Here is a 276732-nt window from a genome sequence, read left to right on the forward strand (position 1 = left end):
CTGTGTCCACTACACTGGCAGGTGGATTCCTATCCACTGTACCACCAGGGAAGTCCTATACTGTGGTTCTTTACAAATGTAGGAGGATTGCTCCTATTGATGAGGGTGACTTGGGAATAGTGTTATTTTATCTTAAACATATGAAAGACAATTCTTTGTGAGCCATGGAGTAGGTTTTTTCCAGGTACCAAAGGCAATACCACTTCTGGGAATATCTACTATGTGCCAGTAATCATAATGAGACTTCACCTTTCATTTAACTCTTATACAAATCCAGAGAGGGAGGTGTTATTATTTTATAAATGAAGTAACTGAAGCTCTCTCCATGGGGTTGCAGAGTCAGACATGACTTAGTGACTAAATAACCAGCACAAACTGAAGCTCAAGAGCAACTAAGCAATTTACCCAGCAGCACATAACTAAGAGGTAAAATTGAGATTCAAACTTAGAACTATGGGGAAACAATTTCCATGCTATTGGCATTCATTCTAGCCCTCTGCCTTTTAGGCAGAAGGGAAAGGAGAAAACAGAAAGCAAAAGGCGAGGGTCTACAGAACTCAAATGCCCCAAGATCATGGGATTTGCATGAGAATTAAAATAATGATGATGATAATGATAATAATAGTAAAGATAAGGAACAGACATCAAGGTCAACCACAAAGAAGTAGTAACAAACATTCATATTTCTTTTGCCATAGACTGTCACTTAAAATGTTTTATTTTCTCTATGTTCCTAGGGACAGCAGTGGGAAGTAGTTAGGAATAGGAATAATATCCACTTAATAGGTGGCAGTGTACAAAACTGAGAAAGAAGGAGCAGTGCCAGGCTTCATTTGAGAGAAAGTGAACCACTGAGGACTGTCATAAGGACTTGCTTCCAGGGAGCTGGGCTTCCTCAAGGGCCATCTTCCCTGATTCCAGCTCCAGTTCACCTGCAGTCACTGACCTCCACACTTTCAAACTTGATTTTTCCTAGCCATTATTCCCCTGGTTTGGCCCATTGCTTCCTATGGAAAAGCCTGGAAAAAGAGGTGGGAAAATCTGTGAGCCTGAGAATGTCCCCTCTTGAATTCTTTAACTCAGAAGGTCCCTGACACTGTGAGGCTCTCAAGGTAACAATCCTCGTACTTATGGAAAAGAAAAATCTGAGCTATGTGGAGTCAGAGTTTTTAAGTTGTCTTGAGGTTGTGGAACGCTTGTCTGTACCTGGCATCTTAGATATGGTGAGGGAACCTTGAAGGGGTCACAGTGCCGGATCTTCATATAGTAACAAGGAATGAATCTAAAACTCAGAAAACATTTAATTGATCTGTTAAGTCTTGCACCATAGGGAAGATAAAAAATCAAAGAGATTTAAAATGTTTCAGAATTCTTGGCTGGTTGAAGGAATCATTTTTCCAAAAGGTGGCAAACTACGCTTTTAGATTTAACTGGAGCTGAGAACTATCTCGGCCTCACCACGCAGGGAAAATGTGCTCTAGCTGACTTCAGTGCCTTCAATCTGCAAAACAGGAATGAAGTGCTCCATAGGATGGTGCTGTAGGGCAAAACAAGGTTGGTTAAGGGGCACCGCAAAGTACTAAAGGCCTCATTCGGGTAAACGGGCCATGATTTCTTTAAGAGTGAAGTGGAGAAAAAAGGGCATTAGCACTGCACATCCTAACTGTCAATAATTACTTTCAAATATTCATGAAGAGCTTAAAAATTATTTCCCCCAGTTTCACACTGATATTCAAATGGTAATGACCATTATTTGTCCAGCATTGGATAGGATAAGTAACTCTCCCGGAGTCAGACAGCAAATTAGGTGCCTAAATCCGAATTCGAATGAAGCACACATCCGTGGTAGATGGCTAGATCCTGAGTTTCCTCGCTGTCAGAGAACTTCATGGAGTGTACAGGTCAACTTATGTTCATGTATCTTGTCCATCTGGCAACTTTTAAGTGAGATGGAGATCACTTAAACACTATTTTTACAGGACCTTTATTTTCATTATATTCAATGAATGTAAACTGCAGAAATTTCACTGTTAGAATCTTCCGGATAGGGACCCTGGGAGAGGTTTAAAAAAAAAAAGAAAGAAACTGGCTCATGGCTTTACAACTCAAGAGCCCACCTCTCTGATCACGACCCCACCTCTTCAGGAAAAAAGCTATAGTACAAATAATAATAATTAAAAAAAATAGTGGCATTAGTGGCAACTAACACAGTGTACCAAGCACTGTTCTAACCTTTTTGTATGTATTAACTCATTTAACCCGCAAATAAAAAAAAAGATTTTAACTATCCCTTCACTAAAGCAGCCCAATGAGAAGCAGCACTTTTTTTTTCCTCCCCTCAGTTGAATGACACTGCAACCCGAAATCACAACTCCGTTTTAGGTTCCTGGTGGTGCCTGCTTCCTCTTCTAGTTTGTTTAGTCACAGAATTCGATTCCTGTCGGCCGATTACGCGCCTACAAACAGGCTTAGCGCTCTATTGAAATGCGTGAGGCTCCTTAACTCTTGTATAAACAGGTAATGCGAAGGGGTGGGGCACAGATTGCGGATTTCTTGGGGATGGGGCTGGGATGGGGGTTAGAACCGGCTCCTCAGAGGATCGGGCCGAGGTTAAGGGAGGGGTTGGCTGCTGTTTTAAAATGCAGTGTTTTTTTTGTACCCTTTCTAGAAACCAGCTGTAACTTTAGGTCAGAGCGTATTAAAATGAGCCACTTCTGAACCAGCAGCGCCCAGGCCCCAGGCCCTGCTGTGAAGGCCCCGGCAAAGGTCAGGGCTTGGTCCGCGTGACGCTCCTTCCCGTGCCCGTCCGAGCTGCTCTGCCTCAGGTAAGGACACTCTCGGGAGGTCCCCCCCCCCTTCCTCCAGGCCCGCCGCCGAGCTCGCTGTGATCCTACCTGGTTACACGACTTCTTTACTGGGCGGGGGGTGGGGTGGGGGGAGGACGGGGGTGGGGTGTACCGACCGGCTCGTGATTCAACAGCTGGTTCCTTATTCCTCAAACGTGGTTCTGCTTGGTTTCCCTCAACCGCCCAAAGCGGGGGGCCAGACGTCTGATTTCGGGCAGATGTCCTCAGGTGGAGCAGGTGCCACTGCTGGGGCTATTTCTTGGCTGTCTAAAATGGATGTGACTTTTTGAGCGGGGAGCGACAAGTCTGTGTGGTGAAGTCCCCACGTCTCTTCCCCATCAAGGCAGATTTGTTTTTTTCCCCCAACCTTCAGCAAAGGTATCTGCGCTCCTAAAACAACAGGAATGTTGCACTGGCCTTCAGCCAGCGGAGGCTCAGCGAGCAGGATAAAATTTCAGAGCAGATTTACGGGAAGTTGCCGGTGTTGGGAGTAAAAATCTGGTTTGGTGAGTTTAAGGGAAGGGAGTAGACGAGAGACAACCTTGCTACTGTGAGGCGAACGGCCTCGGATGGGGGAGGGCAGAAGCGGGAGGAGGGAACAGGGAAGAGCCGGAGCCGAGGCTCGAGCGCTCCCCGCGCGCAGCGCCGGACGCACGCAGGGCTCCCGGGGCCGCCGGTCTCCCCCGGGTGCGGGTCCGGCGCCGCTCTGCCAGGGGAACTCGCCGCGCTTTCGAATTCTCGCTCCCGCCAGGAATTTAGCCCCGAGAGAACTGCCTTCTGGTTATCGCGCCGGCTTCTCACTTTGGAATGTGCAGTTTGGGACAGTGAGAAGTTGGGGCTCGGGGAGTTGTCCTCGGAGAGAGTTTCTCTCCTGCGGGTTTCCAAGGTTAAGAGATTCTGACAAACTGGAATTCCCAGAGCCTGGGAGTGAAGCCTGAAACGATCTGTAGCTTTAAGCGGCGCGGTAGGGAGTCGCTGGACACTCCTTATTTTGGTTTTACATTAAAAAGAGGGAGGCCGAGAAGATGTTGTAGGTTACTTCCTAGCTGTGTCAGTCGCTACCGCGCTCTGAATGGTGTTAATTTCAGAAGTGGGCGACTGCAAATACATCACAAAGGTAAGGTCGTTTTTGGCAATCTTTCTAACTACTGTCCCTTAATCTTACCTGTGGGTCCAGATTTTGAAATTTTGTTTTCCTCTCTTTCGACCTTATCTCCCCTTATTCTACCGTCCCCCTTCCGACTCTGGCATATTTAATGGGAAAGAAATAGTTTATAATAAGATTTTAAAAGCGCCAGCTTCTGGAAAAGCAGAAAATTATATACAGTCAGCCCCATCGTTTCCTCTGGTGATGAAACCTTTTCCATACAGTAAACAATTTTCTCCCCCGCTCTTGAAAGCATCTGACTGGGCTGTCCAGAGGCACAGGTGACTTTTTAGACTCAGATTATTAAAGTGAGATTGAGAAAACTTTTATGACAGGCATCTCACAGTGAGTGGTAAGGAGGGGAGGGTTACTGGGGGATGTGTGTTGGGGGAGGATATGAAGGGAATATCTTCTTGGAGTCATTTACCTCCCAAGGTAACACTGAGCACAGGCTTAGTTGTTTAAAGTTAAAAATTCAATCTGTATAAAAGTCTAGGGCTGATGAACTATGACAGCTGACAAATCCGCCACTGGATATTTAAGAAATCAGATAAAATAAATGAAGTGGAATTTTTCAAATAGTGATTCATTTTTTATTAAGGTAAAAGTTCATCTACTCTTGGGTACTGTCCCAAAGCATTTGGGGATGTGTCTTCTTTCTTGCGGCTTATCTGAGATTGTGTCCTCGAGGTACTTTACTCATAGGCCGTGCTGATTTTTGCCATACTGATTTGTACTGTTACTGATGTAGCACATTCTAATGGCTCACCCAGTGTTCTTTAGTATGAACATAGATTAGAAATCTTGTTCTTTAAAACTTGTTATGGTAGAGTCACAAGAATTTTTTAGGGCAGAGAAAAGCATAAATGTGAAGAGGTTGCCACAGATTTAAGCACAGTTGCAATTTAGATCAAGTGCATTTGAGAGTTGTAGGTGCCTATACTAAAAGGTAAAAGGTTTTCAACAGCGTAAAACACAATCTCTAGACAAAGCCAAGTACCCAATCAAGGCGATGAGATAGCGTTTTGCAGGATTTTGTATTGCTGTTCAACATGGCTCAGATGGTAGAGTCTGTCTGCAGTGCAGGAGACCCAGGTTCAATTCCTGGGTCAGAAAGATCCCCTAGAGAAGAGAATGGCTACCCACTCCAATACTCTTGCCTGGAGAATTCAGTGGTCAGAGGAGCCTGGTGGACTATTAAACAATAATCCTTGTCAGATTGATGATCTGAAATCTTGGAGGGAAACAGAACTAACCCAGTCCAAAATGGAAACAGGAGGAAGGAAAGAAAGGAATTTGGGTTTTCATATCCTTTCTTGTCTACCTTACTCTTCACCTTGTTCTGATAAACCATTTTGGCCTCTTTGACTTAATTACTGCACAGAGGGAGAATGAGAAATCTGCCCAGTGTTCTTATTTCAATATTTGTTAAAGGAAGAAATAAACTGACAAAAACCAGGCTCCTAGTCTGACTCTGTCACGCTTCTTTACCTGACAAGGCTACACTTAAATTCATCTGCTCAAGAGTGTTTTGTGAACAGATGCCAAAAATGAATCAAGTTTTGAAGATTCTTTATCTTTTTCTTGGTTTTTGAGTTTTCAGAAGCTTATAAGATTGAAAATTTGGCATCATCACTTTACTCCAATCTCTGTAGTCTTAATTGTCAGCATATTTTTGATTCCCACCTGTGCTGCTGTACACTAAATTTTGCCCAAAACAGCTGGTGACACTGAGGATGAAATCAAGATAGAAAGCAAGGAAACTATGTGCTTCAGGACATGTGTCCTCACACTTGCTCTGACTGGTGTTTAGGATGACTCTCATTTTTTTTTTCCCCTCACATGATAAGAGCATTCAGATTAGACTGTTCTCTGATTTATTAGTAACAGAACCTGTTCTCAGTAATTTAAACAAAGATTAGAAGCCTGAAGCCGATAAAATAATTTTCTTACAAAATGAACTTGCTTTCCAAATTCTGCTCTTGATCTGACGATTAAAAAATCTTATCACGTCCCAATTGATTGAGCTTTGACTGCTAGAGGGAAGTATTTGCCTATTTCAGACAGGTTTCCACCTCTACATTGCAAGTCCCTTCTGATTTTTCAGCACTGGATACAGGAGTGCAAGTGGGGGGAGGGAGATCTCCTCAAAGTTGGCCTGAGGTTCAAGTGAAACTCTGATTTGGTTTTCCCAGAGGATGCATAATCCTAGAAAAAAACTTGCTCTGAAGAGGGCTTAAGTGTGGGATTCATACGACTTAGCTAAAGGATAGATTTTGTAAGAACCTAGGGTTTGTGTGCCAAACGTTTGTGAAGTTACATTGAATACATAAATACAGTTTAAAAAAAGGTTTGTCAGAATGATTCCAAGTTAAAGGTTATATTGGAGCGCTTCAGCTATTGGCCCGATTAAAAGATGTATTTTTCCTCTTGGGAGCAGTCTCTGTGTCTTATGATGATGTTGATTTTCTGATTTAATATTGTGAGACGTGTGTGTTAGTCCAGACAGCCACTTGCCAGGGTCATTGCCTCAAAGAACAACTAGAAAAGGATTGTCAATAATGGCAATGCAGGGATGACTTGGGTTATGAGATAGAAGGCTTTTAGAAACTCTCGAGAAGAATAGCATAGCAATGATAATATGCAATTGTTCAACTGCCACCTCAAGCTGTTAGAAACCTCTCATACTGGGATTTAGGGGGAAATGGCACCCTGCCACTTGTGTGTGGTCCTGAATCATCTTGTCAGTAAAAGACTCCTGGAATGGTCTGAGCTTGCGTTCTGATGGTTTCTGCCTCTTTATAGCTGCATCCCCTTTTGCTCTGTCAGCATCTGTATGGGGAGAGGACTCAGAGGGAAAGGGTGTCTTTCCCTTCAAGTCAGTGTACCCCCCTCTTTCCAGAACCTCTCTTTTTGCCTGAGAAGTGGGCGAGGAAGGAATTTTCCAGCGGAAGTAGAAGGGTACAGAGTGTCTGGAGGAATAAATGGCCAAGACACAAGTGAGCTCCAAACCCCTAAAATAGTGTGGGATTTAATGCCCTCCAACTATCGCAGGTGAACTGGCATCTGGAGGAATCTGAGGCTCACCCCCACCCCCACTTTTGTAATTCAAATGCCCCTAGTGCACTGCGCTAGATGGCTCATTTGAATGAGTTCAAGATGTTGTCTCTAGGTACAGCCCAAAGTAAACTGATTACAAAAGACACAGGCCCTTCAACCACACTCCATTCTGGCTTTCATCTACTTTCTGCAGTGGTTTAAAGGACACCTGAAAAGAAAAAACAAAAACCCACAGCTTAGTTTATGTAACTTAGGTATATAATATGAGCATTCTTTTTCACTGTGAATGTGGAGATTTTGTCATCTTAGGCAGTTTATGCCGAAGTGATTTGTGGGAGTGTTTAGATATAAACAGTTTATACATCTGTAAAATACAAAACAACAAAACTGAGACTATAGTAGAAATGCTTGACTGTAGTTTATAGTTTCTCTTTTTGGTAAACCCTACCAGGTTTTAAAGAGTGGGATCGTTTTAGAAATCAAAAGAACAATCTCTACCTTTCTGAAGGCCGCTTAAGAGAGATGACACCGGAAGACAAAGCGCTGGCATAGCCCTGAAAACGCTTTGTGATTTTGAGGAGATATCAGTCCTTTGGTCTCAGCAGATTCCCGGCAGTGCAAAAATGTATGCTTATATATTATAGCCATTTACATTAGTCAAGAAAACAATCGCTGGCCTCAAATCATGATATTTGTCTTTGGGAATATTATATGTTTGTAGCTCTTGAGAACATAACGTCCCAGTGCCAAGACCATAGTTGGTGGGTGTATGTTGATGAAAGGGGATTTGCTGACAGTATTTGCTTCCTGGTTGTGCTTTGCTTTGGCTAATAGTCAATTTTGGTCATATTCCTTGAGTTTCCATACTGGGGAAAAAAACCAACCGGATTGTAGAAGCAATGGATAATCCACACGTGGATGAGCAAGGGTTAATTATACATACCAACGGGCAATGGGTGGATGTACAATGAATGTGGGGCATTGTGTAGCTGAAACAGAAACAAGACACCTCTACCTGACCAAGGAAATGCCAACCTATACAAATTATAATAAAAAGTATTCACCTTTCAGAGCACTGAGTCTTCACTCAATCATTTTTGTAAAGCATTACATATCATGCCAAAAGAAAACAAAAGAAGTACTTAGGAAAGTGAGGAAGATTTTTTTTCAGGTGTTAATTTCTTAGATCAGTTTGATTGCCATTCTGAAAATGTGTATTTGGGCCTTTTGAGGTCAGGTAAAATATTCATGTGTCCGAAAGTGGGGTTCCATGTCCATGATGATGATAGCACTGTGCCTTTTGAAAAAACGGCTTAAATAATATTTCTCTTTGTTTGCTGTCATTTATTTTCAAAAATAATAACATGGTTCTCGGTACACCAAGCCCTTGCCAAGATTAGGCCCATCTTCTTAGTAGCTATCTCAAGACAAAGTTGCCTTTGTGTAACTACAACTAGGAGAATTTGGTGACATGGAAAACTCAGTAGGGCACTGCAGCTTATTATTAACAGAAAATTCAATGGCCTGATGGGTTTTTTGTTGTTATTGTTGTTTTTATTCTTCCAGCTAATAATCATGATATATTTCTATGTGCAGATGATCTTACTATTTTCCCAGGGAAGAATGCAGCAGTTGAGAATTTACCTTGGAATTTAGTTAGATTATAAAAGGCAAAAGCTGCAGCATGATGATGCAGAGAAGATCTCAGCTCCGTGGGCTAGTTTGTTCTCAGGGTGTGTGCTCAGTTGCTCAGTCGTGTCTGACTCTTTGTGACCCTATGGACCGTAGCCCACCAGGATCCTTTGTCCATGCGATTCTCCAGGCAAGAATACTGTAGTGAGTTGCCATGCCCTCCTCCAGGGGATATTCCTGACCCAGGGATCCAACTCAGATCTCCCTCATTGCAGGCAGATTCTTTACCATCTGAACCAAATTTGGTCATGTGTGGAGAGAAAGAAGGAGTGGTTAGCCCACATGAAAATGACAATCTGTGGGGAAAGGATGACCATTCACATTAAATTCAAACTCCATGGAGAAGTGGCTAAGAATACAGGCTACCTTGGTTCAAATCCTAGCTTGGCCACTTACGGACTACCTGATCTCTCCATGACTGAATTTCCTCAGCTGTAAAATGCCTATCTCACAGAGTTGTTACAAGGATTAAATAAATCAATCTGTTTTATAAAGAGGGCTCAGAACAGTACTTGGCATGCAGTCAGTCTGATATGGTACATTGTTCACTTGTTATATATCACTTTAGGATTTCTTTCTGTGTTTGAATTCTTCTCATCTCACTACTCACTCCTTTTTTGACTTATTCTGGTGATGGTAATCTAGGATTCTCTTCTTAAGATCACTGCTTTTGACCAAATGCCATTGCCATTATAGGCAGGCACTATTTTTTGCAAGTTTCTTTTGGTCTTTGTAACTTAGTTGTAGAAAGAAGCTAACTTAGAATCATTAACATGCCTTTTTCTTTCCTCTTTATATATGATCATCAACTGTATGATGTTTTATCAGAAGCAAAAAGAATGATGCTATCATATCTGTTAAGTGAGAGACTGCCAGATGTTCTGCTGAAAACAGTATCGATCTGGAAATGGCTAATGCAAAGTAGAAATACTCTATGTGAAAGACCTTAATACAGCAAACTTAAGTAGTTCCTGTTACGACTTCTGCTGGTTAGTGTTCACGGGTCATATTCATAATCAGAGTATGAGACTTTCTCAGAGCTGCCAGTGTCTTATCTGTGCACTTCTCATAGCATTTTATATCATTTGATACTTTTTGTACATGTACTGTTTTCCCCTGCCAAACAGACATTAAGTTCCTGGAGGCAGGATTTGTGTCTAAATAATATTTGCATCCCTCAATGTCCCTAGTTATAGTTAAGTGCTCAATGAATAAGAATTTCTTTGCCCAAATTCATTACCATCTAAAATGACAGCTTTTTTTTTTTTTTTTTTCATTTCATGGGCATGTATTATGAATCATATTTATTTGGATGACCTCTATTTTTCCATAAGTGTTTTAGCAAAAATTGTTGGATAGAGAAAATATGATGGAGAAGTAGTGAATTCAGAAAGCAACCAGGATGGAAGCTATACCCACAGCCAAGCTTCTGAAAGCATGTCTGGATGGGGAAGGAAGGGGCTGAATTGTTGCACAGCTTAGGTGCCCATCACACTGGCAAACACTTAAATGTTTGTACCTTTTTTTTTTCTGCTCTTTAACAGCCTTTAGAAGGCCCAGACTTGTTACTAGGTAACAATGAGAAGGGGAAAATGTATTTTCTCAAATTACAAGGAATTTATTAGATAATTATCAGGAAAAAGTGCATTTTCTCAAAATTAGGGAGAGTGAACAGAGATCCACCGAGGAAGAACAATATCGAGGGAGTGCACAGCTCTGTGAGCCCCGGTGGTTGGTGTTTCTGGTAAGGCTGTTGGTGTACTCTGAGCTAAGCGGAAGGAGGGCAAGTGGTGAAGACTTGTGTTCAGAGAATTGCCTCCAGTGAAATCCTATTTGTAGGGCAAAGGGAGTCCAATAACAAGCTAGCTGGTGCAAACAATAGTTTGTCCCAGGTACCTCCTTTGCTCTTTGCCCTATCTTGTGGGTTCCAGGATCCACCTCAAGTTATTTGTAGATTCGCCAGTGAGTAAGCAGAAACTGCTTACTACTAAGGAGCCCTGGAATTTGTGCCTTGTATCTGCAGTGGCTCCATATTCACAGTCACTCCCAGTGGCTGAGACCAACCCTGGGAAGGCAGGAGTCTTCCCAGAGTGGGACCTAGGAGTCACTCCCCCAGTGGGAAGCGTATGAGCCACACAGACCCTGAATCGAATGGTGACACCTGCGTTCTCACACATCCTGCTAAGGTGTGAAGGGTCTTGTCCTTTCCCCATTGGCTAAAGTAATCAGTGAAATTGTCAGTGGAACGGCAGAACCTGCTTTTCTCTTCTCCCTGCTTCCACCTTTGCCCTGATCCCATATGCTTCGTATTTGACACAGTATCCAGAGTGACTCATAAAACAGTCAGATCATGTTATTTCCCTACTAAAAACTTTACAGAGCTTCTCCATCTCCCTCAAAAGCCAACGAGGCACTGTATTTCTAGTCCCATTACCTTTTTTTCTTTGGCCACACTGCAGAGAATGTGGGATCTTCTTTCCCTGACCAGGGACTGAACCTGTGCCTCTTGCATTGGAAGCATGGAGTCTTAACCACTGGAATGTCAGGAAAGTCTGCATTACCTCTTAAATCTCATCTCCTATCAGTCACCCCGTTATCGCTTTGCTTTAGCCACAGTTTCATGCTTCCATGGCCTTTGCACTCACTACTCTCTCTCCCTGAACTGTCTTCCCCAAATACGTTCAAGCTCTACTTTTCCACCTCCTCCACGTCTTTACTCTTCCTCCCTTTGTGGAAGGGCAGCAATTCCTCCTTCCTGTTGGCACTCTCTCTCCCTACCCTGCTCTATTTTTAATACTGTACTTTTTAGCATATTTTATGATTGTGTGGCTTACTGTTTGTCTGTTCTCTAGTAGAACATCTGTATCATTTATTGATGTTTGTCAAGCATCTTAAAGCAGAGTCTGCCACAGACTGTGTGCGTGCTCAGTTACACCCATCTCTTTGCAACCGCATGGACTGTAGCCCGTCAAGTTCCTCTGGCCATGGGAGTATCCAGGCAAGAATACTAGAGTGGGTTGCCATTTCCTCCTCCAGGAGATCTTCCTGACCCAGGGATTGAACCTTTGTCTCCTGCATCTCCTGCATTGGCAGGTGGATTCTTTGCCACTGAGCCACCTGGGAAGCCCCTGCCACAGAGTAGGTAATCCATAAATATTTGTCAAATAAGTGAATAAAGCACAGACTCTTACACAGCACAAGTACAATGGAAAGTGTAGTACTTACTCGTGTGTTCTACTCAAAATATAACTACAAGCACGTCTTTCTACATAAGCATGATTTTTTCCCCCAGACCTCTCCTATTAAGCTACCATATCTTCTCTGGTTTCTCTGGTTTCATTATTTTCTGTGCCACCATGAGTCCTTGATGGAGGCAGTGACTAAGTAACAAGCAAGGCAGAGCTAAGTGTGGGAATGGCGCAATCATTTCAGCACTTCTGTTTCCAAATCAAAGCCTAGTCTTTGGCAATCTTTTTGTGATTTCCAGCTAAATCATACAGCTCTGTTTTGAACCAGTCTTGTGAATTGCTTGCCCTACAGATAATTACACTTAACTAACTCATGTTACTATATTGGTTATCACGTTTTCTATTGTCATTTAATTATAATTAATGATTGCTCTGAAAGTAACTGTCAAGACAACTTGCACTTTTTTTTTTTTAGCTGTCTCTTCAGACCTTTGAGATTTTGCCAAATGTCACCTGTGCCTACAGGATTCCGTCTCTATTCTTTTCTCAATTGCAGGGCTCAGTTAAGTATTTCCCCTTGACCTGGCATGAAATGAGTGCTGGTGTCATTGTCTGAGTTGTTAATATCTCTCCAGAACCTTTTACAAAATTCTGGTCTTGCGTTTACTGAGTGGCACAACACTCTCCGATCTGTCATACTGGTTTGCTAGTCCCTGCCTTATTCCCTCCCTCTGCACGATTTTCCTTGGTTAAATAAAACTGCATTTCTTGGTGCTTGGAGGTGCGACTTCCTCTGTGTGTCCTCCTGTTAGTTTTAGATCTATAACTCAGTAAAGAACTTCCCCGATGGCTGGTGGGATCCTGTGGCTACTGGGCTTGGGGACCCTAGGGTTTTTGTTGTTGTTGTTGTGCCACGTGGCATGTGGGAGCTTAGTTTCTTGATCAGGGATTGAACCCATGTCCCCTGAATTGGAAAGTCTTATCTGCTGGATCACCAGGTTAGGTGCCTAGAAGTGGTCTTGAAGGTGAGTGTAGACTCCTGGAAGGTTCTTTGCAGTTAAAAAACAGGAATTCCTTGGTGGTCTAGTGGTTAGGGTCCCAGTGCTTCCACTGCAGGGGGCCTGGATTCCATCCCTAATCAGGGAACTAAGATCCCACAAGCGGCATGGCACAGCCAAAAACAAACAAACAAAAAAATAGTATGTAAATTCTGCTGAAGGTGCGTGAAGATCGTGGATTTAGTTATTTTTGACTGTTGTTGATCATGGCTTGTGGCTGATTTACAATTATCCGGATATTTTTCATTTCTAAGTTGATTTGGAAACTGTCATCATAATTGATAGTAAAAAGGACAATGCAAGAAATTTTTAAAAACCCTGAGTATACCTAATAATCAGCTAATATTTCTAGTACTTTCTGCAAATCATTGTATTACTTATCATATGTACTGAATGGGACATTAAGAATGTAAATGTTCAGTTAGATCTGTGTTTAAGAATATACTGGGCCTCTCTGGTGGCTCACATGGTAAAGAATCTGCCTGCAATGCAGGAGACCTGGGTTTGATCCCTGAATTGGGAAGATCCCCTGGAGAAGGGAATGGCTACTCTCTCCAGTATTCTTGCTTGGAGAAATCCATGGACAGAGGAACCTAGTGGGTTACAGTCCATGGGGTCACAAAGAGCTGGACACGACTGAGCAACTTTTTTTTTTTTTAAACAATATACTATGTATACAGGTGGAAGTGAAGTGAAGTGAAGTCGCTCAGTCATGCCCGACTCTTTGCAACCCCATGGACAGTAGCCTGCACCAAGCTCCTCCATCCATGGGATTTTGTAGGTGGAGCTAGTGGTAATTCTTTATGAATTAGAAAAATTTATCAAAATATAGACCTAGTTAATAGGTATACTTGAAAAAAAAAGATGAATATGGAATACTTGGCAGGCAGATTCTTTACCACTGAGCCATCAGGGAAGCTGAATGTGGATTAAATGGGTTTAAAGCAGACTTTGAAAAAACCTATTTTCCTTATGTAGACACAGACTCAGCTGTTATTTATTGAGTAGCTGCTATGTGCCAGATGCCGGGTGCTAGGTGTGCAGCGGAGAGCAAAAGTTCTCTGTCCTCTTGGGGCTTTCTTTAGGGGTGGAGATGGGATTCAGTGCTCTGAAGGAACTGAGGGGTACTGGACAACAGAAGATGGGACTCTTAGCCGGAGTGGCCTGGGATGTGATGCCCCTGGGATGTGATGTGGTGCTGAAGGTATAGCATTCATGCAGTTCCTAAGGCTGGAGGAAGCTGGGCATGCTGAAGGACTTAAAAGGGGCCAATGTTGCCCCCGTGCTGGGGGCATGGAGCAGGGAGGCACAGGTAAGGTTGTGGGACTAACTGAGTCCTAGAGCATGTAGGCCCTTCAACCTCAGAAGAGTTTGTCACCCCCATTTCAATGGAAAGCCATGAAGAAAGGACTTACTTGTTAAATAATAACTCTTAGGTAAAGACTGAATTGGAGGGAGGCTGTCACGGCAGACAGATACGATTCCTTTTTGGAAGGGGCAGTGGAAGTGGAGTCAGGCTGGTCAGCGGGGCGCCATTTCTTCTGTGTGCTCTCCTACCTGTTTTTACAGCCTCAGTTCAGCTGCGGTAGGGGTTTCGCCAGTGATTTGAAGAAATAGCAAGACTTAACTGATGGCCTGGATGTAGGGGTGAGGAAAAGAATGAGGATTCTAGCTAAAGTTATTGGGTTCGATGTGAGGGACTGAAGGAAAACAGGTTCGAGGGGAGCTGGGGAAACCAGAAGCTCAATTTGGGGAATGTTTACTGAGATGCCTGTTATAAACACCCCAAGGAGATGTTTCCCTTTTGTATCCAGCACTTCTAGCAAGAGTGAAAGGCATTTATTTTAGACAACTATTTTGGATTTCATTATTTCTTTTTATCACTGTGTCCAAATTAGCAAATACAGATAAAGTATGTAACCTTTATATCACACATGACTAAACAGTATTCTAACAATAAATGAGCCATCCACAGTGTATAAGACACTGTAATGTGGGCATGGGTTAGGGTGGGTTAATGTTGAAAATTTTTAAGTATAGTTTCAGCCATTAAGAATTGTCTAATTCAAATTAATCCTATATATATTTAATATTTCAGTATTATATGTTTGATATTTGCATTATATATTAACATATTGATATGCTATTGCTGCTGCTACTGCTAAGTCATTTCAGTCTTGTCCAACTCTGTGCAACCCTATGGACAGCAGCCCACCAGGCTCCTCTGTCCACGGGACAAGAATTCTCTAGGCAAGAATACTGGAGTGGGTTGCCATTTCCTCCTCCAATTGATATGCTGCTGCTGCTGCTAGGTCGCTTCAGTCGTGTCGGACTCTGTGCGACCCCATGGACTGCAGACTACCAGGCTCCTCTGTCCATGGGATTTTCCAGGCAAGAGTACTGGAGTGGGGTGCCATTGCCTTCTCCGATTGATATGCTACTATATTATAAATATGAATATGCTAAGAATTAAATATTATATTTAATATATTTAGTGTAGAAGATATATTTAATATATATTGAATTTATATTAAATAGCACATTTAATATTGAAAAGTAAGTGTACATCATGCATGAACAAAGACTCATTCCATGTTATAAAAGATGAAAATATTACAACATGAAGTACAGTGGATTTCCTTGTGAGGTACAACCTCTTTTAGAGGCATGCAAATTCGTGCTGTAAATATTGGCACATACAAATGGATCCATTTAGGACATGCAAATGTATTTCTTGTCTCTTCCTTACCTAACCTGACGAGGGGTCTGTAGCACTTCTGCCTAGTAAATGAGTGAAAACTGGAAGCCAACATGGATACACTTTAAACTACATTGTGAAAGGCTGATTTGCATCTCTAGCAAATCCATTTTTTGAGCTTCTCGAGCAAGCGCTTGGGAATCCAATGACAAATAAGACATGAGGCTTTGGAGCTCGGAGGGCTGGAAGCTATATCTGTACCACCACAGCAAGTCCTCCTCCCCTACCAGTGGTTCTTCTAAAAATAAGAAGATTGAGCTTATATTTCCAAATTTGTAGAAATAAAACTATATTGTCTGAAGCAATAGAAAACTAGTCCAAAAAAGTAATGTTTTAGAAAGTCATAAACCATTACATTTGGGTGGAGGTAGGAGAGGAGGTTACAATGGATAATGTTTTGCAATCACGGCTATAGAAACTGTCAACGGCTGCAGCTTTTCATTCTGGTTTGTCAACGCCAGTGGTGCCCATGAGGTGTAATAAAATTTATTGTTGCTTAATTGGGACAAATGGTGTGGTTTTTGGTTTTGCATAAGATGGGTCACTGCTCAAAAGGATATGTAGTATCTGAAGATTTCACATTTATTTCAGTTTTGTTTTTAATAAGGAAAATACTTCGATGACAAATTATATATGTGTGTACCTACAGTAATCAATGATAGAAAAGGAGAGTCTTGTACTTGAGTAATTGCTTAACAGCTATCTGTAACTAAATATTTGAAGTTGAAAGTTAAAAACAGAAAATAATAATGGCTAACAATAATAGCTGACATTAAGGAGCGCCTACTGTAATGCCAGGCTTGACTTTATTTAATCAACAGAATCAACTGTAAGAATTAGGTCCTACTATTATCCTCATCTGGGCTTCCCTGGTGGCTCAGATGGTAAAGAATCTACCTGCAGTGTGGGAGATCTGGGTTCAATCCCTGGGTTGGGAAGATTCCCTGGAGGAGGGCATGGCAACCCACTCCAGTATTCTTGCCTGGAGACTCCCATGGACAGAGGAGCCTGGTAAGCTACAGTCCACAGGGTCACAAAGAGTTGGATATGACTGCATGACTAAGCACACATACGTTATCCTCATCTAGCAGATATGGAAATGAAGGACTAACAGATCAAGCAGTGTGCTCAAGGTAAATAGTGGTCAGGATGTAGATTCTCATAAGGCTTCCTGAAGGAGGTTGGGTTTGGGAAAAATCCCTAGACCAGGACCGGTCTTCTTACCAAGATCAGCCCTTGGTTAACAGACTAGGGACTTTGGACATGGCATCTTATTTTATTGGCTTTCAACTTCCTTGCCTTTAAAATTGGATAGAAGGCAGGGGAGATTTGAGACATGTTTTGCACAGCCCCAAATTTCTCTTAAGTTTTTTTACTTCCATGGTTCAAATCTATAAAAGATCGCTATTCATAGGATTTCTAAAGAGAAGATCAAGATGGTGGGAGTAAATGAGGATGAGGGGTAGCGATGGTTTAGAAGGGCAGTCACCCTGACATTAAGTCACAGAAAGAAAACAGCTAGGTTATATGGCCTGTACAACAAATCTTACAAAGTTCTTAGAGGCTTGATTCTTCATTTCTGAATCCCATTTGAGGAATTGAATATTACTGATTTATATTCCCTGGTAGCTCAGCTGGTAAAGAATCCACCTGCAATGCAGGAGATTCCAGTTTGATTCCTGGGTCAGGAAGATCCTCTGGAGAAGGGATAGGCTACCTACTCCAGTATTCTTGGGCTCCTGGTGGTTCAGATGGTAAAGAATCCGCTTGTAATGCGGGAGACCTGGGTCCAGTCCCTGGTTTGGGAAGATCCTCTGGAGGAGGGCATGGCAACCCACTCCAGCATTCTTGCCTGGAGAATCTCCATGGACAGAGGAGCCTGGTGGTCTACAGTTCATAGGGTCACAAAGAGTCGGACACAAGTGAGCAACTAAGTGGGCAAGGTGGTTCTAGACCAGTGGTTCTCCACTGCAGGAGATTGTTGTCCAGGGGACATTTGGCAAATGTCTGGAGACATTATTGGTTGTCACAGTCTGGGAGGGGCGGAACACTACTGGCATCTCTGGAAGAGGCCAAAGATGCGTCTAAACATCCTGAAGCACACAGGAGAGCCCCTTACAATAAAAAATTATCTGACCCAAAATAGTGCCAAGATTTGGAAACCCTGTTCTAGGTGAGTCTTTACTCTCCACAACCATTACAGTCTGTACAACAAATAATGTTCTTGCCTTTATTATTATTTTTAAAAATTTTTATTTATTTATATTTATGGCTATGCTGGGTCTATGTTGCTGTGCAAGGGCTTTCTCGAGTTATGGCTTTCTCTAGTTACTCTAGTTGCAGCGTGCTGGGTTCTCCATGCAGTGGCTTCTCTTGTTGCAGAGCACAGGCTCTAGGCTCCCAGGCTTCAGTAGCTGCGGCTCTCAGGCTCTAGAGCTTGGTGCCAGTGTTTGCGGTGCAAGAGTCGCCCTGAGGCACGTGGGATTCTCTCAGACCAGGGATCGAACCCGTGTCCCCTGTATTGGCAGGCGGATTCTTTCCCTGGACCACCAGGGAAGTTCCTCATGTATTTTGCTGACATTTTCCTCTGAAGAAACTTTTTGGTTAGTATGTGATGTCCTATAGATTTAGGGGAAAAGGATAAATGCATTTAGGTTTACAGTTGTTCCTGGCCGAAGGAAGCTTAGTTTTTAACTAGTTTCCATAAGAAATTAATTACAATCAAAGAACACCTTTTTGTGTTATGCTAGGTCAGGTCATTTAAGGTCCCAAAAGCTCTACAAATACCCTGTTAGATCAGGGCCTTTGTTCCTGCCTCTAGCAGACTTCGTAGGATATATTTTGTATAGTGTAATTCGTGAATTTCTAATTACACTCTTTGAATGTCAGATTCAAACCCTAGATACCATTATCCAACACTCCACATATTATGGATTCATCATCAATGAATTCTCTCAAATTCCGGGACCTTATCTCCATTTCCCTCCTTTTACCCTTAAGATCAACTGGCTCAACCATTCCCTTCTCCAGGGGATCTTCCTGACCCAGGGATCAAACCTAGGTCTCCTGTATTGCAGGCAGATTCTTTACCATCTGAGCCACCAGGGAAGCCCCTACAATTTACTATGTCTTGTTAAAGAAGTACTTACTTTTCTTCCCTGTAAAGCTAACTTTCAGGCTTCTCAAGGTAGCGGATTTACCTGCACATGGCTCTCTTGACCCTTCATGCTTTTGACATGCGTCCTTTTCTTTCTCGGTCTTAATCTTTCTGTTCTGAAGAGGCTTGTGTCCTATCAGTTCAGTTCAGTTCAGTCTCTCAGTCGTATCCGACTCTTTGTGACCCCATGGACTGCAGCACGCCAGGCCTCCCTGTCCATCACCAACTCCCGGAGTTTACTCAAACTCATTCCATTGAGTCGGTGATGCCATCCAGCCATCTCATCCTCTGTCATCCCCTTCTACCACCTTCAATCTTTCCCAGCATCAGGGTCCTTTCAAATGAGTCAGTTCTTCACATCAGGTGGCCAGAGTATTGGAGTTTCAGCTTCAGCATCAATCCTTCCAATGAATATTCAGAACTGATTTCCTTTAGGATAGACTGGCTGGATCTCCTTGCAGTCCAAGGGACTCTCAAGAGTCTTTTCCAACACCACAGTTCAGAAGCATCAATTCTTCGGCGCTCAGCTTTCTTTGTAGTCCGACTCTCACATCCATACATGACTACTGGAAAAACCAGAGCTTTGACTAGACAGACCTTTGTTGGTACAGTAATGCTTCTTAATATGCTGTCTAGGTTGGTCATAACTTTTCTTCCAAGGAACAAGCATCTTTTAATTTCATGGCTGTAGTCAATCTGCAGCGATTTTGGAGCCCCCCAAAATAAAGTATCTCACTGTTTCCATTGTTTTGCCATCTATTTGCCATGAAGTGATGTGACTGGATGCCATGATCTTAGTTTTCTGAATGCTTGATTATTTTCATTGTTCCTCTCATGGCACTGGAAATGTAGATATATACATCTATGATATTTTTGTTATGATGAAAAGTTGTCCCGATTAACCTAAGATGATCTGTGGTTTTGCCCAAAAATCAACGCTTTCAAGTTTGCTTCCAAAACTCTTCTTCAAAATTCTATGTGATTTGCTGGCCTTTCTAGTAGTAATAACTTCAGCCATTTATTCATGGAGTAAAAGGTTCTATGTCAGGCATTGGAGATACAAAATGGATAAGAAATACTCTCAGTACTCTCAGTTCTTTTATTGTTGCTCATTTGGTTGTGCCGGATCTTAGTTGTTGCATTTGGGATCTTTCAGTCTTCACTGTGGTGTGCAGGATCTTTCAGCTGCAGCATGTGGGATCTAGTTCCCTGACCAGGGATCGAATCTGGTTCCCCCACTTTTGTGATAGAGGTATTTATTTATTCGTCCAGTGATTCACTGAAAACCATTTGTTTTGTGTACATTTATTGTGTCTATTACATTTGTGTCAAATACATTTATCTTCTAGAAATAAAAACAGATATGATTTAAAGGAGCTTATAGGCTAGTACAGACAGACTGACAACATTAAAAATGAGTGCCGTGAAATCTTCTAGATGCTGTTAGGGATCAGTAGCATCTGTTTAACCTGAGGAGGCGTATGCAGGGAAGAGGGAACCTTAGGAAACTCCTCATAAAGGTGAGACCTTTAATATACTTAACATTTACATAGCATGTGTTAAGTGCCTGCTCCTATCTTAAGCACTTTACAAAGATGAACTCATTTAATTCACATAAAAACACTATGAGGTACATACAATTATTATCTCCATTTTACACACTGGAAGACTGAGCTTCAGAGAGATCCAGTAACGTGGCTAGGGTTACATTGCTTGGTAAGGGCAGAACCAGATTTCAAAGCCAAGCAGTTTGGCTCTGGAATTAGCTGTGACTCCTTTGTTTTGTTTTGTTTTGTTTTAGTTTATTTATTTTTAATCGAAGAATAATTGCTTTACAATTTTGTGTTGGTATATACCATACTTCAACATGAATCAGCCACAGGTATACATATGTCCCCTCCCTCTTGAACCTTCCTCCCACTTCCCACCTCATTCCACCCCTCTAGGTAGATATGATTCTTGAGTCTTGAAAGAGACTCAGAGATATGAAAAACAGGTAGTTGCCAGTTAGAGGGAGAATCCCTAACCCCAGAAAGAGATGAAGCTGGAAGAAACTTTAGAAATAGAACTATATCTCATAGGCAAAACATGTAATTTATAGAAAATAAATAAAAATGGAAACTGAAAAAGAAGGAAAAATCACCTGGGTTCCTACTTGTTAAACTTTTTGTACCTTTGAATAGTGTGCTTGTGCTTTTTCACATAGTTGTCCTTGAACCATAAATGAAAGTCTGTATTACTTTCCTTCATGTTAGCTCACTTAATCCTTGCAGTGTCCCTGTAGTATTCGGGGTCTCCATTTTACAGAGGTGGACACTGAGGCTCACATGGGACAGTTCACATGGAACCCACAGTCTAACTCAGGCCTTCTAAATTGATGTTCTGATTTTTTTTTTTTCTATTTCACACTTACCTTCTGAAACAAAGGTGGGTATAAGAAGAGGTGTGGAAATGTATCCAAACACTGCAGATAATTCACATTTTTCATGTCATCTTGTTTTTTCAACTCAGCGATGACAGTGGGATTAGCAGACTAACTCTAAGGAATGTTCATGTAAGACACTCGACTTCATCACTGCTGTCCTGCCTGCAGGGTTTCTGCTACTTGTGTTTACTTCATAACATGGATTCACCCAGAGTGTGGCTTCCTTGCCAGGATCTTAGAATTGTACCTGCCTTTACTAACAGCGGCTTTGGCAGGTCAATGGTTATCAGAGCAGAGATTGTCATTGCTCCAACAATCTCTAAGTTCAGGATTTGCATGTTTGCTGGGCACAAACAAGCCTAGTTGACAGGAGAGAAAAAGAATCCAAGTCTAAGCTAGTTTCAATCTCGATGGCAAAAGAAAGGGCTTTTTATGCTGTTTTGTACACAGTCTTAATACTCAACAGGGGTTGGGTCCCCGTGTTGGGGCATAAGATCTTTGGTCACTGGGTTGGTACTTTAGAGCCTGGACACTTGGGGACATTAAGTATTCTCCGAGTCTGCTCTTCCCGCAAATGGTAAGGTTCTACTTACTCTATCAGCAGGCATGGACTGGAGCAACTAGTGGGTACTGGTCATTCTGATAAATTCTGAGGAGTTGTAGATGAATCACCTACCCTCCCTGCCTTTCAGGCTGCTTACACTCCAGTGGGGACAGCTGATGTCTTCCAGTTCAGTTCAGTCACTCAGTTGTGTCCGACTCTTTGCAACCCCATGGACTGCAGCACGCTAGGCCTCCCTGTCCATCACCAGCTCCCACAGCTTGCTCAAACTCATGTCCATTGAGTCGGTGATGCCATCCAATCATCTCATCCTCTGTGGTCCCCTTCTCCTCCTGCCTTCAGTCTTTCCCAGCATCAGGGTCTTTTCCACGACCTCTCCCAACTTACTATAATATAACAGGGCACACGGTCTGGACAAGAGCTCCAGAGGAGGGGGTGCTCAGAAAGGAACAGGGTCTTTTACCTGAATTTTTAAAAAAATATTTTCTTTTTATTTATTTATTTGGCTGCACTGGGCCTTAGCTGCAGCAGGCAGGATCTTTAGTTGTGGCATGCAAACTCCCAGTTGTGGCATATGAGATCTAGTTCCCCAATCATGGATGGAACCCAGGCCCCATTGGGAATCTTAGTCTGTGGACCACCAGGTAGATACCTTAGCTAAATTTTGTAGTTGTTTTTGGAGATGTGATTCACATATCATAAATGTCACCATTTTTTTTTTAAAGATATTTTTAACGCAGACCATTTTAAAAGTCTTTTGAATTTGTCACAACATTGCTTTTTTTATATATATTGGTTTTTTGGCCATGAAGCATGTAAAATCTTAGCTCCCTGCCCAGGATCAAACCTATACCCCCTGTACTGGAACGCAAAGTCTCTACCACTGGACCGCCAGGGAAGTCCCTAAATGTCACCATTTTTAAAGTGTTAAATTCAGTGGTTTTTAGTGTATTTCACAAAGTTGTGCAATCTAATCCCACCATCTAATTCCAGAACATTCTCATTATCCAAAAAAGAAATCCTGTGCCTCTCAAGTAGTCATTCCTTGTTTCCCTTCCCCCCCCCCGCCCCCCCACTGTCAACCACTAATCTACCTTCTGTCTCCACGTATTTACCTGTTCTGGACATTTTATATAAACAGAATTATATAATATGTGACCTTTGTGTCTGGCTTGTTTCACTTAGCCTGTATGTTTTCAAGGTTCATCTATGTTATAGCATATATCAATGTTTCATTCCTTTTTATAACTGTAAATATTCCCTTGTATTAACATATTTTGTTTATCCATTCATCAGTTGATGGACATTTGGTTTCAGCTGAAGTTTGAATAAATGGACAAGGGTTTGCATGGCATAGAAAGGAGGGTGTATTTTATGGCAGATAAAACCCATCATATAAATTAACACATAAGTATGTGCTGTAGTACCTGTTGAGTGCCAGGCGCATTTCACATCCTCATTACAACCCAGTGAGGTGGCAAATAAAGCAGAAAGACAGTTTGCCCAGGTTACCAGCCTGCTGTCAGTCAGGTTACCAGGTAGAGAGCTGGGGACCAAATCCAGGCAGCCAGGCTTTGGAGTTCACTGTTCAACCACCTAGATATGCTGTGAAGCTAGGGTCGTGGGACAAGACAAGCCTGTTCTGAAGAACTGTCTATGGCAAGAGGGATGCAGGAGAGTGAGATAAATGAGGCCAGAGACTGAGTATCCTGTACTCAACAATTGTCTTTGTGAAAGACACATCTGTCTGCATCATTCCCCTATTTTAAAACTGCCTCTAGTTCTATGTTAGTTTCCCAATGCCAGTCATTGCTTACTGCCTTTATAATTTTCCCCCTATGTTTTACCCGAATAAGTGTTTAATTTTTTCTTTAAATCAGCTCACTTTTGTTTTTGCTTAGGTACATTTATTTAAAGTGGAACTTTATCTCCCTACATTAACCGGAAAACTAGTATTTTTCTAATGCACATTTAAATTCGCCAAACCATTAGATTGAAGTGCCTCCACTTATTAGCACCTAAAAGCAGCTTGCACACCAGTAGGATGTGTCATATTTATTGAGAAATTGAGGCTTGCAGGGTGAGGTTTGGACACTGTATGGGCCCGTCAGAACCCTGCTCCAGTCCACGCTCCAGCCGCGTGTGTGGCTTGTCACCACAGTGCCCCGTGGAGCTGTCACATCAAACATGCTTCCCCTCTTCTTGAACTCATGCTTTTTCATTACAATTTGTTGTTCTTTTGACTGTCCTTCCTTTTCTCTCTCCATTCTTTCTTATCACCAGCTCATAAAATTCCTCCCTTCTTAAGTCTTCCCATATCCTCCAGTTCTCCAGAACTTGGCTCTAAGATGTCTTACTTTGCTGTTACTTTTTTAGTGTGTCCCTGTCAGATTTGAGGTGCTTCAAGGCTGGGAACTTTACTTGTTAAATGAGTCAATGATTGATGAAGGCCAAAGAGGAAAGACCTTGATTGTGACGGTGTTATGAATGACATTTCCAAATCACAGAATGTTTTGAAACAAACATGATCGATTCTGTTTTTAACAAAACTAAGTGGGGTTTGTTGTATGAGATCAAATGAAAGAGTAAGATCCTGGAAGCAGGGAGAGGAGATATAAAATAAGCACTGATTAAAATGCCAGGTGCCTAAAAGAGGACCCACTAAACCTGAAAGTATCTATGCTTTATGAGCCAGCAGTTTCACTCCCAGGTATGTTCCCAGCAGAAATCTGTTACATATGTTCACCAGAAGGCAAGTTTCACAATGCCCTTAGAAGCATCATTAAAAATATCCCCAAACTGGAAGCAACCGAGATATCCATCAATAGTGGAATGAATTTTAAAAAATAGAATACTATATACAGTGAGAATGAGCAGCTATTACTGCATGTAAAAATGTGTTCACAGTTCACAAACCTGATTTTTAGTGAAAGAACCCTGGCTTAATAAAATATATGAGTCCCTTTTACCTTAAGTTCAAAAAGAGACATGTCTATGGAATTAGAAGTCAGGATAGCTGTCAACCTTGGCTGAATGATGACTAGAAGGGGACGTAAGAGGGACCTCTAGGGTTCTGGTGACATGTGTTCGGTTTGTGAAATTCATTGAGAAATACTCTTTTAATCTGTGCATTTTCTGTACATATGAAATGCTTCAATAAAGTTTATATTTTAAAACATACGAAGAAAATAAAAGCAATTAACAAAGGATTTTTAATTTTTTTAATAATTTTATTTTTGGCTGTGCTGGGTTTTCGTTGATGCACGGGCTTTTCTCTAGAGGCGAAGAGTGGGGACGACTCTTCATTGCAGTGTGCGGGCTTATTGCAGTAGCTTCTCTTGTCGCAGAGCACAAGCTCTACCATGTGGGTTTTGGTAGCTGTGGCTTGTGGCCTCAGTGGTTGTGGATCCTGGGCTCTAGAACGCAGGCTCAGTAGTTGTGGTGCACAGGCTTAGTTGCTCTGAGGGATGTGGGATCTTCCTAGACCAGGGATCGAACTCGTGTCTCCTGCATTGGCAGGTTGATTCTTTATCACTGAGCCACCGAGGAAGCCCCCAAAAAGAATTTTTTAAATTAAAACGTCTTGTTCCAGAAAGAAATAAACAGCAAACTATGAAAACTAAGTAGAGAAACTAATAATGGTGAATCTAAGATCCTGAGCTGCTTCTCTTCGTTTTCATTTGGCTTCATTGTCTTGGAATTTATTACCTGCCATGATTTTGCTGTAAAAGTAATAACTACTAAGAAAAAGGCATTTTGTTTTACAACATATGAACCATATGGAGTCATTATTCTATTTCATCTTTAGAACATCTCTGTGAGGGTTCATTATTATCCCTATTCTCCAGATGAGGAAGCTGAGGCCCAGAGAGATTTCTTAATGTGCCCCAAGTCACAGGACTAGTAAGTGCCTGAACTGAAACTATTCCTCTAAGTCCTGTCTGACTCAGGGCCATCTGGGAATGGCACTTGTACTTGAACTTTGGGTCTCCAGGAAGAGAGAGGAACAGAGGAAGTTGGCACTAAGGGAGGGAGAATGGTGCGCCATCTACATGATAAATCCACCATGGAGCTTTGTAACTCTTTGTGTCAAGTCAACCAACAAGTAAAGCAAAACTTTTTTGACACGTGAGTTAAATTAATTGTTCTTTTCTGCCTAAATAATTAAGGGCTTATGTACAAATTAAATGACCTCAAGTTAATAGAGAATGCCATTGACTTGATTGAGTTGTAATTGAAAATGTTTTTGGCTGCTTCCAGTTAGCTTTCAGTAAGCAAAATTGTCCATGGGTGGACATCTAGCATTTTTCAGCTGGACAGGACCACAGGGGCTTTCTGGTTCGACATTCCATCCAATGTAGGAATGCTTTTGCAGCATTAGTGATAATCATGCTCTGATAACATGTGCACTGAGAGCATGCAAGGGACCAGGTGCTCATTACAGCTGCCAGAGTTGCTATTGTTAATATTCCTATTTTACCGATGAGCAAGTAGACTTTGAGAGGTTAAGCAGCTTTCTCTAGAACACAGAGGTGATTATAGCCAAACAGATCCAGACACAGGTCTTTCTGACTCCAAACTTGCAGGGTTTTGTTGCTGTGCTTCCTGTTTCTGTCTTGGCCTTGAATTCTTACAGTGGTGGGTGCATCGTCATGATACCTCATCCATGAGACACTTCAGGCTAAGAATGGAGAGCCCTACTAGGAAGCCCTTATATCTAGCTAGAATCTTCCTTCTCTATGCAGGAATGGAAAACTGAAAATGATGTAATAGGATAAAAGAATAAATTAGCCTATTTATAAAAACTTTCATCTATATAGGGCCTAGTTTTGCTCTCAAGAGTAATACTGCTTAAGATTCCTTGTTTTGGGTGAAAGTCACCTCTCCAGAATTTTTTTTTTTTTTAAGTTAATCAATTAAGTAATTTTTGCCACACTGTGCAGCTAGTGGAATCTTAGTTCCCTGACCAGTGATCAAACCTGAGCCCTAGGCAGTGAAAGTGCAGAGTCCTAACCACTGGACCACCAGAGAATTTGGTCTCCAGAAATTTTAAGTGAGGGGTTACATTAGTCTGTAATTTTCAGAATGATGCAAGGGCTTCAATTATCTCTTTTTTTTTTTTAATTAAAAAAATTTATTGAAGGATAATTATAATATTGTGTTGATTTCTGCCATACATCAACATGGATCAGCCGTAGGTTCAGTTGTCTCTTGGTGTACATTAAACTATTCTGATTTCCTAGTAGATCAAGCAACCACCAATGAATACCTGTCATCTCTTGTGATTCGGGCATTGCTCAGCAGGGAGATTCTTCATGTGGATATATACATCAAAAGGGACTTGTTGGTGTTGATCAATTTGTGGCTTGTCTGGTCCAAGAATCCAAGACGGCTTCTCTCACATGTCTGGCACCTTGGCAGGGATAATCTCAAACCTCTTCATAAGGTCTCTCCTACAGGGTAGTTGAACTTCTTCATGTCAGCCAGGCACTCCAAGGGTGAGTGTGCCCAGAGAGGACATTAGAGCTGCCAGCCTCTGCAGACCTGGGCCTGGAACCTCGCACAGGGTCACTTTCAGGTCAAAGCAGGCACAGAGCCTACCCAAATTCAAATGGAGGAAAACACACTCCTCCATTCAGTGGGAGGAGTGTAACAAAGGCTCTGTGGTAATTTTTAATCTTCTGTACTAAGGATCAGCCTAACTTAATCCCCATTTTCCTGGGTTGGAGGTGGTACTTGCTGTTTGGGTTCTGAAGTTCTCCTGCTGAATTTATTGCTTTCTCTTTTAGGGGGTATCAGAACTTTAGGAATATCTTTTTCTAATAATTATTTTAGTTATAGAGCACAATCTTTGTCAGTTCTAATTATTTGCTGAAGTTAAAGATGATGAACTTATTGGTATCAGAGCCCTATAAGGATAGATTCTCCTTCTGACTGACAGACAGAAGACATGCTGATATAATACATTTGCAGGTAAAGCACAGAACAGAAGTATGCTGGAGAGTGGGTAGAAAAAGAATATAGAAACCCTAAGTCAAAAGGTTTTTATAAATAGTTTAATTTATTGCCTTATCCTATTACATAATTTTCAGCTTTTCATTCCTGCAGAGCATTTGTGATGTTTTGATTCTTTAAAACAGCATTTTAAAAGTTCTGTAGTTTTGGTCAATGATGCTTGTTTTCCAGTATAAACTGAGGCAAAATTCAATGGTTATTCCGCTACTTATATTAGTAGAAGGAGTTAATTGAAATTATTTCTAATCTTTTGATCCCTGTCACACTACTCTGCTATGCAATAATACACAAAAGAATTTTCAGAAAGCAACTGTTGGGGACCTAGCATAGCTCCCTGCCTTAAAAATGTGCCATTTTGTGAAGTTGTATTAGCAATTTGTATACTAAATTGACCACAAGGTGCTGTTTTAGAAAACAGAAAGTGCTTTAGGCAGAAATAAAATCAAGATGTTTTGGATAAGAGATGTGAATACATTGTTGCCAGGTACCTAGTTCTTTGTGCTTGAGATCCTGAGGGAAACTCATGTAGCAGTTCAAAAGTTGAGAAAAGCTTTTCATGGGTAAATGTTGTTTGTTTATTTGTTACTGATATAGTCATTAGTGCAAACAGAAATGAACTGGAGCACACTCATTTTATATGCCTTCTCTTTTACTTCTATTGAAATATTTCAGACCTACTGAAAAGTACAAGGAATGGTACTTTTCCAAATACCCCTGTGTCCACGGGCCAACATAAGGAATAAAACATGAGAGAACTGAAGCCCTTTGCAAACTGCACCCAATCCCAATCCCCTTCCTCCCTTCACAGGAGGGGTCTCACCCAAAATGTAGGGATTATCACTCCCTGGCATGGCTTCTTGCCTTTACTATAATACATATGGTATAAACCCATATATAACCTATTGGCTTACTTAATGGTTAGGGAAAAAAATCAAAAGAAGAATAATCTTTTGTGACACCTGAAAGTCATATGAAGTTCAAATATCAGTTCCATAAATAAAGTTTTATTGGCATACAGTGTAAAAACATACTGTCCCTGGTTGCTTTTGTGTGACTTGGCAGCTCTGAGTGGCTGGAATGGAAACTGTATGGCCTGCAATGCCTAAAATATTTACTATTTGATCCTTGCAAAAAAATATTTGCCGACCCCTTGTCCGGCGCGCGCACACACACAATAAACACAGAGTACATAATTTGGCTAGAGAAAGATTGATGTGGAGGTCTGTGTGCCTTGGCTGGGAGCAGGCCCAAGTGGACAAAAAGCTTTTTTTTTTTAAAAAAAAATATTTATTTGGCTGCACTAGGCTTTAGTTGCAGCTTGTGGAATCCAGGTCCCTGACTAGGGCACCCTCCTTAGCCCCTGGATCACCAGGGAATTCCCTCTCTGGTTTCTTGACAACAGCAGTGATGGACCATTCCCCTCCCATCCCCCCTCCCCCAGATGATTACATTTTGTTCCTCTGCTCTAAGCTTCTTTTCCTCTTACGCTTGCTTTCCCCACCCCCATGCCTACAAAACCAGCAAATTCTGTTTGTCCTGTGACAGAAAGAACAGCTCCAAGGATCACCTCCTCCCTCCAGAAAGTTCTCGGCTTAGCAGCGTGCTAACTGTCTCTTCATTTGGCACATTGAGTTCCCTTGGACTTGCCTTGTCTTCTTTCTCCTAGAGTTCTGGCTTATTGTACCCTAAGAGATTATGTCCACACCAGCTGCAGACACAGGCAGAGGTCAGCAAAGAGTAATTGAACAAATGCCCTTTTAAACATAAATTTATAAAAAGTTGATGAGGAATTTCAGTTCCTTTTGCAAAAATAATGATACCTCTTGCTTGTTTTTTTAACAATGGATCTTTTCCTTTCCTAAGCCAGAATTAAACAGATATTTGTTCCAACTTGATGATTTCCTCTTCTAATAATAGATGAATAATGGATGGTGCTGTGCACTCCAGGGGTGTCCCATGGCAAGCTTCATGGACACTGAAGCCAGGTAGCCTGTCTGTTATTGGGGAGACTCTAGAGATCCCTTGGGATAGAAGAGGGGAATAGCAATCTGGGGTGTCTGCCACAAAAGTTAGAATACAGAGAGCAATGATACAGTCTTCGTTCTGAAGGAGCTTTTAAGTAAGTGAAATAAAAACTGAACAATAGAAAATGATAAATACTACAGGGTAAATACAAAGTAGAATGTGATAAAGACTGTAAGAGAGGTACAGAAAAGTTACTGGATTGGAAGGGATAGAGAGATGATTTCCTTCTGGGGACAATCCGAAGGACTTCCTGAAGGAGGTGGCAGGGGAAAACAACAAGGGTTTGGATCAATTTAATTTAGAGCAAGAATTTTCTCGGCCATGGGGACAGCATGAAGAAAGGCACTGAGGCAGAGGTACTCAGATCAGATCAGATCAGATCAGTCGCTCAGTCGTGTCCTACTCTTTGTGACCCCATGAATCACAGCATGGGGTCGCAAAGATATTAGGTGGCAAATAGATAACAGATCAGTCTGACCTTCTGTGAAGGGAAATAGAGAGATGAGCAGGGGAATGAAGCAGACTGTCTGGTGAGGCAAGGCCTTGAATGCCAGGCAGAGGAGTTTGGTAGCCATGACCGTTTATCTACTCCTGCTTGAAATAGAAGTGCCTGTAGAATGATTAGAGTCTGAGCTCTGGCTTCTGTTCTAGAAGACTGCTGTGCCACAAGACCTTGACTTTTCCTGTCTGGGTCCATTGTCACTCCACGCAGATTTGCTGTCTCAGTACGGAAGATGTTAAAGACGCTGGAATGCGCTGTTTCACAGAATGCCTCCAAAAGAGCCAATCTGAGCAGATTGCGTAAGGGCCCCCATCGCACCATTATCATTTCAAATCAGGAGAAATATCCCTGACTATAGCGGAATTTGCTGTCCTTTGTGTTCCTCACTGTTCCACAGTTCTGGTCAGAAAAGAGGCCAGAGTGGAAATTTTCATGTTTAAAGTGGGTGGAAGAGGGGAGGAGAGAAAAATAAGAGATTTTTCTAAACTATTTCCTTGGATTGGTAGGGACATGCATTTATGAGGGTTTCAGATACCTCTGAAGTGGTCTTCCAGGGGCTTCTTTTAGTAAGTAGTCAGGTATAAGTCAAGGTTTCCATCTATGAAGGTGATTTATTGAATACAAAAATTAAATAGTGTTTTTATAATAATGTGTATCCTAAATAGTTTCCATTGATACTAAATGGGATGGGGAGGTTAGTAAACTGAATTAAGGTTCAAAATGTCATTTCAGTGAGGAGAGGAAGGGGCAATGATTCTCAGGTATGTACAGCTTGAGTCCTGGGTCAGACTCACTCTGGGTCCAAAAGCCTGGGAATCTGCATTTTGATATCTACCTGAAATGAAAGAGTTTTTAAAATGTTTTTATTATGGTAAAATATAATAATATAAAATTTATTATTTTAACCATCTACCCTGGAAATTTTTCATCTCCCCAAACTGAAACTTATTAAACAATCATTTCCCATTTTTCCCTTCCCCAACCCCTAGCAACCACAATTTCACTTTACTATGAATTTGACTAGTCAGATAACTCAAAAGTAGAATCACGTGATATTTGTCTTTTTGTGACTGGCGTATTTCACCTGGTGGAGTGTCCTCAAGGTTCATTTGTAACATGTCAGAATTTCATTCCTTTTTAAGACTGAATAATATTTAATCTATGTGTAGTCCCGCATTTTGTTTATCCACTCATCTTGATGAATCTTTTTATCACTCTTTTGGCTGTTGTGAATAATGCTACTATGAATACTGATGTGCAAGTACCTCTCTGAGTCCCTGCTTTCAATTCCTTTGAGACTATACCTAGGAGTAGAATTGCTGGCTCATGTAATAATTCTGTTTGATTTTCTGAGGAATCACCATGCTATTTTTAACAGTGACAATGTAATGTAACCATCATTTCTATCTACTTCCAAAACACATTTTCATCACCTCCAAAAGAGACACTATAACCATTTAAGAAATCACTGTTCACCTCACTTTCCCGTACCCACTGTGTGTGTGTTGGTCGCTCAGTCAGGGGGTCTTCCCTAACAAGGGACTGAACCTGGGTCTCCTGCACTGCAGGCAGATGCTTTACCATCTGAGCTACTAGGGAAGCCCCTACTCCTTCAGTTCAGTTCAGTTCAGTTGCACAGTCGTGTCTGACTCTTTGCGACCCCATGAATCACAGCACGCCAGGCCTCCTTATCCATCACCAACTCCCAGAGTTCACTCAAACTCATGTGCATCGAGTCGGTGATGCCATCCAGCCATCTCATCCTCTGTCGTCCCCTTCTCCTCCTGTCCCCAATCCCTCCCAACATCAGAGACTTTTCCAATGAGTCAACTCTTCGCATGAGGTGGCCCAAGTACTGGAGTTTCAGCTTCAGCATCAGTCCTTCCAATGAACACCGAGGACTGATCTCCTACCCCTTAGTGACAACTTATCTGCTTTCTGTCTCTATGGATTTATTTATTCTGGATATTTCATATTAATGGAATCATACAGTATGTGGCCTTTTGTGTCTGGCTTTTTTCACTTAACATCATGTATTTGAGGTCCATCTATGTTCTAACATATATCAAGACTTCCTTCCTTTTCAGATTTGGATAGTATTCTATTGCATGGCTAGACCACAGTTTGTTTGCTCATCTGTCGATGGCCATCTTAGTCATTTCCACCCTTGGGTGTTGCTTTTTAAGATAGTGCAGCCAGGTGGTGTGCATCAAGTGAGAGGCAGTGTGTCCTCAGCTTGGACACAGGGGCCGTTGCTCCAGGAGGAGGGACCTCTACCAGGACAAAGCAGTCACCCTACATAAGAGGTGGCAGATGGGCGGTTCACAGGAAAATGAAGCTCCCACGGTGTGTTGTGTTTGTGTTTGTTCTTCCATGCACTGTTGTCCTGCCCAATCTTTAAACGTTGAGTCAGTTGCACACATTTAAACTTGGAGAGAATTTTTTCTCTGTCTCTATCCCTTCCTCCCCACTCAGTGCACCTGGGTTTCTGTCTTGTTACAAAAACGATACAAAACAAAGCTTCATCAGTACCTGGCGTAGCAACTACCACCTAGTACCACCTAGCAACTACCAGCTGGAGTTGGGCGTGGGCTTCCACCTTCTGCCCACTACCCCCTCCAGGTAGTCACAGCCCTCACCCCTCCTTAGTAAGGCCAAAGATTAGACCATTTGAGTTGCTGTGTTTTCTAATTAATGGAATTAGAGGAAAGTGAAAGATGGGCTCATGTCTCTATCAAAAGTAGAAAAAAAGAAATGAAACTAGCTGCTTCCTTCGAGGCCTTGCATGTCCCCACAGGCACTGAGGATTCTGTCCTCTGTTTTAGTGTTCATCGCTTTCCTAAATACTAGAAATAAGGGGAAAAAAAAGTTTTATTGAGATATGATTCATACTTTGTACACTTCAGCCATTTAGTGTACAATTCAGTGGATATTGATATACTCACTGATTGTAGCCATCCCCACAGTCAGTTTAGAACATTTACATCACCTTGAAGAGAAACCTTTAGTTATCACCTCTATCCCCCTTACTCTCTCTCAGACCTAAGTAATCTCCCATCAAATATCAGAATTTTTTTTTTGGTGTGAGGTGGAGGCGGGGCTGCACCTCGAAGCTTATGGGATCACAGACCCATGCCCTCAACAGTGACAGTGTGGAGTCCTAACCACTGGACCGCTAGGGAATTGGTAAATACCAGAATTTTTAATGGCACTGCAGAAGGGGTTGAAAGGGAAGCAATGCTAGGGACTTGCCTGTGGTCCATGGGTTGCAGAGTCGGTCACTGCTGAGCGGCTAACACTTTCACTTTCAAGCAGTTCATCACTAGAGTACTGTGGCCTCAGTCAGAAGGGGTGAGGAAGGAGATGATGGAAGCCAAAATAAATCTCCTTGACCAAAGTGTAGCTACCGCCACACCTGGGAGGCTTGTAGGTTCTCATCCCAGCCAGTGCATTTCTATGTGAATTTCAGAAACAAAACCATTTGTCTCAGGAAGAGTTATAGATTTCTTCCTTCCTTTGTGCACTTTGTGTGCTTTCTTTGTATGCTTTGTCCTGTCCAACTTCTGTGACCCCACGGACGGTAACCCCCCAGGCTCCTCTGTCCATGGGATTCTCCAGGCAAGACTCCTGGAGTGGGTTGCCATTCTCTTCTCCAGTGGATCTTCTTGACCCAGGGATTGAACCCAGGTCTCCCCTATTGCAGGCAGATTCTTTACCATCTGAGCCACCAGGGAAGCCCCAATGTAACACTACTTAGCCATAAAAAAGAATGAAATTTTGCCATTTACAATAGCAGGGATGGACGTGGATGGTCTTATGATAAATGACATAAGTCAGACAGAGAAGGACAAATACTTATATGTTATTACTTATATGTGGAATCTAAAAAGTACAACAGCTAGTGAATATAACAAAAAAAGACTTATTGATGTAGAGAACAAACTAAAGGTTACCAGAGGGGAGAGAGAAAAGGGTAGGGGAAATACAGGGGTAGAGATTAAGAGGTACAAACTGAGGTATAAAATAAGCTACCAGGATATATTGGAATATTGTACAATACGGAGAATATAGCCAGTTGTTTTATAATAACTATGAGTGGAGTATAATCTTTCAAAATTGTGAATCACTATATTGAACGCCCGTAACTGATAATATTGTCCATTAACTATACTTCAATTTAGAAAACAAAAAGACATGGTTGGTCGTCTGGGGAGGGAAAGTTCAGTTGAAAGCAGACATATGTAAAGACCTTCCATGTGTTGTCATGACTCTCGCTGAGGGTTCAGTTGTGACATTTTGAATCCCGAAAGAGAAACCACCCCGGAAGTAATTACCTTATGGGAGAACCATTGAATTTTAAATGAGGAAGCCTCAGGGATCCTGGAATGTTCCCCCTCAAAACCTGCCAGACTCACCTTGCAGGCTGTCTTATGTTCCTGTTGGCTTCAGGTTGCCTTGTTTAGCAAGTGAAGATTATTGATTGTTTATCTGAAATTCAAATGTCACTGGATGTTCCGTTTTATCTGGCAGCCTTCTTTGTCCACAGCCCGATATATCTCATGGCTCCATGTCTGCTCTGTATCACTGGGCCTTTGAGTTGCAGGGTCTGGGAGGGCTCTGCATACTTCTCAAAGAAGTGCAAATTCAGTGGGGCAGGCACTAGGCTAGGGTCCCCTTATCCAGTTGACACGGCCAGACCCCTTGAACTGGCCAGGCAAAAGAGTGATTTAAAAAAAATAGATGCCAGTCAAGGTGCTGTCTGGCAGCAGCCCAAATTTTGGGCCTGGCTTCATCACTTTGACCAGAGGCAAGTCACTATAATTCCTTGGAACAGGATTTTCATCTTTTTACTTCCTTGAATTGAAAACAGTAGAAATGCCAGTAACCAGCATTTGTTTAGGGCACTACCATTTACTTGTCTAGTGTAATTAGCAACCCTAATTAGTGTGGCACTCATTCCCCTCCCTGCCCTGGGCAGCTCATTTAATTCTTACAATTAATTATCTTTGAAGAGTGTCATTATACCCCTTACGTAGACAAACCTGTGAAGGGTTAAGGAAAGAAAGCCACTCAACTCTCTCCAAGATTTTATTTAGTGAAATCAAATGAAAGTAAACCCCAAAACATGCCCGAAAGGGGAAAGAATTCATAAAAGTGGAAGGAAAAAGCAGCCCACTTATTGTTTTCATTCTTAGTGTCTGTGTTCTCCCTGCCCCCAGCATCTGGTGCCTGGCACACAGTTTTAATATAAGTTTACTGAATGGGTAAATGTTTGGAGGGCCTCTCGGGTAGCTCAGTGGTAAAGAATCCTTATGTGATGCAGGAGGCACAGGTTGGATCCCTGGGTCAGGAAGATTCTCTGCAGAAGGAAATGGCAACCCACACCAATATTCTTGCCTGGGAAATCCCATGGACGGAGGAGCCTGGCGGGCTATAGTCGATGGGGTTCCAAAAGAGTCAGACACGATTTAGCAACTAAACTCACTCAAATGTTTGGAACCACAGGGAAGTTTGAGCAGTCGGGGCCTCTGTCTCTTCCTTAGCGTGACTCCCTACTTCGCCCGCCAGCTCCTCATTCAGCCCTGCTTAAGGTCCCTGCATCTGGTCCCAACCCGTTAGTACTTCCAATCCTCGAGGATTCCCCATCTAAGGCTCTGAGTCTATTTGAGCTGTTCTTCCATTTGTCCCTTTCCCTCTGCTTGTCTCCCTAGATCACTAAATCCTCTTTATCCTCCATCCCATTGCAAGTCCTGGCTCCTCCACCAGGACCTTTCCAACTATCCCAGCACACTAGAATTCTCCATTCGTGACTCTTCAGGCAGTTAGTGTGTATCACGCATTTTAGCTCACAGCAGAGCAGGAAGTTCCCTTTGGTAATATTTGGTCCAAACCCCTCATTTTATGGATGAGGATACCGAAGACCTGGGAAGTCATGTGATATGCCCAAGGCCACACTGGGTATCTAAAATTTGTTTCATTGCTTGTGCACAGCTGTTCTGAATCTCTCCCCAACCCCCATTCACCCCATCGTGGTGCCATCTTGCACTTACCTGCTGTGTGTATATATGCACTGTCTACGACAAGGAAAACCCAGAAAACACCCTTAAAAAGGAACCCACCACTGCGCAACGAGAGTTTTTTTTTTTTTTTTAACTGCAAACTTCAACAGGGTGAACCAATCGGATCACAACACAGTTATCTTCACATTCAGCATGTTCTGCAGAGAAGTGGGAGGCGGGGAGCCGGCCTTTATGGCATCTCCCTAACACATTAATTCTCTGATGAGTACCCTCTGTTCTCTTATGGATTCCTGTCCTATGTCTTTTAGCTGTAGGTGCTGAGCATTTAGTGAATCTTGGTTGAATTGAGTGGATCTGACCCATCGAGTGTACTTTAGGGAGGAAGCTTAGGGTAGGGGAAAGAGGGAGGGTGGTGTGGGAAGAGAAGAATACCACTCTGCTCACCACCTTCCAGACTGCCAAAGAATGCCCACTCCACTTTTGTTCCTGAATATATTCATTCATTCATTCAACAAATATTTCTAGAGTGCCTTCCACCTGCCAAGAATTATATGTGGTGCTGGGCATCAAAATGAATAAAAAATAGCCTCTGTGCCTGCCCTAAAGAGCTATGTTCTCTGTATGGCGCTTGATGGATGACCCGTTGTGACCTCATTAGTACCCGAAGGAGCCTGGTTAATAAACCATGCTCCATCATGTGCTGAGACACCTTCATCTTCTGGAGATGCCTGGGTTTACTTTGATTTGTTGTGAAGCATAAATGCTAAGATGAGTTTTGCCCTGAGAAGCCCCAGCAATGTGGTTACTCCGGTTAACCAGCACGGCCAGTGTGAGGCAAGAAAATAATAGGTGGTTATGTAATGGATGTGCTTTTCTTTACACGAGACCTTTAAAGGTCAGTTTATTAGAGCCTAATGAAACAGTTAGGGATATATATGGGGTGATTTAGTTGCTTCCTTACTTCTACAATAAATGTCATAGTTTTGGATGACTATAAACTAGTTCTGGTGCTCTGAAATGAAAAAGATACTAAGAATGAGGCTCAAAGGAGCTTGATTTATTTTCCCCTTTTCATTTTTTATTTGGCACATGAGTACCATTTCATACCAATTTTTTCCCCTGTGCATAGTAAAGTTTTAAAATAAACAGCAGCAACTCGGTTTTCCTAGTTTAACTAACATGGAAACATCTAATCCTCTTAGTTTTTTTGATTTTGCAAACAAGGATTTGTTGGGATAAAATCTTTAAGCAGTCCAGCCACATGAACTAGGTATTCATTTAATGGCTGCAAGTACAACCTGTTGGAAAAGCAAAGTAATGAATTAATAATATTCCTCACAGTCGTTTTCTCTGCCTTATTTTTCAATTACAGGATGTGCAACGTTAATGGAAGTAGTGAACGCAAAGTTAATTCACCCTGTAAATTGAGAATAGTTGCTTCACATTATTAGCCAGCATTACTTTCAGCTTTTTGACCTTTCATTCTGAGCATGTGGGGAAAAAAGCCATAATCTACAGCCGTGCTTTCCAATAGAATGGCCACCAGCTACTTGTGGCCACTGAAATGTGTGTGGCTAGTGTGACTGAGCTGAATTTAAAATTTTTAATTAAATGTAAAAATGGAAGCAGTGTATTTTGTTTGTTAAACACAACTTTATTGGGAAGCTTATGTTTGGAGCAACCCGGATGTGTGAGTCTACGTTTTCAACTGTAAATTTTATGCAATACTGATTATTTCCAATGAGAATGTAGCATCCAAATTGCAATGTGCTATCAGTGTAAAATGCACACTAGATTTTGAAGATTTCATTTAAAAAAATGTAAAATATTTCATTTAGTAGTTACTAATTTTTATATTGATTACATGTTGAAATTATGTTTTGGATATATTGGGTTAAAGAAAATATATTAAAATGAACGTCACCTGGTTTTGTACTTTTAAAAAAGTGACCACCATAAAACTTAAAATCACATAAATGTCTTGCATGAATTAATATAGAACAGCACTCCTCTGTTGGATTGGAACGAAAGGTTCCATGTCATGGTCCACAGGGTTCTCACTAGTTTACTTTGTGAGAATATCACAATGAGCTCAGTTAAAACACAAACAGGGAATTCTGTGTCATAGCAAATCATAACATATTTAATCATTCTGTTTTTTATTTTTTAAGCTTGTCAAACCCAGGTGATCTTGGGATATTTTTGATTCCAAACCTGCATCACATATTTAATCCCATTTATTTTAGGAGAATCTCAATCTAAACTTGGGAACTTTAAATAACCTTTAATTGGTTAAAAGAGCCAATCAACAGTATGGCTTAATGAATCTAATTATAGATAATTTATAAAGCACTTAAATAGTGTTTTATCCTGTAATCACCATAGAAATTGTGATTGGGACTTCCCTGGTGGCCCAGTAGTTAGGACTCTGCACTCCCACTGCAGGGCGCACGGGTGCCATCCCTGGTCGGGAAGGTTTCGCAGGCCTCGCCATGTGGCCAGAAAGAAAAGAAAAAAATACCACGCACACACAAAATGAAATTGTGGTTAAAAACTCAAATTTTGGAGTCAGGCAGACCTGGGCTTGAATTACTGATCTGCCATTTTCTAGTTGTGTGACCTCAGACTAGTATTTGAAACTTGTTAAGCCTTGATTTCCTCATCCATAAAATGGGACAATAATAGACCCTATCTGATGGCATTCTTATAAAGATTAAAACAGGTAACCCATATAAAGTGCCTGGCATATGAGAAGCACTCAGTTTGTTCATAATTATTGATTATGAGGTTATTATTGTTATTGTTATTATTAAGGGCTTTATAAAGTCTCCAACATTGTCTTTGGGGACCCAGTCTGCCACGTTGCTGTAGTTATCTGCAAGGCTTGGTCAGAGCTTCATTCATTTGCAAGTTGTGTTTAATGTTAAAATTACTTGTTCTCTTTGTGTCTTATTCTTGACTTTTCTTTCTTCTTCTTTTCTCCCTCCTTGTTCTTTGCCCCATTCTGCAATTAGCCTTTGGTCCTGAAGTTTCTCTTCTCTTACTCTGTACTCGGCACACTCCATAACTCTCCTAATGTTTCATTTAGGAGTACGTATTGAGCACTGCCTATGTGCCAGGCTCTTGGATAGGTGCTCAGAATACAAAGGTGAATATTATAACAAGGCTCCTGCCTTCGAGGTGCTCACTAACCAGTTAGTCCAGGGGGAGAGTTATGTCTGATTACGTCCCTCAATACCAATTAGTTAGCAAAGCATACCAAGTCCTCTGGGATGGGTTCCCCGTCCCCTCTCTGTCTGATGTCTCCTCCAAACGCCACCTTGCTGAACTATGACCCAATTATTCCTTACAAACTACTGACATTTCCTGAACACATTGTTCTGGCTCCAGGCTGTGTCATGTGTCTACACCAGACCCCCTAAGTGTTTCTTCTCCAATTTTAAGTCGTACTCTCAATACCTATTCGTTTATCAAAACAATTCAACTGTCACTTCCTCTGAGAAGTTGGTCTAATCACCACCCTAGTAGAATCCATTTTCTCATTACTGCCCCTGCCCACACTGAACTCTCCTCCAGCTTAGGGACATTTAATTGTCTTTTTTAAGCTCTCCCACCATCACCATCACCACCACCACGACCTCCATCCACGTCCACCACCACCATCACCATCAGCACCACCATGACCTCCACCATCACAACCATCACCACAACCACCAACCCTCTTCAACCAATCACATACGTTGAATGCTCTCTAGGTTATCTTTCAAAGCGTTTTCTGTTAGTGGGTTATGTGCTTTCTTCTTCTGAAGTGCTAATTCAACCCCACTCCCCACCCCACCCCTTCTCATCCTTTCAGAAACAGATTGTACCAGGAAGAAGTCTTCCGATAGGAAAGCAAACAAACCATCTCTGTGGGATGCTTTCCAATTCTCTGTCTTCCCAAATGGTGCCCTGCAAAGCTCAGCACTCTTCAGTGACATCTCCTTGTATTTAGAATAAAACTCAAACTCCTCACCGGGGCTTCTTCATCACAGGACCTCTGGCCACTTCCCCAGCCTCAGCTCTTTCACCTCTGCCTCCATCACCAGATTTCTGTTCCTGAATTAAAAGCAACACGAGCAAACAAACACTTCCTGGCAGATATTTGCACAGGACATTTGTACTTGTCTGTGCCTAGATTGTCCTTTCCTCAGATCTCCACTCGTGCCCCTCCGCTTCTTCCAGTTCTCAGCATGAGTGTCTCAGAGCCTTCTCCATTCTCCGTTAAGTCTCCATCCTATTGCTTAGCTTTTACTGCTGGGCAGAGCTTACTGTTGCCTGAATTTTTTCAGTTTGTATACCTGGTCCTCCCCGCTAGCGGGTAAGCTCAAGGTTCCCCCCATTTCCGGCACCTAGCACAGTGCTGACATCATAGCAAGCAGTCATTAGACTTTGGTTCTAGGAGCTTGAAATCTTGGTGAAACATCCTCAAATTAAGGTGTTCCCTGCCCCGCCCCACCAGCCGTTTCTGCTTTGTTTTGAAACAAACTAGCTCCTGGAGTGACTATCTTTTGGAGTGAGTTGGGAGCAGCTACATCAGTCAGATTTGCCCCCATAGGAGACAGATATACACTCACCAGGGTAATTGAGGAGAGATTCATAAAGGGATTATCAGGGTTTAGGGAAGCCAGCAAGGATTATGAAGTACTGCCAAGAACCCAGAGAAAACAGAGACCCTGCCAGGAGCCTTTGGTAAAGGGCCGCAGCCACCCTTCTGTCACCCAGAAGGGAGGTAACCTCAAGAATACATGCCCTGACCTTTCTCTACTGCCAGCCTCTCAGTGTAACCCTCCATAACAGCATTTCAGCAGTACCCCAGTGCTTGACACACAAGGATGATATATGGTTATTTTTGTGTTGTCAGGTTTCTTGTTTTAGTGTATCACTTATAGCCACAGTCAGAAAACTCCCATTTGCTTCCTAAATTAGAAAATATTCTCTGTAGGGAAGTGAACCCTTGATGAATCTTCCAGGGCACTTTCTGTATCTGGGCTGACTCCAGTCTGAGGTTGATAATATTATTAGAGGGTTAGTGATGCAGCATTGTCCTGTCAAGTAATATATTTTAGGAGAAGAAAAAAGTGATTAAATTTGATGGTAAAATAAAAGTTGTTCTAACATAATCTATTTTTTTTTTTTTACTGTTTGTTGAAAGCTCTTGAGGTAGACCATGAGTCCCAGTGTAACAAAAATAATAGCTGACTCTTTTGTGCCTCTACTGTATACTAGCCCCTGGAGTCCTTGCCATGACATCTAACAAGCTCATGGAGTTGTTATTATTGTCACAGTTTTATATATGAGATGGTCTTAAAGTTATCAGCAAGAAAGGGTGATTCAGGATTCAGAATCACATCTGTCTGAAAGCGAGGGCCAGGTTCTTGCCACATGCATAGACGCCCTTAAGCAGGACTACTGGAGTCCATGTTGGAAACCTGCGGTGGGGCAAGGGTGGGACTGTGAGCTGGTCAACTAGGAGGATGGGACCTGGGACATGTGTGACTCACTCTGGCTCTGCCACGCCATGGGAGGTCAGCACTGCAGAGAAGAATGGGGTGCGGCCGGGACCAGGGGACAGGCGACCGACGCCATTGGTGACCGCCTGTGAACCAGCCCCCAGCGGCTTGAGTCACTGGCAGGTGCTGTCAACCATAATCTCAAGCCTGTTCTCCCTTCAACGTGTAGATCAACTGTGCTCTGGTCACAGAGCCTCTGCCACACGTGGGAGGTTCCTCATCGCTTGTCCACAAGGCCCTCCTGTAATGGTCTGAGGAATTCCTGGAGCCCTGAAACCAGGAAGAGGATCTAGAGTTTTAGGTTTCAAATGAGGAACCCAGACTCATTTGTTGTGCAGTTTGATTATCTTTCACAACTGAGAGAAGGCACTATAAAGTTGGAGGAGGAGAATGAGGAAGAGGAAAGGAATTAAGCAGACAGGTAAGTCACTTGGATTCTAGTTGTGGTTTTTTTTTTTTTTAAGTAGAAGTAAACAAATTTAGAAAATGTCCATGAGGTGGAATTATTTGACTTTGCTAACTAAGCAAAGTTTAGTTAGAAAAAGATTTCCTAGTGGAGAGAAGCCCATGGTATTTGGCACGCTGGAGTTTAGACAGAACTAGAATTTAGGAGCACTCTAAAAAGCATTTTTGGGCTCAAAAAATTATTAGATATTGCTTAAAATTTTCTCTATCGTAATGATCAGTTTGGGAGAAGATGCTTTTTATTTCTGCTGATCAGTAACTACCCTAACATCCATTTTCTCAACATAGTAACTCCAAAATCTTTGGAGAGAAAGATCCACAGAAGAAAATGCTTCAGAAAATTTCCCCAGAGCTTGTTGTTCATGTGGATTTACCCATGTATGTGGCAGAGTTGATCTGATTTGAACGACCTCCATAAAGTGGGTCCAGTGAATTATCTAATTCTTCCTGAAGTCAGATCTTATTTTTTGTAATTACTCTAAAATGTTATCAATGCCATTTTACCTACATAGACAGTCAGAACTAGTAGATTCAGTTTAATTGAGGGCTTTTGTTCACTGACTGTAGCTATTATGTTTTGAGCACCTACTATGCACCAGGCATTCTGCCAGGCATTTTATGAGCATTGTCTTCGTCAGTCCTAAGGCATTTGAGACATTGTCCTCTCCATATCCTAAGTAATATAGTCACTTGAGAGTTTAAGGTGAAAGAAAAAAAATATATATATATACATTTATATGTATGTATATATAAAGTTAAGAAAACTAAAAATGAATGAAAGTAGAAAATGGAGTCTGAGGGAGACCATTTAATCAACAAGTAAGTGCTAGGGAGGAAAAAAGATGATACTTGTGTATTTGTTGGTTTCTTGACCAGGGAATAACACAATGGTACTATATCTATCTAATCTCAGGATTTGTGCTGAAGTAGGAGAAAACCCGAGAGTTTGAAAGTGCTTGTTGATAAGGCAGAGATCTGGGGCTTTTGGTTTCTGATTTGACTGCGTTCCTGTCTCTCTGTAACTATAAAGTTATTTCGGACATTTTTTTTTTAAAGCATGAAACACCCAAAGAGAGGATCAGGGAAGGGAACACAGGATTTTTTAAACACTGGGACAGAGGAGGTGAGAATAAATGGCAAAGAGGAACATCTTTCTTTTTTCATAAAATCTGACAGGTACCTATTATACTATCTGCACTTGTCTGGATTGTCAGACATGTGAGCTGTTTCCAGAACTGTCTTCATGTAACTGTTAACTCCCTGGTCTTTCTGAGGTTGCCTGTAAGGTGTCTAGTCTGCTAATAGGGTGTTTGTCAAGGACCCTCGTGAGCAGGCATTTCCACGTTTGAAGAAGTTCCCGTGCCCTGTGTTGGACTGGGGTCACCAGCTCAGAGAGTGGGAGTGTGGAGGCAGTTATTGGCTAGATGGGGTTTAGCCTCTTCCCAGAACTGAAACTGGTCCCCATCTGTTTGTTGGCTCAGCACTTGAAAAGGGCTGTTTCAGGAAGCAAACCCACAAGGAACTAAGAGCACAGTCATGTGTTCATGAGTGACGCACTCAGGGTGTCTGCTCCAGCACGTGGCCCCCAAGCAGCCAACTGCGTGGTGTGGGCTCAAAGTTCATGATGCATTAGGGTGGGAGGGCATTTTCTCTAAGCCACTTTTCTTTCTCCTGAAATGGCTTGAGTGATAGGTAGTAGCATCCAGCATGAACTTCAGAGCCAGCCTGCCTGAATCTAATCTCCCATTACCACCAGCTCTGCGACCCTGGCAAAGTTATTTAATATTATTCTACCTCAGTGTTTTCATCTGTAAAATGGGCATCATCATAATAATACTTGATAGGATTTTTGTTAATATTATATGAGATAACACACACACAGTGTTTATAACAGTGCCTCTGTGTATGTGTGTTAGTTGCTCAGTCGTGTCTGACTCTGCGGCCCCATGGACTGTAACTTGCCAGGTTCCTCTGTCCTTGGAATTCTCCAGGCAAGAATACTGGAGTGGGTTGCCATTCCCTTTTCCAGGGGATCTTCCCAACCGAGGGATCAAACCCAGGTTTTCCACATTGCAGGCAGATTCTTTATCATCTGAGCCACCAGAGAAGCCCCATAACAGTGCCTACCATATGCTAATTGTAAGTGTTTAGCAGGAAAGAGAAATAACTGTCCATTGCTAACCTCAGACAAATGATTTCTCATTGAGAGATTAGTATGCTACATTTATTTTCTATTTTCCGATTTGTGAATTGCTTTCTTATGACATTTCATGATGTCCTTTGATCAGAGGACAGACAGTAGTTAGAATGTTTCATATTTATAAGAAATAGGAGAGAGTTATAATGTAGGACTTCTCTGGTGGCTTAGAGGGTAAAGCATCTGCCTGCAATGCAAGAGACCTGGGTTCGATCCCTGGGTTGGAAAGATCCCCTGGAGAAGGAAATGGCAACCCACTCCAGTACTCTTGCCTGGAAAATCCCATGGATTGAGGAGCCTACATCCTCCTGTAGGCTACAGTCCATGGGGCCGCAAAAAGTCGGACACGACTGAGCAACTTCTCTTTTACTATAATGTAGGAAAGATAAGGGGAAAGGTTTCTACTCTCAGAAAATGCATTCCATTGCCTGGAGTTCTTCCCCAGGGGGAGTTTAAGAAAGGTAAACCAGGAGGGTATGCTGATTACATACCCTCCCTCTTAGCAAGGTATGTGGTCCTCCAGGGCAGCAGTGTTTCCAGGGCGCCTATCCAAAGAGGATTCTGGACCCCGGGCCTGGGTAGGGGTAGAACAATGAACTGTTGACAAGCCAGAGACCCAGGAGGCTCCATCCTTCCCACTAAGACTGATGCCAAGATAGTCTTCAGATACAGAGAGCATCTGAAGGATCAAACCCTGTCTTTCCCTCCTGGTGCCAGATCTTTAGGAGCTTGTTACATATGAGAAAAGGATCAGAGAAATCCATGAAGGAACCAGATTTTTTCTCTTGTGACCAAACGACACTGTGCTCTGGGTCAACAGAGTGGCTTTACTTCTCTCAGTACTAAAACCAGGACTGCTGCTGCTGCGCTGGGCTCAGTTGTGTCTGACTCTTTGCAACCCTATGGACTGTAGCCTGCCAGGCTCCTGTTCATGGGGCTGTAGCCAGCCAGGTCCTCTGTCCATGGGATTTTCCTGGCAAGAATACTGTAGTAGGTTGCCATTTCCTACTCCAGGGGATCTTCCTGACCCTTGTCTCCTGCGTCTCCTGCATTGCAGGCGAATTCTTAATGGCTGAGCCATTGGGGAAGTACTGGGCAAATCCACGGGAGTTGGTTACCCTGGCACACAGCAGGCCCTGATCAAAGTGGCCTAAAGGGAGGCTGAAGACAAAGCTGTAACTCAAATTTCAGGGCCAGACACCTTGACGATGTTTTTTTTAGATACCTACTTCCTTATAGGTAGCTTTGGTAATAATACTTCATTTGTGAATTGTAATATTGGTTGAGTATTTCTGTGTGGTCAATTCACACCCTGCCCCCAACTCGCTCACCCCCTCCACCGAGGCTGGGATGTCTTAACCTTGCCTGGCAAAATTGATGTTTTGGATTGTTGTGGGATGTTGTCCAGTGCGTTGTAGAATGCTTAATGGTATCAGTAGCCCCCACCCACTAGATGCTGCTTGCACCCACCACCAAAAATGTCTTATGTGCTGTGCTATGCTGTGCTTAGTCTCTCAGTCATGTCTGACTCTTTGCAACCCTACGGGCTGTAGCCCGCCAGGCTCTTCTGTCCATGTGGATTCTCCAGGCAAGAATACTGGAGTGGGTTGTCATGCCTCCTCCAGAGGACCTTCGCAACACAGGGATCAAACCAGGTCTCCCGCATTGCAGGCGGATTCTTTACTGTCTGAGCTACCAGGTCTTTGGCCATTGCCTAGTAACTTCTGGGTTGGGGGGGCGAAAGGGCCACAGTTGAGGACCATTGCTCTGAGGTCGATAACAGTGCCTACATTTTAGAAAACTGACCTCCTGATCATCTTTGTAATCTGTATGAGTTTCTCTTAATTTATTTGTTCATTCTCTACAATTTTGCTCCTCTTCTTCGCTCCTCCTCCTATCATCTATGATCACATGGTTACTTACAAAATTCTAAAACATACCTGCAGAACACAAGTTTGCCTAACAGACTGAAAGGGTCATTGAGTTTTCTCAAATCTGTGGAAATTCTTTCTGGTCTTAACTTCTTTTGTTTCAGTAGAGTGTCCTCTGAGGTTTACTGGAATTGAGTATATAAAAGTCTTTTAAGTTTTTTTAGAAAAACCATAATTAATTTTGATCTTACTAAGAAGCTTGTTTCTTCTCATGGTGCTATTTTTGTCTGGGCCACTTCTGAAACCATAAAACTGTAATCTCTGTAAAAACTTTTGGAGGAACTTAGATTCTTGGAGAAGATTTGAAATAATCTGTAACGCCTACAGAGAGGCTTCAGAACTGAAAACTATTTGTGCAATCTAGATTTTTCTACCTATTCAGTCAGCCTCATTCTTTCTAATTATTTAACTGAAAAAGTATCCTAAACACCACTCTTCAGTTACTGTGACAGCGTTGTGACAAAAGATCATCTGATCCACCTTTTAGCATTTAACAAACGAATATTTAAATCCAAGATGTCTAATACTATTTTTATAAAGTTTTGCAGACATAGAAATTCCAATTATCTTTATTAAACTGTTCCAGTTTTTAATTACCCTTTAAATCAACATTTCTTCCTTTTCTTAAATGCTGAAGACAGTGTTTATAATATTTACTTTATTAGAATAAATTTTAATCCAGTTATAAAAATAATGCAGGCCAATAAAGAAGCTGAGAACACAGAGGAGAAAATAAAAATCATCTTAAGCCCACACCCAGAGATAATGCAGATAATGGTTTTGAAGTTATACATCTTTTAAAGATGCATATGATATATGCTTATCAGATTAAGTCTTCTGTTCCATTCTCACTTTCACAGTTTTGTGGCTAATTTTAATATATTGTACCTTTTGTTGTTCAGTGACTAAGTCATGTCTGATTCTTTTCGACCCCAGGGATAGCCGTAAGCCTGGCTACCCCGTCCTCTGCTTTTAAATGAATAAATAAAGTGTTTCACAGGAAAATTAAGTTGACAGAATGCATAATGAGGAAGACAGTACTTTTTTCATTATTAAGTTGATTGTTTTGTTCTAATAAACTAGATGGGGTATCAGTTGTCTTAATTTCTTTATCCATCCTTTGGAAATTTCTTTATGCTATACATGTACGTATAGCAGCTACTCCCCTCTCCCCTTTTCCTCAAAAGGCAGACTATTAGGTGAATTGTTTTGTAACTTGTTTTTCTTCACTTAGCAATACATTTTGGAGTTTTCAATTTCAGTACATTGAGATTTTCCACATTGACTATTATATTTATTTTTATTATTTTGGTTTCACCAGCTCTTAGTTGTGGCATCTTTCATCTTCATTGCTGCATGTGGGATCTAGTTCCCTGACCAGGGATCAAACCCAGGCCCCCTGCATTGAGAGCCCAAGTCTTAGCCACTGGACCACCAGAGAAGTCCCTCATATTGACTTAAAAAAAAAAACCAGAGATATAGTATTTCATTGTATGAATATACTGTGATATTTAACTAGAATCCTATTTGATTGGTTTCTAGTCTTTTGCTGTTAAGAACAGTGCTGAAAGAAATTGTCTGTACACGTCATTTTGCAAGTGTAAAATATATCTTTTGTAGGATAAATTCTCCAAAGTACAATTGCTAGGTTAAAAAATATATGCAATAATAATTATAATAGAGATATAATATGATAGATAAATGTCTTTCACAGGGGTAACAATATATACTCCCATGAGAAATGTATGAGACATCCAGTTTCCTCATAGCCTTGGCAACATAACATGTTAATATGTTACAGTAATATATGGAATTTAGAAAGATGGTAATGATAACCCTGTATGCGAGACAGCTAAAGAGACACAGATGTATAGAACAGTCTTTTGGACTCTGGGGGAGAGGGAGAGGGTGGGATGATTTGGGAGAATGGCATTGAAACATGTATAATACCATATATGAAACAAATCGCCAGTCCAGATTCGATGCAGGATACAGGATGCTTGGGGCTAGTGCACTGGGATGACCTAGAGGGATGGTATGGGGAGGGAGGTGGGAGGGGGGTTCAGGTTGGGGAACACATGTACACCCGTGGCGGATTCATGTTGATGTATGGCAAAACCAATACAATATTGTAAAGTAATTAGCCTCCAATTAAAATAAATAAATTTATATTAAAAAATATGTTACAGTAAATTTGTAACATATTTTTGGGGTTTTGCCAATCTGATAAATGAGCAATGATATCTCAGTGTATTTTCAATTTGCATATTTTTATAAAGGTTAAAGTCATCTGTACTTGGTCAGCGCTGTCTCCTGTGCCCATTTTTTTATTGTTTTATTGATCATTTTCTCATTGCTTTGTATAAGCATTTTAGGTATTACAGAAATGAGCTCTTGGTGATACGAACTGTGAATATTTTTCCGTTGATTATTCATCTTTTGTTTTTGTTTTGTGGTTTAAATAAATTTTGTATCTAGTTGAATTTATCAGTCTTTTATTATGGCTTTGGCTTATGAGTCACAATAGAAAGGCCTTTCTCATTTCAAGGTTTTAAAAGAATTCTCCCATGTTTTCTTGCAGAACTTATAGTTGATCCATTTGGAATTTATCCTGATATGAGATATAAATCCAACTTTTCTAGATGAAATTCCAGATGTCCCAACACCTAGACTATTTGTTGAATAGTCCCTCTCTTCATTGGTGTGAGATGCACCTTTCGTTGTCTAATAAATTTCCATATAGACTTGGATATATTTCTGGATTTTCTATTCTGTTTCAGTCATTGCTGTAACTGCTTATGTGCCAGAACTTGATTTTTGTGTATAGGTGTGTATATTTTATCATTCCATTTTCCCCTCTATTAGTTTGGAATTCTGTTTTTAGTGTTCACTTTGTATGTTACGAGACAGTTTTTATTTACTTTTTTATGGCTGTGCTGAGTCTTGGTGGCTTCCCGGGCTTTTTCCTAGTTGTGCTGAGCTGGAACGACTCTTTAGTTGTGGAGTGTGCTTTCTAGGGCACATGGGCTTCAGTAGTTGCGAGCACAGGCTCAGTAGTTGTGGTGCAGGGGCTTAGTTGCTCTGTATCATTGTGGGATCTTCCCTGCCCAGGGATTGAACCCATGCCTCCTACATTGGCAGGTAAATTCCTTACCCCTGAGACACCTAGGAAACCACTAGACAGCCTTTAAATTCATTTCCCCACCTACTGACTTAGGTGCCTCTCTTGTCATGTGTTTTAATTCTCTTTATAGTATTTTTAATTTATGAAATATTTGTTTATTTGTAAAACTTAGTAAGACATGATCATGATTGTTTTATGTAGTCAGTGTTTATTTAAATTTAGCATTTTTATTGTTCCTCATTATATCCTGTATTCTCTGACTTTCCATCTTGGACCATTTTCCTGCTCTTCTAGAGCATCCTTTAGTGGCAGTCTACTTGTGACAAACTCATTATTCATTTTACAGAATATGCCATTATTTTGAGCTTCATTTTTGAAAGGTATTTTCGATAAGAATAGCATCATAAGGTTGATTTGCAGCACGCTGAAGATATTATCCTACTGTTTTCTGGCTTCCATTGTTGGTGCTGAGAAGGCCGTTGTCTAACTATTAAGCTTTTTGATGATAATACTGCATTTTGCATGATAATCATAATTGTTTATAGTCTAATAATTTCAAAATTATGAATTCTAGAGTCAAATTTCAAAATAATTATTTCTAGAGTTGCATGGGTTTCGTTTTATTTCCTGTATTTCTGATGATTCTCACACATGTTGTGTTGCACCTGGTTCACTTTGACTGGATGCTGGATCCTGTATTTGAAAAAGTTTTTGTAGAAATTACTTGAGGTTTAGCATTACCTTATGTTCTTCCTGGGTCAAACTATTTCTTTATTAAAACTTTCTACTGTGTTTCGGTGTTTGATAGTGTTAGTGGCCCTTCTATCAGGATTCTCCTGGTTATGAATTTTAGGATTCACTTAACTAGTTCAAAACCGCCCCTCCCTTAAAAAAAAAAATTCCATTGTTATCTCTTTGGAGGTGGACATGTTAAATTTATACATTAATGTAAAATAACATCTGATGTTGAGTTTTTCCATTCAAAAATATGGCAGAGACAACATTTTTAAAAAAGGAATGTTGTTGGGATTCTCAGGTGTTTTATTCATTTTGGGACTTTAGAAACATTCAACTGAGGTCATAATAGATGTCAGGGTATGGTTTAATATATACATAGTCATTTTAGATTGTCTTATTTATAAAGCATAATGACTTTATCAAGGCTATTATGATATTAGACTCATGTCCTCTTGATTCTCCAGCATTAGCTTTTATTTGTATACCTCTCTCTCTCCTGAGTCCTGCCCCACCCTGAGTCATGTCAGACAACTGAAAGCTCTTTTATCTTGATTCTATTAGGCTAGCCCTAGTAGAATTTTAGGGACGCTGGGTTGCAATCCTTTCTTCAGACGCATTTGCTGTGCCACGGCATTGTTCATGATACGCCGCAAGCATGCTTGCGCTGCTTTCACAGAATCTCAGGTCAGAGACAGCAGAGCACAGTGCTTCAGAGGGCAGGATCTGGTGTCTCACCAGACTGGCTTTGAAGTGGTGGCTGGACTTCTTCCAGCTTTGTAACTTTGGTTAGATAGTTCACCTTTTGAAGATCAAGTTTCCTCCCCTGGAAAATGGACGTAATAAGGGAATCTTCATTAAAGTATTGCGAACATTAAATGAGAGAACCACATATTAAGTGGTCGATAAATGTTAGCTATAATGTGCTTCCCTCATTTTATAGATACTTGTGCTCAGGTTCTGTCATTTACATAACTTTCCTAAAATCCCTGGGATTTGAGGAAGTGGCAGAGCTTTTCGTCTCTGAGTCCAGTGCTCTTTTTTTTCACAGCGCCACCAATGAATAGTATAAATAAAGAATAGCTATCAGCTAGGCTATCAAAACAGCTATCAGGTAGGGCTTCCCTGTTGGCTCAAACAGTAAAGAATCTGTGTGCAATGCAGGAGACCTGGGTTCAATCCCTCTGTTGGGAAGATCCCCTGGAGAAGGAATTGGCAACCTACTCCGGTATTCTTGCCTGGAGAATTCCATGGACAGAGGAGCCTGGCGGGCTACAGTACACGGGATCACAGAGTCGGACGCGACTGAGCAACTAACTTTTTTTCAGGCTATCTGGTCGGCACCGTTTTTAGTACTTTACCTGTAGCTCAGTTTATGCTTATTAACCAGAAGGTAGATGCTAAAATTATCTCTGTTGTACAAATGGAGAAACTGAGATATGGAGACATTAAATCAGGTACACACAGCTAATAATGACAAAGCAGGATTTGAATCAAGACAATGGAACTCTAACACAAAGGTCTAATTGGCCTGGGAGTCCCTTCCACTGGCAGCAGTTCTTCTCAACCCCCTCCAGGTTCCTCTTTGCCGCCTTTTTTTCCTCCCATCTCTCCCTCTGTCCTCTTATCCTTTTCATTATGTATCCTTATCATTTATCCTCTGTCATTTATCCTTGTGCCTTGAGCTTGCCCTGAAGATGGTATAACTTGAGGAGGTTTTAAGGAAACTAGCTTTTACTAAGCACCTACTAAAATCACACATTGTATTAGTTGCTTTCATATCTATGTTTTCATCTTCATTTTGCAGATGAGCAAACTCAAGCTCAGAGAATATAAGTAATAAGTTACCCACATTCACTCAGTTGGATGGTAACAAAACTGAGATTGGAGCCTAGGTATATTTCCAAAGCTTGTACTTTTCACCAGGGCTAGTAAACAGCTGTATGCACTTGATTCGGCCATGCTGGTTGTTAAAATAATGCAATCTCTCTGAACCTCTTGATGGATAGCTGCCGTTCCAAGTCTCCCTTGTGACTCTACCACCACCCGCCTGGCCTGCCCAGCCCCCTCCCCAGGACATCTAGACCTTCCCATAAGCCAACAAGTAAAAGTTGACATCCAGTCCAGCAGGGGCATCAAAGACCTTGTTCCAGCCCCGAGGCTGGCTGGCAGATTTGTGTCAGTGTCTTTGCAGTCCTCTTTATCACAAGGCTATGTAGTGTCAAGTATCATGCTGAGTACTGCTTAACATCACTAGGGTAGCTCAGGATGAATGAGAAAATAACTTCACAGCTCATTACTGAAACTGCCATTTGGGATCAAATCAGAAACTCTGCGGAAGCTTAGTGGAATTCATTGCTTCCCTTGATGAAGTACAAGATGAGGAATGTTGCATCTGAACAAATGAATTTTGTATTCTTACCAAGACTGAGGTTGCTAAAGAGCAAGTGTTTCTCAGCCCCTACCCAGTCTTCACTCTCACTATCCAGCCTGGCCAAGCCACCTATGCCAGAGCCCTCCTTCTATACCTCAGTCTTTGGTTAGAAGCTCTTCTGCCCCTATCCACACCCCTTTCACCCACTGAGGATTTTCAGGCCTCCGAGGCCCACAAGACGGGTATTACATTTAGAATCATTTCTATTGCACTTGGGTGAAAAAAGCTTTTTGTAGGGCCTGGGGCTCTGAACATCATTTCTAACATTCTTTCTTTGAAAAAGGCATTTTGTGTTTCAAAAAGCTACTTACAAAGGAACGGTTCTAAAATCGAGATAGGGTTTTTTTCAAGACTTCACTGGTGGTCCAGTGGCTGAGACTTTACGCTCCCAATGCAGGGTGCCCAGATTTGATCCCTGAGCTGGGAACTAGATCCCATATCCGCAACTAAAGATCCCACATGCTGCAATGAAGATCAGAGATCCCATGTGTGCAACTAAGACCCAGTGCAGCCAAATAGATAAATAAAAGATTTTTGAAAGAAGATAGGGATTTTTCTTGTGTTCTGGGAAGAAACTAAGTTAGTCTGGTATGTTTTACTCTTCCGCAAGTCCCATTGATTCCTTCCTGTTGTTTTGTGGTTGATAATAAACCAACAAATCTGTTACCTGGGCTGTTTATTTTTCCTACTTTAAAGCCGTGGTTTTCCCAGTCTTTAGAGATTCCTTGTGTTTTTGTCAGGATAAGCTAAGTAGCAGTAACGTAGAGACCCCAAGATGTCAGCAGGTTGCCTGATAGAAATATAGTTCCTGAAGTCCTGGTGTGTGTGCAGGCTTGCAGAGTATCACCTCCATGAACTCATTAGGAGATTTGGACTGAAAATGTGCTGTGCTTAGTTGCTCAGTCGTGTCTGACTCTTTGCCACACTATGGACTGCCGCCCACCAGGCTCCTCTGGCCATGGGGATTCTCCAGGCAAGAATACAGGTTGCCATGGCTTCCTCCAGGGGAATCTTCCCAACCCAGGGATTAAACCCAGGTTTCCTGCATTGCAGGTGGATTCTTTGCCATCTGAACCACCAGGGAAGCTTAAGAATACTGGAGTGGGTAGCCTGCCCGTTCTCTAGCAGATCTTCCCGACTCAGGAACTGAACCAGGGTCTCCTGCATTGCTGGCAGATTCTTTAGCCACTGAGCTATCAAGGAAGTCCTTGAATAAGACTGATAATAGCTTTGCCTTTTCCAGCATGTGATGTCCAGAGTTGCTTAGGCATTGCTTTCCCAGTCATCCAGACAAGGAAAAAACCCAAGGGAATAGATTTTTAGGGCCAGGTCCACATCAGGTCATCATGGCACACATCATTTTCTTTCTGTCCATTGGCCAGAGCTAAGTCAAATAGTCACACCCCATAGCAATGTGGGAACTGTGTTCTTACTCTGGTCTATAGAAAGGAATGACCTCTATACCTTGTATTTTTTGTAACTTTTAAATATACCAGGAAGAGTCCACCCAGGTCCTGCCTACTGAACATTACCATCTCTGAGGACCATCCCATCCCGCATGCCCTGGGAGAGTCCCCGGTTCTGGGTGGCCATGTAACCTTGGGCAAGTTACCTATCTGAATCTCAGTTTTCTTATCTAAATCAACCAGTAAATATCTAAGGTATTTAAATGTTTTAAGATGGCATGGTTCAGAAGAATTTGACTTCTGGGGATCCCGTAGGGTAATCACAACACAGCCACAAAGTTCAGAGAACATTTTACAGCTTTTAAAGCCATTTAATCATGAGAGAGAGAGAAACAAAAATTAAAAAAAGAACCACAGATCATCAAAGTGTTCATTGTTTAAATGCTGTTCATGAAGCAAAAAGGATTTATTTGGAGCCAGTCTTAGGTGAGTGGTGAAAAGTTTAGAGGTCCGAGATCATACTAAAATGTACTTTAGAATGCCAATATAATGTAGCACATGGATTCATTCACTTTGATTTTAAACTGCCAGTTTATCACTGGATTTGACCCTCTTTGAGATATTTCATTTGGAACTTCACACCCACCAACATGACTCTATCCTTGGAGTGAATTCCTCAGTGATGTCTCTTCTAAGAATAGTGTTACTTCTGAGCATCCTTGTGTATTGAACCAACACTACTTAGTATGGGAAAAATATATTATCAGTGAAACAAGTTTTTCTTTCTAGGGAGTATCATAGATAGAAAGGAAGCATCGTGTGGACAAATTATGTTGCCCATTGCAAGGAGCAGTGCACTGCGCACATGAATTCTTCCATAGGCTTTGGCAGGCTGGTGACCAAGTATTGAGTGCTCACGTGCTCAAAGCATTGGGTAAGGGCTATGTTAATTCACAGTATCACCATCAGTGTGGGCTACCTAACATTTGCTGGTCTTCTGAATATTACATCATCTGAGATCTCAATGAGATAGGATCCGAGTTTCTGAGACTTCGTTTGGTAGAATTTGGGCAAAGGAATGAGGAGAAAAGAGCCCTGGTTTGCTCATAGAAGCTGTTATACTATTATTTCTCAAAGAAGTGAAAGTTGCTCAGTCATGTCTGACTATTTGCGACCCCATGTACCATACACTCCATGGAATTCTCCAGGCCAGAATACTGGAGTGGGTAGCCTTTCCCTTCTCCAGGGGATCTTCCCAACCCAGGGATCAAACCCAGGTCTCCCACATTACAGGTGGATTCTTTACCAGCTGAGCCACAAGGGAAGCCCAAGAATACTGGAGTGGGTAGCCTATCCCTTCTGCAGCAGATCTTCCCAACCCAGGAATCGAACCTGGATCTCCTGAATTGTAGGCGGATTCCTTAACAACTGAGCTATCAGGAAAGCTCATATTTCTCAAAGCAGCTTTAAATACTCTGACTCCTCAGTCTTTTTTTTTTTTTTTTTAATGTGAACTATTTTTAAAAGTCTTTATTGAATATTGCTTCTGTCTTTTGTTTTGGTTTTTTGGCCAAGAGTCATGTGGGATCTTAGCTCTCCAACCAGGAATGGAGCCTGAACCTCCAGGATTGGAAGGCAAAGCCTTAACCATTGGACTACAGGGAAGTCCATCCCCAGTGTATCACATTGCATTAAATATACTGCCTCTGAGCCTACACCCACAATAGGTTAAATGAATCACCAAAGGACTGTAGTTGAAAAAGTTCCTTAATGAATAGAATTACTAGGATAGTAATTCTGAGACTGTTTAAGATGAGAGATTTCCAGACCTTTGCTTTGGTGTTGCTGATGCAGAAAGTCCAAGGCAAAATCAGGAGTCTGATTTTTAACAAGCTCTCCAGGTAATTGGATCAGCTTGAGAAACTGCTCCAGGGCAGTGGTCCTCCACCTTTCAGAAGATGGTTGCTCTATGGGGTGCCATGGGATGAGAATGCTCCTGCTCCAAGGCAGGGCAGGTCTAGAGGGACACCCAGCACGGTGATGGCTTGCAGCATGCCCCCCATAAATATTTGTTGACTATTGGAAATAAGGTTACTTTGAGGAAATGAGCACATTCTGTCTCAACCTTGAGTGGATAGGGAGAAGCAAATTATTTTGGAAGACTACTGGATGAGCATGCAACTAGAGCTGAGGAGAAGAGGGACCTAAAATCTCACTGCACCCTCTTCCTTGGCCCAGTGCAACCCCAGCCTGTTTCACAGTAGGGTGAGCTTGTTGTCTTGGCAGCCGAAAACCTTCTGAAGTCCAGTGACTTCGGAAGTTCCAGTGGGCACCGTCGATTTTTTTCTGTCCAGCTTTTCCTGGGCTTCCCAGTGGGGCCCACCTCTTCTTTTGATAGTTACTAATACATTTTTTTTCTTTATTCATTTTTATCTTATAGTCTTGGAGCCCAGTAGACCAATAGTCTATTTCTGTTGTTTTTGCATATCTTTAACTCTAGTGGATCTGGAAGATTTTCTCTTAAGGGGCTTGTTCCCTGATTTGTAATCTGACTGTACAGATTGTAAAACATGTAATTGACTTAAGTGATAGCTTAAAGATACAGATTGGTTATTTGGGAGATGTTAAAACGTAAAACATGGTGTATTGTTTCTAGTTACTGAGCATACTGTGCGCTGTGGACCTCTGATGACTGTTACTGACAGAGATTTCTGATCTCCTAGCGGAAGAATCTATTATTTTAAGATAAGGAATAATATTAATACCAGAAAGACCAAAGTTTAAGCCTCAGCCTACTTCTTTTATTCCCCCCAGTCTACTTCATAGAAGCCTTTTCTTTTTTTAAAACGAGACACTCTCCAAGCCTCAGTTTCCTTCACTGAAAGTAGGCTTACCAGTTCCCACCTGGCTTGGTTGTTGGAGAATTAAAACCAGACACATGGTGTGTTTTAATGCAGTTTCTGGCACACAGCCAGTGTTAAAAACATGCCACTGCCCACCCCCCCACCCCCCCGCCAAAAAAAAAGAATGAAAGAAAAGAGAACAACATCAACTTTAAAAAATCAGTAATTAATTTGGCTGCGCTGGGACTTAGTTGTGGCACTCAGGTCTTCGATCTTCGTTGCAGCACGTGGGATCTTTAGCTGTGGTGTGTGAACCCTTAGATGCGGCATGTCGGATCTAGTTCCCTGACCAGGGATCAAACCCAGGCGCGCTGCACTGGGAGCTCGGAGTCTCAGCCACAGGATTACCAGGAAAGTCCCAACAGCATCAACTTTGGACTTGTTATGGTGGTCAGCCGTCAAAAAGGACATAGATCAACACAATGTAGAGAATATGTTGGAAATTGAAATGCAGGAGGATGCAGGGAAGGGGTAGGCAGGGCCACCTTCTGGCTGCTCGGCCTTTAAGTGACACATGGGCCGCACCGGGAGGAACAGGGCGAGCCATGTCACCTGTCATCCCCCCCAGGGAACTGGTTATATTGTGAGCTCTGATTAGATTTTTTAAAATGGAACCTGGCAAAAATGCTTTGAGTTCTGTGGGTCACCTGAAGGTGGGAAGGAAATGCCGGGCCATGCAGACTCTCAGTTCTAAAGCACCTGCGCCTCGGGAAAGTAGAGATAAGCATAACTCAGAAATGTATGCCCTTATATTTTAAAGGCTGACCTTAGTGAGTACTTAAAGCACTTGGGGGATTTTCTGCAATTTTCACTAAGTGGATTCAGATTCTGCAGGTGATGTTGGTGAAACCATTAACTGTCAGTGACCCTAGCCATGTTAGGAAATGCCCCCAAATTGTGAACATTCTGAGTGGTTTGGCTGTGTTTTGACAACCGCATTTTAGCTGATGAGTTTGTTTTTTCACTGTTTTGCTTCTGTGAGGGTCGGAGCAGAAAATGAGAACAGGGTAATGCTTGAAATTGAGTGCTTGGCTAGAGATGAGTGATTCACTGGCCTGTTTGTTAATCCAGCTAACATCTATCATAAGTAATTAGACTAAAAAAAATAACCATTTAAAACTGCTTGAAATATAGATTTGAAGGCACACAGAGTTATCTATTTCATTTGTGGTTTGTTGTGCTTGAGAGTCAGGGCTAGGACATATTTTGTGCTGCCAGCAGAAATGAGGAATTGAGAAATAGGGAACAAGTGTTCTTTCTACCCTATAAAAAAGGGCCTGACTTAGCAAAATAACAAAAAAATCCTGCTTTTGCACGACTGAGAGTTTTCCTGAGCTGGGTGGGACCTAAAGGATGGTGGAAGGGATATTTCATGAAACTAAAAAGAATTCTGCTGAATTAAGATGTTCTCTGCCCTTGTGCGAGTCCCTCACATAAGCAAAGTTAGAACCATGTTTTGTATTTAAACAACACTCAAGTCTTCCTGGGCTCTCCTGATATATTTAAAAACATTTTTTAAGACACTCTTCTGACCTTGGGGGCTTCAATATTCAGTAGTATTAGCTGCAAAAATACCTGTTTTGAGCACCAAATAAAGCAACCATTTAGAAAGAGCGCCAGTGAGGGAGCTTTGAGGACTTCAAGGCAGTATAGCTTACACTTGATGTGCTTCTAAATCTAGTTGTGAAGATAAGATCTAAACAGGCTAAAAGTTAAATAAGAGTAATAACCTAAAACTGTAGCGATAACACGTCACTGGGCGATGAATTGCCAAATAGAATTGCACAGGCAATAAGACTTTCACAATTCAGAGGTGGGAGCAGACTTTGTGTGTGTCTGCTGGTGAAGTGCTGGCCACCTCCTGCGTGTCTGTCGTGACATTCAGGACTCCTTCAATCCTTCAGCAAATATGTATTGGTGTCAGGTGCTGGACTGCGCACGGGGCATACAGTAAGCCGAGTAAGGGTCCTGCCCTCATGGAGGTTACAGTTTGGGGTGGACAACCAGGCAGTGAGCAAACAGTAGTTCATCACACATCATGATGAGTGCTACAAGGGAAAGCTCACACCAAGATGCGAAACAATCTGGGCTGCTGAAGGGGAGAGCTACCCCGAAGAAGTAACATTGGAACTGAGAACTGAAGAATTTACCTCAAGTACTTCGTGAAGTAAGAACACTGCTGGACCCAATTAAGTAGCTTCTTTTATTTCCACAGAGAATTCGTTTGGAGGATAGTGCTTTCCTTAGTTGCTCAGTCGTGTCCGACTCTTTGCGACCCCATGGACAGTAACCCACCAGGCTCCTCTGCCCATGGAATTTTCCAGGCAAGAATACTGGAGTGGGGTGCCATTTCCTACTCCAGGGGCCAAACCCACGTCTCTTGTGTCTCCTGCATTGGTGGGCAGATTCTGTACCGCAAGCGAAAAGGCGAAACAATTTATAATTGTTGAAGTTTTTGCAATGAGCGTATGCTTCCATGCATGTACACACACACTCACACCCTTTCTTCTTACACATTGTCTTGCTCACACCCCACTGACAGCTTTCCTACCCAGCTCGGTAGAGTAATTTTGCAAACGAATGTGTAAAAGATCATTCCAGATTGCTAGCAGATCTGTCTCAATGTTTCCCAGAAGCTCTTGTGGATGCCTTCAGGGAGGTGAAATTTTGATTGCCAAAAGCTTTGTGTACCATCTTCCCAGATGGCGCTAGTGGTAAAGAATCCTCCTGCCAGTGCAGGAGATGTAAGAGACAACGGGTTCAATCTCTGGATCGGGAAGATCCCCTGGAGGAGGACATAACAATCCACTCCAGTGTTCTTGCCTGGAGAATCCCCATGGACAGAAGAGCCTGGTGGGCTGGAGTCTAGGGGGTCACAAAGAGTCAGACATGACCGAGCACCCACATACACGGACTGAGAGTAAGCTGAATCTGCAGTGTTATTTCCGTGTCTTCTTCCTCGCAACAAATAGGTTTTGATTATGTGCCAGGCACACTGCTAGGAGCTAAAGAAAACAAATATGGACCATACAGGGCTCCTGCCTTGCATTACTGCCACAGCACCCATGGTCGGAGACACCGCTAGCTTTTTGATCCCCCTCCTCTGCCCACCCACCTCCTTTTTTTTTTTTTCCTTGCCTATTCCACTTTTCCTAGGTATTTTCCATGCTAGACAATGTTAATTCTGTTAGAATCAGATCAGCCCCCAGATAGACAATTGTGGTGTCTGGTATGTTGTCATACATATGTACAGAGGACAGGAAATGATGATGCATGACACAAGTGACTGGAAACGGTTCTCAGATGGGAAGTTATAGGTGGGACAGTGATGAGAGGAAGTCAGTTCAGTTGAATGAGCACTTAAGAGTAGAAGTGGGGACGCTTGTTCCTCGGGCACACTTCTTGGTGGCAGGCGGCGTGTTGGCTGTTGGGACTATAGGAATGAATAAGGTGAGCACTCTGCGCCCTTGATGTGATGTGGTGTTTGCTGATAGTCACTGTTTCTGGGTGAGCCTAGAGAAACCAGTCAACCTCTCTGAGCCTGTGTCCTTATCATCAAAACTGGAGTCAGTTGTAACTAAAGGTTCCATTTCACCTTCAAAAGTCTGTGGTCCTGAAGAATTATTTAACAGCTTGCTGGTCAACCCCTGTCCATCACTCTAGGATTCAAATAAAGGATAGTGGGGGCTTTTAAATACACATATATATGTGTAGTGTATTTATTTATTTGACTTTCTTAGTTGCAGCGCTCGGGGTCTTCGATCTTTGTTGTGTGGCATGTGGGATATTTTCCTTGTAGCAAGTGGGATCTAGTTCCCTGACCAGGGATCGAACCCTGGGTCCCTGCATTGGGAGTGTAGAGTCTTAACCACTGGACCACGAGGGAAGTTCAGAATATTTGCTTTTGTTGCAGTAAGAGAGACTTGAGATAGGTCTGAGGAAGAACTTGTTGGTGATAGAGTGTTGAAACAGCGCATTAGGGTTTATTATCTTAGACTGACAAGTGTCAGGCTCTGTTTCAGGAGAGAAAGCCCCTTCTCTCAGGGAGCTCACATTTCATTGGGGCAGAGAGATAACAAAAAGTGATAAAAATGAATACACAATGTAATTCCAGATAATAAAAAGTGCATCAAAGAAAAATAAAGAACTTCCTAGAGAGATGGAAATTCCTGTATCTTGGGAAGAAGAGAGAGAGAGTACAGGGCTGGTGATTGAAGGGCTGTCTTCACAGAGCGATCTGGGAAGACTGCTTGGAGGAGGTGAGTCCAGCTGCGGGGAGAGCCAGACAAGGAAGGCTGGGAAAGGAAATTCCAGGTGGGGTCTGAGGCAGGGAACTGAGAAAGCTAGCACATTGGAGTGAGGAAGTGGTAGAGAGGCCGGGAAGGAAGTAGAGAGTAAAGAAGGCTCGAGAAAGCTTGCTGTACTAGAATATGGATTTAGCAGTCACTCTTCAGGAGTGACTGTAACCCTGGTGTAGGTTAACTTAGTCCAGCCTGATATTGCTGGATCTGGACTAGGTGCATTTTGAACATCTCAACAGTTGAAATACAGCATCTATTTCCATCTCTATCTTTGTCTTTTCTTTATGTATTTCTTTGACAAAAGGTCTTGTATTAAGATGTGTTGCTTTCTAAAGAGAAAATATCTTTTGAATTAATGCTTATGCCGTCTTTTGTTTTTTTAGTGTAACTTTTGAAAAACTATGCTACTTGTTCCTCCCTCTCTTCCGTATTTTTTTAAACAAACATTTAGTATTTCATAAGACACTTAGATTCCCTGCCTGCCTGCCTGCTAAGTTGCTTCAGTCTCGTCCAACTCTTTGTGACCCTATCGACTAACCCGCCAGGCTCCTCTGTCCTGGGATTCTCCAGGCAAGAATATTGGAGTGGGTTGCTGTGCCCTCCCCGAGGGGAATCTTCCCGACCCAGGGATCCTACCAGCATCTCTTATGTCTCTTGGATTGGCAGGCAGGTTCTTTACCACTAGCGCCACCTGGGATGCACACCAGTGTTAATAAAAACCAGTGTTTGGGTGGTATTTCCTGGCTTATTGTTATTTTCTTTCTTCGTGCAAACTTTATCTTGGGAATACTGAAAAGTATTCACAGATGGTGGAAATGAAACTTTCAGTTCTGTTTTCTTTGCACTCACCTTGAGACAGATGTTTGCTTCTGATATGCTGATAACCATATTACGAAAATGAAATTTAAATTCAGTTAAAATGTCTCTTGAATTTATTAGCCTCAAAAATATGTATTTTGTGGCAACCCTATTTTCTTAGTTATTTAAAAGTCAGCTGTGACACAAGCCAGGATGGCCCGTGCACCTCGTGTATTCAAGCAGCCAGCATACCCACTCCCAGTCATAGAAGAGTATTTATTTACAGCCAGGCTGGGCTTGCTACCCCAATAACTTAGTAACTGCCTACTTTTGTGCTTGGGAAATATTTATCAGAGCCACAAGAGGGCAGCTTGTCCAGTGAATCTAGGGGTAAAAAGTTCTGTTCTTTAGACAGAGGATAAAGTGCTGAATTTCTCAAAATGTTTCTTGAATAAGGAAGAGTTTTTACATTCTTAGCCAGCTTCATCCATTCTAAGAGACAGTGTTTTTGGAAATTAAATGTTTTAAGGCAAGTTCTTTCACTCATATCTATTTTCCCTTTTCTTTGAAATATGAGTATCCATTTCCCCTTGAGTCCCCAGTTCCCCCGTCTTCCAGCCCTTTTATCCTTATGCAGTTTTTATTGAACTATAATTTGCATATAATAACATTCACACAGGTTTTAGTGACATGTGGGATGCATGCAGGTGTGGAACCACTGCCCCAATCAAGATATAGGAACTTTCATCTCTCTAGAAAGTTCTCTAGTGCCTCTTTGCAGTTGGTTTCCCTTTGCAGGTCCCACATCCCCTTGGATCATTAATCTTATGTATAATATATGTATATACCTGAGACAAAGCATTTTATAAATTGAAGTTAATGATCATGCACTTTAGGGTCCTTTCTGAAAGGCTGTGTGAGAGCTCTGGAGAGATTAAGGAAATCGGAGGCAGCTCCTTTTCAAGGCAGTTATATACGTTTTTACTCTTTGTGGTTGTAGGGGTGGTTTTAATCTGCCTTGTATTCACTGAGTTGGGAGGATTATCCTTAACTGCACAGTCAATAATTATCCATTTGTCCTTTAAAGTTTATTTCTGCTCTCATTATAGTTGATTTAATAATAATGCGTTTCTGGCACTTTACTTACATGTATTAATGAGCTCAAGGAATCTGAAGGAGGTACCATTATTATCCATATTTAGATGAGGACACTGAGGTACAGTCACATGTAACCTTGACAGATAAAAAGGAGTAGAGTTAGTTTCTTGGTGTAAAATGTAAGATAAATGAAAATAAAAGCTTCCTAGGAAATGTATGTTCTCATCAATCAAAGTAGTACCCTTAAAAAATTAGCGCTTCTCTTGATGCACGTAATGTTCTTGGACAGTGTCACCTGTGGCCACGGTTGAACGCCATGACAGTTTCAGTTCCGCATCCCTGACCTTGACTGCCCAGATTCCCTATGTCTGTTTCCCTGGTTCCTGCCTTCATCTTCTCCTTTTGGGTCACCCTGCCTTTAGTTCCCTGCATTGTGGTCAGGGTGATCTTTCCAACAAGCAGTCCTGGTCATGCCACCTTCCTGATTAAAATTCTCCAGTGGTTCACCATGCAGTAAAATGTCAGCTCCTCATCTTGTTCAGCCGTGAATCCTGCTGCTCCCTCCACTGCCCACCCTCAGTCCAGCTGGTCTTCATTCTCCAAAAAGCCTGTGCTTTCTCCTGCCCCCCACACAGGAGCTGACTATTCCTTCTGTCTGGAAAATGTGCTCTCTTCATCTGTCATCCTGTCTGACAGTTCAGTTCAGTTCAGTCGCTCAGTCGTGTCCAACTATTTGCGACCCCATGAAATGCAGCATGCCAGGCCTCCCTGTCTATCACCAACTCCCAGAGTTTACTCAGACTCATGTCCATTGAGTCGGTGATGCCATCCAATCATCTCATCCTCTGTCGTCCCTTTTTCCTCCCACCTTCAATCTTTCCCAGCATCAGGGTCTTTTCCAGTGAGTCAGTTCTTTGCATCAGGTGGCCAAAGTATTGGAGTTTCAGCTTCAACATCAGTCCTTCCAGTGAATATTCAGGACTGATTTCCTTTAGGATGGACTGGTTGGATCTCTTTGCAGTCCAGGGGACTCTCAAGAGTCTTCTCCAGCACCACAGTTCATAAGCATCAATTCTTCGGTGCTCAGTTTTCTTTATAATCCAACTCTCACATCCATCCATGACTACTGGAAAAACCATAGCCTGTGAAAAATTCTAAACGACATGGGAATACCAGACCACCTGACCTGCCTCTTGAGAAATCTGTATGCAGGCCAGGAAGCAACAGTTAGAACTGGACATGGGACAACAGACTGGTTCCAAATAGGAAAAGGAGTACGTCAAGGTTGTATAGTGTCACTCTGCTTATTTAACTTATATGCAGAGTACTTCATGAGAAATGCTGGGCTGGAGGAAGCACAAGCTGGAATCAAGACTGCTGGGAGAAATATCAATAACCTCAGATATGCAGATGACACCACCCTTATGGCAAAAAGTGAAGAAGAACAAAAAGCCTTTTGATGAAAGTGAAAGAGGAGAGTGAAAAAGTTGGCTTAAAGCTCAACATTCAGAAAACTAAGATCATGGAATCTGGTCCCATCACTTCATGGAAAATAGATGGGAAAACAGTGGAAACAGTGGCTGACTTTATTTTCTTGGGCTCCAAAATCACTGCAGATGGTGACTGCAGCCATAAAATTAAAAGACGCTTATTCCTTGGAAGGAAAGTCATGACCAACCTAGAGAGCGTATTAAAAAGCAGAGACATTATTTTGCCAACAAAGGTCCGTCTCGTCAAGGCTATGGTTTTTCCAGTAGTCATGGATGGATGTGAGAGTTGGACTATAAAGAAAGGTGAGTGCCAAAGAATTGATGCTTTTGAACTGTGGTGCTGGAGAAGACTCTTGAGAGTCAGTCCCTTGCAAGGAGATCCAACCAATCCATCCTAAAGGAGATCAGTCCTGAGTGTTCATTGGGAGGACTGTTGTTGAAGCTGAAACTCCCAATACCTTGGCCACCTGATGCAAAGAGCTGACTCATTTGAAAAGACTCTGATGCTGGGAAACATTGAAGGCAGGAGGAGAAGGGGACGACAGAGGATGAGATGGTTGGATGGCATCACCGACTCAATGGACATGAGTTTGAGTAGACATGAGTTTGAGTTGGTGATGAACAGGGAGGACTGGCGTGCTGTGGTCCATGGGGTCGCAAAGAGTCGGACACAACTGAGCGATTGAACTGAACTGACTAGATGGACCTTTGTTGGCAAAATAATGTCTCTGCTTTTAATATGCTGTCTAGGTTGGTCATAACTTTCCTTCCAAGGAGTAAGCGTCTTTTAATATCATGGCTGCAGTCACCATCTGCAGTGATTTTGGAGCCCAAGAAAATAAAGTCAGCCACTGTTTTCACTGTTTCTCCATCTATTTGCCATGAAGTGATGGGACCAGATTCCATGATCTTTGTTTTCTGAATGTTGAGCTTTAAGCCAACTTTTTACTCTCCTCTTTCACTTTCATCAAGAGGCTTTTTGTTCTTCTTCACTTTTTGCCATAAGGGTGGTGTCATCTGCATATCTGAGGTTATTGATATTTCTCCTGGCAATCTTGATTCCAGCTTGTGCTTCCTCCAGCCCAGCGTTTCTCATGATGTACTCTGCATATAAGTTAAATAAGCAGGGTGACAATATACAGCCTTGACGTACTCCTTTTCCTATTTGGAACCAGTCTGTTGTCCCATGTCCAGTTCTAACTGTTGCTTCCTGGCCTGCATACAGATTTCTCAAGAGGCAGGTCAGGTGGTCTAGTATACCCATCTCTTTCAGAATTTTCCACAGTTTATTGTCCACACAGTCCAAGGCTTTGGCATAGTTGATAAAGCAGAAATAGATGTTTTTCTGGAACTCTTTTGCTTCTTCAATGATCCAACACATGTTGGCAATATGATCTCTGGTTCCTCTGCCTTTTCTAAATCCAATTTGAACATCTGGAAATTCATGGTTCACAAACTGCTGAAGCCTGGCTTGGAGAATTTTGAGCATTATTTTACTAGCATGTGAGATGAGTGCAATTGTGCGGTTGTTTGAGCATTCTTTGGCATTGCCCTTCTTTGGGATTGGAATGAAGACTTACCTCTTCCAGTCCTGTGGCTACTGATGAGTTTTCCAAATTTGCTGGCATATTGAGTGCAGCACTTTCACAGCATCATCTTTTAGGATTTGAGATAACTCAACTGGAATTCCATCAGCTCCACTAACTTTATTCATAGTGATGCTTCCTAAGGCCCACTTGACTTAACATTCCACGATGTCTGGCTCTAGGTGCATGATCACACCATCGTGATTATCTGGGTCATGAAGATCTTTTTTGTATAGTTCTTCTGTGTATTCTTGCCACCTCTTCTTAATATCTTCTGCTTCTGTTAGGTCCATACCATTTCTGTCCTTTATTGAGTCCATCTTTGCATGAAATGTTCCCTTGGTATCTCTCATTTTCTTTAAGAGATCTCTAGTCTTTTTCATTCTATGGCTTTCCTCTATGTCTTTGCACTGATCACTGAGGTAGGTTTTCTTATCTCTCCTTGCTGTTCTTTGGAACTCTGTATTCAGATGGGTATATCTTTCCTTTTCTCCTTTGCCTTTAGCTTCTCTTCTTTTCACAGCTATTTGTAAGGCCTCCTCAGACAGCCATTTTGCTTTGTCAGACAGCCTGTCTGACAAGCAGACTGTTATTCATCCTCCAGAACTTGGCTCGTGTCTTCCTGGGTCAACTCTGACGACGTTGGCGGTCGTCTTTTCACTTTCCATTGCCCCTTGTGTTGTGCAGCCGGTGTCCCATTATTTCATGACTGTCTTGTTCCATGTCTGTGGTTTGTTAGTCTGCAGCGCCCTGGAAGGCAGCAACTTTGTCTTTTCAACTTGGCATTTCTTGCCTAGCTCAGTACCTGGGCTCCCTATCCCAGACCACCGCATACCATGCAGATAAAGAAGACACCTTATATTAGTCACCACTGATATGCCTAGTGTCTGGCATAAGATCTATCCTGTAGTAGGTGTTCAATTAATATTTGTTGCAGGATGAATAGTGGGCGCTTTTAAGTATCTGATTGCATGATGTAACTAACCCAGGGGTTGCCACTGAAAGGCCCGTGACATAATCAATCCGTGGACATATTTTGTGTGGCCACCCAGAATTTTTTAAAGTTTTAAAATTTGACACCTCTCCTGTTATTTTGCTCTTGGTCAACTTCCTCATTTGTTATCTGCCTGGTCCTGGGACATAGAGTTGGGGGTACAGAGAGGTGGGTAGTGGTTTAGATCACTAGGGCTACAATAAAAAAATACCATAGACTGGGCTTAAACAAGAGGAATTTATTTTCTCCCAGTTCTGGAAGCTGGAAGTCCAGGATCAAGTCGGCAGGTTTGGTTTCTGTTGAGGCTTGTGTCCTTGGCTTGCAGATGACCAGCTTCTCGTTGTGTGCTCACAGGGTCTTTCCTTGGTCTGAATGTGAATGTGTCCTAATCTCTTGTAAGGACACCAGTCATACTGGGTTGTGTGTGTGTTAGTGGCTCAGTCGTGTCTGACTCTGTGTGACCCCATGGACTGTAGCCCACCAGGCTCCTCTGTCCATGGGATTCTCCAGGCAAAAATACTGGAGTGGGTTGCCATGCCCTCCTCTAGGGGATCTTTCCGACCCAGGGATCAAACCCTATGTCTCTTGTGTCTCCTGCATTAGCATGCAGCTTCTTTACCACTAGCACCACCTCAGAAGCCCTAAATAGCAGCTAAGAATGATTCTAGGTACTACACTATAACTATAATACTGTAGCAGGGCTCAGTCTGCTCTTTGCGACAGCATAAACTGTAGCGTGCTGGGCTCCTCTGTCCATGGGATTTTTCAGGCAAGAGTACTGGAGTGGGTTGCCACTTCCTACTCCAGGGTATCTTCCTGACTCAGGGATAGAACCCACATCTCCTTTGTCTCTTGCACTGTTGGCAGATTCTTTAGCCGCTGAGCCATTGGGCAACTTTAGGGCCCACCCATATGACCTCTTCTAACCTTAATTACCTTCTCAAAAGGCATCTCCAAATGCTGTCACATTCTGAGGTGCTGAGGCAGGGATGATGTCAACACTTCAACATATGAATTTGGGAAGGACACTATTCATCTTAAAATAGGCAACAGCGTGAACGTTCAGGTGCTGTGGTCTCTGCCTTGTGGCTGATGAGTGTTGTAGAACTCTGGAGCCTTCAGAGAGCAGTCTGCTCACTGAGGCAGAATCTGGAGACAGCATGCACCTGCCCTAACACCTAATCTCTGCTCTGATCACTGTCATCTGGGGATCATATTCATGTTTCTTAAACAACTGACATTTAGGTAACGTGCCAGGTGGAACTTAGGTGCTTTTCAGTTTGGTAATACACACCTTTTCATTCTGTTCACTCCAAAAGCCGACATGCAGGCTGCAAACTGTCTTTGCCAAGGGTTGGGTGGACAGTTGGGAAAAGCTCTGTAATGACATGGCACCACCTCCGTTTGCTGTAAGCAAACAGCCAGGTCCTTTTATTACCCTTGAAACCTGCACTCGTGACACAAGTTGGGCTCAGAAGCGAGTCAGATGCCAGCTTTCTGGGTCAAAGTTCCTTCAAGCACTGTATGTTAATCAAAAGCTCAACCTTGGTTAATGAGGCCATTGAGTTGGGAAGAACTTTGGAACAAATGATTACCTATTTCAACTAGAGGAGTTAGCAGAACTCAGTATTTTGTTTCCCAGAGGTAGGTTGCAGACTTACAGTCTTTCTTGGAAAGGGAGGGAGGGAGAGTCCTGTGCGGTTTTATTAATTCTTGGTGGACTAGTAGCATGATGAAGTCTGCTGTACAGAGCGTAGTTAATCAGTTGTGTTTACATAAAGATGAAGCTGAATACTTAAGGAATATTGTTCGTATATGGGCAGAAAAGCCAGCTGCAAAGGGCTTCCAAAGGTAAAGAAATATTTTAAAATGCTAACAGCTCACAGACTTCAAACCATTTTGAGTGTTTGGTGATTTACCCTAAAAGACCACAGCTTAATGTGCCCCTGCAGAAAGAAACTTAAAGGAGTATAATAATCATAGCTGCCCTCCATCGAGTGGTTTCTCTCACGGGGCCCTAAGGGCTTCGTAGCCCTTCATAGCCCTGTTGTCTTGTTTGTTGTCACAGTGTCCCTAACAGGTGGATATCAGGCTCATATTGGATGAGAAAAAAAAGGATCAGAGAGGTTGAGTAAAATGTCCAAAGTCACTGAGCTAGCAAGCAGTAGAGCAGAGTTTGAACACCTAGGGAAATCCATGAGCTCCCCCTCCCAGTTACACCACCTCTTTATATGTTTTCCTCTTCTCTCCTTGCCAGAGTTGAGATTTTTTTCACTTGAATATCCTTTGTGCAGGCATGTGTGTCCCTTCAGTCATGCCCGCCTCTTTGCAACCCCGTGGAGAGTAACCTGCCAGGCTCCTCTGTCCATGGGATTCTCCAGGCAAGAATACTGGAGTGGGTTGCCCTGCCCTCCTCCGGGGGATCTTCCCAACCCAGGGATCGAACCTACGTCTCTTGTGTATCCTGTATTAGCAGGCAGGTTCCTTACCACTGGACCACCTGGGAAGCCCTGAATATGCTTTAGGTAATATCAACCCGAATAGCCTTGTGGAATTGGCAAGAGGACATGACCTATTTTCTCCATGTATCTGAGCCAGTGCAGATCTCTTGTACTAACTGGTTATGTAGCTTTCCCCGTAATCAATGCACACACAAAGGTGTGCCGTAATCAGAGCACCATATTTCTTCTTTTTCCCGCCTCCCCTCCGTCCACTTAGCCGTCATTAACTGCACGCTCCTCGTCAGCCATCTCTGGGTTAATAGTGTTATCTTTTCCATTTCAGAGTTCGGGTAACAGAGGCATCAGGACACCTTGTGTCAGGCACCCTAGCAGTGAGCAGCCACTCCTGGGCGCACTGACGGGGTTTGGTAAGTCATCTGACTCTGTCTTCCCTTCAAACAAACAGCATCGAGGGTTGGAGAAAAGTAGGTGAATATTACGTAGTGACACCAAATGTTAATCCTCTCTCTCTATCATTATTTATTTATTTTAAAAGTTATTTATTTAATTCATTTTTGGCTGCACTGGGTCTTCATTGCTGTGTGGGCTTTCTCTAGCTGTCGTGAGCCAGGGCTGCTCTCTAGTTGGGGTGTGTGAGTTTCTCATTGCAGTCGCTTCTCTTGTTGTGGATCATGAGCTCTAGGGCGAGTGGGCTCAGTAGTTGCGGCACCTGGGCTCTAGAGCACAGGCTCAGTAGTTGTGGTGCACGGGCTTAGTTGCCCTGTGGCATGTGGGATCTTCCTGGATCAGGGATTGAACCCACATCTCACGCATTGACAGCGGATTCTTTACCACTGAGCCACCAGGGAAGCCCTTCTCTCTCATTTTTTAACCAACACATATTGTTTTTGCTTCTGGACATTTGCTTAATTTACTAAGCCAGAGTGTCCTATATGTTTATAAGTACTGTTGGCCCCAGAGGACTCCCAGAGTTAAAAAATGACTGAGGCTATATGTGAATGACTTTGCTTGAAGTCTTTTAATACTGAGTTTTTCCCGTAGTTCACTGCATTTTATAACTCTAAAAATACATTTCCCCTCATAATTTAACGTGTCTAAAGCGGGGATGCATGTTATGGAGATTCTGATTTGGTGAAATACAGCATTCTTCTAATAACCCCCAAATGACTAGCATTATGTGTTCTCTGTGTCCTATTTTTCACAAAGCGCAAATGCCTTTAGAAACTAGTGTCTTTGTTACCCCATATGATGAGAAAGTAGCCCGTGGACCTCCCTAGCAGTGGTGCTGGCATTCAGAACAGCCCATGTGACCTCATGGAGCAGTCATTTAGATAGCAGATCCTAAAACCAGACACTGTCTTATCCAACACCTGCTTCCTCTCCAGTGCTTGGCATCGTGGCGTTTACAAGTAAAATGCTCTATTTTAGAATATTTCACCCCAGAATGATTTGTCAGGATGATTTATGTATGCATGAGTACTTGTGCTAAGTCACTTCAGTTGTGTCCGACTGTTTGCAATTGTATGGACTGTAGCCCGCCAGGCTTCTGTGTCCATAGGGATTCTCCAGGCAAGGATACTGGAATGGGTAGCCATTTCCTTCTCCAGATTTATGTATGAATGAGTCCAAATTCACATTCATGTTAAATGCATGGGTAAATAGCATCTTTGTAGAGTATAATGCCACAGTATGGATTCTCCAAATCACATGGATCTGATTTATATAGGCTTTAATATTTTCAGAACCTTTATATTATAGGGAACCACATGTGATAGTACATTAACCCTAAAGTCAGCAGGTGAATCACTTAACCAAGGTTTTCCCTAGCACAGTGCCAGGCTCTGTGCTAGATGCTGGGTAATTAAGACAGAAAAGATTGGTTTTCTGCCCTCAGGAACCTGGTCTAGTAGTGAAAAAGAAAGTGAAAGTGAAAGTCACGTCTGATTCTCCAGGCCAGAATACTGGAGTGGGTAGCCATTCCCTTCTCCAGGGGATCTTTCCAACCTAGGGATCGAACCCAGGTCTCCCACATTGCAAGCAGATTCTTTACTGTCTGAGCCACCAGGGGTAGTCAAAGCAAACATTAAATGATGAAAGAGTTGTGAGTGGGCTGAAGAAGAATTACGAGGAATTAAGAAAGGACCTACTTTGAACGTTAGTGAAAGGAGTGACCATCATGGAAGGTTTCTTGGAATTTCAGTGCTGTTTTAACTGAGACCCAAAGAAGAAGGAATGGTTTACTAGGCATGGGAGACTGGGGGCAGGCAGTAGCGACTTGTCAAATGAGGATATCTGGAGGGTTTCAAAATGGGCCAGTGAGCATCAGGTTCAAGGAATAAGCATGAACCTAATGGGGAAAGAGGTAAAGGAAAGTGGCTTCAGATGAACAGATGTCAAATTCTGGAAGAATCTTTTGACTTAGTCAAATGTCTGTAAGAATGTCTTTAAAAGACGTTTAAGAGACTTTTTTGGTTTTGTGGTTCAACATATATTCTTCCTTTCCTATTAGCATCATTTCCTAGAGCTGGATTCCAGGTTCTATTTTCCTACCAATCTTTTGAATTCTCAAATCTGTGTTCTTAATTTCCTTCATCTACCCCTCACAGAGGGTGATCAGCTTCTAGTGAGGGATTGTTTTCATGAACAAATGTGTCCACTTTTCTTTTTCTCTGTTTATTTAATGGCATCAGGGAGGGGTGATTACTGGTAATGGAATATATAATTCCTCCATCCAAAAGCCAGATTTAAGAAAAAAAAAAAAAAAAGATGGAGGACTTCCCTGGTGGTCCAGTGGTTAAGACTCTATGTTCCCACTGCAGCAGGGGGCAGGTTTGATCCTGGGTTGGGATCCCACATGTCATGTGACATGGCCTCTCTCTCTCTCTCTTTCGTTTAACTAGAATGAACAGAGGTCGGCTACTGACCCTACTTCCATTTTGGACCATTATGAGATTCTCAGATATCAAATCTTCATGCTCTATGTTGACATTTTCTATCCAGCGTACTGTTGAGCAACTGAGTAACTTAATTAACAGATTCAGAAATTCACACCTGTGCATTTAGACGTGTGCACATACCACACGCTGCATGGAACCCCAGTTCCATTGAATTGACCAAACTTGCTGGTTTCTTAGTCATGAATGAATTTGATGTCATTTTTGAGAAATCTATTGAGTGTAGGGGCCGACCAGGGTTAGATATATCTTTTTAACAGAACTTCTAATTTTATTTTTCAAGATTTTTCTACCTCAGTTTGAGATAACATTGATCTGTTTTCCCCATTCAGAAGGAAAGGGAATCACTGGCCGTGATTGATCTATAGAAATTTGAACTTTTAGTATGAACTTTTGGTGACCTCTTTGGCCAGTCCTCTTAAAAAGTTAACATCTAGGTCATTATCTGATTTTTCTCAAGTCACAGGAAGTCTGTGCACCTCCATCAAGATAAGACATCAGGTGGTGGACATTCGTAGGAAGGGCAAAGGGGGAAATCACAGAATTTCTGGTGGCCTCTAAGTAAAATAGTGAAACATTTTGAGTGCTGACCTTTCCTAGTCATCATAGCCTAGATTTCCATTCCAAGTAAGTTAATAAATTCTGGAGTGGATATTGTTTAACCTGTAAGCTGAAGATGCAAGTTACTTTTGAAAAGGAGGAAAAGGTGAACAGCTTAATGTACTGTTTTCTTTGCTAAAATGACTCTTTGTGTTCCTCTACTGTAGATTTCATTTGATGAGATCACAAATTTCTTAGAAGCAATTTTCCTCAAATTCCTAAAAATTACCAGAAGGGCTACCTTCTGGAAAATGATCTTGACATCATTTTGTTTTAAGAAAGCATGCTATAACTCAAGTAGGACTTAGGCTCCTTACAGTCACCTAACTCATGTGGTCCATATGAAGGAAACTTGCTAAAGAACAGGTACACAAAAGATCAAGCAAGTGAGTTGAAACAAATTCTCTTTCATTTGCTCAACTACAAATGGGAACCTTCACAGAATGACCCCAGGCTGCTGAAGTCACTCTCCAAAGGCAGGTTCTAATTGTGACTTTTATGCTTCTTCTGAAAATAGATGTTTTTTTCCATCACACGTTACTACTTAGTATTTACTTTGTACCATATAACTTATTACTGCAGAGAGGGGGAAAAAGGCCCATAATTTAATTTGATTCAGGTTAATAAACTTAAAAGTACTCCGTAATGAAAGATGCTGGGGCAGGAGTGTGAGGAATACAAAGATGGGTCAGACATGATCCTTGCCCCAGAAGAGTTTCAGGATGAAAGCTAAGCCATTTAGTTACGCTGTGCTGTGCTGCCCTGTGCTGTGCTTAGTTGCGTAGTCACATCCGACTCTTTGCAACTCCAGGGACTGTGGCCCGCCAGGCTCCTCAGTCAATAGGGATTCTCCAGGCAGGAATAGTGGAGTGGGTTGCCATGCCCTCCTCCAGGGGATCTTCCCAACCTAGGGATTGAACCCAGGTCTCACACATTGCAGGCAGATTCTTTATCAGCTGAGCCACCAGGGAAGCCCAAGAATATTGGAGTGGGTAGCCTATCCCTTCTTCAAGAGATCTTCCCAACCAAGGAATCAAACCGGGGTCTCCTGCATTGCAGGCAGATTCTTTACCAGCTGAGCTACCAGGGAAAACCATTTAGTTATGAGAAAATGTTAATAAAGCAGGAATGAATCAAGTAACAAGCAATGTCGTAACTCATATATTTAATGTATTTTTGAAAATGCAGTAGAAGTTAATGAGTCTCTTTCTCATCTATGTCTGGATTTACCAGAGAACAAATTTACCACTTTCTTGTCTAGACCTCTTGTCTCCTTTTGTTTTGTCTGATATTTGATCCAGTTTAATAAAAGTGCTAATTCAGGTATGGAGCTGGTTGGTATTGAGAACTTATGCAAAAGTAACTTATTGTGTAGCCAAAGTCCTTTGCTATTTATAAAGACCAATGGTGATATATGCCAAAGAAATTTCCAAGACTTGGTATCGAAGTAGTTATGCCCAACTCACATTTAGCTTGTTGTGGGTATAATCAACCAGTGACTTCATGACATGTCATTCCTGTAACTAAGATGATCCTGAAGTGTGTTTTCTGGACCCAAATCAACATACATTAGGAAAAACTGGTTTTCTTAAGGAAAAACTGGGTTTCATGGGGAGTTTGTGGCTAATCCCAAACTGATAATTTCTCTTATTAAAATTATTTCATCACCTGGACAAAAGTTTCACAGAGCCAGTAATTCCTTTGGCAACCTGCTTGATGACTTGCTATTTGCAAAACAAGGTAACCCATTTTCAAAACTGAAAAGGTGGTGAGGTGGATGTAAGCCATGCCTCAACCAATAACATCATGGCGGATGTTTGCCTACAAAAGGAGGACTGTCTTCCTAAAAGGAAGAGGTTTATTCCCATCATGGACAAAGAAAAAGAAAGCTATGGGCATCAACAGGATGTGTGTCTTTTGGCAGAATGACGATCGATGATGGCATTATTTTCTGTAGGAGGGTATTGGTATGGTGGAAAGCAAAGAGAACACTTCACGGTTGAGGCTGACATCTGTGGCTAACGTCAGCATTGGGCCTTTAGGCAAATTTCATGGGCAACACTCAAATGTCAGCCCCGAAGTTTCCAAGAACCACATCTTCACACCAGTCATTAGACAAGCATCAGAATTATGCTGAGTGGGGGGCCGACGTTCAGGCAGTTTGCCCCCAAGTGTTAGCAGTTGGTGCAGCAGGGACAGATGGAGGCAGAAGATCTCACATTCACTTCAGCCAGGTTCACAGGTGTCTGTGCTGCCCAGAAATATCAGTAACAGAAGAACTACATTGCTTTCATCAAGAAAGACCCACGTTCTGTGCCTGCAAAATAAGTGACATCATTTTGAAACTAAAACCAGCATCTGCAACATATAAGGGACAGCTTAGGCAAAGAATGAAGTAGTTACTGAAGAGTCAAGCTGGGATGAAGGGAGCTGAATCCAGTCTGGGCATTTATTTAAATCTTAACTTGTTAGTACCTGCTAATTTTTGGCGATCTCCTTCTGTGCAGTCAGTCACCAGTGATTCTTAGAACCATAAAATATTGGCGTCAGAAGGAACCCAGAGGTGGTGATGAAAATAAATGATAAATAATGGCAATAATGATAATATTTATTGAGTGCTTACTCTGTGCCAGGCACCAAAGAAGTCTTTTAATGGTATTATCTCTTTTACCTGTATGAAAATGTTAGTCACTCAGTTGTGTCCGACTCTTTGTGACTCCATGGACTATATATCCTGCTAGGCTCCTCTGTCCATGGAATTTTCCAGGCAAGAATACTGGGGTGGGCTGCCATTCCCTTCTTCAGGGGATCTTCCTGACCCAGGGATTGAACCCGGGTCCCCTGCATTGCAGGCAGATTCTTTACCATCTGAGCTACCAGGGAAGCCTTTAACCTGTATGGCCTCATTTAATTTCTACAATAATCCCATAAAGACATTAAGATTCCTATTTGGCAGCTCAGGAAACTGAGGTATGAAACAGAATGTGTAACTTGCACACAGTCACAGAGTTTTCGTGAGTGCACAGCAAAGCTGGCATGCTCACGGAGGTCCATCTGAAGCCAGCGTCTACACTGTTTAACTAGTAGCCCCTCAGAAGGCAAGGGATCCTCAGAGAAAGGCATGTTTCTTTGGTGAGAGTTCATTGAGTAGCCACAGTCCCCAGGAGTTCAATCACACTTGGTTCAGTGAAAATGATGAAAGGGTGTATTGAAAATGACAGATCGTATACTCTGAAAATAGAAGCTATGTATAGTTTAATATGCAAATTAAAAAGTTTCGTGGTGGGTTCTCTTTTGGCCTCTAGTTCCCCTTCACTAAGGAACTGGCTGTAGCTTTTCACCAGCGTGGCTAAGAACACAGTCATTCAGGTCTGGATCACTCGCTGCCCCTAGACCCTTTGAACTGTTCTAGCCCTGGGATATCTGCCAATGCTTCGGGCATCAGTCATCTTGAGAACTTAAAAAAAAAAAACAATGCATAGGCCCTGCTTACTGAGACACTGATATCACTGGTCTGAGAAGGGACCCAACCATCAATATTTTTTGAAAACTCCAAGATTGAGTCTCGTGTAGGTCCCATGTGGAGAACCACTGGTTTACACTTGTGCTTATTAACCTGGTGAAGGACTTTTTCTGGAAAGCATAATTTGTGTTCTCTAACAGCTGTTTTTGTTTTTTTGGTTTTTTGTGGTCTGTGAAGATGGTTTGGGCCTTAAAAACCTTTGGGTCTTAGGAAGACGCTGTCACTGCTTGGTGGCGTGTTGTCTGAGACTGGATCCCCTGTTTACACCGCCCCATGACATGTCCTGGGAACCACATCTACACATCCTCCCTGCAACACTGCTGAGAATATATACTTTAATTACTTTACACCTAAAATCTTACAGATTACAACGGACTCTGTGTTATTGACAGCATAATGATCAAGGAAACTTTATTGTCTTGACAACTCCGGCTATCTATATGTGTGTTCACTAAAATCCACAGAGCTGCTGCTGCTGCTGCTGCTAAGTCGCTTCAGTCGTTTCCAACTCTGTGTGACCCCATAGACTGCAGCCCACCAGGCTCCCCCGTCCCTGGGATTCTCCAGGCAAGAACACTGGAGTGGGTTGCCATTTTCTTCTCCAATGCATGAAAGTGAAAAGTGAAAGTGAAGTTGCTCAGTCATGTCTGACTCTTAGCAACCCCATTGACTGCAGCCTATCAGGCTCCTCCGTCCATGGGATTTTCCAGGCAAGAGCACTGGAGTGGGTTGCCATTGCCTTCTCCGAAATGCACAGAGACATGCATATAAACTGTTTAGTTCCATTTTAGGTCTAGAGAAGGTCTCGAAGGCAATGGCACACTTGCTGTGTGTGTGGCAATAGGCTGCAGTCCATGGGGTTGCAAAGAGTCGGACACGACTGAGCGACTTCACTTTCACTTCACTTTCAAGGTCTCGAAAGTGTCATCTGTCCTTTAATTAGACACCAATAAGAAGAGATTATCTTTACTCATCACTCTGCTATCTCACTTAAGAATTCCTTTTGTAGCTTTCTTTCCCTCATTATTCACACTACCACCTTCCTAGTTCTAGTCCTATCTTTATTCCTGATTTATTCCAATAGCCATGGAAGGGGAAGAAAAAAAAAAGCCTAGAAGAAGCTACATCAAAATGCCAACTATGGTTGAGTGTGAAAGGTAGAGGTCTAGCTTTAATTTTTATATATGCTTTTCAGTGACTTTCTCATTTTCCTTAATAAGCAAGTGTTACTTTCCTAAAGGAAAACCAAGAACCTTCAGCAGAATAGCCTTCTTTGTTGTTGTTCAGTTGCTAATTCGTGTCGGACTTTTTGCAACCCCATGGACTGCAACACACCATGTTTCCCTGCCCTTCACTGTCTCTCGGACAATGGCACCCCACTCCAGTACTCTTGCCTGGAAAATCCCATGGACAGAGGAGCCTGGTAGGCTGCAGTCCATGGGGTCGCTAAGAGTCCCACACGACTGAGCGACTTCACTTTCACTTTTCACTTTCATGCATTGGAGAAGGAAATGGCAACCCACTCCAGTGTTCTTGCCTGGAGAATCCCAGGGACGGGGGAGCCTGGTGGGCTGCCGTCTATGGGGTCGCACAGAGTCCGACACGACTAAAGTGACTTAGCAGCATGTACATTGATTCGGCAATGCCATCCAACGATCTCATTCTCTGTCACCCCCTTCTTCTCCTGCACTCAATCTTTCCCAGTATCTTTCCTAGTCTTTTCCAGTGAGTCGGCTCTCTGCATCTGGTGGCCAAAGTATTGGAGCTTCAGCTTCAGCATGAGTCCTTCCAGTGAATATTCAGGGTTGATCTCCTTGCTGTCCAAGGGATTCTCAAGAGTCTTCTCTAGCACCATATCAATTGTTATCTTACTAGTCTCTGAATGTATGTGTCCATTATACAATCCTATCTGTGGTTCACTATCAGATCGAATTCTCAAAACAGGTTTTTCTCCTGTCATTATCCTGTTTAAACCTTCAGAGGTGCCCATTGCTCTTGAGAAAAAGTCTAACCTTCTGGAATCCAAAGGTCTCCTTCATCTAGTCCCACCCTCTGTGTGACCCCTTATCTCCACCATACCCCCCCTTTCTGGCCAGCCCAGCATCCCCCTTGTCCTGGAACCAGGAGAACGCTATCAGTTGCTTTGCTCATACTCTTCTGCCCATGGAGAGCTGCACACAATCTGCCCCTTTCTCTGTATCTGTCTAAACCCTGCCTTGCTAAGCTTGGCCCGAGTACTTCCTTCTTCTGCTACATTTGTCACCTTCTATTTGTCTCAAGGATGGCAAATAGATTTCATTATATGCCAGATCCTAGCAATTGAAAATACGGAGAATCCTGAGAGCTCATCCCTGCTCAGAGGGAACAGGTTCTGTGAGTCACAGTGGTTTCTGCCAAAGGTGCAAGGGGGAGAAGTGACAGGATATCTGTTACATATCTTCCATCCATATCTTTAACTGCTTTTTTAGACCTGTGATGCCCAATACAGTAACCACTAGCCACATGTGGTTATTTAAACTAATTAAAATTCTGGTGGTGGGTTAGTCACTAAGTCCTGTCTGAGTCTTGGGATTCCATGGACTGTGTAGCCCACAAGGCTCCTCTGTCCATGGGGATTTTCCAAGCAAGAATACTGGAGTGGTTTGCCATTTCCTTCTCCAGGGGATCATCCCGACCCAGGGATCGAATTCCGGTCTCCTGCACTGCAGGCAGACTTTACCCATTGAGCTACCAGGGAATTAAAAATAAATACCATTAAAAGTTCACTTCCTTAGTCATGAGACAGTCTGGGTCTTGGGTCCTGGGACCTTTTACTGCAGTGATTGCTCCTGGACAAATGTCTCCTCGAGCAACAAAATACAAAGAAACTATGAGGAACTAAAAATAACTGTGCACATCCTCAGTTGAGGCAAATTATGAACAAAACACTAAAAGGCCAAAACCAAAAAGGCCAACTGCTGCTTCTGAGGTGCTGGGAGCCAGAGCAGGGTACTGCACATGATCCCTGCGTGCAGCACCACCACGAGGGCCCGTCCCACTGCTCCGTGCCTGCCCTCACCCCGTTTAAGGGACCAGCTCACCCCACCTCACTCTCTTGTGCTACAGCAGGAGTCTTAATAAAACCTTGCCTGAATTCCTCTTCTCGCCTCTTATAGTCCAAGAACTACCCACGTTTAAAAAAAATTAGTTTTCTTTTTGGCTGTGCTGGGTCTTCGTTGCTGCGCAGGCTTTTCTCTAGCTTCGGTGAGCAGGGGCTACCCTGCAGTTTTGGTGTGCCGGCTTCTCACTGCGGTGGCTTCTCTTGTTGTGGAGCACAGGCACCCTAGAGCAGGGGCTTCAGTAGTTGGGGCACATGGACTCAATGGTTGTGGCGCACGGGCTTAGTTGCTCTGCAGCATGTGGGATCTTCCCAGATCAGGGATTGAACCCGTGTCTTCCTGCATCGACCAGCGGAGCCACCAGGGAAGCCCCACTACCCACATTTTAAGTACTCCGCCGCCACACATGGCTACTGGCCACTATGTTGAACAGCAAAAACAGAGAAATGTTCCATCATAGGAAGCTTTATCAGTTCTGCTTTAGCCCTGCAATTACATAATAATGTAAGACAGTATATTTGTTTTGTGTGTGTGTGCGCCCTGTTTTCTCAGTGAGCTCAAAAGTTTTTCTTGGGCAGGACTCTTCTCTTACACTTCTTTTGTATCCCAGAGCACAAGCCAGTGCTGGGCATATATGGAAATACTGTAAGTATTTGTTGAATAGAATTTTTAGTACCAACTTGGCAATGTGCAATGAAGTAGAGAAGTAAAAGAGAACTAATTTGGAAATTAGGAAACCAAGTTTCTGGCCCCAGCTCTTCTGCCAGTCATTGTGTCACTGGACTATCTCGTTTAACTGCAGCACGTTATAGTTTCCCCAAATGTAAACAGTTATAGGCCAGGCTCTGTCGGAGGACTTTTCCACGTTTGGAATTCTGTGACACATATGCATGCTTCCCAGGTGGTGTAACTGGTAAAAAACCAGCCTGCCAATGTAAGAAATGCAAGTGATGCAGGTTCGATCCCTGGGTTGGGAAGATCCCCCGCAGTAGGAAATGGCAACGCAGTAAGAGTATTCCAGTATTCTTGCCTGGAAAATCCCATGGACAGAGGAACCCAGTGGGCTAAAGTCCATGGGGTCACAATAAGTCAGACACAACAGAGCACACACACAAGTGTGAGGACTACCACAGTGTGGAGTGTTCACTTTTCAGCAGAAATGCAGTCACGCACACACACACACACACACACACACACACACAGATACACCTGAAAAAAAAAAAAAGAAAAGAAAACTAGCCTGTTAAAAATATTCTAACTTATTTAAAATTCCATCCCATTTATCTAATTTCCTGACTATATAAGACTATCATTTTAAGGTTTGATTTCACCAGATCTATAGCTAAATTCTTCTTTGAAGAGGATCATACCAAAGGGAAGATGACTCCACAAGCAGAGAATGTTAGACCAGGCAAGTGCGACGGAGAATTAGTGGTCTTTGTCAGCAACAAGGCAATGTAACAGCTGCCTCATGGTTTGTTTTGTTTTAATTAGTTAATATATTTATTTTGGCTATGCTGGGTCTTCTTTGCCGTGCCGGCTTTTCTCTAATTGCGGCAGGCGAGAGCTACTCTCTTTGTATACACGGGCTTCTCATTGCAGTAACTTCTCACAGGCTCTAGGGGCTCTGGCTTCAGTAGCTGCAACTCCCTGCCTCATGGTTTTAACAACCAAACTGAAAACCCCTAGTTTATGCTGCCCACCCTTCGCTGTTGCTCTAAGTAAGGGACCAGCAAACTAAGGCCCACTCTGCTGCCAGTTTTTGTATGTAGCTCAGAATGGTTTTTACATTTTTAAGGCTTTCTCAAAAAAAGAAAAAGAAACATATATAACCATTTGGCCGGCAGAGCTGAAAATATTTACTATGTGGCTCTACACAAACAGCCAGTGAGTGACCTTCATATACAGATCCAACCACTTTTCAAGGCAGATCGCTTTCTGAAGTGTCCTAATGGCCTGTGGCTCAAGCACAGTGGATAAAACTCCCTGTTCTCCGTGTGTCAAGTCAGGGAAAGGCAGCTGCTGGGGGCGAAGGCTGGGCCATGGCTCCACCCCCTTTCTATTGGAAGCAGGCAGGGGCCTTGACTCTGAGTGCAAACCCAGTCCTTGGATCCAGTCTGTGCTCTCTGGTCTTGACGTTGGAAATTTGATGAGTCACAGTTTCTGGCTGTGTCTTTCTTGACATTCAGCATTCAGGAGAATAAATTCTGAAGGTCCCTTGAAGGGAAAAGCTGCACACTCCATGGTCATCCAAGCTTATCTGAGGCAGGAGCCGGGCTTGCATCTCAGTTTGTTATTCTTTTTCTTTTCCCCTCTCCTCCAGACACTCCTTTCAGTGCTTGAGGGATCTAGATTGCATATGCAGATAGAAAGACTGCCAGGGAGACACAGGGCCCACCAGGTAGGGCTGGGCCTATATCTGAGCTCAGACAGCAGCCCTGCCATGTAGGCCTGAGACACAGGGTGAAGTTGACTGTTTTAAAAAAATTTTTTAATTACTCTTTTTCATTCCCTTCCGACACTAGGTTCTCACCAAGATTTGGTTCCTAAAATGTACTTCTTAATTATCTAACTTCCCTGGTCAGTTCAGTTCAGTTCAGTCACTCAGTTCTGTCTGACTCTTTGTGACCCTATGGACTGCAGCACGCCAGGCTTCCCTGTCCATCACCAACTCATGTAATTTACTCAAACTCATGTCCATTGAGTCGATGATGCCATCCAACCATCTCATCCTCTGTCGTCCCCTTCTCCTCCCGCCTTCAATCTTTCCCAGCATCAGGGTCTTTTCAAATGAGTCAGCTCTTCGCATCAGGTGGCCAAAATATTGGAGTTTCAGCTTCAGCATCAGTCCTTCCATTGAATATTCAGGACTGATTTCCTTTAGGATGGACTGGTTGGATCTCCTTGCAGTCCAAGGGACTTTCAGGAGTCTTCTCCAACACCACAGTTCAAAAGCATCAATTCTTTGGCACTCAGCTTTCTTTATAATCCAACTCTCACATCAATACATGACTACGGGAAAAAACATAGCCTTGACTAGACAGACCTTTGTTGGCAAAGTAATGTCTCTGCTTTTTAATATGCTGTCTAAGTTGGTCATAACTTTCCTTCCAAGAAGTAAGCATCTTTTAATTTCATGGCTGCAATCACTATCTGCAGTGATTTTGGAGTCCCCCAAAATAAAGTCTGTCACTGTTTCTACTGTTTCCGCATCTATTTGCCATGAAATGATGGGACCAGATGCCATGATCTTAGTTTTCTGAATGTTGAGCTTTAAGCCAACTTTTTCACTCTCTTCTTTCACTCTTATCAAGAGGCTCTTTAGTTCTTCACTTCCTGCTATAGGGTGCTGTCATCTGCATATCTGAGGTTATTGATACTTCCCCTGGTAATCTTGATTCCAGCTTATGCTTCTTCCAGCCCAGCGTTTCTCATGATATACTCTGCATATAAGTTAAATAAGCAGGGTGACAATATACAGCCTTGACGTACTCCTTTTCCTATTTGGAACCAGTCTGTTGTCCCATGTTCAGTTCTAACTGTTGCTTCCTGACCTGCATAGAGATTTCTCAAGAGGCAGGTCAGATGGTCTGGTATTCTCATCTCTTTCAGAATTTTCCACAGCTTATTGTGCTCTACACAGGCAAAGGGTTTGGCATAGTTGATAAAGCAGAAATAGATGTTTTTCTGGAACTCTCTTGCTTTTTTGATGATCCAGCAGATGTTGGCAATTTGATCTCTGGTTCCTCTGCCTTTTCTAAAACCAGCTTGAACATCTGGAAGTTCATGGTTCACATATTGCTGAAGCCTGGCTTGGAGAATTTTGAGCATTACTTTACTAGCGTGTAAGATGAGTCCAATTGTGCGGTAGTTTGAGCATTCTTTGGCATTGTTTTTCTTTGGGATTGGAATGAAAACTGACCTTTTCCAGTCCTGTGGCCAACTTCCCTGGTTGCCCAGTCAGTAAAGAGTTTGCCTGCAGTGTGAGAGACCCTGGGAGGGGAAGATCCCCTGGAGAAGGAAATGGCAAACCACTCCAGTACTTTTGCCTGGAGAATCCCATGGAGGGAGGAGCCTCGTGGGCTACAGTCCATGGGGTCGCAAAGAGCTGGACACAAATGAGCAACTTCACTTTATGCCTATTGTTTGAAAAATGGGTAGTGCACCGTCTGAGTGACTTCACTTTCACTTTCCAGTATTCTTGCCTGGAAAATCTTTCAGATCTACACTTTTTTTGTTTTTTCCTTCTCCTTTTGTCCCATTCTCTCCTCCAGGCTAATTTTCAAAGTTCTATCACCCTTCTGTATACACAACCACCTTTAATATAATCTGGTGTGCCTCACGTCTAATAAAAATCCAAATTTACAAAACAAAAGATCTGAAAGGTAAATCTTCCCTTTGTTAAAGAAGTTTTCCTGTCTGAAAAACTAGTATCCCTCTCTGTCTCGCTGTACCTCCCTTACATGTTTCTCGCTGTCTACACTTCATTATGCACAGTAGTAGTAGTTACTCACTCAGTGGTGTCCGACTCTTTGCAACCCTATGGACTGTAGTTTGCCAGGTGAATATTGCTGTCCTCATCATACAGGCAGCCCGGATAAAGTAAATACAAACACAAGGATCAAACCTGGTTCTTTTCAGTGCCTTGGGGGCCTTCCCCATTCTGTGCAGTCTAGACTTGTGTAGCCCCTCCTCCGTGTCTAGCTGACGGGAGACTGGAGAAGAAAGGTGACTAGGGCACGCATGCTAAGTCACTACGTCGTGTCTGACTCTTTTTCGACCCCATGGACTGCAGCCTTCCAGGCTCCTCTGTCTATGGGGATTCTCCAAGCAAGAATACTGGAGTGCGTTGCCTTGCCCTACTCCAGGAGTTCTTCCCGACTCAGGGATTGAACCCACATCTCTTACATAGGCAGGCGGTTCTTTACCATGGCGCCACTTGGGTGATTGGGGGCGGGGAGGAGGTCTGAGTTGCCTGCAAGCAAATTCATTTTTGTATTTGCAGATCTTGAGGTGCAGTGAGTATATACACGTGCTGTCATGCTGTATCACACAAAAAAGTTCACTTTCCCTAGTTTGTTTACTGTCAAACCTTGGCTCATTAAATATATCCAGTAGCCTGGGTCATGATCATATGAAAAACAGGACCTTGGCTCACTTAAAACAATAGTTGCATTTGCTTCAGAGAAGGCAATGGCACCCCACTCCAGTACTCTTGCCTGGAAAATCCCATGGATGGAGGAGCCTGGAAAGCTGCAGTCCATGGGATCACTGAGGGTCGGACACGACTGAGCGACTTCCCTTTCACTTTTCACTTTCATGCATTGGAGAAGGAAATGGCAACCCACTCCAGTGTCCTTGCCTGGAGAATCCCAGGGACAGGGGAGCCTGGTGGGCTGCTGTCTATGGGGTTGCACAGAGTCGGACACGACTGAAGTGACTTAGCAGCAGCAGCAGCAGCATTTGCTTCAGTTGGTACAGATTGATTTGGAGAAATTACCAGTTCTCAAGGATGATTCAAGTCCAGCACCAAGCTCCCAGCAGCTTCCAATTAATAGTAACGAGCAGTGCCCGTGTACCACCGCTCCATTCTAGAATTCCCAGCCTGGAAAAAGGCAGTTGTCATGCCCAGGGAAGCATCCATTAGGAAAGTTTGCTCTCAGTCAAATACTCACAACCAGTTCTGGATAGAATTTCCTGACACACAGCCTTGGCTTCCATCATTACTGATAGAAGAACATATACACAGCTGTGAGACAGAGAAAAAAAGAAATCAATTTGCTAAAATTTGGAGATGCAAATATGTAAAAAAAACCCATCATCTTTGGGATTCTCCATTAGATTTCAGTGTAACCCTAATGGTTACAAGTTGAGATTTTGGTGTCTGAGTGAGTGGGTTCCAGTCTTGCCTTCCACCAATAACTAGTTTTACTTAACTAGGGATCTCAATAATACTTGCCGCGTAGGGTTTTGGAGATGAGTGAAGAGGTAGTCTTTGTCAAGAATTTAGTGCTGGGTATGATACACAGTGGGTGTTAAATACATGTTAGTGTGTTAGCACATGTGTGCGGGGCATGTCTCAAACTTTCTGGGCTCAGAACATCTTTAACAGGCAAATAAAATAAAGGACACTCAGATATAAACTTCAGATAAATAATAAAGTAATTTTTTTAGTATAAATATGTCCCAAAAGTTGCATAGATACTTAAACTATTATTTGTTGTTTATCTGAAATTCAAATTTAACTAACACAACAGTGTTAATCAACTATTCTTCAACATAAAATAAAAATTAACAGAAATTAACTCTGATCTGCATTTTTATTTGCTGAAAATATAATTTTTCATTCTTCATTTTTATTTGCTGTCTTTACATTCTTAAGAATTATTAAGGAACCCAGAGTGCTCTTGTTTATGTGGGTTGTATCTGTAACTATTTACCACATTAGAAATTCAAACTAAGAAATTAAAAATATTTATTAAGTACTTCAAAAGTGGCTCAGAGGTTAAAGCATCTGCCTGGAATTCAGGAGACCCAGGTTCAATCCCTGGGTCGGGAAGATCCCCTGGAGAAGGAAATGGCAACCCACTCCAGTACTCTTGCCTGGAGAATCCCATGGAGGGAGGAGCCTGGTAGGCTACAGTCCATGGAGTCGCAAAGAGTCAGACACGACTGAGTGACTTCACTTTCACTTTTCTTTCACTTTCATGTTAACATAAATAACATTTTATGAAAAACTATATTTCCAAAAAAATAGATGATAGAAAGCACATTATATTTTTTGCAAATAATTACTGGCTTGATAGAAGTCAACTTTATTCTTATATCTGCTTATGCCTTCCATCTGGCGAAATACATTATTTTTATTGAAGTAAATAAAGAATACTTGGCTTCACAAAGATATGTAGTTGGAAAAGAGAGGGGTATTTTGATATACTTTTCAGATAGTTGAGAACATTCTTCTTTACTATTAAAGCCAAACTCTATAAGAGATAGTTTCTTAATGATTAGTTGTAGTATGGAATCTGAAACCGTATCAGTGAAGTTTTTATCAGATCAGATCAGTCGCTCAGTCGTGTCTGACTCTTTGCGACCCCATGAATCGCAGCATGCCAGGCCTCCCTGTCCATCACCAACTCCCGGAGTTCACTGAGACTCACGTCCATCGAGTCAGTGATGCCATCCAACCATCTCATCCTCTGGCGTCCCCTTCTCCTCCTGCCCCCAGTCCCTCCCAGCATCAGTCTTTTCCAATGAGTCAACTCTTCGCAAGAGGTGGCCAAAGTACTGGAGTTTCAGCTTTAGCATCATTCCCTCCAAAGAAATCCCAGGGCTGATCTTCAGAACGGACTGGTTGGATCTCCTTGCAGTCCAAGGGACTCTCAAGAGTCTTCTCCAACACCACAGTTCAAAAGCATCAATTCTTCGGCGCTCAGCCTTCTTCCACTGGTTTACTTGTACTATGAATGGGCCTTTTACTACGTGTGATTCTGTAACATTGTGAATTGGTCATTTGGAAAAGACTGGTTTACTGAGTTGTGAAGATCATTGCAATATTGACACATTTCGTTATATAATATTTTTAAAAATCACATTTACTAATATCACAACTAATTTCATCAGAAAAGCATTTAATTATGACAAACTATTAAGCTCATGGTGGTGAATGGAAGTTCTTCAAAAATTTAACTTTTGCTTGAAAGCTCCGATTTTATCATTGGAGACAAATACCATTAGTTGTGTTCTTTGAAGAGACAGGCACATTTCATTTGTTTCTCCAGAAAGTACCTACCAAATACCCAGTATCTGGATAACCATAGTTTAGCTGCAGTTATTCTTTCAAGTAAAAATAGTGTTCTGTGACAGAAGCAGCTGTAGATGACCCTGTTCCTGTCACACACGTGACTTTTCTTGAGTCTATGGTCATGATTAAGCATGCAGCAAGAGTGTTTTGTGCATGCTTCCCATTTCATCACACAGAATATTTAAAAAGATATGTGCTCAAGAGTCAAGATGTGTTAAAATGATGGAATTAATGTTTTCCTGCTTCAAGTACATTCAAAAAAATAATAAAGACAACTTCTAGTGCCTGCTAATAGAAAAATGCTGTGATTCCTAGTGCAACTTGGTGCCACTGTCTTCTTTTGTGCTGAGGTACCAGCAGTGTAACTCTCTGCTGCCTTTTCATCATTGGTGCAAAGGTCAACACAGTGGAAAAATACAGAAATGTTATTTAAATTATTATGAAAATTGTTTTGACTTTGCAGACCTCCGAAAGGGTCTCCCAGGGGATCCAGGGACCTCACTTTGAGAACCTTCTGGTCCCAGTGAAACTGTTACTGTCCCAGTGAAAGACAGTGATGGACTTTGTGTTGATTAATCATGTGTTCCCCTCATCTGTTCCAACATCTCCTTCCTTAAGCAGTTTGGAAAAACACTAGAGACTGTGGGGACCTTTCTTAGGGTTTGATTTAGGCTGGGCTGGATGACCAGAAGTTTCTGAGGCTGCCTTCAGGATGCTCTCAGATGCCCTTTCCAGAAAACTGAAAGGGCTTGAATGAGTCAGGGGAGTAAAGACTTCTCAAGGATTCTGCGAGACTTACTCGCCTCTCTCCAAATAAAACATTCTCCTCTTGCTCTTCCTCCTTCTTATCACTGGTGTCTGAGAGAACTCAAAACCCCTTTCAGAATCTGGGACCATCTTGCAGACCAAATGCTAGATTCAGATATATCTAAGCTAGAGGTGGGCCTCTGGAATGACAGACACTCTGGTGAAAGAGCAAAGAGAGGTTGATTTTCTGCCCTAATAGAACTCGGCAGTTAGAAGTACCCAGGGGACATCTGCATGCTGGCATACCCAAAACAATAGCACAAAACCCAACTTAGAATTGCATGGCTGGAAGTGGGAAAATGCTACTATCAAACATTTATATTGCCTGGAAGGCACAGTTCTTTCTCAGGGACAAAGAATTTATCTTCTGAGCAGCATGAGATGAAATATTTGAATATACAATAGAACACCAAGGACTATATTTGACACGGAATTTTAACACAGCCCACAGTGTTTAAAGTCAAATACCAAATTTGTGGCCACAGGAAAAAAATGAACATAAAGGCTTACTTGAAGTGGGGAAATCCATACTATCCATATCTCAGTTGTGGTTAACTGAGATCCTTGATAGTAGAATCTGTCAATAGATTTCAAAGTGAGCAGGACAGATTGTCTCGGGGTGAAAGGTGAAAAGAAGGATTGGGGAACCCAAGGAAAAGGAGTAGAAGAACAGGGCCAAATGTGTTCTTGTAGAGCCTAGAAAGCATGCACAGGTGACTCTGGATTTGACCAACAGATCCTCCCTGGAGCCAGGGTCCTTGTGGCAGGAGAGAGTGGCTTAGATGAAGAGCAATGACTGGATTGGATCTGCTCTGAGTCTCAGCTCTGCCCTTATCAGAGGAAGAGCATGCCCTGGGGCAGGTTCTCTGAACCTGTCTCCTCCTCCTCTGTTAGATTAAATTAAATGAGATTATAGATCAATTCAGTTCAGTCATTCAGTCTGTCCAACCCTTGGCGACCCCTTGGAATGCAGCACGCCAGGCTTCCCTGTCCATTACCAGGATTGTTTATCAGGTAACCGGTAATTGTGGTTCAGTTGCTAATTCGTGTCCAATTCTTTGAGACCCCGTGGACTGCAGCATGCCAGGCTTCCCTGTCTGGCATTTAATCATTGGTTCTTATTTCATGGCATGATTTGATGGTTAATTTATTTGCCACATTGTCTTTATAATCCACTTTTCTCATCCTCTTTGAATATAGAACAAAACATAGCTACTACATCAAAACCCTAAACTCTCAAGTCATATCTGGAGTCATACCTGGAGTTTACTCCATTAGGCACTACTTTGGATTCTGATATTGTCTTCACACTTTTTTTTTCTTCAGAATTCAAATATGTTCCTTAACCATAAGCACTGGACAGCATGCTAAGGATGCAGAGGCTACTCTTATGGTCTAGAAAGTGGTTGACTTGTATGTGGATATGTGGTACAACGTGGCTTGTACCCAAGAGTACCCAAGAGAGGTACTAATGAAGGGAAAGATTCCTATGAAGTGAATAATTATTCCCCAGTTGTGTGGGTTTGTCGCTTTGCAGATTTGTTCCTCTTTGGTTTGCTTAAAGAAGGGGAGGTGGGCTGTGGGGGTCAAGTGAGATAGACTCCCCTGCCCCCCAAATAGGATAAGAATTTGATGAGCCCAGAGGGAGGAAGGTGAGAATATGCCAGAATTAGCAGGGAGACTCAGTCATACTATGTGGCGAATTTGAGGCTCTGAGAAGAGGCATATCTGAGGGTGGGGAATTGGGTGGTCCTGGCCATGAAGGAGGGAAACCTTGGCCTGTCAGGAAAGTCCAGCTTCAGCCTCGTGACCTAGAGCCAGCTGTTGAATCTTTCTGGATCTCTCTTCAGTAGAATCTGGATGATAACACATCTGTTTCACTCCCTCACCAGCTTGTTTATCACCTAAAATAAAAGAAGAAAGAGGGTGATAGGAGTAATTGATATACACATCATCTCTCTGTTGAGGAGTTGGGCAAAAAAGCAAGGATAGAAAGGAGGATAGGAAAGAGAAAATGAGAAAAAAAAAAAAAAAAGAGAGAAGGAAAGGGGAAGGGAGGCAGGCATGCAGGTATCTGTGTTAGAGGGCAAGATGAATTCAAGAGGAGAAATGTTGTGAAAGCGCAGGCACTGGCAGCCTGGGCTGGAGGCCCGGGAGGTCGGCTCACCACGCCTCTGGGAGGCAGATAACCGGCCTTTAGGATATCCACCCAAGGTGGATTAGTCACAGCACTAACCTGAGGCATCTGTAATACTGAGGAAACTGAAAACAAGATAGGACCTATGGAGGTAAGGGGTCGGGGAGGAAAAATGGACAACTACCTTGCAAATGCTTTGGAAATGTGTATATACCATTTTCTACGCTCTCAGATTAAGAGGGCTGGCAATTCTTTGGGTAAATCTTTCCTGGTTTTAGACATTTTTATTTTATAGGTGAGGAAAACAGGCTCAGAGAGGTTAAGTGATTTGCTCAAGGTCACACAGCTGGTGTGCCCAAAAGCCTTGATTGCAGTTCCCTGTTCAGTCTTCTTTCTACCCCACTGGATATCCTAAAGGTATGAAATGAAGAATTCTAGGTGTTCCTGGGGACTCTGGTGGGGGTGGGGACTAGAGAATGGGTTTTCTTATTTGCCTAACCTGGCTGTGTGTGATTCCAAAGCCAAAGTCAATTCCTTCTCTCTACGGCCTTGGTCTCTTTTTATGGAGTTGGCTCGACGGTCACGGGATAATTCTGTTTTCTCATTTCTCAGCTCCAAGAGCAGGTAGGTGTGAGCTGCCCACAGGAGCTCCGGACTTCATCGACATTCATGTGTGCTGTAGATGATCCCTGGGTGCTCTCTCTTTATCTTGTTAACCCTGGTGGTACCAAGAGGCACCTGACTTTTGGGTATGCTAATAATTCAGTGCCAGCCAGTTTCTGTTATCCTCCAGTTGTAATTGTTAACTTGAATGGAATGCAAAACTTCTGGTTTGGAGCAGAGTTGGTTTTTAACTGTGAATAACTTGAAGGGTTTGGAAAATGGGAAGTACGTTTTATTTTTTGTGGAAGTTGGTTTCTGTAAAGCTTTTTTGGCGTCCGCTTTGCTCTGAAAACTAGAAATACATGGTACATGTTTAGATGTGGCAGTCTCTACAGATTCACTCGTGACCTCTACCCTTTATTAACTCTTGCCTTTGACACTTTTTCATTTTAACAAGCCAAGACTTGCTTGGGGATTAGAACAATGAGCTTATCATAATGAGGCTTAAAAAAAAAAAAACCCACACAAAACTCCGAGTTTGTATCTGCTAGCCCACCCCCACCCCTTGGAAGTTTGGGATTTTCTTTTCCCCCTTAAGGGGAAGTGTGGAAATAGAGCCCGCCTGTTCATTTGCATTACTGCACATCACATCACACGATATCTTTTCGACCATTATATTGTGTTCTCTCAATGGTGTTTGCTCTGAGGGTGGGACACAAGGCTGTTTAGTGTCTCGTAAAACATTTACCAAAAGCACTGAGCCAGGGTTTTGAAGGGCATTCCGTTGCCAGAGTGTAGGAGGAGAGAGCCAGCAGGGGAAAGGGAGCTCCAGGTGTGTGGCAGGTACTCGTTTCATACTTTAGTTTTTATACATGTTTAAAATGTTAGATTACATACGCGTTCCTTCTGCTGAAGGGGCAGGACTGGTGAGGAAGGGGCCAAAGGATTGCTTTGCAAGCTGTATTTTTCTGTGGATCGGCGTCCCTGGATAATTGTAATCTTCAGTTTCGGTTGAATGTTGTTTTCGGTTTTAGTCCAGGGACGTGTATGTCACAGAGAAGGAGGTAAAATCTACCTGCGCAGGAGGTTGCCCCATGGCCTGGATCAGAACTTAGCGTTTGCTTTAGCAAAGAATTCGGAACCAGCTGCAGTGTTCCTAGGAGGCAACGTGTAGCCTTGTGATTTGCGTTTCATTATACCCCGTGACTCACTCCCTGAAAAGCTTTTGCTAAATGGTGGCTTGGGTTTTGTGAAAATACTCTTAAACTTTCTCTCTTACCCACTCCTTGCCCCGATGAAAGGTCAGCTTGAAAGACTCTTCCTATCCTCAAATTTTTGTTTTTAGAACACAGTTGCTAGGAATAACTTTATATCCTGGTCATACATAGTTTTGGAGAAACGAATGACTCAATGCTTCTTGGGAATGCTAAGTATTCTACCTTTTTTTTTTTCTTTTGTAGAAAACATGAGCGTCTATGATAAAACCAGAGCCATAATCAAATGTTTACATTTGATCAAATGTAATAATGATATCCTGGACACAGATACTTGAAACTGTGTTGTTTGTGGTTAAAACTCAAACAGTAGGTAGGAAAATCTAGAAAAGGGGTAACTCCAGAAGGTGACTGTAATGGCCAGTTCCTGGGAAAAGAAGTTGCTGGATGGTATTTGCAATGTGACAAGCATGTGGAATCTTTAGTCTGTTTTTACTTTATGGCAGGAAACCTCATCATAAAGATGGTGCTGAAGTTCAGATTAAACGGCAAGCATGTTGTTGTTCAGTTGGTCAGTCGTGTCCAGCTCTTTGTGACCCCATGGACTGTAGCACTGATTATGAAGGAACATTGTTAGCGTACTCTTTTCACCGGTGACGCTAGCAGTCAGAAGCTGAGAGTCTATCTTCTGACAAGTTCCCAGTCATTGCAAAATGGTTGAAATAAATGATGGTTTCAAAATGAGAGGAAACTTCCTTCATGGGAAAAGTTCACTGTGGCTTTGTGTATTTAGACAAATAGGACTAAATCTACAATTTCGAAGGGCCGAAGACATCAGTTCACCCGAGGGATAGCAGATTTGATTGTTTTTATATGTGTATCAGAAAACGGAATTTTACGTTGAGTCATTTCACTACCCTGACCACTGTAAGTTTATGTAACTTGCCACAAGTGTTTTACCTTTTTCTTATCTCTCTTTTAAAATTTTGAAACAGAGGTAGGAATACTTGCTGTTTACTTCTCTGTCCCATAGACGCACCATGATTGCTTAAGGGTCTGTCAGACTTTTGACCTTCAATGTTATTAATACTGCAGAAATCCAAAATAGATCCTGACCAGTGAAGAAACTCATGCATTAATTCCACTGTCTTTCAGGTAGATGGATAGACTTTTATGTGTGAAATTTCATCAGAGGAACAGGAAGACTGGAAAGAAGTCTAAAAATAAATCATTTCCAGATATTTGCTATTCCCTGTTTCCCATTATTTCATTGGGAAAATCCTACCCAGTGCAGTTCCTTTGTTTGCTTATTTAAAATCAGAAGTCCCAAAGGTCTATATGGAATTATAAGAAACTAAGATCAACAAAGTCTACATTTCCATCTCTCTTTAGGAGTTCTTGCAGTTATTGGGCAGTTTGTAAATGGATCCACTCAGATGTCAAATTAAACTCTGGATACATTGGCCCCTATCTCTGGCATTTTAAACTCTGCTGCTATTCCATGTGATATGTTAATAGTACTAGGCTGGCTTTATCAGGCATGTGTGTGTTAGTCGCTCAGTTGTGTCTGACTCTTTGCAAACCCACAGAATGTGGCCTGCCAGGTTCCTCTGTCCATGGGATTCTCCAAGCAAGAATACTGGAGTGGATTGCCATTCCCTTCACCAGAGGATCTTCCTAACCCAGGAATCGAACCCTGGTCTCCTGCATTGCAGGCGGATTCTTTACCATGTGAGCTACAGGGAAATCCTTATCAGGCATATATTTGGGTAAAGTCTCTCCACAAAGATTTTGTCATCTGCTCTTTCTCTGCTTTAGACAGCAAGCTCTTGGTTTATAATATATCGTGAAGGTGAAATCTCTAGGGACAGTAATTGGCCCCCAAAGTAGGTGGCAGTTTGCAACATGCAGGAATGCCTAAGGAGTCAGGGTTGTTTTGGCTTGCTTGAACAGAGCTGTCACGAAAAGGTGTGGATGAGTAACGCCCACCTTTCAAGATTTTTGGGTGACTGTGCCAGGAAAGTCACAGTCACGGGAACTTGGGATCAGAACTATCAGGCAGACTAGGGGAAGCATCATAAAGACATGGGCTATTTGGGGCTGGTTTTGTTTTGGTAAAAACTGAATTTGTATAGGTTAGTCGAGCAATGATTAAAAATCCTTCACTTGGGACTTCCTTGGCAGTTCAGTGGTTAAGACTTCTGCTGAATGGGACACAGATTCGATCCCTGATCGCAGAACTAAGATCCCATGTGCCCACAGTGGGGCCAAAAAAAAAAAAAAAAAAGAATCCTTGTCTAGTAACACAAGGTCTTAACTAAGGCAAAAAACAGTCCTCACAGCATTCAAAAAATTCAAGCCATTAAGTCCATCAGGGCCTCACTCTGCCTACTCGCTTTTGGTTTAAAATTCCTGTTTTCTTAATGCACAATGAATCAGAAGTCTTCTTTGTTGGCTAATGATCAATCATCCATTCATTCAACAAATGCTTACTAAGATCTCATTCTAGGCTGGGTTCTTACCTCTCAGTTCTTAAATGTCACTTCTTCAAGGTGACCTTCCCAAACCCCCTAAATTAGGTCCTATCCTCCTGTCCCTTTAAGATAGTCATCACACTGGTTTTATACTTGCCCCCTGTGCCAAAGAATAAGTCCCCCTTACGTCATGAATTGTGACTGTCTTATTCACCACTCTGTGTTCAGTGCTTAGGCATTCTAAAAACAGGTACCAAATGAATGAATGAATGAAAGCAGAAGATAAGGAGCAGGATGGTTAGAGGCAGGCACAGAACAATGAAAAATTGCCCCTCATAACAGGGAAAGGGCAAAAATTACTGTTACCCAGTTTGGAAGCAATGGCTTCTGAAGCCATCCTTTGATTTCAGCCCAGCTCAACCATGTAAACTTCTAAGGGTAGCCTTGGTTCACCAAGAAAAATGTGCTCAGTAACATTGGCTTAAGATGACACAGAAGACCACAAATCATTTTATAAAGCTTTTCTTCCAAGAAAGTAATAGTTTTCTAACTTAAGTGGATATATTCAATTATTTGGAAATTTTAATATATGAATAATTCTTTATTCCTACAATTATTTCCTACTGATGAAAAAATTGAGCACTTACAAAAAATGCAAAAAGAGCTTGGAACAATGCAATAAGGGAGAAACTTCAGTGTGATGAGGCTAAGTCAAATAAGTGCTTTGAGAAATATTATTTTAAATATTATTTATTGAAGTATAACATAAAGGCAGTCAAATGAACAACTCTTAAGTATACAGCTTGAGTTTTTACATAAGGAGATCAGCCCTGGGATTTCTTTGGAAGGAATGATGCTAAAGCTGAAACTCCAGTACTTTGGCCACCTCATGCGAAGAGTTGACTCATTGGAAAAGACTCTGATGCTGGGAGGGATTGAGGGCAGGAGGAGAAGGGGACGACAGAGGATGAGATGGCTGGATGGCATCACTGACTCGATGGACGTGAGTCTCAGTGAACTCCGGGAGTTGGTGACGGACAGGGAGGCCTGGCGTGCTGCGGTTCTTGGGGTCACAAAGAGTCGGACACGACTGAGAGACTGATCTGATCTGATCTGATGTAACCACCAATCTTAGTTCAAAGTATGGGACATTTTCAGTGTCTCAGAAAGCTCCCTGTGCTTCTCCTCCCTGTCAGCCACCCACCCTGCTCCAGGTAACCATTATTCTGACTTCCATCACCACACATTATCTGTTTTTTTAAATAATTTTTATTTATCTGTTTATGGCTGTGCTGGGTCTTTGTTGCTGAGAGGGCTTTTTTCTGGTCACGGCGAGTGCGGAGCTACTCTCTAGCTGTGGTGCACAGGCTTCTCATTGCTGAGGCTTCTCGTTGCGGAGCACCGCCTCAATAGTTGTGGCGCGTGGGCTTAGTTGCTCCACGACATGTGGGATCTTCTGGGATGAGGGATCAAACCCGTGTCTCCTTCATTGGCAGGCAGATTCTTTACCACTGAGCCACCAGGGAAGCCCCTACATTAGCTGTTCTTGAACTTCATAAAAGTGGAATCATATATCTGTGCTCTTCTGTGTCTGGCTTCTTTCATTCAACATTGATTTGTGTAGCTGTAATGTATTCCTTCACTGATGCATAGTATTTCTTTGTAAGAATACACCACAGTTTAATAAATTGGGCATGGGGAGATTAAAAACATGACTCTATGAGCTGAAAATTATTCCATGTGTGCCAGCCCTTTAAAGTTGCATGATCTCATAAAAGGTGGGTTGGAAATGTTATCACTAGAAAAGGCGGAAAAAGAGAAGAAGTCCTTCTGGGAGTGGATTTATTAAGTACTCTGCATGGGCTGTTCATTTAACTGAAACCATTACCCTAGGAGGTGACAGCCATCATTTGCAGAAGAGGAAACTGAGCCTGAGAAAAGTTTCCTAACTGCACAGTCGATCTTAACACCCAAGCTGTTGGTTACAGCAGCGAGCAGTGCTGCCCTGGCAATGAGCATGCCAGGCGGCTTTTGAGGCTGTGCTACCTCATTAACGAAGACTCAGCATTTACACAGTAGCACAGACCTATTTCTGGTCAGAAAGCTGGCAATTGACCTGACTTTTCTTAATTCAATTTCTCTATCTTTCCCTTCAGTGTTTTTCTTGTTTTGAAAAGAAGTCTCCCTTGTATATTTTTCATTCTGACTTTTGTTTATGAATAAATTTTTGTGGCTTATGATGTTTTTCAGATGCATATCTGAATCTAAATCTATTCAGCAAACTATTGAGGTTTTTTTTTTTTTTTCTTTTTCTCTTTTTTTAAATAAAAATCAGTTATTTTCTTTCTTTTTTTCTAAATTTTGGCCATGCCACACCCAAGCCACAGTAGTGAAAGCACTGAATCCTAACCACTAGTTCAGTTCAGTTGCTCAGTCATGTCCGACTCTTTGCAACCCCATGGATTGCAGCATGCCAGGCTTCCCTGTCCATCACCAACTTCCGGAGTTTACTCAAACTCATGTCCATTGACCACTAGACCACCAGGAATTCCATAAGATCAGGTTTCAATATCTGTGCATAAAGAAATGTTCAATCACTGTAAGAAAGATAGATGAATTTCAAGTCAGAATTGCCAAGAAATTTCCTGGGAAGCAAAAGTCACATCTTTCATTGTGGGATTTGAAGTGCTTTAAATTCAAACTCCCAGAGGGTCTACATGTCAAAGTCTCTGACTCAATTGATCATGTTGGAAATGAAATTTCCAAACAAAATTTCTAAATTTCCTCTTCCTAGTACCTTTCTTGATTTTCACCCTACAAGTATAAGCATTCACAATCCCATTCTTCAAAAGTTACCAGAAACTTGCTCAGAATGCCCTTCTGTCAGAATAACAAAAGGGAGAATATACCTTTTAGATTTTTTTTGAGTTGGGAATGAAAGAGGTTATGTTTTTAATTTTGCATTAATATTAATTTTGCATTTAATATTGCATCAGGTCACCATTTCAGTGAGGCTACAGGTAAGCAGTCCTGTATGTCTAGTGACAGATAGGAGAATACCCTGTCACAGTCAAATGTTTAGAGTCACTTCTAGAAAAAGCAAGAGATGCCTGGATTCTTTGCTTCAAAGGCATCATCATTTTCACAGTAGAAAGCCCCTTCCATATGGGATGCTTGAACATCAAAGATTTGATTTGATTCTTTTTAATTTTATGAACAATCACAGGACCAATATCTTGTGTTTTACACTTAAGAAAATACTTTCCCAAATAATTTTATACTTACCTGTAAAAAAAGTTTCTGAGATGTAACATCTACACGTTTTGTATATGAGGAAGCTGAAATAGAGAATCTGTCATACACCTAGTTAGTGAAAGAGGAGACATTCAGATTTTCTGTTTCCGTGGTGCCAGCTCTTCCCACTGCCCAGGTGCTACCCAGGCAGTGTTTGGTGAACTGCAAAAGCCATTAAAATCTGCTCTCTTTCAAGACATTCTTAGGTCTGTGATGACTGCTCAAGTCATACCTTTGATCATACACATATATATGTGCCAGGCATTGCTCTGGCTGCTATATGTATATTATCCCCAATTCTTGAAATTGCAAGCTAGGAATCATTACTCCCTTTTGCAAACGGGGAAACTGAGACACTGAGCTCAAGAACCTTGAATAAAGCCACATTTTTAGTAAATGCTGGAATCTGCCTTCACACTCAGATTAGTTTGATCCCAAAGTCCATTCAGTTTCCTCATGCTATCCTGACTCTCATCAGATAAAAAATGTCTTTCATCTTCTCAATTACAAGTGAGGCAAGTGCAGGAGCCCTAAAATTATTGACAAGTCTTAACTCATCTCAATATACCTTTCTGACAAGCGGGCATTTTCTTTAGAACTAAACAAAGACAGGTACTGGGTGGGATTCAATTTTTAAAAAGGTTGTTTTGTTTTTATTTTTGTTTTTGTTTTAACTCTTGGAGCTGTAAGAAAACTAGATTAGTTTCCCATGCAATCAAGTTTTGTGTGCAAAGTATCCTCGCTTCATCAGTGAGATTGAGAGACCCCTGATGGGGAAGCTGGAAGAAACGTTAGTTCTTGAGAATGGAGATTGGGCCACGTGATTCTCAAGATTTCGCTAATTCTCAAGATCATTGTGTTCTAAACAACAATTCCATGATGGAAAATTGGAAAGAAGTGTTCAAAGCCACAGCTTATTTCTCTCCATCAAAGTTATTGTTTACCTTCACTAAAGAACCAAGTCTTGCAATAGAAGCATGTGGTTTCTAGCACCTAAGACAACTATAGTGTGGCTGCAGGTAGAATGGTCTCAAAGACAATGAGTCAGCCAGGAAGATACCTCAGATGCCAGTTGGGTACCAAAAAATACCGTCCTGAGGTTAACCTCCTGCTGATGTTATCCTTCGTGATAAAATAAGAGCCAGCCAGCTTCCCTAATGGCTCAGATGGTGAAGAATCCACCTGCAGAGCAGGAGTCTTGGGTTTGATCCCTGAGTTGGGAAGAGCCCCTGGAGGAGATCATGGCAACCCACTCCAGTATTCTTGCCTGGAGAATCTCCATGGACAGAGGGCTGACAGGCTACAGTCTGTGGGGTCTCAAAGAGGCGGACACAACTGAGGGACTAAGCACAGCCAGTAGCCTAGTGCTCTGCTTTTCCCAGTGCACTGGCTTTCTCTGTGCAGCATTTTTACTTTTTCAGCAAATTTACCAACCTTTAGCAGTTACTGTCGGAGAAGGCAATGGCACCCCACTCCAGTACTCTTGCCTGGAAAATCCCATGGATGGAGGAGCCTGGTGGGCTGCAGTCCACGGGGTCGCGAAGAGTCAGACACGACTGAGCGCCTTCACTTTCACTTTTTACTTTCATGCATTGGAGAAGGAAATGGCAACCCACTCCAGTGTTCTTGCCTGGAGAATCCCAGGGATGGGGGAGCCTGGTGGGCTGCTGTCTATGGGGTCGCACAGGGTCAGACACAACTGAAGCGATGCAGCAGCAGCAGCAGCAGCAGTTACTGTTAGGATTAATTGAGATAACATGAAGTCTATAAAAGTATCTGGCACATCATGGGGGATCTTAGTTTGCCTTCCTCTCAAACAGGATTCCCTGGAAGGAAGTTGGCACACATGAATGGAATTGGACTCTTACTTAATAGTGAACTCAATGGATTGAACGTTGTCACGTGTGACATTTTTTCCCCCTTAAGAATTGTGAAACCTCCCCATTTAAATTTGCCATTGTTGAAGTAAGCTTGATCTCTGTGTCAATCACAAGTGCAAACTTTGAGTAGAAATGAAACAAAGGCTTTTTATTCTATTCTAATTAAATGGCTTCTTATAAGAAAGCTGTAAGATATGCCCACTCTTTCATTTTTTAATCAAGAATATTAGAGTAGTTCATAGGCACAGAGCCTGCTGTTGTTTGAATAGATATGTCAGGGAAAGTAAGATCATATAATGAAGGTGTTAATAAACACATGGGCATATGCACACACTGAAAATGATTGAATATAATCCCATTCATAATATGATCCCTGGGTGGGAAAAATCCCATGGACAGAGGAGCCTGGTGGGCTACAGTCCATGGGGTCACAAAGAGTTGGACACGACTGAACATCTGAGCATGGAAAGCATAATATGATAAGGGCTTTATTTGCTACACAGAAGAATAGATGTTTTCATTGGAATTTTAAAATGATATATTTTGTAGAAAATGTCAGGTTCTGCAGGAGTGAGGTGGTATGGAAAGAACACTGACCCAGAATCATGGAATTGATTTATTCCCGGGCCTTCTTCCATTCAGTCTGTGACTTCGAGAAACTTCTCCATCTCCTGCTATCTCACCCATGATGCTGTCACACACTGTGTGCTTCAGGAGCATTCTGCTGTTTGTGTGCAGTGAAAAGCTTTGTTTTGCTTTTAATTCTAGGAAGTAGCACTGATGTGGATATATTATACTGTTATTCTGCAGAAAAATATCAGAGGATCCTGATTTATGACGTTAGTCCAACTCTTCTTCATCTTTGTCGTAATAAAAATTAAGGACTCTTCTTATTTTGAAAAATAAAAAGACAACAGTGACCTTTTTCATTTTTGTAATTTGCCTTCAGAAGTTAACAGTCCTTTGCCTTTCCCAAGCTCTTCTTTGTTAAAGAACCTGCCATTTACAGATATTTCACAAGTGGACTATTTCTGGGTCACATAAAAGTGGTGACCAAAATAAGAAATGTGAGTGAAATGTGAACAAATTAAGTTAATGAGGATAATTTTGGGTGGGGAAGGATTTTCAACACAGAGAGGTAATTCAGTATAATTTTATTTTTTTTATTTTTATTTTTTTACTTTACAATATTGTATTGGTTTTGCCATACATCAACATGCATCCGCCATGGGTGTACACGTGTTCCCCATCCTGAACCCCCCCTCCCACCTCCCTCCCCATACCATCCCTCTGGGTCATCCCAGTGCACCAGCCCCAAGCTTCCTGTATCCTACATCGAACCTGGACTGGCGATTTGTTTCTTATATGATATTATACATGTTTATGAATTCATTATTCTATACACAAGCCCTTATCATGGCATCTGAGAAGTCAAACAACAGAAAAAAGGAACAATAGAGCAGTACTGGTATATGCCATAAGGAAGAAAGTCAGTATCACAAATAACCTGCAAATTAAAACAGTGATGTACCATTTTCCTTCCATGAAAGAATCCAGCTTACTTAGGCATGTTTGGTGGCCACACAAAGACACATATTTGGTATGACCTCATAGGAAAACAGTTTGGCAGTATGTATCAGGAACCTTAGAAATGCTTAATCTAGTTATGCTTAATCTTAATCTAATTCCATGGATGGTACTCTGGAAAAAATAATGTAGAGGAATAGAGAAGAATAACACTGAAGAATCCAAATTCCCACCCAAATTCCCACTCATGATGGATTTACAATTTTCCATTTAATTATCAATATTTCCAACTCATATCCTCTTTCTTCCCTATGGCTTTTAATAAGAAATCATCCATCCTAGACTGTGAGTAAGTGTGTGGGGCAGGGGTGGGATGGCAGGGGGTTTCTGTGTTTTCCGTGGTGAACACTGATTTTTTTGTGTAATCAGAAACAGCATTTGAAAATATTGTTTCTAAAAATCACTAAAATTCAAAGTCTCCTGCTATCAGAGACACAAGTCAAAGATAGGAAACACGGTCCAAGGTGAAGGGAGCAGAAAGCAGTGACCATGGGAAGAAGGTTTTTGATCTTCCAGTTATACACTGCTGGTAAGACTTTGAAACTCTTGAACCCTTTGAGTCTTTTCGGAATGTTCGGGACTGGTGTTACCTATGCCCACAGCTCTACTCCACTACTTCCTCCCCTAAAGTCCAGCCTGCAACTCACTTTTCATGAATGATCTGCCTCCATGATCTGGAGGAAGCCTTCTCCTTCCAATTCCTGTCACCCACTGCTGGCTACCAGCAGCCACCAAACACCTCTGCAGATGTCACCTCTCTGTAGCCTCCTCCCTCCCTGCCCAGTGCAGACTCGTCATACTTCCATTACATTTGTTCTTCCCTCTGAGATTTAGGCTCTGATTTCAAGGCTTTGTAGTTCTTATTTCAAAGACAAAGAGTGAAAAAAACTAGGGAAGATATGAAGCGTGGACTTCAGTCACCAGTTCTGTGATGCAACACTGCCCTAGGTCTGTTCAGGTTTACCAAATTCAACTGTTTTCAAGTTCTATATCACTGAACAGTGACTGGTTCACACACAGTCATTAACCTCGCTCCCCGCCTTTTCTTCCCTGCCTTCCCATCAGAGAGATGGGAAAAACATGGGCTTAGCCAGGTCTTTCATTTCATTTCTCAACAACACTTGGAGCATCCAAATCCACTTCCTCATTCATACTTCTCCTCAATTCAGACCAGTCTCATTCATCGAATGAAGTGCTGTACTCTTTTCTGAACAAAATAACAAGGACCAATCTAAAAAATATCCTGTGGAAAATAACGTCAACATGATTACAATACACCAGGCAATTTGTCCAACTCGATAGACCCACCCAGATGATCAACTTCAAGTTTAGACTATGCTCAAATTAAGACTAGGAGTGTTTCCCTGTTTTTATTTTACTCGTCATCATAAATGAAACCATCGTCTGATCTCCTATGCATATTTGGACTCCAAATTAAACCTTCAGTCACCTAGGCCTCTTGGTTTATATGGCTGTTATTTTTAAAATTTATTTATATTGTTTTTGACTGTGCTGGGTCTTCGTTGCTGTGAGGGCTTTTCTCTGGTTACGGCGAGTGTGGTCTACTCTCTGGTTCCGATGTGCGGGCTTCTCATTGCCGTGGCTTCTTTTGTTTGAGAGAATGGGCTCTAGGGCACTGGGGCTTCAGCGGTTGCAGCTTGTGGGCTCTAGAGCCCGGGCTTAGTTGCTCCGCAGTATATGAGATTTTCCCAGATCAGGAATTGAACCTGTGTTTTCTGTTTGTGAGTCTTTCTGTTTTGTAAATAAGTTCATTTGTATCATTTTTGTAGATTCTGTACATAAGTGATATCACTGGGGCAGCTGTGTAATCCCATCAACAGTGGATGATGTGTACTGTACCCCTGAACCAGGGAGTGCATGGCCACAGGGATGGTGGCTTTGGCCCCCAAGCCCCAGAGAGGGCTCTGGGCCTGGTCTCACTATTGAAGAGGTGAATTAGAAGTCCTTCCCCAAGAGTGCTCATGCTTTTCTTTTTTAAGTCTAAAAGTTTTGTTTAGAGATAAATGAATACTGCCATCTTTTGTCAATTTCCCTTTTTTGTAATACTCAAAGTACAGTTTAGTTCAGTTGCTCAGTCATGTCCAACTCTTTTCCACCCCATGAACCGCAGCACGCCAGGCCTTCCTGTCCATCACCAACTCCCAGAATCTATCCAAACCCATATCCATTGAGTCGGTGATGCCATCCAACCATCTCATCTTCTGTCATCCCCTTCTCCTCTTGCCCTCAATCTTTCCCAGCATCAGGGTCTTTTCAGATGAGTCAGCTCTTCACATCACGTGGCCAAAGTTTCAGGTTCAACATCAGTCCTTCCAATGAACACCCAGGACTGATCTCCTTTAGAATGGACCAGTTGGATCTCCTTGCAGTCCAAGGGACTCTCAAGAGTCTTCTCCAACACCACAGTTCAAAAGCGTGAATTCTTCGGCGCTCAGCTTTCTTTATAGTCCAACTCTCACATCCATCCATGACTACTGGAAAAAACATAGCCTTGACTAGACGAACCTTTGTTGACAAAGTTATGTCTTTGCTTTTTAATATGCTGTCTAGGTTGGTCATAACTTTACTTCCAAGGAGTAAGCGTCTTTTAATTTCATGGCTGCAATCACCATCTGCAGTGATTTTGGAGCCCCCAAAATAAAGTCAGCCACTGTTCGCACTGTTTCCCCATCTATTTCCCATGAAGTGATGGGACCAGATGCCATGATCTTCGTTTTCTGAATGTTGAGCTTTAAGCCAACTTTTTCACTCTCCCCTTTCACTCTCATCAAGAGGCTCTTTAGTTCCTCTTCACTTTCTGCCATAAGGGTGGTGTCATCTGCATATCTAAGGTTATTGATATTTGTCCCGGCAATCTTGATTCCAGCTTGTGTTTCTTCCAGCCCAGCGTTTCTCATGATGTACTCTGCATACAAGTTAAATAAGCAGGGTGACACTATACAGCCTTGACATACTCCTTTTCCTATTTGGAAGCCGTCTGTTGTTCCATGTCCAGTTCTGTTGCTTCCTGACCTGCATACAGGTTTCTCAAGAGGCAGGTCAGGTGGTCTGGTATTCCCATCTCTTTCAGAATTTTCCAGTTTATTGTGATCCACACAGTCAAAGGCAGGGCATAGTCAATAAAGCAGAAATAGATGTTTTTCTGAAACTCTCTTGCTAATACTCAAAAGTAAATAAACTCAATTTAAAAAACTATGTGTACTAGTTGTCTTGATAATTTCTTTTTACAGTTGATTTCTTCATTAAGGCTTTGAACAGGGCCTTCAGAGAATGCTTGTTTTAAGTCTCTTTTTTAAAGCCAACATTTTATTATTCTATTTTTATAATTTCAAACATATGGCACATTTGGATCTTAAAATGAACACCCGCATACCCAAAACTTAAATTCTGCCATTAGCGTTTACTGTACTTGTTTTGTCATTATCTACCCCTCAATCCATTCCTCCATCCATATATTCTTTGTAGTTTTTGATGGTCTTCAAAACTAAAGTGCTAAACATCAGAATACTTAACCTGAGTCACTTCATTAACTAAAATTCAATACTTGTTTTCAGTTTTTTAAGATAAAACTTGCATATAATGAAATACAACAATCTTAGGTGTATATTTACTGAGCTTTAACAAAAGCATACCCTGGTATAACCCAAACCCCTATCATGATAAAGACATACCATCACCCCAGAAAGTTCTCTTCATGACTCCTCCAAGTTGCTGGCCCTACCTCTACCACCCAGAGTCAACCACTGATGTGATATTTTTCTTACTATATATTAGTTTTGCCTATTTTAGAGTTTCATATAAATAGAATTTACTTGGCATGTATTCTTCTGTGTAAGACTCTTTTTAAACAGCATGTTTTGTGCTAATGATCTATGCTTATGAGCTAGTGAGCCATGTTGTTGCATGTATCTGATGTAGCTAAGCAGTATTCATTGTATGACTGTATCAGTTTATCTACTCTCTTATTGATAAATAACAGATGTTTTAGGCTATTTTAAATGACACTGCTATAAGCATTCTTGTACAAGACTTTGTGGACATACATTGTTATTTCTCTTGGATAAATACCTCGGAGTACCAAATAATACTAAATAGTAGTAATAATAAAATTTGTAACAGGATACTAACATATAGCACAACTTATTATTAATCTTCATTATTATGCTGTTAAGGACTTCACCTAAGTAGAAGAACTCACAGTGTTCAATTGTGAACAGCATTCCCATGAAAACAGAGTTTTGCCAGTAAATTGGAGCTTTGAAGGACTGTGGTTGTAAGGACACTAGCGAGCTCTTGAGCTAAAGGGAAATAAGTATCACAGTGCCACTTGAGTTGTGAGTTGGTTTTGCATGAACTTTGGGTAGGAGAAAGGAAATCTGACCTTTGGTTGTAGCCTTACCACTAACTAGTAGTCGCTTTGTCACTTTGAGAAATAATGCAGTCACCAAGAGGAAATGAAGGGTTGAGCTAGATGTTCTGTAAGGTGTGGTTCAAGTCATTCAGCATTTCTCAAATATGTGCTAAGCTTTGAAGGCACTGTTAGGAAGAAGACATATCTTTTGGACTTCAAGCCGTTCACAATGTAGGAGCACTAGATGGTGTTCTGTAGCTGGAAAGTGTCTGTGGTATCACTGATTAATTGTGTACCTCCTCTTGGGCAAAGCACAATATAGTCAATGGATGAATGAATGAATGAATAGAAGCAAAACCCCCAACCTTAAGAACATTGTAATGTTGCTAAAATTGTTATGGTTATCTCTGTGTCTACAACCAGCTGTAATATAAAGCAGAATATGCTGTCTGCTGTAATAAAGACTCTGTTCTTGGGGAACAGTGGAGGAATGACTAATAAAGATGTGATTCTGAAGTAGTAACTGCTTCCTCATAGTCTTTTTTTTTATTTATTTATTCATTTGGTTACATTGGGCCTGCAGGCTCCAAAGGGCTCGGGCTCAGTAGTTGTGGCACACAGGCTTAGTTGTCCCTTGACACATGGGATCTTAGTTCCCCAACCAGGGATGGAACCTGCATCCTCTGAATTGCAAGGTGAATTCTTAACCATTGGACCACCAGGGAAGTCCCCCTCAGAGTCTTTAGGAAGAAGAGAGTCTAAACAGCAGTCACATTTCTGATTTAGGAAAACTTCTCTATTTCCATGTACCTGAAGATGTAAATAAATGATACATTTTGGAATCTAAAAGCCCTCTTGGTAGTGTATAAGATCCATATGCTGTGGATCTTGGCCTTCCCTGGTGGCTCAGATGGTAAAGAATCTGCCTGCAATGCGGGCAACCTGGGTTCGATCCCTGTATTGGGAAGATCCCCTGGAGGAGGGCATGGCAACCTACTCCAGTATTCTTGCCTGGAGAATCCCCATGGAAAGAGGAGCCTGGCGGGCTACAGTCCATGGGGTTGCAAAGAGTCAGACACGACTGAGCGACTAAGCATGGCACAGCACAGCTATGGATTTTCAATTTCACCCTTTTTGATTTATTTTTGAATGAGTGTATGGGGTTTTGTTTTCTGTTTGAGGTAACCTTTCTCCCTGAATTTTGCATTTCAGTCCTCCCCTCCCCATTTATGTATTCATTCAAAACAAGTATTTATTGAGTACCCATTATTAACATGAGATATGAGGTAGTCATGCCATAGAGAGGTAACTGAACAGCACTTATCTGAAACTGACTGTTAAGACCTGCTCCAGTTTGTAAAAGTACCAAATTGCAGTCACATTTATATGTTGTGTTAGAAATAAAAACCTCTGTGTGTGTGTGCCTTATGTTTCCTAGCAATTAGGAGCTATTATGTCAATACTTTTAATAGAACACTATGCTATAGTTTGCTTTCCAAGGATCCATAAGGGGAATTTCCAGATTTACCAGTAATTTAAGCATTTTTCAGGAAAAGGAATTTAAAGAAGCATCAATTTTAAGTAACTATGATTTTTAGGGATATGTATTGCTAGAAGGTTTGATACTTGTATATGGCCCAAATCAATTGTGCATTCACCAAACTAAGCAAAACCAGCTTGCACAACAAAGTTGGTTCACATTGCAAATGGACATTAGAGTTTAGAAGGTAAGCTGGTAACAGATCTTGACATTTTTCTCTTTCTAGAATTAGAGAATTTTTTTCTTTAAAAAAATTTTTTTTATGGCTGCACTGGGTCTTCACTGCAGTGCTGCTCTTTGTTGCAGCACATGGGGCTTTCTCTAGTTGTCGCAAAAAGGAGCTACTCTCTAGTTTCGGTGAGCTGGCTTCTCATTGCGGTGGCCTTTCTTACTGCTGAGCATGGGCTCTAGAGCATATGGGCTTCAGTAGCAGCTGCACAAGGACTTAGTTGCTCTCGGCATGTGCGATCTTATTTCCCAGACCAGGGATCAAATCCATGTCCCCTGCATTGGCATGTGGATTATGTCCCTATCTATCTATCATCTATCTATTTATTTGGATGTGCCAGGTCTTAGTTGTGGCACCCAAGATCTTTAGTTAAGGCATGTGGGATCTTAGTTCCCTGATCAGGGATTCAACCTGGACTCCATGCATTGGCAGGTGTATTCTTAACCACTGGATCACCAGGGAAGTCCCAAGAATTACAGAAATTTTTTTTTAAATAATAAGCATTAACAATTTATAAAATGAAGAAAACTTGTTTTGTATATATATATATATATTTCAAATATTTATTTCTCTGAGTTTTCACCAGTTTTTAAATAGTCATATTTGCACATGTGGTAGAATATTAGAAGAATACCAATTGTGGATTAAAGACATGAAGACAAGGGGCTATCCTTATAGTGGAGAGAGGGCAAGCTTGGATTGGGGTCTCTGTGCTACTTATTTGCTGTATAGTAAATTCCTTTACCACTATATTTCTCCATTTCTTGTGCTGAAATTGGGAATGTACTGTGTACTTTCCAAGGTGGTTGCAAATGTTAGAGATGATGGCTGTAATGTGCTGGGTACAAACTGATATGCAGTAAAGACGCTAGAACTGATAGCTTTAATTATCTGCTTGTGCAGAAGCATTGTTACTGGTCATTTTGGTTATAGCCCAAGCTGCCCAGCATAATTGCAACTGTTGGATAAAGAGTTTGTTTGGATGTCTGTAGAGATGATTGGTTTTGACTTTGGCTACATATTTAAATCACCAAGAACAGGTTTTAAAAATGACCAAGGGCTAGGACCCTCCACAAATTCTAGTTTTGTTTTGTTTTGTTTTTTAAAGATCTCCAGCTGAGGGTGTTCATCAAGGTTGATGTATAATAGTTTAGACCAAATGATAGTTTAGAAGCCATAGTTTCTGCTGATAGCCCTACTTTGCACTATAAATAAACAGATACATTTAGTGAGCCACTGTTTAGTCCATGCAAGTGCTGATCTGGTTCAACCCTTGTTGAAAATTCTCTTATAGATTCTCCATAGTTTGCTGTAAAAGTTACTTCCCACTAGGTTTTGTTCTTTATTCTTATCTGTCCTCTCTGACTTTATTTCTAAGAGGGAAGCAGGAGAAGGAAGATAAAATAAAAGGAAATAGAAAATGAGGATGATTGTTTCTGTTCTTTTTTTTTTTTTTTTTTTGATAGATAAAAAGTAGATTTGTTGAGAGAGATACACACTCCACAATGTGGGCCATCTTGGAAGGTGAGAGGCCTGTTTCTGTTTCTTTGAGCAATTCCAGTTAACACTGCTCAGGACAGCAGCCACAGAACTGGAGCTGACAGGCAACAGAGCCTTTAAGGGACTACACATCAGTAGCATTTGAGTGTAATAACTGGAAAAGAATTCTCTGCAGGAATATGAGAATTTTCTATTAGGAGAGAGAGAGAAGCCTCGAGACCTGACCACTTTTCACAAAGGAAATTGCAGAAGGCGCCTTCTTTATTGGAATTCAGTTCAGTTCAGTTCAGTCGCTCAGTTGTGTCTGACTCTTTGCGACCCCATTAACCGCAGCATGCCAGGCCTCCCTGTCCATCACCAACTCGCGGAGTTCACCCAAACTCACGTCCATTGAGTCGGTGATGCCATCCAACCATCTCATCCTCTGTCATCCCCTTCTCCTCCTGCCCTCAATCTTTCCCAGCATCAGGGTCTTTTCAAATGAGTCAGCTCTTCGCATCAGGTGGCCAAAGTATTGGTGTTTCAGCTTTAACATCAGTCCTTCCAATGAACACACAGGACTGATCTCCTTTAGGATAGACTGGTTGGATCTCCTTGCCGTCCAAGGGACTCTCAAGAGTTTTCTCCAACACTATAGTTCAAAAGCATCAATTCTTTGGCATTCAGCTTTCTTTATAGTCCAACTTTCACATCCATACGTGACTACTGGAAAAACCATAGCCTTGACTAGACGGACCTTTATTGACAAAGTTATGTCTCTGGTTTTTAATATGCTGTCTAGGTTGGTCATAACTTTCCTTCCAAAGAGTAAGTGTCTTTTAATTTCATGGCCTCAATCACCATCTGCAGTGATTTTGGAGCCCCCCGAAATAAAGTCAGCCTCTGTTCCCACTGTTTCCCCATCTATTTGCCATGAAGTGATGGGACCAGATGCCATGATTTTAGTTTTCTGAATGTTGAGCTTTAAGCCAACTTTTTCACTCTCCTCTTTCACTTTCATCAAGAGGCTCTTTAGGTCTTCACTTTCTGCCATAAGGGTGGTGTCATCTGCATATCTGAGGTTATTGATATTTCTCCCGGCAATCTTGATTCCAGCTTGTGCTTCCTCCAGCCCAGTGTTTCTATGATGTACTCTGCATACAAGTTAAATTAGCAGGGTGACAATATACAGCCTTGATGTACTCCTTTTCCTATTTGGAAGCAATCTGTTGTTCCATGTCCAGTTCTAACTGTTGCTTCCTGACCTGCATACAGGTTTCTCAAGAGACAGGTCAGGTGGTCTGGCATTTCCATCTCTTTCAGAATTTTCCACAGTTTATTGTGATCCACACAGTCAAAGGCTTTGGCATAATCAATAAAGCAGAAATAGATGTTTTTCTGGAAGTCTCTTGCTTTTTCGATGATCCAGCTAATGTTGGCAATTTGATCTTTGGTTCCTCTGCCTTTTCTAAATCCAGCTTGAACATCTGGAAGTTCACAGTTCACATATTGCTGAAGCCTGGCCTGGAGAATTTTGACTATTACTTTACTAGCATGTGAGATGAGTGCAATTGTGCAGTAGTTTGAACATTCTTTGGCATTGCCTTTCTTTGGGATTGGAATGAAATCCTATCCTTGGTTAATTTTCTGTTTGAATGTCAGCATTTCTCTTCAAAGATACATTAACACCACTCTTCTGTTATACAAAACAATGAAATGCCCTTTTCAATAAGGGCAAAAAGGCATAGAGTAAAATTTTACTAAAGAAATTGAGAAAGGAAAAATGAAAGCTTTTTACAACACCTGGAGAGTACATTTGTTGAACTGTAGAAATGAGTGAGAAGAGTGAATTGGCGTTAGGTGAGATTACTATGTGACCTTGGTTACCCCATCGCATAATAATACATACTGAGGAGGAGAGCTGCAGTGACACCCTTTGCCACTTAAGGATTCATTTGGTTGCAAGTGCCAGAAATCCAATCCCAAATAGTTTAAGGAATCAACCAACGAATATACCAAATTAAAATCACGTAAAATTACATATATCCATATATATTTACTTAGCTGGAAATTCTAAGGAGGTAGAACATGACTGGATCAAAGGAATCAAAAGAGGTCATCAGGATTGATTTTCTCCCTCACTCTCTCAGTCTGTCGTCCTGTGTGTTGGTTTTTTAGTTTCAGCTTCCTCATATCCAAAAGGACTCCAGTTCACCAGCACAGTGACACACCTGGATCTGTCCCTGAGCTGTGGGACATGGAGGGGTCCGTTGCCAGGAGGCGTGGGAGGGTGGATGAGCAGAGAAAGTAAGTGTCTGTTGCACTTGTGGGCTCCCTTTGCTCTGTGCTGGTGCTTTGCTGATTCCCACATCCTATGCCTCAGACTCCAGAGTTGGATTGCACCGCCTTCCTTGCGCTAGCATGGATTTACTGATTATTGGGGTTGTTTATCTATATAGCTGAGACTCTTGATAACTGCTGGAGGTTTTATCATTTCCACAAGATTTACTCTGAGAACACTGAGTACTTGACTTGTCCATATTGAGAAATTTTTATCATTTCTTTTCTTTTTTTTCCCACCAAGTGAAAGCCCATTTGCAAATGTCTAGTTCTAGAAGTTGGTATAAGAGTACAGATCTGATTGGGAAGGAACCAGTATTATGAGCATTATCTCTCTGCTTTGTTTCAAGAGCAAGAAACCCTCCTGAATAAGCCTTGTCAGGGAATAGGTACAACATGCTATTCTGTCAGCATTGCAATTATTAAGGATTTGTTTTCTCTTTCTTAGTCATTTGTAAGCTTGTGGTAGTTTTAATTTTATATCTCTCTTTCCTGGTACCACATAGTAGGGAATCAAAAAATATGTATTGAATGATTGAAGAGTCTGGAATTTTTGAATGATTTTCCTGAATTTGGCCAAATTAGAATTAGGTTAAAATTCGTAATATTACCCCAAAACACCCACATTTATTTGTTATAACTTTGATTTATTATAATAATATCTTTCTAGTTATATTTATAAGCAAGAAGAAATAAAACATTGATGCCCACCTTTTTCAGTTAAATTAAACCCCTGGAAAAGGAAATAGCAACCCACTCCAGTACTCCTGCCTGGGAAGTCTCATGGACAGGGGAGCCTGGCAGCCTATAGTCCAGGGGTCGCAAAAGAGTCAGACATGACTTAGTGACTAAAACAAGAACAATAACAGGCTGGAACAGTGAACAGCCCTTTCCAGTTTCTTATCTCTGTTAACAAAACTTAAAATTTTTTTCTTGTACGTTCCTAGCGCCCTTTGTGGAGAAAAAACTTCTCACATTTTGAGCACTTGCTATGTACCAAGTGTTCTGTGGACACATTGTCTAATTGAAATCCCACAGCCATACCATAAAGACTTCCTCTTTCTCAACTCCCTCCTTCATGATGTCATCTGTCATGGCATTTATCACACTGTATTGCAATATTTGCTTCTTTTCTTCGTCTCCTACTAAACTATGAGTTTTTCAGCTGCAGAGTCTGTCTTATTCAGGTATGTATTCTCGGTACCCAGCTCACAGTGGGAACTCTGGAAATATTTTTTAACAATTTGGGTATTGTGTAATCTTTATTTTACAAATTGACATCCAAGGTTACTAGAGTAGAAAGCGATTAAGGTTAGTTTTTGAGAAAGAATCTGCCTGCCAGTGCAGGAGATACAGAGATATGGGTTTGATCCCTGGGTCAGGAAGATTCCCTGGAGGAGGTTATGGCCACCCACTCCAGTGTTCTTGCCTGGGAAATCCCATGGACAGAGGAGTTTGACAGGCCACAGTTCATGGGGTCATAAACAGTCGGACATGACTGAGCATGCACACACATACCAGACTCGAAGGCTTGTTTTCTTTCTGCTAAACCACTCTGGGTTGTTAGGAAGGTTGGCTGGAGTGATGAAACTGATTGAGGAGGGGAAGTATAAGGGGATGATGAAGAAAGTATTCATTTCTCTTGGGTATATACTATGGAGTGGAATTGCTGGGTTGTATCACTGTACTCCACCTTTTAAGGACCTGCCAGACAGCTTTCCGTCCAAAGTGACTGTACCATTTTACATTCCCATTAGCAGTATGAGGATTGCAATGTCTACACATCCTTCCAACACTTGTTTGGATCAGCTTTTTTGGTTACAGTCATCCTGGTGGTTGTGTAAAACTGGCATTCGTTGCAGTTTTAATTTATATTTTGCTGGTGGCTAATTATGTTGAGCATTTTCCATGTGCTTTTTGGCCATTTGTATATCTTCTTTGAAGTAAGTCCATTCAGATCATTTGCCTGCTTTTCAATTGGGTTGTCTTTTTAAGTTGTAAGAGTTCTTTATATACTTTAGATACAAGTCTCTTATTAGACATATAATTTGCAAATATTTTCTCCCATTTTGTGGGTTATCTTTTTACTTTAGCAATGATGAGGTGTGAGGCACAAAAATGTTTCATTTGGCCAAGTCCAATTTAATGATTTTTTTCTTGTTGTTTATACTTTTGATATTATATCTAAAATGCCATTGCCTGATCTAAGGTCATGAAGATTTACATCTATCTTTTCTTCTAAGAGTTTTATAGTTTTAGCTCTTATAGTTGGGTGACTCATATTATTCAGTTTTTATATATGGTATGAATTACAGGTCCAACTTCATTCTCTTGCATTTGGATAGTTGTTCTAGCATCATTTCTTAAAAAGACTATTCTTTTCCCATTGAGTGAACTTCATACCCTTGTCAAAAGTCAGTTGACTGTAGATGTATGGTTCATGTTTTAGTCTGTTTTCTTGTCTCTCAGTTCTATTCCACTGATCAGTATGTCTGTCCTTATGCTAGTACTATACTGTCTTAATTACCATCAAGTGCTTGGTCGCTGAGTCATGTCTGACTCTCTGCAACCCCACAGACTGTAGGCCTCCAGGCTCCTCTGTCCTTCAGATTTCCCAGGCAAGAATACTGGAGCAGGTTGCCATTTCCTTCTCCAGGGGATCTTCCCAACCCAGGGATCAAACCAGCATCTCCTGTGGCTCCTACATTGGCAGACAGAGTCTTTACCACCAGTCTAGTGCCACTTGGGAAGCCCATATAGCTTTATACTAAGTTTTGCTGTTCTTTTTCAAGATCATTTTGCCTTCTGGGCCCCTTTAATTCTCAAAAAAATTTTAAGACCAGCTTATCAATTTCTTCAAAGAAGTTAGCTGGAATATTGATAAAGATTGTGTTGACTGTATAGACCAGTTTGAGGAGGACTGCCATCTTAACAACATTACACCTTTGATCCATGAACATAGATGTTTTTCTATTTATGTCGATCTTCTCATTTCTTTCAACAGTGTTTTGAAGCTTTCATGTTACTATGATATTTTTGAAGCTATTTTAAATGAAATTTTTTTATTAATATCATTTTTTGGACCATTCATTGATAGTTTATAGAAATACAATTGTATTTTAATTTAAATTATAATTTAATTTAAACACAGTTGTATTACTTTTGTATATGGGTCCTGCAACCTTGTTAAACTTACTGAATATTTAGTAGTTCTACTAGTATTTTAGTGGATTCTTTAGGATAGTCTACATGTAAGATCATGTCAGCTGTGAGTATATGTAGGTTTTTGTTGTTATTTTTGGCAGAGTTGTGTAGCTTGCAGGATCTTAGTTCCCCAACCAGGGATTGAACCCAGACCACAGCAGTGAAAGTGCCAATTCTTAACCACTGGACTGCCAGGGAATTCCTAAATATGCTCAGTTGCTCAATTGTGTCAGACTCTTTGCATCTCCATGAACTGTAGCCCGCCAGGGCGTCTCTGTCCATAGAATTTTCCAGGCAAGAATGCTGGAGTGGAGTGCCATTTACTTCTCCAATTCAGGAATATATGTATTTTTCTTTTCTTTTTTTTTTTTTTTTACAATAGGATTGTCCTTTATTTCTTTCTCTTACCTAGTTGCCCTGGCTAAAATCTCCAGCACAATTTTTAGTAAATGTGACAAAGAATGGGCATATTCATCTTGTCACAGATTTTAGGGAGAAAGCATTTACTCTTTTACCAAGATGTATGATGTTGAAGATCATGGCATCTGGTCCCATCACTTCACGGAAAATAGATGGGGAAACAGTGTCAGACTTGATTTTTCTGGGCTCCAAAATCACTACAGATGGTGACTGCAGCCATGAAAGTAAAAGACGCTTACTCCTTGGAAGGAAAGTTATGACCAACCTAGATAGCATATTCAAAAGCAGAGACATTACTTTGCCAACAAAGGTTCGTCTAGTCAAGGCTATGGTTTTTCCTGTGGTCATGTATGGATGTGAGAGTTGGACTGTGAAGAAGGCTGAGCACTGAAGAATTGATGCTTTTGAACTGTGGTGTTGGAGAAGACTCTTGAGAGTCCCTTGGTCTGCAAGGAGATCCAACCAGTCCATTCTGAAGGAGATCAGCCCTGGGATTTCTTTGGAAGGACTGATGCTAAAGCTGAAACTCCAGTACTTTGGCTACCTCATGCGAAGAGTTGACTCATTGGAAAAGACTCTGATGCTGGGAGGGACTGGGGGCAAGAGGAGGAGGGGACGACAGAGGATGAGATGGCTGGATGGCATCACTGACTTGATGGATGTGAGTCTCAGTGAATTCCGGGAGTTGGTGATGGACAGGGAGGCCTGGCGTGCTGCGATTCATGGGGTCGCAAAGAGTCGGACATGACTGAGCGACTGATCTGATCTGATCTGATCTGATGATGTTAGTTGTAGGCTTTTGTAGTTGCTTTTTTTTTTTTTAAACCAGATTGAAGAAATTCCCTTGGTTCCTAGTATGTTGAGAGTTTTAATCGTTAAAGGTTGTTGCATAATGTCAGATTTTTTTATGTGTGTCTGTTAAAATGATTGTATTGTTTTTGTGCTTTATTGGTAAGGTATAATGTATTGCATTAGGGCTTCCCTGGTTGCTCAGTGGTAAAGTGTCCACCTGCCAATGCAGGAGACAAGGGTTCAATCTCTGTGTCGGGAAAACAAAAGAGCAACCCACTCCAGTATTCTTGCCTGGGAAATTCCATGGACAGAGGAGCCTGGCAGGCCATAGTCCACAGGGTAACAGAAGAGTCGATACAACTTAGTGACTAAACAACAGTGTATTTCATTGATTGATTTTCTTATGTTAAAGTCTTGCATTCCTGGGATATATCATTCTTGGTCATGGTATATAATCTTTTATATGTTGTTGTGTTCAATCTGGGTTTTATTGAGGATTTTTGCATCTGTATTCATAAGAGATGTTGATTTGTAGTTTTCTTATGATTATCTTTGTCAGGATTCTATAGTAGGGTAACACTGGCCACATTGAATTGAGAAGTGTTCTGTCCTTTTCTATTTTTTTGGCAGAGTTTGTGGAGGATTAGTGATTATCATACTTTAAACATTTGGCAGAATTCACAAGCAAAGTTCCTGGGCTCTTCATGAAAAAAAAATTATTATTAATTCAAATTTTTTACTTTGCTGTTGTTGTACTTAGATTTATTATAGTCTCTTCAGATTTTCTATTTCTTCTTGAATCTGTTTTGATAGAAATATCTTTTTAGGAATTTGTCCATTACATCTCGGTCGTAGATTTGCTGCCAGGCAGTTGTTCATAGTATTCCTTTATAATTTTTTATTTCTGAGAGGTCAGTTGTGACATCCCTCTTTTATTCCTAAGTTTAGTAAGTTGAGTCATCTCTCTTATTTCTCGGTCATTCTAACTAAAGGTTTGTCTATTTTTTTCTTTTAAAGAACCAACTTTCAGTTTCATTGATTGTCTTTATTGTTTTTCTAGTCTCCGTTTCCTTTATTTCCATTTATTCTTTTTTATTTCTATTCCTTCTTTGTGTTGTTTCAGGTTTAGTTTGCTCTTCTTTTTGCAGTTTTTTAAAGTGGAAGGATAGATTGCTTACTGCATTTTAATTGGTGTCTTCATTTTCTATCTCACAAGACAGTTTGCGAGTGTGGGTGAGCAATGCCAAATCTGAGCCAGTGCATTCAGACCCTCCTCTGGGGACAGAATCACAAGGCAGCTGGATTCATGAGGCAGGTACACAGAGACTAATTGATGAAATACTGGCTTCTCACTATCATGGAGTCTATGTGGCATTGTGGTTCTGGGGCTGAAACATGGACTCTGGAGTCTGGCTGCCTCGGTGTGAGTTCTTTCTCTCACTTAGTAGCTGTGAGACTTTGGGCAACTTAAGTTCTCTAAGCCTCAGTTTCCACATTTGTAAAATATGCATAAAGATAGTTACTTCCTCATAGTGTTGTTGTAAGGATTAAATGAGCTAACATGTGAAGTCTTGGCCAGAGTTGCTGTGCTTAGTTGCTCAGTCATGCCTGACTCTTTGTGACCCATGGACTGTAACCTGCCAGGCTCCTCTGTCCATGGGGATTCTCCATGCAAGAATACTGGAGTGGGTTGCCACGTCCTCCTCCAGGAGATCTTCCCAACCCAGGGATGAAACCCAGGTCTCCCGCATCACAGGCAGGTTGTTTACCATCTGGGCCACCAAGGAAGCCCAGAGTCGGCACATAGCAAATGCTCAATCAGGATTAGGCACATAGCAAATGCTCAATCAGGATTAGGCACATAGCAAATGCTCAATCAGGGTTAGCTATTCTGTTGCTGTTGTTGTTGTCAGGTCAGATGGGTCTATGTTGAGCTACTTCCATGTAAAGTAACTACAGAACTTGGAGTTCTGTTTCCATTAGTTTGTGCTTCTTTGCCAACCATCCATGACCTCACCTGAATGCGCTACCAGAATGAACCTCACCTGCGTTTACTACCAAGACACATTTCTTACTGAAGTGTGACCAACTTGTCTGTTACTTCCAAACAGGAGATCGTCTTTTCTCCAAAAGATTGCAGATTTAACTTATTTGATCATCCATCTATCTATATTGTAATGGTACTATGAGAACAATTGCAAGAAATTTCATTTCTCTTTAAAATTGATATATTTCTGGCCATGTTGGGTTTTTGTTGCTGCACTCAGGCTTTCTCCAGTTGTGGTGTGGGGGTTTCTCACTGAGGCGGCTTCTCTTGTTGCAGAGCGCAGGCTCTAGGCACACGGGTTTCAGTAGTTGCAGCATTCAGGCTCAGTAGTTGTGACTTGCTGGCTCTGGGTGCACAGGCTTCAGGAGTTGCAGTTCAGGGGCTCAGCAGTTGCAGCTCCAGGCTCTAAGGCATGGGCTCAGTAGTTGTGGCGCAGGGGTTTAGTTGCTCGGAGGCATGTGGAAACTTAACAGACCAGAGATCAAAGATGTGTCCCCTGCATTGACAGGTGGACTCCTATCCACTGCACCACCAGGAAAGTCCCAAGAAATGTATTTTCCTAAACAAATTTGAGACAAGGTCAGGATGGGAGTACCATAAATTATGAAAATCGTGTCACTAAAAAATTCTAATTTAAGTTTTATAGTACGTCAAGTTCTCCTCTTGAAGTGGGGATAGAAATGCCCTCTCTGAACTCGACAGAGGAGCTAACATTAAGATTCTGGTGCCTTAGGCTCCATGAGAGTAGCACATTCTCCCATTGCAGCTTCAAGACATGGGCTGCTATTTATGTGCCTAAATGGAATTTTTAAAAAACACATACAGGTTATTCCCATCCTTCAGCCAAAGGATGGCTATTACTTTCAGAGAAAGAAAAAAAGATATAGATCAATCCTCATCAAGAAACCATCAGTTAGCTTCCTTTAAAATGAAAATATAGCCAATCTCTAGTTATTTATGAATGATAATAGTTAAGATAATCCTAAAACCTTCAAGCAAAGTTATGTTTTAATAAAAAATATTTTATTGACTATAACTAGATACCAAGTTTTATGTTTTTACCATTTGAATATAAGTATTTACTACTAAAACAATAGGTGAGCATTATTTTAATAATAATACATTGCTTCTTTTCCTGAACACTCAGAACATTTTCATGCATATCATATATTTTTCTCCCTCACATCTCTTGGGTTGTTATAGGGAAATAATTATTACCATTTTACCTGTGAGAAGAATAAAGTATTTTTAAAACATTTTCCCCCAATATTTTCTAGTTAGAAGGCAATGGCACCCCACTCCACTACTCTTGCCTGGAAAATCCCATGGATGGAGGAGCCTGGTGGGCTGCAGTCCATGGGGTCACTAAGAGTTGGACACGACTGACCGACTTCACTTTCACTTTTCACTTTCATACATTGGAGAAGGAAATGGCAACCCACTCCAGTGTTCTTGCCTTGAGAATCCCAGGGATGGGGGAGCCTGGTGGGCTGCCGTCTATGGGGTCACGCAGAGTCGGACACGACTGAAGCGACTTAGCAGCAGCAGCAGCAGAGTAAGTACAACCAGTATTCAATTACTCAATTAGTCTTTCTCCCTCCCCTTTATTTTTTTTTTCTCATTAAAATTTTTTATTAGAAGCATCACTAAGTATTAGAAAGGATGTGGATATCCCCCTATTTGCCTCTGGCCTTGTAGATACAGAGAAATTTGAGAATACTAGATTATACATAGGGAAAAAGTGAAGAAAAGAACTGATTAGTCTATATATTGACAATCAACTTTCTTTGTGATATATAAAATTAAATGAATTTTATCCAAGGACAGGTAAAAAGTAGATTTATTTTTTGGAAGACTGAATTTAGTGTGAATTAGTCAAAGATGCAGTTATATTAATAACAATTAAATTTTGTCTGTCTCTTTATACATGGGGTCAAGCCACTCTTGTTCTTTGTGTAGCATGATTACAAATAGAAGGGTGTGAAAGATGGGGCAGAAGATGTGCTGAGGATCATGAGTAATGGGCCATGAGTTCTAAATTAGGCAGTCAGAGTGGCCTGGGATCAGCACCACAGATACCTACCTCTCCAGGCCTGAGCTCCTTAAACACTTAAATATCCAATAGAATTTTCTATGATATGCTGAGAATATATTATTAAAAGCTTTAGGTTCAATATACTTTGTAGCTCTGTATTACCAACCTGTAAGTGTTATTGGCTGTCTACTATTTTCCAAAAACTTTAGGCCAGCCAGAATAAGAGACCACTAACCCTCGAGATGATCATTTCAAAGAGTGCCAAGACATCAAGTTAAACCACACACCCTGAAGCAGCTGTTAAGGTGTGTGTGTGTATTTACTATACATTATATCTAGATACTAATTTTTAATAGGAAAGAAATGCATGATGTACAGGTAAAATCACTAACATCATCAGATAATAGGGACCACAAGGACCATGTCAGTTCCTGAGACTCTGACCCATTCTGTTGTTTTTTTTTTTGCCACATTGAATTCTATCTGCCAATTCTCAATAAAGGTTTCTAAAAGAAATTTCTGGTGTAAAAGAGCTAATAAACTTTGGCTATCCTATGGTTGCTCCCTCCTGGGGGAGCACAAGGAGTAATTTTTGGTGACTACTGAAATCTTAAGACACGTCCACTCCAGTATGAATAAATAAGTATTGGCGTTAAAAAAAAAAATATATATATATATATATATATATATACATTTTAATTTTATTACTTATTTTTATGTTTGGCTTAGCTGGGTCTTTGTTGCTGAACCCATGATTTCTTGAGCTGTAGCTAGCAAGCTCAGTTGTCGTGGCACACAAGCTTAGTTGTCCTGCGGCGTATGGGATCTTTCTGGACCAGGGCTCGAACCCATGTCCCTGCAATGACAGGCAGACCCCCAACCACTGGACCACCAGGGACCACTCTAAGTACCGGCATTGACTTTGGGATCCAAAGTAAATGTGAATCCTTGTGAGTAGACTAGGGGTGACTTACAGAAAACAGTAACAATCAGGGATCACCCAACAGATAACAGTTGATTAAACTTTATGTTTAATTATCTAAATTACCCAGAGACTAGCCACATAAATGCTAGGTGAGTGCCTTTACAGTTAAACAGGGCACACGTGTGCTCCGTTGAATCCTAGTCATATGGGGAGTTGGACCTACCAGAACTTCTAAATTCACAAGCCAGTGTTTCTCAACCCATTTCTCTTCTACTCAGCACTCATTTTCACCACCCTCCGACACCTTTCCTCCGAGGATTATACAGCTTCCGTTTAAGTCTGTTGCCCATTCCAGGGTGTGACATTATCACAAATATTCCTTATATGTAGTCCATTTCTAAAAGTTAATGAGAACTTTAATTACTCCACTACAATCTGAGATTAAGTATGGACAAGAACGAATTCTGTAAGTTATACAACACTATACAGATTAGTAATTATCCTTACTACTGAATATATAAACATTTCTTCATTTTGATAGGACAGGAGCTAGATTGTTTTCTTATGCAAGTGAAAAAATTAATGTATTTTTGTTATTTAACAGGTTTTGAATTGAGGGTCTATAGTGTTTGAGTAAGCCAGTAGGTCAGGCAGCGCAAAGAATATGCACATGAAAGAATTTACTCTGGGGACTTCCTTGGTCAGGGAGCTGAGATCCCACATACCTCAGACCAACAAAAGAAAAAAACCAAAAACATAAAGCAGAAGCAGTATTGTAACAAATTCAGTAAAGACTTAAAAAAAGGTCCACACCAAAAAAAAAAATCTTTAAAAAGAAAAAAAGAATTTACTCTGTATCCTTAGGCATCTTAGAATGCTTGATCAAGTTCTTATACCTGTTTATATTCCCACTAGAGTATATGTGAATCCCTGTTTTTCCCACCTTTCACCACCAGTGGGTGTTATAAATTTCCAAATTTTTGCTGATTTGATAGGACTTTTAAAATTTATATTTACATTTATTTAATGGAACAGAATTCAGTGTGAATAAAGTGGAACATATTTTTATGTGTATTGACCATTGAATTTTTCTGCACATTGCCTATTCATATTTTTGCTCATATTTATTGAATTACATTTGCTTTATTGGTTTGTAAGAACTCTTGCACAGTAAGGAAACTGACTTTTCATTATATGTCTTGTAGCCCATCCCATGTGTAGTTTGTCTTTGACTTTGTTTTAATGCTATGAAAGTGAAAGTCGCTCGGTCGTGTCCGACTCTTTGTGACCCCATGGACTATATACAGTTAATGGAATTCTCCAGGCCAGAATACTGGAGTGGGTAGCCTTTCCCTTAATAAATATTTCTAAATTCCATTTAATTCTTGGTTGAAAGAAAAACTAGTGATTGGGACCAGTTTTTAGTTTGATTTGAAAATTAGTTTCAATCTTAACTACTGCATTTAGTTATTTAATTCTCCAACCTAAGTTCAGTTATTAACTGATATGTCTCCATCCTAAGTTTAATTATTAACTGAATCTAAAATGGAGATTTCTTTATCATAATTTTCCTTTCATTTTTGAAAGAGAACTAAGTACTATAAATGGTATTCTGTCACTTCAATTAATTATTATTATCATTATTATTTTGTAGTTTTACTTCCAATAAATGCATTAGAGACAGCCACTCAAAAGAAATCTAATAAGCAGTTTTTGTTAATCACATGCTTGTAAGTTTGAGGGCTGTGTCTACTTCCTCTTTATAAAAGTACGTTTTCATAGTAATGTGTTTTTCCAATTAAAAAAATTGTCCGTTTGAGTAATTATAAGAAGTCATGACTGACACTATTATTTTCATTAACATCAGATCAAAGTGATTTTCATATATATATCTATATATATCCTTTCATAGTTTCACTTGGAACTGACTCTGGGGCTGATAATTTCAGCGTTGGTGTTTCTAAAAACACATTGTGTTAATAAGTTGCTCCATTGCCATTTTGTTTTGTTTCCTTTTCTATAAAACAATGCCAGAGAAGTGAGGTGCTTCTCAATGCACTGCAGTGTCAGGGACACATGGATTTCCGATTGGAAGCCTGAAACAAATATGGTAGGAGAACAGAAGAGGCACACACATGCAGGCTCTTACTACACAGAGGTGGCATCTGTTACTGTGACTTTCCTTCTTCCTAATTGTTTTCATAGTTGTTCACCAGAGTGCTAAAGATTTAGCTTTGAGGTCTTTGTTTCACAAGGATTCTTCCTAAGCTGAATTTTCTAACTATGATTTATGGCTCCATATGGTAATGGCACCCCACTCCAGTACTCTTGCCTGGAAAATCCCATGGACAGAGGAGCCTGGTAGGCTGCAGTCCATGGGGTTGCTAAGAGTCAGACAAGACTGAGCGACTTCACTTTCACTTTTCACTTTCATGCATTGGAGAAGGAAATGGCAACCCACTCCAGTGTTCTTGCCTGGAGAATCCCAGGGATGGGGGAGCCTGGTGGGCTGTCATCTCTGGGGTCACACAGAGTCGGACATGACTGAAGCGACTTAGCAGCAGCAGCATGGTAAGTCAAAATATTTTACCAGTAGTTTGGAATTTTATCAAGAGCATTGAGCACCCAGGTTAGTGAATTTCTGTGTATGCCCTTGGCAGGGAGACACGTTGAAAGCAGATGGCTTGTATATGATGTATTTTGTAAGGTATTAATACTATCAGCTTGTCATGCAAATGAATGGCAACCATGTAAATCAACAACCAAAAAAAAAAAAAAAATCAAGAGAAAGTCTTAAGCTTTGTGTATAAATTTTAATTTTCAAATGTGGAATTATAGTTTATGCAATGCTGTGATAACAGAAATTCCAAACCATTTTGCAAATGACCCACAGTTGTCAAATAGTCATACACGCACACACACACACACACACATATATATGTATGTCTATGTATATGTGTATACATATATAAGCAGAAATGCTGAAGCAGTGTGGCAAGAAAGCCATGTAGAGAAAGGCAGATACCTGCATAAGAAGCCTTTCTGAGAAGATGATTCCAGAGAAGAATTGTGAAAGAAAACAGATCTGTTCAGACATAGAAAATAGAAAGAGAGTCGGGGATTTTGTATGTGGGTGTGTGTCTGTCGAGGCTGAGAGGAACAAAGGGAAATTATGCAGTGGTTTGTAGTCAGAAGTTAAGATTTGCAGTTCATGATCAAAAAGCTCATAATGTTATGCATGATCAGGATCACATCAGATTCCTTTCATTGGAGTAATATGATCCCAGCCACACTTAAGGTAGATAGTTCTTACTGCTTTCTGGATGGTTAGCAGGAAAAGTGGCTATCAAATGGGAAGGAAAGAGGTTATATGTGGTTAGTGTTAGCTAAATTGATAAGAGAAACGGAAATAACTGGCATTAAGAACTTAAAATGATGGGTTGAAAAGGAGAGAAAGGGGCTAAAACAAGAAATTATTTTATCAAATCATTTAAATTTTTCTGATAACCAAATGTAATGTTAAAATATAGACTACAAAGAGGAAAAACTTAAATCACCATATTTAATATTCTTACTATTCAAAGACAACCACTATCAATATTTTATTATATTTTTCTAGTTTTTACATCTATAGTATCAGTTGAGATCATGCTATACATACAGTTTTCTGTACTATTTTCTTAATCTCACATATCATAAACTTTTATTCATAACATTAAAATTCTATGTAAATGTAATTTTTAGTGGCTGAAGAACTAATACAGTTTTTAGTAGCTTCTGTACCATCATTTATTCAACCATTCCCTCAAGGTGAAGTGTTTGGATAGTTTCTAAATGTATTATAAGTATCTCTGAGATAAGCATCTTTGTATGTAAACTTCATTTTAATTATTTCTTTAGATAGATCTTAATGATTTAATTGCCAAGAGAATAAATATTTTCAATGCTTTTCATATATATTACAATTTTTTTAAGGAATGGTTTTGATCAATTTATATTTTTCTTACTAAAGAGGGACATTTTAGCACTATTCATTAAAAATATTTGCTAATTTTATTGGCTAAAAGTGATATTCTAAGCATGTATCTTGTCTGAATTTACATTTATTTGCTTACCAATGAGGCTGAACAGTTTCGGTCATTTGTAATTCTTGAAGTGAGAGATTAAAATACATATACCATGCATATATGATAAGTATATTAGCTGGTATATTTCATATTATTAGCTAACAGGACATCTAAAGAGACTGTATACTGTTGTTTCAAGTGGAGGAATAGAAAGTAAAGGCCAAGTGGTGTAACCGAAAAGTGGACATAGAGGATGATGGAGGAAGATCCTAGACTATAGTCAGTGTTGGGGGGCAGAAGGGGAGTCAATAATAAAGGTCTTCCAAATCGGATCATAGTCATGAGGGGAATTAAGTAGGATGGGTCATGAAGTCCAAGATGGAAAGAGTATGGGAATAGACAAAGAGCAGCAAACTCAAAGGGCCCGGTGGAGATGAAGGCCAGACAGTGAATGAGGGAGGCACCCACTTATTACAGTCCTCCACCTTCACCTCCAGGAGGCCTTGGGAGCTTCCCAGGTTTTCCAGGGAGGCTCTTGTTTATACAAGTCTGTGTTTCCCTCAAATCTGGAAGTTTTCAATAATATGGATCTTTTGTATATCCCCTCTCCCACTCAGCCAGCATGTCTCCTTTAATCACGAAGGTCGATGAGACTGTATTTTGTGTATTTATTGTTTCTTGGCCCTGAAGTCAGCTTTCCATAGCATGCACATTTTTTTTGAATTAAAGAGCCATAAACGTACCAAAGAAAACTAAAAATGGAGAGGACTGCAGAGTTTATGCACAATACATTTGGCAGTGAGTTAAGGACCGAGTTGACTGACTTAAACCTAGATTTTAAAAATAATATTCCGAGATGCTGCCTGATGGTTAACATCACTGATACTATACATTTGCACTTTTACTGCTTATGAATGAATGCCATGCCATGCAAAATGTTTTACCCCATATTACTGACATGTTATGGAACCACCCTGATCCTAGCTGCTCAGGCTGCAGTGTAAGGATCCTGGACACTGCCGTCCTACAGGTCATCCATTAGTCAGCTCTGCCCATTCTGCCTTTATGATGTAATTCAAAGGCAACTAACTTCTCTTCTCATGACCCCAGGGTTACCAGGCCTGAACAGCCTCCAGTCCACCTCTCTGCAACCTTATCTGCATGCCTGGGATCTCGTTTTCAGCCCAGAGTTATCTTAAGAAAAAGAAAATCAGATCTCATCACTTCTCTACTAAAAATCCTCCAGTAAGCCCAGTAGAACCAAAGTCCTTGCCTGTCAGCCCCACATTTGACCCCTGCCTCTTCTGCTCACTCTACTTCAGCTTCACCATCTTTGTCTTCAGATACCCCTGCAGTCTTTCCTTGAGAGAAAAAGGACTTCCCTGACCACCCTACTCGAAATAGCTCCTCCTTTTCCCTCCTAACTCTGCTTTATTCTTCCTCATAGTATTTGTCACTATGCTCCCTCCCCAAAACGTATATATTTTCTTTTTGATTATGTTTCTCTAGCATAACAGGAAGGACCATGTCTGTCTTCAGTTCAGTTCAGTCGCTCAGTCGTGTCTGACTCTTTGCGACCCCATGAATTGCAGCACGCCAGGCCTCCCTTGTCCACCACAAACTCCCGGAGTTCACTCAGACTCAAGTCCATCGAGTCAGTGATGCCATCCAGCCATCTCATCCTCTGTTGTCCCCTTCTCCTCCTGCCCCCAATCCCTCCCAGCATCAGAGTCTTTTCTAACGAGTCAACTCTTGGCATGAGGTGGCCAAAGTACTGGAGTTTCAGCTTCAGCATCATTCCCTCCAAAGAAATCCCAGGGCTGATCTCCTTCAGAATGGACTGGTTGGATCTCCTTGCAGTCCAAGGGACTCTCAAGAGTCTTCTCCAACGCCACAGTTCAAAAGCATCAATTCTTCAGCGCTCAGCCTTCTTCACAGTCCAACTCTCACATCCATACATGACCACAGGAAAAACCATAGCCTTGACTGGATGGACTTTTGTTGGCAAAGTAATGTCTCTGCTTTTGAATATGCTATCTAGGTTGGTCATAACTTTCCTTCCAAGGAGTAAGCGTCTTTTAATTTCATGGCTGCAGTCACCATCTGCAGTGATTTTGGAGCCCCCAAAAATAAAGTCTGCCACTGTTTCCACTGTTTCCCCATCTATTTGCCATGAAGTGATGGGACCAGATGCCACAATCTTAGTTTTCTGAATGTTGAGCTTTAAGCCAACTTTTTCACTCTCCACTTTCACTTTCATCAAGAGGCTTTTTAGTTCCTCTTCACTTTCTGCCATAAGGGTGGTATCATCTGAATATCTGAGGTTATTGATATTTCTCCTGGCAATCTTGATTCCAGCTTGTGTTTCTTCCAGTCCAGCATTTCTCATGATGTACTCTTAGTCACCACTTTATCTTCAAGGTCTAGAACAAAGACAGTCAATGGCAGTAACCATTTGTTGAATGATTGAATGACTCATCTAACCAATTTAAATTGAGTATCTTGAGAAGTTACCGTGCGCTCATAGAAACTTAGGTTCATTATGTCTAAACTATTTGCTTCAGTACTATTTTATGTTGTTCTTTTTCTTGAACATACACTGCTTGCTAATTTTAGCATTATCTAAACTGACCAGCCTTGCAATTGATCTATTAAAGGTATCCTCATGTTTCTAATTAGTGACTTAACCGATGTTTATAGATGCACAGCAGTTAAAGTTTTAATCTGCTAGATTCTTTTTTACATGATTTCTATTGTTTCCATATTAAATTTTTTCTTTAGAATATCTGCTTCTATGTTGTCAAAAAGTAAGAGCTTCTTTTAGAAAATGGCAAAAGTATATTGATCAGATAATTAAGCTTAAACAAGAACTGAACCCAAGAGTTTTAAAGAAAAAAAAATGTTCACAGTCTTTTAAAGACAACATGACTTATTTAGGACCTTGCCAGCCATTCAAGCCCCAGATAAGATTAAATTTCTTGGTTGATTAAGGTATTATACTTATGAAATACATTATGTTTAAAATTAACACCAATATTATTTATTCCTAATTCTTGGAATAAATTAGGTATAATATAAAAAAATTCTTCAGCAAAGAGGTTTTGGTTTTTTTTAAATCACAAAGCAAACAGAGAAGTGTATTTTTATTTTGAAAATTTTATTTTTAGCTGTCCTGGGTCTTTGTTGCTGTGCGGGCTTTTCTCTAGTTGCAGTGAGCAGGGGTTAGGCTCCGGTTGCTGTGCACAGGCTTCTCATCGCGGTAGCTTCTCTTGTTGCAGAGTACGGGCTCCAGGGTACTCAGGCTTTAGTAGTTTCGGCTCATGAGCTCAGTAGATTCGGCTCTCCAGCTGCAGAGCACAGGGTCAATTGTTGAATTGCATGGGTTTAGTCACTCTGAGGTATGTGGGATCCTTCCAGATCAGGTATCAAACCTGTGTCTCCTGCTTTGGCAGGTGGATTCTTTACCACTGAGGCACCAGGGAAGCCCCAAGAAGTGCATGTTTTCAAGTTGTGAGGTGTGTGATTGCCAGAAGGCAGCCTGCAGGCACCCCCGATGCCAGCTTTCCCCATGGACTCTGGTCAACTTGATAAGGCTCCTACCTGACTGTGCAGTGCTTGGTGTCTGCACAGCACGTGGTGCTTGGTTCGCCTGTATTTTATGTGTTTTGGTTGTTTGATATTTAATTGTCTCCAAAAAGATTATTAGTTATTAGCTCCCAGTTCATAGAGCCCACATCAGGGTCCAGGTCTTTGACTGCTTTTTCCCTCTGTGCTTGAATATATCCCAGAGCATTATTGAAAATAAACACATCTGGACAGAAGAGCACAGTGCTTGGTAAATCCAGAATGGTAGGGGATTTCTGTGGTAATTTAGAGGAAATTAAAATACCATTTAACTATTAAAGAGTAAAGCCTACATATTACTTTGCAAAATCACACACTTCCTGAGCTCTTGTTAACCAGATTGCTCATGTGGGGAGGGGGTTCTCCTTTTTATATGGCTTTTGTGTTTAAAAGTGGAACACAGGGCTTGGATTTTACACATTATTTATGACTTTGTAATAGATGTCTCCTCTCCACCTACATTCAGTATTTCTTCTCAACTTCTTCTTTTAAAAAATAAAAAGTGTGTTAAAACTACCACAGGATATGTAAGGTAAAGACTGGTAATTAGGTGATTATGAGGTGCTCCAGTTTGCTGTAGTTCCTGGAATGTGAAGTCAAGTGGGCCTTGGAAAGCATCAGTACAAACAAAGCTAGTGCAGGTGATGGAATTCCGGTTGAGCTATTTCAAATTCTGAAAGATGATGCTGTGAAAGTGCTGCACTCAATATGCCAGCAAATTTGGAAAACGCAGCAGTGGCCACAGGACTGGAAAAGGTCAGTTTTCATTCCAATCCCAAAGAAAGGCAAAGCCAAAGAATGCGAAAACTACAGCACAATTGCACTCATCTCACATGCTAGTAGAGTAATGCTCAAAATTCTCTAAGCCAGGCTTCAGCAATACGTGAACCATGAACTTCCAGATGTTCAAGCTGATTTTAGAAAAGGCAGAGGAACCAGAGATCAAATTGCCAATATCCACTGGATCATGGAAAAAGCAAGAGAGTTCCAGATAAACATCTATTTCTGCTTTATTGACTATGCCAAAGCCTTTGCCTGTGTGAATCACAATAAACTGTGGAAAATTCTGAAAGAGATGGGAATACCAGACCACCTGACCTGCCTCTTGAGAAACCTGTATGCAGGTCAGGAAGCAACAGTTAGAACTGGACATGGAACAACAGACTGCTTCCAAATAGGAAAAGGAGTACATCAAGGCTGTATATTGTCACCCTGCTTATTTAACTTATATGCAGAGTACCTCATGAGAAACTCTGGGCTGGAGGAAGCACAAGCTGGAATCAAGATTGCTGGGAGAAATATCAATAACCTCAGATATGCAGATGACACCACCCTTATGGCAGAAAGTGAAGAGGAACTAAAGAGCCTCTTGATGAAAGTGAAAGAGGAGAGTGAAAAAGTTGGCTTAAAGCTCAACATTCAGAAAACTAAGATCATGGATGGGGAAACAGTAGAAACAGTGTCAGACTTTATTTTGGGGGGCTCCAAAATCAATGCAGGTGGTGATTGCAGCCATGAAATTAAAAGACACTTACTCCTTGGAAGGAAAGTTATGACCAACCTAGATAGCATATTCAAAAGCAGAGACATTACTTTGCCAACAAAGGTCCATCTAGTCAAGGCTATGGTTTTTCCTGTGGTCATGTATGGATGTGAGAGTTGGATTGTGAAGAAAGCTGAGCACTGAAAAACTGATGCTTTTGAACTGTGGTGTTGGAGAAGGCTCTTGAGAGTCTTTTGGACTGCAAGGAGATCCAACCAGTCCATCCTAAAGGAGATCAGTCCTGAGTGTTCATTGGAAGGACTGATGCTAAAGCTGAAACTCCAGTACTTTGGCCACCTCATGCGAAGAGTTGACTCACTGGAAAAGACTCTGATGCTGGGAGGGATTGGGGGCAGGAGGAGAAGGGGACGACAGAGGATGAGATGGCTGGATGGCATCACCAACTCGATGGACATGAGTTTGAGTGAACTCCGGGAGTTTGTGATGGACAGGGAGGCCTGGCGTGCTGCGATTCATGGGGTTGCAAAGAGTCAGACAAGACTGAGCGACTGAATTGAACTGACTGACAGTTTGCTGTGGTAGAGCAGCGGAAAGTGATGACTGTCAAACCTAGCAGGTTTCTAAGAGTTAGTGAAGATTACTGTAGGTAAAGGGATGTTAACAGTGCATGCAGCTGAGGCCAAGGTGTGTGTATGTTGGGTGTATGTGGAAACCAAAAGATGTTTGGAGGTGTTAATCCTTTTATAATGTTGCCATTGTTTTGGTGGGTTCCATGTTTATCCTTCTTTAGGAGGACTCTCATACCTGCATGCCTTCAACTCTTTGAACTCACCTTCCCAATGTTGATTAGTTACTGGTCATGACCAACTATTTTTGCTGACATCACGCATACAGGTAATATGGCTTCAGTGCTGATAATTGACACTTTTTCATACGAAGGCTAGTACCTTGGTGTGTGGGGGGGTGTGTGTGTGGGGGGGGTGTTTGTACCATTTCTTCCTCTTCTGCTTTAGTCATGCATTAATACAGTAACCGATTTCAGCAAAAGTTTTGAAATTCTAAATACTTAGTGTAAAGTGGGCTGCCATCTTTGGGGTTGCACAGAGTCGGACACGACTGAAGTGACTTAGCAGCAGCAGCAGCAGTGTCAAGTTTACTTCTGGAAACCTATATACTACTATTAAATATAGAGCAACACACGTTCACTTGATCTTCACACTGGCTAGATCTTTAAGTTTTTAGGTGAGATAAAATAAAAAATAATGTTCTCCTAATAGGATGTAAAAGGGACTTTAATAAATGTTGTTGGTCAGTCACAAAATCATGTCCAACTCTTTGTGACCCCATGGACTACAGCCCGCCAGGCTCCTCTGTCCATGGGGATCTTCAAGCAAGAATACTGAAGTGGGTTGCCATGTCATTCTCCAGGGGATCTTCCCAACCCAGAGATCAAACCTTGAGTCTCCTGCACTTGCAGGCAGATCCTTTACTGCTGAGCCACCAGGGAAGCTCTGGTAGATATTACCTATATTTAAAATAACCCACATGACAATTTCCTGGCTTATTACCAGGTCCCCATCCATATTACAACATCTCTTTTCCATGACCTGTCTGAATCATATTTCTTTTTTTTTTGAATCTTATTTCTTACTCCTTTTTCCAGATCTACCTTAGAGCTCATCTGGTCTCAAGCTTCTGTTTTGCACCAGTAGGGGTTTTTTTGCCACAGTCTCAGATCTCATATTTGCCTGCTGTCAGTCCACTCTAAAAACAAAGTGGCCTTGTTAAGACAAAGGATGCTCCTCCAGGGATGACGTACGCACGCCAGAGCTGTCAGAAGTTAGGCAGCAAGTGTAGCATGTGTGTACTGTGATGCCACACAGTGTTTATACGTCTGCCTCCACCAAGGCTTATGTAATAGGAATCGGTGTCCCTACCAGTAGAACGGCTGACTTTTACTTTTCTTGTGAACTTGTCTATATTGTGTGCATTTATGATAACTTGTGTGCCTTGTTTTTTGCCAAGACCATAGATAGTGGTAGGCCATGTGTATTTTTAAAATTAACTCTGTTCAAAGCAAAAGCAGGCAGAAGTTGCTCATTTTTGTTTAGGGTAGGCTGTAATTGTAATTATGCCTTTAGATATTCAGTGAAAAGCTGCCCTGCCCTTACTCTAGAAATTTATCATCTTGAGATGGTTTGTTTCCTATGTTTTTGTATTCTTGGTAATGTTTAAGAATTCACACACACACACATTTTCTCTTTTTCTCTCATGTATATTCACACACTTGACTAACAGGCATTCATAAACCAAACCTTTAAGCCAAAAATATTCTTCCTAATGCTTAAAGCATGTCACACATCCAGAATTTATTAAATATTATATAATATTCTTACATAATATATTCAATTACACTTATATAAAAAGGCAGATTTTCTGGGTTCCTTTTGTCAAAAGGAATTCATTGTAAATTTAGTAGTTTTTTGGAAACACTGCCTTAGTATCATTGCAAGATTGCTTCCATTTTCCTTTAATCAGAACTTAGCAATTTAGTTTTATATAATATTTAATGTGATTATAATCTTAGATTTGTTCTGGATTTTGACCCTTTACTAAGTAACCTGTTGATAATTTTCTTGTCACTATTGATAGCTTTAGATTATTTCATTTGGGAGTAATAAAACTGTCTCTCTTAAAAAATATAAGTAGATGAGTAGATTTAAAACTTGTCACTCTGGCCTTTTTACTTCCCATCCTGGCTACTTCAAATTGCTAAAGTTATGGAATTTACAAAATAACAACTAAGGGAAAATTCAAGACCACAAGTTTGAAATGTTTGTTTCAGGAAAAGTTATAGATTTGTTCCTTTCTTTGTACTCTGTGGGGTGCTTTCTTTGTTTGCTAAGGCCTGTCCAACTTTTGTGATCCCCGCCAGGCTCCTCTGTCCATGGGATTCCCCAGGCAAGAAGTGGGTTGCCATTTCCTTCTCCGGGGGATCTTCCCAACCCAGGAATCAAACCCTCGTCTCCTGCATTGGCAGGTGGATTCCTTACCCCTGAGCAGTAGAGCTCCTGTTAATTCTGGCCCAGGTGGTCCCAGATGTCACTTTCAGGAAGCCTCCTGTAGTCCATCTTCTGGTCCGTTCTCCCCTGATCTGCCGGCTGCCTGAAGTGACAGTCTCACCCCCCAGAGCGGTTCCATCTCTTCACTGCTTAAAGAGGAATATATTTACTCTGCTTAAGTGCTTCTGGTCCTCCGAACCCGTTGTTATGTACAGACTGTTTTTATTATCCATGAATCATGTTTTACTGCTCCTTTTTCTTTCTACCCCTTCTATTTGCCCCTGCCTCTTACCAATAAATCCATTGCCAGCTCCAAATGGATAAAGTAAAATAAATGAGGGTTTAGTTCTTGTGTAATTTTTGCCTCTCTCTTTTTTCTACCAGGCTTATCTAAACCCTATTACTGGTAGTGATTAGGAGAAAAGATAAAGGGTACTCACTCCCAGTTACCTACCCCAGATTCAATGAGAAGGAAAAAAAAAAAAAAAAATATATATATATATATATATATATAAATACTAAAAAATAGAACATTTCTAGGAAATCACGGTAACATTTTTTGAGTACTTTCTATTTTGGAAATTTTCTAAGTACTTCATGAAATGCTTAAAACTCAACAACTCAGGGGAAGTAAGAATTTTGTAGCAAGCAGAACAATGTAATCGGCACCCACCTTATTTCTAGGAAGGTGAATTTAAAAAAAAATTTGTTTCCTTTTAGTTAGTTTTGGTGTTAGAATAAAATACTTCAGGTACATTTCCTTCTCTATGAAATGTCAGAACTTTTGTCTTCTTGGGTCTCCCCAGATCCATTTGCTACCGTAAGTTTGCTATTAAATTGTCAGGCTGCTGTGGAGCATTTTGTATCTGGTGATTTAAACACCTCCCTTCTTTCTGTACCACCCACTCAAGTTCATTCCAGGTGCCCTTAGCAAATGACTCCCAAGGCATTTAAGTGGCCAAAGCTCATTGACCAATGAGGAGAAGAGTGTCATGTATAATAGAGTTACGCAGTTCCTGGATCAGGAGCAAAGTTTGCTTAAGCAAAGCTTTTGTTCCCATTAGCCTGTCGCATCCAGATTTCAAGACTGGAAAGGTAGGGGACACCTTATTTGTTGTAATTGGAAGAGAGGAGGAGATGGTTTTGTTTAGTTAAAGTAATTTAGATCAAGTTGAATAAACAAGTGATCCATTTTGTTTTTAACTGAGGGCAAAAAAAAATTTAGAAGTTTGTGAGAATTTCAAATGCTGCACAGTTTGCCTTACCAGCAGCAAAGCCAAACTTCTTAAGAACATTTAAAAAACAAAAAACAAAACAGTTCATCTAGCATCTCTTCACTTTATCACACTTGAAAAAACTAGGTGGAAAAAAAAGTCATGTTTTCATAGATTGCTGCTATTTTCATTCTGGGATTAAAAGCAGGAATTTATCAGTAATATCCACATTTGTTTTCCAAAGTCATTTCAGACTCAGTCGTTATAGAAGAATTTTGTGTGATTATTTAAATGAGATAAGGAAAAATATAAAATTAATAGAATTAGCTCTTAAGAGCTACTACATAAAGGTTACTGATAATGACTGAGTAAAGTTCAGGTGTAAAAAGACTCTCATATCAATCATAACTGCTTTTTTCAAGCCAACAGTAAAGTTTATGAAATGGAATTAGTTGAGTGTAGGTTTATATACTTTAACCACTATATAAATTAGTTTCACTTTTATTAGAAGGAATAATTTAGTTATATTTTATATGCTGTTTAGATGTTCTAATATTAAAGAACCCAGAGATAAAGAATCTTTATTTGCTTTTTTCTACCTGGAAATGGAGTGATCTGGATAGCATTTGAAGCTAATCCTCAAAAGAAAAACCCTGGTCATTATGAATAAAATATGATGAATCAATGTTATAACAAAATGTATACATAAAAACATTTATTACTGATATTATACTCATTCCTTAGCCTACATCTAATGTTTAGTATCAGAAGGTAAGCTCAGGTTCAAAGAAAAGTAAAACTGGTTTCCCAAGATTGCTTTTTCATAGAGCTGACTTAATATGAGTTTGTATTTTATACAGAAATTAGGTAATTGTTTAAAAATACAACATGAGAGATTGTATCATTTGATTAAAATTTTTTAAAGTTTTAATGTATAGTCAAAACTCTATTTTTGCCTAATTTATAAAGAAAATTGTTTAGCACACATTCTCACTGGGTCTAAATGTCCAATAATTTCAGTTATCTCAGATTCTCTCCTTTGTAAAAATTATTTTTATATGCTCCTTTAAAAAAGTTACACCCTGAAACTTTCTACTTTTATTAGATTTTTTTCATAATGCCACTTTATGAGAAGTTTACCCTCCAGATCTCCCTCTTGACTCTTGAGGGCAGGTGGAGATAGATGGAGCACCAAGCACACGGGGTTAACTATTCACAGCAGCCATCTTCTTGGGTACAAGTAAATACTATTTCTCAACTCCAAGCTGAGGTTCAAAGGTTTAGACTTAACTTCACAGATCAGAGGTCAGGCACGAATTGCTGCAATTTGTAGTTCAATTCTGCCGATATGACAGAATTTCACAGCTATGATGATTGCTTTTTCCACTTCTGCACACAGGCCAGGCCGGGCAGTTAACAGCATAATTTGTACAAGTCAGCCCTTGGCACCCAGGTTTAATGAGTAACTAGCTGGTGCCTTAGGTTTCACTGGTACAAGGTGCACATTATAAAAAGGGTCAAATGTCACACACAAGAAATGGAGGGAGTGGGTAGTGAGATTGCAGTAACCACCATTTATGAATCATACATAAAGAATTGGTAATTTGCGTTCATTTTAAAAATAATTTCTGTGATGTTAGTGTTACTGTGTTCATTTTCTTTGCTATGAAAAGACAAAAAGACATAGATAATTTTGTTAAATGTTAGCAAGAAAGAACGATCTGATTAGAGATTATTGACACCCACAGACAGTGAAATTGCAGGCTCTGATTATGCCTTTCATAGGGTTTCTTGAAAACTTCCCCAAGCATGCCAGTTTTTCAAGAATCTAGGGAACAAGTTGGGTAACCAGGTATTTCTGAGCCCATAATATTTATGAGTATCTCACATTTTCTACTCTTCATCTAAAAAGTTACACTCCTGGCTTTATTTCTAACCCAAGCCAAGAATATCTTTTACTGTTTGAAGGTGGATATTGAGATTCTTCAGGAAACCCTTAGATGGTGGGCCTTGACAATCCATGGGTTTGCTGTTCACAGTTTTGACTTCTCATAAATGACTCTGAAACTGCCATATAAATACATAGAGTGATTTGTCATTTCTGTCGTAACACAAATTTTCATTTTCTACTCCCAAACTGGGGTATAGAAGCAATTGGATTCTTCCATAGAGCACAATAATTAAGAGCACAGACTCTGGTCTCAGACCTCTTGGGTTTCAATCCCAGCTTCATCACTTACAATTAAGGAACCTGAACAAATGAGCAGTCTCCCTCTGTTTAATTCCCTCATGTTCAGGATGAGTATAAACAGAATTTGCTTCGTGGAGTTGTAGTAACAATTAAATAAGTATACATGAAATGCTTAGCACAATGCCTGGTACCTATTAAGCACTCCGTGAATATTTGTTGTAATTAGTACTATTGGGACTAGCCTCCTCTACCCTGAAAATCATCCCAATTTGTTTATTATTTTTTCAATATTTATTTATTTGGCTGTGCCAGGTCTTAGTTGGGGCATGTGGTACATAGTTCCCTGACCAGGGATTGAACCCAGGCCCCCTACATTGGGAGCTCCGAGTCTTAACCACTGGACCACCAGGGAAGTCCATCCCAGCTTGTTTGGACGTGGTCTTTGCTCTGTTCATTTCAGGAGAGACATAAGATAAGGTATACTTGGCAAGGTGATCTGGGGATGTTTTAGGTGTATTTTTTAATATCATGAGGAAGTGTGTTTTAAAGTCCTCAGTTTCAAGTCCAGCATTCTTTTGTATGCTAGTTTTCCCCCAACTGCTTTGCTGTCATGTGGCAAAAGCTGTAAAAAAAAAAAAGAAAAAAGATAAATCCAAATCATCTGGTTTCCTTTGAGAGTTGTTTTCATTCTGCCCTTTGGTAAGAAACATTTGAGTTGAAAAAGAAAATAATCCACCTTATCAGTGGGCTAAATTCTATTCCTGATGAGATGTGTTATACTTACTAAAAGTCATGGTTTCCAGAAATGTCAGGAAAGTCTTAAAAGGTGATTTTTTGGTGGGGGGGCGGAGTGGGGGCTATATTTTATTCCTATGGAACAGTAGCATTTGGACAAAAACATGATACTACCAATGACAATATATCAATTATGTGCTTAGTATTGAAAAGGTAGTAACACTCCCTCTCACTAATTAAACAGTGAAGCACCTACTGTGTGCTAGGATTGTGTGTGGGACACTGGGACTATAGCTGTGATCAGATCTGGACCCTGCCCTGGTCAAGTCTATAACTGATTGGAGAAGACTGCCATTATACCAACTACTGTAAGATTAAACCAAGTAAAATTGCCAGTATTCTACTGTTTTTGTCCCCTCAGGGGGCAATTTCATTAGATTCAAGCCAGTGTTATGAGAGGGGCTCCAGAGATGATCTCTGAGGAGTGAAGTGTAAGGGTGAGAACAAGCTAGCTAGACAGGGCATTGGTGAAGATTTAAAGTTCTAGGAGTAGCAAGTGTTGGGGAAAAGTGACACAAGATGAGGCTGGGGAAGGAGCCAAAGTCTTCCTTACGTCCCTTACTAAGGACATTGACTTTCTTCTAAGGGTAGTGGAAGAGAGGGTAGAGATTTGAGCAGGAGGGTGACATGATCAAATTGTGTGGGTTTTAATTAATTAATTAATTTTTTGCTGCTCTGGATCTTCGTTGCTGTGCACAGGCTTTTTTTCTAGTTGCAGAGAGCAGGAGCTATTCTCCAGTTGCGGTGCGCGGACTTCTCATTGCAGTGGCTTCTCTTGTAGAGCACGGTCTCTAGGTGCAAGGGCTTCAAGTTGCGGTGCTTGGGCTCAGTTGCCCCAAGCCGTGTGGGGTCTTCCCAGACCAGGGATTGAACCCATGTCTCCATCATTGGCAGTTGGATTCTTAACCACTGGACCACCAGGGAAGTCCAAATTGTGTGTTTTTAAAAGGTCATTTTGCCTGTCTTGAGAGCCAGATTGATTGCAGCAGGCAAGAATGGATGGGATGAAGTCAGCTGGGAGGCTGTGCAGCTGCCCAGGCAGGAGCCGATGGCTGGCAATATGCTTTCAAAATGTAGTGTCTCATGTTATCCTTGTAACGACTCTCACCTGTGGCGTTAATATCAGCTTCAGTATGCTGGTGAGGATGCTAAGGCCAGAAAGTTAAGTGGTGTGCCTGTACAGGATCTCAGGCCCCTGGCAGAGCTCGAACCAGCACTCTGTTACCAGACTCTTGCTCCGGTAGACTCCTGGTAGCTTTAGTGAAAAGTGAAAGTGAAAGTCGCTCACTCATGTCTGACTCTTCACGACCCCATGGACTATACAATCCATGGAATTCTCTAGGCCAGAATACTGGAGTGGGTAGCTGTTCCGTTCAGACTTGTATACTATTGTCCTGGGGTGTGGACAGTTGGTTAATGTTTAGAACCAGTTTGTTTTTAAGAAACAGAATTCTCATTCCTTGGTGGGGGACTGGGGTTGAAAAAGTTATTTTTAGCCTCAGTTTATGCTTGAGAGTTGAAAGAAGCAGAATGTGACATGGAACTTGATATTAGACTGGAGCCTCCTTTTGGAAAAAAAAAACAGTTATTAATTTCACATATTTATTTATACCTTGCCTCATTCCAAAAATAGATTTGAACAGTTTTCAAAAATACCTATGGTAGACAAAATAGAGAGGGAGGAAATCAGGGCAGGCAAATGAAGATGATGCCATAGGTGTCGTAAGCCCAACAGAAGATTGCCCTCGGATCCTACCAACTCTCTGTAACCGTATGGACCACAGCCCGCCAGACTCCTCTGTCCATGGGATTCTCCAGGCAAGAACACTGGAGTGGGTTGCCATGCCCTCCTCCAGGGGGTCTTCCCGAACTCAGGAACAAACCCACGTCTCTTGGTCTCCTGCATCGGCAGGTGGGTTATTTACCACCAGTACCACCCAGGAAGCCTATAATGGACCCTATCTGTAGCTTTTTTCATAGAACAAGGAGTGAAGGGTGGGAGTGAATGCGTTAACCCAGTTTCTGTCTGGAAACTATTTTGTTTCTCTATGAACTTCCCCACAAATCTTATGTGACCTTCAGTAAGACAGTTTCCTCCATAGTAAAATGGAGGATTTATACTAGAGATGGACTTCTTAAATGGGGTGCCCCAGGACACCCAATATTGTGTCAGGATGAGTGTGGAGTGACAGGAAAAAAAGTGGCATCTTGAAGATTTTCATGATAAAATAGTATTAAAATATTTATGAAATGACTTGTGTTTAGAGTCATTCTGGAAAATCAGGTTTTTTGGTAAATAAATAGTCCTAAGTATTTTTTCCCCCCGGGAAATTTTCTGTTACTTAAATTGCCATGAGAGGCACTTCAGTAATCCATTAAGATTCAGCACAAAACTATGTAAAATCTATAATTTCATTTATATACTAATAATTTGCTTCTACTTCATAGAGTTTACATCTCCATTACCATGATATTATTTTTCAAAGGGAAACATTTGCCATTATAGAGAGAAAGCTTACAATTTTGCACCAATATTATGTGCCAGGAATAGTGTTTTATAAGTATTTTCTCTGTTCTCCATACAGTCCCACAAGAAATTAGCTCCACGTATGGATATGGAGATGAGGCCCAGAAAAGTTTAGTAAGTTTGTCAGGGTTCACTTAAATAGTAAATGAATAGTGCAGGAGTTTACATTTTATTCTGTTGTCTTGACAGGGCAGAATTAATTTCAGGACACACCTTGTAATTTCCACATTTATTGTTCTTTATCAAACATGTGATGGTGATCATTAGGAATTATCTAGAATGCAGCATTTAAGAAAGGTGAGGGTTATATGCTTTGAGATGTACAGAGTTTAGCAACAATTATTCTATGATTTATTTGAGGGTGTAGCTTTATTTTTAGTAGATCATTAATAATTAGGATTAAACCCAGTTCATGGCTTAGTTTTATTGCTTGTGTTGCTATAATGTTATGGATCCCATTGAATGCCTTGCCAGTCACTGCAATATAAAGATAGTTACGGTGGAATAATTTTGGAGCTGTAACTGACTATGTACGTACATGTTAAGTCACTTCAGTCGTGTCCAACTCTTTGTGACCCCATGGACTGCAGCACAGCAGGCTCCTCTATCCATAGATTCTCCAGGCAAGAATACTGGAGTGGGTTGCCATGCCCTCCTCCAGGGGATCTTCCCAACCTAGGGATTGAACCCATGTCTCTTATGTCTCCTGCATTGGCAGGTGGGTTCTTCGCCACCTGGGAAGCCTGTAACTAACTGACTTAAAAGGCTGTTTCATTGGCAGGTTCTAAATTGTGCTCTGTGGTTCTAAAGAACCTATGTGTTCCCACACAGCCTGGATGGACGATGGAGCAGAATGGGTGGAGATGTTTCCCCATATCATCCCCTACTTCAGCTTAGCCAGCTCCTGTTTTATCAGTTTGTTTCTGTATCTAGGTAAATTTTTGGTGGAAGAAAGGATGCTACACCTTTAAAAAAAAAAAAAAAAGAAGCAAAACAAATATTAAAAAACCAGTTTGAAAACTCCTGGTAATCCAGCTTTTTTATTTTTCTTCAGGGGAGCAAACTTTAGCTCAGCCAGGTAAAACGATTTGCCTAAGAACATAGAACAAAGCATGGCAGAGCTAGAATTAAAATCCCAGTCTTCTAGGTGCTCCAAGTCTGGTGTTGCAGCCACTGCACCGTATTGGATTGTGGCAGTCATCCTGGTCTTCTGATGGCTTCATGAGGGCCCTCTGTATTTAGGTGAAACTATTCCTGAAGTTTGGCAGATTATATTAATATTTCCAGGTGTGAAATAAAGGTAAAAGTTTCGTGCTCAGGATATGTATTTTTCACATACCCTTTTAAAATAACCTTTCTCTTGAACTTAAGTTTCTTTTGAATGTTTTCTATATTATGACTTTCAAGATTATCCTAGGACTCTAAATCCTACTTTTTATAGTACTTCATGCAAACAACATCCTCCAAAGTGTCTTACACATTTTAGGGCAGAATAACAAGTTTATTTTATACCAGCTCTGATCGGTTGGTGGTGGTTGGCCGAAGTGCTTGTTTCACTGGTTTTTAAGACCCTCTGGATTTAGCAGGAAAGAATGTGATGATCCATAGTGATGTGTGACATAAGCCCCCAAATGGGGATGGGGGGAGTCCATGAGCTAGATAGTATCATCTCTTTAAAGGGGTACCGCCGCTTCTTCTTGTGGATTTAGAAGCATAAAATATAAGCTACATCTGTATTCATTCCTAAACGCTGTGTTGTTCATCTTGGAGTCAGGGGTGGGGAGGCAGGGTTCTAAATAAGACAGAGGGGAAAATACAACAAATGGAAGAAATTGGTCATTTTCTTATGGCTGTTCCCTGTTTCTTCAAGGATAGGAGGAGAAACAAAAGGTTGTGTTTCTTGATCTGAAGAGAATATGATAATTAGAGTAATAGTAGTTTAGTTTTTTGAAGAAAATGGCCCCAAATTGCATGTATGAAAATTTTATTGAAGTAGAAAACATTCCTAGCAGGTTTTTTTTTTTAACTCCTTAGGATTTGTCTCACGGGGCACTCCAAAAACTGAACTGAGAAATCCCAAGAAAGCTGCCTGAATCTTCCTGTGTACATCGTGTAGAGGATCACACAAATCAAACTGGTGGTTTTTGGTAAGTACACCTTGCCCAAGTTTGATAAGTTTTCATTCTTATCAACCAGTATATCTGCTGTATAGAGAGTGTGTACCAGATGTATGTTTATTGACAACATTAGTACATACGACATGATAAGTCATTTGGTAAGTCATTTTGAACCAACAATATAAATCCTTATTTCTTTGCTCAGTTTACATCTTTGAGGCCCAAGACGAGACGCTACTGCTGCTGCTATGTGAGCATCTTAGGAATTAAGGGAAATTGTTTACTGCTTCTACAACTGTCTCCCTCACCTCCCCCAACCGCCCCCAAATGAGTTCAAGCGATTTCACTCAGAGTTGTCTTTTGAAATTTTTTTTGCAAGGAAGGTCCTTTGTAAAAGTCAGAGAGCTACTGGTATGTCCTTGAACAATCTGTATGCCTCCTCTAATTCCTGTTTCCTCACCTGTCATATAAGGTAAAAATAACTATGTTAGACTCTCCAAATCATGGTAATCCTGTGAACTACAATATATATAAATGCACTTTGACAACTATATAATTCTCCACAGACAGACGGTATTATTCTGTGGGTGATAATCCTAGGTATGCTATGGCAGGGATAGGGGGCATAGAAGAAAGAGGTTACTTGCATCAGCTTCACCCCGAATCTTGGACGGCCAGCCCTCACTTAGCTCTGAGGGGTAGAGACAGCAGATCCCTGTACGTGAGGGAGGAACTCCTGGTGACACTGGTTGCCTGACTGTCTCCCTCCCGCTCCTACCCCAGCCCACCCGCCTCACCACGCCCGTTTTTCATATCCTCTCGGCTGGGTTCTGAACATGCCCACTAATTTCAGGGACACAGAGAGCTAAAATTGTTTTTAATTAAATATTTTTTCTTTTTATCAGAGCATATTCATTAAAGGAAACTTGGAAATTAAAGAATAATATCAAATTACTTCCGAAAATCCAAAGATAACCACAATTAACACAGTAGTATATTCCTTTTTAGTTTTTAAAAATTGTTGTTGTTGCTTAGTCACTAAGTCATGTCTGAGTCTTTTGAGACCCCGTGGACTGTAGTCTGCTGGGCTCCTCTGTCCATGGGATTTACCAGGCAAGAATACTGGAATAGGTTGCCATATGCTTCTCCAAGGGATCTTCCTGACTCAGGGGTGGAACCCACATCTCCTGCGTTGGCAGGTGGATTCTTTACCACCTAGCTACTTGGGAAGCCCTTATAAAAATTTTCGTATATATTCTAAAATATAATTTAACAAAATTAACATAGTTGAGAACATGAAATAAATATTCTAGCCTACAACTATGCTGTAATTGTTATAGCCATTTTCATATTTTTGAAGGTTTGTTACATCACATATATATACATACTATTATGTTCATTACATTGTGCTATGAATATCACAGTAGTGAACATACCTGACTATAAATTTTACCATGTCTCTGATTATTTTCTTGGGTTAAATTTCTATAAATGGAATTAATGAGAATGAACCTTTTTTTGGAGGATGAACTGTTAATTTAATGACTACTGTAATTGAGGTTGTCAAACTATCCTCCAGAAATGTACTAAAGTATACTTGCCATCCCCATCCCCAGACATGACATATGACAATGTTCATATGTACACGTGTACAGATTGCATTCTTTCACATTAAGATTTAAAATCATAAATGAATCCAAGAAGGTCAGGATATATGAGCCTGTTCCCTCCCCTGGCCCAGCCCAGCCCTAACACACACTAGGCCTCCGAAGTAGACAGTATCATCCAGTTGATGCTGTGTCCACCTCGATGCTTCTGACCTGTTCATGGGGGAATGCGCCCGTGAGGCTTGCAGTCACTCACTTGGCATTTATGCCACCACTTGTGTTCATCTCTGTTCCACCCGCTTCCAGGGAACAAAAGGTCTTTTCATTGTCTACAAGAAGCTAATTCAGTTGGTGAGTCCAGACAAACAACAAACAAAAATACTTAAACTTGGATGGGTCACAGCTTATCAAGACCTGTTTCTTCTTTTTTAAAGTGAGGAGTTCAATTTGTCTATATCTAGAGTGTCTGCTTGGGTTTGATCCCTGTGTGGGGAAGATCCCCTGGAGAAATGGCAACCCACTCCAGTATTCTTGCCTGGGAAATCCCATGGACAGAGGAGCCTGGCGGGCTACAGTCCATGGGGTCGCAAAGAGTCGACACAACTGAGCACGCACACACATACAAAGAATGAGGTAGTTTTTAGTAAAAGTATGTTAGTACACAGGTAGTGAAAACAATAATAAAGCTATCTAAACTTAACTGTGAACAGCATGATGTGTTGTTTAACTTCCGTTTTCTGACAATGCAGCAGTTCTGTAGGAGAAAAAAGTTTCCCTGCATCAAGTATTAGGAAAAAATTTCAAGTTAATCATATTTTTATTTACTTAGTTTTATTATTGTTGCTTTTTTAGCCATATCACGTGGCATGTGGGATCTTAGTTTCCCCACCAGAAATCAAACCTTCACCCCTTGCATTGGAACAGTGGAGTCTTAACCACTGAACTGCCAGGGGAGTCACAAGTTAATCTTATTTTTAAATGTAAAAGTAAAGAAATAGGAAAATCCTTCAAGATAGCCTCTAAGGTTTCTTTTAACTCTAACATCTTTAATTCATAAGTAATAGATAATATAGCAAAGGCCAAGGACCTTCGCCTTCCCCATCCCCAAACATTACATATGACAATGTTCATACCACCGCACACATGGACAGATTGCATTCTTTCACATTAAGATTTAAAATCATAAATATATCTCAAAAGAATGGTCAGTGGGCTTCACAGAGATTTGTAGAGGTGGTACTAGTGGTGAAAAACCCACCTGCCAATACAGAAGACATAAGAGACCCAGGTTCAGTTCCTGGGTCAGGAAGATCCCCTGGAGGAGGGCATGGCAACCCACTCCAGTATTCTTGCCTGGAGAATCCCATGGACAGAGGAACCTGGTGGGCTTCTCAGAAAGACTTGGGCATGACTGAAGCAACTTAGCATACATTCACATGGCTAGAATTTTAAAGTGATAGTTTCTACAGACTAGTTCTGTCTAATCAGCATCCCCACCAATTGCCACCCATCTCAACAAAGACACACTGAAAGTCTATACTAATACTATTCATAAATTTAATCAGATTCTCAAACATTGGAAGACATCCAACAGGTTTAAGGAGTAAATAAGCTCATGAATATTTAGTTATGCTTCACCATTACCACTTATATCTACCAAAAATGTTAAAATGGTTTGACTCAACTACTGAGCAATGTCAGGAAGACTGGACCAAACTTTGGAAGAAAGTATGCCACTGGCCATTGAGCCCTCTCTTTGGAGTAGACTGTCACTTCCATTTTAACACACAGTAGATAGAAATATTTGCTGGCTTCCTTTCTACTAAGATTTTGTGTCACCTTGTAGTATCGGTTTGTCCTGTACTTAGAAAAAAAAATTACACATATGTTGGAACAGCTCCCAATATCTAAAAGCATGAAGGAATTGTAGTAGTACCTCAGACTAACTCTAATCTTAATCTTAGAACAAAAACACTTTTAGACTAGATTTCACACACTTGAAAAGTCTCAGTTGATAAGCCAATACATTGATCAGTTTTCTCTTTGCCATTTGAATCATAAACATGAAGAAAAAGCTACATAATCTAAACATCATTTTTTCTAATAATTTTCCCATCTTCTCTTAAAGACCTGCATCTCTTCCTCCTTTTTATTCCACGTACTAACTCTGCTGGGTTTCCATGACTCTTTTTTTTTTTTTTTTTTTTTTTTTACTGTGGCCAAATATCCATGACATAAAATTTACCACTTGTAATCATTTTTAGCTGTACAGTTCAGGGACATTAAATGCATTTCCGTTGTTGTGCAAATATCACATCATCTATCTATCTCCATAGCTATCTCATTTTCCTGTCCTAAAACTTTGTACCTGTTGAACAATAACACTCCATTACTCCCTCTCCCCAGCTCCTGGCAACCATTCTATTTTATGTCTCCATAAATTTGACTACTCCAGGTAGTCTCATATAAGAGGAATTATACAACTGCCGTCTATGGGGTTGCACAGAGTCGGACACGACTGACGCGACTTAGCGGCAGCAGCAGCATACAACATTTATCCTTTGGGTCTAGTATGTTTCACTTAGTGTTAAGTTTTTATGGTTCATCCACATTGTAGTATGTTTCAGAATTTCTTTCCCTTTTAAGGCTGAATAATACTGTATTTTGTATATGTGCCACATTTTGTTTATCCATTCATGCACTGATGAACATATGAGATAATTCCACCTTTGGGCTATGTGAATAAAACTGCTATGATCATGGGTGTACTAATATCTGTTTGAATGCCTATTTTCAATTCTTTTGGAACTACTTCCACCAGCTCAGTGGTAGAACTAGTAGATCATGTGATAAAGTTTTTGAGGAACTTTTCCATAGCAGCTGCACCATTTTGTATTCTTACCAGCAATGCATGAGAGTTCTAATTTCCTCACACTCCTGTCAACTCTAATTTCTGTTTTGTTTTGTCTTAAATAATAGACATCTTTACAAGTATGAAGTGATATGTTATTGTGGCTATATGTTACTGTGGGTTTGATTTGCATGCTCCTAATGGTTAGTGATGTTGAGCATCTTATGCTTGTTACCTATTTGTGTATCATCTTTGGTGAATCGCCTGTTTATTCCTTTGCCCATTTTTAAGTTGGTTGCTTTGCTTTGTTATTGTTGCATTTTAGGAGTTCTTTATATACACTGGCTATTAATTCCTTCATATTTTCAGAAATTATTTTCTCCTGTTCCGTGGGTTGCCTTTTCACTCTGTGGATGGTATCCTTTGGTTCACAAAAGTTTTCATTTTGCGAGAGCCTAGTCTACCCATTTTTTCCTTGTTTTGCCTGTGCTTTTAGTGTTATGTCCAAGAAATCAGTGCCAAATCCAGTGTGATAAAGCTTTTCCTCCATATTTTCTTCTAAGAGTTTTATCATTTTAGCTTTTTACATTTAGATCTTTGATCCATTGTGAGTCAGTTTTTGTATATGGTGTATGGTAAGAGTCAGGGTTCGTCAGGGTTCTTCCTGTAAACAGGTACTTTCCAATCCCACCATGTCTCACTGATGACATGTGTCATTTAAGCTACTGACATACATATTCCCGCATATGCTCATCCTCACTCACTTTGCCTTCCAGTCTAGGCTTCGGTGGTTTCCCAGTAGACAAGTGAGAGAAAGCTGAAGTGGTTGGAAAACTAAGAGCTCAGCTGGCTTACCTCCCGTAACTAGGATACAGCGGTGAGAGCAGTGAGGCAGTGGCCAGGATCAGCAAGCATTTTGATGATTTCATCCCCAACAAAAGAACAGCAGAAGTAGGTAGAGTTTCAGGATAAGAAGGAAAAAGGGAGCGTGTGTTATGTGTGTGTTATATATGTACACATATATGGCAGCAGAGGGCAAGAAGTGAGGTCACTCCACACTGGATACTGGATGTGGCTGTGAACTGTAGGTTACAGCAAATTTTTATTTATGTTCATACAAAAATAAATTTCTCTCTGTGCTGCTTTAGAAAAATCAAACTAGATTAACCACGGTTATGTGGGCAAACTGTGTTTTCTAAACAATCCTCCTAGTTCTGTTTTACAGTGGACAGAACCTAAAAGTGCTTACAGTGTAAAATGTGAAGGTCTGCTTAGCCTTCACTTGCAGAATCTTGAGAAGTAAGAAGAAACTACCAGGCCATGTAAACTGCCTCACCCAGTATCACCAGGACCAAAGGTCTTCGCTGGGCGGGCTGCTCTGATGGGCTTGGAGATAACAGCACCCCACTCACATAACTCATGCAGGAATCTACAGATGAATTGGGCTTCCCAGGCAGCTCAGTGGGTAAAGAATCTGCCTGCAATGCAGGAGATGAGGGTTCAGTTCCCGGGTCAGGAAGATTCCCTGGAGAAGAGCATGGAAACCCATTCCTGTATTCTTGCTGGAGAATTCCATGGGCAGGGGAACCTGGTGGACTACAGTCCATAGGGTTGCAAAGAGTCAGACATGACTGAAGCGACTGAGCACACACGCGCACACACACATTAATTAGAAACTCTACATCAGAACCCAGGATTGGCAATAGGGCATCCAAATCTCAAATACATTAGTGTTAAGTCTACTAAGGCTGACGTCAGCACCTATGAGAAACACACTGACCCAGTCTGTCCCCTCTTGTTCTCCGTGGCGACTGGTTTACAGGATAAACTGTTAGCTGTAGGTCCTCACCTTCTCTATGCCATAAAAGCCTATTTGGAGAAAGAAGAAATAACTAAGCCTATTAAATTTTCTGGTTTGACTAAGCCGTGCTTTCTAAAAACAGTTTGCAAGACTGATATAGTATATTTCCCCTGAAGCATTAAAGTCGTTTCACACTTTATTAACTCAGAGAATATCCAGTCTTTTCCTCTGAGACTGGGAATAAACGACTAGCTTAAATCAGAGACATTTTTGCTGGTATGCTAGTTTTTCAATTGAAGTATAAACTCCGAGTACACACAAGGAAAGTACAGACTGTGTGAGGCGTGAACAGCAATTATGTCTCAAACAACAGTCCCAGAAGTTTATTATGCCTGAAAAATCATAAACTTCCTGACACTTGACCATTTCATTCTAAACACCCTAAGTTCAGGAAAACTGGATATAATTTCTTTCTTAAATTTCAGTCTGTATTTCATGCGTTTAACTAATATAGTTTTGATTTCTGTGCAGCATTTATAGTCTTTGTAACTTTTATGTAAATTTCCAACTAACTTTAACTGCCTAGTTAAATTATAGACACTGGGAAAACTGGTTCTCCTCCATCCTCCCCCAACTTTCCCTTCTTCTAAAATATATCTTTCCTCAGAATAGAACAACTTTCCTCTCCTCCCCCAAACCCGCAAATTCTACCTTGGAAAAAAAATTAGACATTTAGCATTTAAATAATTCATAAATGACAAACTCTTCTCCTTTCCCTAGTTTAAAACCATATGTTACCGCATTTTGTTCAAATGGTGAATTCTCAGTAAAAAGGTGTGTGTGTGTGTGTGTGTGTGTGTTATTTAAACAAGGATTAAAGCAAACAGCTACTAATCAGACAGTAGCATCAGTCTAGTGCTATACGATCATCTGGAGTACTTATTAACCATGTATTTACATTTGAAAACCAGGAATATAAAGTGACAATTTAAGATGAGAAAGAAAAAATTAAGAAAAAGAAAAGATGAAAGAAGTATGAATAAACAGGAAAAATGGCAGCAGTGCTTTTTTTTTTTCCCCTCCCCAAAGACCAGAGATCCAGTGCTGCTTCCCCATTTCTTACCCCCTGAACAAGAGGCTGTGCTTGCCTGTGTGGCAAGATAAGTGGCACTACTGGACCGTGGAGGTTTCCTGTATGGACATTTATAGAACTTCTGTATTATATGCAGTATCAGATTAGTTTGTGATTTCTCTTCCAAGTCATCAGGACTCACTACTGCATTGGAGAACTGCCCAGGAGCAGAGAAATGCCAGGGGGAAAAGGACCCTACAACAGTGTGTGAGCTCAAGCGCTGTAACACCCAACCTTTCAGGATACCCACACATAAAAGAGCGTTTGGAAACTGCCCTCGTGGTCAGGCCCTGGCTTTGTGTCTACTTCCTTGTGGCAGCATAAAATCTCTACCAAAACTCTGAGACAATATAGTAGAAGCTAAGCATATCAGCTCAGGAAAAAAAAAAAAAAAAAAAGTCATGGAAGTTCTCCAGCTGCCTGACTGACCAGTGCCTGCTTTCCAAGAAGACTCTTGGGAGCCTTGGCTATCGTCCATCAATCAGTGATTGGTGGGGCTTTTCCCCTTGACCTTGCTGATGCCTGAGCTGTGTATTAGAAATGCCAGCTCCTGTGCCAAAGCTGGGGCTTCCCTAGTGGCTCAGTTTTAGAGAATCCACCTGCTAATGCAGGAGATGTTGATTCAATCCCTGGGTTGGAAAGATCCCTTGGAGAAGGAAATGGCAACCCAATCTAATATTCTTGCCTAGGAAATCCCATGGACAGAGGAGCCTGGCAGACTACAGTCCACGTGGGTCTCAAAAGAGTTGGACACGACTTAGCAACTAAATAACAGAAACAACAATGCCAAAACGGACCTATCCATTCTTTGTGTGTGTGTGTGTGTGGCTCGTGGGATGTGGGATCTTAATTCCTCAACCAGAGATTGATCCCAGACCCTCAATAGTGAGAGTGTGGAGTCCTAGCCATTGGACTGCCAGGGAATTTCCCCTATCTATTCCCTGGACAATACTCTGTATGGCTATTTGTGCTTAGTTCTAAATGCAGGTAAAACACAAAAGTTAAATATAAATAGGATTCCAAAGCAATTTATTGGCAGTTATATATAATATTACAATTCTTTTTCGAGCTTTATCTTACTACATTTCTTATAAAGACAGTGCTCATTCATTGGTTCTTTCATTAATTTTTTTCCTTTACTGAAACATTTCTTCATTTTGTGCTAGGCACTGGGGATACCAATTAAGGTCTCTGCCTTTTAAAAGCTTCAGTTATAGATAATGAAATAAACTATGTTTCTTTACTTTTTCTAATACATTTCAGACAGTGTAGAATAAAGTGGAAATAGGCTAAACTGTCTACAATCACTTCACAATAGGAAGTAAATTTTACTTTTTCTGTTACAAAGGGCCCTTTCTCAAATGGCCCCATTTCTAATAGAGTCCAAGTTTTTATAACAAGAATTAAGCTACTGAGTAGTAGGGTTTAACTTTAAGCATACTTTTGCTAGAAGCACATGTTCTTTAAACTATCATTTTCATTTTTCACTATATGAAAAAATAATAATAATAGCAATAATAATAAACCAAGTATCACCAGAGGAAGAACAAAGCTAGAAAGTTAGTTAAGGGAGAATAACATTTAAATGTTCAGTGGATAAAAAGAAAATGTAATTTGGGGGTTAGTTTAAAGTTGCATTTTAATGCATATTGTCTCTGCCTCCCACTAGAAAGTTTACTTCCTTTTATATGTTTTCTCACAAAGAGTCTATCATAGTCACATTGCTGTGGTATTTGAAAATATTTTTAACTTCAAAAATACCCCACATTCAACTTAAATATTTGTAGAAGAAAGTAACCCATGGCTTAATCAATGTTGAGAGTATTTCTGGCCCACTTCTATTTCACTGTAACTAGTGCCTTGGGATACTTGTCTAGGAAATACAAGAACATCAACATTAAACAGGATCTGATTTTTTTCTGTGCTGGCAAATACTGTTCCCTGGTCAGAACTGAGATGACTAATGTTAACCAAACAAAATCAGAAGGTCACACCTAAAACTGAAACTAATGTTTGTCTGTGTCACCCCATCATAGAGTCTTTGTTTCAGAACAGGCAATTTGTCATTTTTCTTATAAGGAGACCTATGATATTCTTGTATACTATAATTTGACATACCACCAGAAGGTAATAAAAGAACATAATCCATAGAGCATGTACTCATGTATAATATGGCACAATAATAATAGCCATACTATTACCATATAACTACCACTTGCTAATATACTTTGAAACTGGGGGAAAGGAAAAGCATTTACATACCATCATAAAGCTATATATGCTTATGTTTGGGAAAGTTCACCTTCTAAATCTATTTTGGTATAAATTCAAGAAACTAAATGAATGAAAAATACTCTTTATACACAAATTTTAGAATATATATATGTTATATATATATTCTAAAACATATATATTCTAAAATATGTGTATGTGTATATACTCTAAAATATGTGTGTGTGTGTGTATATATATATATATCTCCTATATTTGGACTGTCCAGATTTGTCTTGAAGATAAATGGACCATTTATCAAACAATTTAAACTAAAGACTGTACTCCCAAAGATGAAGCCCCTTTATTAAATTGTGATTCCCATTTTATCACTGTGTAATTGGTGTAATTGTGATTTTGAGCTTAAGTGCATGATTATCCAGCTTCTCCATCAAGAAAATGGGACCGATACTTTGGCATAGTGTTTTAGGTCTATATCGATATAGGGAAGGTATATTCAGGAAAGATATATACAGAGAGAGATCAATTTTTCAATAACTTGAATCATATTCTAGATGACACAGAGGATTTCCTAGCTAAAGGAACTCTATGATAAATCCCTTTCCAAATTAAAGAATATTTTTATGATAAAAATTACCATCCATCAAACCACCAGTTCATATATTCCAATGCTGGCACATGAAACTTTTCTATGTACTCCCAGGTAACTTTCTTAAACTTGTAGTGGTAATTTGAATATATCATAGTTAATAAACAGTATTTACAACTACATTCAATGGGAAGACACAAAGCATTAGTGTAGGTATACTAAGTAATAAAAAGGTAATACACAACTGAACAAATATCAGAAAGAACATAGTATTTGCTCTTTTGCATAATCATTAGCTTTGAAAAAGGCATCATTATAACCACATGTGAAATGTGTGGTTATAATGATGCATTTCCTATAGCAATATATAATAGCTATAGAAGTTCCCTTTCAGTTTGTCCACAAAAATCTGGGAGTAAATTCCTTCAGATTCTTTAGCTTTTAAAATTATACTGTCAAGCAGAAAATTTGTGATTCTTAGGTGTGACTTACACACGGGGCTGTGCTCCCAAGAGTACATCCTTGAAAAACATCTATTTTGCTCAACTGAAATAATAATTATTTAAAAATCATATAGTATATAAAATACAAAATAATAAATTTGAGCACTTAACATAGCCAAGTACTTTTCTAAGTATTTTCTATGCATTGTCTCACTTAACCTTCACAACATCGTGAGGTGTATTATCACCATCTGACAGATGGTGAAACTGAGGCTTAGGGAGATTAAATGGCTGGTGTGACGACACTTGATTCTCAAGTGGTGGAGCCAGGCTACGAAGCTAGGTCTGATTCCAGAGCCTGGGTGAGTAGCCCCCATTCCCACTGCTATGTCATAGTCCCATATTCTCACTTGAACGTTTGGATTATGTGAATTCTAGTCCTTCAACATTTCCATTTAAGAAGTTAATAGTGCTTTTTTAAGTCTAAAAAGTCGAATTTGAACCTATTTACTACTTTATAAAGGGCCAGAAATAGGCTATGGAACAGTTTGCAGCACTCTCTGAAGGGTGGGGGAAGTGGGGCGGTGTAATGAGGCATTTGGTATTATAGAAAGGTATGGTTTTCCAACAGTTTTACTGTGGATCTGTGCTTGAGTTTCCTTCAATCTGTGAACCGAGGTCCATCTCTCACTGATAGTAGTTTTACCCTGTGAACACTGGCTGCAGTTAACTCTGCTATTACTAAGAACATAGCAAAGAGAGTTACCACGCAGAAAGGACCCTGGGCTTTGTCATCAGCTAAATTTCAATTCTGAGCGGTCTTGGGTAAGTCATTTGATCACTCTGAGCCTAAAGTTCCTGATCTTGAAAAAGGAGGCAATAACAGCTAACATTTATCAAATTCTTACTGTATACTCGGTTCTCTTCTAAGGACTTGGTATTATCATCTAATTTATTCCTCACAGTGATGCCTTGAGATAGTGATTGTTGTTCCCACCAGTCCAGTCTCATTCTGCAGATGAGGGTGGTGAGGAACAAAGACTTTAAATAAATAAGTACATCACTGTCACACGGCTTCACAGTTAAAGAGCTGGGGCTCAAACCCAGGACATCTAACCCAAGAGAGCAGGCCTTTTGCTAGAAAGGGCCAGTCAATATTTCAGGTTTTGTGGGCCATACTGTCTCTGCTGCAGCAGAGGTGTCTTTTGCAAACTAAGTGCTCAACGCGAGCGTTTTTAAACCATACGTTACAGAAATTTCATAAGAGATTATTTCTAGTCCATCTCCTTCCCTCCAGGGAATTTATGTCATCTATTGCATTTAAGTTGCATTTAAGTCGTCTATTCTCTTTTATGACACTCTCTTCTTAGCATATGAAGGAAATAACACTCTCCAACCACTTTCCCAGGAATGCTGGAGATGCTGTGGAATACAGTCCTCCTCTGAAATTATCCCACTGCAGTAAATTGATAATAATATGATAGCAGTGAGCAAAGCGTCTGGCTTATAAAGATGCCCGATAAAATTGATTTTTATCTTAATGATTTTAATTAATTCATTCTATTACAACATCATTGGGTATTATATTTGTAGTCATGCAATCAATATATGATAATGTAGTTTTAGGTATAGGTGGAAAAGGTGGATTACCCTTGCAGAATTTCCATGTGTCTCTAAATATAATTAGCCAGATGTGCAGATTTTCAGTCCTCACCCACCTGTTAAAGCTGGATCACTCTTTGGGTTCTGTTTTGACCCACAGTCCATTGTTGCTTGTAAACTTTACAAAGCTATGATCATGCCTTTGGCACTCAATGTTTGTTGAAAGACCATATGTGATCTCCTGTGCGTGTGTGCATGCACTCAGTCATGTCCAATTTTGCAACCCCATGGACTGTAACCCGCCAGGTTCCTCTGCCCATGGAATCTTCCAGGCAAGACTACTGGAGTGGGTTGCCATTTCCTCTTCCAGGGGATCTTCCCAAGCCAGAGGTCAAACCAGCATCTCTTGCATCTCCTGCATTGGCAGGCGAATTCTTTATCAACTGCACCACCTGGGAAGTCCTAGGGTTAAATAACCTTATGTGGCTGCCCGTCTTTGCTCATGGTCTTTGCTCAGCCTTCTCTTTTCTCCCTCCTTCTTCATCTACCCTTGTTTGGCTGGGAACCCCAAGGACTATGCTGCATTCATGACTGCATCACCAAGCACCCAGCACGGCCTGGCAATCAGCAAGTGTTCGAATGAATGAATAAATGAGTGATTGAATGAATGCATGCACAAACATTGTTTGAGCATCTATTTTATCAGGTCATTGCCTTCTGCCTAAGGGGTACAGAGGTTGGTTCTAATATCAGTGAATTGACTTGTGTTCCGGGGGCAATAGTTGTTCATAGCGTGTCAAAAAACAAAATTCTGAATCCTAAGTGAAGCTTTTGATATAATTAGAAACCAGCAGTGACACCAGAAAAAGGTCTAAGTCTTAAAAACCAGATTGTCAGCAGTTTTCACATGTCCATGAAGCCAAGGGGTCTGACTTTAATAAGGCATTTCTATAGCGTGGCAGATCCTTAGCCTGACTGCAAAAGTGCTATTTGTGTGACGTAGGCCTGTCAGTTTGCCGGATGGCAAGTCAGTCTAACAACAGAATCAGTGTGATAGGGCTTTATGGTGGTAGTTCTTTGCTTTGAAAAATTAAATTAATAGATTTCCAACCAAATTAATTTGAGTAGTTTTGTATCAAAGAGACATTGCTTTGGATCTTTGAAATCTTCTGCACATGTCTCAGTTTTGATAGCCTTGACAGGAAGAGCCAGGTCAAGACACCAGGCCCATGCTGAGTGTGGAGATACTACTATTTCATTAGTACCTCTCATGTGTAAGTGTACGGGCTTCCCTGGTGGCTCAGAGGTAAAGAATCCACCTACAATGCAGGAGCCTTGGGTTCGATCCCTGGGTTCGAAGATCTCCCGGAGGAGGGCATGGCAACCCAGTCCAGTATTCTTGCCTGGAGAATCCATGGACAGAGGAGCCTGGTGGGCTACAGTCCTTAGGGTCACAAAGAGTCGGACACAATGAAAGCAACTTAGCACACACACATGTGTAAGTGTATAATCTGTTTATAACTCCAAGGTAGACTCCATCAGTAATTCTCAACAGGGAGCGGTTTTGCCTCTCTGGAGACGTTTTTGGTTGTCACATGTAGAGGGGATTAGGAATGTAGAGGGCAGAGATCCTATGAGACATGCTACAGTCTACAGGAGACCCCTCCACCCAAACCCAGAATTATCACACCCACAATGGCAGTAGGGAATCCAGTTCAGAAACTTTGGGTTAAATGGCACTCAAGGTTCCTCTGCAGCTCAAATTCTAGATTTTAGGAAATTAACTTACATACATCAAAGAATTTTCTAAATTACCAAACACTATATACATTCAAGCTACTATTATAATACAAGCCATCACTGCTTTTCCTTCTCCTCTCTGGTATTTGTGGGCCTGTCAACCTTTCTGTTCTGAGCCAGATCCCTCAAATATTTAGGTCAGAAGAGCCAAGATAGGGGTGAGACTAGAAGTCCCTTCTACTGCTTGTTCACGGCTTGGGAGAACAGTAATTCAGGAAGCAGATGTGTCCGAATTTGCCGGTTTCATTTTTTTTTTTTCAGCATTACCCATCAACCTGTTGAGAAAGAAGTGTATGTGTATAATGCTTATTTAACCAGATAGCATATTCTTTTTAACTTTTTATTTTGTATTGGGGTATAGCCAATTAACAATGTGACAGTTTTAAGTGAACAGCAGAGCATGAAGGGACTCAGCCATACATATACATGTGTCCATTCTCCCCAAACTCCCCTCCCATCCAGGCTGCCACATAACATCAAGCACAGACAGTTCCATGTGCTATACAGTAGGTCCTTGTTGGTTATCCATTTAAAATATAGCGGTGTATACATGTCTGTCCCAAACTCCTTAACTATCCCTTCCCCTGCCCCCAGGCAGCCATAAGCTAGTTCTCTACCTCTGAGTCTCTTTCTGTTTTGTTAAGTTTATTTGTATCAATTTTTTTTTTTTTTTTTAGATTCCACGTATAAGGGATGTCAAATGATATTTCTCCTTCTCTGTCTGACTTGCTTTACTCAGTAAGACAATTTCCAGGTCCATCCATGTTGCTGCAAATGGCATTATTTCATTCTTTTTAATGGCTGAGTACAGATAGCAGATTCTTAACTGGTATTTATGTGCTGCCAAAACCCCACAGAAAGCTCCCCCACGCCACCCCTCTGGGGCAGGTGGTTCTACCCCTCCCCTGGTACCCAGCCAATGTCCCTGGGAACCCACAGCCAAGTGCCTCATTTCAGGGATATGTTGATAGAAACGCCTGGGAAAAATGAACCTCTCGGCTTTCACCTGTTCATCAGTCATTCACCAAATGATGTGCTTTACCGTAACAAAATCCGTACCAGCGTCAGTGCAGTTGAAGACCCATTACGAATTAACTCTTCTCAGAACTAGCCAAGAGCTGACAGAAGGTATGGCCCAGAGTGCCTCTATTCTAGGGCCCCTTTATCCTTCCAGGATTTTCCCTAAATAAAAGAGAATCATGGGAGGATTTTTGTGTGTCCCAAGGGCCATGCCTTCAAATAGCACAAGGTTACTGGCCAAGGTAGAAAAGGTTGCTGTGCTTCAGCTTTCTGTTTGGGCCCCCAGGTAGTTTCCAAGTATCCTGCCTCCATTTTGAGCAGAACTGCTTTAAACGTTCAAGCTCTGGGGTAACAGAAATGTCCCTATCCCCAGAGGCCTGCCCACCTGTCCTCAAGCCCAGAGGCCTGCCTGGTGGTGGGAGTGTCTGCTCTGCTGTTGACTCTAATGGGTGGTGGTAACTTGGCACAGAGCAGTAAGATAACCACTCAGCATGAGGCCAAATCTTGGAAACTTTTTGTAGAAGTTGGTCTTCAGTTCTTTTCCCCCTCATGTGTGATATTAAGTATCATTTAATCTTGGACCCAGTCCTCTTGAGATGGGTGCTATTACTAGAACCACCTTAGAGACGTAGACAGGGAGCCTCATATGACATGGCAGGTAAGTGGCGCAGTCATGACCTGAACTCATGTTTCTTCAGCTCCAAAGTCCTTGCTGTCACCAGAATGGTATGTATTTTATTGTATCTATACATTGTGTATGCTGAGTCATGCCTAAGAAGTGACTATTAGTAAAGACACATTTTATGTTATAAATAAGGGGACATAAAAATAGAACTCTTAACTGCAAACAGAGCCAGAATTACCTCTTGAATAAATTCTAAAACCTTCTACTGGATTAAATTCCAGTTAGTGCTGGAAGATACTGCTCACCACTGAATATTACATTCAAGGTACAGTGTGTCTATTAGTAAGCAAATAAAGCTCCCTCAAGAATTCCAATTCCAAATTGCATAGTAATCACACACACACACACACACATGGCTGTGAACCAAAGTTAACTGGTGGTTTGCGCTACCATGAGTGTAAACTCATGCCCGCTTTTGATCCCAGGTAAAGACTGGTTGGTAAACATTGGAAATATTTCCCAGTACAGTGTTATCCCTTGCCCTCTAAAATGTCCCACTTCAGAGAATTCCCTAGTAGTCCAGTGGTTAGGATTCCATGCTTCCACTGCTGGGGGACCTAGATTCGATACCCAGCCAGGGAACTAAGATCCCACAAGCCATGCATCAGGGCCAAAAGAAAAATGTCCCACTTCAGACTTAAAATCCCACTGAAAGGTACTCTAAACCATTTCTGCTTTAAGCTTGAGTTAACCCCAAGATGTTATTTTACACTAACAAGCCCAAACTCAACCTAAAACAAAAACAACAAAAATTCTAGCTAATAGCTCAAAATAATAATAGCTTGATTTTGATAGTATATTCTCCTGTTTTACATGCCAAACTGTGAATAAATGAGTAGTTTTGAATATAATGCCATGTTTGTTTAATGAGAGCAGCCTTCAGTGAAGACTAATGCGTTTTCAGTGTGTGAGAGCATGGCTCTGTGTGGGGAAGGTCCTGCTGCCAGGGATCTGGCGTCCCTGTGGGCTGCGGGACCATCTGAGCCCAGTGCAGCAAGTCTCTGCAGGTTCTTTCTGGAAGAGCCTCTTGCAAACTACTATAGCCAAAGGTTAAGTGAGAAACAGGCTTACACTCGGATGGCTGAGCAACGTCACCAGTAGAAAATCACACTGCCAGACAACTTACCTGCTATGAACGGAATCTGGGAGGCTCTGATATGCCAGTCTACACCAGAATTCACAGGCTAGGCTTCTCATTCTGACTAGTGTAGGGTTGGCTGGGGTAGCCTCTTGTTTCTCTGTAAACACAAGGAAGATTCTTAACTCAGTCTTAAGACTGAGTAAGATTTTTAAGTTCAAATTTCTTATGCTAACATTTCTTGAGCACTTGGCCCGAGGTTCTGCATTGGGAGGTTTGCATGGATCATTTCAGTTCAATGGTAGGAGTCACTCCGGGCAGCTGTGGTACAGACTCTTAAGACACACTGTCAGGGTTCAAGGTAAGCTCCAGGAGGACGAGGTCCACTGGTATTTGGCACATAGTAGGTGCTCAATTTGGAGAAGGCAATGGCAACCCTCTCCAGTACTCTTGCCTGGAGAATCCCATGGACGGAGGAGCCTGCGTAGGCTGCGGTCCTTGGGGTCGCTAAGAGTCGGACATGACTGAGCAACTTCACTTTCACTTTTCACTTTCATGCATTGGAGAAGGAAATGGCAACCCACTCCAGTGTTCTTGCCTGGAGAATCCCAGGGATGGGGGAGCCCAGTGGACTGCCATCTATGGGGTTGCACAGAGTCGGACATGACTGAATCAACTTAGCAGCAGCAGCAGGTGCTCAATTAATATGTGCAGAATGAATGAATTTAAAATCTTAAGAAATTTTGTTTACATATAAGTGTTAGGAGCTGAGCCAGCATTCTTCAGCAGGTGTCTCTTCTTCTGGTCTCATAAATTTGACTGTGTAGTTAAATGGAAGACATCCTAGAATTGCAGGGGTGGGGGGCAAGCAGTTTGAGAAGACTCTTTAAAACTGGTCCTGAAATTAAGTAATTGCTCAGCATAGGAAACAGGGAAAAGTGACTGTAATACCTTAGCAAGAAGAATCTTTGTTATTTAGTCTCATTGATGTTCTCCATGAACGAAGGTTGGCAAACTTCTTCTGTACCTGGCCAGAGAGTAAATATTTCAGCCTTTATGGCCCATGCAATCTCTGTCTGAACTAGTCAAGTCTGCCACTGAAATGGAAAAAGAGCCATCTTTCTTTCTTTCTTTCTTTCTTTTTTTTTTTTAAAAAAAAGAGGATGACTGTTCCAATAAAACTTTATTTAAAAAAACAAATGGCAGGCTATATTTGGACCATGGTGTAATTTGCCAAGCTCTGGTCTAAAGCATGTCTAGTTGTAATAAGGTTTCTGTTTCATCTCTGAAAGAAGGGTCATATAGCTAATGTTATATAGCTCCCCTGCTTTTAAGACATTAAATAAGCCATATATCTTTTACATATCTAAGCCTTTGGCCTTGAAAACTCATTAAACAGCATGGTAATTTATTTAACTATGGCATCTTAGACATAAAGATAAGAAGAATGGAGTTTGCAGACCATAAGATTTTCTTCAATGTGTTAAACTAATGCAATATACCATTTGTAATGGCCTCTAATGAAATCCTAACTTTACAGAATCTTATTTTTATCCTTTTTGCATCTCTGATCCTTCTGACTATGTTTGTTAACCTTTACATAGTAAACCACCATTTTAACTGTTTTTACATGTACAGTTCAGTGGCATTAAGTACATTACACTGATGTGCAACCATCACCACCACCCCTCTCCAGAACTTTCTTATCATCTCTCACTGGAACGCCATAAACCATAGTTCCCCATTCTCCCTTCCCCACAGTTCTTGGCAACCACTATTCTGCTTTCTATGAATTTGACTCTTTAGGTACTTCATGAAAGTAGAAACATACAATATTTGTCCTTTTGTACCTGGCGTATTTCACTTAGGGTATCTTCATGGTTCATCCATGCTGCAGCATGTTTGAGAATTTCCTCTTCTTTAAGGCTGAATAATACTCCATTGAGTACACATGCCACATTTTGTTTGCCCATTCATGTGTCAGTGGACTTCGGGGTTGTTTCTACCTTTTGGCTACTGTGAATAATACTGTTATGACCAATGGTGTGCAAATATCTGTGTTGAGTCCCAATTTTCAGTTCTTTTGAGTATATACCCAGTAGTGGAATTGGTGGATCATATGATAACTGTTATGTTCTTGAGGAACCGCTATACAGTTCTCCGCAGTAGCTGCACCATTTTACATTCCCACCAGCAATGAGCAAAGATTGCAGGTTTTCTACATTCTTGTCAACACTTATTTTACTTCATTAGTTTGTATGTTTGGTTGGTTATAATAGCATGCTAGGACTTCCCAAGTGGCTCAGTGGTGAAGAATCTGCAGTGCAGGAGACCCAGGTTCAATACCTGGGCCAGGAACGTACCTTGGAGGAAGAAATGGAAACCCACTCCAGTATTCTTGCCTGGAGAATCCCATGGACAGAGGAGCCTGGCAGGCTACAGTCAGTGGGGTCACAAAGAGTCCGATATGACTGAGCACTCACATGTGCGTGCACACACACACACACACACACACACACAATAGCATGCTAATGGATGCAGAGTGGTATCTTATTGTGGTTCTCAGTTGCTTTTATGTATCTGTAGTGTAAAAATAGTTCATTTAAATACTACACTAATTTATATTTCATGCAAATTATATATATTTTTTTTTCATGGGTATATGCATTTATTCCTCTCCTAACTCCAGAATTATATGAGATGGCTTCCAAGGACATGAAAACAGTAAGATGAATAATATACATAGCTAAATTCATGGCATTGGGGATATAGGAGACTAAAAAAATGGAACTATAGCCAAGATCAGATGAACCTGAGAGCGTGCTGTAATGTCTTACATGATTAAAAACTAGAGTGACAAATTCAGTTCCAAACCTCCTAGGGGTCAAAGTAAAAAGGGAAGGGGGACCAGTAACATGATTCATTTATCCCAGATGATGAAAGCTCAGGAAAAAAAGGCTTTTCTTGGCTTGCAGGTGCAAGAGAATAAGCTATAACTACTTACTGAAAGCAACAGATTTTCTGGTGAAATTAATAGGGCTGGAATTGAAAATGACTCCCTTAGCCTGGCATTATACAGCTTTTTGTGAGAGTTAAAGAGTAGTTTCAAAGTACAATTATGAAAGTATTAAGAAAAAGTCAATTCTACATCTCTCAGAAGAGATAGAAGGACTTTTCCTTTGGACTTTAGTCACTGTTTTATGTAGTTAAACCATGTTAAGATCTTGAATTCCCTCATACATGTTTATATATATATATATATATATATATATATACACACACACACACATACACCTGGCATTTCCTTCCCAGGTCACAGATTATAAATGCATATGTGTTTGTACAAAGAATCTTCTTATCTTCTTAAGAATATATCCTTATCTTCCTTTTGGAAGGAGGGAAAGATCTTCATGTTCAAATCTGATACTGAAATTTCTGCTTCAACACAAAACTCCAGGAACTATATTATTTTCAAATTTAAACCAGAAAAAAAGGCTTCATAATAATTGGATATGTTGCCAAAACAGCTTTCAAGCAACTGAAGAGCAAAGAAAATTAAAAATAAGAATAGCAGCCATATCAAACAGATGTTTTTAAAGAACTGAGAAAGTGTCAAAATTACTCTAAAACTAAATTGGTCTGAAGTTTTACCCAGAAGTTTGGATGAACTGTAATAACTGACATTTCTTGAGCATTTACAATTTCCCAAGCACAGTTCAAAATGCTTGTACGTATTAACTCACTTTTGTAAACTTAACAAAGTTAATACTGTTATCATCGTTTCCATTTTATAGACAGGGAAACTGAGGCATGAAGGAGCTGAATATCCTTGCTTCAGGTCACACAACTAGGAAGTGTTCAAGCTAGGATTCACACATAGTCATGCACTCTGGTTCCAGTTCAGTTCAGTTCAGTCTCTCAGTCGTGTCCAACTCTTTGCGACTCCATGAACCGCAGCATGCCAGGCCTCCCTGTCCATTACCAACTCCCGGAGTTCACTCAAACTCATCTCCAGTGAGTCGGTGATGCCATCCCACCATCTCATCCTCTGTCATCCCCTTCTCCTCCTGCCCTCAATCTTTCCCAGCATCAGGGTCTTTTCACATGATTCAGCTGTTTGCATCAGGTGGCCAAAGCATTGGAGTTTCAGCTTCAACATCAGTCCAGTGGCCACTCACTAACCCATGAACCTGTACTGCTGCTTGATGTTTCAGCAGATGAACCAAAGTAGTACTGGTTGGCCAACAGGCAAAAATATACATTCTGTTGTGTCCCTATCATTCCTTTTTTTTTTCTTTAGATGAGCAAATGTACCTTAATTAACCTTGAAATTTCCCTTAATATCCTTGTGTAGAATTCCCAGTAGTAAATTTTAAACAATGAAAAAAAAATTTAGTTGAATGATGAAACCATATTCCTATTATAAATCATATTTTTACAGTTTTAAGAATGTGGAGGAATGCTTATAAAATGAAGTAAAGCAGCAGATGTAAATTTGTTGGAAGCCTAGCTCCACCTCTCCCGTTCCCCCCAAAGAAACTATCAAAAGAAAGATGGAAAAGTTTATGTGGCTATCACTGGGTAGGAGAATTAGGAATAACTTCTTTTCCTACTTTTTCTTAATTTCCATAAAATTTACTTGAATACTTTCATAGTCCAAAAAAATGAAATAAACTTCATTTTTAAAAAAAAAGCTAATCAGAGCTATTCTTTACAAAGGCACAATAAGAAGCGCCTAGTGATAATCTCACTGTATAATTTTAAATCATTTCTAAGGGCCTTGTTCTGAAGGAGTGAAGGTGGCATGGTTTAGACTTGCACTTATGTGGCTATTTAATTTTAGAAAAAAATGAAAAACTGTGCAATTGTCCCATTTCAAGTATTAAGTAGCCACCTGTGGCTACTGACAGCTTTTTCATCATCACAGAGAGTTCTTATTGCCCAGCACTGGTTTAGAAGAAAGAACACAAGATGGCATGAAATCAAGTCCCGATAGGAGTGGATACCTACTGTGTGAAATGAGTAATTTATTCAACCTCTCTATTTCCCCATAGACAAATTGGGACTAATGATACTGTCACTTACCATGAAAGGAGATTAAGATCAAATAAGATAATGGATGTGACAGTTCTCTGAAAACTATCCTGCAGTTTACCAGATAGTTGTTTTCAAAAATCCCCAGCCTGAACCTAATCTAGCTCTTTGTGCACTGATTCCAAATCCATGAATGGTTCATAATTGCTGACAAGGAGTGACAGCGTAAAAGTCAGACTTACCAGCTCTTCGCACAGTTCTTCGCCCAAGTCCTTCGTTATTGTGGATATTCCATTTCTTCCCTGTAAAAAGCTTCAGCACACAGTTCTATATCTTCTACAACACCTCCTCAGTTTTTTCCTTAACAATATAAATACACTGCTCTCTTTCCATTCCTAAACGAAAAACCCTCTTTAAAAAGAAAGCAAAGAAAGCAGGCTTTGTCTGCCAAAGAAATAAAGGGGGTAAAATACTATAACTAAAAGGAAATCAATCTGAGTTGACAGTGCAGGAATTAAGCAAAAGATGTTGCCAACTGCCTCAAGAACGTGAGATGTGCACCCACAATGACAGCAGGTTCTCTATGCTTCAAAGCTGTTGGGGGTACTGATTAGGCGGAAGTACCTGCTGCTTCTGATTTTTTTTTTCCTGAGTCACTTCTGGTTTTTCCTGCAAAACAACTTGCCTAATTTAGACTATTTTAGAGCTGCCGCTCATCCAGAGAAGTCCCCATCTTATTTCTCATTTAACCACCCGATAGTTAAGCGTGAGTCTTGGATGGCTTTAAGAAAAAAAAAGAGGAGAAAAAGAAGAAAAAAATTGTAGTCAAGTTGTGGCTCAACTTGGTGTAGATTCCAGGCTCACCCTCTCTCTCCTGCCTTCCCCAGGTCTCCACCGGCCGTGGATGCCTTTGACATTATGACCGCAGAGGATTCCACTGCAGCCATGAGCAGCGACTCCGCCACCGGGTCCTCTGCCAAGGTGCCCGAGGGCGTGGCGGGCGCGCCCAATGAGGCGGCGCTGCTGGCGCTGATGGAGCGCACGGGCTACAGCATGGTGCAGGAGAATGGGCAGCGCAAGTACGGTGGCCCACCGCCCGGCTGGGAGGGCCCACACCCGCAGCGTGGCTGCGAGGTCTTCGTGGGCAAGATCCCCCGCGATGTGTACGAGGACGAGCTGGTGCCAGTGTTCGAGACGGTGGGCCGCATCTACGAGCTGCGCCTCATGATGGACTTTGACGGCAAGAACCGCGGCTACGCCTTCGTCATGTACTGCCACAAGAACGAGGCCAAGCGCGCTGTGCGCGAGCTCAACAACTACGAGATCCGCCCCGGACGCCTGCTGGGCGTGTGCTGCAGCGTCGACAACTGCCGCCTCTTCATCGGGGGCATCCCCAAGATGAAGAAGCGTGAGGAGATCCTGGAGGAGATCGCCAAGGTCACAGAGGGCGTGCTTGACGTGATCGTCTACGCCAGCGCGGCAGACAAGATGAAGAATCGCGGCTTCGCCTTCGTGGAGTACGAGAGCCACCGCGCCGCCGCCATGGCGCGCCGCAAGCTCATGCCCGGCCGCATCCAGCTGTGGGGCCACCAGATCGCTGTGGACTGGGCCGAGCCTGAGATCGACGTGGACGAGGATGTGATGGAGACCGTGAAGATCCTCTACGTGCGGAACCTCATGATCGAGACCACCGAGGACACCATCAAGAAGAGCTTCGGCCAGTTCAACCCGGGCTGCGTGGAGCGCGTCAAGAAGATCCGCGACTACGCCTTCGTGCACTTCGCCAGCCGCGAGGACGCCGTGCACGCCATGAACAACCTCAACGGCACCGAGCTGGAGGGCTCGTGCCTCGAGGTGACGCTGGCCAAGCCCGTGGACAAGGAGCAGTACTCCCGCTACCAGAAGGCAGCCAAGGGTGGCGGCGCAGCCGAGGCAGCCGTGGTGCAGCAGCCCAGCTACGTGTATTCCTGTGACCCCTACACGCTAGCCTACTATGGCTACCCCTACAACGCGCTCATCGGGCCCAACAGGGACTACTTTGTGAAAGGTTAGTTGGGGTTCCTCGCCTGCGTGGGCGGGAGTGGGGGAGATACATCTGCCAGATGGATGCCATTTGGGAGCTGGTGGACGGCGACCCCTCCTACTCACCCTCGTTGGGGCAGTCAGTCACTTCCACAGCATCGAGGAAAATGTAGATGGTTCATATATACAGCGTGAGGTAACATTACCCATCATGTGAAGCATGCAAGCTCTTCTTGTGTTTTCTTGCGTTTTCCCAGGGCCTATATCCAACGTGGGGCTAGACGGCAAGCCACTGGGTTCTTAGGTTAAAGCCTGCTTGTGAAATTAAACCTTTACAATGTTGGGGAGTAGGGGGCACAGTATTGTTGGGTTTATTTGTGTTGTTTTGTTGTTCTTAGTCACTGACTAGCCTGTACTGAAAGCAAGCATTACACTGGAAAGCAAAAAAAAAAAACCCATTACACTGGGTTCTGGGTCCTGCCGTCTGATTAACTGGCTCTGTGACTTTAGTCAGCCCCTTTAAGCTCCCGAAGCCTGTTTTCTCACGCCGAAAATGAGGAAGACGAACTAGCAGTTCCCCTTCTACATCTAGTTTTGTGACCGTCTTAGAAAATTTTTATTTATTGGAGTGGCAGTTACAATCCTAGGAACTCACCGTTCAAGTTCATCTTGTGTACTAAGCAGACATCTTAGGATGCATCTAGGCTGGAGCCAGAAAGTCTGAAGCATCTTCCGAGCTCACTAAAGAGCAGAGGTGTAGCCACCTGCAGCTTAGAGCCAGGACAGATACCGAAGTGCCAAGAACCTTGGGTTAAGATCCACCTCCTGTACTGTCGCTGTTGGTAGCTCATCATTTTTTGTGTTGTTATTATAAGCAGGCAGCATAAGAGGCCGGGGTCGAGGTGCAGCTGGCAACAGAGCCCCGGGCCCCAGGGGTTCCTACCTTGGGGGATATTCTGCTGGCCGTGGTATATATAGCCGATATCATGAAGGAAAAGGAAAACAGCAAGAAAAAGGATATGAACTTGTACCGAATTTGGAAATCTCTGCCGTCAATCCAGTTGCCATTAAGCCTGGTACAGGTCAGTATAAACCAGAGTGAGAATGCATTTATTCAGCCTGAACCCCAACTCTCTCTCTTTGAGATGACTTCCTCGGCACTTTCATCTGTACATGGGTTCCTCTTCTCAAAGGCAGGCGGAGATTAGGCAAGGATTGTGGCCTCCTGGGCCTTCTTATCTAGAACTTGGGGGATGGTCTAATCTTGACCAAGTTCAAGTCACACTTTCTTACAGTGGGTTTCTCAAATGGCTGTCACCAGTTGTTAGACTTTTTCTCAATTAGGCAGGTTCTCAATTAGGGAGGTTGGGGCGAGGGGTGTGGGGGTAGAAAAATGTGAGGCTCTTCTGTATCTTCTACCAGCTAACAGCTTTCTATTCCTTACTCAAGCCTATTTTGACCCCAGTCATCAGAAGCCAGAAGGTGCAACTCTTTGCCAGTTCTGAGAGTTGTTGGGAAATTCCCCTTCAGGAGCAAATAACGCTGCTGTGCCTTGTCGTGGTCTTAACCAACCAGAACACCTGGGAGTAAGGCAGCAGAGAAACTTTCTGCAGCTAATTCCCAGCTCTCATTTCCGCCTCTTGCTGGATCAGTAGATTGAGGGTAGGGGCACTCAAGTAGTTGAAGCCAAGGACCTTGAACTTTGCTTCCACCCTCCAGGCCCTACAAACCAGTTTTCCAACGTTGTTAATGCTCGTCAGTCATCTGAGACAGGTCTTCTTTCTAATCCTAAGCTGCAGGGAGCTTTATTGAACTGCACAGTGTGAGCACGGCACAAACTCCCTATGTGTGCACACCACACAAGCACCCAAACACATGGGAAGTTCCATCATGATACTCCTCCAGACCTTCTCCCAGTCTCATGGAGGGTAGGTTGAAGAGCTCTTTGAGAGCATCCACACTTCGAAGCTCAGCTCCTCTGACTTCGTGTTGGCTGAGGACTATACTCCTTCCCCTGGCTAAAACGGTTTCAAGGGAGCTATGTATAAGGGGTGTAGGTTGGCATTGGCCACATAGGGGCTTACAAGGCCTTTTCTCAGTAGAGCTTCCTTTTGAAGTAATCCAGTGGTTTTTGTTTTTTTTTTTTAAATGCCTGTGAAAAAAATTCTGCCACTTCTGCAGTTAAGGGACTCCTTAGACTGGATTTCCTTGGAAATGTCATTGATGCATCAAATAATATAAACCTGATCCTGTTTCTCTCTAATTCCATAAAGCAGAGCCTGGATACAGGAGTTGTCACTTCTACTTGTTGGGAAAGGTATTCCCATTAGCAGTAGTTTAAGATTTAACTAGAGAAAAGAAAAGTTGCTCAGTCATGTCCAACTCTTTGAAAACCCATGGACTGTCCATGGAATTCTCCAGGCCAGAATACTGGAGTGAGTAACCTTTCCCTTCTCCAGGGACTCTTCCCAACCCAGGTTTCCTGCATTGCAGGCAAATTCTTTACCAGCTGAGCCACCAGGGAAGCCCAGAGAAAAGAACTCAAAGATCTTTAAGCGTGTAATTGTGTTCTGAGGCATAGGGTAGAAATTCCTGTGGCTGGTAGCCAGAACAATCCAAGTTGCTTAGTACAACTCAGATGTAGCTCAAACTTATAGCCCTTTCAGGACCCTGTCCCCTTGACCTCTATTTCTGATTCATTCAGAAAATTAGAACTCTGTATTTTAGGAGGAACACCAGGCAATAGTGAAGTATCTAGGCACAAGATCATATAGATAGAAAGGCAGGTAAAAGATCTGGTTTAGATTTTAGATGCATTTTATTGAATGACTGTATCATTGTTTAGCCTACAGTCATTTCTCTTTGGGCTTCCCCAGTGGTTCATTGGTAAAGGATCTACCTGCAAAGCAGGAGACATGGATTTGATCCCTGAGTCGGGAAGATTCTCTGAAGGAGGGCAACCCACTCCAGTATTCTTGCCCGGAGAATCTCATGGACAGAGAAGCTGGGTGGGTTACAGTCCATAGAGTCACAAAGAGTTAGACACGAATGAAGCGACTGAGCACACAGCATGCAAGCATTTCTCTTTAACTTATATCAAATCAGCTTTTATTCGAAGAAATTACCTACAGTTGGAGAATAAAAATAAGTGAAAGTATACTTTGTTGTATGCATTTCAATATTCTTACCATCCTCAAAACATGCAACACACACACAAACTCCCCCAAATCAGGGCTAATTTTTTTTTTTTTTTTTTTTTTTGTCTTTTTACCTCTCCTTATCATACATTGGAGAAGGGCATGGCAACCCACTCCAGTATTCTTGCCTGGAGAATCCCATGGACAGAGGAGCCTGGCGGGCTGTACAGTCCATAGGGTTACAAAGAGCCAGACATGACTGAAGCAACTTAGCAGCAGCATACATTGACATTCGAAAACTGTGATCTGTCTGATCCTCTGGTTGAAATGAGTCCTTTGAACTTTATTCACAGAAACATGTCTTTGCATTGGCAGTTCGGGGAGGATATACACTGACCTCTGAGTTCTCAGAATGAAACTCTCAATAGCACCTGCTCTTTAAAACGTGGTGAAAGTGAAAAAGGGCAGTGGGGCAGGTACTGAGTAAGATAGGTGATAAGGAACTGGCAGGCTCTTCTCACACTCTTGGGCCTCAACCCTCTGCTCTCACTTCTTATTCTGAGCCTGTTTTCTCAAAATTGCAAGGCCCTTTCTTGCTTTGTAGGACCTCAAGAATACGAGTCTAAACGCTATTCTGTTCTAAATTCTGTTAGCAGCAGTAGAAAATGTGGGCAAAACTTAACTGTAGGCTTGCGTACCCTGAGGATCCGTGGGGCGATCCCACCCATTGCCCACATGGTTCCTTTTGAAAGTCCAGCAGGATATAGGGTACCTCCACCTCCCCTCTCTTCCTCTTGGGTAGCACCTGTAGTGAGAGAGCATTCGTTTGCAGGCAGAGCCCCTGGCAGCAAAACTTGTTTTTAAAAGTATTGAGGAAGTGATGGCGCTTCCCTCAGTGACTGGAAGTGACTGACCTGTGTTTCCCTTTTCCTTCTTTTGCAGTGGCCATCCCTACCATCGGCGCCCAATATTCCATGTTTCAGGCAGCTCCGGCCCCTAAAATGATTGAAGATGGTAAGATCCACACAATGGAGCACATGATCAGCCCCATCGCTGTGCAGCCCGACCCAGCCAGTGCTGCTGCGGCCGCCGCAGCCGCTGCGGCCGTCATCCCTGCCGTGTCCACGCCGCCGCCTTTCCAGGTAGGCTTCTTGCTGCGGTGTTTGTGTGAGGTCTCATGTATCATGGATTCACTTAATACTCCGCAGGAGCACTGACACTGTGCCTGGCTTTCTGCTAGAACTATGGGTCTGAGTGATAGAAATATTTTTGTAAGATAAATCATGACAGGACAGGAAAATGTTAGATAAGAATTGTACTATCCTAAAATTGCCAGTGTATTAAAGATAGGAAGCAATATGCAAAAATGACATATGTAATTTCTCACAGTGTTGTTATACATCCTATTTGTTTCTAATGACATAGGATAATTTTTAACTCATGTACTTATTGTTACAGAGGTGACACACGGAGTCCCAGGGTGCATGCCAGATTGTAGTTTTGCATTCCAGATTATAGTTCAGTAAAGGTTTTTTAAAGTTCTGCCCCTCTTCTTCCCCTCCATCTCTCTCTATGAGTGTATCCATAGGTATATACGTATGCATATATATATGTGAGTGCCTGTGGAGAGACAGAAATGTCTATAAAGATTTATGAAACTGTACAAAACTCTCCCAACCATATCCAGCTATTCCCATTTCTCCTCCCAATCCAGTTTTACTGTTCCGTCCTCCTTCCCCACCTTTACTCATAGTGTTCTCCTCTATCTGGTTTTTTTCTCTAGAACTTTTTCCATCTACCTCGTCTTGGAAACCACCTGTCCTATACGTCTCCGTATTGGCTGCTTGACTACCAGTCAATTTCTATGTTCTGTCTCCCCAATTAAAGTATTTCCAGACCAAGAGCCACATCTTATATATATTTCTTTGTTTCTGCAATATGTAGCACACAAGGAATACCTATACCATATATCATTTTCCTAGACAGAAAAATAATCTTGTTGAAGCTATCCTTTGTGAAGCAGTGACTATCAAACACCTCATCAATCCATAAGCATAAAAACTCAGGCCAGGGATGTCTTGTATCTAACTGGATAAGAATTATCGAGGAGACATGTTTATAAAACAGAGATTCTTAGATTCAAACCCCAGAAGACTCCAGTTCAGCAGAACTGGGCTGGGGTTCTAGAATCCATATTTTGTCCCACCTCCTCAGTAATGCTGAAACAGCTAGGCCTGTGAACCCCAGCAGTCGTCTTGGGTTGGAAATGACTCACAAGGTAGTTATTACTGTGTCCTGACTATAAATACATACAGTAACCTACAAGCCTTACCTAGTGGAATTCTGCTAATTCTCATTGCTCTTTACTAGGAAACTTGTGAACTTCGGTCTTTGCTGAGTGGTCACAGCTGCGGCTGGGCCCACATTTCAGGCTTCATGATTACGTTCTGGGCTGCGGGCCGCTTCGGCCTTGTATCGGCCGCACGGCGCTGGCGTCGGGGCCCTGCGTTCGGGCTTTGTTCGCGTGCTGTCGTCATCAGTAGAGCCCTATGGCGGCTGTTCCCTCCTCCAGTATATTCTGCAGAACGCCTGGAGCCACTTCCTCTGTAATGTGGGGAAGGCTTCTTTGAGTGTGTGGCCCCGCTGCTGTCCCTCAAAGCTGAGTACTGTCTGTCCTGCCTTGAGCTCTTTGACCTGGGTTCTCTGGTACGTTCCGTCCTCCGCCTCCTCTGTGTTCTCTGCCAAACTGCAGCAGAGGAAGGAGCATTTTAAGCTCCACGGATTGGTAAAAAGAACACTGTTCAGAGTGAAACCACACATCGGTTCCCAGTGACCTTCCTGGGGAACACCTTCGATCTTCCTCCTCTGTTTTGCAGGAGCTCAGTGATGTTCCTTTGGAGCCATTTAAATCCAAAATTTCATATAGCCTTCGCAGGCAATTAGAACAAGAAGCTTGCATGTGTAGACAGTCCTTTTTTCACGTTTATTTCTCAAAATGTCTCAATCTTCACAGCAAGTCGGTGGTATAGGTAGAGCAAGAACCATCCCTTTTTTGAGAGGAGGGGAAATTGAGGCCTTTTTCTGTCCTCCTCCCCAACTCCCCACACTCAGCTCAACCTCATCACACTGCCCTGAGCTCAGCTGTTGGGCTGCACTGTTGTACATGGAGTGGTTTCTCTCTGATGTCCCCTTCCTGGTGATCCTTTCCTTTGTGCATTCGTCACTAAAGAGATGTCCACAGATTTGGAGACGATAGCTTGTGTCCTGCTATGAACCACAGTCTTCCCAGTTCCAAAGTTTCTCTCCTTGGTTGTAAAGTGTTACTAACGTTCATTGTGGCTGCCTTGTAGCAGGCAGGATAATGCAAGGCTAAATGCACAGGTGCCAGACTCACACATCCCATTGCTTAAAAGCTGTGTCACCTTGTGCAAGTCATTTAAAACATCTAAGCTTCTCCGTATAATCCACCAGCTTCATTGGTGGTTGTGATGATGTTTCAATAGTGTCACTTAATAAGGCACTTAGAATAGTGCCTGCTGCTGCTGCTGCTGCTAAGTCGCTGCAGTCGTGTCCGACTCTGTGCGACCCCAGAGACGGCAGCCCACCAGGCTCCCCCATCCCTGGGATTCTCCAGGCAAGAACACTGGAGTGGGTTGCCATTTCCTTCAACGCGTGAAAGCGAAAAGTGAAAGTGAAGTTGCTCAGTCGTGTCCAACTCCTAGCGACCCCATGGACTGCAGCCTACCAGGCCCCTTCGTCCATGGGATTTCCCAGGCGAGAATACCAGAGTGGGTTGCCATTGCCTTCTCCAGAATAGTGCCTAGCAGACTGTAATTTCTGTTATTGTTATCATTTGGATATTATTTGTAATTATTATTTGGATTACAGTTGAAAAAAATGACTCTTCAATTCTGAGGTTCTTTGAACGTAATTTTGTGACTCTAATTTGGAGATTTTTGTAAAGGAATGATAAGTAATTCCTTTACAAAACCCAGGAAGAAATAATTTCTTTAAATCTAATTCTCCCTTTTGCATATCCTGAACTATTTGTACCACAGGGCATTCTATGAAACATAAGGTACACAAGATGTTTTATTAAATAAATGTATGTTTTGTTTTACCAAAAATCTCCTTTTCCCTTAAGCAGTCCACAGAATGAGCTCCATAGCAAACATTTTGGAAAATACTGAACCACAGTCTTCCTTGTCTACTTGTTCTGAAAATGTAGTATGTTTCACTCTCAAGTGGAGGGAAGGAAGCAATCTGGACTTTCAGAGCCAGCGTGGCATCTACAGTAAGGCAGCTTCAGATAGCGCCTCTTTCCCCACTTCCTCCTCATGTGGAAATCACACCTTATCCAAGTGAAAGTGAAAGTGTTAGCTGCTCAGTCGTGTCCAACTCTTTGTGACCCCACAGACTCTAGCCCACAAGGCTCCTCTATCCACAGAATTCTCCAGGCAAGAACACTGGGTTGGGTAGCCATTCTGTTCTCCAAGGGATCTGACTGACCCAGGGATTGAACCCAGGTCTCTGGCATTGCAGGCAGATTCTTTACCATCTGAGCCACCAGGGAAGCCCCACTTATCCTTCAAAACCCAGCTCAAAATTTTCCACTTCAGAGACACTTTCTCTTGCTCCTCAAGTTAGTTGGCTTCTTCTCTAAGCTTCCACAGCAACTGTATATTTAGTGGTGTCATATCTTAGGTTGGCGATGGCTGAAGCAAATGCATTTGTTGAAGATCCTGTATGATCACAGTCTTTTTAGGTCACAGCTTAAGATGCTGGCCCTTGGGAGAGCTGTGTACTTTGTTCCATAAAGTCATATACTGTGCTTCTCTCCATTCTTGATACACCATGTTCCTTCAGTTAGGTATGAGTTGAGACAGCTGGCATGTATTTTAGGGAAAATACTTACTCATAATTACAGTGAGCTCAACTGAGTAAAGGGTAGACCTCAACTCCCATCTCTAGCTCGCTCTGGTACATAGGCTGATTGAGTAGAATGGTGGGCAGAAAATCCCAGAGTATTTGAACTTTCCCTAAACACTGCAGTTCTGTCATGGTCACCAGTTGAATTTGAATGTGCCTTGAGGATGCAACTCCACTTCAATGGCTCCTATCTCAGTCCCTTACGATTATTGCTTGTCTGTCCATCTGCCCTGAGAATGGAAACTTTTGTTTCTCTGTCATTCCCTCACCCCTGGGAGTTGAATGAATGAATGGGGTTGTTGAATGAATGGATAGGTTGTTGTTGTTCTGTCGCTCAATAATGTCCAACTCTGCAACCCCATGGGCTGCAGCATACCAGGCTTCCCTATCCTTTACCATCTCCCTGAATTTGCTAAAACTCATATCCATTGAGTCAATGATGCCATCCAACCATCTCATCCTCTGTTGCCCCTTCTCCTCCTGCCCTCAATCTTTCCCAGCATCAGGGTCTTTTCCAGTGAGTTGGCTCTTCACATCAGGGAGGCCATAAGTGTTGGAGCTTCCACTTCAGCATCAGTCCTTCCAGTGACTATTCAAAGCTGATTTCCTTTACGATTGGCTGGTTGATCTTGTTATCCAAGGGACTCTAAAGAGTTTTCTCCAGCACCACAGTTTGAAAGCATCAATTCTTCAATGCTCAGCCTTCTTTATAGTCCAGCACTCACATCCATACATGACTACTGGAAAAACCAAAGCTGTGACTATACAGACCTTTGTTGGCCAAGTCTCTGCTTTTTAATATGCTGTCTAGGTTTGCCATAGCTTTTCTTCCAAGGAGCAAGCATCTTTTAACTTCTTGGCTGCAGTCACCATCTGCAGTGATTTTGGAGCCCAAGAAAATAAAGTCTCTCACTGTTTGCATTGTTTCTCCATCTATTTGCCATGAAGTGATAGGACCTGATGCCATGATCTTAGTTTTCTGAATGTTGAGTTTTAAGCCAGTTTTTTCACTCCTCTTTCACTTTCATCAAGAGGCTCTTCAGTTCCTCTTTGCTTTCTGCCATTAGGGTGGTGTCCTCCGCCTATCTGGTTAGATACCTACAGGTGATCAATAAGGATGCTCTCTCTCCCCTCAGGGCCGCCCAATAACTCCAGTGTACACGGTGGCTCCAAATGTTCAGAGAATTCCCACTGCCGGGATCTACGGAGCCAGTTACGTGCCATTTGCTGCTCCAGCCACAGCTACGATCGCCACACTACAGAAGAATGCAGCGGCCGCCGCTGCCGTGTACGGCGGATACGCAGGCTACATACCTCAGGCCTTCCCCGCCGCTGCTATCCAGGTGCCCATCCACGACGTGTACCAGACCTACTGAGACCCGCCGCCGCCACTGAAGGAACACTTTACTATTTATGAAGAAAGACCGTGTTCGGTTAGCACACACGAAACCTGAACGCGAAGAATGTTATCAAATACCATACTGGAATATTTTATATTACATGAAGTTTTCACTAGTTTTTTAAGACTGTTTTCAATTTAGCAGACCTGTGTTCATACATTTCTAAGAGACTTGCAATGGTTTGTGCCTTAAACACCATCTCTTAAAAATTTGTATGTGGTAGTACATTTGTATAGAGGTTTTTGTTTTTGTATTTTTAAGGATATATTTTCAGTTATGAAGGTTATTTTCTTAACTTCTGCACTCCAGAGATTTCTATTTTGTAGTACCTTCAATAATATATCAAGTATATATTAAAAAAGCACACTTGAGCAGCTAGGGAACTATTTTGAAAAATATATTCAATATTTAAAGATACAAACAATAGTGCTTTAAAAATACTACAGAAAACATTATTTTAAAAGTTATACTGGAAAGTGCAATTATAAAATGAGTGAAACCTCTATTTCTGCTGGAATTAAGGGTTGACGGGTGTTAACCATGTGTTATTCATGATGGTTCTGTTCTTTAAACGCTCGACCTCTCCTTAAGCCAATATTGAAAAGACTTGTCACACTTCTGAGTCCAAACACTGGAAGGCGCTGTCACCTGCTGCCCTCGTCCCGGGCCCCTACTCATTGTCCATGTGCCTTTGCTCTTAGATGTGTCCCCTCCGCCGCCCACCGCTACCCTCCACTCACCCTCCACCCCCCCCCCCCACCTTCCCCAGACCCACCTTCATATTTGGCAAGTCAAGGACAAATTAATTACTCTGACAGAGAACATTGATGGCTTTTATACTTCTTTTTGTTAGGGTTTTTTGTTTTGTATGGGTTTTTGTTTAGGGAGGGTTGTGGTTTGGTTGGGGAGCTATTTTCAATAGCAGAGTATGTGTAAGCACAAGATTTTAATAGTTTGCATAAGGCATCTTTGCATAGCTATTTAATTGTCCAATATGAAACCTTCACTCCTTTCTTAATGCTTTTATTATATTTGTTTTGAAGTCTAAGTTTGTAGAGACAGAGAATGTTATTATAGACAAGACCCCAAAGGCTCTTGTTAGCAGACGGTTATGGTTCTAGTTGCCTTATCATGTTTCATGCACAATGTCTGTGGTTGTCAGGGGTGTTGGAAATATGTTTATTGAACAGGGCCTCCCTCTGTTGTTGCTGTGCATGTGGCAAGTGAACTGAATTGGGGCGTGCACAGCCAGGAGGAGGAGGAGAGACCTGTAGGAGTAAAAGATAGTTTGTAAATATCTCCTAATGCTCATTTTTAGTTGTTTTATGTTGCAAAAATTCATGGTATATAGTTGAATGCAAAACAAAACCATTTTATTTCAATGTTATTAAACAGTTTTGTTTTATTAGGAAGTAAATGTATTGTTGCAGTGTTTTGTGCCTGTTTAAAGGCTTTTGTTTAGCAGAGTGAATGTAAAATACAGTAAAATGTTAAGATTGTCATCTACGTTATGAAATACATCAACTTGGAATTTTTTTTTTTAAGGTTCTAACAAGGAAGTGAGGTGTGCAATAGATGGCAAGGACATAGTTGTGTTTTTACGTCATATTAGAGATTCCATCAAATGTTTCCACTCACTGAATTTTGCTGATGGCTGAATTCTTATTGTGGATTAATAATAGGATCATGCCCTTAGCAGATGTTTTAGTTCTGTTTTACATTTTAAATTAAGAGATTCCCAGATGCTCTCTTTTCCCTCATCTTAGGGTGGGATGAATTTTTTATATATAAGCAATATTTATTTAACTATTCTATAAGATTATTGAGTGCCTGCAAAGGCCTTTAAACATTCCTAGCCTTCCTTTCCATCATTGTTAAATGACAGAAAGTAATTGTGCAATGTTTTCTGATGATGTACCCAGCGAGCTGCATCCAAACCCAAATCCGTTGTAATGAGTAATCCAACAAAATGCAGTTTGCATTCAGCCCCCATCCCTTGACTTTGTATGAAAGAAGTGCTCTCTTACTCTTCTTCCAGTGAAGGGTTAATTAGCACAGAGGTTCACTGGATGAGACTGACCCAGGGATCTTACTGTATTTTACATGTGCCTGTAAGTTATTTGCAAAAATGGAAAAAAAAAAAAAAAAAGAAAACAATGGTGTCTTAACATGGCAACTACCAAACTACCTTAAAATAAATGTTGGTGACATAGCCAGTTAAGTGTCAGTGAGCCTCCCACCTACCTATGGTCTGCCTGTTCCTGTTGTTTCAAAACCATTTCACATATATACACTACTGAGGTAAGTTTGTAACTTGAAATGTGAACTTTTTTTTAGGGTTAAGAACAAAGTATAAAAATGTTTAAAAAAAAAAAAGCTTTCGAGTTCTCTGTTTTCAAACGTGCTGGCAGTTTAGTTGTTATCTTTAGTTGCTTTGTATTTGAAAAGCTGTTAAGTTTATTTAGATCTTGCTTCATTTACAGTACATTCTTAGGATGTATGCAGTAAATAAAACTTTCTTCAAGCAATTTCAATACCTTATTTTAAATTGTGTTTTCTTTATACACTTTTTTTTCCTCCCCTAACAAAATTAGAAAAAAATCCTATAGCATAGAAGGAATTGACTGTTTCTGGCTGGAGAAAATCATATCTTTCATTTGGAATTAGTAATGAAGTTGAGGTACATAGTAAAAATTGTGAATTATCAGTGTTTTCAGCCTTGGGTCCAGGTGGTAGAAAGTTGAGCATTCAACTACTACTTAGCGTTTGGATTAGAGTAGGATGTGGCAAAGCCTGTCACTCTTCTCAGTGCTGAAGTTTGTTTATGATCCCAAGGGCTTTACACTTAGCTATCTACATGGACTCAGTTGATGTGACACTGAGTTGTTCGATGGGCTCATGAAAGTACTGGTGTGACCTGTATGTTGGTCACCGCACTGGAAACCAAAGTCTTCCGTTTCACCTTTTTTGACAGCACGCAGCAAGATTAGCAAGACACTCCCTTTTTCTCTATACATCATCACTAACTTCAGGTGGGATCCATCAGCAAAGCCAATTAACAATTCAAGGGAAAGTGGTAGCTTGTCAGTGGAATTACCTCTAAAAACTGTCCCACGCAGCTTTGCCATTGATTAAGAATTTTACCTAGTTAGTCTTGAGTAGCATGGGTTATGGGCCTTCCCAACCCACAATTCTTGGCATTCTAACTTCCTGCTTCCTCTTAAAAGGGTAAAGTCTTTTTCACAGACAGGAAAGGCCAGAGAACTTCCCAAAGTGAGAGAGCAACGAGATTTGCTGATAACCATCTAGTTCTAGAAGATGAGCACAGATGCCCTTTTAAGTTGCAGAATCAGAGTTTGATTGCTCTTGTCAGAAAATGAATTAAAAGAATTAATCTTACAGAATATTTCTTACACCTCTACTAAATGCCCTGCTTTGTTCTAGGTGCTGTGGTGAGTACAGCATGAACAAAACCAACAAAACTTTGTACACATAGAGCTTACATTAAAGTGGGAGAACACAGACCCAATAAGCACGTAAACAGTGTGTTGGGTGGGGTTAAATGCTATGATTGTGTGATTCATTAGGCTCTAAGGCTGTTTGGTTTCCATCACCTCGGGACCTCACAAGCACTTAGTGAAGTAGGCAGAACAGATATGTGACTGGCCAGGGTCCCACAGCTGGTAGGAACCAGGGCAGAAATTCAGACTACAAGTCTCAGCACGCTGACCCTGGAAATAGATTTAGTAGTACCAACAGCCTGCTACACAGCCTACAAAAAGAAAAGCTTTTCTCCAAAAGTAGTTTCTGTTGACTTTTAATGTGTTTTCACATGCAGCCTCTTTCCTCGGGGATAGGAACTGAAGGTAGAATGGCCGAAATGCCTACGTTCAGCTCGGAAGACATAGCACTAGGTGAGCTGCTAAAACTGTCTGGTAGATGGAAGGAATTCAACTTACGATGCTGTGTCAAGGATTATGGATGGGACTAAAAAACTACTGTAAAGTCAACTATACCCTTCTGATTCTAAACTAGACTAGATTCCCAATTTTTAAATTCCAAAAATATCTGTCAAGACAACATGCATAAGCACTTATTTAGGTGGAAGAAAAAACAGCTAGAACACAAAAGTTCTAATTTTTCTTTCCTAATGAAGGATAACCTGTGAACAGTCCCAACATTGTACTGGGTGCTGTGACATGGCATGCCCCATGCTGAGTGGATTTTGTCAACTATAATTGACCTTACTGGCTTACCAGACCCTGTTTTAAGGGCATTAGGGTACTTGACTATTTTAAAGAGATGTATATAGTATATTACATGTTATCTTTATTATAAAGTGTTCTGGGAAGAGTTGAGTTTAAAAAAAAAAAAACACACACATGAAATGTGACATTTCGGCATGGCTGTTTTGAAAAAAATCACATTTGACACAACGACCCTAAAGAAAAAAAAAAGCATCTTCAACTTTAAAAAATAAATTAGTGGTAGGATAACACAGTTGTACTCATTTTATCCTTGTCCTGCCACTTCCTTGACACACTCCTCCTCTCTGACCATTCAAGGTCAAGGGCATGATTAGGCTTAAACACAGAATGAGACTTAGGAGACATGTTTTGCTTCAGTTCCAAGTTCTAGGCTATCAGATTAGACATGGCCTTCCTTCTCCTTCCCCTCATTAGTCTTCCCTGTCTAGGTGCCTGGTGTCCCTCAGTGATTGCCCAAACCCTTGGCAAGCGCTGTGGCCTGGTGAAACAGGCTGGGCTTGCAGTCCGGATGCCTAGAGAGTGAACCCCCAGCTTTGCTATTTACCAGCCGTGTGACCTTGGAAAAGACACCTTGCCTCTCTGAGCACCAGTTTCTTAATTGGTAAAAGAGATGATACCCTCATAAGGTTACTGTGAAAATCAGCTAGGTTAATGAATCTTTAAAATGCCTGGATAAATAAATTTTTAAATAAGCTGGGTACATCATAGACAAGAAAGTTATTTCCTTTCTCTTCCTCTTTATAAACTGTAGTGTGAATGCATTCCACTGTCTTAACTGCATTAAGCCTTTCCATTTTACACCTTCCTATGCTTTTGTTCACTTATTTATTCAGTAAACGTTTGTCGAGTGTCAGCTCTCTACCAGAACTGGATGATGCACTGGAGAGACGATTATCAACAAAATCAACCCCCCTCTGCCCTCCAGAAGCTCCCAAGCATGATAAGACAGTGATGAAAAGGCTATGAAATGGGAGGGGGCATCCACCCTGGCCTGGGCAAGGGGTTAAGAAGACTTTGGAGAGGAAGTGGCATCTAAGCAAAGAACAACAGGATGAGTTGAGGGGGAGGAGGGAGGGCAGATGAGCAGGAAGAAGAGGAAACAGGAAATGCCCAGGCCCAGAAGAAAAAGCAAGTACCTGAACAACATTCAGTGTGGCAGCCTCAAAAAAGGAGAAAGGGTGTGGGGACAACCTTTGTCCCCACCAATGCTAAACGTGGTTGATAGGCCCGTGTTAACTCTGGAAGGAAGAGATTTGGCCCGGATAACAAGGAAGTAGGAAGAACCCTAAATCATTCCAATTTAGGACTTTGAGTTTCTTTTAGAAAATGGTGGCAACTGCCTTATCTAAACTGAAGGGCTGAAGGATTGTCTAGCGATCAATAGCGTGATGCATCTGAGCGCTCCCCCTAGTGGCTAACTGCCTCTCTTCGGCCTTCCTGGCACCAGGTGATGCCCACCTACGCTGAGTTTTTCCATGGGACTTTGTAGGGCCCGCTGAGGCTCTGAGAGTTCTCACCCCTTCTTTCTTTAGAGGCAGGTTCCACCCTCTGGGACCTTCCATCCTTCCTGTCTGGAGTCACATAGCAGCTGCAAGGATTGGCCAAACTCCCCACTCTCTTGGGAAGCCCTACAGGAATGCAGCCTTCTTGGGAAAGGTGATGGAGGCCCATAGTCCTGCAGATCAATGTGAGGATGGAGGAAAGTCCTAAGTAAAATTTCCTAAAGACACACTGACTTCCTCAGCAGGGTTATATATCCTTGTGACTCCATTCCACACAATTATACTCACAATCAAAAACACCACCAAACCTTTCATTTGCAAGAAATATGACCTTTTCTAAGCTAATTTTTAGCCACCCTTCTTTCTTGGCTTGTCCTACTTTGTTTGTCAAAAATCTTCATTAATGATTAACCAACCATGAGGCTTAAATAGGCCTTAGTCATTCTGAGGCAGCTGAGACAAGTTGCTGAAGCCCAGTTGTTTCTGAGATGACCTTGCTGGGGGCGCTGGGTCAAGACATTTTGAGCTCATGGTGTCATGATAGCATTGGGCCTTGCCAGTTCCCTCTGCTGGGACTCTTCCTCTCCTTTTTCAGAATTTGTATTCTAAGAAGTGGTGGCACCAGAGAACAGTATTTCTATCAGCTTCACCAGCTTCACACCCACCCCAATTCAAATATGCCCATTTGACATTTTCTCAATCATACAAAATGATATGCAAACTCAGCTTCCCAAAAGGCACCTTCTCTCCTCTTTCCAAATAAGATGCTGTCATAAGAGGAGAAATTCTGGAAGTGTAACTATTTCTAAATGTGCTCTAACATCTATAGAAGGAAGCATTCTGAGCATGAGGTAATAGCAAAAATAACCTATTTTGCATAATTTCCCAACCCCTAAGTACAAATACCTAATTAAACCATTGAGTGCCCAGTCAAGGCCTGCTCTCTGTACTTCTTTTTATTGTTTGTCAATTTCCTTGTGTTTGTGTGCATGCCTGCTCAGTCACTTCAGTTGAGTCCAACTCTTTGTGACCATCTGGACTGTAGCCTTCCAGGCTCCGCTGTCCATGGAATTCTCCAGGCAAGAATACTGGAGTGGGTTTCCATTTCCTATACCAGGGGATCTTCCAGACCCAGGGATTGGACCCTCATTACCTGTGTCCCCTGCATTGCGGACAGATTCTTTTCCCCTGGGGACTTCCCTAGTCGCTCAGATGGTAAAGAAACTGCCTGCAATGCAGGAGACCCAGGGTCAATCCCAGGGTCTGGAAGATCCCCTGGAGAAGGAAATGGCGACCCACTCCAGTATTCTTGCCTGGAGAATCCCATGGACAGAGGAGCTGGTGACTACAGTCCATGAGGTCACAAAGAGTCAGACACAACTGAGTGACTAACACTTTCACTTTCTTTACCACTGAGCCACTGGGGAAGCCCTTCCTTGTGTTTGGGAATAATGTTAAAGCTTCGACAGTGATCACTGAGCAGGAGATCAAAATAATGGCTGATAGTAACTTATGATATGTCAAGTAGTTTACATGGATTTTAAAAAACTTTATTAAAAAATAATACAAATGCAGAATTATGCAAATATCATATACAGCATGATGAGTTCTCACAAACTGAGCACATCCATGTAACCAGCATCCAGATGAAAAATATGACCAGCATGACAGAAGCTTCCCTATGGCCCTTTCCAGTCACACTCCTCCTCATAGAGAAGTCACCACTTTGACTTCTCACAGTATAGATTAGTTTTGCATAGGTTATTTTTCCATACTTGAGATAGCTGCTAGTATTACCCCATTTTACAGATAAATACCAAGGATGCAAAGAGAGGTTCGATAACTTCACCAAGATTGCATGCGTGAGTGCTCAGTTGTTCAGTTGTGTCCAAGTCTTTGTGACCCCATGGACTGTAGCACACCAGGCTCCTCTGTCCATGAGTTTATCCTGGCAATAAAACTGGTTACTCCAGTGGATTGCCATTTCCTATTCCAGGGCATCTTCCCAACCCAGGGACTGAACCCACATCTCCAGCAGCTCCTGCATTGGCAGGCAAGTTCTTTACCACTAAGCAACCTGGAAAGCCCGACCCCACAAGACCTCATAGCTGGTAACTAATAGAGTTGGAATTTGAACATGGATTGTCTAACTCTGACCTGGGGATGGGGTGGGGAAGTATTATAATTCACTCATTTTGTGAGGACCTAAAGTCATTGGTTTCTTCTAGAAGTTATACTGGTCTCCTCACAGAGTCACTTGACCACGAAGGTCATTGGAAAAAAGAGATGAAAAATCAGCCCGTATGGCAGAACATGGAGTACAAAACCTGGAGTTTCCAGGCCCTGAAGGATTACCTTCCCAAGTCCATTTTTCCCTGGGGGCTTCCAAATCTCTTGCCCATGGACATTCCCATTATCAAACTTCCCTCTCAGTAAGGGAAGTAATGAACTAATTCACACTGAGGTGAGTAATGCATTTTCACCAAGGACAGATCCCTTGTTCAATAAACTGAAGAACAAAGTTCTAATTTTGGAATGTAAGGCCTTACCCAGTTAAATAAAGATATTAACTTCAAGGGTTAAGAGGTTCTCCACTTGCTCATGACATGGTGGCAGGCATGTCACCACGAAAGCAGCCCAATCTAGGGAGCTTGGGCTACGAATTCTGAGTTGCTAGGGGCCAAAGGTGCCAAAGAATGTTCAACTACTGGACGATTGCACGCATTTCACATACTAGTAAGATAATGCTCAAAATCCTTCAAGCTAGACTTCAGCAGTATGTGACCTGAAAACTTCCAGGTATACAAGCTGGGTTTAGAAAAGGCAGAGGAACCAGAGGTCAAACTGTCAACATTTGTTGGATTATAGAGAAATCAAGGGAATTCCAGAAAATGTCTACTTCTTCTTCACTGACTACTCAAAAGCCTTTGACTATGTTGCTGCTGCTAAGTCGCTTCAGTCGTGTCCGACTCTGTGCGGCCCCATAGACAGCAGCCCACCAGGCTCCTCTGTCCCTGGGATTCTCCAGGCAAGAACACCGGAGTGGGCTGCCATTTCCTTCTCCAATGTATGAGAGTGAAAAGTGAAAGTGAAGTCTCTCAGTCGTGTCTGACTCTTAGCGACCCCGTGGACTGTAGCCTACCAGGCTCCTCCATCCATGGGATTTTCCAGGCAAGAGTACTGGAGTGGGGTGCCATTGCCTTCTCAATTTGACTGTGTGGGTCACAACAAATATGGAAAATTCTTAAAAGGATGGAAATACCAAACCATCTTACCTGTCTCCTGAGAAACCTACATGTGGGTTAAGAAGGAACACTTAGAACCTTACATGGAAGAATGGACTGATTCAAAATTGGGAAATGAGCAAGACAGGGCTATATATTGTCACCCTGTTTATTTAACTTATATGCAGAGTACATATAAGTACTGATACCACTCTAATGGCAGAAAATGAAGAGGAACTAAAGAGCCTCTTGAGGGTAAAAGAGGAGATTGAAAAAACTGGCTTAAAACTCAACATTCAAAAAAACTAAGATGATGGCATTCAGTCCCATCACTTCATGGCAAGTAGATGGGGAAAAAGTAGAAGTGGCAGATTTTATATTCTTAGGCTCCAATCACTCTAGACAGTGACTGCAGCCACAAAATTAAAAGACACTTGCTCCTTGAAAGAAAATCTATGACAAACCTAGACAGCATATTAAAAAGCAAAGATATCACTTTGCCAACAAATATCTGAATAGTCAACGCTATGATTTTTCCAGTAATGATGTATGGATATGAGAGTTGAATCATAAAGAAGGCAGAGCACCAAAGAACTGTGGTGTTGAAGAAGACTCCTGAGAGTCTCTTGGACAGCAAGGAGATAAAAGCAGTTAATCCAAAAGGAAATCAACCCTGAATATTCATTGGAAGGACTGATGCTGAAGCTGAAGCTCCAATATTTTGGTCACCTGATGCAAAGAGCTGACTCATTGGAAAAGATCCTGATTCTGGGAAAGATTGAGGGCAGGAGGAAAAGAGGGTGACAGAGGGTGAGATGGTTGGATGGCATCACTGACTCAATGGACGTGAGTTTGAGCAAACTCTGGAAGATTGAAGGACAGGGAAGCCAGGCGTGCTACAGTTCACGGGATCGCAAAGAGTGGGACATGACTTAGTGACTGAACAACAACAGGGACCAAATAATTAGACTCCTGGAGAATTCACTGAACAAGGCTAAGAGCAGTGTCCTAGGTATGAGAGGAACTGAATAAAATTCCAGAAAGTCACTCTAGTTAAGGAACTTCCTTTACCCTAAAACACTCCTCGTAATTTTAGCTTATTTTTGAATAGCATTCACTGTCCACAGAAGACTTTCTTCAGCCACATGTCACCTAAGCCTCATGAGATTCTGTAAGATAGTTACAGATGACATTCTTCTTTCTCTCCTCCCCGTCATTCAACCATTTGTTTATTAAGAAATGTTTTTGAGCATCTACTGTGCCAGACTTTGTGGTGGAACCTAAAAGCACAATGGTGAGCATTATCTCCATTTTATCAAGGAAGAAATTGAGGCTTAAAGAGGATAAATGACTTGCCCAAGATCATATCAATACTCTAAATTAAATAACGTGGTGCAAGTGTTTACCCTGCACCAAAGACTTTAAATGCAGTGTCTCATTAAATCCTTACAACAACTTTATGAGGCAGTTATTTTGCCTCCCATTTTACAAATGAAGTAACTAAAGGTCAGAACGTTTACATGACTGCCTGAGGTCTCACAGCTGGTGTGGGTAGAAGAGCCAGCATTTGGATCCTTGTTGGTCTGACTCCAGAATGAGAGCTTAAGTATTACCTTGTAGACTCAACTGCTGATGATGTCACTGGCCCATCTGGGCCCTAAATAGAACTCATGAGAGTTTTGACTCCGTTGTGAACAATAGGATAAGAGCTCTTTGGTTCTGTGGGAAGCTGTACAATGACTTAGTTGGCTCGATGTAAGTCCTGCCTCTTAGGTTAAACAGACATTTCTGTGCATCTCTTACAGAATAGCCTTTTCACTCATACGTTAAAAATATCCATTCAAACAGAACTAGAAATAAAGTCCTTTAAATCCAAAGTTTTAAAAAAACATGCCACAAATTAATAAGAACATACTGTATAGCACAGGGGAACACTCTACTCCATACTCTATAATGGCTTATATGAGAAAAGAATGGGATATAGCCCCTCTAAAAAAGAGGGAATGTATATGTATACATGTATATATGTATATGTATACATGTATATATGTATATGTATAACTGATTCACTCTGCTATACACATCAAACTAACACAATATTGTAAATCAACTATACTCCAATAAAATTGTTTAAAAAAAGAATAGAAAACATGCCACAATAGCTTAATGCCCTGATTTAAACACTATCCTGAATAGAGCTGGATAAGCCAAATGAAGTCACTCAGTCATGTCCAGCTCTTTACAACCCCATGGACTATAGCCTACCAGGCTCCTCCCTCCATGGGATTCTCCAGGCAAGAGTACTGGAGTGGGTTGCCATTTCCTTCTCCAGGGGATCTTCCTGACCCAGGGATTGAACCCCGGTCTCCCACATCCAGGCAGACGCTTTAACCTCTGAGCCACAAGGGAAGCCTGGATAAGCCAAGGTGGGGAGAAAGATTAACCACTGAAGGCTTTGCTTCCACTTTTCAGAATGCTCCCCCTAGTAACCTGGGACATACCAAGCTTGAGATGCCTGTAGAGAACTCAGACAAAGTTCAGAAGGTATCTGGATATATGAAAATGGGATAAAACTATGAGTTTATAAAGCATGATACTTTATAACAATACTACATTCAGAAATCTTGAATGGATGTCTTTTTCATTTACCTTTAATCAGGTGTTTGGGGACTCTTGATGGGATCAGTGTGATTCAATGGTTCAGGGAGGGGAGAGGAGGATGCCAGGCAGGTGTCCAAGTCATTGCTCAGCTTTGACTCTCAGTTTCTTTTCTGTCCATAGTGAGACAATCGTTCTGAAAGGCCATATCAAAATATGAGCAAAATTTCTGAACTGTGGCACTCCCTTTTCAAAGATCCAATCCCATCAAGTCAGACCATTGAGCATTGTCAAGATGGCTCAGCTGACAGCACCTGAGTAACAGCCAGTGTTCACTCTGATCAGCATCCATTCTGTTTGGTGGATTCTGTGTCATATCAACTGGAAAGGAGAAAAAGGGAAGCTAAGTTTAGGAGAAAGGACAGGAGGTTAGTGGCAAAAGTCCCACATCAGAGTAAAAAACAAACCAGGCAATTATTTTAAAAATATTTTTGTACAGAGGAGCAAGAAGAGATACTGCAAAATCAAGTGGGGCCCCAGACTTGTTCAAAGAGAGTCATAGAATACTGCAGCCAGTGTTGTTTCCCTATCACATCCCACATGGCAGGGAGAGGCAGAATGATGTGTCGAAGGCAGGGACATACATGCATTAGGGCTACTAGTTCTGGGTTCTCCATTGTCTTATTGTGATGTGTTCCCACATCTTCCCACCGCCCCACTGCCGCCATGTTCCACTTGCCCAGCAGAGAAGGAAATGAAACCAGGGTTACCCACAGAAAACATTGCTGAGGCAGGGCTTTGGCAGAGGATGTGACTGCGACTCCAAGGGTCTGCAGGTCCAGCACCATCAAATGCTCTCATGAGCTAGATAGAGCTCAACTCCCTGTGCATGGCCAAGAAAACCAGGCCCTCCATTGACTGGCACCCGGACCAAACACTCAGAGATCAGATTAAATCACCTCACTGCATCAGGAACCACACCTTGGCCAGCATGAAGATCCAGAACTTCCTACCTCTTGCCGTGACATTGTATGAGCTTCTTTAAACATAGAGTCATTTTGAAGGAAAAAGAGCAAGAGGGGAAAAAGAGTTCAGGCACGGAGATGAACTTTAAATTAACTGAATATTTACTTAAAAGAGACTTTTAATGGCAAAGAGATTATTGTAAACCAAAAGAGCCCAAGATGCCTTTAATTGCTCAGATCAGATCAGATCAGTTGCTCAGTCGTGTCCAACTCTTTGCGACCCCATGAATCGCAGCACGCCAGGCCTTCCTGTCCATCACCAACTCCCGGAGTTCACCCAGACTCACGTCCATCCAGTCAGCAATGCCATCCAGCCATCTCATCCTCTGTCGTCCCCTTCTCCTCTTGCCCCCAATCCTTCCCAGCATCAGAGTCTTTAATCGCTAGACCAAGTATTTTTTAAAAGTTGATTTCACTGTACTTGATTTACAGTGTTGTGTTTAATTTCCACTGTACAGCAAAGGGATGCAGTTTTATATATATATTTATATATATATATATATATATATGTTATTTTTCATATTCTTTTCCATTATGGTTTATCACAGGATATTGAGTATAGTTCCTTGTGTTATATATAATAGTTTGCATTTGCTAATCCCAAATTCCAAATCTAGCCTTTCCCCACCCCCTTCCCCTTGGCAACCTCAAGGCTGTTCTCTCTGTGAGTCTGTTTGCTTCATGGATAAGTTCATTTGTAAGGCTAAGTATCACTGTTATTCTGGCTCCCCAAGAAAACAAACTACAAACTATTATGTAAAACAAAGAAACCCTATTTCTTTTCTACATCTGAATGTGTATTACTAACGAGGAAGTTATCACCATCACTTCTCCTGATGCTTCCCTTCATGGATAGTGAGTTAGTGAATGTGGCCTCTCTCTGCCTCTGTTTTCTTTGCGCTTCTGGAGCGGTAGTTTCACCTCTGATAACTTTGGGAATGATTGGGCTTTAGTGGCTATGCAATTTCCTCTTCCTCTTGAAAGGGAGCCTAACAGTAGACAAGCTTCCCTCTGTTCTTTCCTCTCCGAAATCCTCCCAGATCCATTGTCGCCTGGGAGGATTGCTTACCAGATTGGGTAAACCTGCTGAATTTGGGGGCTCAGTTCGCAGGCCCATTTGGCTTTTATGCTAAGCTAAGATCCCCAATGTCCTCCAGTATCCTCCACCAGGAATAAACATGACATTTTCATCTCATTGTAAAAACAGACGGTAAAAGTAACATAATATAATATTCACCAATACTTTTAAAGTGGACAGTTCAGTGGCTTTTATTACCTTCACAATGTTGGATAACTGTCATCACTATATAATTCCAGAGCATTTTCATCACTGCCCCCGCCCCCTGCAAAAAAAACCCTTACCCAGTAAGAAGTCACTCTCCATACCCTCTCACTCCAGTCCCTGGCAATCACTGATCTGCCTTCAGTCTCTACAGAATTGCCTATTCTGCTCATTTCCTATAAGTAGAATCAAATAATATGTGGCTGTTTATGACTGGCGTTTTTTCTCTTTAGCTTATTTCCAAGATTCACCCATGCTATCACATGTATCAGTACTTCATTTCTTTTTTATGCCATTGTTTGGACATATCACATTTGTTTATCCATTCAGCATCTGATGAACACTTGTGTTGTTTCCAGTGTTTTGGGTATTATGAATAATTCTGCCAGGAATATTCATGTACAAGTTTTTGTTTGAACACTTGTTTTTAGTTCTTTGGGGTATGCACCTACCTAGGAGTGGAATTGCTAGGTTGTATGATAATTCCATTATTCTATGTTTAACTTTTAAGGAACTGCCAAACTGTTTTGCATAGCAGTGACACATTTTACGTTCCCACCAGCGCTGTATGTGGGTTCTAATTTCTCCATATTATTGCCAACACAGGGCTTTGTTTTCCTTTTTTCCCCTTTTTTCTCTCTCTTTTTAAAAAAATTATAGCCATCCTAGTGGGTGTGAAGGGGTATATGTTGTGGTTTTGATTTGCATTTTCCTAGTGACTGCTGTGTGCTTGCTAAGTAGCTTCAGTTGTGTCTGACTCTGCGAACCTATAGACTGTAGCCCACCAGATCTCTCTGTCCATGGGATTGATTCTCCAGGCAAGAATACTGGAGTGGGTTGCCATGCCCTCCTCCAGGGAAATTCCTGACCCAGGAATCAAACCTGCATCTCATATCTCCTGCATTGGCAGGTGAGTTCTTTACCACTAGCCACCACCTGGGAAGCCCCTCCCTAATGACTAACGATGTTAATAATGTTTTTGCGTGCTTATTGGCCACTCATATGTATATATTCTTTGTACAAACATCTATTCAAGTCTTTTATCCATTTTTAATTGGGTTGCCTTTTTGGTTTTGAGTTATAAAAGTTCTTTATATATTCTGGATACCAGACCCATATCAGATATATGATTTGAAAATAGTTACTCTCATTATATGGGTTACCTTTTCATATTCTTTTTTTATATAATCCAAAAAAATTGGGGGCCACACCACGTGGCTTGCAGGATCTGTTTCCTGACCTGAGGTTGAACCCAGGCCTCGGCAGTGAAAGCACCAAATCCTAACCACCAGATCACCAGGGAACTCCCATCCTTTTCATATTCTTGATAGTGTCCTTTGGTGACAAAAGGTTTTCACTTTGATTAAAGCCAAATTTATGTTTTTTTCTTTTGTGCTTGTGCTTTTTGTGTCATATCTAAGAATTCATTGCCAATAAAAAGTCATGCAGATTTTACCCTATTTTTTTTCCCTGTGTTTTCTAGTTTGGCTGTTACATCTTTGATCCATGTTGAGTTAATTTATGCCTGTGGTGTGAGGTAGGGGTCCAACTTCAGTCTTTGGGTATTTTGTTGTCCCACTACAATTTATTGGAAAAACTATTATGTCCCTATTGAATTGTCTTGGCATCCTTGTCAAAAATCGATGTCAAAAAATTCACTGCTGAGGTATGGGTTTGTTTCTAAACTCTCAGTTCTATTTCATTGATCTATGTCTACCCTTATGTCAGCATCAGTCTTAATTACCTTTGTCTTGTAGTAAGTTTTGAAATTGGAAAGAATGAATCCTCCAGCTTTGCACTACTTTTTCAAGAATGTTTTGACTATTTTGGATCCCTTGAATTCCATATGGATATTCAGGTCAGCTTCTTCACTTTTGCCCTCCCCTCACAAAAAAAAAGTTGATACTTTTTTTTTGCAAGGACAATTCCATTGGATAGATCGCTTTGCAGAGTATTGCCAAATTGGCAAAATTAGGGCTCCCAGTTCATGAACACAGAGTGTGCTTCCATTTACTTAAGTCTTCTTTAATATATTTCAGCAATGTTTCATTGTTTTCAGTATACAAATCTGGGTTAAATTTATTCATAAGTAGTTCATTCTTTTTGATGCTATTGTAAATGGAATTATTTCCTTTTTTATTGTTAATGTGTTGAAATATAATTGATTTTCTGTATGTTTTCAGTATCTTTTTTATTGAAGTATAGTTTATTTACAATATTATATTAGCTTCAAGTGTGCATCATAATGATTTGGTATTTTTACAGTTTATACTCCATTAAAAGTTACTACAAGATAATGGCTATAATTTCCTGTGCAATACAACATATCCTTGTTCCTGATTTTTAGCATCTGTTTTAACTCCATGTTCATTTAGAACATGGAAGAGAAAAAGTTCTATTTTTGGGGATCTTTCAGAAACCAACACTTGATACATATGAATTTGGTAGCCGAGGACACAGAATGAAGATCAGATAGAGTATACACATTGCAAAGGAGGGATCAAGAACGGGACTTCAGTGAATATCAATGATTAGGGGGCAGATAGAACAGTCATTCATGTAGGGGTGTGGCTTCATAGAAATGACTTCTTAGACCAAAGAAGCTTCTTTCTCAAGCCGGAGAAGGCTTGACAAAGATCTTTCATCATTTATTGCTATGTTATATGTAGAAGTCCACCACAAAGCTTAAAGCCTTGAAATGACAACTAGTTGAGCTTTGCTTTTCTTGATGCATGGTATTTGACAAAATAGTTTTGCCCAATATAAAATAAGTCTGGAGAATACTAAATTAGATTTATGTGTTCTTTTAGCCCCAGGATATAAAGATTTGTTGTCTGTGATGAGGAGGTAATGAGCTAGAGCATTGGCTTGCTAGTAAATGTTTAACAACTGGCTCTCTAGAAAGAAAAAGCCCTGAGCCTTTGCCAATTTCCATGGTATGAATAATCCCACCATGGTTGATTTCAAGATACCAAGGTGCTATCACCAAACACCTGCTTAGGAAGACAGTGCAATAGTTCAGCATTATTTAGCATTTCCACCGTACAGATAAAACAGGCTTGAATAACAGCATTGATAATAGTGGTCAGTTTTTATTATTTATTACCTTTGTTTTTGCTATAATTTATTTTCTTATAAGTTATAGCATTTCTTGTTTTAATAATGGCTGTGTTTAACAGTTGGCTCACAAAAATTCCTCAAAGTCAAATGATCAGCTCTCACGGGCTAGTACAAGTCACTTCAACCTGAGCTACAGCTGCACTTTGAGCTGACAGACCTGTGCCCTTGCACAGACACAAGAGCATGCTATGAGGTCACACGGACCTCTCACACACTTCCTCCTTATAAGAATTTGGTAAGTCACCAAATCTCAATTTCTTCACCAGTAAAATGGGATGATGGTGAGGGACAGGGAGGCCTGGAATGCTGCAGTCCATGTGGTCGCAAAGAGTTGGACACGACTGAGAGACTAAGCATACACACACACACACACACACACACTAGGTATAGCATTTGTGTGAGGACACAAATACAGATAAGTGTCACTTACTATGTACTTGGCATGGGCAGAGCCTTGGAAATCTTGCCCCCCAGAGTTTGGGAGGAAGGAACCAGAGTATCAGGCTCATGGAAACCCTAGAAATTGGGAAATCAGATTGTGATCATATGTGCCCCCTACAAAGCCTTCCTGGCTCCCCAAATATATTCCTGACAGACTGCTCAGAAACTTAATTGTTCTACCCTTTAAATTTCAGATGTGTTGCCTAAAAGGAGGGAGGTTTTGCCTTGAGCACGGGGATCAGGGATCACAGCCTAGGGCAGGCAGAGAGCAAGATCCCAGAGAGATGTCACCTGAGGCAGGTATGTTGTTGTGGGGCAAAGCTCCTGGCTTGGAGGAGGGCTTTGCAGGGGGCTGTTGGGACATAAAGGAAGGAAAGACACCTCTCAGTGCTGAGAGGGAAGGGTCAAGAAGAGGCACAAACCAGTTCTGCCCCACCTCCCAGACCTGCACAGAGACTCTGATTTCACACCACCTTGTGAGAAAGCTAACATCCTCTTTGCTTTTCTGTGTCTTCAGCAGCAAACGCCAGGGTTACACGTCATCAGGAAGTAAATGCACAGTGGCTGGCACTTGATCTCGTTTGTCAACATTTCGCAGCCTCTTTGGAGAGGCCTGAGGAAAGATGAACGGAGAGGTATAATCCTTTCACCCTGGGAAGGCCAGTTTTGTTTTTTTTTTCACCCTGGTATATAGTGGTCACTTATGAAACCACAATAGCAACCTGTCCATCATATATTAGGTATGGAAAATCCAGCATTCTGACAATTCCACCAAAACAGGATATTACTTCAGAGAGCAGTAGCCAAGTATGTGCTGGGAACCTGGCTTTGTGCTCAACTGGGAGTCCCTAGGCAAGGCACTTGGCTGCTCTTGGCTTCCATATCCTTTCTGTAAATCAGAGATAATAGTACCTACCTTGGAAAGTTGTTTTAGGGAGACCTCATATGAGTAAAATGCTAATGTAGTAGGTGCTCAGTAAATGGGACCAGCTGGTGTTGTTACTACTGCCCATGTGACCTCGGCAAGGTTATTTCTTCTTTCTGGGTCTTAGTTTTCTTATTTGTGTCTTGTGGCCCAGATGACCTGGGAGGTATCTCTGGTTCTAGCATTTTGTTATTCCATGACGAACAAGATTCTTTGTCTTAACTCTGGCCCTGCTTATCTAAAGGAAGAGATCAGACCATTTGCTGTTGCAATACTCAGATAGCAAAGACCTCTGACAGCCCAGAAGGCTTGTTCATCCATCCCCTTAAAAGGAGTTCCAAGGCTCTGGGGGCAAGGAGAGAACTGGGGTGTTTCTCTAACCACAGGATTAGAAGAGAGTGCAAGGTGCCAGGCAGGAGTACCTGGGAGTATTGAAAACTGTTGTCCTTGAAATGCTGCCTGGTTGCTGCTGTTCAGTCGCTGTCGTGTCTGACTCTTTGTGACCCCATGGCCTACAGCACACCAGGCTTCCCTGTTCTTCACCATCTCCCGGAGTTTGCTCAAACTCAAGTCCATTGAGTCAGTGATGCCATCCAACCATCTCGTCCTCTATTGTCCCCTTCTCCTCCTGCCTTCAGTCTTTCCCAGCTTAGAGAAGGAAGTAAACGTGCTCTTGGGCCAAAGTCAAAACAGACATGTCAACATTTTCTCAGGACCATCTTCTGGTATTCTACCCCCCAAATAAGTGGTGGCTGAGTGGGAAAGACAGTTCTCCACTTTCAGAAAAAAACTCCCCTCTGGACTCCAGGTGAATGGGAGAAAGTCTTTTCGTTTTGAATAAGACCCTGTGAATGATTATCAGAGAGAGTTGGGTAGATGAAGTATACTCTGGGCTGGAGGGAACACAAAGATAGATTGAAGGCAGGTGACACCCTATTGATGCTCTTAGACCTGTCTGGTGTTTCAAGTCTTACTAATGTCCTTAGCTCAGACACAGAATGTGACAAGAATTGAGTACCTTGGACACAGTAGAGGGCAAGACTTCTTTTCTTCAGCCCCAGATCCCTAGGGCAGGATGCTGAGGGCTTCAGGCTGACTTATTCCCAGAATATCTTGGGTCAACCCCATTTCCATAACAAAAAACAGAAAAGGAAAAAAAAAAAAAGCCTATGACTATGTACAGGGTGCATTTTCTACAAATGGCTTTCTCAGAGCCTCATTTGTAGCCTCTTTCTCAGAGCTGTGTTTTCTCAGAGCCTCATTTCTAGGAGGGGCCCCCTGATTTCCATGAGTGATTTCCAGATGTCAGTTAAGGAGCCGGTTTCCAGCTGGTTGGAAGCATTGCTCATTAAGAATACTCACAAGACCCCAGGACTTCGGATGATAAGTCAACGGGTTTCTGTCACCCTCCCAGCTGGAAGGTTTCTGCTAAAGGACAAACTTCCTGAAGTTTTTCCCTACACATCTTGTACTGTTCAAGATTACATTTCAGTTTTTTATTTTGTCTCTCATTGTGTGCTACTAATTCCATGCCTCCCCATCAGTATAAAAGAGCATCTGTCACAGAAAAATGGCTCAGATGGGTAAGGAGAGCACCCAGCTGCCGTCCTCGTGTGCCTCTGTCACTCCATCTCCTGCCTGCACACAGAAGGGTGAGAGCTGCAAGGACCCTCAGATCATATGTTCCCAGTTAATACCATCACTAATCCATCATGCCCTGGCTGCACTTTTATGCTAAATAATGGGAATATACTTAGCAATATCCTTAGAACTCTGCTACTGTAAAAAATGTGCCAGTAATGGACTCCAGGTGGAGCTCTCTTAAACCATGGGACACTCACTTGCACAATTCTGTTATCCAGGCAAAAACAAAGAAAGGTAAGTATATTCATTTGCTAGGGCTGCCATAACAAAAGACCACCAACTGAGTGGCTAAACCAACAGAATTTATTTCTCACAGTTCTGGAGGCTGGAAGTTGATGATCACTGTGTTGGCAGGATTCTGCTGAGGGCTCTCTCCTTGGCTTGCAGACGGCTGCCTTCTCACCGTGTCCTCATATGGTCTTTCTGCTCTATGTGTACATCCCTGGTTTTATTGCTGCTGCTACTGCTAAGTTGCTTCAGTCGTGTCCGACTCTGTGCGACCCCATAGACAGCAGCCCACCAGGCTCCCCGTCTCTGGGATTCTCCAGGCAAGAACACTGGAGTGGGTTGCCATTTCCTTCTCCAATGCATGAAAGTGAAAAGTGAAAGGGAAGTCGCTGAGTCATATCTGACTCTTTGCGACCCCATGGACTGCAGCCTACCAGGCTCCTCCGCCCATGGAATTTTCCAGGCAAGAGTACTGGAGTGGGGTGCCATTGCCTTCTCCACTGGTGTTTCTTAGTGTGTAGTAATTTTGCCTTCTTATAACGACACCAGTCAGATCAGCTTAGAGTCCTCCCTCAGTTCAGTTCAGTTCAGTCATTCAGTCGTGTCCAACTCTTTGCGACCCCATGAATCACAGCATGCCAGGCCTCCCTGTCCATCACCATCTCCCGGAGATCACTCAAACTCATGTCCATCGAGTCAGTGATGCCATCCAGCCATCTCATCCTCTGCCGTCCCCTTTTCCTCTTGTCCCCAATCCCTCCCAGCATCCGAGTCTTTTCCAATGAGTCAACTCTTCACATGAAGTGGCCAAAGTACTGGAGTTTCAGCTTCAGCATCATTCCTTCCAAAGAACACCCAGGGCTGATCTCCTTTAGAATGGACTGGTTGAATCTCCTTGCAGTCCAAGGGACTCTCAAGAGTCTTCTCCAACACCACAGTTCAAAAGCATCAATTCTGAAGACATACAGATGGCTAACAAACACATGAAAAGATGCTCAACATCACTCATTATCAGAGAAATGCAAATCAAAACCACTATGAGGTACCATTTCACACCCGTCAGAATGGCTGCGATCCAAAAGTCTACAAGTAATAAATGCTGGAGAAGGTGTGGAGAAAAGGGAACCCTCTTACACTCTTGGTGGGAATGCAAACTAGTACAGCCACTATGGAGAACAGTGTGGAGATTCCTTAAAAAACTGGAAATAGAACTGCCTTATGATCCAGCAATCCCACTCCTGGGCATACACACTGAGGAAACCAGAAGGGAAAGAGACACGTGTACCCCAATGTTCATCGCAGCACTGTTTATAATAGCCAGGACATGGAAGCAACCTAGATGTCCATCAGCAGATGAATGGATAAGAAAGCTGTGGTACATATACACAATGGAGTATTACTCAGCCATTAAAAAGAATACATTTGAATCAGTTCTAATGAGGTGGATGAAACTGGAGCCTATTATACAGAGTGAAGTAAGCCAGAAAGAAAAACACCAATACAGTATACTAACGCATATATATGGAATTTAGAAAGATGGTAACAATAACCCTGTGTACGAGACAGCAAAAGAGACACTGATGTATAGAACAGTCTTATGGACTCTGTGGGAGAGGGAGAGGGTGGGAAGATTTGGGAGAATGGCATTGAAACATGTAAAATATCATGTATGAAACGAGTCGCCAGTCCAGGTTCAATGCATGATACTGGATGGTTGGGGCTGGTGCACTGGGACGACCCAGAGGGGTGGTATGGGGATGGAGGAGGGAGGAGGGTTCAGGATGGGGAACACATGTATACCTGTGGCGGATTCATTTTGATATTTGGCAAAACTAATACAATTATGTAAAGTTTAAAAATAAAATAAAATCAAAAACAAACAAACAAACAAACAAAAAAGCATCAATTCTTCGGCGCTCAGCTTTCTTCACAGTCCAACTCTCACATCCATACATGACTACTGGAAAAACCATAGCCTTGACTAGATGGACCTTTGTTGGCAAAGTAATGTCTATGCTTTTCAATATGCCTCCCATTAACTTAATTACCTCTTTAGGGCCCTCTCTCCAAATGCAGTCTAATGAACTAGGGGCTAGGACTTCAACATATGTATTTGTGGGGACACATTTCAGCTCATAACAGTAAACTTTCCTACTTTCTGTTGTCACTGATGTTGATGAGGAGGAAAAGAAGAACATACTCTATAATTTCAGAGGATATAAACACTCAGGAACTTTCCAGAGGTTAGCCATCAGGACCAAGGAAGTATTAAAAAATGAAATCACTGGCATGAAATAGAAAAAGCTGATTTTCTTCCACTGAAATATTGGATAATAGACTTAAATAAAATCACTGCAAATGGTGACTGCCGCCATGAAATTAAAAGACGCTTGCTCCTTGGAAGAAAAGCTATGACCAACCTAGGCAGCATATTAAAAAAGCAGAGACATTACTTTACCAACAAAGGTCCATCTAGTCAAAGCTGTGGTTTTTCCAGTAGTCATGTATAGATATGAGAGTTGGACTATAAAGAAGGCTGAGAACGAAAGAATTGATGCTTTGGAATTGTGGTGTTGGAGAAGACTCTTGAGAGTCCCTTGGACTGCAAGGAGATCCAACCAGTCCATTCTAAAGGAAATCAGTCCTGAATATTCATTGGAAGGACTGATGCTGAAGCTGAAACTCCAATACTTTGGCCACCTGATGCGAAGAACTGACTCATTGGAAGAGACCCTGATGCTGGGAAAGATTGAAGGCAGGAAAAGGGGATGACAGAGGAGGAGATGGTTGGATGGCATCACCGATTCAATGGACAAGAGTTTGAGTAGACTCCGGGAGTTGGTGATGGACAGGGAAGCCTGGTGTGCTGCAGTTCATGGGGTCACAAAGAGTCGGAAATGACTGAGCGACTGAACTGAACTGAACTGAACTGAGACTTAAATATCTTCACCATACAACTTGGATGTGTAAAGAAAGTGTTTTCTTTGTATTCTCATCTTATTTGTTGCTACTTGCTAGGTAAAGAGGAGAAAGACAACTGAATGCCCAAACCAACTTAAACCTTAGTCAATTGAATGTTTATTCAATTGGTCCCTTTTGGGTTCTGGCAATGATGATGGGAAGAAGGCACCTTGAATTTACGCAGGTCCTTAGTAGGTGTTTGGCCCCATTACAGATGTCTGCAACTGGCACAGCTCTTGGTCTACCCCTCCACCCCCACCCTGCCACCCACATGTCCCCTGGCACCCTGCCTCATCTAAGCTCCTTCTTAAGCTGTGGGCCCTTCAGAGCTCTGCCCTAGGCTCCTTCTGCCATGTGGGTCCTGTGGGCATCAGGGCTGGCTCACTGGCTCTCCAGTGGGAATGGAGGGAGACTTGGGACTGTGGAGCTCCTCCTCTCTCTCTGCCTGACACACAGCCTGCTTTTCATACCACACTGGACTGCCCACCCTGCCACTGGCCCAGAGCAGAGTCTGCTACCAGAGGTCTCTTCTCAGCTTATCCAATATGCCTTTCATCAGAACATGGATCTCACCACTTTCCCTCCTAACTTAGCTCTTCTTCATGGCCTCTTCTTCCCACGATGCCCCAGATGAGAAGAGACAACTGATTTATTTCCTCTGCTTTATAGTTTCCTGGCTCTAACCCAGATATAACCTACGGACTCCTGGCTAAACCTAAATCAAAAACAGAGTTATCTTCTCTGCCCTATGGGAGAAACTCTATGCTGTAGACCACATGAGAGTTTAAATTATTTAGAAATATCTTTTCCCTCATCCCAGACCCAGCATTCAAGTTATCGTCTTGGTGTGAAATCCCATTTTTGATGTCGGAAACTGAGTATTAACTTTCTTTCTCTCTGAATTTCTTCAGGAACCATTTTAATCACTTCTCTGGATAAAATGATTCCTCCAACCAGGAGGGAGAAAGCAAAAGAAAAGCACATTAATCACCCCCAATTATAACTCCCATAACAATAGTTTGTGTATTTTTTAACAGGCAAGGGCAACTCCCCAAAGCACTTGCTTAATATTTTTTAAGGAAAGGAAGGAAAAAGAGGGAAAGAAATTAATATTTTGAAGGTCGTAACTAATTATTGCTGGTCTATGATAGGGTAGAACAAGGCAATTTGGTTTCAATCAAAATGGAAACTATTTTGAACAGTTTGAGAGAAGCTGAGCCTATCACCAAACTTGAGAAGTGGACTAAAAAAGGGTCAGCGTGGTAAAGATGAAGAGATGAACTAAATGACCTCTGCAAAAAAACTTCTAGATCCCACTCCCGCTCTAACCCCAAAAAGGCCCAGAGATGATGCCAGAGCCATGTTTCCTGGAGCCCAGTGTATACTTGCGGCCAGGGCCCACCCCCAGCATGGCAGCCTCTGTGAGAACAGGAACTTGGTAGGACTGAGGAGTCTTTGGCCCCACAGAGTCTGTGGCACCCTTCCCAGCAAGGCAGCTGAAGCTGGGCACACTTCAGGAGACGTGGAGTCTTCTGGGAAGAAGAGAGTCAGAAAGGCAGCAGACATTCCTCCACCCCTGGAGGTGGGGAAGCTGAGAGGACCTTGGGGAGAGCAAACCAAGCCCACTTGAGGGGCTGATTGGTGACCGTCTGGTAGAGAGGGTCCCGAGAATAAGGTCATGTGGCTTCTCGAAGCCTCAGTTTCCTCAAGTGTAGGTGGAGAGTATTGGTGCCAAACAGCTGCATTCACTGAGAGGGTTACGTGGGGTAACGTAGATCCAGCATCTAGAACTAGGCTTGTTACCAAGCAAGTTGTTGGCTCATGGTGGCTGTGTTTATGACAGCCATTATTTTTTTATGAAACCTGGAAAGAAATAATACAGGGACAGCAGAGTGGAAAAACCTGCAAGGCAATCTTCTGGTATATAAAATAAACAAAAGATCTCTTTGTATGGCCCTTTTTCCTCCTTCTGGGTAAAACCAAGGAGCAGAGATCTGATTCTAAAGTTGCAGTCCATACTGTCTAAAAGGAACATACTGTAACCAGGATCCTCTGTGTGTTTACTGAGAAAATGAGGATATTTAACCCCATGCTGCAGGGTGAGGGTCACGTGCTGAGAGCCCAGCCCCTCTACTGTTCTCTTGTGATCCCGGAAGTCAGAGTCCTCAGGCTGAGTGATTTGGGGCAATGTATACACGATACTGAGTGGGAGGACTCTGGTTTGAGTGAAGAATGGAAAATTCCCCTTTTTACTGTGACTCCATAACTGATGTGTTAAAAAGGAACAAAAGGGATAGAAATAATGCAGACCAGAATTAAGAGTAGGAGAACCAGGAAACGCAGACACCCAGGAAGTGGAGTTGAGAAAAATAAGACACTGAAGTTAGAACTACTATCACTGTGATTCAGCTGCTTGAGTAATCTTTACAGTCACACTCCCTGGGTTTTCCAGAAAAGGAAACTGAGGCTCATAAAGTCAGATTACTTGTCCAAGTCCATGGTTAGCCAATTTGAGTCTCTCTTCAATCTAGCACTCTTGCCTCATCCAGGGATTAAAGCAAAGACCCTCAGAGGGAAGAGTCAAGAAGGAAGGAAAAGGTCATTCAATCCAAGTCTCAAGATCTATGATTAGCTGGCAATGTGCAGCCTCATGAAAGGTAACTTGACCCCAAGACTTCAGCCAGAAGAAGGCGCTGGGGATGGAGGCCCAATGTTAAAACAACAAGCAGTTGGAGTTGAGCAATGGATGGCAGGAATCCAGGCGCTGAAAGGGAGCAAATCCACCTGCTCAGGTACTGAAGCATAACAGGACTTGGCCAGGCTCAAGCTCAATAGGAAAGAAGGTGGAGGAGGGCAGAACAAAGGGCTTGGTTGAAAAACAAAAAACCCTCACTTTACAACATTAAGATTCTGGCACATCAGTGGACATTCTTTTTTTCCCCCTTGCTCTTAAGCATCTAAATCCTCCTTCCAAATTTTGAGGAATTCCCTCCCCTATTATAAGCCAGAGCCTTCTTCTGGCACTAGCATCTCAAGAGTTAACCAGAGGACGTGAACCCAGTGTAGCTGCACCGTATCTTCTGAGAATTAGCCAACATACACATATTGTAGACGTGAAAAGATGGAAAATCTTGCACTTCTTGTCTAGGATACCATCACCTAGGACTCTGAATTGTGCAAAGTCATAGGAGCAATCGTGTTGGATCCACGGTGGTGGTGGAGGCAGGCTTGTGTTACGATTGATGTCCAAGGATGGTGGCCATGGTTGGTAAGGATGGTGGCATCCTGGCCGCTCTGTGTCTGCTGCCTAGCCTCCTTGATTTCCAAGCCTGTTTCTCCTACCTTCTTACAAATTTTGTGAGCAAATTTTCATTAATTCATTTTCCATCATTGTCGGCAAGCCTCCAACCACAGATACCTGGCTGTTATAGGCCCATGCCTCACCTGCAGCAGGAGGAGCCACGGAGTTTTAAAAGGCTTTGACTCAGATCAGTTGTGAATCTTACAAAGGCAAAGGATGTGAGAATAGGATGGAAGACTGAAAAGTTCACGGGGGAACGCACACAGTGGAAACATATTCACAAAATCATCTGTTACACTTGCTAAAACCACTAATCTGGTGCTGGGAGAGAGATCTGGCTGAATGGTCCTCCCACAGCTGGTCTCCACTGGGGACAGACCTGTGTTCAGGCTGGAGGCTTAAAAACGTGCCCAGTATCACACAGGTAGCCAAGGGGCAGAATTCTTGGAAGCTGTTGGGTTCAGCTGGACCTTGAAATGTCAGGAAGAAAAGAGGCTTTGGTTTCTTTTTAAAAGAGGCATTAGATGCTAAAGGTCTGGACTGGATTATACAATCTGCACCAAGGACTTCCTCAGCTTCATAAACAATGAAGCATTGATTGCTGGACAGGGGGAGTCAAGAGCTATTTCCTGATGGGAACAAAGAAGACAACCCCTAGGATTCTTAAGCCACGCTGAGAAAAATCCATAGCGTGTTCTCTCCTAGCTTTCCATTCTAAAACAGGAAGAAGGGAGAAAATTTTGAAATAAAATAAAAGAGGAAGAAGGGAGAAATTCATAGTGGATATGGAAATAACCTCCTATCTTCTATCAGGCTACCATCCTCTAGTCCAGACTCCGGACTCTCTCTTCTTTCTTTGCAATAAGCCCCGAAATCTTAACCTGTTTCTATTTCCTCTCTAAAGCTCCTTTCACTCTCTCTATCCCTTAGAGTTCTTAGCACTCTTTCGTCCTACACCAAAATGGCTACAGAGTAAGAACATCTCATTCCTGCTGTCCTCAAAGACAAATATAAACCTATTCTCTTAAGGATTTTCCTCCTAAGAATGTAGGACAAACAAACAGGGGAACAGAAACAAACAAACAAAGGGGTAGTTACAAAGCTTAAGAATCTTACAAGATTCACATAATCCTGGGTCTTTCCTGCTGAGCCAAGATGTTATTAACTATAGCTAACATTTACCAATCATTTATTATTTATAAACACTGGACTAAGTACTCCATTGCTGTTATTTTACTTTATATTCCCAGCTACCCCTTGCATTTTATCAATGGGACTAGAGCCAAGAGAGATTAAATAGTTTTTGAAGGTCAATCAGTAGTTAGTTCAGTTCAGTTCAGTCCAGTCACTCATTCATGTCCGACTCTTTGCAACCCCATGAACCGCAGCACACCAGGCCTCCCTGTCCATCACCAACTCCCAGAACCCACCCAAACCCATGTCCATTGAATCGGTGATGCCATCCAACCATCTCATTCTCTGTCGTCCCCTTCTCCTCCTGCCCTCAGTCTTTCCCAGCATCAGGGTCTTTTCCAATGAGTCAGCTCTTCACATCAGGTGGCCAAAGTATTGGAGTTTCAGCCTCAACATGAGTCCTTCCAATGAACACCCAGGACTGATCTCCTTTAGGATGGACTGGTTGGATCTCCTTGCAGTCCAAGGGACTCTCAAGGTAGTTAGTTGCAGGATTGGAATTCAAACTCAAGTCTCTCTGACTTTAGATCTAGTGCTCTTCTTTTAAATTTTATTTTTATAATACTCACTTCCATCCTTGTCTCTTATCCCCATCCCTTCTTCGCCTTACAGATAATTTTCCCCTTATAGACAATTTCTATTAATTTCTGATGCACCTTGCTAGTGGTTTGTTTTTTTGTTTTTTGAGAATATACATAGACACATACATACACGGGGTTTCCCAGGTAGCTCAGTGGTAAAGAATCCACCTGCCAAGCAGGAAACTCGGGTTCGATCCCTGGGTCAGGAAGATCCCCTGGAGGAGGAGAGGGCCACCCACTCCAGTCTTCTTGCCTGGGAAATCTCATGGACAGAAGAGCCTGGCAGACTAGTCCGTGGGCTCACAGAGAGTCAGACACGACTTGGGGCCTAAACAACAACAACATGCATACACAACAAGAGATTAAAGCTGGTGTTGTTTATACTTGAACAGTAAGTTCTTGAAAAATAAGTTGAATCCTTATTCTATCTTTTTAAAAATGAAACAAAAAATCAATTTAGTCAGAAGGAAGGACTTTTCCAGAGCCAAATAAGAGGGGATTTGTAGGAAATGAATTCTTCTTTAGATAGATGAAAACAAATATGTAAGAATTCTCCAACACTGCCTAAAACTTCCTAGATAGCTTTTTAAAGTGTCTACAGTACTAACACTAGTGTTTGGATATCAGAAACAGAAGTGTGAAAGAAATCGTCAAGTTTCCCTAACATAAAAAGCAATCAAGTATAAACCTAATTTGGTGGGGTGGGCAGGTAGCATGCTAAGCATTTTATTTTACTTAAATACAACAGTCATGCTATGAGATGGTTAGATAGCATCCCTGACTCAATGGGCATGAATCTGAGCAAACTCTGGGAGACAGTGAAGGACGGGGGAGCCTGGCCTGCTGCAGTCCATGGGGTTGCAAAGAGTCAAACATGACTTTGCGAATGAACGAAAACAACAACATAACCCTAAGAAAAGCCATGTGACCAAGTCTCTGCATACAGTCACAGATAAGGAAGCATATTACTGTACTCAAAATTAATAAAAACTAAATTTCAGTCTTTATTCATATCTCTCAAAGAATATCAACAAAAATCCAATTCATAAGCCTTAGCAAATTTCCCAAATCCAAATTCTCCCCAATACTCAGCCTATATTTTTTCTTCTTCCTTCCACCTTTCCTCTCTCCGCTAGCTCTTCAGTATGTAAATTAGCTTAGCTTCTTGTGCTAAGTCTTCTGTGATTTCTTCCCACTTCTCAGATCCTATTTCTTCTTATCTTCCTTTGTTGTTGTTATTTAGTTGCTAAGTCATGCCTGACTCTTTTGTAACTCCATGGACTGTAGCTCACCAGGCTCCTCTGTCCATGGGATTTTCCAGGCAAGAATACTGGAGTGGGTTGCCATTTACTTCTTCAGGGGATCTTCCCAAACCTAGGATCTAACCCACATCTCTTGCATCTCTTGCTTGGCAAGCAGATTCTTTACCACTAGTGCCCCCTGGGAAGGCCTTCATATTCTCCTAGGATCTGGGAAACTGAACCGGCAATGATTCTTTAGAGGAGGGCTAGTTTAAGGAATTGGCTCAGATGGTCCTTAGGTTCCTCTGGAACCTGAGTCCACTGCAAGGCAGACTCTTAACCACCAGGCCACTAGGGAAGTCCCAGGCACCTATTCTTAAAATGAGGAGTAGAAGTTTAGAGTCTGGTCATGAGGGCACAAGCAAAGTTTGCATTATTAGAGCTGGGGTTAAGTCAAAGTCCTTGGACAGCAAGGAAATCAAACCAGTCAATCCTAAAGGAAATCAACCCTGATTATTCATTGGAAGGACTAACGCTGAAGCTGAAGCTCCAATACTTTGGCCACCTGATGTGAAGAGCCAACTAACTGGAAAAGACTTTGACACTGGGAAAGATTGAGGGCAAGAGGAGAAGGGGGCAATAGAGGATGAGATAATTGGATGGCATTACAGAATCAATGAACATGAGTTTGAGCAGATTCTGGGAGATAGTGAAGGACAGGGAAGCCTTGCCGTGCTGCAGTTCATGGGATCACAAAGAGTTGGACACAACTTAGTGACTGAACAACAACAACAAGTCAAAGGAAGTAAAGAAAATGAAAGAATATGGTACTTACAAATATTAAAATACTTATGATTCTGCATCCCTCTATCACAGGGCCTGCTTTAGCAGGTGTGCAAAATGGCTTTTCTCAGCAATGCCTTCCAAAACAAGCACTTCCTTCTTCCAGCGTTTGTGTCTTTTCCATCTTTGTTGTCCTAATGTTTGTGCGTGCGTGCTAAATCACTTCAGTTGTGTCTGACTCTTTGTGACCCTATGAACCATAGCCTGCCAGGCTCTTCTGTCCATGGGATTCTGAGGCAAGAATACTGGAGTGGGTTAGCTATGCTCTCCTTCAGGGGATCTTCCCGGCCCAGGGATTGAACCCTTGTCTCCTGTAGCTCCTGCGTTACAGGCAGATTCTTTACCACTGAGCCACTGTTTCATTTGAGGGTAAATCAAATTCCTTTAAAACAACTGAACAAAGCAGCTTATTGCAATTATTCTTTGACTGGAAGGTTGAATTACCTAACCACCTTTCTCCTCCTAGTTCTCGTGCCTACTCCCTGCCCTCAAAGCCATGCCTCTCACCTGCAAAAAGATTTTAAGTCATTAGACACCATACATCTAGAACTATTCATCACAGAAAAAGAACTGGAAAGACTGTCAACAGGACAGTCCCAAAGAGTCATCCATTTGACTGATTTATTATTTTCCTTTGGTAGTCACTCAGATGATTCAGTGTCCCAGAAACGGAAAGTCTGGAGTTCTATTGATTCTTGTTTTGGTTCACTAACTATGGAAAAGTTATCTTGCATCATTCGGCAAGTGGATACAATCCCTAACATACAGAGAGCATTTTCCTGGTTTTGAAATACTGTCACATATATTAATACCATTTAAAACTTCCCACTGCTCACTGAAGTGGAATTTTACAGTCAGGGAAATGAAGGCTGAGAATGGTAGAATAACTTTTTCAAGATTACAGCTAGTCAGTAACTAAGCTGTGACTCAGACTCAAGATTCCTGACCCAAGTTCAGCCCTCTATTCATTTTCATTGTTTCCTCCCCTCCTTCAATAATTTTGTCCTCCATCCTACCTCAACCACGGCCATGGTCCTACCTTAGACTCTGTCTAACAATCTACTTACAGTGTTAATATTAAGCATCTCAACTACTGCCCACTTTTATTTTTTCCAGTTTACTCTCTCTTGACTCTCACTCCAACATTTCTTTGATCCCACCAGGACCTACAGTAGTCCTATCTCTTGACCTCCTGTTCTGACCTTCCGATTTTCCCAGATCATATTCTACAGGAGGAAACTGTCATCGTTCCCATACATGCATCTTCAGCTCCCTTTGCCCCGCCCCCCATCTCTTTCCTCATAAAGTTCCAACCCTGAAGAAATCTAATTTGACGCCAGTTTTGCTATTCAGCAGCTGGCCACTGAACATAGGTGAGAAACACACACCCATAAATACACATACCCCATCCTGCTCTACCTCTGTTACTCTGCTGAATTTTTCTTCATTGCACTGTTGACGGTCCTTGACTCTCACCCCAACTAGAACAGAAGCTCCATCAAGGCAGAGATTTTTTTCCTGATTTGTTCACAGCTATATTCTTAGAACCTAGAACAATGCTTGACCCAGAAGAGGAATTCAACAAATAGTTGCAAATGGATGAATGAATTCGTGAAAGAGCCTCTCCTCTGCTAATTGTCAGCTCAACCATGCTGTCTTCTTCTTGATCTAGGAAACTCAAAAAGCAGGTTATCAACAGCCAAGATACACCCAACTGAGAATATCAGGTATGACTTTTAATCTCCTAAAGAGAAATATTAGTGAATAGGAAAATGATTCTCTCTCCCTCCTTCTTCCCTAGCCCTTCCCAGTTCCTCTGAAACAAGATGAACTCTAAGTAGCATATGCTGAATGAAACCTGAGCATGCCACTGGCAAGTTGCCCTGCCCAGTTTGGCTTTGATGAGAAGCAATGTGGCAGAGTTTTTGTGGATCAGTGACACTGAGAATATATCCGGCAGGGGTCCATCCACATTGGAGAAAGACCATACAATCCCAGTCCACAGCAAAATCAACAAAAGAAGAGAGGATCAAGGACAGAATCCACAATGTATCATTCTGTGCCTGATATTACCAGAATAACTAGGTCCTGAGTTTGCAGAGGGAGGGAGGCAGAGGAGGAACTGAAAGGAGGAAGTGGATTTTTGTTTAATGAATTTATTTTTCTTAAAAGCAACGTATTGGAAAAATTTAGGACAATCTTAAAAGTAAACTGAAACAACAATTTTTCATAATCAAAATACCCATATATAACCACTACTGAGATTTTTATGTTTCTTTATAGTTTTTGTCGTATTAGCTTTTTGCTAGTCATATAAACAACACACTGGCCTTCCTTGGCAAAACTTCTGATCATTTCTGTAAAATACTACTCCAAAGGTTTCGCTCAAATGAATGACCATTTTAAGGCATTTTGAGATGCCTCATTGCGTTACAGAGAGGTCATACTAATTTCCACTCTCTCCTACATGGTAGGAGAATACATACCTCACTTGGTTTCACCTGGCCTCACTTTTCTCAACTCACTTCACCTTACTTGACCTGCCCTCACCTCATCAGTGCCAACCAAAATCACCTTGAAAGTATTTGAATCAAAACATTGTGTAAAAATATGGAATTAACTAGCATTACTTCCTGACTACCTTAATATTCCCAGAGGGGCAATGAAAAGGCAAGGGATAAAGTCTGACAGATTGAGATGCCCTCCTAAATCTAAAAAAAAAAAAAAAAAAAAAAGTGCTTCTCATTACCTGCCTTGTCTTCTATAACCACCATTAACCACTTCCTCTCTTGTCAGATTGTGGCCAAACCCTTGTACCAAAGGCTTCTTGCCTAAAGCCAAATTAAGCTGTCTCCTTTTTTTTTTTTTTTTTTTGTAATTTCCTTGCATGAACTCCTTAGGAATCTCCTGAGCTCGGAGCTCACTACCCTGCCCACGGCAACTTTCTCAACAGCTCTCAAATTTGGCCTCTCGCATGCCTGATTTGCCGTATTGCTTTCTCTTCCTCGGCCATTTGGAGATTAGGTGGAAATATGCACGCATTCCTACCTTGGGTTTTTCTTCTGTGCATGTGTGTGTGTGTTTAAGGACTCAAAATACTTCAGAGTGTGGTAATGACGAAGGTGATGATATCACTGCTCTCTGCAGTGATGCCTGGCATTGCCTGAACATTCCAGTCACTGTGCTCAACAACTGGAAACACATATCCTTTTAACCCTCACAGCTGCCCTGGGAGTTAGGCACTGCTATTACATCTATATTATAGACTAAGGAGTGGCCTCCCAGGTGGGTTAGATCCCCTTGGCAACCCACTCCAGTATTCTTGCCTGGGACATCCCACAGACAGAGGAGCCTGGAGGGCTACAGTTCTGCTGCAGAGTAAGACAGGACTCAGCAACTAACACACACACACACACACACACACGATTCAGGAGCTTTACGCAGGGAGGTTTGATTTAGGTCACTTTATCTGTAAATGTCAGTGCCATGCCTAGAGTTCTATCCGACTCCAAAGATGATGCTCTTAAACCTTGCCCTGGGTTCTCCTCATGTCCATGCCAAGCATTCCCGATGTTTCCACCCACCAGTTCCTTTAATAACAGCATCATCGTATTTTGAAATCACATCTTCTATATTTGCAGGAAATGTATTTTCCTTCCAAAAATTTCTCAAGATCCTGGGGAAGGGAGAATGCTGTTACTCCTCACTGTGGACAGCTGCTCCAGGCTATTTCATGGATTGTCCCCCCGCTTCACGTAACTTTTCTTCAGGCGGCGGTTCACCCCAAACACCCCAACACTAGTGTACACATATCTGTTCTAGTGTACACATAGCTTCACTCTGTCCTCTCCCTTCATGACATTGCTATATCCAGACTTGGATACAGATTGCTGCTGAAGGCTTAGGAGGAACAGAAGGAGGGCTTGAAACCGGCAATCAGATTTCACTGCTGGAAAGTCTGGTGCTGAGCCAGTATAGTGGCGTATATACAAGAGCAGAGACTCGAGCCCAAGTCCTGGCCCTACTGAAAAAGAGCCTTTTCCTGGTGGTGAGGGCGGGGCATCCTGGTTGTTTACAGTGGCCTCTGTTCTGATTGGTTAGAAGTCAGGCCCTATCTATTCTGATTGGTCAGCTTCTGCTAGTGTCTATTTTATGCTTGCTAACAGCACCATAGGGCTTCCCTCATAGCTCAGTCGGTAAAGAATCTGCCTGCGATGCAGGAGACGCAGGTTCGATTCCTGGGTCGGGAAGATCCCCTGATGAAGGAAATGGCAATCCATTCCAGTATTCTTGCCTGGAAAATCCCATGGACAGAGGAGCCTGGCGGGCTACACTCCATGGAGAAGCAAGAGTCGGACACGACTTAGTGATTAAATCACCACCATCAGCACCCTGGGGCTTCCCCAGTGGTTCAGCAGTAAAGAATCTGCCTCTAACACAGGAGAGGAGGGTTCGATGCCTGGACCAGGAAAATCCCCTGGAGGAAGTCATGGCAACCCACTCCAGTATTCTTGCCTGGGAAATCCCACAGACAGAGGAGTCTGGTGGGCTATAGTCAGTGGGGTTACAAAGAGTCCAACATGACTTAGCAACTAAACAACAACAATCAGCACCATGCTGATTATTAAACGTTTTGACTATCACCTTCTTAGGAAGTATTTAAATTGTAGCATGTTACTTAAGCATTTTTGTACCTCCATTTCCTCATCTTTTTGCCAAAGGCCACAAAGCCCTCTGGGATCACAGTAGGGGAGGCTACTTATTGCAGTGACTGGCATTTGAAGATGGGTAAGAGGAAGCTAAAAAAATGAAATTACCTTGCACAAGTAGGTGCTCAAAGAGACCACCAGCCATATACCCAAGGCCTGTCTGGTGAGACTGGGCCCTGAATACACCTTTAAAAAACGCTAAAATCGAATGACCGTTGGCTGACAATTAAACTATCGTGAGGGCAAAACCATTTGCAGTCAATACTATAAAACCTCTTTACAGTCACTCCTTGAAGGAAAACAGCTTAAGGTCACCTGCCCAAGGTGAGTGAATTTCAGATGAATGAGTCTCTGGAAATAAAGAGAGATTTTCTGAGAAACTGACAGAATTATAAAAAGCTGCCACTTTAAACTTGCCTCAGAGGAAGAACTCACAATAGATTTAACTATAAATTATTTTGTTTAAAAAATTATAAAAAGGCTAACTACAAACCAAAGTATATATGTTATAAACTATGGCAGACAAAAAACTTGGTTTCTTTAATGTATAACTTATACCAGTTAGCAATGTTTTGGGGAGAAAACACAATATTATATGCCAGCTTAGATGGGAGGAGGGTTTGTGGGAGAATGGATGCATGTATATGTATGCCTGAGCCCCTTGGGCTGTTCCAAATTTGTTAATCAGCTATACTCCAATACAAAGTAAAAAATTTAGACTGAAAAAAAAATCAATATAGAGAAAAAATTCTTTGGACCATAATTTTTTAAATGGCCAGAGAACACGAGTAGACAAAACAGACAGAGTAAATGTAAATAACTTAAAAAACTTTTGAAAGAAATATTCTGCCTCACTGATAACTAAATAAATTTATATTTTAAAAAAGTTTCTTTGGTTGTCAAATACTTTATTCATATTTATTGTATATTTAAAAGTTGCTAAGAAAGATCTTAAAAGTTCTCATCACATAAAAAAATTGTAGCACGTGAGATGATAGATGTTAATTAGACTTATTGTGATGATCATTTTGCAATATATATAAATATCAAATCATTATGCTGCATGCCTGAAACTAATATCATGTTATATGTCAATTATATCACACTAATAAATAATTTACTCATTCAAAAAATAAATATTGACCGTACTACATACAAGACACTGTTCAGGCCCTGGAGCTTCAGCAGTGAACAAGGTAAACACAAAACCCAGCCTCTAGGAGATTTCATGCTAGTGTGGGAGGTGAAAAATTTAAAAATCACATAAAATGTATGTTAGATAGTGATAAGTACTAAAAAGAAAAGGAAATCCAGAGAGGGGAGGGCCTTAAAGATGGGGAAGAACAACTGCTCCTTTTGACAGGGTGGCCAGGGATGAGTAAGAATCTGAATGAGACGAAGGAGTGAGTCATGCAGGTATCTGGGGCATGGGTTTCTCCGTAGAGATGCCAGAAAGTAAAAGGCCCTGAGGCCAAAATGTGCTGTTTTGAAGGATCAGTGGAAAGGCTGAGTGGCTAGAACAGAATGAACAAGGGAGACAGGAAGAGGAGTAAAATAACAGAAAGGACATGAAGGCTGGATGATAAAGGCCCTGTAGATCTTTGTAAGGGCTTCAGCTTTAACTTGTAATGCAGTGGGAAGCCATGGCAGGGTCTGAGGAGAGGAAGAGTATAAACTGATGTATCAGTTTGCTGCGGCTGCCATAACAAAATACCAGAGACAGAGTGGCTTACACGACAGAAATTTATTTTCTCACATTATTTTCTGGAGGCTGGTAGTCCAAGATCAAGGTGTGGGAAGGCAGGTTTCTTCTGAAGCCCTTTCCTTAGGCTTGCTGTGTCCTCACCTGGCCTTTCCTGTGTTCATGCCCATCTCAGGGGTGTCTCTCTCTGTGCCCAAGTTCCTTCTTCTCATAAGGACATCAGTCAAATTGGATGAGGGACCACCTGGATGCATTGTTTTCGCTGAAATCATTTCTTGTAAGACTCTATCTCCAAGTATAGTTATATTCTAAGGTACGAGGAGTTAGATCTTCAACATATAAATTTGGGGAGGCACAATTCAGCCCCCAGCAACTGATTTACATTTCAACAGCATTGTTCTCATTGTTGGGCTGAGAAAAGATTCAAGCACAGAAACCAGAAGACCAGTTAAAGGTTATCACAACAATCCAGACAAGAGATAATAGTGGCTGGGGCCAGGTAATAGTAGGACATGCGTACGTACATGCTCAGTCCCTCAGTCATGCCTGACTCTTGGCAACCCCATGGGCTGTAAGCCCGCCAGGCTCCTCTCTGTCCATGGAACTTTCCAGGCAAGAATACTGGAGTTGATTGCCATTTCTTACTCCAGGGGATCTTCCTGACCCAGGGATCTAACCCACATCTCCTGCATCTCCGGCATCAGCAAGCAAATTCTTCACTACTGAGCCACCTGGGAAGTCCCCAGGTAATAGTAGAGGTAGTTAAAAGGGATTGCATTCTGATCATTTTGAGGATAGCTAGAGATGACTGCAGAGAAGGCGATGGCACCCCACTCCAGTACTCTTGCCTGGAAAATCCCATGGACGGAGGAGCCTGGTAGGCTGCAGTCCATGCGGTTGCTAAGAGTCGGACACGACTAAGCAACTTCACTTTCACTTTTCACTTTCATGCATTGGAGAAGGCAATGGCAACCCCTTCCAGTGTTCTTGCCTGGAGAATCCCAGGGACAGGGGAGCCTAGTGGGCTGCCATCTATGGGGTCACACAGAGTCAGACATGACTGAAGCGACTTAGCAGCAGCAGCAGCAGAGCTGACTGGATGGGATGAATCTTGAGTAGGAGAAGAAAGACAGGAGTCAGGATGACTTCAAGGATTTTAACTTGACCAACCAGGGGAACAGTTCCTGGTTACTGATGGGGGGGGGGAAGACTAAAGTTTGTAGTGAGGGGTGGGGTTGGGGGGGTGATATCAGAATCTCTGTTTGGTATTTGAACATGTTAAGTGTGAAATCCCTATTAGACATCCAAAAGGTAGCTGTATCTATGAGTGTGAAGTTCAGGGGAGAGATCACGATGGACAGAAAAAATGTTTAGCCTGGAAATCATTTCAACCCAGCCCAGTTCTCAGGGGTGGGGAAGAGCCTTGTTTCAAATCTTCTAGATCTTGAAATGAGGCAATTTACTTGCTTTGGGTTTATATATCAACCTTCTAAACTTGAGACCTGAAAATGGAGTTATTAGCCTGTAAATGTCTAAAGTAATTAGGCTCCAATGACAGTCTTCAAACCAAAGAAGGCAAAGAAAATTTTTCTTTGGTTTATAACCAGAAAGGAGACTTTGTAGCCAGTGTTTGGCAAAATGCTGTTCTCCCCAGAACACCTAGAGGTATTCAAGTGGAGTCATACAGTATTCGTTCTTCAATGAACTACTTCTTTCTTTTCTCAGAATATTTTAATAACTTTATTGAGGTGTAATTAATTTAGGTACAGTAATGAATTGCTTCTTAAATTTAAAAAGACCAGGGGCCTCCCTGGTGGCTTAGTGGTAAAGAATCTGCCTGCCAGTGCAGGAGACACGTGTTCGATCCCTGATCTGGGAAGATCCCGCATGCCACAGAGCAACTAAAAGCCATGTGCTGCAAGTATTGAGCCTGTGCTGCAGAGCCTGGGAGCAGCAACTACTGAAGCCCGATGCCCTAGAACCCATGCTCCAAACAAGAGAAGCCACTGAAAGGAGAAGGCTATGCACTGCAACTAGAGAGTAGCCCCACTCACCGCAGCTAGAGAAAATCTCACACAGCAACAAAGACCCAGCACGTGAAAAATAAAATAAATAAAACTATTAAAAAATAAAATGACTGAACTCAGAAGAACCAGTTCAACCTGATTGAACCTACATGATCACAGCAATTAACAGTTCAGACATGATTCACTCTGTTCTCTCCATATCTAAATAGGGTAAGATTTACTGATTTCTTGGAAAAGACACATTTTTTGTATACTCCTATCATTTCCAAGTTCCTTCCCAGGGTTGGCCAACCAGGTATCAGTCTGTGGCTTATTAGGAACCGGGCTGCCCAGCAGGAGGTAAGCAGCCAGTGAGCGAGTGAAGCTTCATCTGCTGTTCCCCATTGTTCCCCATTGCTCACCTCCACCCCAACCCCGCCCGTGGAATAATCAGTGTCCCTGAAACTGGGGGACAAAAAGATTGGGGACTGCTGCCTCAAACCACTGTGGATAGGAGTAGAGCAGAAGTTCCACAACAGGGTGAAGGTTTGGAGATACTAAAACTCTATCACAGTGGGCCTATCACCTCATCTCAAATGACCTTGGGCTGAGAATATTCGTAACAGAACAAGAACTATAATAGGACTATTAGGAATTAATTTTACCAGCTGTCATCTGTTTAACCCTGTGGGCTATTTAAGCACTTCGTATGTATTAACTCATTTAATCTTCACAGCAGCATTATGTGACAGATATAACCATTGTCCTCATTTTGCAGATGAGGAAATTGAGGTGGAGGGAAACTGGGTAACTTGCTCAAGATCACACAGTAAGACATCAAACAAGCAGTGTGGCTCGTTGCCCTTCCTTCACTAGTGCTTCTCAAACATGAGTGCATTCCAGGAGAGCCTGTTTAAACAGATTGCTGGGCCCACTTCAGAATTTCTGATTCAGTAGCTCTTAGAAGGAACCTCAGGATTTACATTTCTAGCACATTCCTAAATATGCTATGCTGCTGGTCTGGGGATCACATACTGAAAATCCTGTCTCTAATAAGAAGTTAAAAGTGACTATATCTGCTAGACTTCATCAGGCACTTGACAAGAACAGCAGCACTGAGAGCGGTTGTTCCCATTTTACAACTCAGGATTTGAGAGTCAAGAATTAAGGCTTCCCAGGGGGCGCTAGTGGTAAAGAACCTGCCTACCAATGTAGGAGACATAAGAGACATATGAGATCTGTGGTTCGGGAAAATTCCCTGGAGAAGGAAATGGCAACCCACTCCAGTATTCTTGCCTGGAGAATCCCATGGACAGAGGAGCCTGGTGGGCTACAGTCCATAGGGTCGCACAGAGTCAGACACGACTGAAGCAACTTAGTACGCACACATGGCAAGATTAAGGACCTGCTCAAGTTCACAGAAGTAGAAGTAAGCACCCTGTGTTCAAGACCAGCTTGCTGAATGCCAAAGCCCTTTTATACCCACTGCCTCACTGGGTGCACTAGACAGGGTAAAAATTGAGCACCTCTTCAAAGCACTGTTTAGTAAATATTTGTCTTTCATTTTAGTGGAGACAGGTGAGACAGATTTTCTATTAATAGAATTATACATATCTGGTACACTTATCTTTATGTTAAAGAAGAGAATGAATCCCCTACATTGAATAGCACCTAGCATTTTAACCTCTGTGGCAGTGTCTTTCATTTTATATTATTTCTGTCACTCACGCTGCTCAGTCCTTCAGTCATGTCCAACTCTGTGACCCCATGGACTGTAGCCTGCCAGGCTCTCCTGTCCATGGAATTCTCCAGGCAAGAATACTGGAGTGGGTTGCCCATGCCCTTCTCCAGGGAATCTTCCCAATCCAGAGATTGAACCCGCGTCTCCTGCGTCTCCTGCATTGCAGGCGGATCCTTTACCACTTAGCCACCAGGAAGCTCTCTGTCACCGATAACTTGGTAGTATTTGGCCATTCACAGTCACTAAGGATGACTTAATGAATGTAGTTTTGAAGTCTTATTCAATGTTTATGTTCAGTTCTTTTTTCTTTTCTGATTTTCATGTTGGTATATTTCCTTCATTTTTAAAGTTTTTTTTTTTCTTTCAATTTATCAAGCCAGGTGAATTTTGAGAAAAATTAGTAAAGGGTTTAAGTTTCAGAATTTTAACTGGCTCTAGGAGCCAACTTTGTGTTTCTATCAGCTGGTCTCAGAATTGGTAGGGTGTTCAGTTGGGCCACTTGCAACATGCAAGGACCCGGATAAGAGTTTATGTTTCTCATTCAAGACTGATGTCTACGTTGACAAGATAGGGACAAATTTTAATTTGTCCTTATTACATAAAGAATGGTATGCAGGTACCTGGATTAATTGGTGCCCTATTTTCTATTTTTTCCCCAGGGTTGTTATGGTCCACACTGATGACTACCAACCAAAATCTTCCTTGGCAACAGAACCCTGCCATTGTTCAGTATTGGGAGTGCAACAATGTGGTGAAGGAAAGTGGACCAACACCCCGCACCACCTCTGCCCAGCCCAGGGAAAAAAATCTGATTGTTTTAAAACCAGTTATACAAAGGTGTGGTCTAAGCTCTCCCAGTGATTGGCCTAGGGGTGTGCATGTAACCAAGTTCTGGCCAATGAGATGTAATACAAAGAACACTGCCAGGGCTTCTGGGAAAGATTTTGCTCCCTGATACAAGTAAGGAAAGCTATTCTTCTTTTTATTTCTCATTGCAAAAAATTTTATAATACTTGTTCCATTTGCAGAGCATTTTTAAAAACAGTGTAAGGTACTGCCTAATTCTCTAGTAAGCATTGAGTCAGTGGTAAGACTGATCTCCCTGAAGAAACAGAGAATCTTGAGTTCTGTAGCTTTGACCCTACAAGGGGGAGCAGGGACTGGAATGCCTGGAGTCCACTCCTAGGGACAAAGAACACCTGGATGGCGGTCAGCTCTCTGCCTAGCAGCTAGTCTCTGAACATTGGTCCAGTTATCTGATGTGAGAATCTCAATTGCTACATGTAATTCTACAGCTAAATTACATATGAAGGCCCAGATAGGCCTAAATAACTTTTCCCAGTATCAACCATTAAGAATTCAATGTGACTGGTGCAGAACAAGACAAATCTCTATCTATAGGTAGGTTTTCTGGATTACAGGGACTCCTCTGGGCTACATTTAGGCCCTTGCAACTAAATTTAATTGCTACTACAGTTATTATTGAATTATCAAGAAGATAAGTACCATAGCATCAACTTTGGCCTGGAATTCATTTTATCTCAACCCAAGACTCTCAAGGGTGGGGGAGGAGGCCTGATTCAAATCTCCAAGGTCTGGAAAGTTCACTGGCTTTGGGTTTATATGTCAACATTCTAAATCTGGTACCTGCAACTGGAATTATCAGTTGATAAATGACTAAAGTAATCAGGGTGCAGTGACAGTCTGCAGGCCAGACACAGGGCAAATAAGACTTTTCTTTGGTTTATAGCCAGAAAGGAGACCTCACAGCCAGAGTTTGTCAAAATGCTGTTGCCATCAGACTCAAAGAAGAACCAGACTTTCATTGTCTCTGTGAAGATGCTGAACTCTTTTGTAGTTTATGATTTTCTGAATTATTCTTGCCTGATATTTCTCAACTTTTTACAAAGTTAACTCAGACCCCCTTCGGAATCTTTCTAAATTCCTTATATCCCTACCAGCCAAGACTTAGTTAGTTTTGTTTCCTATGGTTTGATGAATGAAAACAATAACTGTGTGGAATTATCTTTTTTGAATCAAAGGCACGTCTCCATTCTGCAGTGTCCCCTGGAGACAGTGCACCATCCCCGATTTGAGAATGTGTGCTCTAGTTTTAATCCTTGCACTTTCAATCTGTGGTGAGTCATTTACTTCTAAATATGAGTAAGGTACACTCTGTGTAAAGAGAAATTTTATTATATTTGGATTTCTGTGACCTGGAAAGAAAACCTGTACAAAAGAAAAAGATCTTTAATAATCTCCATCCTTGCTTTTCTCATATCTACTTATTTTAATTACTTCACCCTCTCCATTGGCATGAATTACTGGCTACAAATCATCACACGTTTTGCTTTTACTACACTTTCCCTTAGATCACTAGAACTTTATTGCTTGTTCTATGACTATTTCTTTTAATATGAAGAACCCGTGACTTCAATTAAATTAAAACATTATTCTATCAAGTATTGACTACATGACTATTATAGGTTGAATTGTGTCCTCAAAAAAAGTGTTGAAGTCATAATCCCCATACCCATGAGTGTGACTTTACTTGGATGTAGGGTCTTTGCAGATGTCATTAAGTTAAGGTGGCTTTACCACTGAGCCACCTGGGAAACCCATATCAATTGTACCTCCAATTAAGAGAAAACCTGTGCCATTTACATGTAGCCCCCTAAATTTTCTTTTTTTCCCAGTTTTATTAGAGTATAGTTTAAAAATGAAAATTATATGTATTTAGGTAGTACAATGTGATATTTTAAAAGTGTACTGGGTGCTAATTTAATATATACACACATTGTGAAATGATCACCACCTTCAAGTTAATTTACAAGTGCTACATAGTTACTGTTTTTCTCACATGTGTGACTAGAACACTTAAGATGAAGATTTTAATCCTTCATTCTGTTGAGGTGGTGTATCATGTTTATTGATTTGTATCCCAGGAATAAATCCCACCTGGTCATAGTGCATGATCCTTTTAACACATGGCTGACTGGAGTTTGCCAGTATTTTGTTGAGGATTTTTGCTTTCATGTTCGTCAGGGATATTGGCCTATAACTTTATTGTCTTGTAGGGTCCTTACCTGGCTTTGGTTTGAAAGTAATGCTGGTCTCATAAAATGAGTTTGGAAGTGTTTCTTCCTCTTCAATTTTTGGGAAGAATTTGAAGAGAATTGGTATTAATTCTTCTTTAAATGTTAGGTAAAATTCAGCAGTGAAGTCATTTGTTCCCGTGGGCTTTCTTAGTTGGAAGTATTTTGAGTACCTGAAAATCAAATCCCCTTTACTTGTTATTGGTCATTTCAGATTATTTTTTCAGGATTCAGACTTGGTAGGTCATATGTTTCTAGGATATTTTTCTATTTCTTCTAGACTATCTAATTTGTTGGGATATAATTGTTCATAGTGGGCTCATGATTCTTTGTATTTCTGTGGTATCAGTTGTAATGTCTTTTCCTTCATCTATCATTTTATTTATTTGAGTCCTTTGCCCTTTTTTCTTGATTAATGTAAAAATTAAAAGTCTGTCAATTTTGTTTATCTTTTCAAAAAGCCAGTCCTGAGTTTCATTGAGTTTTATCAATAAAAACTATAGAGACAAGCTTTTCTTGTCTCTATTTCACTTATTTCTGCTCTAATCTTTATTACTGCCTTCCTCCTGCTAACTTTGGGCTTAGTTTCTTCTTTTTCTAGTTCCTTGAGGTATAAAGTCCCTGGCAGGACAGGGTCAGTCCCAGACCACAGCTGAGAGGAGCTGAATCAAGTCACAGGGCTGCTTTAGAATCGCAGTTGGATCAAGTGGTGGGCCTGCCTTTGGGGATGTGGAGAAGCGTGTCTCCCACTGGGTCCCTGGGTGGATAGGACTGCTCCTGACTGATGGCAGCTGAAAGGGGCTAGAACCAAGTCATAGGGCTGCTTCAGGATCATGGTGGGACTGAAGTCATCAGGCCTCAGGAGACACAGACGGGCGTGTCTCCTTGCAGGCCCCTGAGCAAACAGGAGTTTCCTGCCCATGGCTGAGAGGAACTGCCACCCAGACACAGGCCGTTTCAGCATCTGTGGTCCAACTCAGGTGGGCAAGCCTACCTACAGGCACACAGATGGCCATATCTCTGGCCAAGGCCCTTGTCAGATGGTGCTGATGTCAGGGCCAAGGCCACGCGGGGCTGCGGCTGAGGCCACAGGTTGTTTCCACGTCTATAACGAGGACCACAGTTGGTGGATCTGCCACCTGGATACGTGCCTGCCTTCTCAAATGGCTCTCTTCAGCCTTCGGCTCCACCAGGGTCTCACAGTCTCCTGTCTGGGTCCCACAGTGCTCCAACAAAGGCAATTTCATCTGTGAAAAGCTGTCAAATTATTGTTGAGTGGGGATATGAGTGGGCAACATCCTATTTCACCATTTTCTTACAGAATTTATATGTCCTTCCAGATTTTCTTACAGAATTTGTATGTTTTGATTTTGTTTTTACATGTAAATCTTTAATCCATTTTGAGTTAATATTAAGATAAAGCCCCAATTTTTTTTTAATAGATAGCCTTTCCCCACTGATTTGAACTACCCTCATTATCATATATTATAGTCACACACATGGATACATTTCTGGATTCTCAGCTCATTCTACTGATTTTGTTTGTTTGTTTGTTGTTTTTGTCTGTTCCTAGCTAAGAGTCTGACACGACTGAGCGACTTGACTTTCACTTTTCACTTTCATGCATTGGAGAAGGAAATGGCAACCCACTCCAGTGTTCTTACCTGGAGAATCCCAGGGACGGGGGAGCCTGGTGGGCTGCCATCTATGGGGTCGCACAGAGTCAGACACGACTTAGCAGCAGCAGCAGCAGCCTAATCCCAATTTTATTTGCCGTCAATATCTTCTCAGGTCACCATTCTCCAGTCTCCTTTTGCATATTTTTCTTGGCTATTGGTATTTAGTATTCATTCTTCCAGATAAACTTTTAAGAATCAAGGTCTCAGGTGGGAGTACATGTCTAACTCACTCTAAATCATATGCCCAGGATAGGAAGTCAGTCTGCTTGTTTCTTTTCTAACCATCAAACACTAAAGATCTTATTTTGATTGCTCCCAGAAGGTCTCAGACTGTCACAACTCTCTTGTAAGAGATAGTGGTTACTTTCCAGGCCAAGAAGATAATTTATACTCCTGGGGTGAACAAAAGAACATATATTACTAGAGCAGTGGAAAAGAAAAAAACACACATTTTTAATCTCTGCTGTATCACATTAAGGAAGTTGGACTTTATTCAACTTGTAGGTGTTTAGTTAGCCATTTGAAAGTTTTAGGTACAAGAGTCACAAGATTAGTTTGGCAGCAGTGAAGAAGAGTGAATAGAAGGAAAATAAACAGGAGGCCCAATTAAAGTACTACTGCAAAAGTCCAGGCAAAGATGACAAAGACCCGAAATAGGCAATTGCCAGGGGCATAGAGAGAGAAGGGCAGATCTGAAGGCCTTTTAGCAGGTAGAATCAACAGGATGAGTGGTTGGTTGGATGTTATCCAGAATGACTGCCTGATTTCTAGCCTAGATGGTAGAGTTAATGATGGTACAGATAAATGCCATAGAACAGAGGAGGAGGAGTAGACTTCGATGACCGTGTAGATAATGAGCTCATTTGGGGGCATATTGAGTTTGAAAGTCTGTGAGACATTCAAGTTGCAATACTTGGTTGACATGAAGAGTATATTGAATTTAGAGCTGAAGGGAGAGCAAGATGGACAAGCGATCTTGAGAATAATCAGCATATATGTGGTAGTAAAAACCATGAGGAGGAAAGCTGAGGATGGAACAGTGAAGGGCACCAACATTTACCACAAGAGAGGGGATTGGAGCCAGCAAAGGTTTTTGAGAACAATCCACTTAAGAAGCAGAAAGTGGTAGCCCAGAAGACCAGAGAGAAGAGCTTCAAGAAGGAGGAAGTGGTCAGTTGTGCCGACAGCAGCATGGAGGTCTCAGAAGCATCCAGCAGATTTGATAATTCCCAAATGATGAACTTGGCAAAAGTAGTTTCAGTTGGGTGCAGTGAAAGAAAGTCAGTTTGTAATTGTAGAGTGAAGTCAAAGAGTGGGAGAATGCCCCAGATGTCTTCCCTTTGTTCAGGTCCATGCTCTACCCTTCACCGCTCTGCCGTCTGTCCCAGATATATGCTAACATCAATAAGTTTCCATGACTGTGTTGAGTTTGGCCAATGATGAGCCTTGGGAGGAGATTGAAGGGAAGGAGAGTGAGGTGGAGATAAGTCCACCTCCCTGGACTCCCTGCTGCTGCTGCTGCTGCTGCTAAGTTGCTTCAGTCGTGTCCGACTCTGTGCGACCCCATAGATGGCAGCCCACCAGGCTCCCCTGTCCCTGGGATTCTCCAGGCAAGAACATTGGAGTGGGTTGCCCATGGGGTCTGCTGCATTCACTCAACCAAAGTTCACAATCTTCTCCAGCTGGGTTCAGGTAACCACTTCTCCTGCCTCCTCTCGGGCCCCAGAGTGGTAATAGCTCTGCTTTGCTAGTCTTAGTGTTTCCTACCACCTTTTGTGTTTCTTTACATCCTGCCCACACCTTTGTAAATAGTCCTATATTAAACCTTCCTTGGATTATCCAAATTTGAGAACGTCATTTGTGTCCTGGTGGAACCTTGAAAGATGCAAGAGGGCGGGGGACCTTGGCTGGAAAGAGTAGAGAGATAGAAATACACAAAGACAAGTGAAGTTTTGTTGCAGAGTTTATTTTTTTCAGTTAGAGAACCTTGGGTATACTGACAAGCTCATGGAGTTTTAACAGCCAGGTCCTATTTCAAAGGTGTAATCTGATAGGAAGGAAGAAGTAGGCAGAGAGCTCTTTGCTTGCCTCTGGAGTTGATGATAAGTGGCCCCACCAGTGTTGCTCAAAATATTCTGGAACCTGTGCTTCCAGTTTGACCAAGACAGTCCATTTGCCAGGTTTGCTCATGGTTGTGTTGGCAAGTATTGGTCAGAGCAATGAACTGATGGGAAAGTAGACACAAAGGCTGAAAAAGGAGAAAGAACAAAGGTTGGGACCTCAACAAACCCAGGCACCCCTCACTGCACCAAGACAGTCAGACAGTAGAGCCATTGGTATTTCTGAACTTTGCCAGGCCCTGTGTGACCCAGCCTTGCTCACTTCGCTCTTTGCAGTCTCCTCTTTTGCAGGTCGCTGATTCCATCTCTGCCCTGAGGGCCTCCTTTCTCTTTCTCAAATAATAATAAGCTCTGTTCTGCCCTTGAGCTTGAATTCTGACCTTTCCACTGCCTGCAACCTGGCACTCTCTCCAAGTCTTATCCTGGTTAACTCCCTCTTACGATCAGAGCTCATCTTCAAAGTCACTTCCTCAGCAGGATGACCACCCCAGTCCCTTTGGTCCCTACCCCTCACCCATTGCAGGGAATCCTCTAGACTCCTCTTTCAAAGCAGTAACCATGTCTTAAAGTTTATGGAGGAGGAGAATTGTATTCAAAAAGTCAAGTAGGTTTTCTTACATGCCTTTTGCTTTTGTTTATTTTAACATCTATGTCTTGAGTCATCTGGAATTTATTTTTGTGCATTGCATAGGATGGGGGCTCGTTAACAGTCTAAACATTTTGGCACTTTGTGGGAACCTTTTAAGTCTTCCTTTTACTCTCTCATTCTTTCAATAAGCGTTTAATGGCTAGTGACCTCATACTACACCCTTTATTGCCACAAAAAATAAAAAGAGAATATCCTTATCACAAAGGATACAAAGAGAATAATGACAGAGTTTCTGGGCCCTAGACCTGGAGAGGACCTCAGTGTGCTTGGAGAAGTAGATTTGTGAACGGAGCAATGACAGCACAGCAGGGAATGGCTTTAGTGATGCAGGGCAGTTATAAGCTTCTGCAACCCTGGTGAATAATGCATTTCTGTTCATTTGAGTCTTTTACTGTTTGTAACATGTGTCTTACCCACTGAAATCGTTTAATGAATACTTTAACAACTCACCTGAGTGAAGTTTTCACTTTTCTCCAAAGTTCTAAATGCATCTTCAGTTACTTCCTGAATTTCTCCACCAGGATGCCCCACAAGCATTTCCAACTCAAGACATCCTAAATAGAATTCTTTCCTCCAAAGCCTGGTCCTTCTTTACTCTTCACCTCAGTTGTTTGAGATGGAAAGCTCGGATCATTCTCAATGTCACCCTCTCCCCAAACCCACATCCAACAGGTCACCAAGTCCTGTCCAGTCTGGGTCATAAATACTTCGTGATTCATTCTCTTATTCCCACCGTCTAGGGTTAAGCCTTCACTATCAATTCCCTGAACTGGTTTTTAAAAAATTTCAGTAGATCTCTCTTTTCTCTACAATCTTCTGACTTCCACCCCAATCTCATTTCTGAAACACAAGTCTGACTCGATCACTCCGTGATTGCAATTCTTGCATGTTCTCAGATGTTTTTAGGATAAGTGCTACATTTTTGGACACATGGTTCAATAGGGCTGCTTCAATCTGGCTATAGACATATCTATATAAGACAAATGATCTAAAATACAGAAAAAGTTATACACATAAAATTGCTCATTGGGTCCTGTACTAGTCTTCTATTGCTGTTATAATAAATTACTGCAAACTTAGAATTTTGTGCCTTAAAACAACACAAAGGGAAGATGGTTAGATCCCTGGACTTTGTAACTTCGGATTTATTTTTGTGTAGATAAATAACCTCTATCTGCTTAAGTCACGGTCCATTGGGTTTTCTATTATTTATTGCCAAACGCAGTTGTAACTTACAAAGTAATTTTATAGTTAAAGAAAAAAAAATCTGATTCTAAACTATATTTCCCCAAATCTTCCTAACCCCAAGTCACTCCTTTCTCTGTTTAGCAAATGCCTATGCAATCTTCAAAACCCAGCTCAAATGGTATACCCCTACAAAGTCTTTCCCAAGCTTTCCCTCAAACAGATTAATCTTCGTTGATCCATGGCATATTGTCCATGCTGCTATGATAGCACTTTTACGCTACGTTGTATTTGTCTGCCTTCTTAACTATCCCCTCTACTGAACTACAAGCACCGTATGAGAAACCAAAGGGTTGAAATCACATTTTGTATTTGTTCGCTTCAAAGCTGACATAGCACTCAGTATACAGTAGGCACACAATAAATATTTTACAAATAAGTAAACACAAGATTAAGAAACAATGTATATGTTTACAATGGATTAAAGACAATCTCTTTAACAAGTGGTGCTGGGAACTCTGGTCAACCACTTGTAAAAGAATGAAACTAGAACACTTTCTAACACCATACACAAAAATAAACTCAAAATGGATTAAAGATCTAAACGTAAGACCAGAAACTATAAAACTCCTAGAGGAGAACATAGGCAAAACACTCTCCGACATACATCACAGCAGGATCCTCTATGACCCACCTCCCAGAATATTGGAAATAAAAGCAAAAATAAACAAATGGGACCTAATTAAACTTAAAAGCTTCTGCACAACAAAGGAAATTATAAGCAAGGTGAAAAGATAGCCTTCAGAATGGGAGAAAATAATAGCAAATGAAGCAACTGACAAACAACTAATCTCAAAAATATATAAGCAACTCCTACAGCTCAATTCCAGAAAAATAAATGACCCAATCAAAAAATGGGCCAAAGAACTAAATAGACATTTCTCCAAAGAAGACATATAGATGGCTAACAAACACATGAAAAGATGCTCAACATCACTCATTATCAGAGAAATGCAAATCAAAACCACTATGAGGTACCATTTCACGCCAGTCAGAATGGCTGCGATCCAAAAATCTACAAGCAATAAATGCTGGAGAGGGTGTGGAGAAAAGGGAACCCTCTTACACTGTTGGTGGGAATGCAAACTAGTACAGCCACTGTGGAGAACAGTGTGGAGATTCCTTAAAAAACTGGAAATAGAACTGCCTTATGATCCAGCAATCCCACTGCTGGGCATACACACTGAGGAAACCAGAAGGGAAAGAGACACGTGTACCCCAATGTTCATCGCAGCACTGTTTATAATAGCCAGGACATGGAAGCGACCTAGATGTCCATCAGCAGATGAATGGATAAGAAAGCAGTGGTACATATACACAATGGAGTATTACTCAGCTATTAAAAAAGAATACATTTGAATCAGTTCTAATGAGGTGGATGAGACTGGAGCCTATTATACAGAGTGAAGTAAGCCAGAAAGAAAAACACCAATACAGTATACTAATGCATATATATGGAATTTAGAAAGATGGTAACGATAACCCTGTATACGAGATAGCAAAAGAGACACTGATGTATAGAACAGTCTTTTAGACTCTGTGGGAGAGGGAGAGGGTGGGATGATTTGGGAGAATGGCATCGAAACATGTATAATATCATATATGAAACGAGTCACCAGTCCAGGTTCGATGCATGATACTGGATGCTTGGGGCTGGTGCACTGGGACGACCCAGAGGGATGGTATGGGGAAGGAGGAGGGAGGAGGGTTCAGGATGGGGAACACATGTATACCTGTGGTGGATTCATTTTGATATATGGCAAAACCAATACAATGTTGTAAAGTTAAAAAATAAAATAAAATAAATAAATATTGAAAAAAACAAAAACAAAAACAGTATATGTTTAAACCAAACACCATCCTTCTTTTCTAGCTTAACCCTTGTCTTCTCTCCATGTTGGCTCATTTGTCTTTTATTGGTAAAAGAATAATTGAGGGGTTGGAAGTTAGGTCATGTGTATTAGTACTTGGATCATTTTAATCAAGATGCAAGTGAGGAAATTTGAAGACATATTTGACTCAAAGTAGGAAAAAACTGGAGAAGCACAGACAGTAATTTAGAGCAGAAATGCAGAATTAAGAACAAGAATCCCTCAAGGACTTCACTTTTTAATCCTGGGGATGTAGGTTTGATCCCTGGTGAGGGAGTTAAGATCCCACGTGCCTCACGGCCAGAAAACCAAATCATAAAACAGAAACAGTATTGTAACAAATTCAATAAAGGCTTTAAAAATGATCCACATCAAAAAAATCTTTAAAAAAAAAAATCTCTCAATCACTACCATCCTAAATCATGATCTGTCTCAGCCAAAAAGCAGTGTGGCTTTAGCAGACCTGGCCTAGACTCACAGGGCCAAGGGTTTATCTCCCAGCTCTACTTACCACCTAGGTGGATGCGGAGGCAGGTCATGTACACCCACCTTCCTCAGACACAGCCTCTTACTCTGAGAAAGGTGATTAGAAACACCTGTCCACCTAATTCACAGAATTGTGGCGAATATTAGCAAGGATCAGACCTGTGCATGAGATTTGGTACAACATCCACTTCAAATGTGAATCATGTAGCTTTATTAGAGGTAGGAGAAAATAAATGTTTGGTGAATAGCTGAATGAATGAAAAATTCAGCCCAGTTTGCAGGTGATCTTACTTAAACCCAAGGCTAAATGTAGGAATGACTTCATCTTTAAGGTTCGTATAAAACATAACCAACATATATGACATCATCAATACAAAGAAAGCTCTTTTCCCCCACTGAGTTGCCGATCCTTAGACTTCCTTTATGTGGTGCAAAATGTTTTTATTCCATCATTTGAAATACGGCTTGAAGTGCACCAGAGAAATGAGAAAGGTAACATGGAGACTTAAATTAACACTAAGGAATATATGATGATTTTCCTTTTTTTAAAAGCATGTTCTAGTAGGGGCTAGGAGAAGGCGATGGCACCCCACTCCAGTACTCTTGCCTGGAAAATCCCATGGACGGAGGAGCCTGGTAGGCTGCAGTCCATGGGGTTGCTGAGGGTCGGACCCGACTGAGCGACTTCACTTTCACTTTTCACTTTCATGCATTGGAGAAGGAAATGGCAACCCACTCCAGTGTTCTTGCCTGGAGAATCCCATGGACGGAGAAGCCTGGTGGGCTACAGTCCATGAGGTCGCTAAGAGTCTGACACGACTGAGCAACTTCACTTTCACTTTTCACTTTCATGCATTGGAGAAGGAAATGGCAACCCACTCCAGTGTTCTTGCCTGGAGAATCCCAGGGACGGGGGAGCCTGGTGGGCTGCCATCTATGGGGTCACATAGAGTCGGACACGACTGAAGTAACTTAGCAGCAGCAGCAGTAGGGGCTAAGTGGGAACTCAATTTCTTTGGCTTTGCTTTAAATTTTAAACAGACTGCAGTATGCTTTGTTAACTGCACTGCTGAAGGAGAGAATAATTGTGTGATGTAGAAGCCACCTACCACTCTGGTAGGATATAGCAGTGTCCCTTCTCTATTTCCTCCATTGTCTTGCCCTTGAAATTTTGAACCTCCTGCTTAATTTAAACTGACAGCTATAGTACTGATCTGAAGTTAAAAATAAAAAGTAAAGACAGCATAACCCCTCATTTATATATATTTGTGTATCTGTGTGTAAATATGGATATAGATATTTCTGATTTGGAAGAGCATTAGAGTAGATCACGGGGACTTATATTGATTTATTCCCACATATCAAATGCTCACTAATCTGCTCTTGCTATGATCAAAATAGTCATCACAAAGACCATGATGAAAAAAATCCACATGAAAAATCGGTCTATGACTTTTGCAACCTTCTTCCATTCACTGCCCTTGGAATTGGTGGCCGTGTGGTCTTTGAGGCACTTGGCGATGTATTCAATATTCCTCGTCAACACTCTGTACCGTGCACAGGAGCTGTAACCATCCTCCAGGCTCTCACCCGGGTACCTCAAGTCATTCTTTAAGAGTTTCTTCACTTCCTTCTTTCTGGAAGGGTCTTTATTTCTGGATGTTTTCAGATGGGGCTCTGGAAGTTTGTCATAAACCTTCGTAAGACGGTCTCGCTCCCTGTCTTGGTGGGGGCTAAGGCAGCTCTCACCCACATCGTAGACAAACAAGATCCTGGACATGTATTTCAGGATGACCACCCGGGCCCAGGGTGGCACTGGCCGGGCCTCGGCCCCGCAGAAGTGGATATTCATCACCATAATGGTTAAGGCAGTGGAGGCTGTGATCAAGGCCATCGTGGCTATGTAGTATTTGCCTGGGAAAATAACAGCAACCAAGTTAGCTTAAAACTGTCTTCAAGGGACTTCGCTCGTGGTTCAGCAGTTAAGAATCCATCTAGCAATGCACAGGACGTGGTTTTTATCCCTGGTTGGGGAACTAAGATCCCACATTTAGAGAAGAAGCTAAGCTCACGAACTTCAATTAGAAAATCCATGTGCTGCAATGAAATATCCCACGTGCCACAGCTAAGACCCGAAGCAGCCAAATAAATAAATATATATTTAAGGGGGAAAACTGTCTTCATATTTGACTTACGAAGAAACAACTGGAAGTTGTACACATTAATGGTGACTAATATAGACTTTTGAATAAAACTGAGTTCAAATCTCATCTCTGTCATTCAGTAGACTTGTGACCTACAGCGAGTTATATAATTCTGGTAAGCCTCAGCTTTCTTCTCTATAGAATGACTATAATATTCATATCTAACTCACAAGACTATGGGGAAGCTTAATTGAAAAAACACAGGAAAAGTTTTCAGCACTGTCCTCTTCCTTGAGTTAAAAGGTTTGTAAATTTTTGCTATCACTATGTGAAAAACTTCTACATTCAGCAAAACAAATAAACAATGAATGATCTTGGTCAGTTCCCAGAATTGTCTTTAAACCTTGTTAATATGGAATCTCACTCTTACTGGCGAAGAAAGGGGATATTGTGTCTCTATTAGTCTTTAATATGTGATTGCAAAAAGCAAATAGTCATGAAAAAGGAAAATTAAGGAAGGAAACAATAAAGATAAGTTAACAAATTTCAGAAATACAGAACAAAGAACCTAGAAAATGAACAAAAACAAGTTATTTGAAAAGAGCTATACAACTGATAAACATTTGATAAGGCCATTCATGGAATAGTGGTAGGAGAGAGAAAAAGGATGCAATGGAAAAAATAAGAGGATAGAAATTTAGAAAACAATAAAATAACATTACAAATAGCTATATGATAATACATTCAAAAACCTAGATGAAATTTCTATAAATATGTGTGTTAGTTGCTCAGTCATGACTGACTCTTCGTGACCCCAGGGACTGTAGCCCTCCAGGCTCTTTTGTTCATGGGATTTTCCAGGCAAGAATACTAGAGTGCATTGCCATTTCCTTCTCCAGGAGATCTTCCCAAACCAGGGATCAAACCTGGGTCTCCCACATTGCAGGCAGATTCTTTATCATCTAGAAGATGTCAAATTTAGTCTAAGAAGAAAGAATGCTTGAATAGAAATAGGAATTAAATACCTCTACCCACCCATCTTCCAAAAAGCTCTAGAACCAAAAGGTTTTACAGGTGAGTTTCACTGAATTTTTAAGGAACAGATAACTCATATCTTAATGCAAGTTGTTTCAAAAATAGAAAAGAGGGAATACTGCCTAACTGGTTCATTTCATGAAATAAATTTAGCCTTGACTCTAAAAGAAACAAGAAAGGAAATTTTAAGGCCATTTCATTTATAGATACATTTGAGAAACTCCTATAAAAATTACTGGCTAACTAAATCCTATGGTGTCTTTAATTGATAACTCATCATGATAAAGAAGGATTTAGTTCAACAACAGAAAACTGTAATTCACAACACTAATGGAGGAAAAGAAAAAACTCACATGATTGTCTTAACAGATGAAAACAATACATTTGATAATATTCATCATGTGTTTATTATTTGTTAAAAGCTCTGAGTAAACTAAAAATAAAATATTTCTTAACATTGTAAAGGCTACAGGTCAAAAGCCTGGATCAAATGCTATACTTAATGCAGGAAATGTAAATACATTTCTTAAAACTGGAACTCTATTTCATAGGTGCTACAAATAACAAGTTGTGACTACTAAATACTCTCAAGAAAGATCTGTGTGTACCCTTCCTAAAAAGATACATTTCATATTATCACAGGAAAAGTAATGCTTGTAAAATTCATGAGTCATGTTCTGAGACATCTTCCTTCAGAAACTGAGCCAGCTTGCTGTTGACTTTAGTTGGTAAAGCAGAGAGCAGGATCTGCCTACTGATCCTGCCTCAAACAGGGTTATGATTGGATGTCATCACTGTCAATCATTTCTGCCTTAGGAGAAGTAATGAAAGAACCAACACACCATTTCCTCCTTATTAGTGGTGATGAGAAAGGAGAGAACTTTCTGTGACTATTTCTCAAAAAGATGTGCATGAGTGCGAGGTCAAGTGCGAGTGTGTGTGTGTGTGTGTGTGTGTGTGTGGCTTGCTTGGAGAAACAGAACAAGGAAGAAATCTCCAAACAGAGAAACCAACGTAATAACATTTGAATGTTATTCAGATGGGTAATACTACATTCAGGAGAGAAAAGGCAGTATAATATCTCTTTTATATTGGTCACTAAGTCTCTTGGTGTTCTGAAATTTCCCTCAACTGATTGCTTTACAGAACTAAAAACTAGATCTAGCTTCTGATTCTTGAAAGCATCTATTACAACATAAGTCACTGAGGCAGAGGTGGTGGATCTGGGTGTTAACCTTGGTGGCAGGAAGTAGGTATTAAAGGTATTAGGAGGGATCTCACAGCAAGAGAGGTAAAGGAAAAGGAAGGCAGTGGCGGCAGCCACAGTGCCCTGGGAGGAACATTTCATTGTTGCAGATGTTTGAAAATGTGATCTACTTTAGAATCACCTCAGATTCCCAAATCTTGTCCAAGACTGCTTTTTAAAAACCTCTTTTGCTGTGAGAACCTGTATTTTTTTTTCTTTTTCTTTCCTTTGGCTGAACCTCATGGCAGGTGGAACTTTCCTGACCCGGGATCGAACCCGCACCCCTGCAGTAGAAGCACAGAGTCTTAACCACTGGACCACAAGTTACATGCATTTTTAACAGTCTCTCTCACACCTATTATAACCAATAAAGGTTGAGAATTATTCTATCAAGGGTAGATGGCAGGCTTAAAAATCTAGCTCATCATTTCCATCGTGTTTACCATTTTTCCCAAGAAGAAACCCCTTGTGATATGATAAGATACTAACAGTCACTGTTTGTTCAGTCCTCACCATATGCCAGGCTCTGTGCTAAACAATGGCACAGTGAGGTAGCAATTACACAAATTTTGAAGATGGTGAAGTAGAGACTCAAAGAGCAAGTAAATTGCTTAAGGTTGATCAAGGAAGGAATGGTTAAGTCAGAGTTCAAATGCAGATTTCTTTAACTTCAAAATCAAGGCCTTAGCCTAAAAGCCAGTGGTTTTTTGACTTTAACAAAAAGCTCATCAGAATCACCCAGAAAGCTTGTGAAAACAGTTTGCAGGCTTTACCCCCACCCTAGTCAGCAGGTCTTGGGTGGGCCCTGACAATTTGTATATCCAAACTGAGGCTGATGCTGTGGGTCCAGGGACCATACTTCAAGGACCACTGCTCTAAACCACACAGCTCTCATTCCTCTTTTGGGTAAACCTGGAGACCTCGAGCCCAGCTTTGTCTTGAACAGCCACATTCAGAGATGCCAACTGAAGACACTAAATGAGCCTGTGTTGAGTTTGTAGTTGACTTAATTGCTATGAGTTTAAAGGCACAGATACAGCCTCAGTCACCAGAAAGCTGACTCAAAAGTGTAAGATACTTGAACTCACCGATCAGAGGGACGTTTTCTGAGGCTGGCATGATCTCTGCCACCATGAGCTGAAATACAGTCATGGCCAACAGTATGGTCACTCCCAGGGAGACCTTTTCCCCAGAGGCTGCTGGGAGATAGAAACTCAAGGGAGCCAGAAAAGATATGAGGACGCATGGGATGAGGAGGTTGACGATGTAGAAGGAGGATCTCCTCTTAAGAAGGAGAGTGAACGTCACATCTGGGTAAGGCTCAGAGCAGCAGCCGTAGGAGATCACATTCTTCACAGCAGGCATGCCGTGCACCTCCCACTCCACGTCTTCAATGAAGTCGGAGAGGTCTCCACTGTCCAGGGCATTGAAGATATCCACCTGATTGCCATTGTAGGTCCAGGAGCCAAAGGTCAGGTTGCACTGCTGATTATCAAAGGGGAAGTAGGTGACGTCCACCACACAGGAGCTTTTGGTGATGGCTGGTGCATCCCAGGTGATCAGCCCGTCATACCGCAGGACCACATTGGTGTTCACGGGCTCAGAAGATTCATCGTCAGCCCTGGAGGTCAGAGGAGGAAAATGAGAGCTGCTTACCAGGACAACTCACCAAGTTCTTTAACCCAGACAGCTCACTGCCCTTTTCCCATCACTTCAGTGTCTTTGGCAGTGGACCACCATTCTTGTTACACTGGCTTGAAAGTCCAAAATCAACTCTAATTTGCCCTTCTTCTCCACCTCCTATAACTAGTTAGGGCCAAGTTCCCTTGGATTTTTCCTTTAAAGCACCTCTGCCAGACTTTCTTAGTGGTCCAGTGGTTAAGAATCCACCTGCCAATGCAGCGGACACGTGTTCAATCCCTGGACTGGGAAGATCCCACGTGCTGCGAGGCAACTAAGCCCATGCGCCACAACTACTGAGCCTGTGCACACAGAGCCCGTGCTCCACAGCAGAAGAAGCCACCGCAATGAGAAGCCAGTGCACCCCAACGAAGAGTAGACCCTGCTCACCGCAACCGAAGAGAGCCCACGTGCAGCCCAGGGCAACCAAAATTAAACAAATAAGCATCTCTGCCTATTATCCCTTCCTCTCCATTCCCAATGCCATTCTCTTGGTCCAGGTATAATGATTCAAACACCCAGACAAAAAGTAAACGAGGCTAAAATCTGACAGACAGGCTCTGCTTAAATGGTTTTGTTAACTTTGGGCACAAGAATATTAAAGTAGCTCTTTGTTGCTGTTGGAAGAATTTTACATGTTTATTGTAGAACATCTGAAAAACACAGAGGAAAAAATTACTCATCTATAATCTAAAAGATAATAATTTATTCTAGATATATCTTGTTTTTGCTTTATCAACATTTATGGCTGGCATTTTGGGGGTACAAAATTTCTATTTCGCTTTGGGGAATGACTTTCTCCACCACCATTGTAAGGCAGATGAAATGATCAAGGTACCCTAGGCTCCCCTGGCCAGGGGCTGGCTTGTGACCTGAGCTAGGTCCAACTGATTCACACTTCCTGGAGTTTAAATATTAAGCAGAGTGACCCAAAGACCAAAAAGAGTCAATCTGATGATGGATTCCTAGAAAAATCAATTACTTAAAATTTTTAAAAAAATTCAATAGCCCCTTGTCTTGAACTATGGAGTAGTCCTAGTCTGTTCTTTCCAAGGCCTTATCAATGACTTTTCTCCTTTAATTCAGTGAGCTGAGCATATCCTTCCTACAAATTCCTTTTTTGACAAGGTAGACAAAGTCAGTTTTCAATGCTTTCAGCCTTAACTGATACGTTTCTGTTAATATTTAATGCATATTTTTCTGATTGTTCCTTACAATTTTTTCCCTATAAACTATATTATGGATAAATGTAATGTGATATGCTGGATTAGATCCTGAAACAGAAAACAGGACATTAGTGGAAAAGCTGGTGAGGTCCAAATAAAACCTGTTGTTTAGTTGTGTGCTCAGTCGTTCTGTCGTGTCCAACTCTTTGTGGCCCCATGGATTGTAATCCACCAGGCTCCTCTGCCCATGGAATTCTCCAGTCAAGAATACTGGAGTGGGTTGCCATTTCTTACAACAGGGGATCTTCCTGACCCAGAGATCAAGCCTGCATCTCTTGTGTCTCCTGCACTGACAGGCAGATTCTTTACCAATAGCACCACTAATGTATTATATTCGTTTTGGCATATGTACTGTGGTTATGTAAGACATGATGTTAAGGAAAACTGTGTGAAAGGTATACAGGAACTCTGTACCATCTTTCCAACTCTTCTGTAAAATTATCTTGAAATAAAAAAGTTAGTTTACCAAAAACAAGACTGAGACAATTTTAAAATGTAGGTGGTCATTGGTCCATAATCTTCTGCAACATTATTTTCACGGTTAAATGATATGCAATTATACTCCTTTTTATAGATGTGCCATAGTAATTTAACCAGCTCACTGATGTTCAGCATTATGGTTGTTTCTATTTTTTACATTTACAAACAATGCAACAGTGAACATCCCCGTCGTCAAACTGTTGCATTTATCCACTGACTCTTTCCTTAGGTTAAATTGCTAGAAGATGATGTATTAGATCTAAGAACTGACATGTTTTACAAGTTTTTTCCTACTTATTAACCTTTAGGTACCACAATGCAATGGTCTGATTGTGTCCACTCTAATCAAAGCATTGCAGCTGAATTGTGGCGCTCAATTTTTAATGCAGGTCTAAAGAGGGGATCTTTAATGTGGGTCTTGTGAAGACAACAAAATGGCATTTTTGAAAATGCCAGAACCTACCCTTTGTAAAAATAAAAAGTATACATAATTAGCTATCCAATAATTGAGAACTGGAGCATCACTCACCTATCCTGCCTTGGTACAAGAGATCTGGGAGTCAGAGAGAATATATTTGGAACTAGAATGATTCTATTAGTCATGGTCCTTGCAGGAAATGGATGGCACATTCAAATTAGATAGCTTGAGGAGGATTTAATAAAAGGACTCTACTAAGATAAGTATAGGGCAACCACTCTAGGACTAGTAACAGCACAGTTATTACCATTCCTGGGCCTGAAGAAATGAAGGGAAGGTGCAATTACCAATACCTGGAGGGAAGAGTGGCCAAAGAGGGTCACCACGATAGGAGACATGCTGCTGCTGCTGCTGCTGCTAAATCACGTCAGTCGTGTCTGACTCTGTGCGACCCCATAGACAGCAGCCCACCAGGCTCCTCTGTCCCTGGGATTCTCCAGGCAAGAACACTGGAGTGGGATGCCATTTCCTTCTCCCATAGAAGACATGCCTTCTGTCAAAGGACACAGCCAGCCAAAGATAATAACTCTAGGAAGGGAGCAAGGGAATACATGCCCCAACTTTACTCTCTTTTCTCCCTCCAACTGCTCACAATGTTTCTCATTGGGCCAACCAGAAGCCAGAGGGTAAAGGAGTCCACTGTCTGAAAACATCACTCCAGCTACTCAGGAGGAGTTTGAAGACATTACTATTAATTGCTTCATGACCAGTACTTTGTTTTATTTCCCTGGTTTCTCTGATCACATTATTTTACAGCTCAGCACGTGCAATGGTTTTCTATGGCCCACCAATGCTTCCAGATCTCCTTGAGCAGTTCTATAAGGGCTTAAAGGGCTTTTGATAGCTCTATCCCTGACCTTCTTTCCAGGCTTTAAACTGGCCGTTGCAATCTCTTTGTTGGCTGTCTCCGTGCGAATGTTCCTTTGGTCTTCCAAACTGAACAGGTCTCACAATAAATCCATACCTTTTTCTCCAAACCTGTTCCTCTTCTCCCTCCTTTACTACCAATCTCATCTTTTTTTTTTCTTTTTAAAGAGTTTTATTGATTGGCATACAATAAACTCCATACATTTAAAGTGTAAAATTTGAACAAATTTGACATATGTATATCCAATCTCATCTGAAAGTTTTCCTACGCTTTCTTTCATCTAAGCTACGTAAGCAGAACTTAAAGCTAAATTATAGACAAATCTTCTGATTTCAGCAGGGTACCTAATTTCTCATTAGGTCTAAAATCCAAGTGTTAAACCTGTTCATTAAAATCCAACCATTAAAACTATCTCATAATAAACACACATCTGAAATTTCTGCAATCCACTCTTTACCTAGTTTAAAAATGTCAGGAATCCTTGCAGTCTCTTACACCAACCATTATATTGGCCACAGACCTATACTAAACAACCCCACCAGAACTTCGAGCCTCAATTTATTTATTCCTTTACTGAACTGCTAATAGCCAATATCTTCTTGGGTCATTATATTGTTATAGAGCTCACTACCTCTTAGGAAAACTCATTATTCAAATTATTAGTTTTTCTTTTAATTGAATTAAAATGCAATTTTTAAAACCCTTTAACTTCTACTCGTTGTTTTGGGTTTTGTCCTCTGGAGGAATTTCCTCTTTTCCCTCCACCTTATTTTCTCTCTGATTGCCTATGATAGCCATCAAGTCTTCCTAAGGACCTCTCTCTTTCTAACTAAGCATCAATCAATTTGACTGCTCCTCACATGAAATAGCTTCCAGGCACATCACCATCCTGCTCACTCACTCCCCAGATAATCTAACCCATGGACTCAGGCACCAATGGTGAATCTAGATGTTCAGCATCTTCCTGCCCAAACTATGTTTATCACACATGACTGCATCACTTGTCTTACACCCCTCTTTATTCTCCCTACCACCACTCAGGAAGCCCATTCTGGGGTCTACAAGGTTTGGTACTGGTTTCTGAGAAGTACTGATATTATATCCGGCATCAGAAGATTCTACAGGTCCAGGGATTCAGCTAGAAGGACCAGGGTCAGGGCAACAGCTATCACTGGAGACCCTCCTTTGCCTGATACTCTAACTCTCTTCCATTCTCATTTCAGCTGCTCAAAGGGATGCAAATGACATCCAATCACAGCTACATTTAGGGTTTCCTCTAAATATTGATAGTAAAACTCTGATGTTACTGAGAAGGAGAATACACAGGAGAAAAGAGGATTCAAAACAGAACTGTCCATAAGAGGAGAGCAAAGAAGACTAAAGAGTTAACCCAGACGAACAGAAAAAAATTGATGAAGCAGTATAGTGGGAAAGGTCTGTGTGGGGACCAGAACTCACACATCTCAAGGAGGCCAGTGATCTGGGCAGGGAGGGGAAGGATGGAGAATGGGGACAAAATTTACCAAAGCCACCACAGGTTTGTGTGAGCTCATTAGTGATTAACTGGCTTCTCTGATAAAGGAGGTCTGGGGCAGGCTTAACTTAGGTCACCATGCCAGCTCACAAAGAAGACTTTCAATAAGAGCTGGTCACTGCTTCAGTCAATCAAAGCAAGAGGAAAAGGAGAACCAGCATTCTGTTTTTTTCAGGGAGAATTCTGAACTTACAGAATGCTCTAAGTGTTCTATGTAAAGTATATCCTCTGATTATTCTCCAGGAGGAGGTGATGGACATCCTGGCCCATTCTCTTGCCTTATACATGTGTGTATTTGTGTGTGTGCTGGGGAGGAGAGGCGGGGGCAGGGTGTGAACCATGGTAATAAAGCACCAGTACTTGGAGAAGGAAATGGCAACCCACTCCCATATTCTTGCCTGGAGAATCCCATGGACAGAGGAACCTGGTGGGCTACAGCCCATGGGGTCGCAAAGAGTCAGACATGACTGAAAGAGACTTAGCACTTGGATGTTACCTTGCTTAGGAAGGCATACAGAAGATACCTCTGGCCACTCAGAGTGGGGAATAGTCAGCAGGATCAGAGGTATGATTCACAAGGTTGTGACCCTTGGACAAGCTGAGTAGGGACTGAAACTAAAATCCAGGCTGCAACCAACCAGTGTGGCATCCTGAAGGGAAACTCACGCCCAACAGAAGGCTGAGTCCCCAGGAGAGTCCCCCTGTCCAAGTTGCTCCTCATTCATCTCGCTCTGCTCAAAGAGGAATTTTCCTAACTCTGAGAGACTTGAGTTCCAGGATAAAAAGAGAGAGAGCCCCTTTGACAACAGGTGGAGCAGCTGAGCCTGAGTTGTGACAGAGTGATCTGGTTCATTCTCAAAGTGTGGTCCATGGGCTAGCAGCACTACCATCTGGAGCTCAGAGAGATGCAGAACGACCAACTCAACCCCAGACCTACTGAATGAGAATCTGTATTTTAGCAGGCTCCTCAGGTGATTCATGCCCACTTTACAATTTTAGAAACTGAAGCCTTACCTGCCCACTCACTAAGATCCCTTGCTCTCAGACCAGGAAAAGGCCAACTGGTGATCTTATGGTCCAGTTCATCTTCCACGCTATACAAAGTCCAAAATCCATAGGCCAGCTTTTAGCTGGTCCATTCTGATTAAATCTTAATGTACTCAGTAGCTCAGTTGTGCCTGACACTTTGTGACCCCATGGACTGTAGCCCGCCAGGCTCCTCTGTCCGTGGAATTTTCCAGGCAAGAGTACTGGAGGGGGTTGCCATTTCCTACTCTAGGGGAACTTCCCAAGCCAGGAATTGAACCCCTGTCTCTTGCATCTCCTGCATTGGCAGGCAGATTTACCACTGCACCGCCTGGGAAGCCCCTTAATCTTAACAGTATCATGTATTTTCCATACATGATCATCGACAAGGAAGCACCACCGTCATGGGCTGAATTACATCTGCAAAAAGTTCATGTGTTGAATCCTAGCCCCTGGCACCTCAGAATGCGACCTTATTTGGAACAATCATTGCAGCTGTAATTAGTAGTTAAATGTATTTAAAAGAAGAGGTCATATTCTGTGGGATTATGAGTAATTTTTACTTCTGTTTTAGTGCCTTAATTTAGACAACTTTATCTTTTTTAAACAGTAAGTCTGTAATTTTTGTGTGTTAAGAAAAGCACAATAAAATTATCTTTAATTTTTAAAAAAAGACGAGGTCATATTGGTGTAGGGTGAACATCTAATTCAACATGACTGGTGTCTTCAATGCAAGGGGAAATATGGACACAGGGAACACGATGCCATGTGAAGAAGAAGGCAGAGATTGGGGTGATGCTTGTACAAGTCAAGAGACCAGAGATGGCCAGCAACCACCCAAGAATCTAGGGCGGAGACAGGGAACAGATTTTCCTCACGGCCTCAGAAGGAACCAACCTTGCCAATACCTTTAGCTTATACTTCTAGCCTCCAGCCCTGTGAGACATCAGTTCCTGTCGTGTAAGCCACCCAGCTTGTAATACTTTGCTACAGTAGCCCTAGAAAACTAACAGGACTTCCAATACAGTTTCTCACCTGAAAGGGAGACTGTAGCTCTAAGATTTTTATGACCATTATTATTTTATTATCTGAGGTTTTCTAACTATCAGTTCAAGATCTAGGAACATGAATTGACTTAACTTCATGCATGTTTCAAACTTTCCTCTTCCATTATGTTTGGTGGTGGTGGTGGTTGATGGTGGTTTACTTGCTAAAATCATGTCGGACTCTTAGTGACCCCAGGGACTGTAGCCTGCCAGGCTCCTCGGTCCACGGGATCTTCCAGGCATGAATACTGGAGTGGATTGCCATTTCCTTCTCCAGGGGATCTTTCCTACCCAGGGATTAAACCTGGGTCTCCTGCATTACAGATGGATTCTTTACCAACTGAGCCAGCAGGGAGGCCGCATTATGTTTACGTTCTGCCTAATCAACAAGTTCATTCCTGAGAAGCTACTGACTTGCACTTACTTGTTATATAGGACAATATCCGGTCTCCACACCAGGTCGCTGGGGATCCTGATGGAGTCCAGTCCATCATATTGGTCTCGATCCCATGTGAGATACGCATCATGCCAGATTTGGCGGATCCACAAATAGGCAGTTAGAATTTGGTTTCTCTCATCCTGCACAATTAACCCAGATATAACTGTCCAGTAGACACCTCAACCAAACACATTTTGTCTGTAAAACAGCTGTCTTCAAAGCAGGAATTCCAAGAGCGCTAATCTATTTCCAATAAGTAAGCGAGAGTTTTTTCAAATCTATCCCCTTGATTGACTGCCAAGGTTATATTTTTCCTGCTTGATTAGTGTTTGAAACATCAAGTGGACAAATATTTAAATCATCATGCATGGGTCAACTGCTCAAATTTCTCTGAAAATTGATCAACTGATGAATTATTTTTTTTATGAAAAAGCCAACAAACATCAACAATGTACAGAAGAAAAGATTTTGAAGTTTCATAACTTTGTGTAACTAAACACATATGAGCATTAATGTATGTCATCTTAAAACATCTTTTAAAAATTAGGATAAAATTCATATTGCATGAAACTCACCACTTTAACTATTTAAAGTGTGCAATTCAGCGGTTTCCAGTTTATTCACAATGTCATGCAACCATCCCCATTCTCTGCTTCCAGAACATTTTGTCATTCCCAAAGAGAAATCATATGACAATCAAGCAGTAAATCACTATTTACTCATCATTCTCACAGCTCCTGGCAACCTAACTCCTCTTTCTGTCTTTATGGTTTTGCTGACTTTACACATTTCATAGAAATGGAACATGTAATGTGTAACCAACTTTCTTGAGATGTTCTAAGACTGTTAATGTTCATGGAAAGACTCAGGTAATTTAGTGCAATTAATTTTGTAGAAAGTGTTCCTCCTCTGGAATTCCCTTCTCCCTCCAGCTTGCACACAGAGCTGTCTGTTCTCATTTTCTGTCAAATTCAGGTAAGACATTCTCTTTAGAAAGCACTGTTAGTTTCATTCTAACCATTCAGAAGAGTCAACACTATGTTACTCACCATATCCTTAATCTGAGAAAGTGTAATCTGGAGTGTGACGTTCAGGACTTTATCTGTATCCTCTACTGGACGAAGAGCATTAGAGTAGTCTTCAAAAAGGTCATTGAACAACTTCTGAGCATATTTTCCATCTGCTGGTTCTACAGCTGCTCAAAAAGTGGGATCTGGATCAAGCTTCAGTGTTATGAGATTTCAAGGCAAAGAGCAACAGACCAAGGACTAGCATTGGTTCTATCATCCCTACCTACCATCCTACCTGTCTACCTACCTACCATCAGCTAGGGACAAGCTCTGGGTCAAGTGGAGTTATTTCTCTGGCAGGCCCTACAAGATCAGCATGAGACTGTAAGAAGCTGAAATACTTCCTTACAGTTAGAGCATCTGTTCTTTTCCTGGCCCACCCAACATTCCACCAAAGAAGTGATCCCTGGGCTAAGAGAGTTGCACACCCACCAGCCTCTTACCTCTCAGTCTGGAGGCAGCAAAGTAAATCCAGCAAAAGGAGATGCAGGAATGGGGCCAGTTCATCTTTTTACCTAAGTCTCTATAAGTCCCCAGCTAGGCACTGCAGTCTTCCACTTCTCCAGCAGTGGGAAGGGTCTGGGCACACAGCTGCCGCTCTGTTTCTGTATCTGCACAGCAGATGGGGAGCTCAGGCTTGCCAGACACAAAGCGAGCTTGCCAGGTCCCCTCCCCATCAGTAATCTGAGACTAGCAGCTCCAGCAGGTAAGATGCCAGGAGCCCCAGGTGGGTTAGGTCAGGCGGTGCTGCCCTGGGGGAGCTGCCCCAGTTGAGAATCCCCAGCTACCTTCACTAGGAATATCCAGACCAATCTTTCAAAGGAAGAGAGGTGGGAGCCCAACACACCTGAGATTCCACCTATCCAGACCAGGCATTTTCTACACCTGCAGTGAGTAGATTCAGTCTGAGTTCCGGGTCTAAGAAAAGCTGAACTGACCCATCCATAGGGTAGCCCATCCAGAAAGGCCCTATGCGCTTTGAGTGCCTTTTGAAGAGGGAAAGAGAAGCAGTTTCATGATCTTTGGGTTTCTTCTCTGCCTCTGCTTCTCATCATTCCTTCAGTTGTCCCACTGACCATGGACCTTGTACACTGTTGCCTGAGTCTGCATGTGCGCATGCGTGCGCGTAGGTGGGTGGGGGGCACCAGTGGATGGGAACAGAGCATTAGCTTCCTTCGGAAGCTGCAGCATCCCTGTGATTTGGACTAGCAGTAGACGACCTAGGTTTGACTGCTAGTCCAAACCCTCCCTCATTATACACAGCTTTCCTGAACTAGAGACAGGGAGAATAATCCCTCTCTCCCAGAGTTACTGGGGTATTGTATGTAGAAACAGTTTGTAAATTGTAAAGCGCTAAGAGTTGGACACAACTGAGTGACTTTCGGAGAAGGCAATGGCACCCCACTCCAGTACTTTTGCCTAGAAAATCCCATGGACGGAGGAGCCTGGTAGGCTGCAGTCCATGGGGTCGCTAGAGTCGGACACGACTGAGCGACTTCACTTTCACTTTTCACTTTCATGCACTGGAGAAGGAAATGGCAACCCACTCCAGTGTTCTTGCCTGGAGAATCCCAGGGACGGGGAAGCCTAGTGGGCTACCGTCTATGGGGTCGCACAGATTTGGACACGACTGAAGCGACTTAGCAGTAGCAGCAGAGCGACTTTCACTTTCATGTAAATATTAGTAATTTTCACCTCTGATCAGCTTTGCAGATACAGAATTTCTGCATTTACCAAGTCATCCACGGTTTACTAGCACTTATAAAAAAAAGTTCAAATGCTAAGAATGTATAAGAATGATTCATAACTAATGGTGCTTTGCATTTGAATGCTACATTATATACCCTCAGTCATTTCTCATATGTGATCTAATTCTGCTCACACAAAAGAATGTCAGTTTCCAATTGTCATAGTCTGTCCCTTCTCTTGCCTGGGGAAACTGCCTTGGAAAACTAAATTAAGATCATTCGGTTGCCTGGAATCAGAGCAAGGAAATTGGATAGCTCTACTTCATCAGGTTACAGCCATCTGATGAGTCACCCTGTCCCTCTTCAGGAATATATCCTCCGAATGGAACAGACACTCAAACCATCAGCTAAGTGTGTTTCTTAATTGCCTGTGCCCTTGTGTTGATCGTGAAGATGTAACTTTTCTGACGCCCTTAGTCTGACTCATTCATCAGATGACACAGTTCCTGGTGCCCACTCACAGCCCTCCCTCCTAGAAAAAACCATCCACTCTGGAATCTTAGAGGCTGAAGGTCCTTTTGAAATGGAGTCAAGTGCCTCATTTTCACAAGAGGAAGCTGATGTCTAGAGATTCGAGTGGCTTGCCTCCAGCAGCACTTGGCCAGACACAGAATCCAGACCACCCACCCCTGCTCAATGTGCTCCCACGCTAACGTGGCCTCTTCTTCTCATGGGGAGAGATGCTCTATCTTCTGTCTTTGATGCCCCATCACTGGGAACAGCTCCTGGGAATAAGTGATCAGTGAACACACACATGGTGTTAGCTACTGCTCCAGCTGCTTGAAAGCCGCCTCAAAAGCAATCATCTTTGGTAGTCTGATTGCTTTCCGTTAACTCAGTTCATTCAGTTGGTCACTTGGAATTCGTTTAAAAAATGGTAAGAGCCCTGAAATCAGTCCTGAATATTCATTGGAAGGACTGTTGTTGAAGCTGAAACTCCAATACTTTGGGCACCTGATGCGAAGCACTGACTCATTTGAAAAGACCCTGATGCTGGGAATGATTGAAGGCGGGAGAAGGGGACAACAGAGGATGAGATAGTTGGATGGCATCACCGACTCAATGGATATGAGTTTGAGTAAACTCCGGGAGTTGGTGATGGACAGGGAGGCCTGGAATGCTGCAGTCCATGGGGTTGCAAAGAGTCGGACACGACTGAGAGACTGAACTGACTGAGGCTCATCTGTCAATGTTAACACAAACCAAATTAACCCAATATTTTTGAGGGGGCAATTCTGCCTTTTAGGGCAAAGATGTTAATAACTAGAAAGCAAACTCCTCTTCAGTTCAGTTCAGTTGCTCAGTCGTGTCCGACTCTTTGCAACCCCATGAAATCGCAGCACGCCAGGCCTCCCTGTCCATCACAAACTCCCGGAGTTCACCCAGACCCACGTCCATCGAGTCAGTGATGCCATCCAGCCATCTCATCCTCTGTTGTTCCCTTCTCCTCTTGCCCCCAATCACTCCCAGCATCAGAGTCTTTTCCAATGAGTCAACTCTTCGCATGAGGTGGCCAAAGTACTGGAGTTTTAGCTTTAGCATCATTCCTTCCAAAGAAATCCCAGGGCTGATCTCCTTCAGAATGGACTAGTTGGATCTCCTTGCAGTCCAAGGGACTCTCAAGAGTCTTCTCCAACACCACAGTTCAAAAGCATCAATTCTTTGGTGCTCAGCTTTCTTCACAGCCCAACTCTCACATCCATACATGACCACAGGAAAAACCATAGCCTTGACTAGATGAACCTTTGTTGGCAAAGTAATGTCTCTGCTTTTCAATATGCTATCTAGGTTGGTCATAACTTTCTTTCCAAGGAGTAAGCGTCTTTTAATTTCATGGCTGCAGTCACCATCTGCAGTGATTTTGGAGCCCAGAAAAATAAAGTCTGACACTATTTCCACTGTTTCCCCATCTATTTGCCATGAAGTGATGGGACCAGATGCCATGATCTTAGTTTTCTGAATGTTGAGCTTTAAGCCAACTTTTTCACTCTCATTTTTCACTCTCATCAAGAGGCTTTTGAGTTCCTCTTCACTTTCTGCCATAAGGGTGGTGTCATCTGTATATCTGAGGTTATTGATATTTCTCCCGGCAATCTTGATTCCAGCTTGTGTTTCTTCCAGTCCAGCATTTCTCATGATGTACTCTGCATATAAGTTAAATAAACAGGGTGACAATATACAGCCTTGATGTACTCCTTTTCCTATTTGGAACCAGTCTGTTGTTCCACGTCCAGTTCTAACTGTTGCTTCCTGACTTGCATACAAATTTCTCAAGAGGAAGATCAGGTGGTCTGGTATTCCCATCTCTTGAAGAATTTTCCACAGTTTATTGTGATCCACATAGTCAAAGGCTTTGGCATAGTCAATAAAGCAGAAATAGATGTTTTTCTGGAACTCTCTTGCTTTTTCCATGATCCAGCAGATGTTGGCAATTTGATCTCTGGTTCCTCTGCCTTTTCTAAAACCAGCTTGAACATCAGGAAGTTCACGGTTCACATATTGCTGAAGTCTGGTTTGGAGAATTTTGAGCATGACTTTACTAGCGTGTGAGATGAGTGCAATTGTGCGGTAGTTTGAGCATTCTTTGGCATTGCCTTTCTTTGGGATTGGAATGAAAACTGACCTTTTCCAGTCCTGTGGCCACTGCTGAGTTTTCCAAATTTGCTGGCATATAGAGTGCAGCACTTTCACAGCATCATCTTTCAGGATTTGGAATAGCTCAACTGGAATTCCATCACCTCCACTAGCTTTGTTCGTAGTGATGCTTTCCAAGGCCCACTTGACTTCACATTCCAGGATGTCTGGCTCTGGGTCAGTGATCACACCATCCTGATTATCTGGGTCATGAAGATGTTTTTTGTACAGTTCTTCTGTGTATTCTTGCCATCTCTTCTTAATATCTTCTGCTTCTGTTAGGTCCATACAATTTCTGTCCTTTATCGAGCCCATCTTTGCATGAAATGTTCCCTTGGTATCTCTGATTTTCTTGAAGAGATCTCTAGTCTTTCCCATTCTGTTGTTTTCCTCTATTTCTTTGCATTGATTGCTGAGGAAGGCTTTCTTATCTCTTCTTGCTATTCTTTGGAACTCTGCATTCAGATGTTTATATCTTTCCTTTTCTCCTTTGCTTTTATCTTCTCTTCTTTTCACAGCTATTTGTAAGGCCTCCCCAGACAGCCATTTTGCTTTTTTGCTTTTCTTTTCCATGGGGATGATGGTCTTGATCCCTGTCTCCTGTACAATGTCACGAACCTCATTCCATAGTTCATCAGGCACTCTATCTATCAGATCTAGGCCCTTAAATCTATTTCTCACTTCCACTGTATAATCATAAGGGATTTGATTTAGGTCATACCTGAATGGTATAGTGGTTTTCCCTACTTTCTTCAATTTAAGTCTGAATTTGGCAATAAGGTGTTCATGGTCTGAGCCACAGTCAGCTCTTGGTCTTGTTTTTGCTGACTGTGTAGAGCTTCTCCATCTTTGGCTGCAAAGAATATAATCAATCTGATTTCGGTGTTGACCATCTGGTGATGTCCATGTATAGAGTCTTCTCTTGTGTTGTTGGAAGAGGGTGTTTGTTATGACCAGTGCATTTTCTTGGCAAAACTCTATTAGTCTTTGCCCTGCTTCATTCCGTATTCCAAGGCCAAATTTACCTGTTACTCCAGGTGTTTCTTGACTTCCTACTTACTGGAGAAGGGAATGGCAAACCACTTCAGTATTCTTGCCTTGAGAACCCCATGAACAGTATGAAAAGGCAAAATGATAGGATACTGAAAGAGAAACTCCCCAGGTCAGTAGGTGCTACTGGAGATCAGTGGATAAATAACTCCAGAAAGAATGAAGGGATGGAGCCAAAGCAAAAAGAATACCCAGCTGTGGATGTGACTGGTGATAGAAGCAGGGTCCGATGCTGTAAAGAGCAATATTGCATAGGAACCTGGAATGTCAGGTCCATGAATCAAGGCAAATTGGAAGTGGTCAAACAAGAAATGGCAAGAATGAATGTCGACATTCTAGCAATCAGCGAACTGAAATGGACTGGAATGGGTGAATTTAACTCAGATGACCATTATATCTACTACTGCGGGCAGGAATCCCTCAGAAGAAATGGAGTAGCCATCATGGTCAACTAAAGAGTCCGAAATGCAGTACCTGGATGCAATCTCAAAAACGACAGAATGATCTCTGTTTGTTTCCAAGGCAAACCATTCAATATCACAGTAATCCAAGTCTATGCCCCAACCAGTAACGCTAAAGAAGCTGAAGTTGAACGGTTCTATGAAGACCTACAAGACCTTTTAGAACTAACATCCAAAAAAGATGTTCTTTTCATTTCAGAGTTACTATGAGCCAAATCCTCTTCTATGGGCAAATTTCAGGGGACTTGTCTGTTCCCAAAATATAATGTTAGGATATTAGCCCTAAATCAAAATCAAGGATCTCCAGTTCTTCCTCAAGGGCTAAAGATAATTTCCTGAGCCATATCCTTGAGTTGTTTTGTAGGTACTAAGACCACCACCATGTAGAAGACATTAACTACATGCTGAGCACCATCACAGAGATCCCAGATGCGAGACAGAAGGCTGATATTGTTGACTTCTGAACTACTGCTCTGTTAGCTCACCATCAGCCAATCAGAAGAATGTTCATGAGCTGCTCAAGCACCCCAGAACTCTCACCTCTAATGATGTTTTTAAAAGTCCTTCCCTGAAAGCCACTGGGGAATTTAGGTCTTTGCGCATTATCCACCCATTCTCCTTGTTTGACACTTTGAAATGAATGCTACCCTTTTCTTCAGCACAACCTGGTGTCAGAAGATAGGCTCTGCTTTGAGTTGGGTGAGAGGACCCAAATTTGACTTGGTAACACCCTGAAAACAGTGCTTAACTATAAAAAGTACTAAACAAGTGACGATGAAAGGGGAAAAATGCAACGCCAGCATTTTTTTAAAACTGAACATATAAACTATAGCCACAATTTACCTATCATCTACTCATTTCTCTCCCCTCTCCCTGCCCCCTGCCCTTCTTCCTCTTTCTCTCTCTTCCAAGTTCTTGACAGCCCTGATTAGAGAATAATTCTTTTACCTGACAAGCAATCTGCACTATGAGTGGGAGAATATGAGTGCTTCCATTGTCTTTTTTCCTCCTTTTTTCATTGCAATATTAGTACTATTGTCAATCCACTGTGGATTTCATTATTTACATATTTTTGTAACAGTATTTTTAACTCTTTTTAAGGATTTATTTATCATTCATTGTTATTTATTTTATTTTTGGTTGCACTGGGTCTTTGCTGCTGTGCATGAGCTCTCTCTAGTCTCGGTAAGCAGGGGCTGCTCTTCATTGAGGTGCTTGGGCTTCTCCTTGCAGGGGTTTCCTCTTGTTGTCGCTCCCAGGCTCTAGAGTGCTGGCTCAGTAGTTGTGGCACATCGGGTTCGTTGTCCCAAGGCGTGCGGTATCTTCCTGGACCAGGAATAGAATCTATGTCCCCTGCATTAGCAGGCAGATTCTTTACCACTGAGCCACCAGGGAAGCCCTTACTCTTCTTTTCTGCTCTGTGAGAGTTAGCAGATCTAAATCTATCACTGAGGTTGGCAGACTCTTTAGATAAAGGGCCAGATAGTAAATATTTTCAGCTTTGCAGGCCATATGGTCTCTCTAGCAACCACTCCTCTCTGCTATTATGTTGTAAAAGCAGTCAAAGGCAATATGTGAATGAATGGGCATGGCTTTGTTCCAATAAAACTTTATTTACAAAAATAGGTGGCTGGTCAGAGTTTGCTGGCTCTTAATATATCTCATCAAACCCTTAAATCCACTTAACCAGGCTCAAACAAACTGCAGTAGGGATCAGCATTCCAGATGAAGATGGATCATAGCCTGAAGGGAAAAGAGAGTCACAAGGCACAAGCATGATTGTAGGCAGATGCCTGGTGAGTCTGGAGCTGACACTGAGTTCAGCTCAGCCAGTTCCATTAGATCCCACCTGTCTTCCAGTGCAGGCTCCCAGGGCTCTTGTACCAGATTCCGAGAGAGAGGGAGCTCTCCTACGTAAAAGGAGACTTTCCACTGAACAGAAACACATGGAAACTGGAGAGCCCACATCCGTCCTGTTTGATGTCTGGAGGCTGGACAGTTGTCCTCACTTCCACATAGTGACCACAGGAGTACTCTGGCAGGGAATCCGAGTCCCCAGATATGGGTGACATACGCAGTGGTGATAGAACCTGTGGCAGCAGCCAGGCTAGGAGCTGAGAGCAGTGAGAAGCAGAGGAATGTTTCAGAAGTACACATGAGACCCTCTCGGGTCCCCAGGAAGGAAACAGAGAGACCCTGGAGGCAGGACTCCAGCAGCATCACCGAGTAGCAATCCAGATCCCTACTCTATTTCTAGGATGGTGACCCCACCGCCCCTCAATTGTGCCCACATCCATTTGGCTTGGGGAAATGCAGGTGAAATCAGAACAAAAGGGATTCCAGAGGGAAGGAAAGAGGACCTCCTAGAACACAGGCAGAGGGGGCTGCTTATGACCACATGATGCTGACACCCCACGCCACGTGAGCACTTTAAAGTGCCCGTCTGACCACGCCACCCCTCCACTCAGCTCTCCCCACTGCATTCTCGTTTTGCTCAGAGTAAAAGCCCAAATCTTTACTAGCAACTACAAGGCCCTGACTTTCTACCTCTAACACTCGCCCTTCACTGACTGCACTCCAGCCAGGCTGGTCTTGGCCGTCCCACAAACAGGCTTTGTTCCTCCTGTTCCTTCTGCCTGCGAGACACCATCATTTGGTGATATCTTCTTGGCTCCCTCTCTCTCTCCCTTCTTGGTTCAGTTAGAATGCCACCTTATCAGAAGGCCCTTCCCAGATGACCTTACCTAAAGCGACACTCCACTCACGTCTGCCCATCTTTCCTGCTTCAGTTTCATCCCGCTTATGCCTAGCTGAAGTATGTGCCTGTCTCTGTGTGCTTGCTTGCTTATTGTCTGTCTTCCTACAGGAAATTAAGTTCCCTGAGAGTAGGGACTTGGCCTTGTTCTATGCTGTACTCTTAGACCCAGAGAAGATAGCTATTGATTGAATAAATGAGTAATATCTAGGCTGAGAAAAGAAATCCAAGGAATTAGAAAGCAGGGAAAAGGCCAGCTTTCAGACAAAGGACACTGGATATATTTCCTATGATTCATAAGCTTGCCAGAATCTCGTTAGCACTCAAGGTTGGAGTGTTATTTATGGCCTTATATTGCTAGTCTACAGCTGCATTATATTTTAACCTGTGTCAAAGCAAACTCCTTGATAACATGTATCATAATTTCCACTTCTTTATATATAGACTGTGCCTTGCATATAGTCCTAGATCGAAGGGAACAACCACAAATATCATTAGCAGTGTCTGCCATGGATGCAGGAGGAGGGTGGGGAGCCATCTCCCCATGTTTCTGCCGACCTAATGCAACAGAAAGAACATAAAGACAGAGTAGGAGTCCTGTGGCCCAGGTTCAAATCCTGGGACCATCATTTACTACTTACGTGAGCATGAGCACGTCATATAATTTCTTTGTGTCTCAGAGATCTGAGTTCGATCCCTGGGTTGGGAAGATCCCCTGGAGAAGGGAAAGGCTACCCACTCCAGTATTCTGGCCTAGAGAATTCCATGGATTGTATAGTCCATGGGGTCGCAAAGAGTCAGACACGACTGAGTGACTTTCACTTCACTCACTCTGTCATTTTGTAAAAATGATGATTGTAAGATTTACTTAAAAGGTTTATTGTGATGATTAAAGAGAAAACAGATAAAGCGCCAAACACAAACTTAGTGTATAGCAGGCTGTGGATAAATGTCAGTATGTTCCCCTGCTGACCACATGGGCTCCAGCAGTCAGCAAAACCTCTACTGGTAAAAAGAGACCCATTACATTGCCGAGAGAGGAGCCAGGTTCATGAAGAGCCACAAGCAGGTGATAAGGGATGTGCAGTTTTCTGGGTCAGGAGAACAGCTGATACGTGATCTAGGGTATCCGATGTGTCCCGGTGAGTGATCTGGGGACCGGGCCGGCTCTGATGTCTGTGCTTTGTCAGAGGGCTCATGAGCATCTTCCTGAAATCCCCAGGGGTATTATACTGGAAAGCCATAACGCCTTACACAATCGTATAGCGTGAGTACCTCTTGGCTTCCTCTTATTTCTGGCGTTTGTCTTTATTATGTGTTGAGCAGCCCCATCCATGAGACTCTTTGGGCCTCCTTGTCAAGGTCACTTGCTTCTCAGGGCTTTTTTGAAATTCTTCTTTGTTCTTGAGTTTCTGATCCTTTTTCACCCCAGTAAGTTCTCAACCCACCGGCTTTACTTCCTCTTTTCACAGCAGCTTCTGTGGTTCCAATTGCACAATCTTTTCCTGCTATTTGCAGTCACCATCAGTCTGATTACCAGGCAGAGTTAGGTGAAAGGCAGATGAGGAGAATGCAGGAGGGGAACCCTCTCCTCTTGTGAACCCAGCAGGCTACTTCCGTGTTGCCAGTTCTCGCGAAGAGGAATGAGGAAACGTGGGGACTGAACTCCCACCCTTCCAGGCCACTTGAGATAGACTAGCTTCCAACGTCTCCCACAGACATGCATCCCAGAGAACCAGCACGGCCTGAGGTCCCAGACTCTCACGTCTCCCTCCCCCACGCCCTGCCCTGGTCCTGGCCACAGGAGAACAAAGCGAGCGTGTTAAAGCAGAAAAGAAGCAAGAAGGGACTTTCTCACTGGAACAATGCCCTCCTCTACCTCAGGCCCACTCAGCAGACAGCAGCTAGGTGTGAATGAGTGACTCAGGCCCTGTTCCTGAGAAGCAGGTTTGGGAAGAACATGGAGGAAGGAGGGTGCTGTAAAGGAAAACAGGAGAAATGGAAGATTCCATTCCCTATTTTTCCCCCAGGGCCACCTTTAGGTTTTCTGTTCTCTATTTTTTCTTCTTCTCGATCACTGCCCTTGACCTAGGCTCCTTACCCTTGACCAGAATGAGAGGACATGGGAAGAGACACAGGAGGGACAAGGAAACCATGGATGGAGGTGGGGTGGTTGCCATGCATTCACTGAACATGCGTGGACCCGGTGAGGGGCTAGGCCATCGAGTTTGTTGGGTCTTTTCAGTGCCTTTGGAGCCATATTGGAACCTGAGATAAAAAAGGGAAAATCAGTAATAATGATTCCTGTATTTAAAATTGTAGTATTTTTATTTATAATGAATTTTTTGCATTAATTTTGACTTTTTAAATTAATTGCATTAGAATGTGATCTATATTCATTACTGATGTTTTTTGCACCTCCTTAAATTTGCATTTGCCTCGGCCTAGTCCTGGTTTTCCTAGCCCAGCTATGGTGCTAGCCAATCCACCAGATTGATGGTTTCTTTAGGAAAGAAAGGCTGAAGGATATAAAAATAATCTAAAAGAATCAAAGCCTATTTTTTAAACATGTAACTGCAATTCTACAAAAAAGAACTGGAATGAAGAATTCTCTATCAAAAACCAAATTTTAGACACAATTCAAATCCTTTCTTTTCTAACAAAGCCGGGGTACTTTACCTTATCAGCCACCAGGTGTCGCTGTCAACTCCCCGCACGTCCCCACACAGAGTATTAAAGATAACGTCACAAGTGAAATCTGGTTTTCAGCCAACTTTAAAGAGATGGCGGGCGCGCGCGCGCGCGCGCGCACACACACACACACACACACACACACACACACACACACACAGCTTGAAATGCAACAGCATCAGATACAAAATCTACAGAGATCCATCGGTTTATCTAGGATTTCTGGCTAATAGCTAAATGCTTATGATAGTACAATCTACCAACAGATTTAAGCTATGAAATAGATTATTACTAGAGTTAGTGTGTCCTAATCAATATACTTTCTAGAATGTTCCTGTGTTATTCTGTCCTCATTCCTTACCCAGATTAATTTCTAACAGAGTACTCTCAGGTCTAAGGGAAACTGACTCCTCATCGGATTTGTAGGACTAGATCTCTCATTTCTTTGGGGCAGGAAATTTTGAAAACAGTATTCAAGGTCAGGGTCCAGATTACAAAGTGGTGGAAAAGTTGTGCCATTCTGCACCAGTCAGTGTACTTAGATGTGTTATCATCCTCTTCCTTCACACCACTCATCCTGCCCTCAAAAAGAAATGTAAACACACCAGTGAACAGACTATTTCCTCTGACCTTAAAATTTTTCCTGAGTTTATTCTACAAATCAGCTCTACTTCATTCAATACCCTGAAGGGATCATAAATCCTTTTTCAAAGGGTCCAGGAATATTACTCTTATGAGAAATCTCTGTACTGATGCTCCTTAGGTTTCCCCAGCTTGTTCAACACAGCATCTGTTCTTCATTTTTTAATTACTACTATTAATAATCACAGGAACAATGGCTGATGTTTATGGAGGACTTACTATGTGCTCATCAGTGTGATAGGAGAACCTGACTAGAGAACCTTGAAAGGTCTCTGCTTTGGGTTTCCATGACTGTCACACTTTCTTGTTTTTTTCCTAGATTTCTGGACAACTCGACCTCATCTACTCCTTCCAGTACTGGATTCCTCGGATTCAATCCCAGGCCTGCTTCTCTTGGCCAATGTAGCAGAAAATCTTAGCAGTTAAAATGAAAGCTCCAACTAAGAAAAGAGGGGGAGCGATAGTGGCTGCCAAGAGGATAAATGAATTGCATGACCAGAAGAGGAGTGCCAACTGCAGATGATCCGTCATCTCCAAGCAGATGAATTCTTTATATTAGTGCTTCTCAGTGTTAAAGTGCAATCAAATTATAGGGTAGATTGATATCTTATCATAATGCAGGTTGTGAGTCTGCTGGTCTGAAGTGAGATTCTTTGTCCACATGATGCTGATGCTGCTGGTCCGTGGACCACACTTTGAGTAGTGAGGTTCTAGATGACACTACCATTATAATGAGGTATTAATAAAGCACATGCAAGTTGCCAATTAGTAACAGATCAGATCAATATATTATGATGGTTGAATTGTGGGACATTTTTTTAAATTTATTTTTAATTGGAGGATAATTGCTTTATGTTGGCTTCTGCCTTACAGGAATGTGAGTCAGCCATAAGTATACATATGCCCAGCCCATCCGCCACCCCATCCCGCCCCTCTGAGATGTCATAGCACACCAGGTGGAGCTCCCTGTTATACAGGAACTTCCCATTAGCTATTTTACATATGGCAACATATATGTTTCAGCGCTACTCTTTCAGTTCATCCCATCCTCTCCTTCCCCCACTGTGTACCAGACTGTGAACATTTTAAAGAACCCATGCTTCTTTTGGTTTTCAAAACTCAAAATCTATTAGAACTTAAAAGGGACGTTAAAGTTCTGTGGCATCAAAAATGAGACTTGATTGTTTTTAAACATTTCAACCTAAAGACTAATTGTGCAGGTTTGAATTGCTAGGTATGGTTTCCTCACTAAGAACCAACTATCTGATAATTCAAAATCTGCAACTTTGGCTGGACTGAAATTTTTTGGCATGGTGGGGATGATGTGTATGATTATTGTTGCTATAAACTCATAAAGAAATAGAAATTCCAGGAAGGTATAAAATAAAAATAAAAATTAAAATATGGCTAACAAGGGATATGATGAACAACCAACTTAAATCCATGATAGTAGCAATTTAAAAATTCATTTTGCATGATAATTTCTGTAACCACTACAATTTTAGTGTGCACCTTGTCAGTTTTTTAAGATTTCTGATGCATTTATGAAAATCCAGTGTGCTCACATTGTGATTTTAATTAAATGGATGAAAGAATTTATTAATTTAGGCTCACAATCAGCATTCAAATGTTTGAGGGAAATTATTTTCTTAAAATCATGAGTTTTGCTTTATTAGTTATATACATCCTATAGAGAGAGAAATGCTGACTGTTGAAGACTTAATAGAATGCTAATTGCTAAATAAATTTACAAGATAGTCTCCTGTTGATTCCTTTAGTGTTTCAGCCACTCCAAGTTCCCTCCCAAAGCAAGACTTCTGCAGTTCCTCTTTCCTAGAATGCATTTTCCCCGTTTCACACATCTATTTGTGTCTTAGTGCCCTTAATGACTCTTACCCTGGATCATGAACTCTGTACCACTGTCTGTAACCCTCATGACTCTATGCAGTTAATTAATACCATCCCATGAACACATGAGGAAGCAGGCTTAAAGAGTTTTAAATAATACCACCAGGCAGAGTCAGGATGGAACCAAAGTCTCTCTGACTCAGGAGCCCATGATCATTATAATTGTTGTTGTTATTTAGTCACTCAGTCACGCTGGACTCTTTGCAACCCCATGGACTATAGCCTGCCAGGCTCCTCTGTCCATGGGGTTTCCCAGGCAGAGAATACTGGAATGGGTTGGCATTCTCTTCTCCAGGGGATCTTCCCGACCCAGGGATCAAACTCAGGTCTCCTGTATCTCCTGCATCAGCAGGCAGATTCTTTACCACGGAGTCATCTGGAAAGCCCTCAATAAGATTACACTGAATTTAACAGATCTCTTACTGAATGGTAATGCTGCTCAGGGAGCCTGCTATGGTCTGCAAATACAAAGTCACACAATTATAGGAACTCCCATAGCTTTTTGTGGAAAGAAGATCTGGAACAAATTGTTGAACACTGCTTCCTTGAAGGATCAATTATGGGAGAACACAGTGAAAATGTCCACCTGTGATTTAGGCCTTAATGTAAATTAGGTGATTTTCCCTTTACCAAATCCATGCAGTGATAAACTGAAAGCTCAAAGTGATGTTTCCTTTATTTTTACTTTTTTACATGGAAAGGCAGCATAACACAGTAGTTAACTGCCTCTTTTTAAAAGGATTCTGGGGCTTCCCAGGTGGCACTAGTTAGGCCAGACTGTCTGGATTCAAATATTGGAAATGCCACTTTTTAGCTGAGTGGCCTTGGATAAATCACTTAAACTCTCTGTGTTCAGTTTACTAGTTTCCAAAGGAAGCTTAATAAAGGACATACTGTGAGGTTTTTCTGAAGTTTGAAGTAGCTTAAAACTGTGACTGTATCTCTACAAGTAGTTATTAAACATCTATTACACATCTGATAATCTATTACAGACACCTAACCAATTAGTTGAGGAATCAATATTTGAACCCAGAATATTAGACTCTAAACTCTGGCACCAAGTCAGACCCCTACCTTTCCACTGTGGCTGGACTTTGCTACCATTTGTACCCTGTAAACAAGATGTCTCTGCCCTGCTTCCTCGCTTCCACTGCTGCATTTCTTTTCACTGTGCAATTGAAAACCCCAACTGCAGAAGAAGGTCTATTTATAGCTGGAAAAAATTAGTGTTATTTAGCCTGAGCGTTTCTGCAACCATCAGTCCATTACTGTAAGAGCATCCACATTTACATTGCAACATCATTCTATTTTCCCAGTGCCCTGTAATCATTAATTAGCTTTTCAAAACAATGTTTATTGAATGTCTGCAGAAACAGAAGCCCAATCCAGCCTCTACCATCAGAAACCAGCCTCTTCCAGGAGCTTGGATTCCCAAACACCAACCACTTACTAGGCAGCTCTGCTTGGAGGTCCCACATGCAATTTAGATGTGGTCAAAATGTAACTCACCCACTGCCCTGAACTTCTTCCCTGACCTCCACCATGTGTTCCTGATTTTGGTGAATGGAGCCACCATTCCCATCTCCCCCTGCCAAGACTGGGCATGTCCTAGACTCCCCCCACAAACCACCACAGCCCATCTGTCACTAGCCAGGCTTCCTCAGTCCCATCAGCTAAGGCCACAGCGCCCCTCTTATCTCTCCTGACACAGACAGGGTGGTGTGGCCTGGCCGCCTGTGATCACTGGTCCCTCTACTTCAGGCTCTGCCTCCTCTAGCCCCACCCTCACATGGTCATTGAAACTGAACGTGTTAGAGGCCAAGTCCTGTCCCACTCTTTGAAACCCTGAGGACCATAGCCCACCTTGCTCCTCTGTCCATGGAATTCTCCAGGCAAGAATACTGGAGTGGGTTGCCGTTCCCTTCTCCAGGGGGGTCTTCCCAACCCAGAGGTTGAACCCAGGTCTTCCGCACGGCAGGCAGATTCCTTACTGTCTGAGCCACCAGGGATACCCTCATTATCATTACATAGATATTTTGAAATCTGTGTTACAGCTCCTCACCATTTGAAATCCTTCCATATTCTCCCATCATCCATAGCATGGAGACCCAACTTAAGTCGAAGAGGACCTTCATATTCTCACCTTGGGTCATCCCACCCAGTGTTAAAACGAGGCGCCTTCCCTACATCCCTTCTCGCCTCTATGCTGTCGTGCATGTCGTTCCTCAGCCTGGAGCCCTCAGCCTGCCTCACCCAACCAGGAACAACTTCTCCTTCAAGACATTTTGAGAATCACCTAATCAGTGAAGGTTTTCCCAGTCTCCTGGGACAGAATTCTGTACTATTCCCTCTGTGTTCTTGAGGTTTCTCACACTTCTTTCTCTCTCTTTTTTCTTTTCTTTTTTTTTACAGTTCCACTATATATTACAATCATTTTTTAAGTAGATAAATTAAGATTCTTAGTTGGAGTTTCAAAATCAAACTCTCAAACAGTAATGAATATACAGAAAAGTAGAAGGATATGATAGACCTGAAGAGCATCATGAACCAATTCAACATAACTAAGATTTATACAATTTTCACACAACAGTAGGATACAAATTCTAATCAAGTTTCCATAGACTATAAGCTAGGAGACACCAGAACACATCCAGGGACATAAAACAGGGTGCAAAAATTATGATCTAAAGGTATTGAAATTTCACAGAGTCTGTTCTCTTATCACTGTCTCACACACACTTCTAACGTGTATCCAATTGTTTGTTTACAATGGATACGTGTTAGACTAGCACCTCTCAAATGTCCTATTTGTCACTGTATCCCCACTGCCTGGCAAACAAGAAGTGTCCAATAAATGTTCATGAAATATATGATTGGAGAGGCAAGAGCCTGTCAGGATGCCAGCTGACACCCTCCCACACCACACTTGCCCCTGGCGGTCTTGGCCTGCTTCCCCTGAGGACTGGTGCTGTCTGATGTCCACTGTGGGAGGATGTTGGGGGCTGAGCGCTTTGGATCTTAACCTGACTATGTGTGTACCTGTGCCAGGCTTGGCTCCCTGGAAGGGCAGCCGTAAGAGGAAGGCAAAACAAATCTGGATATAAATGCATCTGGCCGGGAAGCCAGCTACTTGTTCCCAGGTCCACCTGTGTCGCAGCTTGTTGGAGCAGAATCCTATATCTGGCCTGGGAACCAAGAGATTCCAGTTAGAATGAAAGAGGTGAATTTGAATTTAGATTTCACCTTTGACCCAAATCCAGTGTTGGAACAGCCCAGCTACACGTGTGCTCAAGATGCTAAGAGATCTGGATTTAACTTAGGTAGTTAGCCCCTCAGTGTGTGTGTGGGGGGGGCAGTAAAAAAGTCATTTAATTAGGTGTTTTTGATGAGAATGTTTTCAGATAAAAATTAAAATCGTTTGCTGGTTTCCTAGTACCAATGAGCCCTGGGAGGTTATGTTTTGACCAGAACTCTGCCGCTAAAATCATTCTTCCTGCAGATAATTTACTGAATGCTGGGCACAGTTTAGTGAAGAATGAATAAATCACTCCTTCCTTCAAGATGCTTACGGACTGCTTGGAGAAAAAGACAAACCTCTAGGGAAAACTGAATAATAGTAAAAGAGTTAAGCAAGTGATATAAGAAGAATATGCCTTGAAGGGGTGACTCGCTGCTAGATGAGAAGTTCAGACAAGGAGGAAGACATGGGCCTCCAGAGGACAGAGACCGTGGGGTTTTCACCTGACAGCTTGGACCAGCCAGAGGGCATGAGGTGGGATCATGGTAGAAAGGAAAGAACAGATCCTTTGGAACCTGTAGTTTGAGTTCCTATTCTGCCATTTATTAGCTACATAGCTTGGGCACTTTTTAACTTCTCTGCACTTGGAGAAGGCAATGGCACCCCACTCCAGTACTCTTGCCTGGAGAATCCCATGGATGGAGGAGCCTGGTAGACTGCAGTCCATGGGGTCGCTAAAAGTTGGACACGACTGAGCGACTTCACTTTCATTTTCACTTTCATGCATTGGAGAAGGAAATGACAACCCACTCCAGTGTTCTTGCCTGGAGAATCCCAGGGACGGGGGAACCTGGTGGGCTGCCGTCTATGGGGTCGCACAGAGTCAGACACGACTGACGCGACTTAGCAGCAGCAGCAGCAGCACTTCAGTGTCTGGAGAAACAGGGGTAATGTTATCTACCTCATGGGTTCCATACATCACTCAAGACTACAAACATTTTGCACAAACACAGGTGCTAAGTCTTGGAGAACAAAGATGGAAAGAGAAGCGTATTGCCCTTAAAGCCTATCACACGAGGTGTGTGGTCATATGTTCAGCCATGTCCGATTCTTTGCGACTCCATGGACAGAAGTCTGTCAGACTCCTCTGTCCATGGGACTCTCCTGGCAAGAGTGCTGCAGCAGGTTGCCATGCCCTCCTCCAGGGGGTCTTCCAGACCCAGGGATGGAACCCGCATCACTAGCAGCTCCTGCATCGGCAGGCAGATTCCTTATCACTGAGCATCTCTTGTGTCTCCTGCATTGCAGGTGGATTCTTTACCCCTAGCACCACCTGGGAAGCCCACATGAGGAGGGGTAGAAAAATATTAGTCCCCCTTTTCCTTTACCCTCTAGGCATCTGCTACTTTAAAGGACAGGTGGCCAGATCCAGTGGCCCATGACTAGGGGGAATTCAGGACATGAGTTCACAAGTTTGGAGACAGAATAGGCTCTTTACTTCACATTCTCTGTGGAGGATTCCTGCCCTCCGGTTCCACCTTCTATTAGGAATTGGATCTGTAGCTCCTGAGGCCAGATTTCCTGATCTGAAGCTTCCCCCTTGAGCTCTGATGAGGTCTAGAGGGAGCCAAGGTCAGAGGCAGTAACCCTTAGTCAACTGCTAAAAAGCTCCAAATGCTTTTTGTGCTGTGTGCTCAGTCGTGTCTGATTCCTTGAGACCCCATGGACTGTAGCCCTCCAGGCTCCTCTAGGGAAATCCTAGGATTTCCGAGGAAAGAATACTAGAGTGGGTTGCCATTTCCTTTTCCAAGGGATTTTTCCCACCCAGGGATGGAACCTGTGTCTCCTGTGTCTCCTGCACGGTCAGGGAGATTCTGTATCATTGAGCCACCTGGGAAGCCCCGCCTGCTGTTTACTTCCTTACTTAATTTTTGTAATTACAAAAGACCACCACCAGGGGGTGTAGGAGCAAGTAGCTGAGCTCTGACCCTATTTACCAAGCAGAATGCTTTTTGTTTTCTTGCTGAAAAAATGTAGTTGAGGTCCACAAGCACACCTTGTGGGTTGAGAACAACACCTTCTGCACCTTGTACAAACCCTTTGTAAAGAACACGGCTCCCTTGAGGCTCAAAATCATTTTTGACTCAGCCCATCCTCCACAGCCCATCAGGCTGGGCCAAGGGTTTCTAGGCTCCGATTCCAGTTTTCAGTGTTTATTCCTGATTAAAAGCCCTTTGGCTCAGCAGGATTGTCTATAATGATAGTAAATGGCTCACATGATGATGAGGCAGTCTTGTCACATCTTGAGCTGCAATCTGTCTTGTAAAGACTCACCACTATTTGAATCCACAGCCCTGGATTCTCAGGAAAGCCATCTACCTGGGTTATTGGTTTTGGCCTCTGTTCCCCTCCCCCACCCCAATTTCCCACTTGCAGAGACTCGAATAGCTGTCCTACTCTACCTCCCTATGGCGATCCTCATTAAAATCAAGCACTCATCGGCCAGGAAAAAAAAAAAAAATACCACAGGGTCCCCGTGTGTCTCTGGGGTCACAGAAACTCAAGCCTCCGTGACAAAGCTTGTTTTTTCCTCACAGGAGTCTGCTTTCGCAAGGGTTCATCTTTGAGGTCCATTTTCTTTGAGACCCTCACGCACACTCCAGCAACAATGGAAAGGAACATGATTTCCCAAGCAGGTTGCCTAGAAACCACTCCTGTGTTTCTGAAACTAATTTAAACATAAAAATTCAGCTCCTGACTCATGCCAAGAATGCATGTAATGGTTTTCTCAGTATTTTACTTTCCTTTTCTCTCACATTACAAAATAATGCCTACTCATTGCACAAAAAATTGAAAAGATTGTGAAAATACAAAGGTCCAGAAAGAAAAAAATCCCCCATAATCTTACTATCAGAGGCAACCATTACTGTCATTTGGGAATGTTTTCTTCTAGGCTATTTTTCTCCCGATGCATTTTTTACCTCATTGATATTAATATTGAATTTACATGGAGCTTGCTTTTTCCATTGGTAGAGTGTCAGCATTTCCCCATCTAGCTAAAATTTTCAGAAAATTGATTTTGTAGATGACTGCATTATCAGTTCAGTTCAGTCACTCAGTCGTGTCCAACTCTTTGCGACCCCATGAACTGCAGCATTCCAGGCCTCCCTGTCCATCACCAACTCCCGGAATTTACTCAAACTCATATCCATTAAGTCGGTGATGCCATCCAACCATCTTATCCTCTGTCGTCCCCTTCTCCTCCTGCCTTCAATCTTTCCCAGCATCAGGATCTTTTCCAATGAGTCAGTTCTTCGCATCAGGTGGCCAAAGTATTGGAGTTTCAGCTTCAGCATCAGTCCTTCCAATGAATATTCAGGACTGATTTCCTTTAGGATGGACTGGTTGGATCTCCTTGCAGTCCAAGGGACTCTCAAGAGTCTTAGTCCTTTTTCCATTATTTACTTAACCATTCTCTTCATGCTAGACATTTAGGTTATTTCCAGTCTTACAGCATAATAATAAATGCTGTCATGATCATGTTGGTACAAACATTTACTATATATTTCCTCAGGATAAAAATCATAAAAAGGATTTCAAAAGTCCTGATCATTTAAAAATCTTTTTTTTTTAAATATTGAACTATTTATGATTTTGGGGGGGCCGTGTTGTACGGCTTGTGGGGCCCCAGCCCCCTGGACCAGAGATTGAACCCAGGCCCTCAGCCATGAAAGCACCAAGTCCCAGCCACTTGACTGCCAGGCAATTCCCTGTTCATGTAATATTTAAACAGGACATTAAAAAGTAAATTTCCCTCTCTTGTCTATCTAGTACCACTTCCTAGAGTAACCACTGCTATCAGAAATTTTCTATGAATATAGAAGTATATGTATATATTAGTTTATTTGACATTATACATTGTTCTACGACTTGTTTTACTTACTGTATCTTAGACATCTTTCTACATCAACCTAAATTGATCTATTCTTTGTAGAAGTTGCATAATATTCCATTTGGTGACATACCATCACTTATTTGCATGGACAGAACTTCTTAGTGCACTTGCAGCATATTGAGTGAGCTGGGCTCCCAGCAGTGGGTCTGAATCTACACTGCTCTACTCATACCGCACTTTCACTGGGAGAGGGAACAGTTGGTGACAGAAAGCACCAGCTTTACCCCTGGAATTAGTATTATGGTCCATGGAAGTCTCCGGGCTTTTCCTCTTCTGTTTTCTTTTTGTTTTAAACCTAAAGTTGATACTTTTACTAGTCTCTCCCCTATTTCCCCTACTCCACAGCGCCTGGCCACCGCAATTCTAGCCTCTGTTTCTGAACTCAACTTTATTTATTTGATTCCATATATAAATGATACCACGTGGTATGTGTCTTTGTCTGGCTTATTTCACTTAGCATAATACCTTCCAGATTCATCCACATGAATCTGAAATAGCAAGATTTTCTTCTTTTCAAAGGTTGAATAATATAATAATCCATACACACACACACACACACACACACACACACACATACATACATACATACACACAGGACTTCCCAGGTTGTTCAGTGGTAAAGAATCCACCTGCCTGCCAATGCAGGAGACACAGGAGATGCAGGTTCAATCCCTGGGTCAGGAAGATGCCCTGGAGGAGGAAATGGCAATCCACTCCAGTATTCTTACCTGGAGAAGAGCCTGGGGGCTGCAGTCCATGGGGTTGCAAAGGGTCAGATATGACTGTGCACACACCTGATATATATACATATATATCACATTTTCTTTATCCACTCATCCATCAATGGACACTTAGGTTGTCTCCATAATTTGGCTATTGCTAATTAAAAGACAGTTACTCCTTGGTAGGAAAGTTATGACCAACCTAGATAGCATATTCAAAAGCAGAGACATTATTTTGCCAATAAAAGTCCATCCAGTCAAGGCTATGGTTTTTCTGGTGGTCATGTATGGATGTGAAAGTTGGACTGTGAAGAAAGCTGAATGCCGAAGAATTGATTCTTTTGAACCGTGGTGTTGGAGAAGACTCTGGAGAGTCCCTTGGACTGCAAGGAGACCCAACCAGTCCATTCTGAAGGAGATCAGCCCTGGGATTTCTTTGGAAGGAATGATGCTAAAGCTGAAACTCCAATACTTTGGCCACCTCATGTGAAGAGTTGACTCATTGGAAAAGATTCTGATGCTGGGAGGGATTGGGGGCAAGAGGAGGAGGGGACGACAGAGGATGAGATGGCTGGATGGCATCACCGACTCGATGGACATGAGTTTGGGTGAACTCTGGGAGTTGGTGATAGACAGGGAGGCCTGGCGTGCTGCGATTCATGGGGTCGCAAAGAGTCAGACACGACTGAGCGACTGAACTGAACTGAACTGAATAATACTGCAATGAACATGGGAGTTCAGCTATCTCTTTGAGGTTATGATGTCATTTCCTTTGTATATATACCCAGAAGTAGGATTGCTAAATCATACGTAGTTCTATTTTGAATTTTTTGAGGAACCTCCATGCTGTTTTCCATAGTGACTGCACCAGTTTATAATCCCACTAACAGGGCAAAAGGGTTCCCTTTTCTCCATATCTACTCCAGTATTTATCTATTGTCTTTTTGAAATAACATTCTGACAGGTGTGTAATGATATCGCGCTGTGGGCTTTGATTTGCATTTCCCTGATGATAAGTGATGCTGAGCACATTTTCATGTAGCTGCTGGCCATTTGTAAGTCTTCTTTAGAAAAATGTCTATTCAGGTCTTTTGTCCATTTTTAAATTGGATTGTTTGTTTCTTTGCTGTTGAGTTGTATGAGTTTTTGGTATATTTTGGATGTTAACCCATTATCAGATATGTGGTTCCTAGTCTATAATTTTAATTTTGTTAATGATTTCCTTCACTGTACAGAAGTTTCTAAGTTTTATGCAGCCTCATCTCCAAACTTTTCTGATTTATACTCCTGTTGATTAAAATTTTGAACATATACCCCTGTCATTTATGAATTTTTATTTATTTATAGCTATGCTTTTGAACTGTGGTGTTGGAGAAGACTCTTGAGAGTCCCTTGGACTGCAAGGAGATCCAACCAGTCCATTCTGAAGGAGATCAGCCCTGGGATTTCTTTGGAAGGAATGATGCTGAAGCTGAAACTCCAGTACTTTGGCCACCTCATGCGAAGAGTTGACTCATTGGAAAAGACTCTGATGCTGGGAGGGATTGGGGGCAGGAGGAGAAGGGGACGACAGAGGGTGAGATGGCTGGATGGCATCACCGTCTCGATGGATGTGAGTCTGGGTGAACTCCGGGAGTTGGTGATGGACAGGGAGGCCTGGCGTACTGCAATTCATGGGGTCGCAAAGAGTCGGACACAACTGAGCGACTGAACTGAACTGATATACATGCATACTTTATTAATACATTATTATTTACATGATAGAACATACAGTAACTTGGACTTCTAATGGGGGTAAGTTAAACTTATTTATTTCTATAATGTTAAAATTATATATTGTTTTTCAGTTATTAAGTCATGTCCAACTCTTTGCAACCACAGACTCCTCTGGACTATAGCACCCAAGGCTCCTCCATCCTCCACTATCTCCCAGAGTTTGCTCAAATTCATGCCCATTGAGTTGGTGATGCTATCTAATCCTTTCATCCTCTGCCATGCCCTTCTCCTTTTGCCTTCAATCCTTCCCAGCATTAGAGTCTTTTTCCAATGAGTCAACTCTTCGAATCAGGTGGCCAAAGTATCGGAGCTTCAGCTTCAGCAACAGTCCTTCCAATGAATATTCAGGGTTGATTTCCTTTAGGATTGACTGGTTGGATCTCCTTGCTGTCCAAGGGACTCTCAAGAGTCTTCTCCAGCACCACAGTTCAAAAGCATCAATTCTTTGGTGCTCAGCTTTCTTTATGGTCCAACTCTCACATCTGTACCAGACTACTGGAAAAATCATAGCTTTGACTGGGCAGAATTTTGTTGGCAAAGTGATCCTTTTCACTCTTCCGATAAGAGCAGTCTGACTGACTATGCTTCATTATATTTAAAAAATATTAGTTTAACATCTTCTATTACAATTTTTATGGGGTTCAGAAAAGGTTGCTTTAAAGGGCTGTCATTGCAAGAAGAGACCCCACCACCACCACCAAGCTATGTGGATCCAAATGGAAGAAGTGTGTTTCCGGCCCCACTTAGAGTCCTTCCAACCCAAAATGCAAGGTTGCCTCCCTGACTCTGAGGAGTTATTGTAGTCAAAAGGAAAATATTATTCCAGATGCCACACATGGGAGTTCCCATCCTCCTCGTGAGACCTGCCAGTCTCTGGGGAGTGTTTCTCCAGTCAGGAGCAAGACTTGCTGCGACTGAGAGCCTGACAGGCCTGTGGACCAGAGACTCATTTTCTGGTTGGATGTCCAGTTTTGTTTCTCTTTCTGTTACCATCCTTGGCTCATCCGCTATGTCCCCCAGAGCTAGAAAAGTAGTTATCTCATAGCCCTGATGACTAACGAGTGAACAGGTCCACTCTCTGTCCCCAAGAAGCAGACAAGGTGGTGTTTTTGTTTGCAGATTAGCCACGTATTAAGGCACAGATGCTAGTGTTGGTTGATTATTTGTAAGGAAGTTTAGCAATGACAGCTTACGTTTTTCTCCCTCTAGGTGGGGGAGGAGGTGTTTTTTCAAACAGTGTGTGTCTTAGCAACTGAAAGGAACCCTAAAGGGGCCCCTTTCTGGTCTGTGGCTAATCCAGGTGCCTTGGGATCCCCATTTCCTAGAGATTAGCATGCTCACAGCACAGCACTGTACCCTCTTTATCAATTGGCTGCAAATACTTCCTGTCCCAGCGGTTTGAGATGGGCGATTGCAGCCGCTACTACCGGATATAAACAGAAACTTTACAACCGTGAGGTTCCTTCTTGGTCACTTTAGCCCTCTTGCTTCCAAATCTCAATGGGAAAATAAAGTGGGCCTCCTGGCCACCAACCCCATTTCTAGCCAGTTCCAGCAGGAAAGAGTCCTGTGGTAGGCTGGCAAGGTTAAAAGGATACCTGGGGGCCAGGGACTGGTAATCTATGCTTAATTACCCGCGGCATTTAATGGCCACAGAGAGAAGGAAAAAGCATATTTATTTTCTATTTAACTGCTTGATCTTACAGACGCCAAGACAGTTACATAAAGTCATAATGTTAGAGCAGGAAGGGACCCTGGAGATCAAATTATGTAACCTTATTTTAGAAACACTGAGGTCCTGGAATGTTACACTTCTCTCTCAAGGCAGTGACACTGGCTAGTGACAAAGCTGGAACTAGACCCTGAGCATCCTGGCTGTGATCTAAAGCCTTATCCCGGCACAAGCAGCATTTTCACAATGGCAGAAAAAAGTATGAGAGCCTGATTTTAGTCCTGGATTCCTACTTGCATTGGAACATTTCTCACAATCCCAGGAATAGGCTTGTGGAAGAGAAGTAATTGCCTCCAAAACCCATTCTCCCATTCTTCAGTAATAAAATATCAAATGTTAGCAGGGCACAGGCTGCTCAGGGGGAAAAAAAGTCACATTTCCTAGTATGCTTTACAATGAATTCACTTCCAAGTCCTGGCCAGAAGATTTAAAGGAAGGTGGTGAGTGCTTTAAAGGACTAGAGGGTACCCTTCTTGGGACCTGACTTCCTGACCAGTAACTGGAATGCTGACCCAAGGTCTGGAGCTGGAGCAGCCATCTTGAGCCACAAGGTGGAAGCCAAACATTGAAGAAAGTGAAAAAACAAGATAGAAGGAAACTATACCAGTCCTGTCATGAGAGAGAAATATTTTTAAATCTTTTGTTGTTGTTGTTGTTGTTCAATTGCTCAGTCGAGTCCAACTCTTTGTGACCCCATGGACTGCAGCACGCTAGGCTTCCCTGTCTCCCTCACTGTCTCCTGGAGCTTGCTTAAACTCATGTCCATTGAGTCAGTGATGCCATCAAAAATCTTTTTTAAGCCATTGCTATTTTGGGTTTTTAATCTCAAGCAAAATATTGTAATTCTAACACCAGCAGTAAAACTATTTTGAAAGTTTGTGGCAGAATTTCCTGGAAAGAAATAAAAAGATTTTACTTCTTGGATCTAGATGCCTACTTAAAGAGAAGGTATGTTTCATAAAGAAAGGTGAGAGCCAAAGAAAGATCCCCATCATGGTGATACAGCCACTGTACTTCCTGCCAATTTGACTTTATTTGGGAAGGCAATGGCACCCACTCCAGTACTCTTGCCTGGAAAATCCCATGGACGGAGGAGCCTGGAAGGCTGCAGTCCATGGGGTCGCTGGGGGTTGGACGCGACTGAGCGACTTCACTTTGACTTTTCACTTTCATGCATTGGAGAAGGAAATGGCAACCCACTCCAGTGTTCTTGCCTGGAGAATCCCAGGGACGGGGGAGCCTGGTGGGCTGCCGTCTATGGGGTCACACAGAGTCGGACACGACTAAAGTGACTTAGCAGCAGCAGTTCCTCTTTTAAAACAAATGTCCCCTAGGAAAGGTAAGACACCCTTGGTGGTGCACCCCTAAGAATCAGATGTCCTCCGATGATTTATAAGGAATCTTGGGAAGGGCAGTTGTTGTGAGTAGGTTGGAGGAGTAAGTGACACCTCGGGAAGGGTGGGCCTGGGCCGGGTGGGACTGATGGGGGTTGGGGAGTTCCAGAGGCAGGGTGAGGAGAGGTGAGAAATAGGGCAGAAAGGGAGGTGCGGGGGTGCTGGGTGTTGACTTGTATTCAGGACTCTGGGGCCAGCCCTTACCACGGGAGGGCAGCAGCAGGAGGCGACATTCCAGGGACTCCACAGGGCAGGTCCTCCACAGCTCCAGGACCCCAGTGTAACTCAGCTTTCCTGTCCAGCCTGAGTCTTCCAGCTTTTCTTTGTCCAAAGATGCCTTCCTTAACCAAGACTAGTGGGAGAGGAGTCGCTTCCTGAAGGGAGGAGGCTGGACCAGCAGCTTGCATACTGGCTCAGAGTTCCCTCCCTACATACTTTTTGCGATGTCTATATCACACATTCCACATTGTATCAAAAGAGATTTTAAATTGGATTGTTAAAACAAAAAAATATATATATAAAAAATTAATTGGATTGTTTTCTTTTTAATAGAAATAGACTTTATATTGGATTTTTTTTTTTAACCTTGCCCTAAGTAATATAACCTATGAAATGACAGGTTAGCATGCTAGTTATCTGTATGTGGCTTAATTATTACATTAAAAAATGTATCATCAGAAAACCATATAAATATTTTCCTTGGAGAAATATTGCATTATTTCATTCAGTTCCCCCAATGATCCAGCAAAAAAGATACTAATATTAGTCCATTTTATAGACGAGAAAACTGAGGTTAAATAGCTTTCACACGAGTTTTCACCAGAGCTGAGATTTGATCTGTTAAGAAACAAAATTCAACTGAGTAAATTTGAATTTCAAAATGTCTTTACCCAGCCACTCCAGTACTCTTGCCTGGAAAATCCCATGGACGGAGGAGCCTGGTAGGCTGCAGTTCATGGGGTCGCTAAGAGTCGGACACGACTGAGCGACTTCACTTTCACTTTTCACTTTCATGCATTGGAGGAGGAAATGGCAACCCACTCCAGTATTCTTGCCTGGATAATCCCAGGGACAGCGGGACCTGGTGGGCTGCCGTCTATGGGGTCGCACAGAGTCAGACATGACTGAAGCGACTTAGCAGCAGCAGCAGCAATTCATGAATCAGACAGCACCACATCTAGCATATAAAAGGACCTCCAAGGAGCTGTACAGAATGGAAGACTTTTGCAGGCAAGATGGGGAAGGGATAAGAGAAGAGCAATTGCCTTATCTTCCTCTGGGGGATGAAAAAGGATCTACGTGTTAGATTCCTTCATTGGTGCTCACCAGAAATTTTCAAACAGGAATTAAGATGACATTCCTGGTGGATATAAAAACTACAATTAGGTTAGTTTTAAGTTTTGATTTGGTGACATGGGCTTGGCACAAGTGACTCCATTTGAGGCCCATTGTCTCTTTTTTCACAGAACGATCTATTTGACTTAAAAGTTGGTGGTGCTTCCTCTCTCCCAGGTGAAGGAAGGCAGAGAACCCTAAAGTTAAAGAGGAGGAGCAAGAAGAAGAGCCAATACTCCTGATCCTACATGAACATTCTCCCTTTGACTCTCCCCCACTTCCTCCCTTTTCTTTGTCTTACATTTCTAAGAATGTCTCCTCCTCACCAAACCAGAACATTCCACAATGCATTCCTTATGAAAAAAGGCTACCAACTCCATGTCAGTAATAAAATTCTCTTTGGGAATTTTTATCACTTCTAAAGTTATCATTATGGAATTCACTTGCCCTTTGTTCTGGATGCATGGGGAGAGGAAGAACTGAATTTCTGGGGAGCCTCACAACACACCCGTGGGAAGCAGAGTAACAGCTGCTTATCACATGGAGCCCAGAGGGCTGCTGGGAATAGAAACCTTCACGTGTATCTGAAGCGACCGCTACTACGTGAGAGTCACGGTGATCAGTGTGGTAGAAAGAGAAAACCCCAGACTCTGCCACTTACCAGCTGAGTGACTGAGGGCAAGCCACATACCCTCTCTAAGCTGCGATTTCCCCATCCACAGGAGAGGAGAACAATCCCTGTCTCAGAGGGTTATCATAGCATTAAACAAGGCACCTATAACTCAGGGCTCTTCCATTATTATTATTTTAAATTACTGCCAGAGTAAAGAGGGCCTTAATGTTCAGAACCCAATCGGTGTAAATTGTAGCACTTGGCAAAAATTGCCTTTTCTACTTGAAACTTCACTTTAAAAATAAAACAAAGAAAAGGTAAGGTGAAAAAGCAAAAGGAAATGGTTATATTTTGAATGATCCCTGACCCCAAAGTCCTGCTTTAGATACTGTTTCCTCTTTCCTAATATTCTAGCTCAACATGCAAAACCCTTTGCCTTTACGCCAGGGCCCCCACAGGAAGAATGGACAGGACAGACAGGACATGTCTTTGCCCAAATTAATTTCATTTCCTCCCCACTAGGCCAGCGATGGAGAACTATTGTCCATGGCACTGAAAGCTGCATTTCTGTTTTTATCAGTTCGAGGTTGGCAAGAGACTTAAGTCAAAGAGCTTGGTGAGTCAAAGTACTTTCCAGTTCCTAACTACAGACAGTCCTGGACTCACAATGGTTCAAGTTATGATTTTTCAACTTAATAATGTTGCAAAGTGATATACATCCAGTAGAAACTGTAATTTTTGATATTTTCCAGGCTAGCAATATGCAGCATCACCGACACGATGGTCATGAGTTTGAGTAGGCTCTGGGAGTTGGTGATGGACAGGGAAAGCTGGCATGCTGCAATCCATGGGGTCACAAGGAATCGGACAGGACTGAGCGACTGAACTGAACTGAATATGTGGTTCAACCCTCCCTCAGGATGCTGGGCTTGGGCAGTGAGCCTGAGCTCCCATCAGCCCCTCAATCTCTAGCATAAACAACTGACGCACTTACAACCATTCTGTAACCAGGCAACCATCCCATTTTTCACCTTCAGTACAGTATTCAGTCAATCACATGAGATATTCAATACTTTATTATAAAATAGGCTTTGTGTTACACGAGTTTTCCCCAACTGCAGGCTTATCTAAGTGTTCTGAACACGTTTAGGGCAGGCTAGGCTAAGATAAGATGTTTGGTAGTTTTGGGTGTGCATATGTGTGCTCAGTCACGTCCAGCTCTTTTTCAACCCTTTGGACGGTAGCTCACCAGACTCCTCTGTCATGAGATTTTTCAGGCAAGAATACTGGAGCGGGTTGTCAAATTTCCTCCTCCAGGTGATTTCCCTGATCCAGGGATCGAACCTGTGTCTCCCAAGTCTCCCTGCATTGCAGGCGGATTCTTTCCCTGCTGAGCCATGGGGGAAGCTGGTTTGTTAAGTTAGGAGTATTAAATGCATTTTTCATCTTAATGTTTCAATTTTATATCCTTCCCTGCTCCTGTCTGGAGAATGGTATTCAGTCACCTGAGACTCATTCTGTAAAAAGAGCTTGATTGACCCAGGTTAGAGGACATCATCAGAGAAGGCAATGGCATCCCACTCCAGTACTCTTGCCTGGAAAATCCTATGGACAGAGGAGCCTGGTAGGCTGCAGTTCATGGGGTCTTGAAGAGTCGGACATGACTGAGCGACTTCACTTTCACTTTCCACTTTCATGCATTGGAGAAGGAAATGGCAACCCACTCCAATGTTCTTGCCTGGAGAATCCCAGGGACAGGGGAGCCTGTTGGGCTTCCGTCTGTGGGGTCGCACAGAGTTGGACATGACTGACGTGACTTAGCAGCATCAGAGGACATCATTCTCCTTATAGCCTGAATGTAGACGTCGGTGACCCCAGCTTGTCTCCCCACCATCCCTGAAATGTAAATAGCTACATCTTAAAGGCAGTGTCTCCACTTCTGAAAATTTTATGCATCTAACTAATTGACTTAATGTTAAGGGAGCTTGGAACCATCAGATACCCATCAGTGGCTGAGAGATAAAGAAATATATTAGATCTGTTAGAGTTACCTTGTGCCAGACAGAACTGGCATGTGTTTTATGTCTAAAAAACTGGTTGTCGACTTTGAATGGAGTTTTGCTGATGTGGTTAGAAAATACTTTATCACGAAATGAAAATAAAGATGAACTGTTTCTCTGAAGAGGCAGAAGGTAAGAGATGATTAAAGAAGGAAAAAAATGATGCAATTTTGTTTGATGTTTGATAGCTTTACTTGTCCCAGAACATTGCTTTGGGAATTATTTTCCCTTTTGGTCTTGAGGAAGAGTGTGAATGGACATAGAAGCATCTATATAAAAGAAGAAGGGGGATACATATGTCAATCAAAAGAATTTGCCAGGAATGGGAAAAGCACTTAATTAAATAAGCAGAAACTGGCTGGCTAACTATTACGTTGTAATTCCTTCTCTACATACCAACCAATTATTCAGCAAGATCCTTCAATATAAGGAGCATAGAAAATGTTCTTTTTCAGGTTTTTCTCCTCTTGCTTCCAGGTAATCCATCACCACATGTTTCTTCCCGCTTCCTCTTCAGAACCCCTTCTCCTTTGGGGAGCAGACAGTTGCACTCATCTTGGTCTTCTGTGTACTGTGGGGACCTTAGGATGGTCTGATGCAGGTATACAGTCTCTCCAACTTGTCTCTCTCTTGCTTTCTTTTCTTGTTTGCATGCCTCCATTCCAGGCTACACTCCTCACCCAGATACTTCCATCCCCATCAGTTTTGTCTGTGATCACGCTTGACTCTTCCTCCTGATCAGGCCAGCCTCAGGGCATCCATGAGGCTACATGATATGGAATGAACATAGGTCAAAAAATGTCAAAATTCTGATTGTTTTATGTCCTGACTATATGATCTTTGACAAGTTACCTTTTCTTAGCATTTCTGCTATGAAGAAACAAAATAGTTATACTACCCCATAGGATTTATGAGAATTAAATGAGAAAATGTTTGTAATATTCATGGCACATTAAGTTTTTTCTTCCCGTTTTTGTTGCCCAAAATAGTCCCAGTCTGGACACTCATGGGCAATCTAAGTAGCTCAGACAGTAAATAATCTGCTTGCAATGCAGGACACCCAGGTTCAATCTCTGGGTCATGAAGATCCCCAGGAGAAGGGAATGACTAACCACTCCAGTATTCTTGCCTGGAGAATTCCATGGATAGAGGAGCCTGGTGGGCTATAGTCCTTGGAGGTCACAAGGAGTCAGACACAACTGATTGATTAACAACAAACTAAGTTGTTCAGCATTATTATTATCCAAAGTTCACTCAATACTTTCATTCATTATTCTAAAGAACACATGTCATTTTTGGCTCCTGCCTCTGGGGAGGCAGTAAGTTCTTTTTTTTTTTTGGTCATAGATCATTTTTATAACTAGTCCTTTACCCTCATGTAATACAGCAGGGTCTCCTCAAATCGAAACTGAGAATCCTCAGTGGTTTTGTGTTTAGCACTAGGAAGCCTCTCTTGGACCCCTGGGAGCCAGAGTAGTACCAACCAAGAAATTTCTACTCTCTTCCACTCAAGAGCTGTGCCGAGAAAAGGTGGGAGGGCTGCTTGCTCAAGTGTGGCCTTCAAAGACAAGGGAGAGATGAAGAAGAGATGAGAATGTAGCCTGTGGACCTGAGATGTGTAGCTGTGGATATAAAAGCCCCTGAGGAGCCATGTGGACAAATCATTCACAGCCAGAAAGTGGCACCACCTGCAAACAGAGCCTGTGAGACGTGGCCAGGGTTTTCCAATATTGATTTAACCACAAAGCAATGTTATGCCTCATCTCAGCCTTCAGTGCAACCTGATGCTGGCCACATAGGTCCCATTTATAAGGAAAAACAATCTGCCAACTCATACATTTTCTTTTCTTTTAGACCTCAATTCCAATTATGCCACAGACTCAACTGCAAACACAGTTGTGTTAATTAAGATACAGATGACGCTGCTGTGAAAAAGGGGATACAAAACGGAAGTTAATTTTTCTGATATAACAGTTGGAGCATAAGTTTTCCAGAGCCAATATGTAACTCCTTGATGTTGGAGACCCAGTTTCTTTCTATTTCCTGTTAATCCTCAATACACGTAGCTTCCATCTTGTGATATCAGATGGTTGCTCCAGCTCCCACCATCACATTCACTTTGCAGCTGGTAAGAAAAAGAAGAGACTTTTCTGTAAAAAGCAGTCTGGAAGTTTCAAATGTCAATTCCATTTTCATACTACTGGCCAGAACTTATTCACATGACCACACCTAGCTGCAAGGGATACTGGGAAGTGTAGTCCTAGATGGGCAGTCATGCCTGCAGCTATAATTTCACTATAGAAGAAGGGGAGACTGTAATTTTGAGGCAAAGTTAGCACTCTCTGCACAAAAGGATCGGATATGACTATAAATCAGTGAAGCCTGCTGGGTATAAGGGCATATGAATATTTTATGTGAGTCGTAGGTCTTGAAGCAAACAAGTTCAGTTCAGTTACTCCGTTGTGTCCAACTCTTCGTGACCCCATGGACTGCACCATTCCAGGCTTCCCTGTCCATCACCAACTTCCAGAATTTACTCAAACTCATGTCCATTGAGTTGGTGATGCCATCCAACCATCTCATCCTCTGTCATCCCCTTCTCCTCCCCCCTTCAATCTTTCCCAGCATCAGGGTCTTTTCCAACGAGTCAGTTCTTCACATCAGGTGGCCAAAGTATTGGAGCTTCAGCTTCAGCATCAGTCCTTCCAATGAATATTCAGGACTAATTTCCTTTAGGATTGACTGGTTGGATCTCCTCTCAGCCCAAGGGACTCTCAAGAGTCTTTTCCAACACCAAACTTCAAAAGCATCAATTCTTTGGCGCTCAGCTCTCTTTATAGTCCAACTCTCACATCCATACATGACTACTGGAAAAACCGTAGCCTTGACTAGACAGACCTAGACCTTTGTTGGCAAAGTAACATCTCTGCTTTTTAATAGCAAACAAGAGAGCCCTACTTTAGCAGCAGCTGCTTTCACCCTAGATAATACTGTCATGCACAAATGTAGGCTCAGTGTTCCAGATCTGTGGTTTTCAAGAGAAGCCTGCTAACAACATAAAAAAAAAATGTTATCTCCCGCTTTTAAAATGTTGACCCAAAAAATTTTTTTAAACACTGTATGAGCCAAATTCGTGTGGACTGACATTTGAGACCCTTTATTAGATGCAATTTGCGTGAAGGTGTCAACTGTGCTTCACTCTCTGCCTGAAATGCAAAACTTTTGAAATCCAAAATTAGAGCTATAAGACAAAAGGTTAATGAAGAGTTGTGATCATGATAAATGCTTTAAAGTAAATAATGTGTTTGGTTTGTTAGCTGAGCGCTGAGACAAGAAAATCATTAGTTGAATATTATATTTCAATTTTTGGACTTCCCTTGTGGCTCAGAGGGTAAAGTGTCTGCCTACAATGCAGGATTGAGAAGGAAATGGCAACTCACTCCAGTACTCTTGCCTGGAAAATCCCATGGATGGAAGAGCCTGGTAGGCTACAGTCCATGGGGTGGTAAAGAGACATGACTGAGTGCCTTCACTTCACTTCATATTTTAATTTTAGGTGTAAAATAATTTTAATATCTCTGTTGGTTGCAATGATCTGGTGTTAGTTAACCAGATAAATGAATTAGAGAAAATGCTCAGGCCCCCTTTTTATGAGTAAGATGAAGATGATCTGCATGACAGTCACAAAATGTGCTGCTCAGGTCTCCTGCTGGGGTTGGGGGAGGGAGCAGCAGGGAACATAACTGACCCAGATGCTGCTATGGTCACATGAAGACCATACTTCCATGAGTTGTTGTTACTGTTGTTCAGTCACTAAGTCATGTCTGACTCTTTGTGGCCCCGTGGACTGTAGCACACCAAGTTCCTCTGTCTTCCACTAATCTCCCAGAGTTTGCTCAAATTCATGTCTATTGAGTTGGTAGTGTTATCTAACCATCTCATCCTCTGCCACCCCCTTCTCCTTTTACCTTCAATCCTTCCCAGCATCAGAGTATTTTCCAATGATCAGCTCTTTGCATCAGGTGGCCAAAATATCAGAGTTTCAGCTTGAGCAGCAGTCCTTCCAATGAATATTCAGGGTTGATTTCGTTCAGGGTTGACTGGTTTGATCTCCTTGCTGTCCAAGGGAGGCACCAGCACCACAATTTGAAACCATCAATTCTTCGGTGCTCAGCCTTCTTTATGGTCCAACTCTCACATCCGTACTCAATTACTGGAAAAGCCATAGCTTTGACTATATGGCCCTTTGTTGGCAAAATGATATCTCTACTTTTTAATATGCTGTCTAAGTTTGTCATAGTTTTCCCTCCAAG

The 276732-nt window shown here is 41.9% G+C and overlaps 2 protein-coding genes and 1 long non-coding RNA gene across 7 annotated transcripts; 1 reads left to right on the top strand and 2 right to left on the bottom strand.

Moving 5' to 3' along the window:
- Positions 1 to 2359: 2359 nt before the first annotated feature.
- RBM47 (RNA binding motif protein 47) lies at positions 2360 to 178286 on the top strand. 5 transcript variants are annotated; one of them, XM_044945957.2, is made up of 9 exons: positions 2360 to 2517; positions 2669 to 2825; positions 70254 to 70338; positions 142308 to 142420; positions 142596 to 142640; positions 165152 to 166311; positions 167165 to 167368; positions 170366 to 170565; positions 175489 to 178286. In XM_044945957.2, coding segments are annotated over exons 5-9 (1806 nt in total). In that variant the 5' UTR covers positions 2360 to 2517; positions 2669 to 2825; positions 70254 to 70338; positions 142308 to 142420; positions 142596 to 142638; the 3' UTR covers positions 175729 to 178286. The 5 variants fall into 5 exon arrangements, with proteins under 5 accessions (XP_044801892.1, XP_044801893.1, XP_045022235.1 ...); XM_044945958.2 differs by lacking the exon at positions 142596 to 142640 and having other exon boundaries at positions 167162 to 167368; XM_045166300.1 differs by lacking the exons at positions 2360 to 2517; positions 2669 to 2825; positions 70254 to 70338; positions 142596 to 142640 and adding an exon at positions 92086 to 92289 and having other exon boundaries at positions 167162 to 167368.
- Positions 156545 to 164640, bottom strand: LOC102391596. Its single transcript, XR_328429.4, has 4 exons — positions 164507 to 164640; positions 160182 to 160257; positions 159279 to 159390; positions 156545 to 156722 (listed from the first exon to the last, which is right to left on the bottom strand). It is a non-coding gene; the product is annotated as an uncharacterized LOC102391596 (long non-coding RNA).
- A 50142-nt stretch (positions 178287 to 228428) lies between the features above and the next one.
- CHRNA9 (cholinergic receptor nicotinic alpha 9 subunit) lies at positions 228429 to 242212 on the bottom strand. Its single transcript, XM_044945959.1, has 5 exons — positions 242149 to 242212; positions 241685 to 241830; positions 240621 to 240775; positions 232947 to 233479; positions 228429 to 229347 (listed from the first exon to the last, which is right to left on the bottom strand). Exons 1-5 carry the CDS (start codon positions 242210 to 242212, stop codon positions 228806 to 228808), a joined length of 1440 nt encoding a protein of 479 aa, XP_044801894.1. The 3' UTR covers positions 228429 to 228805.
- Positions 242213 to 276732: the final 34520 nt, after the last annotated feature.

The sequence above is a fragment of the Bubalus bubalis genome, chromosome 7 (assembly GCF_019923935.1).
Source record: "Bubalus bubalis isolate 160015118507 breed Murrah chromosome 7, NDDB_SH_1, whole genome shotgun sequence".
Lineage (NCBI taxonomy): Eukaryota > Metazoa > Chordata > Mammalia > Artiodactyla > Bovidae > Bubalus > Bubalus bubalis.

Excerpts from the sequence above, each read along its gene's own strand:
- CHRNA9 (XM_044945959.1), bottom strand. The coding sequence starts at position 242,212 with ATGAACTGGCCCCATTCCTGCATCTCCTTTTGCTGGATTTACTTTGCT. Across the intron at positions 241,831-242,148 it reads TGCTGCCTCCAGACTGAGAG|CTGTAGAACCAGCAGATGGA; the intron begins GTAAGAGGCTGG and ends CTTTTTGAGCAG. Across the intron at positions 229,348-232,946 it reads AGAAAACGTCCCTCTGATCG|GCAAATACTACATAGCCACG; the intron begins GTGAGTTCAAGT and ends TTATTTTCCCAG.
- RBM47 (XM_045166298.1), top strand. Across the intron at positions 166,312-167,161 it reads CAGGGACTACTTTGTGAAAG|CAGGCAGCATAAGAGGCCGG; the intron begins GTTAGTTGGGGT and ends TGTTATTATAAG. Across the intron at positions 167,369-170,365 it reads TGCCATTAAGCCTGGTACAG|TGGCCATCCCTACCATCGGC; the intron begins GTCAGTATAAAC and ends CTTCTTTTGCAG.